Genomic DNA, 280,663 nt, shown 5'->3' on the forward strand with positions numbered 1-280,663 from the left:
ACGCTGTCATTCACTCACTCCTTTTCTCGTTCGGTTTCTTGATTTTCGAGTTAGTTCAAAGACACAGTCATAAATCTCAGACATCAGGAGACATGATGACATCACTACAGCATTGTGTGCATGTGTGGGTGTAATCTAGGTCTTCCCAGGGTTTCAGTTTTGACCCTCTGGTTATGATCATTGTCCACAGGGTGAAATAAAATCCTCAAATATTAGGGTGTGTTCACTCACAAAGCTAACACATTCTGACTGTGTGTTAATGCACTCGGAGAGACTAGACTTGAGGTTACGATCACTCACTGATTTCCTTTCAATCGCAACCAGACTTCACTTATCTTTTGTCTCGCTTTGGTCTATTGACCTGGTTAGTTCAATAGCTCCATCCTCCAGTCTACTGGACCCTACACATCACTCAGGCTGGGTCAGTGGGCCAGTCATTCATTCCAGTAAGTGTATTTGTCTGGGTAAATCCAATACATATCAGATATGGTGTGATCCTTTAAATCAGAGCAGCTTGAGAACAATCCTTAAGTGCTTAAAGAGGGTGTCCATTAACACAATGCTCTCCCTGAATGTGTGTGTGTGTTGTACAGTAGGCCATCTGCTCTGGAGACTAATGGGTCAGTGTGTGTATAAAATGGGTAGGGGGGCTTTAAGAGAGCGACCATTGTAATACATGTGATGCGTATTGAAGCTCCACGTTGGACAGGAAGATGGGACGGAAAAGGTGTGTCGGAAAGGAAAACACACACACTCATACACCCTCAGAGAGGTGGGAATGCAGGAAGGAGAAATAAACAAACAGAGGTGGTTTGGTGATGCATAAATATGCAGATGTAAACATGCTGTTTAGGTCTGACATGAGGAAATATCACAAATGAAGCTGCCTATAGTGGTCTAACCTATTATATGTCAATTTAAGTGATAACAAAACACAACATAAAAAATAATAAAGACGAATTGAGTGTCAAGGGCAGACCATTCATAAAATGTTCAATAACAAAGTTTCCCTATAACATTATTATCTGTATCACTTAATCGCCAATTACATGCCCTAGTTTTGTACTGCTCCCCACCCACACCACCAAAATGGGAAAAAATGTCAAGATATTCAACTCCATGATATCCTACAGAAACACCACAAGGGTTAACACTATTAATTTTCAGTAAGACATCGCCTCTGTAATATTATAAAACCCCTTGTTATGTGTTAACACGGTTCTCCATAAGGGAACAGGTGCCTACGGGCTCAACCGTCAGGGTAAACCAAACCGCACCTGCTAAACTACCAAAAGTGAAGTAATCTCATTAAAAGCGTACAAGAACAGAGCAGATAACTCACCAGCGTTACTCAGACATGTCTGGCTTTTTCTCCTCAGTTATTCGGCTCTGGTGTTGGCAGTCCAACATGGTTAGCTTTGGCAAGAAAATAGGCTTTAGGTTAAGATCGGTCCAGGGCGCAGCTACGTTGATGTACTTTAAACTTAACTCGCCCGGCGGATAAAAAAAAATGTCGTTAAAAAAAAACCTCTTTGGACAAATTATACACAACAGAACAGCGAGACGGTTCAGTTTCTTATTGTTTGTGACAGGCTTGTTGTCTGCGCACCCAGCATCCCCCTGTTGTTGTCTCCTTTGTTACCAGCAGCATGTATGAGAGGAGAAGACGGGAGGCAGGAGTGTAACGACCCCCCTGAGGACAAAACCCGCCAAGGCACACACCGCCATGTTAACAGGTTCCGGTGAGGGATTTCAAAATAAAACATAAATCTGAACTCGGATTTATAGGCCTAAGATGTTTCTGATACCAGGTATTAAGGATGATTCTTCCATATTGACACTTTAAGGAGACAATAGATGTGTTTTAAAAAAAATCTTAACCATTAATGAGCTAAAGCTGTGGTTATATGTTATAGCTTGATGTACATCATGTCACGGGAGCTTGTTTGGTGAGTTTTAGGATTTGTTGTACATATTTTATCATATGTCTTATATATTTTAGAATTTCTTCTCTTCAAGCCTGGGTATTTCCCATGTTTCACCTGCCTAAGCCCAATTTCCCCATACAAACAAATACAAAATAATGTTAAAATTTAATTAAGTTTAGAGAAACTACATGATGCTTTTATTCAGACAACATGCATGGTCTGTACAAACATATATTCATGATATATAGTATAATAGACATGTATTTATTTACTTTTCAGTCTTTACTGTCCCTTTAAAAAATGGCTTACAGGCTTCAGCATTTCAAAAACAGACAAACAGACTCTTACAAAAACAAGCGAATAAACAACTTGACTTGAAAAACTGATTGCAACAGGCAAAAACAAATTAAAGCCAATATAAACTAAAAAATGAGCTCAAAAGGAAAAACAGACAGGAAATACAGGTTGTATACTGCTACAGGGTTGGTAACAACAGAGGTAAGTGCAAAGACAGTGTTTCATACCCATAGTTGCGCACACATGAAAAAAGAATTATCAATTCAATCTCCATATTTTTTCCATGAGATTCACACTTAACCGAAACTGTTGCAATTCAAGATCGAAGACATAAAACTGTATAAAAGTTGTGATTCATACATTACATGCAAAAAACCCTTAATGTAAATATTATATTAAATCTATATGTAATTTGTTTTCTACGCTCATATAATCAACCATTTTATTGTTTTGAATAACGTATTTGTTCCTTTATTTGCACCCAGAAATCTTGTTTTTGTGATTTAACTTTTTGTTTCATTTCAGCACTCTTATTTTGAAGGCCAACATATCACAATTCCGGCATTTCCTGGCTGTCTGTTGTAAACTTGGTCTTCCCATTTACTAAAACCACAGAAACAGTAACACATCTCTGAAAATGAGCATTTTATGTCTGGTGTGACACTAGTATTACGTTATATTTTATTTGTTTGTTACTTATAAGGCCTAATGCTCGTGCTCCCGAATTCCCCCTCTTGTTATCATTAAAAGATTATCTTATCTTATAATGTGTATTTGTAGCCCTAACCATGTTAATGAACAGTGACGTGACATCATATAATGCTTTTTATGACCATTGCCTGTAAATGGATATGACACATAATACAGAAGACATATACAACCAACTCTTTATGGTAAATGACAGGTGCACAGCAGGAGGCGCTTGGCCACTGCACACGTCCCGCCCCTCACCTCTGTGTTTTACTTCTGTATCCTTCTTCCACCTAGCGCCTCAGTTTGGAACAGGTCTGTCTATTGGAGCAACCGGATTCTTCAGAGATTACAGTTTATATTAAATGTTTTATTGTTTTCACTGCCATACAGGAAGTCAAAAAATATTTTTGGGCTGTAACTGGTTGCATGAGGTTTAAATAGTTCTGCAAAAAAACAATTAATTAATAAACTAACCTGATTAAAACCTGAAAATACTCAGTTCACTATCTCATTGTTTTTGACTTACTGTCATATTCACTCACTGTATCATCATTCTGACTTTGGAAGTCAACATTTTGCCTTTTCTTTCACTGTGATCTTTACTTAATTGCTCAAAATGTTGACTATCTCATTATTTCTGATGTCACAACTCAAAATGTTGACTTACTATCTCAATAAATTGTATCAGAAAGTCCAAATTTGAATTGCAACATTTTCAAAATGTAACTTTCGATCATACTACTTTGACTTATCTTACCTATAATATTTTTTTTACTAACTATCTCATTATTTTGACTTTGTGGTCAAAGTTCTGACTGAGTTGCCTGAATCCAAATTTTTACTTAGTATCTAATAATTTTGACTTTGCAACCCAAATTATGACTCACAATTGCACAATTTTCCCAAAAAATTCATATACAGATTTAACCTTTTTAATTACAGTGTCATCATTTTGATTGAGTAATCCAAAATTTTATTTAACTTTTTTCACTTTTTCATCATATGTTTGACCTACTAATTCATGATTTTAACTTCCTATTCCATTACTTTATTACAAAGTTACCTAAAAAGTCAAAATATCTACCTACTATCTCATACTATTATTAGTAGTGGAGTGGTATTATATTTTTTTCCCCTATAATGTATATCTTATCATATCTTGTCCCCTTTCCTGATGAAAATGGGCCTCCACAACATCACAACATTATAGCACCTGCCTGTAACTCCATCAGTAGTATGATGCGCTGACTCCTGTGCAACATAAAGGCCATTATGAATGAGAAGTAGACCCGGTCAGTTTGATAGACGTAAGACGTTGCTGGGGCGAATAACTTCAGACATTTTGAAAATGATCGATTGGAATTCAGCACATCACATTTGCCATTTATCTGCTTCCCCTGCTGAATTTAACAGCAGAGTGAGAGTAAAATCACGCGGACCTATTTAACTAGGATGCTCCTGTTGCGCAAAGATACTGCGGCAATTCCTTTATACTCTGTAAGTCGCAGTGCATGCTGGTATCGCTTCGCCGGCAGAGGAAATGCTCCTAGACCAATCACATCTGTGTTTACACCATCACCTGTCAAACATACACCCTCTGCTATATTTTCTCTCTGAAAGGTAGGGATTCCTCGTTTATTTCATTTTCGCTTTCTGTCTAATTGTGGGCACCGTGGATGAAATGAGAGAGTAGGCACGGAAGCGAGAAAGCCGGTTCAAGTTTAACGAGAAGCAGGCAGGGTTAGCAAGGTTAGCGCCCCCGGAGCTAGCGAGCTGGAGCTGGTTATCTGTCCGCCTGGCTTGTTTTTTAGCCGATTATCAGAAAGTCCTTGCGCCTAATCATCCCCGGCTGAGGTCGGAGCGCAGGGATGCGTGTTAGCTTAGCCTGCCGGGCTAACAATTGTTTAAAACTCCTAGCATTTGTTCCGTAGCAGGGGTTAACATAGCCTTTAAGCTAGCAGGACTAGCCATGCAGTGCATCCTCAAGCTAGCGTAGTTCAGCTAGAGAGAGAGATGCGATTAGCAGAACCGTTAGCTAGCACGGTGCACCGATGGATTAATGTCACCGTCTGTATTTCTTATCTCTGTAGAGAGCACAGATATTAAACACTGCAGCTGACAAGTTAAACCGTTTTAGCAAGCCATTCACTGTATTCCTTTCCTTTCTTTCTAAATGTGTCGCTTTCTTGCATTTCAATGTAATTGTTGGCAAACTAACATTGTGGTTGCTCACAATGGGAGGCTTGCGGCGATAGTTTGTTATTTTACCCCTTTGCAAATGGTGGAGGAAGTATTGCGTGAAGTTATTAAAGCAGAAGTAGCATCACCACAGTGTACAAATAATATAAATAAAGATCTGCATTTACAGTTCTACTTAAGTGAAGTCCTTAAGCTTTAACAGCAAAATATATCTTAAAGTTTCCAAAATAAAAGCATTCAATATGTGCGGGGAATGATCCCAATCTGTTATAATTACAGTGTACTTGTATTAATTATTACTGCTGCATTCATTTCTAGGTAGGTTTTTACTGTAGCACTGTCAGGATGCATCGTATTTTATAATATTTAGTTTTTGTGTGTTCCAAAGTAAATATTGTTGTCCAGTCAATGTGGATAGGGATGTAAATGGAGTAAAAAGGTGGAGTATTTGCCTCTGAAATGTAGTGAAGTAGAAGTTATCTTCCTTGTTTCCTCTAAAGTAGGTTGTTAAAATCATCTTTCATATTCCCTCTCAGCTTGATCCAGTTCTTCGCTGAAGCTGTGTGATGTTTTCACTAAGAGCAGTAATTAAGCCCAAGACATCTCCATCGATTTCCTTTTTTGACTGTACCGTTCCATCCGATAGAAATATTCCACATTTGTTGTATCATTTTATACACATCTGAGACTTTAGCCTAACATATTTGGTGTCTTTGAAGTTATTTGGATCTCCACTGGAATCTAAAAGAAAGTTGGCTCCGCAGCACGAGTTTGTAATATTTGAAACTACCTGCTGTTAGTTATTTTCTTTCTCCTGTAATCCCAGTATGAGACTTCCAAACAAGTGAGAGAAAAAAAGAGACATTCACTCTTGAATTTCTTGTGAGGACGAATTTGTGAAACTATAAAGGAGGGACGATGGGGCAGAGAGATGTGGAGAGGGGAGGGGAAGAGAAAGGAGGAGAGTGAATCAGATCCAGACAGTATAAGGTGCAGTGCAGTGTGGGTGTCTACAGTATTAACCCAGCCTCCGTGCTGTAGAGCTTTTTGATTTACAGTGTTCACTTTTCTCTTCTCCTGTGCACCCAGGAGCTGAAACACACACTCACACTGAAGCGCCTACGGTAGCAGCTAACTGGACGGACTCTCTGGCAATTGACCTTTTGCAGGTAAGCCTGGGCTCACTTTGCATAATACAGTTCGACTGCCTGATCAGAGCTTTCGCAGCTTTAACTTAGTGGTGCTGTATCCTGCAGTATTTCCCACAAGATCTGTAAAACTTGTACTTTTGTTTTAGACATTTCTTTTTTCTTTTTAAAGGGCAGGAGCGTTTCTCACTTGGCAGCTATGATATGAATACACAGTGGGAGCACATAGTAATATATCAGGATAAGTGATCCGAGGGGAAACATTTTACAGATCTTGCATAATAATACAAAGTCGCTGTTGTTGCTCAGCCAGAAGCATCACACAGCGAGAGAATGGATTCACATGCCTGTTTATGACTGAGAACAACATCAAAGATATAAAGCAAAAACTGTTGGGTCAAAACAAGCAGTGCTTTTAACAGCTCGGCCATCATTTTTAACATGGCTTTTATCTGAAATCTAAAAAAACAGGAAAAAAGGAAGAGATCTAAGACCTGTTTCCTCCATTGACTGTTAATTAGAGAACAATTTAACGATGTTCTCGTAAATGTCTGCTTTTTAGCATTCTAATGATTTTTATTTTATTGCTGCACCAGCAGTTGGTCGCCATAAAAAGGCAATTTTCTCTCTAGATCACTGTCTCTTGTGTGCTTATGAAACATGCACAGTCAGACTTTGATGTCTTTGTATTTTATTTTATTTGAAAAACTGCTCAGGGAAGTCCCGCTGTTGAATAGATCCTGTGATTTTGTATCACAAGGAATGTCAGCAGCAGTTGTTTTTAGTCTCCTCTTAGTGTGTGACTTGTGATAACCCTGTCCCTGAGGCTTTGTGGCACTGTGTGTTTGTCTGTGGCGTGTGAAGTGTTAATTGGAGCATCTCAGGTGTAACGTGCAGCACTGGTGCAGTGTAGCAATGCCACAGAGGCAGCCTCAGTCTTCTGGGAATCTAGGCAAGCGATCCTAGAGAATACACACTGTGTAATCGAGGGAGGAGAAAAGAACAAATATAAGAGATACAGGCTTTTTGATGTTTGATCACCCAGTTCGTTTTTATTAATATAAATGTCATGCAGATACAGCCACTAATTTCCTCTTCAGAGATGATTTTTTTTTCCTTTTTTTCGCCGCTTTTTTTTCTTCATCTTTCCCCACCTCTCTGTCTTCAGTGGAATAGCGGAATAATTCTTGAACTATGAGCTCAGTGGCAGTGTTGACCCCGGAGAGCTTTGCGGAGCATCGCAGTGGCCTCAAGGACCAGGAGATTTCAGGTAACATCCACCAGTCAACTACATACCTGTTATTACTCCTCGTGAGAAGGGGTTTCACCTCACTAGCCACTTATTAGCCCAAGAGATCAGGCCAATGTATTTGGATTTTCTCTTACTTGCCATTGTAGTGATTTCTTGTACTGTGCATGATACTTTTTCATCTCAGTACTATCCCCATCTTCCTTCCTCCATCTTTACTTTCATCCTTGCCTTATTTATCTTTGTCTCTTTGGGGCCAGGCTGTGTCCCGGAGGATGAGGCCTACATCCCCACCTACCTGGAGGCCTTCCCTCCGCTGCCGGAGAAGGGGGCGCCAGGGGAGAAGGCCGGGGAGCCGGCTTCAGCATGGGGGAGCAAGATCAGGCCCATCAAAGCCTCGGTCATCACCCAGGTCAGCAGCCACATACTTAAACACACAGAAAGACATTGTTAACAGTCAGTTTCTACTTTGCAAAACAATTCATTGCTCAGCTCTTTTTGCTCAGACATTTTTCTAACAGTATTAACATCAGCCGCAGTAGAGCTGGTAAAAAGGGGAACACCTGGTATGGTAAAAATAACCAAAAGAAGACACCTCCTCCTCCTCCTCCTCCTCCTCTAACCTGTAAGAGTGTGTGTGTGTAGGTGTTCCACGTGCCCCTTGAGGAGCGTCGCTACAAGGACAACAGCCAGTTCGGGGAGGGCGAGGAGGCCAAAGTGTGCTTGGACATCATGCAGCGGACGGGGGCCCACATCGAGCTGTCCCTGGCCAAAGACCAGGGCCTGTCCATCATGGTCACCGGCAAACTGGACTCAGTCATGAAGGCTCGCAAGGAAATCGTAGCTCGTCTGCAGACGCAGGTAAATTTACCAAAGTCGTTTGTGTTTATAGTTTGTTAACAGGTTGGCTGGCGTGATGCAGAGTGCATGGCAAATAAAAAATGACAATAACAATAAAAACATGAACATGACACGTAAGAGTAAAAATAATTAATGTGTTAGTCAAGACCATTGTTGCAAATCAAAGTTCTATTGGAAATAACGCAGCAAGTTGGTTTTCCAAATATGCAAAATAAAATAGATACAATTTGTTGCTTTTGCATGAAGTTATGATTTAACTTGTAAATTGGAGTCATGAGATTATCACCAAATTTGATAGGTCTGAAAAGAGAGATCTTAATCTCAATGGACTTACTGTGTAAATAAATGTTAAAAGTGGAAACAGACAACTTTTCCAAGTGGTATTATTGTTGGTGCTGCTGTCACAAACTGGATCTCTTCTGTCCTTAAACAACAAGTGCAAAAACACGAGTTTATGAATTCATTTCGTTTTTAATGAAGAACATGAAAGCACATAGGCGTGGTGCCTGGTGAGAATTATGTGATAATATATTTGTGCAGGCACATTGTGTGCTGGTGTAGAAACAATTTGTATTTTTAGGGATTACACATTCCTTTATTTTGGAGTTTGACCAACTCTATTTTGAAGTGACTGAAGTGCAAAAAGCGAGTTTCACAAGCAGTTTTTGTCCTGAAGGTGAATCCATTGAAAAATACCACTGGGTAGCAGATGTTTTTTTGAGGAAGAACAAATACTCACATCACCACTTAAAGTGATGAGCGAGACCAGAGAAGTGTTAACGTGACTATCTGTTACTTTTACTGGTATTTGCTATTTATTTTAGAGGATCCAAAGATACACAGGAAGAGTTTTAGCTGCAACTTTAAAAACTCTTTCTGTGCAGGCCGGCCGGTTTAGGACACAAAGTAGAGCTGAAAAATGACCGTCAGCTCCCTGGGGGGGGACCTTTGTGAGCTTCAGCAGCAAACATGCTGATTTCCACTTGAATTGGTACACTGAGGTCCACCTGTTTAGCTGAGCTGCAGTTATTGATACAATAGTGCAGGAAAACACTCTGTCGTCCTTGCAAGGTCGAATGCTTTTGTTGTTTTGTTTACTTACTGAAAACTATTTCAATGTTACTCTTAAGCTGCATCCAATTACAGTCCTACTGTATTTCTATGGATATGTCTAAACCTTAACTCCTAAGAGGGATCTATATAATGCAAATTTAATCACTTCAGGGGAGATAATGTGCTCTGCTCCAATAAATTACTGCCATTTTCCACTGTTTAACAATCGAAAATATATCTTACTTTCTCCTTCAAACTTTCTCCCGCTCCACCAGGCCTCAGCAACGGTCGCCATCCCCAAGGAGCACCATCGTTTTGTCATCGGTAAGAACGGCGAGAAGCTGCAGGAGCTGGAGCTGAAGACCGCCACCAAGATCGCTATTCCACGTCCCGACGACCCCAGCGCCAACATCCGCATCACCGGCACCAAGGAGGGCATCGAGAAGGCTCGCCACGAGATACTTCTGATCTCTGCTGAACAGGTTGGCCATGGACTTAATTTGTGTTGCACTTTATTGCCTCACTAATCAGTCAAGTCATCTTCAACATCTTGTAAAACCACTGTTCACATATTCTATTGTTTGCCGACTCCCCCTCCTCACCCACCCACCAGGACAAGCGAGCCGTGGAGCGTCTCTCCCTGGAGAAGGCCTTCCACCCCTTTATCGCCGGCGCCCACAACCGCCTGGTGCAGGAGCTGAGCCAGGAGACAGGCGCTCGCATCAGCATCCCACCGCCGAGCCTGCCCAAGGACGAGATCGTCATCACCGGGGAGAAGGAGGCCGTCGCTTTGGCGCTGAACCGCATCCGAGCCATCTACGACGACAAGGTGCGTTTGTTGAGGATCTCATATAAACTCATTAACTTAACTAACCTACCTGTGTTCCTGATTGAGTTTAGAATTGATTTGTAATGTTTAATTGAGTCATTTTTGAAAGCGATTAATGGTTTAGCAACAGCTAAAGTAGCCGTATCATATTTAATCTAACTGCAGTCTAATGGAGTGTCCTGGAGGACTAATGGTAAAGGCACATATCGTATAACTGCAGCGTTCACTGTTCGATTCCTGTCGGGGACTTTTGTTTCACCTCTCTCTCACCTTTTGTTTGCTGTCTCTATTCTCTACTGTCAAAAAAATCCCAAACAAAAATTAACAAGTTGATTTATCAATTGCAGTGTACTACCCGTACAACTTACTAAATGACCTTTAACTGTTGCAGTCATTTTTGCTATCCTTCTTTCTGTTCCTTTTCTACATATTTGTGTCAATAAGTGTGGTCTCTCAATAGCTATTTCATTTGAATCAGTTTTTGTCTTTTTAATCAACATTTTAAAGCGATTTTAGATCTTAAAGGCGTTCACAATCTACTTTTTAGGTGATTTGCAGAGATATTTAGTGTCCTCTTAAACCCTATTCACACAGGACTAGTATCACCTGGGGAGTTGAAATAATTGTGAAGGACAATTTTAATCAAATTTGCCTCGTCTGTAATTTGTTAAGTAAAAATTCCACCGGATATTACCTACCATGTTTCGCCAAACACAGAGGTCATGTGCTCATGTTAGTCATGTGGGAATCAGCATGTTGGCTACTTGGGGTTCTATTTTATCTTACATCTGTTTTCTGTTGTCAGACAGTTGAAAATAAATAAATTTGATCTCGGCTCTTAATAGATTGAACAGCAGTCAACAGCTGTGTATATATAAGATTGGATCTATTGACCCAAACTTCACTTAACCTCATTGACAGGCAGATCTGAGCTATCTGAACAAACCAATAGATGGATGTAGCCAACACGATGGCAACGCTGATTGGACTAATTACTTCATGTGGCACTTCCTTGGGTGAAGTGTTGTAAACAATGCAAAGAGAATTATAGCAAGCAGCATGGCAAAGGAAGAGCTTGTGCCAAAGAACTGTCTTTACTGTAATATTATGTTTTTAATTGTACAAATGGAGAAATAGGCTATTTTAGGTCTGGCTATAGTCTACAGGGCAAGTAAATTCATGCCAGTTTTTTAGTCCCTGCTACCCAGAATGACTTGCTGTGAGCGAGCTGACCTCATCTGTAATAAAAGTGTTTGGCAGAGTTAGACAAACTGCGTGGTTTTGGAACAAGTAGGCTTCATTATTGTTTCCAACAGTGGTGTTTTATTTGCTGCCTTCTCTTCAGAAGTTTACAAGACTCTATATAAAAGATGAATGGATGAAACCTGGAGAGGATGTGTGTGTTTGGGAGTGTGTACCAGATGAGCGCCGGTGATAGGCAGGCCGGAGATAATGTGGAGAGAAAATTGGATTTCACTGGTGGACAACAGGATGAGAATGCTAATGTAATTTAGTGCGTATGTATGAGAGGTGAAAACAAATACATTTTCTCCTTTTGTCTTCCCGCCGCTCAGTCCTCCTTTTCTTTACTCATGCCATCTTTTTCCCTACCTGCTTCCCATCTTCATTCCTCTTTCTGTCATCTGGTGTGTTTCGATCCATCCCTCACCGTGCTCCTCAATTTCCCCCATTTCCTCCTGCCGCCCTTCCTCTAACTGCTGTCGTCTTTCCCACGCCGCTTGTTTATCATGTCTTATCTTCTCCCCGCAGAAGAGGAAGACCACCACCATCTCCGTGGAGGTGAAGAAGTCTCAGCATAAGTACATCATTGGTCCGAAGGGCAACACCCTGCAGGAGATCCTGGAGGCCACGGGGGTCTCGGTGGAGATGCCCCCTCTGGACTCCAGCTCAGAGACCATCATCCTCAGGGGGGAGCCCGACAAGCTGGGACCGGCGCTCACGCAGGTGTACGCAAAGGTGAGGAGGAGGAGGAGGAGGAGGGGGGAGGAATGATGGTGAGAGTCACAGTCGAGACACATTTTCTCTTTTTATTGGTGTACCGGTCTGAGAGACGGAGATTTCAGAGGGGTTGTGAATTTAAATTAGATTTGAACTTGTGAGCCTTTTGTCCCCGCGCAGGCGAAGAGTGTGATGGTGGTGGAGGTGACAGCTCCAGCCTGGCTGCATCGCTTCATCATCGGCAAGAAAGGACAGAACATTGGGCGGATCACACAGCAGCTACCACGGGTAAGAGGAGAGATGATCAGAGGTAGAAACCAAAGATAAAACACAAATTCTTCCTCTTCTTCTTCTTCTTCTTCTTGCAATATGACAGAATACTTTGAGTAGGATAAAGGTTGTACTGCAGTGGCAGCGTGTGGGACCAATAAAACAGAGTACTAAACCTGTAGGAGGTGATGAAGGAGGGAAAACTGACAAGTGACAGCAGCGTGGCCGAGGATACCTGTAATACTTAGATGGGTTTGTCTTTATGTGTGTGAAGGTTCATATAGAGTTTACAGACGGTGAGGAGCGCATCAGCCTGGAGGGGCCAACAGAGGAGGTGGAGCAGGCTCAGGCCCAGATACAAGAGATCATCAAAGACCTGGTGAGTACTTATACACACACACACACACACACAGCTAATCCGAAAAACATCTGAGTAATACATAAAAAGAATCTTATCTCCAGGAGAAATTTCAAGATATGTTTCAAGCCAAAATGCCAGACACACCAGATGGCTGCAGCTGTTCAAACATGAGGATTTACTGCTTTTCTGTGTTTTATGTCATTGTATACTTAATATCTTAACAAAAAAGTCCTTTTGAAGATGTCATCTTGGGCCTTTTTTAACGATTTTCTGACATTTTATAGACTAAATGAAGCAAATGATAAAGAAAATAATTTACAGATAAATCGATAGGCATTAGCTGCAGGCCTACATAGGATATTTATTTCAATTACAGGGTTGATGTTAAGTACTTGCGTTGAAAATGCTCATGCCACAGTCAAATGCTCCATTAAAGTAAAGACTCTTGTAAAGCTGAGGGACTTTGACTTTCTTCAGTACAAATTCAGTCACAAACCTTAAATCTGCCCCTCTGTTTGCAGCTTGTGAGGATGGACTACACTGAAGTCATCATAGACCAGCGTTTCCACCGACACCTTATCGGGAAGAACGGAGCCAACAGTGAGTATACTTCAACAGAAAGAGCTGGGACATCAACACTTTTAAAGTTAGTGATATGACAGAGCGCTTTCGAGAAAATTATCCACTGATTTTTGTTAGTACTTTCTTAGTGGGAATTGTCACCTCTTGTGCATATTACTTGATTTGAGACCCTGCATCGAAGTCAGGCTGCTGAAAAAACCTTGTCACACTGTGACAATGTTGTGTGGCATAATTTTGTTGCATGTCTGCTGTACAGATCATATTATGACTCTGCTTTCTCTGCATGTTGAATGAAGCCTCATCACAGTCTGACAGTAGAGTCGGCTGTTTTTTAAGTGGGTCTTGACAGGCAAATTAGACATGCACTGAAACCTGAAGACGTTTAAATTAGCGGTAATAAAGTCTTAAGGGCTTGAAAGGTGGCTGTTTGTAATTTCAGCCGTCGTGCCTCAATTCATGAGTTACCATTAACTGTGGTCGCGACCAGTTTTCACAGTTTAAAGCGGAGAAATTGATTATGATCAAGGAGTGCTTCGGAAAGTTTATGTGAACTGTTTGACATTTTGTTCAACCCAAAAACCATGAAAGACGAACCTACATACTATTTACAGCCATCTATGAAGCCTACAGGGGGTTAGTGTTTTGATCCAGGTCCTTAAAAAGTCTTAAAATGTCTCATTAAAATGTCTTAAATTTGGTTTAAAATGTTTTCAAAAGGTTTAAATGTAAGTGTCTGATACCTGTAGACACACTGTCAAAGATTTAGGTGAAAAATGGTGACATGGAATTAAAACCATCAACCTTATTGTCCACCCCCTCCCTGCTTTTCTTCACCGTCACTACAGTCAATCGGATCAAGGAGCAGTACAAAGTGTCGGTGCGGATCCCCCAGGACTCTGAGCGAAGCGGCCTGGTCCGGATTGAGGGAGACCCTAAAGGAGTCCAGCTGGCACGCAGAGAGCTCATCGAGATGGTCCAGAGAATGGTGAGAAGGGGGTCAAAGTTTAGCTTGGTTCATTCACTCATTCTCGTGGTCACCAACGTGCACACACATACTCACACTTTTCCCGTTTACAGGAAAACGAGCGCACCAAAGACCTGATCGTGGAGCAGAAGTTCCATCGGACAATCATCGGCCAGAAGGGAGAAAAGATCAAAGAAGTTCGAGACAAGTTCCCTGAGGTGAACTTTCTCCTCGACCCTTACTGCACTTTATCTCGCCTGTTCATCATTGTGAATTTGTTTTGATCCATTTTTAATTTAATTCAACAGCGTGTTATCTCATCTACTTCCAGGTCATTATCAATTTCCCCGACCCGGCACAGAAGAGTGACATCGTCCAGCTGAGAGGGCCGAAGAACGAGGTGGAGAAATGCACCAAGTTCCTCCAGAAAATCATTGCTGACCTGGTACGACCCAACGTTATCTCTCTCTTTATCCCTTGATCTCTCCGTGTCTCTCTACACTTGACTTCACAGCAGCTGTCTTTCTTTTGTAGATTGAGAACAGTTTCTCGCTCTCCGTACCCATCTTCAAGCAGTTTCACAAAAACATAATTGGTAAAGGCGGCGCCAACATCAAAAAGGTGAGAAACACATAAAGATTTCAGCTGTATTGTTCTTAGATACTGCGGCCAGAGCAAAAGTTACAGTATTTTAAAGGCATTTTAAAGTATTTTAAATGTATTTTAAAGATGTTATCAATGCCACCAGATCCGCGAGGAGACCAACACTAAGATCGACCTGCCGACAGAGAATAGTAACTCCGAGATGATAGTCATCACAGGCAAGAAGAGCAACTGTGAGGCAGCCAGAGATCGAATCCTCGCCATCCAGAGAGAACTGGTGAGTGACGTAAGACTGTTTTTGCAAAAGCTTACAGGATTTCTGAGCAGAAATGGATGCTTTTCCTTTGTATTTATCTACCTTACCTAAAAATATTGAGACATTTAGCAGCAAAATACTAAAAGAAATCTGTTTTATATTCATACTTTTTGCATCTGATTTACTAGATGGTGGTATCCATTTGATATTAGATGGATGTATGATTTTGACAAGAAAAATGTTGGCAAACTACTTGAGTTCTGAAACTTCTGTCATGTGATGGCAACTAAGCAAACTAACTGCTGAGAAGTGACCATGAAATGTGTTGTAAAATTCGAGAAAGGGGAGCCAAACATTAACAGCAATCCAATTTAACCACCAAATTTAAATTCCTAGATTAATTTAAGTGGAATTGAAGTTTAAGGTCTGAATATTTGTTGTAATATTCCTTTATATATCAAGAAGAGACGAGGCAGAGGACAAAATGCCACAAAAATGGCTGTCTCTCATTATCTCCCTTTTTCTCTCGTCGTCCCTCCAGGCCAACATTAAGGAGGCAGAGGTCACCATCCCTGCCAAGCTGCACAACTCTCTGATCGGCTCTAAGGGCTGCCTCGTGCGCTCCATCATGGAGGATTGCGGTGGCGTCCACATCCATTTCCCCTCAGAGGGCTCCGGCTCAGACAAGGTCACCATCAGAGGGCCCGCTGGCGAGGTGGAGAAGGCCAAGAAACAGCTGCTGCAGCTGGCTGAGGAGAAGGTGGGTGGGGGCGGAGAAAGAAAAGTTTGCAGAGAATGAATGAACAGAAGAGGTGACAGAGAAGTGAGTGGCTGACATCCATTTCCTGTCCTTTGCAGCAAGTCAACAACTTCACAGCTGAGCTCCAGGCCAAACCAGAGTATCATAAGTTCCTGATCGGCCGTGGTGGAGCCAATATTCGCCGTGTGCGGGACAGGACGGGGGCCCGCATCATCTTCCCGTCGCCGGATGACACAGAGCAGGAACTGATCACCATTGTAGGAAAGGAGGAAGCTGTTCGTCAGGCTCAGAAGGAGCTGGAAAGTCTTGTAAAAAACCTGGTAATTACTGCATCTTTTCCTAATTAATTGTTTTTTAAGTGTGTAGTTCAATCTTAAAGCTTCTCTAAATCTTAAAAAAAATCCCCTTTCTCTACTTAAATACCCTCCACTTAACACATTCCTGTTGTCCTCACTCTCCAGGACGACGTGGTGGAGGACAGCATGGTCGTAGACGTTCGCCACCACCGCCACTTTGTGTGTCGGAGAGGCCAGGTGCTGCGGGAGCTGGCAGAGGAGTACGGCGGCGTAGCTGTTAGCTTCCCTCGCACAGGAGCCAACAGTCAGCGGGTCACTCTGAAGGGCGCCAAGGACTGCGTGGAGGCCGCCAAGAAACGCATCCAGGAGATCATCGAGGACCTGGTGAGAGACATTTGAGAAGTTAAACGTTACAGACTGAAATTTGTGTCATTACATGTTTGTTTATGTTCTGTATATTGTGATTTTGATCAATATTGGACCAAATTGTTTTTTCCTTTTTTAAGAGGAAAGACCTCTGGCAAGTACAATGGCATATTAGGGTCATTGTGGGTAAAAAAAAAAAATAATTACAGAACTGTGGGCAGGGTGTAATATTGGGAATAGGAAAATTAAACTAGGAGATTAAAGTGGTAATTTAGTTTAGATATAAAATTGTAAATTTAAGAGAAAAAAAGTTTCTGAGATTAAATAAATACATTTACAAGGAAGAAACTCAGACTTTTCTGAATTAAATTTGTAAAGTTACGAGAAAAATCATTGGGTATTCTCAGAGATTAAAGCTGTAAATTTCAGGAAAAAACTCAGATTTTTTAAAAGATTTAAGTTGTAAATTTACAAGAAAAAACTGACTTACAGTAAAACATTCACAAGGAAAAAATCTTGGATATTCTCATTGATAAAAGTGGGAAATTCTCACCATAATATAAGCATCCAGACTTGAAAGAGGCGTGGCTGTGAACTGGGCTCGGTAATCTTTATTTAATTTCTTAAAATATTTATAATGGCCCGGATATGACAAGAGACAACTGTATGGATCAACATCAGTCTTCAGGTCAAAGATAAATCAAAGGAATTGAATCTAATTGCTACTAGTAGCTGCTTTTTAAACATCAGGCAGGATCAAACATGTCATGCTCCGTGATTTTACATCCAGAAATGATGGAAGTAATCCTCCTGAACTCGTCGTGATGTGTTTTCCCCGTCAGTGCCGTTGTTACCCAGCTGTCTCCTCTCTTGCAGGAGTCCCAGGTGAGCGTGGAGGTGGCCATCCCTCAGCGCTACCACCGCGCCATCATGGGGCCCAAAGGCTGCCGCATCCAGCACATCACCAGGGAAAACGAGGTCCAAATCAAGTTCCCCGAGAGAGAAGACAGCGCTGCAGGTCAGAAACAAAACAAACAGGAGAAGTACACCTGCAGCTGTGATAACATCATAACACTGTCACTTCATGGACATATTTAAAATTGTTACTATAAATCTCATAATAATCTTATAATAATTGACTCCAATGTGGCAGTTAGTGTTTACATCTGTGTTAAAATTAACAGGCCAGGAGGCTCCACCACAGGAAAACGGTGAGGTCAGCCCAGACGCGGAGTTTGTCCCCCGCAAGTGTGACATCATCACCATCTCTGGGCGTGCAGAGAAGTGTGAACTGGCTAAAGCCGCCCTGCTGGTAGGCGCCAGTTTACTTCTGTTTTTTTACTCTCTATCATCCGTTTCCTCAATAATAACCTTACTTCCTCCTTCAGGCGTTGGTGCCCATAACTGAGGACGTCGAAGTGTCTTATGAGCTTCATCGCTACATCATTGGCCAGAAGGGCAGCGGGATCAGGAAGATGATGGAGGAGTATGAGGTTAGTTTACACTCTCTGCTGCCATCTACTGGCTGAGAGACCTTTCCTACTGCATTTAATTTGTTAAATGATTAAAAAAAGTGGTTTATTGATTGTTTGATTGTGTGGTTTCACAGGTAAACATCTGGGTGCCACAGCCAGAGAAGCAGCTGGATGTGATCAAGGTGACGGGCCTGGTAGCCAACGTGGAGCGAGCCAAGCTGGGTCTTCTAGAGAGGGTGAAAGAACTGCAGGCCGAGCAGGAGGACAGGGTAAACACAAATATATCTACTCCTAAACTGACTTAGTTGAACCTTGAGAGATATTTAAGTCTCTGGTGCCCGGTCTCCTTTTCAGGCCCTGCGCAGTTTCAAGGTAACCATGTCTGTGGATCCAAAGTTTCATCCCAAGATCATCGGCCGCAAGGGAGCTGTCATCTCTCAGATCAGGAAAGACCACGACGTCAGCATCCAGTTCCCCGACAAAGGAGACGAACAGCAGGTGTTTGTTTTTTCTGTATTTTGGGATTATGTTTCCATAAAACCTTTTTACTTGAGATATCTATTTTGATTGTATTCTCTCCTCTATAACTAACTTTACATGTTTTCCTCAGGACCTGATCGTGATCTCGGGGTACGAGCGTAACGTGGAGGAGGCGCGTCAGGCCATCCAGCAGCTGGTGGCCGAGTTGCAGGAGATGGTGAGCCAAGATGTTCATCTGGACCCGAGGACCCACGCTCGCATCATCGGAGCCCGCGGCAAAGCCATACGCAAGCTGATGGAGGAGTTCAAGGTCGGGAGTGTAATTCCCTGTGTTTGCCTAACTGTAGGACCTGTAATTTTGCGCTATTTCAACCTCTTGTTCTTATGTTCAGGTGGATATTAGGTTCCCTCAGCCAGGCTCCGACGAGCCAGATAAAGTGACGGTGACGGGCCTTCCAGAGACTGTCGACAACGCCATCGACCACCTGCTGAACCTGGAGGAGGAATATGTGAGTTCACAAATATCGCAGTAGTCACACACAATTTCAATGATCGATAGAAATTCAGTGATGTCTCCTGGTACTAAAGCTGATAAGTTTGAGTATCTCACAGGGTGAAAGTTCGAGACTAAAAGAATAAGAACGATTGTAAAAGCTAAATGAATTATGAACATATTAACTACAAATACACAAAAACACCTAAACAGCAGGGCAGAGCTAAAGGAGGTGACAGGTGCAGAAAGAGCTAATTGGATTGTTTGAAGAACAGTTTCTTTCTCCTCTCTCCACCTCTCTCTATCTCTCTCAGATGCTCAGCGTTACAGAGACGGAGACCTTGGCGGCGTACATGAAGCCTCCATCTCGCTACGGAGGGGGAGGCGGAGCAGGAGGATTGGACGATGGCAACGGGGGTCCGGCTAAGGGCTTTGTGGTGCGGGACGCCCCCTGGAACGCAGCAGGGAACAAGGTTGGACATGCTGATATTTTACCTTTGATTTATTCATGAATGTTCCAGGCACAGTGGTCCAAGGTCAATATATTGATAGATTTATCTTACTAAATCTGAATCAGTTTGAGAACAGGCAATGCAGGTGGCTAAGAGAAGAAGTTTTAAATGTTTCAGAGAGATGCACTTCATATTTTGTAGCTTGAGTGTCTTGACTTGAATCCACGTTGCCATATTTGCTCATTTTTCAAGCAAAAGTGTCAAACATTTGCTGGTTCCAGCTTCTTAAATGTGAGAATTTGCTGCCTAGTTTTCTGTTCTGCTCCCGTTTGCCCTGTTAAACCTTAGTTATTGCATTATACTATTCACACAAACCCAACACTTTCAAATTAAACATACAGACTTTCATTGGACAGAATCTTTTCATTTCTTGACGATGCGTTTATTTTGAAATATTTGCAGGAGCGTGATGTGAAAACAATCAGTGAGTTGCACAGTTGAATCACTGTACTTTAATTGTATCTACTGCCATCTTGTGGCACTTTACGTTCCTACTAAATACATTTTGGGGGAGAGGTTAACACATACAGCCTCGATATTTTCCCCCAGCCTTTATTTGGGACCGTCCTTAATTTGTTTGTATCAACCATGCCCTCTACCAGCTTTTGTTTGAGGAAATTCAGTATTATTTCAGTGTATCATTTTGTATCTGTGTGTTCCAGGCTCCTGACATGAGCAGTGCAGAGGATTTCCCCACATTCGGGACCGGCGTGGCCCTGAAGCAAACATCCGTCTGGGGTCCCAAGAAATTCTGAAGCTGCTCATCTGGAGGAAAGAAAAAAAAAAACTTCTGTAAAGTAGATGATGAGAGACAAAATCTCGAATCAAATTGCTGCTCGCCTTCCTCCCTCCTCCTTTCTCGTTAGTGACTTCCCCTTCGTCTCCCTTTCTCTGTAAACTCCCTCGTACCGTCCTCCCACAACCAGCCACAATGAATTCTGGGAGAACGATCCCTTTCTTTTTTCCCCTCATCTGTCTTTCTTCTTAGTACTTCCACCTCCTCCTTCTCCTTCCCACTGAGGGAGGGAAAAAACGTTGAGCGCTCTCTTCATGCTGTCCCGCTCTGCCTCTCAGTTGCACCCCTGCCGGTCTTGCTGAAACATTTCAAAAACTGTCCCCCATTTTTCCGCCTCTGACTGCCAGTACACCGTACTGCAGTGCATCAGAAACATTTAAACTCTTCAAAGTCAGCTGAATGAGGTCAAAGAGCAGGGGGGAAAGCAAGACGTGTATCCAAGTAAGCTAAATCTTGGATTTTTAAGCTCAAAAAATGAAGGGAGTTCGTAAACACTTGACATCTTTTAAGGTTATTTTCTTGTGGTTTTTACAAGGAGGTTTTGTGTTGGCTCACCTTTTCCAGTCACTAATGTGGTGCAGCAGGTGAGGCAATGAGCTCTGTGTGTGTGTGTGTGTGTGTGTGTGTGTGTGTGTGTGTGTGTGTGTGGGTGTGGGTGTGGGTGTGGGTGTGGGAGAGGTTTTTTCACCCACAACTGTTTGTACATCCCCGTTTTATTTATGTCGGAGCTGGGAGCAAAAACAGCTGCTGTAGTCGACTTTTCTTTTCCTGTTTGAATTTCAAAGATGTGAAAGCTCTGCGCCGATTGTTTGTCATGAAGGTCGTTTTGTCACTGTTTTATTTATTCAAAAAAAAAGGAGCCATTTTATTTGAAACTACTGTGATCATGCGTTTTTTATAAAAGCACCCACTGTAGCTTGATGCTTACAACCTTCTGTTTAGGAGTGAATGCTGCTGTACGTCAGGGTTTGGGCACATGTTAACAGTTGTTATTATGTGTAAGTGTACAAAGAACTTTTCGCTATTTTTTTAAACTGTGTGGGATTTTTTTTGTTGTTGGTTTCTGGCATATTTGGAAGACTGTATGTATGTATGTATGCGTGCGCGTGTGGAAGTTAAGATGTATATTTGAATGAAGCTGAACCAAACTTTTACATCATCTTTGTCCGTGTGTCTCTCTTCTCAGAGCTAATTTATTGCAAGGTTTTTACCTTCTCAGCTCGTCATTAAAACTTGATTTTTACTGTCTACATGCACAAAATGCTGCTTACAATCTGACCCCCCCCCCCCCCGCGCAAAACAAGCTCAGTGTCATCAGCCGCACTTTTTATTTTATACAAGTGCTTCATGTGTATTTTGTGATATTTTGTAGCAAAAACCTTTGTTGCCCTGCGTTCCTTTGTCCAGTTCTGAGACTTAAAGCAACATGTGTTACTGAACCAATTGACCCAGATTTCAGTCAGTTTAATCAAAAGCTTCCTCGTGCCGGAAGTGTTAAAAGAAAAGTCAAACAGTTTGAAAAATACACTTATTTGCTTTCTTTATGAAAGTTAAAAGAAGATTGTTATCACTTTAAAATCTGCGTGATTGGTAGAGAGCCAGGAGCTGATTAGCTTAGCTTAGCAAAAAACTGGAAAATACGCCTATGCCTCTGAGAATAACTTAAAAACAAGTCATGTCACCTGTGGTATTAGGAGAAGTGGAGGAGGTGCTGGAACTATTTCTTGGTAGGCAGCTGGGCACAAGACTTAACACCCTCCTAAAAACGCAAGTGGTCATCTTTGCCAGGGATCGACTGATTATCAGCCTGGCCTAGATGTGATATAAAGCATTCTTCTGATTATGGAGTCCTGTTTTTGTTTTTTTTTGGTCCAATTTCCCAAAAATAGATTAATTTAAAAATACACTACTTTGTCTCTGATGTCTGAATATAGTGGAATAAAAAAAATCTCCAAAATCTAGTGGAGTGGAAGTATAAAGTAGCATGAAATGGAAATAATCAAGAACTAATACCTCAAAACTAAGATTTAAATTTTTACTCCAAATGTATATCGGCTCCAAATATTGTTTTTTCAGTCTCCTTGATGACTCGTAAAGATGTGATAGGATATTCTTATTTGTGAGCTTTAGGAACGGGTAGTATTTTTTGAACTTTAAGCTGTTTCCCAGCCTCGTACTTGACCTCAGCGCTGTGCACACAACTCTGCGATTCAGTCTCGCAGTGCTGGAAATTCAGAAAGTCAGTTGTTAAACGGTGTTCAAGTGGTGGGTTGTATTTTTAAAATGTATATTTTGGATCTCACAGCTGCCTAGTGTCTGCCTAGAGTGATATAATGTTTGCCAGGAGCAAAACCACCCTTTGAAGCCCACATTTCCAGTCTGCCCGGCTCTGCTTTCTCAATTCTTTGCTGGACATACTGTATGTGAAGTCTCCTGCGCAGCCTGGGGCAGCTGAAAGATTTCTTCTTTCAGCTGCACCAAGATTGGATCTTAAATGTTTCGCCTCCGGCATACACTGTGTCAGTCTGTGCAGACAACAGATATCTGTGAGATAATGAAGAGTTACAACCGGCTGCTGGAAAACAGGCACAAATTATATTTTGGCTTTTCTTCTACATTATAGGTCGGGTGTGTCAGATGTAGGGGGGATTATTAGCACAAATGGAATATAATAATCAAAATTATGATGAATAATTACTACAGTTATGTTTTTATTAGTGTATTATCACCGAGTAACATAAAGACTGCTGAGGGGCTAATGGGGATATCTGTTTCCTGTCGTTTCGTCAAGATGCTAAGCTAAGCTAGCCATGTAACTACACAACCGTGATTGCACAGACATGAGATTGATACTGACAAAGAAAGTGAATACGCGTATTTCTCAAAATCTATTTTGACAGAACCAGGAAGAGCCCGGGACCAGACTGACAGCTCTAAATAAGCAGACGTTAAAATAAAAATCAAACTCAGGGTCCAATTTAAAAGTCAAACTGGTGCAGAATTGAGTCTTTAAAGCTGACGATAGATTAGGAAACAAACCCGACTATGCAACCCAACAGAAGCATACAGCAGATCACTGTCCGTCAGTGGTACTTAGATAGTTATAGCATCATTACATGTTTTTGGGACAGTCAACTACCCATTTTTTAGTTCAACTCTTTGCTGAGTCTCTGCATTTTTTAACTTCTTCATGTGTGTCTGTTCTTTAATGGCTGGACAGAGCTGCCCCTGAAGCAGCTGCTATTTCTGTAAAAAGTTATGAAAAAACCCACTATTGGCCTTAATGAGTAATTAAGTCTACAGCATTTTGGAAAAGGTGTGATTGAGTAAGAATGCGACACTGCAATAACATGTCAGTGACCAGACTTTTTTTTTCCTACTCTAAATAAAATTTGAACAAAAAAGGAACCAGAAGCGACAGGAGATTTGTCTTTTCTTCATCTTTTTGTTGCCAAAAAACTCCACATGAATCATCCTTCTGTGCATACTGTCTGTCAGTTTATTTTTATTTTTTATAAATCAGGAAGATATGATTTGTTATGTAACAGCCTGTACAACGCAACATACAGAAAACAAAAAAAGAAAACAATACAAATTAAATTGTACAAAGCAGCACAGGGCCATAAATAACCCATATAATAATAATATTTTTCACATTTTTGAAGTTTTTCCTTTGCCAAACCCCGGAGATCCTCCATCAGTCAGATCACAGCTGCTCTAAGAAGGTGACTGAGCTTCTTTAATTATAGATTTTTGAGTTTGACTCATTAAACTGTGCCTTTGAAAAATGTCGGGGTCTCATGTTCTGTAGCAGGTTTATCAAATTGGCAACAGGATTGAGAAAAACAAAAGATACGCTTTGGAAAGCTGTTCACATACAATCAACCATTAGGCTTAGGATGTTTTGGATCAAATAAAACCTTCGTATAAACATTTGACAAATGTAGATCAATGATGTTAGTCGAAGTAAAATAAAAAGAGCCCTAATTAATGACATTCACATGTAAACACCAGCGCAGGTCGTGGGATACAGGTGACTCGTCCTCCTGCTGACCTTGAAGCTCCTCGTTGGCTCTGCAGGTCCTGGCCAGGTAAACAGTCAGACATGACGGAGGGATAGATCAGAGTGGAGGTGTGAGTGGATCTAAAGTAAACAATGCGGGGAAGCGATGCTGGAAACCACTTCAACCCTTTGGCTTCAGTCAATTTAACCACGTTTAAAGGGGCAATTCACACCAAAATCAAAACTACATATTTTTCCTTTTACCTGAAGAGCTTCTGATACATCTGGATCGTTTTTGCTGTGAGTTGCTGAGTTTTGGAGTTTTTTTGCCTTCTCTAGATTTAAATGGAACTAGATGGCACTCGGCTTGTGGTGCTCAAAGTGCCAAAAAACAACAAGAAAATGACTCAAAACAATCAAAAGAGCTTATTGCAGTTTCACGTAGGTGGACTAGCTGGAATAACCCGGTCATGATTTCTGGAAACAGACATTATTGATGAGATGTATTTTTTTGGTACTTTGAGCAACAAGCCGAGTGTCATCATATTTGAGAGGAAGCAAACATCTCCAAAACCCAGCCACTCACACCAAAACAAACAGATGGATATATAGCATTACAGGTGAGAGGAAAAATCTTTTTTTTTTTTTTTTTTTTGCAGTGAACTGTCCCTTTAAAAAAACAAAACAAAACAACTTTTGCAATAGACTTTCTTGCAGAGATTTTGCTCATACGAGAAAATAGTCTTCGATAGTTGAATTAATCTTTTCATCTAACTCTTGACAGGAAAGAGAATATTTCCCAAAAAGTCAAACTTTTCCTTTTCCTCCTTTTCCTGTATGAAAACCTACCGAGTCTAGAAGTAAATATCTATATTTTTAAATATCTTATGATGGATCCTCTCGGTCATAACACACAAGCTGCACAGCTGGAGGATAATTTGCCGTTCATTACCTCGATACACAATTTCTTAGTCTCCCAAAAGGTGCAGCTGGTTTGTTTTCAGGTCCATATTTCTGTCACACCTTCCAGTTTCCTTCATGATATGAAGCCTGGATGTGTTTCTCCATGTGACATGACCAGTCAGAAGTGATGCTGGGCCAGAACAGAAATGCAAAAGACGGCTAATGTGGAGACACGAAGAGGACAGCAACATACAGTACATGTGTAAACATTTTTTCTTCCTCCAGTTTTAAAATCCCCCTCCCCCCCTCTAAAGAAGTCACAATCACAAGACACTCTTGGGTTCATTCTCAGATTCAAGTGTCTCTTTTTTTCATATTTTTTTTGAAAACATTGTCACTCTTTTTCTTTTTTTTTGACCCACATTTCAGTCTCTTTAGGTGACAGTCCGTTAACGTGCAGGTTGGCAGGGGACAGCTCCTCCCGAAATAAAACGCTGACCGGAGCAGAGATGACTGAGTGTTGAAATAAGTGCCAATAAGTCAAGCGAAAAATAAAAAGCTGTTTGTGTTTGTGGAAGAATGAGAACAAAAATGTGGCAAAAAACAACTAACTGCAGCGAATGAACTAACGTGTCGATGAGAAGTTAGTTTAAAAATCGCCTACGAGTGTCCGAAACATAAAGTGCAGGCAGTGTCTGTTCTTCTTTGAAACCGCCGTAGCCCCCGGCCGTTAAAAGAGTCCAAGAGCAAACAACCAAAAAGAAACAAAACTAATCAATAATGCTGAATTGTCAACAATCCACAGTAGCTGGATTCCAGAGGAGTCTCTCGCTCAAGGCAGGGGTTGGATTTGGTTGTCAGTTTATTAAAAGTACGAGGAGCGCCGCGCGGTCCCTCCCCCCACTTCCACCCGAATGCCTCCACCCGTCGCTCCCTTCACTCGACCCGGATGAGCAGTCCGTAGAGGAGCGTGCCGCCCTGCTCCTTGGTGATCCACTCGATCTCTGAGTTGCTGAAGCGAGGGTCGAGGGGCTCGCTGTGGCCGAGCGTCTGGGGTCCCACTTTGTAGGAGCCGGGACGCACGCACACCTGGAATCCCACTTGAGCTTGGTGGCAGCGGTGAGAACGGGGGTCCTGAAATCTGCAGGAGGAGAAGAACTATCAGTAGGTGCCCTTTCTCCTCATCTCCTGTTCACTCTCCACTAAAGACTTTCCAATAAATGTGTGAATGATTTTCTGAATCAGGGGGACTTACTGCACTTTAGGGGCAAAGATCTCCATGCCGGAGTAGCGCATAGTGGGGGAGAGCCGCACTCTGGGAACCTCCCTGCCCGGGGCGCTGTTCTCCTCTGGCTCGCTGTAGCCATTAGGGCCCTCTGCCTTCACCGGGGACACTGAGAAGATGGACGACGTCCCTGCAACAACAAAATGACATTTGCAGTTCAGGCATTTGACTGATGCTCTTACTTCTAGAAGCTACCTATCTCTGGTTTTGTCTGAAAATCAGGTGAAATGTGCCAAGGTATCAGCCATCTTGGTGTTTCTGACATATAATGTGTAAGAAAAAAGATATAGTTCACCGAGTTGGTTCATAAAACACTATCTGATATTTTACTATGTTTATGATCAAAATATGATTTGTCTCGTCACTGACAGGTCTCATCGTGGACACCAGAGGTGGAGGGACTTTCTCTATGAATGTTTCTGAGAGGAAAATAAAACGTTCTTACTGAAGAACCTTCTCTGACCTCAGTGGCGCAGCGTGTGTGTCTTTGTGAAAAGTGATGTTCCTACCAGGCAGCAGCTGGCTGTGATCCAGCGTGCGTCGCAGGGCTCCTACACTGGTGCCGTGGTACGCGATGTGCCACTTCTTCAGTGCATTAGAAACCTCACAGTGGGACTTGATCCTGCAAAAAGATGATACAATCACTTATAGACACATATTTTTGGACCTTACGTTTGTAAGAATAAATAAATAGCTTCACATATAAGCAAGTAAACACTAAAAGAACTTCTACAACCATGATTTACTTTATGTTTTGAGGACATAAACACACAGCTGACTATATTTTTCTAACCTTATATCATCTATGATTTTCTGGTCATTACTTCCTGAGGACCATGGTGAAATCAAAGGACTATACAGTCATAGACGGAGCGCTCGTCCTCTTACCTGAGAGCGAAGCGACACCACCCAAAGGGCAGGGCATAGTCCCGGGGCGGTTCTCCTCTCTTGTAATACGCTTCGTCACCCCGGAGCTTGTGGCAGGACTCACAGTAGCACAGGTTGTACTTGGCGTCTTCGTTAAAATAGCCATCTTACGGACGGAGGAGAAGACAAACATTAGGACTTTTAAATGATTTTAGATCCGAGTCAGAGATCGCGGCGGGAAGGCGGGAATAAACCTCACCTGGTAACGTGAGCAGGTCCTTGAAGCGTGAACACAGTGCCTGGTACTCACAGGTCTTGTTAGGGTTGACCTCTGGAGGGGGCGTCCAGCACACACTCTCTTTGATTCCTGTAAAAAAAAAAGTCAGGACGTTAAACATCGATATAAATCTAACTGAGTAGATAAACAAACAGTAACCATCTGCTTCTTACCGTCAACCATGTCTGCCTTCTCCATGTCGCCCTGACACCGGGTCTCACCGCTCTCTCCTCCCACAGCTGGCACGTTGTTTGTTACTATAGTAACCTGCCATAACAACACAACATTTATTAGCATGAATGAGACACTGGTCGTAGTGATTCGAAGCTGAAATAATTAATATTTGACTGATAAATTGGCAGAAAATTGATTGTCAACTCTTTTTTGATAATTGATGATGGTTTAACTCCTTTATCAAGCAAAAAATTCAAACATTTGTTGGTTTCAGGGTCTCAAACGTGAGATTTATGGCTTTTCTCTGCATTATTTTATTTTTAAATTAAACATTTCTGAGCTTTGGACTATAGGTCAAATAGAACAAGTAATATGAAGATGTTATCGAGGGTTCTACAGACGTACGGTGACCCTAAAAATCTAAAGAAAAACAAACAAACACGATGAAGCTGATCTAAAACAGCTTACCAAGACCCTGACCTTTGACCTCTTTGTGGATAGTTGGAGTGATAGCTGACTCTCCAATATTGTGAAACAGGTTCTTGTTATAGCAAAAGACTCATGACACCCGAGTACAGTAGAATGGAAAAGTACCCTCCCTGACTGTGGTGGAGAATGTATGTGTCTGTACCTGTTCACATTGGCCGTAGAGGTCGATGAAGGGGTAGCAAGGCGAAGGAATGTCCTGCGCCGCCACGCCCTGGTCCATGCCATTGACGTAGAGGTGGAGACAACTGTTGGCGTCCACCAGCAGACCCAACACCGTCCCCTCTGGACACGTGTCCAGATTAGGACCATAGTTCTCACATATCTGAGAAAAACAGAGAAAGACGTTTAGACAATGGTGAAAGATGTGAAAATGGAAGAAAGGGGAGCAGGAAGAGAGTGAAACAAAAAGGAGAAGAGATCAATCAAACAGCCGATGGGAACACGCTCAGTTTGTCATGTGAGACAGAAATCAGTTCCAACTCAAACATGAACGACTTTGATTTTGTGTGTTTACCTTTAGGGAGTTGTGGAAGACGGAGTCTCTCTGCAGCAGCCAGGCAGAGCGTTTCAGGCAACACGCTGTGGAGGGGAAGTTGAGCCGGTCGGGGGAGTGGCCTATCACCCCTAACGACAGCGACGACGTCCATGATGGGTTCAGACGGTCGATCTGAAACTGGTGAAAGAGAGGTTGTTAAGAGACTGTAACGGTCACAACCTAAAATTGTTGTATCTGATCTATATTTCTATTCTTAATTATCTGTGCATTGTTCCTTTGTTATTTTTTATTACGCTGGTGAATTTAGTTCCTGAATTCAAAAACCAAAAGATTTTTTTCTTTGCCTAATATCATCATTCTTTTACAACTATTAGCCACATGGAGCACATAAAGAAATGTCACTGTACAGTAAAGTTACCTGGAACAACTGTTGGCGAGCCAGTGGATGGGCGGTGACCAGCAGGCCCTGGTTGTAGCTGGACACTCTGGCTGCCGTCAAGTTCTGATTAGACAGCTGGATATTTTTGCCATGATTCTCCAAGAACGCCATGATGGTGGGAACCAGTGTGCACGGCTCGCTCTCTGCGCTCTGGAGGCGACAAGAGATAACACAATGAGTTTCTGGCTCTTTAAAGTGTTGGCGCTCTCCTCTCTTTAAGCTCCTCCTCCTACCTCTCTGACAGGGCTGCTGTCCTCCTCTCCTTCGCTGCAGCTGTCTGAGGAGAGCGAGGGTGCCTTGACGCTCTCCATGTCCTCCATCAACGATGAGCTGACAATGGACACCGCTGTTATCCGCCCGTACAGGTCCAGAACTGCATACACATTCTGTGAGGAGACAGAGAGGGGTGATGAATGGCAGCATGGGGCCAAACAGCTGTGTACTGTACGTGTGAGTGTGTGTCCGTACCATTTTTTCCATTTATTTCATGCTTTTGCTGTTTCATGTAGGCTTGCTTTCTGATCCTATTTTTACTTGTGCTTATTTTTGTATATTATAGGACTTTTGTATTTGCTATAATACGTTTTGAGGTGAGATTTCTGTTATAAGCTTCTAGGGGTTTTCTGAATCTCACTCTCATCCGTTTCTGTTTTTGGTGCATTTCTGCTGCTTTGTTTTATGTGGAAATAAACAAATAAGAATAAACAAATAAATACATCTTTTAAAAAAAAATACCTTTGCTACTGCATTCGCTGCAGGTCCCATGTCTTCACCGTCGATGAAGATGTGCATGGTGTCGTCACTGCACCTCTTCACACCAACACGGTTCCCAACCTGAGAAACAATCCGATTCAAGATCGATCAATTAAAAACAATAATGGGACTATCCTTTCCCCTGGTAGCAGAGATTATTTTTTCTTCATTGAGAGTCAAATACCTACTGATAAAATTCATAAAATCGACCCACAGATTATCATAAATTTCCTTTGAGATCATTAACTAGCTTTCCTGTGATAAAGTCTTCTGAGACAGAAGAAAAGATTCTGTAGGGTGTAAAAGTCTTTGTTGTGACCTATAACCAGATGAAACTTCAATCTTTAACATTTTAAAGTGATTGTAAATCTAACAGGTAGCCATAAGGAGCTGCCAGAATCAGACTGAGGTGATTTTCCTCACAGAGGGTGGAGGGGAGGTGCAGCTTACCGTCAGCCGGTCCAGTGAGCAGCAGTAGTTCTGGCGCTGCAGTACGCCGTTGCGACGGACCTCGGAGCCGCAGAGCAGCCAGGTGACCTTGGTGCGGAGCTGCGGGAGGGAGGGGGAGAGACCAGACAGCGGGCAGGACGGCAGCTCGGGGGGTGCCAGCGTGGTCAGACCGATGTGCAGCGAACCGCACCACTGCTCATCCACTTCATCAATCCTCACCTGCAGAGGGCAGAGGCAGAGGGATCAGGAAGGAGAGAAAACAAGTAGCGGCTGGAGCATGCCATCTTTATTGAAGAAGAACATTTAAGAGGTTAATGTGCATATTATTTAAAAACTGCAGAGGTAGCATTTCCTCAAGCCCACGTTTACCTCAAACAACTCATCTGCTTTGAGTTCCTTCGCACTGAACACGATGCCGTGCGCATAGCCTCCAACTCTGACAGCCTGGCAGCCCTCACCGAGCAGCACCACGTTCTTACCGTGTTTACTGTGGAGCCGATGAGCAACGCCTGCTACTACACACACACAAACACACACAAAGACACACAAAAGAAGAAGAAAGATGGAGATGAGGTTTTGGGGACAATTGTTTTGAGATACTCTTCGTCTTTTCTCTGCTCTCTAACCCTAACCCTATTTACTTTTGAGCAAATTAATCCAAAAAAACACATTTATACCGAAGCATTTTTAATCATCCTTTAAAAATTCCATACAACTGCTTTTAAACAGGATTTTAGACATTTAAACTAAATCTTATGTTGGTTAAAACTATAGAGAAACACTTGAGTAGGGACTCTGATGTGTACCTGGTGAGTGGATGGGGAAGCTCTTCTCAGTGATGTTGCTGGTACAGAGGCTGTTGTCCAGCGGGCCTGACGAGCTGGTGATGGATACCTGAACACACTGACCGTACAGATCGATCACAGCATACACTTCTGAGAGAGAAAGAGAGATGGATGAGGCATGGGGTCATCAATTGAAACAGACACCTTACTGAAGCCAGTGGTGTTTCTGAGTCCTGATTCCACATTTCTGACATCTTTACCTGGTGGTAGACCGGAGCAGGCGACGCCTTGGTCCACGCCGTTGATGTAATAGTGGAGGTCACCAATGGCCGAGCGCATCATGCCAATCCGTGAGCCCGTGGTCAGGGAGTCCAGGTCACAACCGTAGTTGTTGCGCATCGTGTTGCCATCCTGCATGATGGCCGTTCCACTGCGGGAAAAGAAGGAAGGGAAAAAAAAATAGGTTTTTGAGTATTACGAAACAATTTTGAAACCAAATGTAAATCAAAGGTTAATAAGAGAGTTGCCCCATTCCCAAAACTTAAAATAAAATGCACTAAAATTGATATACAGGTCTTACAATGCAAAGAAAAACACTAAACAAAACAACTAATCCTAACTTTCACCAACTTATATGTTTTTAGGTTATGTATTACATTTTTTTTTGATGTAGCTTGACATCTCTTACAACTATTGAATAAAAAAAATTACTTAAAAAGAGGAACATTTATGATTCTAACAGGGGTTTTGAGTGTCCTCATTTTAGAGGTGAAAGGTGAAAAAATAAACCAATTACAAGCACGAACAGAGTACAGCTACATGCATGTTTGCATGCATGTTTTAAGAACTAAATATATCCAAATATGTTGAGATACATCTTCATATTGGCACAGCTCCATTCTACCTGAGCATCCAGGTGTCATAGTCGATATCTGTCATCGTGTTGGGAAACTCGAGCTCGTCCGGCCTGATGGCCGTCACTCCTGGACACACAGGAAATACATTTAAATATAATGTGTAAAATGCTGTAATGGAGATAAATATAGCGTAGCACAGAAAACACAAGCAGCTACAGTCCAAGTGGAAAGCTCACCTGCTTCTATTGAACCCGACCAGCGGTCCACCATCTTCTGAATAATGATTTCAAACAGCTCTCCATCTCGAAGGCACCTACGAAGAGGTGACAAACAGCTCCATGACAACACAGTCTCAGAATACTGATTCACTAAATGTTATATATGGTATATTATTGATTCATAACATTGTCAACACCACAAGCTACAATCCCTTTTCTTCTGCTAGTGTATTCACCTTTAAACATGTCAAACTACTCATTATGTGTTTGGATCTTTATCTACTTACTAATAATAATGACTGCTGCTGAAACTTGTGGTTGGCTGTAACAGAAACATGCCTTGAATGTACTCTAATTACTCAGTTTAGTGCTTTAATATAGATTTAATGAACAGGAAACTGAAACAGTATTTTTACCTTCTGTAGTAGTATTTGGAGTTCAGACTAAGGCCCAGATGGTAGAACTGATTTCTGGTTGTTTATCACAGAAGGCCATTGTAAAACCTAAGATTTGCACCTTCTGTTCTGCTTTAGTGTATACAAAACATAAATATGGTGTGACATGTTGCTTACAATGTGCTAACTGTTTGGAACAAGTTTTTTTAACAATAGAAAATATAAAAGTTCTTTGACGTTTCATTACCTGTTGGAAATGACAATAGCGTCGTTGAACTCGCTGCGGCAGTTCTGACGCAGGGCGGTGCGCCCTCCGTTGGTGATGACAGCGTTCGTGCCGTGTAGGTGATGGAAACGCAGGTCGTTGGTCGTGCTGGCCCCACCTACTGAGCAGGGGCTCCCAGGAGACATGGCTGTGGGGCCCTCTGAGCTGTCCTCTGGGAGAGGGGGGAGGTCCACTGATGAAAGGACAGGCAGAAGAGGATACATAGTTAGAAGTTATTTTAGTATCCTTACAAAAAGCAATGTAGCCCTGTCTTCCTCCCTCTCTTACCCATGTCGTCCATGATGGTGGCCTGAGCAGCCTGTCCATAGAGGTCGACCACAGCGTAGACACTAGGAGGGACGTTCCAGGCTGCCGGACCCTGAGCCACACCGTTTACAAAGAAGTGGAGGCTACCGTCTTCTTTCCGAACTACACCTACTGTGTCACCTGCCTACAAGACAAGATAAACGTTTTTTTTATCAGAAAAACTGCCAAGGAAACGGTCAGAAACATTATGGGACAATGAATAAGCAGAAAGGCTGACTGTGAGCTGAGGAATCAAGAAAATGTCACTCACCTTGAGCCGGTCGAGATTGTGTCCGTACTCGTCCAGGATTGTTGTTCCGTTGTGCATTACGCCATTCCCCGTCATCATCCACGTCCCTGTAAAATACAATATAAATATATATATATCTAGCACTAATAACACCTCTACATCATTCAAAGTTCATTAGGTATCTCAGGTATTTTGTATTTTACCTGAGCGCAGGTTGGTCATGGTGGAGGGCAGCTGCAGATACGCAGGATTGTGCGTTGTGACGCCGATTTCGATGGAGCCTGCCCATTTGTCCACCATTTTGTCAATGCGAACCTGAAACACCTCATTGGAGCGCAACGGCCGGCTGCTCAGGACCACGCCGTGGTTAAAGTCATCAGTCGCACTGTGAAAACAGTGTTTTTAACTTCAATCACTTTTTATTGTTAAATGTGCATTAAGACGATTTCTACACATCCTTCATTGCAAACTTTGCTATTTTTTCACACTTATGGAAAACACTAAAACGTCAGAACTAGACCATATGACTTTAAAGCTGATAATGTTTCTTTTCACAGTAACAAGCATTTAAGTATTTCACAAACCTTCTGAGCACAGTTAAGATCAATTAAGACCTTCCACACATAGAATTGTTTAACTTAATCAGACAATGTTTAAGCTTTTTAAGGCTGGAATTGAACCATAAGGATTTGTCAAGCAAGTAAAACAAGTCAAACTCAAACATGCCAAGAGTAATCAACTCAGGGGCAACATGGGAGTTGGACTCACTGTGGCCGCAGCGCCGTCCTGCCGTCACTGATGATGGCGGCCTTCTGGCCACAGTTGGTGTGGAAGAGCAGCCGGTCAGGCCCCTCTGCGTCTGGAGTGAGGGAGAGAGATGGCCTGGGCCGGCCGACATCCGGCGATAGAGCCCTCATGATTGCGTTGTTGCGTCTGAGGCGGTCACTGTGGTTGTGGTTGTGGACTATGGTGACTTTTACGGCCATGCCGTAGAGGTCAACCACTCCATAGACCACACCGGGGGTCTGGGCTGCCGCAACACCTTGGGAAAGACACCATGTGGTTGGAAGTGAAAACCAAGGTACTTTCGGTAATATTCCCAGTTACAGTATTTCTTGTGTTTGGAAGTAGACAGCAGCTTCAGCAAGGACATTAAAATGTGACTAAAGATGTACTAACAGTCTGGTTAATAATTAATTTTTGCTACTTTCCAATAGCTTATTATTTAAAGTATCATGGGATCAAAGGATAACAAAAGAAAAAAAAGTCAAAAGTCTCTGATTCCAGCTTCTTAAATGTAAATATTTTCTAGTTTCTTTACTCCTCTATGACAGTAAACTAAATACCTTTGGGTTGTGGACAAAACAAGACATTTAAAGACGTCATCTTGGTGTTTGGGAAACACTGATTGAAATTTTACAGGCATTACCATTACCATCATATTACTGAGCTTCCTTTCCCCTCATGACGTGTCTCACCTTGGTCGATTCCATTGATGTAGAAATGGAGCGCCCCGCTGGCTTTGCGCATCAACCCTATGTGATCTCCCTCCTAACCGTGGATGAGAAGAGTTGATTGAGTTCATAAAAACAGACACGTGCACAGAAGGTGGCAGAGTGAAATGTGTGTGTGTGTGTGTCATCACAAACCTGAAGTTCATCAAGGCTGAATTCACAGTATTCCCTACGGGTTCCTTTCCCGTTGGTCAGTATCCCACAGCCACTCATCATGATTGTACCTGATAGAAACATCCAGAATGATGTCATTAACACTGAACAACTCTTGTTTTGTCCAGTACAGTTTCTAATCTTTGGGTGAGTGTGTGTGTTTGTGTTACCTGAGCGCAGATTGGTCATAGTTGCAGGATAGTCCAGGTTGTTTGGATTGTGTGTGGTGACGCCGATCTCTATTGAGCCTGACCACTTGTCCACTAGCTTATCAATACGGATCTGAAAGTATAAAACAGAAATATATTTAAACTTTACTGATACAATACTAACAATATTTCTTGAATTATTGCTCAACTAAAATGAAGAGATCTTTCTCTATTCTGCCTCAAGTGATGAAAACCACCAGACCTCCAGGCATGAAGAGCACTAATTTTGGATTCTTTGTCTTTGCCTGCTCGACCCTTATTATTGACATCTTACTAGTAACACCCCTCAAATATTTATTCTTTGCAGTTATCTTCTAGAAGTTCGTAAATGGCTGTTAAACTTTTAGTCAATGGACTGACATTTTTTATAGTGAGTTAAACATTTAAGTTATCAAGCAAAAGTGCAGAATACTTTCTGGTTCAACCTTTTTTTATGTGTTTAAATCTTTAGAAATTGAACATCTTTGGTGTTGATGTTTAAGTTGAAGATGTCCCCTTAGGCTCTTGGAACTCTAGATGGGTATTTCCTCGAGTACAGTCAATAAAAATTAATTAATAATAATTGAATACATTTTTTAGAAGCACATTATTTGCTGCTCTACTTCTGAGTGATCTCAACTATATTATTCATGAGATACACTGGGATTTCTTTTGTTTCAGTACCACCCAGCTTGTTCTTGTGTTGTTCTGATCCCGATACCAGTGTCAAAAATGCTTCTGATACTGGCAAAAATGCTGGACTGTGAATCGTTGATTAGAGTGCGACCGATACATCGTTTTTATCGACCGACTATGGCCTAAGACAGATTTATTGAATCGGTCTATATTTTGCCCCAATATGAAAACTTTTGGGGGGGTATCATGATGCAGAAAAAGATGCTTAGGATAAATCATAATTATAAAATGCCCAGTGATGTTTACTGTTTCAGTGCACTGATATCATGTTGATTGGACAAAAGAAGCAATCTGGCATCACTTTGGGCTCTAAGAAATCGTGATTAACATTTTTTCAATTTTTTTTTGTCATTTTCTACACTTAACAATTAATCGTGAAAATAATCATCAAATGATTCGATAATAAAAATAGTTGTTGGTAGCAGTCCTAGTCCAAAGTGTTTGATAACCACATCTGAGGGATCACTGCAAAAACTGTGGTTATATTGGCTGATTTATTGATGTTGAAATGTTTTTAGCTTCCTAATATCGATATCGGAAAGGAAAAAATGGTATCCCTACGTCTCTAGCTAGTTAGCTGTTGTTCCATTATTCAACAAACATCCCAGCACTGACTTTTGTGATTGTACCTCAAACATCTCGTTATGTCGGAGCGGCCGGTTGGTCATCACCACACCATTGTTGAACTCATCCAGCGGTCTCCTTCGCTCCGCTGTCTTGTTGTTGTTGCTCAGTTTGATCAGTGTGCCGCATTTTTCGTGGAAGAGCAGCGCGTCGTTGGTGGTCATCCCCCCTGTCACAACCCCCTGTCCGATTCCTCCGTTCCCAGCGGGAGTGTTAATATTTCCACCTTCTCCAGCACTACCAGTTCCTCCTCCTCCACCTCCTGTTGTCCCTGTTCCACTGTCACTGCTGACAGTACTTCCTCCAGTGCTGCTGCTCCCCCTGTCATTTCTGGAAGAAGAGTCAGTTCCTGTATTTCCTCCCCCGCCACTGCCACCACTGCCGCCGCCTCCTCCTGCTCCTCCTCCACCTCCACCATCTTCCCCTCCGCCCTCATCCTCAGAGCGATAAAAAGATACTATTGCGTTGTTGAACACATCAAAGAGCTGGTGCTCTGTGAGAACTGAAGAGAGAGAGAAAGATGTCAATACTCGTCATGTTGCACGATGTCCATCAACTGATCTGAGGGGGATTTTCTTACCTGTGTCAGGCTCCAGGTTGTTGGGGAACTTGTCTGGTCTGCTGTGACTGCAGCTAAGCTCAGGCACTGATAGGGGGAAGAGTGACAGATACAACGGGTGAGGACAACAAATCCCAGAATACAGCTTGGCATAAACAGGGTTCCCACACCTTGCTAAACTTTACATTCAAGGACTTAAATGCCCGATTCCCCTCAAATTCAAGGACCCCGCATGGCATAGATTGAGATAGTGATCAAGGCTAATTACATTGATTCCTCACCTTCATCTCCATTCATCATTCCATTCATTGCTGCCACATTCATCAGTGCCGTGATCCCCGCATCCTCCCGATCCCTGCACACCACCACCACCTCTTCCTCCTCCTCCTCCTCCTCCTCCTCCTCCTCCTCCTCCTCCTCTTCCTCCTGCTCTATTGTCTCTTTTTCCGTGGAGGGCGGCGGCGGCTCACAACTCACCACAGTCACTTGAGTGCACTTGCCGTACAGGTCCACAACCGCCCAGAGCTTAGGCGGCAAGCCGCTTGCGGCCGCACCGCAGTCCTGCCCGTTGACCCAGAGGTGGAGCTCCCCGCGGGAGCTGCGCTGAATCCCCACCCGGTCACCCTCCGCCAGCTGGTCGAGGTCGCGGCCGTATTCCTCAAGAACAGAGCGGCCGTCACGTAGCACCGAGCAGCCCGACACGATCCAGGAGCCGCCCTTGAGGCCTGTGGCGCTGCTGGGGAAGTCAAGCCCAGCGGGGTCCAGTGCCGTCACGCCAATCTCAATGGAACCGCTCCACGAATTCACCTGAGAGTAGACAGGAAAGATTTAATGAATCTTTACATTACCAACTGTTGAAACACAAACAATGACACATCATGGCCTTCACAAGTCACCAGAGCTGATATTATTTCCTGCATTTCCAAAACAGTCAAAATGAATCTTTATAAAGACGATATGAAATTTAGAGACACTGGCAGCTACAATAACAGATTCAGAGAGAAAAAGTAGTGACAACACAGTTAACAGTCAGCAGCTGTTACTTTGAGACAAAGTGAGGAAGCATCCAAGCGGTGATGTTGAAAGAGCGAAGCACTGTGCTAAAAACTGCAGGCAGAGATCTATGGAAAACAAAGTGTGCCTTGTTGTATGATCCGTCTTGTTATTTTTAGTCGTACTGTCAGTGAAGAACGTAGCTCAGGGAGGGCTCCTTTGAAAATAAAACGGGACAGTGTGAACACACAGTGACACGAAGGAAACAAAATGAAGTTACGTGATAGTGACAATATTTGCATGTCAGTATTAACTTGAAATACAGTGTAAGGACACATTTATTGACACTATTACATACACTACTATCGCACCAGGATTCAACTTCCAAGATGAGATGTTAAAAACATATTGATGCACAAAGGTAGTTGAGTGCACATCCCGTGCTATATTTAGACCAGCTGCAGGAGAGCAGATTAGAGAAAAAAATTAGAGAGTACTACGTCTCGCTGACATCATGGTCAACTAATTCCACAAAAAATACACCTGGGGCCATGTTCCAAGGGTTGAAACGCTTCCCCATTTTTGGTCCAATAAAGTTTTGGAAGCTTTTATCCATCTCCATTTTAACATTTCCTCCTTTTTTAATCTGATACCTAAAAAAATCTAAAGAGATCTTTGTGTTACTGGACTAAAAGCAAATTATAAATCCTCAGCTGCTTGATGCTCGCACCTCCTTTATAATGCTTTCTTCTTTCCAGAAACAACAAACAAGCACTCTCATGGAAACACAGATGTCTATGTGGTCCAGCTAGGACAATTAAACCTGCACACACACACACATCAAACAATATTTAAGCAGCCAAGCCTCACCTTCATGATCACGCCCTCCACAAAAGATTCAAAACATGACACACAAATGTTTCACTGCAAAACTGCCTTTGTCTTTGCATGACATTGGACTCATATCGCGTAACACGCAGCCCAAGATATCCATTTCTTCCCAGACACACGGAACTCAACATAAGCTCACAATAATGTGATACTTTATTGATCTCCGGGGGTGAATTCTATTTTTCCACGGGTTGTGCCTCCATGATGTGGATGACAGAGTGCAGCGTCAGCTACAGAGCGGAGTCGGTGCAGCTGGTGGAGATTCAGAGCCCTGCTTAGACACACTTCAGCCCAGCAGATGCTTGCAGACACACAGGGGCACGAACCTGCATCATCCCGCGGAGGAGTGATCTCCTGGCTTGCTGCACTCCACCTGCTGCCCCCCGGAGAACGACATACAAGAAAAAGCTGTGCAGTTTGTTCCTCGAGAAAAGAGAATCGAGTCAAAAGTACCCCGTCACTTTAAAATCAAGCTCTCTCTTCTTTCCCCTTTCTCTCCCATGGTACTCCACAGGACTCTGGTTTAAATTGGCAGAAATCCACCCTGATGAAGTGACCTTGAGCATAACATTGAAGTCCTCCCAGCTCCCGGGATGTTTCTCTGCAGCTCACCTCCGTGCCAAAGAGAAAACAAAAGATAAAATCCTCCAAGATCAATACCATTTAAAAAATCCTGTCCCGTTTGCCTCCTCTCCTTCGTCTGCTCCCGTGGTGTCCTCCTCAGCTGTGTGGCAGGTGCTACCATATGTAAGGCAGTGTGCTACGAAAGCCCGGGTATCTGGGTTAACAGATTTAGAAGTAACTCAGCCTGACCGGGTCGCTGTGTGGAGGAGACAGACATCTCCTTCCCTTACTCATTCACTTATGTAACAGCCAGCCTGTGGGTGTATGCCTTCCAGTCTCTCCCTCTCTCTCTCTCTCTCTCTCTCTGTTCAAAAGAGCAATAACTACAGGATACAACCATACATGCCAAAGAGGAGCACTAGACAGCTTTTGAAAAGAATAAAAAATTAATTGCAGCAAAGGCAAGGACTGGGGAGCACTGCTAAGACTGTACAGAGAGGGGAAAGGTGACCTATATCATAAAAACCAACATTTTAGCAAGGTTTTACTACCATTTAAAACACTGACAACATGACTTTGACAAAGATTTGTCCAGAACAATAACATATTGATGACATTATACGCCTAATATTGGCTTAAGTGCTGCAACTGAATGTCAATTGGTTCCCTATAAATCAACTTATAGTTTGGTCTATAAAATAGTAAAAAACAACATCCTCAAACAGCTTGTTTTGTCCAAATTCAAGTCCCAAACACACAGACAGAGCTGCGGGATCTAGTGAAAAGATCATATTGTGATTATTTTGGCACATATTGTAATTGTGATATGATTCATGAGTAGTAGGGATGATCATTTAAGCATTGTAATTTTCATTTTCACTGAACATCATCTCTGCAGCACTACAGTACTTCAATACAATGCTGTTTTGTCACGTTCTAATTTTCTTTAAAAAATGGCAGCTTCTTTAACTTGGATATTGCGCTTGGCCATATTGCAATTTCAACAATCAACCAGACAAACAAAGATATTCAATTTACAATCACATAAGAAAGAAAGGCAGCAAATCCTCATAATTGAAAAGCTGGAGTGACAGAACGTTTGACATTTATGCTTAAAGAATGACTAAATATGATTAATGTGCTTTCAAAAATGTTTCCGATAATATTTCTTTTGATTGACCAATCGATTTAATCCTGTTTCAGCTCTAATTGGCTTTCACTAACAGCATGCTGACACAGTAAAAGGCATCTCCAACCTAAAATCAACATCTTCAACTAACACACACTCAACCACAGCTTTAACTACAAACCCCAAACCACTGACACAACCCACTCTGGTAACTGTCCGTCCAATAAATCACTTCATTTGCTCGTTCTCTTGCACACATTTCCCAACATCCACTGTAGCTTAGTGGACGACAACAGATGAGGATGGGCAGACATGCCAATCTGTGATGGAAAAGTATTGATTTTCAGACAGGCAATGCATGTCATGACAGAGCATGAGGCTGTTTATGAGAGCTCTTATCAGGCTGAGAGCGCCATAAGGGACGGGTAATCATTTACATACAGTAGGTGCTATTAAACTGCATGTTTAGCCCTTCTGGCTCACATGCAGCTGTGTCTCATCATGGTAGGTCTTCTGTATAGAAAGCACCTTGGCCGGACACACTGTCATTTAGAGCGTGCGTGTGTTTGGCCCAGTTGGCACTGGCAGAGTCTCCAGAGCTGCCATGTTGTGACAAACCCGGTAGGGTTGTAGATTGCAGAGGCAGAGGCCATTACAACAGACAAGCACTCCTACGCTGATAACAGCCAAAATGTAAACACTCTGCACCGGCATTGATATGATATGAGGTAGGCTTGACTCCCGAGAGCACGCAGTACATAGATAAGCACATTTTAAAGCTGCAAATTCAAGGAAATGGAGGAAATATACATGGAACAGCAGAGTTGAGCCGAAAATATATAGGGGAATATGTTTAGCACAGAATATTAGGTTATGAGATCCTATGGGACATCCATTGATTGATACTGTATCTTGGTTGATAACAGAACAAGAAGTGTTACGAGTGAACAACCTACATCTTGGTCAGATTTTACTGGTTGACAGCTGAAAATTAATAAATACAATTAGGTGTAGAAAGAAACTTCTAAAATGATATATGTACGTGGTAAAGTGTACAGTTGTGTTGGAAAATTTGACATTTTTACTAAGAAATAAGATCTTAATTAATAAGATCCCTAAACAACAAGGATGGTATCAAAAATGGATCTGGATAAATCAAACAATAATGGACATAAAGACAGCAGAGGAAGAAATGTGTCCACTTGGTTCCCTGTACTTTGTTTATTTCTATTTTGTAAAAGATCTTAAAAGAAGTAACAAAAATAATAATTAAACCGAAAGTCTCAGCAATGACACTGGAAGAGTGAATGTTTACAGATACCAGTGATTAATGAGTTATAGCTGTTAGTGGTCAGACTCTTCATGCATCACACTAGCAGTGATAGTCAGGTCTGAGTGCTCTGTGTTTGCATCTAGTGTGTGCAAAGTGGAGGGGACTCTAGAAGAGCTCCTTTAACCCTGAACATTATAGTAACATAAAGCTTTACTCATATCTGCGCATAGTATCTCTTTAGGATGACACATAGCCTCTAATAGCCCAGCCTGGTGTGAGCACTGCAGTATTCTTAGCCATGGGGACAGAGCAGCAGAGGCTGACAGGCACCTATGACTGTCACCGACTCCTTCACAACAAATCTAAACAGAGCGACGTTAACCAGCTTAGTGGAGCTCCTGTAGCGCGAAAAACAACAAGAAGTCCTTGTCAGCCCCCGAATAGCACCTTCCAGAAAAGCTAGCCCCGGCTAGCCTGAGCTCACACCACTTGCTAACTGCTAACGGCTCATTAGCATGGCTAACTGATGGTACCATGGCAGCACAAGCAGGTTATCGTTAGCTTAGTAACGAGTTATCTACACAGAGGAATGTGTTTCATAAGTCCACCTGTCGCTGATAAATCTCTGACAGTGTTTGTAATCCGCCCCTGAAGGATTGCATAAACCGAGGTCGCTGTCACGCAGTGTGAACCGCCCTGGGTAGCAGAAGCCCCTCACTGCGGACAGAGACAGACCACCGGCCCGTCCCAGCAGCGCTGCTCCCGCATTCCTGCTGCTCTCACCCCCGCTGGAGAAGCAGCAGCGGCGGGCCTGTTGTTGTTTACCTTCTTGTCAATACGGACGGTGAAGACATCCCGGTCCCTCAGCGGCTCCTTACTGAGCACCAGTCCATGGTTAAACTCCTGGACTGGCTGGTTACGCCGGGCGGTTCGGTTCGAGTTGGACAGGCCGATCAGCTTTCCGCTCCGCGGATGCAGCTCCGCCGCCATCTTCAGTGGGCGGCCAGTATTCACGACACTCGGGCTTTGCGACAGTAACGTTATGACAGACGGCAGGTTTCTGCAATGATTGAACCGCACCGCACCCATTTCTGTAATACATGATATGATATAATATTTATATAATTGAAACCCTGACACTTGTTTTTGATTCATATAATTGTTTGAATATTATTTACGCACTACATTTAACTACAATATTTAAGCTACATAGAATTCAAAGCCTTCATATTTTATTTTAGGCCTATTTCTGGCTTAAATCGTGTGTTCTGGTTTAAATCTGTGTTTTTAATGGCTTAAAAAAATAATGTTTCTCCCAATGAATGTGATCTCTGTTTAGTGAATAGTTTTAATTTAATTTAATTTTTATTTTTATTTACATTTTATCCATTCCCCAAATGACAGTGGAAGAATGAGCTGATTCTACTTGCAAAATCTCCCCAGTTTAGGAACGACAATAAGCCCTTCATATTGTTTTTTGTTTTTTATTAACTACATTTTTATTAATTGAGAAATACTGTCACCACAGTGTAATGTTCACTGATTTTCTTTAGTCTTTTCATGGTTTGTTTATTTAACATGAATTTGTAGTAAAAATGTATCAATTTAAACAATGTCTTCTGCTTACCTTTTTGACAATAAAGAGCGGAAAAATCATAAAATGTATTAATGAGTAATCTTAATGTGATATGAAGAATATTCAACTTCATGATCATTTGATAAATAATAAATAAAAAAGAACCTTAGATTCCTGGCAATAGTACATATATTTTTGCTTCTTAAAGTTATACACTATTATTCTTAGATAATAAGCAACATTTTTGATTTTACATGAATCTACTGTTTTACTGGTGGATGTTTTGACTCTTACATTGTCCTAAACAAGCCACTAGAGGGAGCAAAATCCATGTGTTAAATATCTTTCTCACTCAAACCCCACTCAGCATCTATCATCAGTCTTTAATCGCGTGTTTAAATCACCTTAAAGCACTGCTGGCTTTTGTTTTGCTTCAAAAGTCACATTCATGGATAACCATATTACGGAAGAATCATATTTTATTCAAAAACATACTGTTGCACACACCAAGGTCGCAACACCCCTCACATTACATATTAATCAGCATTTTCTCTTCGAATGGGGCTAATGGGCGCGATATTCTTTGGAAAACATCTTCATATTTTTTATTTTTATATTTTTTTAAGTCTCCACATTTTAGAGGTTAATAGGTAGAAATACCACATTTGACTGTAAGTTGCCCAATAAGAGAGTATCAGTAGAGGGTGCTGTGTCTCTATAGTATATTGAGTAGACAATCTTGCACAGTACATATTTTTTTAAATGTCATTTTGATCCAAAGGAATCCACTGCAAACATCTAGTCCACATGTTGTACATGCATGCTTTCATGGTCTACGCAGGGCAGCTGTGAGAGGACACTGACATGTGTTTGACAGCTAAATCCAGGTCTAAATCTTTCTCTTGGACTTGAATCTTCTCCAGACAGCCTGTTAAGAACTGGGAGCCGATGTTGTCCTCACCCTCACCTGAAAATGAAAAGGAGGAAGAAGAAACATGAGTGACCTTGTATTGCACTCCATCAAGCTCCTGATCTGGCCAAATCAATGAGTTTCATTGATATATATTTCATTGCAACTGGTTATTTTCTTATGCTTACTCTGTTTATTTTTGTTTTTGTTTTTTTATTGTGTGTTTTTTCTGTAAATCAAATATCTGAAAATATCTACAATCTTAAGACATTACATCGCTGTTTAATCTCACCTAATAGACCTCCAACAGCAAGTCGACCCTCTCTCCACATGTTCAAGTAACCAGGGTGGCTCTCTGAACTGATAGAAAACGTAGTGGTCTTTGATTCATCTTCATCTTGAAGCACTCGCAGTAAATCTGTCTGAAAGGTTATCTCCAGTTTCTTGAGTGTGTCTTTCATACTGATCTTTTGTTCCCCAAAAGTGAGTGTGACCTCCTGCAAATTCACCGAGAGACAGAGGAGAAAAACTTCACATAGTGTGTGTCTGTAAATGTGAATGAAGAAAATGTAAATGTTCACACAGCTGTGAAGTCACACTGACTTTTACTATGCTAGGAATTATTGGCAAATTCAGTATGAGTCATTTACGTGCATACCTTTGTGTTATTATTGGACACTAAAGCGAACATTAGCTCTTGCCCAGGAGCCTTGATGCTTAAAATGGTTCCATCCATCTTACTGAAATCTCCCCACAATTCAGCCTTGACCACATGATCTGCCTCGATGGGGAAAACTGCAGAGGCCAGAGGAATGACTCACAAAATTAATAGAGTTAATTTATTGTTTATTACCATGTTACATCTGATTAGAGCCGACTATGAATAAAAAGATGCAACTTATTCGACAGGAGTGTATGCTCCAGGCCTGTTGGAAAGCTTCTGATTCTTTAAAGGAGTGTACTTGCACATATCTTGTACAATCCAGCACAATGTTCCCACCTGAGGTGTTGAAAATCGCAAATCCGGTACCAGGGAAGAAGCTGCCGGGTCGTACGTTTTGATAGCAGGGCCAGAGCTCCTCCGCCTCTGTCTCCCAGGGGACGCTGAGGTTCAGCCAGTGGCCTTCACGCACACAGCCATCCAAGTGTGGCTCGAACTACAGCAAAGAAAGCAGTAATGAGTTTACTGGAATTAACTGCAGTGGACATTGTCAAAGTCCCTACAGGGTGATTAGGCAAAAAAACAGCCACCATACCCTTGCTGGGTCAAAACAAAATAATCTGTAATTTATAAGCCCATTTTGTGGTAGTATGTCTGTTTTATTACCAAGGATGGTTCACCAAATGTTGACACTAAGTCATGTAAGAGATGTATTTCCAGCACACGGCTGCAGCCGGAGTACAGTGTGATAAATTTTCAATTTTAGAGCACCAACAGAAAAGTAATTTTTCTGGTGTTAGTCCTTCAGAGAGATCAACAAAAGGGTTTTTTTAGAATCAGAATTTTGTGGTGGGGTCCAAAATAGAAGTAACAGAGATGCCGACTAAAGGCTCAAAAACCCAGAAGTCAATGCAGTCACCATAGAGCTTGCTTTTAAATGTTATAGGGTTGAATCCCAAGTCAAGGTCCATGAACTAGCTTGTTTGTGAGCTTTAAATTATTTAACACAGTGTTCATCAGTGGATATCCTCAGTAACTGTTATGATTTCATCCTTACTACCTTTAAAGGGACAGTTCACCCCCAAATCAAAACAAAATATATTCTCCTGTACCTGTAGTGCTATTTATCTGAGCTTGGTCTCCTAAGAATAACAACCATAAAGGTAGAAAAAATCAAGCAGGTCATTACGGCCCATTTTTACATTTGTTGTTAGGAGGCTGCCTCTAGAGGGCGTAGTAATTATTATAGCTTTAGAGGAGGAAGTGAAGAGAAGCAGTGTAAAGAGCCTCAACTCCATATAGGGAGGGGAACAGGGTTAAACAAGGACTGGACTTTCATTCAGGAGCCCACTGTTTGTGAAACCAGAAGTCAGCGGTGAGTTATTTCAAGTCACTAATGTAGTCAATTACATAACGTAGCCCAGCCCTTAGACAGCTTAGTTAGCTGCAACCGATGTTGACAGGTTGAATTAGGTAGAAAGAACATAGTTTCTACTTGAAACTGCTCACAGAAAGGTCTGTGGATTATCTTGAATAGCCGGGTCATGATTTCTGGAAAGAGACATCGCTGTTGAGTTTTTCAAACATGTTTTTTTGGCACTTAAGAGAGAAGATATTAGAGAGAAGGCCGACATCTAGCAAACATCTCCACAACTTGGCAACTCACACCAATGCAATGTAGATGGAGTATCACAACAGGTAAGAGGAAAGAATGCAGTTTTGAGTTGGGGGTGAACTGTCCCTTTAATCATCACAAAATAACCTGTTCATCTATTGAACGAGACAGATAAAAGTAGATTTTATACCAACACAATACCTGAACAATCATCGCTTCCTTGTCGATCAGGATCCCGCCGAGAGCCAGTTGGAGTTTACCTGAGAGGACCTCCTCTGTCTGTTTGGACTGCATTCCCACCACCAGCCCGTTTGAGCCATCCACCTCTAGAACCACAAACTTCCCTTGGTTGCTCACCGCCATCTTGGTGGCACCAGGAGCACAAGAAGAATTCAGACTAAGAGTTCCTGCGTTGCAACAAATGGTCACCAATTTGGAAAACTACACAATATGTCCAGTATACTGTAAGATTATTGTTATGTACAAAAAAAGAAAGAAAAAAAGCCATTTCTTCTCGAGTGTTGAGCCTTAAAGAAGCATTATGTAGTTTTGGAGAAGAAATTAAACTCAGAATTTTAATATTTATAATATTAATGAGGTAATAATACAAACTCAGAAATATTTATCTTTTCCATAAGTGAATAAACAAGCTGTTCTCAGAGGAAAACAAGGTCCCCAGAACACTGTTTGAAGCTAGAATGGTGGCAGGGTCCGCCACATATAAACAAAGTAGAACAGTATGAAATTGTGTTGTCCTTTAAGGTCAGCTTGTTTATTTAGTCACAAAAACAAAGAGAGTTGTTTATTTAGTTTGTTTAGGCATACAAAAATCAATCAATGAAGATCTTTTTCTTCTGATCAAAATTTCTTCCCCAAAACTACATAATGCACCTTTAAATCTTCAACAAAATTGAGAAGATTTCACTTGTTTCCAGTGCAAAACAACTTGTTTCTGAGATCTCTGTTGCTTCAAGACATTCTCACTTGATTTGCTTAAAAAATGTTCAAACTACACTGGAAACTCACTGTGTGCCATTTTCCATCATTGAGTTTGGGGCCACCGGACACGCTGATGTGGATGTCTCCTTTGCTGATCTGCATCAGAGGAATCCCGTCTTTTAGGGACAGAACAAACCAGTCCACCCCGTTTTTGGTGTCTCCGTAGAAAATTGCACCTTCTGGGTCAAATGTTCTTAACTGAAAGGTTGACTTGATACTAGAGAGACAGGAAAACAGAAAAGAATAGTGTCAAATCCAAAAGAATGAATGGAAAGGAGTGATTTTTCTTTTCTTTAAATATGTAAGATATTGAAAATAAAGGGGCAGGATCAAAAATCTCTGTCCCCTTTCATAAGTATTCCCTGTACTTGCTTCCACACATTATCCCCAGAGTTCATTCTCAAATTTGCAAGAGCCTTCTTTGCAGATTATCAGGGAGTATTTGATGTGAAGCCTTCATTGTGCAGTGGCTTGCCCCTGCAGACATACCTGCTGATTTCACTGAGGTTGACTGTTGTGTGGATCAGTGGCGTCCAGGAGTCTCTCTCCTGACCGAGGTAGATGGTAGCCCCACCTGATACTTGTTTCTGGAAGACACAAGGCGCTCATTTAACACCAATCATTCACTTCAGCTCTTCAAACTCTGTTTTTGTATTTCCTTCCACATACTGTGATGAATTTTATTATTCAATTATTGATTAAATGTTTTAATTTAATTTTAATGTAGGGAGTTTAATTGCTGTTTAATGAGGGTAGTGTGGTCACTCAAATTCTTAAGTGGTAATGAAGTGCAAAATCAATGTGGAGTCATTTACAAGGGAGCCATATGCAAGGTATCAGTATACAGTGGCTAGGCTAAACCTAGTTGCATAAAATCATTCAATGAGGTAAAAAAAATAAAAAAAACAGTTGGCTGTGTATTTGTCCACCCACAACTGAGCAAAGTTCTCAGTCTGAACAAACTAGGAAATTCCTCTTCTGCTGGCATCTAAAATGAATACAGTATGAGTTGAATGATTTTTTTTTTTTTTTTACTATTTCATATTAAGCTATCAAAAACCCACAAAACATAGAATTAACAGAGTTTTTTGTGTCATTACATTACTTTTTCAAATGTCCTTAGTGGCTCATCAACAGATATTTCCTACTACTGAAGGACCGTGTGACCTTTGCCCTGATTAAAGCAGTTATGAAAAAGTACTCAAAAGTCATACTAAAAAAGCAAACGATGTAAAAGTAAAAAAAGTGTTCAAGTATTACTTTGGCAAAAGTGAAAGTCACCCGTACAAATAATACTTGAGTAAAAATGAATAGGCTGATTATTGGCCGCCCATCTGACATTTAATCTGAATCAATGTTATTTTTAATTTTTTTTTTCATCGGACTGCTGATCAATTAAATTAATTAAATAACAAAATCGCTACTTTGGCTCTGATGCAGTATGCAATCTCCAAAGTAACTAAAATGATCAAATAAATGTTGCGGAGTAAAAAATACAATATTTACCTCTAAAATTAAGCGCAGTGGAGGTGTAAAGCAGCAAAAAATGGAAATACTCAAGTTAAGTACAACTAACTCTAAATTGTACCTAAGTGTAGTTTTTGAGTAAATATACTTAGTTACATTCCATCACTGGTTACAGTAATCAGGATTTCCATTCTCTTTAAAACTGTTTTTGAAGATTGCTAACAGATACACGTGCTCTTGAGGCTATCAGATGGTGCCCAGTGAACTATTCATTCCAGGCGTTATAATTGTGGCATTGCATGTGAACATACCTTATCCCGTCCATTCCCCTGCCCCTCAGCTCCCCACACCAGCAGAGCGAGGCTCAAAGTGAGCAGCAGTCCACCTGCCATTTCTTTCCATAACATGGCCATCCTTCAGTGCATTCACACACCCTGCAGGCCTCCCAGTGTGCACTCTCCCGAAGCCCTTGGGTGGTCTGCAGACTCCAAGCTTCCCCGAGGTGCTGGCAGTGGAACCAGGAGCAGAAAGACTCCGCAGCTGTGTGTGAAGTGGTGGTGTGTGCTGGGAACACTGTCCTGAGGTCCAGAGGGCAATCATGCCATGACCAGTGCAGGTTATTGATCTCCAGGAGGGGAACTTCATGGTTGTGTGGTTGGGGTACAAAAGTACAAAAGCACCAAAAAGATGTCAGTTAGGGACAGTTAAAATATTAGGCCTATTAATTACAAATTCAGTAAACTGAATTCGTAATAAAATGTGCGTTTCCATCAGTCCGTCGATCTCCTGCCGATGTGATGATTCATGTAGAGTGGACACGACTGCAGGCTGGGTGAGTGACCTTAGTCAGACCATTGATGTGTGTTTACCCGTTACACACACAAACCTTGACTCACCACCCCTGGCTATGACTCGGTGTGTGTGTGTGCAGGGGCGTAGTACAAAATTCTGGACCCTGTTCACCAACATCGTCTATGGGTCCCTCAGCATATCCATGGCTTTTCATTGAAGCATCTGTCTGGGTCCTGCTCAGTTGTGCACTGAGTAGTTCTGGGTACTGTTCACATTTGAACCGATACTGATACCTGAAATTTGGTAAATTAAGAAATAACTCAATACCCTAAAATGCTAAAAAAAACAAACAACTCACAATATTAAAAAAAGAGAAAAAATCCTGGATCTGTCCCTTTTTCCGGATCTGCACCGAAAGTTAATGGGGTCTATTCTGGGCCGAGACCCATCCTACATACAAGTTTCGTGGGAATCCTTTCAGTAGTTTCTGTGTAATCGTGCTGACAAACCAGCGAACGGACCTGGGTGAAAATAGAACTTCCTTGACAGATTTAAAAATAAGTCACCAAATATGACCTGCATTACTTCAAAGGAAGAAGCTGTTCAAAGACCTGGAAACAGCTGGAGAAACTGTCTTTACTCTTTGCACTTTACTCAAAATTGGTAACTGGACTAAAATGTGGAAACAGCCAGACCTCTCTATCATTCTGGTATACAGGGAAAGAAACACTCTTGTTTGTGCAAAACAGTGTCAGGGTCAACTTGTGTGGTTACACCCCGCCTTTTCGAAACCCCACTGTTCCGAAAATAGACTTCCATTCTTTGTAATGGCGTGGTTTCCCATTTTTTCTAAAGACCCCGCTATTCCGAAAAGGCTATTGGGGAACCCCTGACCCTAACCTTAACCCTATTGGGAAGTAATTGGAACTTGAAAGTCAGATTCGGAACAGCGGTGTTTCGGAATGGAGGTGTTTCGGAACGTCTAGCTGTTCCCAACTTGTGTTGCATGTGGTTGGGCGAGCCCTGGTATTAAAACAGCTAAAGCCCTGCAAAAGAAAAGGGTAAGAGCTGCTGGTTAATTTATATTCATACTGTTAGCGACAGTAAGTTGCCATTTTTAGTGTGTTGTTGCTAGCTTGGAGATTATTGTTGTTTCCTGCAGCGACAGGGTTTTTGAAAATAGTAACACACAGAAAGCAAGAAAACTAACTAAAATAGTTGCTCAATGGCAGGCTTAAACCAACAGGCTACATCCACTGAGTCAGAATACTGATATTCCAAAAAATATCACATATTGTTTCTAGTATACTAAAGAGCATGTTTGTAAGGAAGTTAGGAAGTTAGTTAGTTAGACGCAGGCAGTTGCTGAGCTTTGGCTAACGCTGGTAAAAATGCTAAGATAGGTTCAACCAAGAAAGTAAAAAAACCCAGTTATCTCTAACAACTTCTCCAACTAGCTAATTAATTACAAAAAGATGTCAATGAAGATACTGATGCCTTGTCGTTAATGTTTGAGGGTTTACCTCTCCAAGAACTACTGCAGCGCTGGCTGCTGGCATGCTAACGTCAACTGCGGCTGTTGCAGTTGACCTGCAAACATGGTAGCACTGGCTTTTAGATGTATTTAATGTTTGACCTGGTGCTTCCTCAGGTTAGACGTGTTGACCTGGTCAGTTTTGCAATTTGCATCGCGAATATTGCAGCAAGTGTTGCCCTAACTCACTATGACTTGTTTCAGGGATGTAGGGTGAACAGAGCCCAAAAACCAAATGAGGGGAAATAGTATAGTGTGGGACAATGTAGGCCACGTTACCAATGCCGAGAGGTAGTTTAAAATTCTGATATATTGAACAGTTAATCTAAAAAATAAACATCTATTCTGCCCCATAGCTCATAACATATTCTTCGCCCTTTGGTTGACGACCACGTGCATGCAAAAAACACTTTTACCCACATTTGTGCAGTTTGATTGACATAAAACAAAATACATCCCAATGATGACGGCTCTCCCTTTTTTTCTCTTCACATTCATTGGATAAAACCAATAGTAGTACTCGTTAGTACCAACGTAATTCGGTCTGTACCCTTAAAAGTGCTGGGTTTGGTACCCAGTCCTAACACTTGTGCCCCTTTTCCCTTCGTCCTACGACCCTGTGTGTGTATGTGTGTGTGTGTCGTAGAGAGAGATACGAGAGGGGACCTGTGCTCCTTTCCAGGAAGGCTGTTACAGCCCTGAAATACTAGGAAAAGTGCAACACACAGAGATGAATAATCAGTAAACAACCTGTTGTGCAGTTCTCGAGCATTTGAAGTTAATCTTAAATGTCAAATCGCAACAAAACATAACATTTATCTTGGTCATGTGTGCACTCAAACTCTGACATATGTCAATTTACTGTGATTGAGTACATTTTCACAGCAGACATATTGACGGCATAGCAGGAAAAGCACAGGTGTAAACAATAACATTAACGACACCTGCGTTTCATTCATGTGCATGCTGGCTCATGGCATACTGGGACATGTGAATAGAGCAGAGCCATCCTTGATGTTATTAGTAACATCTCTGCTTTGCCTAATGTATCAACTCAAACTGTGAAAAAGGCCTACTGAGGTAAATTCAGTGTTTTGACATGCTGAAAAACTACAGACTGACTTTAAATCATGAATGCAGTTTTTCACTCTTGGCCTTTTAATGATGAATGTTTTGAGAAATGTGTTCAATTTCTGAAATTCTTTCATTCACATTCAATATAGTCAGAATAAATTAATCTCCTAGATCATATTTTGGGAGTGCAATGGAGCAGACTGTTTCTGTTTTAAACCACTGAGTGTCACTAAAGGGAAAGTGCTCATTCAAGGGATCAGCTCCCGACTGCCAAGGGGAAGCTGTAATCAGGTGTAGAGAAAACATGAGTGTACTCTGTGTGGTTGATGTTAAATAAAATATAAAATAACCAGAGATACTAAACAGCATTCACCAGTCAAATCAGTAGTAAATCAACACTAGGTGATAGAGGTAAACAACAGTGGACCATGTGCTCAAAAGAAGTGCAAAGGATGTCCGAAATGATCTGCTCTGAAGAGGTCGCTAAATTTTCATGTTCACAAGAGACTTCACTGAGAGAGTCGAACAATGTGAAACCAGGCATCTGCCAACTTCAAGCACATGGTTCACATTAAGAACTCTATATCAACTTGTAAAGACTAAAAAAGACATGATTTAAAAAAACACGAGTCCAGACTAGAGCTGATTTCATTGGGTCATCAGGTTAATACTTTATTTTGTTTGATTGCAGCAAAGAGAAAGAGAAAAGGGAGACGGAAACGAGGGGAGAGAGAGAGAACAAGAGGGAGGTCGGGGGGAAAAGGAGACTACAGACTTTGGGAGAGCTGTGGCTACAAGCCTTTGTATCAAATCTAAAGACAAAGTCATCAGGCAACATTAAAACATCTTTTAAAAATAACATTAACATATTCTGTGGGCTCTATATGGCACAGTATTACCCTAGACATGTACACGATACCAAAACAGTTTAGCCACACCCCTACGTCTATGAACAGCTTCATAGCAAACAAAGCCATGAACTCTATCTCCAAATTATACTGTCGTTTCTCAAGAAAATGCTCGTTTACTATTCAAATTTCTTATGCCATAACAAGGCACCTTAACAGTTGAAATCTGGCAGATCACATCTTACTATAGATAATTATTTAAATATCAAAGCAGAGGCACATTCATTTAAACTAAAACATACAGTAAATAGTTGTATATTACCACCAGATTCCAGTCCAGTCACTACAATACGTCGATTTGCATGCTTTTGGTCTGTATGATAACCGTGATGGCAAACTATGGCATAAGAAATGGTCCAAAAACACAAACATGTCCATCTACAGGAATGGCTTGAGATTATTGGAGACAGCAAGGCTTTTTTACACTGAAACTAACCCACAGAAAAGAACAAAAAAGATAACAGGTGGCCCATACACTGCCAAGGGGTATGCTGTTTAGGCAGATTTACAGTATTTTGGTTTTCATATCACGCAGTCACTCACTTCTCGTACACGAAACACGTACGCCCACGCGCAAAAGGCTTGTAACCACACCCAAGGGGATGCTTGTGCGCCCCTGCAGTTGGTCACGCTGTGTTTTAACACTCCTGCCTGAACCTAAAGGCGCCCCAGTACCATCACACACACATGCACACACACTGAAACATATGCACTTCATTCAGAGGAGGTGCAGTGCACGAGTGTTTGCTTGAGGGCAGAGGAATAATTCAACAGCTCCGATATAGTGACTGAGACGTGGCAGATACTTCTGTGGAATATTTCCAATCTGCGGTCTATAATGAATTAAAAAAAAAAAATATCAACAGAGATATGGAAGGTGAAGAGGGCAGAAAATATAAGAGGAAACAAAAGCTGTGCGCACAATGCCAGATTTGCTGAGGATATAAACGGTTAGGAAGCAAGTGTTGCTCATGCTTTGTGGATACAGAACCCAAGTTTACTGACATGTTCCTAGGACTACTGTATATATGCATACCAGACGTTATACGGTTCTTTTAACAGGTTATTTGTGTCAAAACAGAAACAAAAAGGAACTGAAACCAACTCTACCATTAATGCAGCTGTACTTCATTAACCTCATGACTAAATTTACATTCATATTTTTAAGTTTACTCCCCCTTTTCACTGAAGCCATTTTCATCTGGTAAGAGGGCTAAACAACATAAACAACAACATAGTTTAACAAAACAAACATATAGAGATAACATTACACATAACAAAAAGGCCCCCAGGAGGGCACCTGGGGAGTTTCGGCCACCACTTTGGCTGCTAAGCTCAGCCTTTTTCCTACCTCTTAGTATATGACACATGGGGCAGGAGGGGAAATAGTTCAGGCTATTTCCAATCTCCCCTCAGCTGGGGAGCTGGACAATGTTTTTGTCCCCAAAGTCATTTCTGTGGGGCTTTCTGACTCAAGAGTCCAACAGTTTTGTGCCCATATATTTATTTTCCTATCCAGAAATAACTCAATACCCTGAATCCATTTTTATTTTTCCTTCCTTGCTATCGCTTTCTTCTTCCTGGCGTAGGAAATGGAGCCTTTTACTCTTTCAATCAAAGAGGAAAGGGCTACGCAAGATGAAGGCTGACTGGTTTTTATTCTTTTCCTTTTTTATGTGAAGGAAATGAGATGAAAAACGGAAGTGCAATGGTCTACCAACCTTTAATTCTCTCCCAGTGGCCAGCTACATATCCAAAGCAGCTACAAGTGTCCCCTTTAAGTGACCACTACTTCTCTATTTTGTGCACATAAGGTATAAACTATGGTGAATGCTATACAGATCCTACAGTGTCATCTGGCCACAAAGTCGCCAGGTTAGTTGATACAATAGAAGCTCAGATGATCTGTCATTGTCATAGACTCGTGTCCAGCCATAGCAGTGACTTCTTAATGATTTGGATATGAGGAATCACTTCTAAATGCACTTCTACACCTACAGTAGCTATTCCGACTAGAGTAGGAATGCTATGTGCGTCTCACACGGAATGATCTAGCCATTCACGCACACACCTCATCACTCACCAACGCACACGCGCACACACACACACACACACACACACGCACACACACACACTCTCCCACATACGCAGTAATACCTGCTTCAGCCAACCTCTGCATGCACAAATCCTTCTATACATGTGCATGTACATGCTCATATATAACTTTCATGGACAGTTTAACAACAGGATACACCTGCATTTGCTCATACAAACACACGCAAGGTTTGAGTTGCTTGATGCGCCACCTCCAACTGTGTTGAGTAAGGACCCTTCTGTCTCATCCCTTATCCTTGCCCACACAAGCCTTCCCTGAAGAGCGTTTATCCTTGTTATGCGGTGACTATAAAGGGAAGCAGACTGAACTAATTTTTCACATAACACACACCCTGTTAGCAGTTCTTATTCTTATAGATAATATAATGAGTCAGGGAGGAAGATTAATCAAGCTCTAGAACTACGACACACTACAGCAAGACAGGAGACACACAGAGAAAGGTGAGCAAGAGTAAAGATAGGGGAGCGATGATACGTCACTATAATATCAGCCTCTCTCCCCGTTTCTTTGCTCCTTCTCCCTTCATCCTACTCCTGTTTCAATGCCTAGCTCTGATCTCTACTGAATAAAAAAGAGGCAGGGGTGCTGTGCGAGTGTACTCAGTGACCCAGTGAGCACGCACCCCTCCCACTCCCACTCCCATCCTCAACAGGCCAGGCAGTCCCCATTGAATTATATTCCTTAGAGTGCTTCTGTGTCCTACGGTTTGCTGCCGCTGCTGTCTCGTTGCTTCTTGCTGCTGCCACTGCTGCTGCTGTAGAGGCTGGGATTGGCCACAAGCGGGTGAGGGGCTGCACCCATGTAGGGTCCAGCAGCGGCTGCGTAGTTGAAGATGGCAGGGAGGAAAGGCAGAGGCTCCACCTTGTCCCCTCCAGGTGCCATCATATTCAGAGCCACAGGAAGAGCTGCCAGGTTATAAGGGTAGGCCAGCAGCTGGGGCCCATAGAGCAGCTGGTAAGGGTCCGGATAAAATGGCAGCTTAGCCAGGTCCCCGCCATTAGGGACCATCATTTTTCCCAATGGGCCAAAGGGAAGCGCTCCAGCGGGGTAGGAGGACATGAGCAGATTGTCCTCCTGCTTCTTACCAGAGCGGTAGCTGTCTGGCACAATAAGGGGTAGGGGATAATTCTGGGCAGGGTAGCCCACTGGGGTGGTGTCCCCCTGCTGGGAATCTCTGGAAGAAACAGTGTCCTGGTGCTCAGGCTCAGGTGGTTGGGGGGCTCGGGGGAGAAGCAGAGCATGGGCAGAGGGGCGGTCACCGGCACCAGCTGCTCCTGTGGGCAGTGTGAGCCTGTCAAGTCCTTGTGAAGTGGAGTGAACCTGTCGGTTGGCTTGAGCTAACAGTCCGATAGTTGAGGGGGATCGACAGGGGGACTTGGGAGTGTGCCTGTGTGAGGAGGGTCCATTCATAGTGGTTTGAGTGGGGATATGCTGGGGGGACGGCACAGGGCTCAAGGGCTCCTCTTTAGGCACCAGCAGAGAAATCTGGTCATCTGGGGCATGTGCAACTCTACTCATTTGCGGGCCCCTATCTATCTCTGTTTCTCTCTCTGTCACCATTTCTTTGTCCCTTTCCCTTCCTCTCTGTCTCTCGAGCTCCCTCTCTTTCTCTCTCTGCCTCTCTATCTCCCTCTCTCTAGCTAGAATAGAGGACATGGTCAGGTCTTGTGCTTCATTGGGAGAGGGACTCCTGGACAGGGACTGAACTCTGAGATCTTGGACCAGAGGTGGTTCCTCATAAGTTCCATGTAGAAATATACTGTTCCCACCCTGCCTCTCTCTGTCCATAATGACCCCATCCCGTTTCATGAATCCCCCCTCAGAGATGAGAGCTGTTGTCATGGAAACAGGAGGAGCAGCAGTGGTTATTCTGGTCTGTGATGTCATGGGCACATTTGGAGAGGTGTTGGTGGATGCCACGATGTGCACAGGGCTGGGTATTCTGTGGATCTGGCTGTCGAGGTTCTTTTTGCTGGGGGTGCGGTAGTCCAGACATTCAGGTCCATTCATGACAAGCACACTTTGGAGAGTTGAGGGTGTGGCAGGTGTGAAATCATGTTTAGTTGGCGTAAGGTTTACTGGGCTTTCTAATGGGGGTTCTGCAATTTGTGGGCTGGGCTCTCTCTCCGGAGCTGGATGTGTGAGCTCTGTCAATTCAGGTTTGTCGCTGAATTCTGACATGTGATGCTCATCTGTCAGTTCACTGAGATGGTCTTTATGCTGCTGTGATGCCAAACAGTCACCACTGCTGGGTGGGTCTGGTGTTGAATAACTGATAACTGAAACAGAGAGAGCACTGGGAACCTGTCCTTTATCAGTCTCTAGGTCTCTGCTAACAGTGTTAACAACACTCTCTGTTGTTTTTGGCTCTGAGTCTTTATCTTCCTTTTCTCTCTCTGGGGAACTGCTTAACTCATGGCGTCGGATATGGCGAGTCAGTGCTGAAGAGGTCTTGCACACCTTATGACACTGTGGACAGGTGTGTCGTGATAATGCTCTTCTGCTTAGGCGACTTGGGCTAGAATTACTCCCTACCAAGCCTACTTGCCCTCCTTTTTCTTCATCATACTTTGCCATCTCTGGCAAAGATTTAACCCCAAGCCCTTCAAGTTGTTCGCCAAGTGCCACTTTAGGGGGTACAGAGGGTGCCTCAGTAGGCTTGGGATGCTGGGCTCTCTGGTGGTCTTCCAACTTATCCCTTGAGGGGAAAGTGGCTCGGCAGAAGAGGCATACAAACTCCAGCAGATGGCTCAGCTCGTGTTTGTCTCGCTTCCTGGGGCTTGAGAACCAGCGGCCACATGTACCACACTCTGCTGCATTCCCATTAGTCCAAGGCCGCCTCTTTATTCCCATAGGAGCCACTGAGGTAGAGACAGGAGGCTTTGGAGAGGGCAGAGGAGGAGCGGCGAGGTCGTGACGGGCCTCCTTAACTTGTTCTTCTGCATCTTTGTTTTTCTCCTTCAAAGGGGCGGAGAGATAATCTTTCTTTTTCCTCTCTCCCTTGTCTCTGTTAGCTTTTGATGCTTTTTTAGCATCCTCAATCTTCCCATCCTCCTCTTCCTCATCCTGTGATTTATCTGTTTCTTTATTCACATGGTTCTTGAGCCTCTCTGCTCTCCTCTTCAGCCGAATGGAACGCTTGAACTTCAGTTTCCTTTGCCAGCTCTTGACCCTCTGTAGGTGTGCTTGGGCCTTTCTCTTAGGCTTGTAGGAGTAGTAAGGCCGCCATAAATTATCCTGCGTGTCATGGTCGCTCTCCTGCTCGCGAACCTCCCGACGGAAGTAATACTCCCTCACTTCATCAGGGGATTTGGAGCTCTTTTTCCTGACCTCCTCCTCCTCCTCTTCCTCACATTCCCCTTCTTCCTTTTCACCTTCTTCTTCTTCCAAACTGGCTCTGCGGTGGAGGCGGTGCTTATGGTGATGGTGGTGGGAGTGAGAATGGCGTGGTTCCTTGGCTTCCCGCATAGATGATGTCTCACACCGTTTGGTTTTCGGGGGAGAAAGGCTCTTGTCTCTTCTAAGGTCTGTTTCAGAGATGCTGCGCTTCACTATTGCTTCCTCACCAATACGTACAGTGATCTGGCACAGTGGCCCTGCCTCTTTGACCTGTGACCCTACAGATGCTGACAGCTGCTTAGAGTTAGAGATCTCACTTTTGCTGTGGGACTTGCGTGATTTGTGAAATAATCTGCCTGTCTCTGCATCCTGTCTACCTCCTGAGCGCTCCTCTGTGGTATCTGAACTGTCTCTTGACCTCTTTCTATGACTATCTGCACTATCTCTTTGTGTTTTCGGCCTGGGACTGCCCTTGTGTGAAGTCTGACTGCTGCTGTTGTCAGGGGAGGGGCTATTCAACGGGCTTTTTTCACTTCCAGAGGTGACCTGGTTGCTGTGCACAATGACAGAGGATGACACCGCTGTTCCATGAACTATGACAGAGGGTTTTGTATGGCCATATGTTATCACAGAAGGCATGCTTGTTTCTGTGCCTCTGCCACTCTTGGGAGTTTTGGTTTTGCTGCTACTAGACATTTTGAAGCTGCCACTGCCTCTACCCTGCTCCAACTCTAGGGCCTCACTGTCATGTTTTCTAACTTGGGGCATGTCCGTTTGGGGGAGGGGTGTTAGTGTGGAGAGGTCCCTGTGCTCAGCCACAGAAACAGGGAAGCCATCGGGGAAGGCATCTGGGTCAGGCTTTACACTCTGAGGGTGGGCCCCACTGATGAGGCTTTGTAGGTCCCCAGGGCCCAGAGCACAGCCCAGGCCAGGCAGGGAGAGGGAAGGTGTTTCAGTTGGTGGCAGGAGCAGGCCATTATGCAAACTGTCACTGTAGGTCTTGTAGGGTCTCTTCTGGGAGCGCATGGGGAGAAGGCGGTAGAGCTTGAGGGCATTCGCTTTCTGCTTGTAACCCCCATTAGCAGTCTTTTCACTGGAGATGAGACTGGGATTAATCCCATGAATGGCCTTCTGGTGTGTTTTGAGATTGTAATAGGTGGCAAAGGCATCCCAACAGAAGATGCACTGGTAGCGTCGCTCTCCTGTGTGCCACACCTCATGCTTTGTGCGGTACTCAGCCAGGGCAAAGACCTTGTCGCAGTAATGGCAGGGATATCTGCGGCGCCATGAGTGCACATTAGAGTGACGCTTCAGGCTGGATAAAGTCATGTAGGAACGCTCACACACAGAGCAGAAGTAAATGACATTGCCATCTACCACCTTCACAAAATGGTGTTCATCACCCTCGAGTATCTCTGTGGCTGCTGCATCATCACCTTGGATACGTGCCAGGAGGCTCCGTGCTTTCTTCCCTGGCCGCGCCTTACTGATGTCTGTTTCTCCCACAATCACTCCCCCCTCCACTCTCACCTCACCGTCCTCCAGCGGCTCCTCCTTTGGCTGCACAGTGAGCGGAGGAGGGCCCAGGCTGTTGGAGGGTAGGCTTGGCACCCTGCAGGCGGCCTCATGGGATTGCAGTCTCTTGCTGTGGATGAAGACTTTGCCACAGTAACGGCAACTGAGGGCGCGGCTGCCACGATGCAGCCGCATGTGGACCGTCAGGGAGGAGGCTGAGCTGAAAAGCCGGTGGCAGACGCCGCAGATCAGCTCGGGCTTCAGGCTGTCGGTAGGGGAGTAGGAGGATGAGTGTGGGGGTGCAGTAAGACCCTCTGATGGGGGAGGAGGGGGTGGTGGTAAGGGGGGAGGGAGGTGGAGGGTGGGTGGGTGAAGACTTGGTCCATGAGGGCTTCCCACTTTCCCAGCTGGTCTTCCAGTTATTTTCTCTCTCCTCTCTGCGTCCCCTCCTCTCTGATAGGCTGATGTGCCCAGACTAAAGAGGATCTGGGCAGTTTGAGAGGGTGAGGCCGTACCATTGGCCAACCTGTGCCTCTCATCCCATCCATCACTGCTATAACCACCCCCTAAAGACCCACTGGAGGATCTCGGGGGTGACCTGTGAAACTGAGTCTCTGTATTGAGTCTGGAGCACTTCAGAGGAGGCGGGGATTTTATATCCTTTCTGATAAGTGCATGAACAGTCATGGGAGATGAGGAGGAGGACGGTGAAGAGGACGGAGAGCTGTCGTGCCTCGGGGGCTTAAAAGGTCTGTGCTTTACGTCCATGGTAGCATCCAGTTTCCACAGCGATGCCTCATCTGAACTCTTGGAGGATGGCCGCCGTCGGTGGGGGGAAGGGGAGGATGAGGAGGAGCTGCGACAATGGTTTGGAGATGTCAGAGAGGCTGGAAGAGGGGCGGCACTGAGTGGGAAGCTTAGGGTGATTTTTGCATTTTTAGGTCCATCAGCCATGTCCTCCAGCCTGTCCTCCATCATGGCCTCTCCCCGGCCTCCATGCCTTTTACCCTTCATCTCCAACTGCTCAGCTTCCCCTTCCTCCTCCTCCTCTTCTTCAGGCTGAGAGGCCACTCCAAGACAGCAGACTGGTTTGTGTAGTCCTTCGATCTCTCTGTGTAAAAGTGAGGAGGCCCGAACTGGGTGAAGGGTCTCTACAGCCACTAACAAGGAAGACAAAGGTGATGACTGCTGACTCTGGTGGCACGTGGTGTCCTTAGTTGCACAATGTGTGAAGTTGCAGAGGGGACTTAGCCCAGCATCCAGGTGTTGCTCACTCAGACTCGTCTGAATAAGGCCCGCATGGAGGGGGTCCCACACCTTCTCACCGGACACCATGACCAGCCCCCGAAATCTGAAAGAGAAAAAAGAAATAATGTATTAGCATTATAAACATCTTTAGATAAATGTACAGCATGTACTTTAACATCGACACAAAGCAAGGAATTATCATTTCACCCAAAGATTTTGCAGTAGCAGTCATGACGCTTGTGGAACACTTTGAGAAACGGAAAAGAAAACTAAATGCCCCAGCAATGCTGAACTCCGACAGCTCAGCCAGGAATGGTGAGTGCAAGGAGGGAGAGGGCAGGGGGAAGGAATGAATCTGCGGCAGTGCTGGTTTAGATTTCAGCGTGCCACAACCAAGCCTTCAGAAAGGCATTCCAGAGATCCATCTCCCTCTCGGCTGTGACACAACATTCCCTATGCCTAATTGGAAGGCATTCAGATTTAATCAAGATTCAGAATAGTGTTGACTTAGATTCATGGCACGTAACGCACATAAAAATAGTCCCACACTCTAGCCATTTGTGCAAGAGCCTTGTTAGCCATTCCTGGCAGTGGCTAGTATTTGCCAGGCACGACTCTAACCATTTATTTGTGAAGGCAAAGACGGGAGGGAAGGAAAGAGGGGAAGAGGAGAAGGGAGGGAGATTGTATGCATGTGCACAGAGAAGGGGTGTTTTTCCGCCCTCTGCATCCGGTACAATCTCAGCTAAGCTGTAGGAGATGAGCGACAGGCTATTCTCATTTCCATTCTAATTCGACTGCCATGGTGGCGGATCATGCAGTCCTCCTGCAATTTCTCCATATGTAAGATAGCTGCAGGTTCCCGCGTAAGAGGCAATATGCTGTTATTACTTATTTAAAATGGGTGCATCTGTTTAGGTCTGCAGGAGGGGGAGAAAGACGGAGACAGTATAAGGCCATAATGATGCGACGAGAAGAAAAATCCTCAGTCATGCTTTTCTGCCTGCGTTTTCAAGCAGCAAAGCAGCCAGGAAGGCAGGCCGCTGTAAAATTCCACAGGCAGCCCAGAACAGGCAGAAACTAGGTCAGCACTGTTATTGCAGAGGGAAGAGGAGGGAGAGAGAGAGAGAGGGTGAGGATGAGGGAGAGTGAAAGGGTGATAGAAAAAGGGAGAGAGAAAGAGAGTGAGGGTTAGTGAGAGAGCAGGAGACAGAGAGAAGGAGAAAGGGGGAGGAGGAGGAGGGTGGGCTGAAACAGGAACAGTCAGACACACAGCACAGTCAGACAGACAGGAGCCCAGGCAAACACTAACACACACAAAAACAACCAGCACATAGACAAACATATAATCACACATGTACAGTCACACAAGCAAACATGCATGTGTACACAGCACTGTAGGTACACTCATACTCAGATAGGCATAAACAAAGTAGTTCAACATGGACAGGCCCACTTGTAAATGACATTCAAAACCAAAAGGTGAGTGTGAGTGCAACACTGAGACTGAGGACACAGGTGGAATGAAGTACAGGCAACAAAAGGAAAACACAACAGTGTATTAATGACGTACTTAGCGCAAGCAGTGACACATGCTTTTTGTTGTTAAGGGACAACAAACCAGCTCATGCCTTTTCAAGATATCTGAAAACATGATGCATAATACTGTCTCGCCAGGCTTGCCATATTTTGCTGCTCTGTATTGAAATAGGCCGTCATTGTCACTCACATTTGCTGAGCGATAGATGTTGTGCAGGAAATCCCTTATGGCAAGCTGCTACAAGTGGGCGGACACACTGAGAGACAGCGCTAAGGCTAAAAATTTCACCATCTCATCTGATGCTTGCGCGGCGGACAGGAAAATGCGTATGACGCCCCCTCGCTCTTTTCTTTATCTCCCTGTGACGCACGCAGCCGCTGCACAAGCACAGCCTGCACGACGCGCTGTCTGACTGTGACAGGCAGCTTTTAACACGCTTTAAATGTGCCGGAGTTACTCATACACACTGAAATGTGTGCACAAATTGTACAGGACATGCAGAAAAACACTTTTTCTTATTTGTGCAGATGAGTGGAGGCACACATCAACACACAGACATCCTTTTGTACGACTTACGGGCACACAAACAAACGTGATCATGAATGTGAAAAAGGACCCTAAAGCAGAATCAAAACAAACAGCAACAGTGTTCCCACACCTCTCTGCAACAGGATGTTCTGAGCAAACAAACATGTTGGTCAGCCTATGAAGTGTTCGTCTATTTACGCTTGTTGCACTACAAAACTGCATAGCACGAACAGGTTCTCAGCTGACGCAAGACAAATGACTGACTAGACTCACGTAAAACATAAAACAACTAATACCAAACGCACTGGCCCTCATAAAGCGACAGACATAGTCACTTCACTGACAGGCAGAGAGAACAGAGGCATACTTTTAGTCACACACAGATTTAATTTGTGTTCCATATCAAATGACCAATGTGAGGCAAAAATAAACACTGTTGGTTTTTAATTCTGGGAATTTGTTTATTTAATGTCAAATCATTAGAAATAGCACAAACTTGCCAACCTCAGCTTTGTCTAACTTTTAAAACCAATTAATTTATAACAAATTGTAAATAATTTATAACTCTTGCAAATTATAACAATGTTTGGCTCATTAATCCTAACATATTGTCTGCTTGAATTTTGCATCTAATTCATAACAGCAGAAGTTTTATTATTTGACACTGAGACACGAGCATCTGAGAAACACGGATGACTTTATGACCTTGGAAACCATTAGTAATCCACTGAATTTAAACAGTCACTAGGAACATTACTGCTAAAGTGGACTTGCATAACATAAGGCAGGACGGCAGAGGAGTTTGGCTGGTACGCCAGCTCAAGGCCTTGAACCAGCCGTTGAGCAATCTGTTTATTCCACACTGAAACTTGTGCTGACAGACAAATAAGCATTAGGATTCGATGCTTGTTTGTTTTGTTTTCCGTTTTGCCATCTTCCCTCTGAAAAGGAAATTCTACAAAAATCTAACCACAAGTATTGTGATATTTATGCACTTCAAAGAGAAAGTGCATGCAAACTGAAACGTATATGACTCTCAAATAGGCTGTTTTAAGGTATTTGGTCGAATACACTGTAACTATAATTGAGGATTTAAAGTCTGATCATGGCAAATTACATTTTTAATACTGTTTTAATGCCGCTTAATATACTTTCACATTTTATAAGAATGTAAACAGCTAACATTTGTACTGAAGCCTCATTAAAATGTATTTAATAGAGCACAGCTAAAATCAAGCCATCTCTTTTGCAGTAAACTCTACTTAAAGGATAATTCTGGTTGATTACAACTTATTTTCATAGAGACTTAAAGTTAAAGAGTTCGGGGCTTAAAGAGACAGGAGCTAAAACAGTGTTTCAGACAGGGGGAAATACCTTATTTAAACGCTTTCTAGTAGTAACCCAAACTAAAATTATGAACCTAAAAATGAGCGTTTTTACAGGTCTTGGAGAGTACTACTATATATGTGAAAAAAGTAGAATAAAGCCTTTTGTGGCTCCAGATGAAGTTGCATGTAATATGATAAATTGCCTCAAGTGATGTCGCTCAGTGTCTAAGTTGCATCGTGGGTAATCAGCGTCAGGTTTTGTAAAGAAAGAAAAATATGTGGAATAAAAAGGATGATATCTTTAATTCTGCTGTATTGATTTTGATCTTTTGTTTTTAAACTATCCATAACGAGTCCAACAGGGATATGGGAGTGCAATGTTTGACCAAAACTTGGTGCCTACATTACCAATTAGGCAATTTATCAGCTAACATGCAGCTTCCTCTGGAGCCACAAAACATTTTTAACTGCTTTTTTCACATATGCAGCATTACTCTTCAAGACCTGTAAACACACTTTAATGTGTGAAATTGGAGTTAACCTTTAAGTACTGCAGGTCAAAGCGGAACCAGGAAGTCGATCTGTATTTAGCATATTTCTTCTTCTCACTTCTATTTTAGCAGGTTGGTGAGTGCAGTGTTATTGTGACTAACAGGAATGGGAGCCAAAATGCTGAAAAACAAGAAATAAGTTGTAAGAAACCAGAATCATCCTTTAACGGTATCTGTAGCAGTCATGTGCTGACGTCTTGGATGTGTGTGCATGTGTGTGCGTGTGTGTGTGTGTGTGAGGGGTTAAGGGGAGTGCCTGCAAGGCAGAATGTGGGGGGCCTCGGTGTTCCAGCCGGCGAGCCAGCGGCGAGGAGCATGTGGGAAGAGGAAGGTGTTGGTTGGGCTTTCTCCCCAGTGAGGGGCAGCCAGAGGGGCCCGGCTATCGGAGCAGCAGTTGGTCTGTAAAGAGAAGGGTGTATGTGTGCGAATATGAGGGTGTGTGTGTGTGTGTGTGGGTGAGTGGGAGGGGGGCATCGTTAGCAAGAGCAGCTACTGAACTCTCTACAACCCCCCGGCCAAGAGAGCGTGGTGGAGCCAGCCAGATGGGATAGACGGAGAGAAGGAGGGAGGAGGTGAGGGAAGCTGGTATGGGTCGGGGAGTGGTTGAGTGGAGGTGGTTGTGGTAGTGTGAGCGGGGGAGCTGGGGGTAACTTCAAACATGTCTCTCCTATGTTCACATTTCATGGTTTCCTTGTCTTTTAGATCCCCCTCAGCATGACTGACTGCATGCCCCCTCAACTCCCCCTCCCTACGTGTAAACTGTCGTACCGTGGTGTTTTCGCATGCCGCTCCACGCACCAGCGAACCTGCCCATGTCCTGAACGCCACACTCTCCATGCTCTGTTAGCTCTCAGCCCAGCACGTAATTCCCATAATTCTGCTCCCTGCGACAGAATCATGGGAGGCATTAGGAAACAGCAAGGCCGAAAAAAGTACCCCTGGAGAGCAGTAACACTACACCGGTGACCTTTTTGAGGTAATTTCCCCAAAATCATTTTCAATTTCACACGTAGTCCCTGTTGAAGGGGGCGTGAAAGCCCCTGTTGGAGTTCTCAGTCTCAAACAACCAAGCAACATCTTACTATTAGCGAGGCTGAGGCATTTTACGACAGTCACCATATACTGCATGTTGGGTTAGAGAAGATGCTGCACCAGTTTCCTGAATATGTCCACATCCTTTATGTTTGTGGCATTGTGAAAAAACAGAGCCAACCAGATTGGTTTTGCACTCTGCAAAACTTGCATGGTAGCACCTTTATGCCTGTGCAGAAAAAAACGGCCCAAATACAAATACAGCAGATGTGTTTTATCTTAGGAAACATAAATAACCAAAATAAAAAGGCTGCCAACACTGTGACAACATCAACTATGTGACACCACAGAGCAGCGAGAAGCTACACTTCCTATTGCCTGACCTATGACCCCTACCCCTGATGCAGTGTGGATCATATATTCCATACATTGAATGCAGGGGGGCTTGGCTTGGCATCCGTGAAAAGCAGGAATGTGGAGTAGTTGGCAGCAGATGCTCTGTTGTTTTGGAAAAGAAAAGTAAGGCTCCGGGCAGCCACAACGGGGCTGGTGACATCAATATGCCCTCTGCTGCTCTACGAGAGACAACCTCCAGCACAACAACAGGCTGGTAAAATGGAGGACAAAACTGGGCGGCCCAAAACCGAAATAAGAGACAGAACCAGTCGCTGGAGCGAGAGATGTTTACTGTCGCCTGCATACAAGTTTTTCCCTCAAAACACTTCTTCTTAGTAGTAAGTTGATGGGCAAGGGGTGGCAGACCGGCCCACCATGTTAGGACCCCAACAACAAAAGCTCACATCTGCTCTGACGTGTGCTGGACGCCCCCCATCTGTGGTGAATCACAGAGACGCGAGAGGCTTCGATAAATTAAAAGTTTCATCACAATCTCAAAACGAGTCATCGCTCTTGAAAAAGAACTGCGTGGTGCGCCAGCAACAGAGGGGAGGATGAGGGAGACAGGGCCTGTTACTGGCACACGCACACACACAGGCAGACCCAGCACAGACACACACACATAAATACGCGCCCACAAACACACACACACTGCATAAATGCGCACACCCACCAACACTCACGCCCCAACACACGCACAGTAAAATAAAAACCTTTTCCTCCTCTTCACGCGCGGAGCGGCTGCCGCCGCAGCAGCAGAGTGAAGCAGAAAAACAAGCAGGAAAACAACAGAATTCAGCCTCTCTTCCTCTTATTCTCTCTGGCTGTCTCTCAGGAAGGCAAGCATACAAGAGAACGTACCTCGGAAAACCTCCTGCTGCATCTCTGCTGCGATGTGTTCTCTCCCCTCACACTCCCTCTCTCCCTCTCCCTCTCTCTCTCTCTCTCTCTCTCTCTCTCCCCCTCGGTCTGTGTATGCGCACGTCTGAGTGTGTGTGAGAGAGAGAGAGAGAGAGGGAAAGAGAGAGGGTGAGCGCAGGGAGAGGCGGTGCACACACACACACACACACACACACATACACACACATACAGGCAGCAGTGTGTGAAGACAGAGGGCAGGAGCGATTCTCACACTCGAACTTGCTTGCTCTCTCTCACTCACTCCCCCTTTTCTTGCTCTCTCTCCTCTCTCACTCCAGTTTCTGACACACGATTCTTAGTGTTTTTGCTCTTTTTTTCCAGCAAGTGAATCCCCCCCTCTGCATGTACCCCCCACTCCAAACCGACCCCCCCCCCCCCACTGAATCCAATCTTCTTTTTATTTGGAAGTGTTGTTCCCTCACTCCCTCTCTCTACACACACACACACACACACACACACACACACACACACACACACACGCACACACACGCACACACATGCACACACACACACACTACTTTATATACACAAAGCCCAGCGATAGGGAGAGGGAGGGAGAGGCAGAGGGAGACAGAGTGGGAGAGCAAGCAAGCAAGAGGACGCCATTTAAGCAGTTTGTTACGAGCACTGCAAGTCCCCAAAATGGCTGAAAACAAACAGGAACCACGCCAACTCTAAAAACCTGGGCACAAGGACGGACGGACAGAGACACACAGACAGGGAGTGAGAGGGGAGTGAGTGAGGGAGATGGCGAGAGAGTGAGACAGAGAGACGACAAACTGGTGGTAGTCAAATGGCGGATGGGAGCACTCTGTGAAACAAGTGAAGTTGAGGGAAAAATGGAGGCATTAAAGGGGCACTCCAGTGATTTAGCACAGCGCTCTGATAAAATTCAGGGACTTATGAGAGACAGATTAAAAAAAGAATGGTCAAAATCGATGCAGCAGAGGCCGAGATATCCTGACTTAAAGTTCGTAGTGTGGGTAGAGCATCATAAATGCTGGATTTGATATTTCCCAAGATGCAACTTGATAGCATCTTTCAATTGGACTCTCTCACACAGTCGTCTGTCATACTCCACTTCCTCAGTTTTTTGGTCTCGAAGGGCATTCAGATCGAAAGTAGCAAACAACACAACATGCTACATTGGTAGGGGCGTCTCCCTTCAAGTACTTGTGAAAAAAACTCCAAAAAGGACCGCAGATAGCAGGTGGTCAATGTTGAATGCTAACCGTAGTTACAAAAGTCTCACGAGATTTGTATGGCTTCACTTAGTTGGGGTTGGGGGAAGGTCATGGTTTGGATCACTCTTGCAAGATCTTTTGCAGGTCTGGGGTTACCATTGAGAGTGATGAGTCCATGTGTTTGAAAGCCAAACACTGCACAGTGGTTAATAGTAGTATCAAAAAGGATTTTTACAGCTTATCAAACACGGCATGCTGTTGATGATTCCTTTGGTTACAGGAAAGCCAGGGGCCTATTTCACAAAAGCGACTTGCAAATGGTGGTGGCATCAGATTACGCAAATGGGTGTTGCTTTCAAATTGAGTCCTCACATGCTAATGCACGTAGTTTATGGCACTTGAAATGCGTCAAAAGTAAAAAGGGACAAAATGATCTATTGTTGGAAATCACAGCGTGCCTGAGGATCAAGATTTTTGTCTGCGTCTTCTACCACTGTGCCAACATCACGGCCCCAAAATACCGGCCAGAGTAGGATCTAATTTTCTCTGACTTTAGAAAGCTCCCTCCAGACATTATGTTTTCACAGGCTGAGTAGTACTCCTCATGACGGGTAAACTGATCTTCATGTGAAATACCAGTGGGGTGCCCCTTTAAAAGAGAAAAGGGGAGTAAAGGTGGACACACAGGGACAGAAACTGGGGCATGGGCACTCTTCGATTGTCTGCGCCCTCAGCTAAAAGGGTTCAAGTGCTATCAGCGACGATGCCAGTCATGCCAATTAACTGCTTTTAGGTCAGCGTGTATATCTGTGTCTGACACATGTGGCTTAACTGAAACTACTGGTGACGAGCTCCAGAACAACTAAACTGCCTGCGCCACAGTCAAGGCCTGCAGCTGGAAATCACTTCTGATTCATCCGTATCCATGCAAAATGCCTCACAGCAACAACTCTCTTCACTCTGCTTGCTCTCAGCCACGCACGTCATGGTCAGTGGAAATTCCACATATCTCTGTTCGCCCTCCGCCGGTCATGAGCCACTCGGTTGCCTTAGATCAGGATTCTATCAGCTGGAACAGGAGGGCAGAAAAATGAGAGGAGGGGTGGAAGAATGTTCCAGGACACCATCATACTTCCCACTGTCCTTTTGAGTAGAACTGCTACCCCCCTGACTCCCCCCCCGGTACCCACCAACTGAACCTTGACGCCAACAACCCGCCCTCCTCCCACTCTACCCCTGCCCTTTCCCTCTCTCCCCTCTCTTTCATCACTCTCTCTCACCCTCATTGTACGCTGCCACACTTGTCTCCATGGGAACCGCTCTGGGATTGGGTGTTGTTCCTGTGACCTCTCCGGCTCTTCAAGTTGGACGAACTTTTTTTTTCTCTCCCCCCCGTGCGTCCTCTCGACTCATGCACGTTTTCAAAGCATGCAGGGTGTGTGCAGACGGGACACATGACAGCAGTCGTGAGTGGCTTCAGGACAGGACAATTAAAACTAGAAGTAACATGTCTGTGTGAGAAGACAGAGCAAAAGAAAGAGAGGGTTATGTGTGAAGCAGACTGCCCGTTGGCAAAGACAATAGTGTGTGTGTGTGTGTGTGTGTGTGTGTGTGTGTGTGTGTGTGTTTCAGGAGTGTGGCCGCTCGGTACACACATGTGTGCTGGCATTGTCCCGTGGCTGCAGCCAGCCACAAACTCTGTATTCAGAGGCACCCCCGTCGTCCAGCCGTCCCTTTTCATGGATGTTTGGCCAAACGTGATCATGGCTTTTCATGCTGCGCTGCCAAGCGACACACACATCTGAATACACAAAGATGGAGGAACTAAGGAAGCCATCTTGGTGGAAAATTTAAACCATTAGCTCACCAAGACTTCCAATATTTAACCAAAGAGTTTTCCAAAGAGAGAAAAAAAAAGCCCTGTAAGTAAGTCTCAAGATCAGTGTTGAATCCAGTCTAAGGCCTTCTCTGACTGAAATGTATTTATTTATATAATTATAGGCTGTGGTCCAAAAAAACATTTTTTTTTTAACAGCACTACTGATTGTTTAAAAAAGAAAACTATAAAAACTTCCTCTACACCCTGCAGAGTGTTTGCTCACTGCCAGTGCTGTAGGATGTTTTCATAAGTGGGTCCTTACATTGAGTGTGTGTGAGGATACATATGCACACACGATGGGGGTAAAGTAAAACACATTTCTGCCGACTGTGAAGGGCGGTTGACAACGTTAATGTGCTGTAGCGAAGCGCCCAATAAAAGAGGAGGAGAAGAGCCGATGTGAACAGCACAGACGTCAACAATCTTTTGCACATGTTTTATGAGGTAGTAGATTCATTCAACATGTCTGTTCGGCCTTAAAACAGCTATAATTGATTTTTTTGGCAATGCTGGGGCAGCAGAAACAAGCTGAGAAAGACTTATAGCCGCTTTAAAGGTGTCCTATTGTAGTTTGGGGGAAGAAATTTTAATCAGAAGAGAAAGACCTTCTTTGATTGATTTTCATGCCTAAACAAACTCTCTTCGTTTTCATGACTGAATAAACAAACTGACCTTTAAGGACAACACAATTTCATACTGTTTTACTTTGTTTATATGTGGCGGACCCTGCCACCTTTCTAGCTTCAAACAGTGTTCTGGGACCTTATTTTCCTCTGAGAACAGCTTGTTTATTCAGTTATGAAAAAGATAAATATTTCTGAGTTTGTATTATTACCTCATTAATATTGTGAATATTAAAAATTGAATTTCTTCCCCAAAACTTCCTCAACAGTGACCTACTAAATGTGGTTCCTGTAAAAAAGATGAGTGAGTCAGTCGTCTTGTGTCTGATAATGAAGGGAAAGTTCACTGCCTGTTAGTTCCCCAAAATGCAGAGTCATGTCTGCAGTTTGTTTTGGTTTTAGTACAGTTCAATTCAATACAAGCTTTTTGTTTACAGTGCATATCAAGTATCAAATCCTCAGCTTGGCTTTCATTTGGTAGATTGTTATTTTAGAAAAATACAGCATAAGACAAAAGTCAAATGATCAGGAACCGTGCATGAGTCAACTGTATTTGCTCCTTCTTAAATTCAGTCTGAATTCCTCCTGATACATGTGTGTGAATATATCCTGAGGCGTGCTCAAGGGTTAGTAAACATCCTCAGTGATCTCAAAGAAGGGATGACTAACCTGCTCTCCAGCTGACTTGGGCTGAGATCAAAGTGGGAAGTCGAGCGACGTTCGAGGGGTTCAAATGTCAGTGGTTTCTTAAAGAGGAAGCAGCGGCTTTACAGGGAGGACGCAGCAAATCCTGCTTCTGTGGCCTGTATGCAGACATGTGAGGGCGGAGAGGTAGAATGAAACCACAGCACATAAATCTTCTGCAAGTACATGTAGAGATAGGCATGTCAAATGTTTACATTTGTAATCACACGTGCACACAGATGAGAAGGCGATTAGGCCCTCAGCATTGTCTTACAGACACAGGAGCAGTGTAGTGAGTAACTTGATGAATCCTTCCTTCACATGGGGAAAGATGAGCATGCTGGTGCATGTCCTTAGCTAACACTTCTCTGCTGTTTACCAAAACAAATGTCAAGGCAGCGATCCAACAATACGGAACAGAAAATCCACACAAAGCTCCCATATGAAGAACTTTCAAGTGACATTTCAAGCAAACCGCTCCTCCTCACACTGCTGAGAGCTATGGCAAAATGCCGCTTTAAATACTAATAAACCATATAACATTATGCATAAAATGAGGTGGAGCAAATTTATATAAAACAAGAAGGAGGATGTATACACAATTGAATGCCCACTCACAAAAAAGGTTGAACGTCAAATCTCTACTGAAAACCTTTAGCACCTTTAAAGTTCACATTTCCCAATTCACAGTTCACATTTTGGAGCACAGAGTTCTTCTACTTTCACATATGTTAGAGTAGAGATTTTGTTTTCACAAGACCAGCAAAAAGAAAACCGATATCCCCTAATATATATCTGTTGAGCAATGTAAAATTAATCTTATATAACCACTTGTCTATCTTGTCTGAGTATGCAGCCTTAAAGGTCAGATGACATGCTTTTCTATGTTCCCCTCCGGGGTCCCTGTGCTGCTGTGCTATCCCACTGTGTATTGTCATCTGCCAGATATATGTCAAACATGCATTTTTGTATATTTTTCCAAGAAAATCCAAACTTTTACTTTTCCAGTAAAGTGTCAAAATCTTTTCCCGACACTCCATGGGGTGTGGAAAACACATCTAATGAAATGTTATGAGAGATTTTGAGGCAACCAGGCTTCAACTTGGTCCAGATGAAGCGGATTTCAACCGGGCCAGTAAAAATGTAATAAACATTTATTATTTATATTTATTATATAATATTTATTTATTATATTTATGAGTTCTGCCTCGACATCGTTTCTCATGTGGAAACATGGCAAATCACAAGGTCAGAACTGCAGCAGAGTTAACGCCTTCGAGCCAGAGGTCAGTACAACAATGCCATTCTTCTTTTTTTGGTTTTTATAGCTGGAGGGATTTTTCTTTCTCAAATATGACATCAAAGCAACATTATGTAACTTTTAAACCTCAAAATTACAGCTTCTAAATCATTTTGATGGCACAGTGTCTTGTAATAGGGTGAATGGTGTCTCTGTCTCAGCCACTCCACCCCCGTCACTGGTTTCTGCACTACGTAACTTCAGTGAGAGGGTAGGATCACAGTGTTACATACATGTTTAATTCAAGATTCAAGTTTTCAACACATAACATTGTTATGATGTAATGAGTTTTGTTTGTAGTTAGCACCTACATTACATCTGACATATTGTTACAGACCTGGGAATTGTATTTACCACAGCGGTGTTGCACTGTGGGGGGCACCAAATCACACACAATGCCCATTTCTACATAATGTTGCTTTAAGGTATGAAAACTGGATAGGAGCGCAGTAAAAATCAAAATACAGTTAAATTTAGTAATGTTTATTTACAATATTAATCTAAATCTTGTGAATTACTGCATAACTTTGCCTTGACAGTACTAAATTATTAAACAAGGAAGAAATTCACCCTCTGGTTGAACTAGTCAAGACCTGTAGGCTAATACAACCAGAGACGAGGGGTCGCAAATATACTGCTTCAGTTTTAAGATACAATATGTAACATTTCTCCATTAAAATGTCTAAAAACATCCATTATTATTTATTTTGTATATCTAGTTATTTGTGGTCTCTTGTTGCTATTACTTCCGGGAGAGAGTCAAAGTGAGGAAGGAAGTCGGTGAATGTCACTAAACATAACGTGATTAAACTTTAAAACATTACCTCGCCGATCAACACGGAGGAACACCAATGGTGGTTGTTTAACAGTGACAACATCAACTCCCATGGTCCCACGCTACTTGCATCTTTTGTTTTCATTGAGCGACCCAGTGCAGCGGAAATTACATACTGAGTGTTTCAGGGGTCCCAAGTGTACGTAAAATGTTGGGAACCACTGTCACAAACAAAAACTGCTGTGCATTATCAAGAGATCAAAACATAATTTTCCTGTGATCCGCTGAAAATGGAAGACTGGAATCTCTCGCTATGTCCTGGATGACCTTTTGTATGAAGCGCTGCAGCGTCACAAGAACTACATTTCCCCATGAGCTGAGAGTTGCAGCTGACAAATTGTTGAGGCATTTTTAGCTTTTTAAGTTACAGCAGAGCAGAAACTTAAAAAGCCTAGACTGCCTGCAACTTTTTTCAGTTTCGGTAGAGGGGTTAGCGAGTTCAACACTGCACCACCCCTTGCCTGCAAGACAACGCCGAAGGACTAAAACACAGACGTCACATAAAAGACTATCCTGAGCAGATGTCCACAACCTGCATGCTGCAAAGTTCAGAATGTGTCTACATACAGGATGAAAGCACAGGAAGGACTCATAGTTATGTTGACAAGTGATGTTGGACAGTTATATAGTTATAACTTGTCTAATATAACCCAATGGGCGGATCCATCAGAGTATCAAATGACAGAAATGGAGTTTCATCACCCAAAGTCTGACGGGCCTGCTTTAGATCCATGAAACAGACACACAGATTTATATCAAGCAGGTTTGTGTGAGCAGTGAAACACTGCTGAGTCACACAAACTGTCCATGGGCACACGTAAGAGATAAAAAGCTAAAAAAGGAAATTAGATGGGTGTAGGCCACACAGGAGAGTTACAGTTGGCATGAAATTCAAAAATCAGACTGATAAACCGCTGGCGAAATATGGTTGTGTAACAGTAGAGAAAAAGCAAAGGAGAAGAGGAAGAGAGGGTTCGGAGTGTGGACGTTGCCAAAGGAGACTGGGAAGGATAGGTGGAAAATCATCTGGGAGGGGTGCCTGATACGGTGTGGAGGAGGGAGGTGGCGGGGCGGACGGCTGGTTTTTCCACTGCCAGAGCGAGGGGACGGCTAAATCAAATTAATTAGCTCCTTCATCTCCAGGCAGCTACTCAGGCATGCTGTACTGGCGAAGAGAGACAGTCAGAGGGAAGGAGGGGTGGCTGTAGGCACAAGAGAATGGGAGAAAGCGAGATAGGACATGGTGGTGGGGTGAAAAGCCTGCTGCGTATGTGCGCCATTCAGGAGAATGGGCAGTGGAGGGGAGGGGTGCATAATTCTCTGATAAGCGTGAGGGTTGTTTTGCTGGAGCCTCTGTTCAGCCATGAGGAGGAGGAGGAGGAGGAAGTGGCTGCATGTTGGCTGACGCTGTGTGCTGCTGCGCTTCGGGGCGATGGTACTTCCTGTCTCTAGACAGCCTGTATTTTGAGGGCACTGTAAACAACCCTGCTTTTTTGCACGCCTCTTTAAATAGCACGCAGACACTTCAATCACAACCTCCCGGAAAGACGCTGAGCTCAAAAAGTCTTGCAAAGAGACAGAAAAAGAAAGGTACAAAGGATTTTTGAGCAATGACAACATAAGGTAAACCTATCCTGTGATCAAAAGTGAAATAATACATCAGGAATAGTTGCACTGACATCAGAAGGAAACGAAAAGGAGAGCTGAAAAAGGAAAAAGAGAAGAAAGAAAGTGAGGCAGATGGTCAAGGGCAATGGCATCAGGCCAGGGGAAACAAAACAGCAGCACAGCAGAGAAACTAAACACAAAAAAGTAAGAGAAAGAGGCAGGGAGAGTGGTAAGGCCAGGAGAGAGCCACTGCAAGCAGCATGTGGCCATCACTGAGGCTTGAAATGCAGCAAAGGAGGGAAAATGAGAGCAGGCTCAAAATGTAAAGAAGGTTTGAGTGTAAGTAGGAGGTTCGGTTCTGTGAGGGAGGAAAAGCAATCAACGGTGGACTGTACAAAGAAATGAGGTAGGGCAAGATGATTCAAAATAAAAAAAATAAGCTTCCCCACAAACTTAACAATGAGTGAGAGGAGAACAGTAGTGAAAAAATAGGGCGTAAAGCAAAGGGGAGCCTGGGAGTCTGTGCCAGAGGTCAAAACCTTGGGAGAAGAGAGCAGTGGACAGCTCGGTGCAGCAGCGTCGCCTGGGCGAGACTTGGCTGCACTGCGAGAACCCCAGATTAGCACTAAGCCGATTGCAACGCGAGGTGGGATCAAGAGCAATTAATTTAGCACCCAGATAGTTCCAGGAAGACGCTGAAAGAACCTTAACAAAACGCAGATCTCCTGCAAAACTCTGGTGTATCCTCTGTGTCAAACACAAGCTGACTTAACATTCCTACTCCCGTCTGTTCTCTACAAATGCGCCGACGACAAAGGATCCTGTATAAAAGAGAGTAGAATTTGGAAGGTCTGAAAGGGTGTGTGGATGATAAAAGGAAGGATAAAAGAAAGATGAAGACGCTTGGCAGGGGCTGACATGAGCCAAAACAAACACCCAGAGAACAGGACATTCTCTCGCAGACAGAAATGGGCCGGCCTGTTCCACAGGGCTCTCAGTGAGAGCATGCCTCCGACCCTGCGTCACCCATTTTTATTACAAAACAACATCCTGGTGCATAACTTAAGGGGAAATACAGCCTCAAACTGATTATATCTTGTTCGTATAATAACAGGCAATACAAATAGGACAGTCACGACAAGCTTTTTTTGTCTATTGTTTGATGGTGCACATTAAGTGGATCATCACAGCATCAAGTGCCCGGAATCTGTTTCACAAACTTTATTAAGTCCCACAAAACCTCAATTTCTACAGTCTGCAGCAATGTTTTTTTCCCAAAGAACAGCATCACACCTTCAGGACATGTTGCCCTGATTTTCAGATTTTGGATAAATTTATCCACGCTCATAAACAGTGGCTGAATTGTTTTTCGAAAACAAGTGTTTTCTTTTGGTGAATTAAACTTCAAGTGTAATGGCTCCCTAGCTGAAATACATCTCATGAGGATGCTGTTTTTTTAAGAGTCACTATGAGGCATTTATAGTTTAGGCTTTTTGATTGTAAATCAGATTAAAAATAAATAAATAAATAGTCTGCTCCTCCCACCCTGCTCTGCATCTGCTCTGTCTGTCTCTCCCTCCCTCCACGTTCGCCTACATTATTGTGCTACAAAGCTTCCTCCTTTAACTCCCCACCAACCCCTGAAAACACACCATCAGGCTCTGACAACGCCAGACAAGAGCTCCCCCTAGATACATGAATCATCACCCCTTCCAGGAATTAATGCCTCTAGAAGGCAAATGCATGCTGCTACATGTAACCTATACATTTTAATATATAAGCAGTCTCGGTAGGAACGAGATGTTATAGAAACTGTACCTATAGCCTGTACTTTTTAAACAAACAACACATCAGTGTTATGCATGCTTTAAAACTGCACTCCATGCGAATGACCTATATCCATCTACCAATACAGATCATGCGGTAAATGTCAAAACCACTGACTGTTTTTCAGTAGGCCCCAATGTTATCATTGCATCTGCAAGGTTTAAATGAAGCACTTTTAAAGACCAGTTAGACAGGCGCTTGAAAATATGACAAATCCTATCACTACATCAGTACAACAGACATATTTTTAAGACTAATTTTTTTATTTGATTATTTCATGCATCTGTAGTCCTTTCCAACTTTTGTAAACATCAAGCTTTAAGGAAACTGTGTTAACATTTTTTGAGCATTACCAGCAAAATATGGTCTACTTTAAATAGGCACCATGTACAAACTCAGAAATATTTATCTTTTCCACAACTGAATAAACAAGCTGTTCTCAGAGGAAAATAAGGTATGAAGCTAGAAAGGTGGCAGGGTCCACCACATATAAACAAAATAAAACAGTATGAAATTCTGTTGTCCTTTAAGGTCAGTTTGTTTATTTAGTCATGAAAATAAAGAGAATTTATTTAGTTTGTTTAGGCATAGAACAAAATAAATCAGTCAGTGAAGATCTTTCTTTTTCTTAGAATATTAGTATTTTCTTAGTATTAAAAGAAGTACTCGTTCTAGCAGATTGTACCTTTGACTGTTTTATTACTACATACTATGGGGTGATTATCACTGATTAACTAACATGGTTGAGCAAAGTTTATCTATTTTATATCGTGTCATCTATAAGAAAATCATATTCCGAGAATGTTTTTCTTTTCTAGGTCTAAACCTGCAAAGTAGTTAATAACCATAAATAATATACATAAATGAGTAGAAATGATAAATATGTATATAAGCATAAAATGTAAACATAACTCAAATACTTGGGTAAATGTACTAAGAGTACACTGATATGCACGTACTATGTACTTTTTAAACTAAATGACTATCAAGGCGTTTCTTCAAGATTTTTCCAGCTATATCAATATAAATTTCACAAGTTATGTCAAATGGTCAGAAAAGATGAGGTAACTGCTTCTGATGTTGACAGTACTCTCATCACATCATACAAATATTCAAAACATGTAAGGAATTCATACCAAACTACAGCTGACACTATCAGGCCTCTATGCACTAACCTCCTTGGAGCAGTAGAGGGAGCACTTTTGACAGGTTTGTGGGACTCACTTCCGCATTGAAAATGTGGTTGTGCAATGTCTTTGCAACGCCGATCATTCTCCATATGAGCCAGAGGAGGGAGCCAGCTGGTCAATAATGAATCCTTTGTATAGTCAATGGTATAGCATGGCACATGGTGAACAAAGTGATTTACTGTCACATTCCACCATGCATTTTAAACCTAGCATGCACACATTTTTCTTTCGGTTTGTTGAAATAAAACAGACCATGTTCAGAACAGAGCATGGTTTTACAACATAAGGATACTGCAGATGTGGCATATATCTGCTTCTGGGCTTGAATGATGCTTTCCTCTGCTGGGCCTGCCAAAGAGATAATGGCAAAGGGGGCATGTTCATGCTGGTAGCAGCAGATTAATACAAAGCAGTCCCACTTAACGTGAATGCTTTACTTTAAAATGTTACAATAAACTTGGTTTGATTACCAAAGAATAAACAATCCCACAGTCCATCATTTTAGTTCAGTGTCTTTATTAAAACACAAAAAGGCAGTACAAGTTGGAACACAGCATGACAAGGTGTCTTGGCACAGGTACATAGTCATTACATCAAACAAACACTACCTCAAATAACACACTCAGATACTTCACTCAGATATTGAGAAGTAGTTCAACCATGGTCTAGCTTCTACTTACACTCCTTTTAATGTATGGATAAAAAACATGCACTGAGGGTCAACACAAACATTTCAGCAAATATACAAATACCACAACACTGCTTGAATGAGGCGATGGAGACATAAGGCTCCCAATGGACCATACATTAACACAGAGTGCCGTTCTGCATTTGGACAACTAGATTAACATCCAAACGTGACTTTGTTCCCTTCCCTTGGGTACAACTAACGAGAGCTAACCGGATAAATCTATTGTGTAACAAGCTAATGGCATTTCCTAGTCCCTGAAGACAAGATTGATACGTAGACTTTTAACACCTTTACTTTAAGTAATCAAACGATCGAGTAAAATGGTGGAATCTCTCTATTGTCATAATAATGTAAAATGAGCCTGAAAACAGCCTACTGATTCAACAGTAAGCTTATCCTTCCAATAATGGACTAATATGCACGTAGTTAGCTAGCAAAATGGCTTCAACTTCGACACTGACGAAGAGTCAAGAAATACTGGCTAGAAAACTTCAAGGCAGTTTCGACACACAAAAACCTCTCAGGTTAAAATTCACATAGCTGTTCCTTATTTTGACACGAAGCTCGACATTTTTATGAAATTGCGCAGCTATGTAGCCATTTAAGTTAGCAAACAAGAATATTCCAGACTCCATCTTTCTCGTTCACAACAAGAAGCATATCGTCAAACACCGCCATGTTGGCCGCTAACGTTAAAGGCGTCCAGTTAGGCTAGCTGTAATAGCCTTACATTTCAATCATCCCGGTGACGTTACAGTACAATATATATCCCGATGCCACAGTAAACACCACCCATGTGCTACATCATTAGTATAAACACAAATACTTCCCAGAAAAAACAGATTTAATTAGCTAACGATGAAATAGTTACCAAAGGCTAAACTTTTTTTCCTGTTGCAAGGCTAAGCCGGCGGGCTACTTCACCGTCAATAAAGACCTCTTCGGAGCTTAACGCTAGCTTGTTCAACACGATCCATTTTATCATCAAAGCTACTTTAGCTTTAGCAATAAACATATAATATCTAAAACAACAGAAAAATCCCAGCAGGGAACATACCGTCGATGTCATGAAATAGTCCTACCTTAAGCTAACCATATCACCGGTTGTAATGCTAAGAAAGCACGATTTGGACTTTATTGTCCAAAAATGTAATCGAGTGGCTAGTAAATGACCTGTCTAAAACCCACTTTATAATTATTCAAGATAGTAACCAACTAAATAAATAGCGAACTGGTATAATTGAACCGCCAAAACCACGGCATTTCAGACTACGTTCAAAACGTGGCCTACGACAATGTTTCATATTTTAACAAAAATATTAAACACGTGAGAGCAAGTGAACAACATTACTGGACTTAAATCACAACAATAGCACGTATATGTAAAATTTGTCAACACCAGTTAAAAAACCGGCGTTAAATTAGCACTTAAGGCTCCCCCGAGACTTTCCTACAGGGCGTACGGAAAATCCAGTCCATTGGCCGGCCATCCCTCGCAGGCGAGTCCGAGGCTTGCAAAAAAGTCCCAGCGATCCAAAAAAGCAGAGGACGAAAACCCGAAAAGTCGACGTCTTTCTAAAGTAACTCGAAAATAATCCATTATACAGTGTTTCTGCATGAAAACATCATGTATTTCGACCATTTTCCCTTGTTTAATCAAAGGTCTTAACAGGCCTCAGCCCTGAGCCTCTTTTCTTAGAGCCCAGGCTGATCTAGAGCGAGACGAACGGGAGAACAGAGATTTTTTTTATTTTTGCTCTGAGGGAAGAAATTCACATCGGCCACACTCGGCAAATATCGGAAGCAGGGCGGGTTTTGTTGAAATTATTCTAAGAAGGTTCATTTCTTCACAGCCATTGGATCTCCGTGTTCTACTGCTTAATATTAATAAGACAAAGGACGAATCAAAAGGATTTTGATTGAATATTCATAAATTGCATGCAAAATATACGCCGCGCCGCCTACTCCGTTTTGATAAAGCCAATCGGAGTGAGTTTAGATTAAATTTACGCCCGCCTTTAGTTTTGATTCGTCAAAAAAATGAACGTGCTTTCTAATTGGCTGTACGTGTGGTAAAATGTATTATTCATTTAACTGTCTTGAATAGCCAATGAGCGTTTTACTACAGAGATCCATGTCCCACCTTCCGAACAGTCAGTCCCTGCCTTTTTGAGTGAGCAACCCCGTAGTCTGCACTCAGTCTATATAAACAAGCGTTGAGCCGCTTCATGCTCAGAAGCGCTTAGAGCGCTCCGGTGTGTAGATCAGGAAAAGGGAAGGGAACAGTCGGTAGCCATCTTACTTAGGACCAAAACATAAATAATTAGGTAATAAAGGCAAACGACAACCGAGGTCCCTGGGATATCGCCTTCGGAGACTTTCCGGTCACCGTTGGCGGCCTGACCAGAGTCGTGGTGATTATTTAAAGGCTGTTCCTGCTCACAAAGCGGCGTGCCGAGGAAGGACGCGTCTCTTTGAATAGACAGGATGCACGGACCGCCCTCCGGCGACAGCGCATGCCCATTGCGCACGATCAAGAGAGTTCAGTTCGGCATCATCAGCCCAGATGAGCTTGTAGGTTTTCTTTTTGGGGGAGTGGGGGGTATTTTATTGATTATCAGACAGATCACACATCACTCTTACAGTTTTCTTGACGTACCTTTGTAATTTAACATAATGTGGCAAAGACATGGTTCTATTTACAACGGAAATGCTTGCTGTTAGCCTAGCCTAGCTAGCTGTGTCAGGCTGGTGGCGCTTGTGCTAACTAGCATGTAGCAGGAAGTTTGAAAAACTTTAAGCACAACATTCTCAGATAGGATTCATGCTATCACATCAATTAAACCCCCATTATATTCATGCAATGTACCTTGTAGGCCCATCAGTAAGTAGACATTTTGATTACTTTGTAGCTCTTTGTTGTGGACACCGCTTATTTGGTTTTACCACTGGTCGTATTGTACGCATTGTTCTGTTTTCTCATACAATAAATGTAATAAAAGGGTACTGAAACAGTCAGATACGCATGTTTTTTTTAATCAAGATTGGTTGTTTTCATTGGTATGTGGATTATATATGTTTATACAACTGAGCACAACGTTTTATTTCATAGTGAAAGTTATTGTTTAAAGAACCTTATTTTTGGCAAAGTGCATGGTTAGACAGACTTTCTTTTAATTATTTCAGCACTGATCACTGGATGTTGGATAATAGAAATTTAGATTCTATCACTGATGTGGATGAATTGTTGTGATTGATACATTTTTCTAACTGGCATATATGCAGCGTTATTGGTATTTATAGTCTTGCACTGACAGAAGATGATCAACTGCTGATTATTGCAGCATCAACTTATACACATGGTTTATTTCTTCCCAGAAACGGATGTCCGTCACTGAAGGGGGAATCAAATACCCCGAAACAACAGAAGGAGGACGTCCTAAACTTGGTGGCCTTATGGACCCAAGACAAGGGGTCATCGAAAGAACTGGAAGATGTCAGACGTGTGCAGGTACAGTTTAATGTTAGCATTTCATTAAATATAACATTGATCAGTTGACTGCGCTTCCTATCTGAGGTCACAATTTAATATTTTATGGATTTTGTCTCTCCAGGCAACATGACAGAATGTCCAGGACACTTCGGCCACATAGAGCTGGCAAAGCCAGTTTTCCATGTTGGCTTCGTCACAAAGATCATGAAGGTCCTTCGATGTGTGTGCTTCTTTTGCTCTAAGCTATTAGTGGATTCAGTAAGTATACTTGGCATACTACAGTACATAATTATAAAAATCCCATTTTTAATCATAAAAGAATCATTCCAGTCTTGTTCATAGATTGAGCTGTACTGATGTTTAACTTGCTCCCATTTCTGTCACCTCCAGAACAATCCAAAGATCAAAGACATCCTATGTAAATCTAAAGGGCAGCCCAGGAAGCGTCTGACACACGTTTATGAGCTGTGCAAAGGGAAAAATATCTGTGAAGGAGGGGAGGAGATGGACAACAAATTCGGAATGGAACAGCAGGAGACCGAGGAGGACATCACCAAGGAGAAGGTATTCTGGTGGAGTCTTTTTGTCAAAGCTTATGTCTGTTTAAGCTTCAAAATTCATGGGACTGCTCATCTTAATTTCTCACATTCTTCCCTTAACCTCTGCAGGGCCACGGTGGGTGTGGGCGCTACCAGCCACGTATCAGACGCTCAGGTCTGGAGCTGTATGCTGAGTGGAAGCACGTAAACGAGGACTCGCAGGAGAAGAAAATCCTGCTGAGCCCCGAGCGGGTGCACGAGATCTTCAAGCGCATCTCGGATGAAGAGGACGTCATCTTGGGCATGGACCCCAAGTTTGCCAGACCAGAGTGGATGATTGTAACAGTGTTGCCTGTGCCTCCGCTGGCTGTCAGGCCTGCTGTTGTCATGCAGGGCTCTGCTCGCAACCAGGTAAAGAAAAGTAAAGTACTAAAGTTTTCAAGCTGTTTAAAAGAAAATCTAACTTCTGACCACAACGATTACAACAAATAATTTCTTTTGTAAAGGACGACTTGACCCACAAGCTGGCTGACATTGTCAAAATCAACAACCAGCTGAGAAGAAATGAGCAGAGTGGTGCGGCGGCTCACGTCATAGCTGAGGATGTCAAACTGCTTCAGTTTCATGTCGCCACCATGGTGGACAATGAATTGCCAGGCCTGCCAAGGGTATTTATACACTTAACTGATGCCTTTAATTATACAGTTGTGTATTTGATGTAACGTAGTGTTAAAGTACACTAATTAAGCCTATCTTAAGTTGTTTTCGCAGTTTTCTGTATTACATTCTTGCACAGCATTTTATGGTGCTTGAATTAAAATAAATGTTTCTGTTTACAGGCAATGCAAAAGTCCGGCCGTCCTCTCAAATCCATAAAGCAGCGTCTAAAGGGAAAAGAGGGGCGAGTCCGAGGTAACCTCATGGGCAAGCGTGTGGACTTCTCCGCCCGAACTGTCATCACCCCAGACCCCAACCTGCAGATCGACCAAGTCGGTGTCCCACGATCCATCGCAGCCAATATGACCTTCCCAGAAATCGTCACACCCTTTAATATTGACAGGTACTGTGGAGTAGTTAGCTGATTAAACTGCATATAAATGTGTAAAAACCCTGTATTTTAAAACCATATTTATGAAATGTGACCATCTTAGATTACAAGAGCTGGTGCGCAGAGGCAACAGCCAGTACCCAGGAGCCAAATACATCATCCGTGACAATGGAGACAGAATTGACCTGCGATTCCACCCCAAACCAAGTGACCTTCATCTGCAGATTGGCTACAAGGCAAGATTCAAATAACTATACGCAGCTCCAGAGTTATGCTGACTTCATTGATGAACTTTTATTAGATAATTATATTTTTATCCTGACTAACACTGATGATTTTCTCTGTTTAGGTGGAAAGACACATGTGTGACGGTGACATCGTCATCTTCAACCGACAGCCAACACTACATAAAATGTCTATGATGGGGCACAGGGTCCGCATCCTGCCATGGTCCACATTTCGACTTAACCTCAGGTACCAAATGAAGACTAGACCTCTTTGGCTTTTATAAATGTGTTTTTTTGAAACAGGCGGTCCCTTTTATAGAATTTAATAATTGAGCATATTCTAAAGGGTTTGTCTTAATATCCAGGCAATAATAAAGAAATCCTCTTGTCTCCCTCCAGTGTGACCACCCCGTACAACGCTGACTTTGACGGGGATGAGATGAATCTCCACCTGCCTCAGTCCCTCGAGACAAGGGCAGAGATCCAGGAGCTGGCCATGGTGCCACGTATGATCGTCACACCCCAGTCCAACAGGCCCGTCATGGGTATCGTGCAGGACACCCTCACAGCTGTCCGCAAGTTCACCAAGAGAGACGTCTTCTTAGAGAGAGTAAGGAGAATGTTATGACATTACCAGCAGGTGCTTTTTCTTGTCTTGAGGGGTTTTAAGACTGTGTTTGTCCGCCACAGGGTGAAGTGATGAACCTCCTCATGTTCCTCTCCACTTGGGACGGGAAAGTGCCTCAGCCGGCCATCCTCAAGCCCCGTCCTCTGTGGACGGGCAAGCAGATCTTCAGCTTAATCATTCCTGGACACATTAACGTGATCCGCACACACAGCACCCATCCGGACGAGGAAGACAGCGGCCCTTACAAGCACATCTCACCCGGGGACACCAAGGTCATAGTGGAGAACGGGGAGTTGATCATGGGCATCCTGTGTAAGAAATCTCTGGGAACCTCCGCCGGCTCCCTCGTCCACATCTCCTACCTGGAGATGGGCCATGACATCACCCGGCTCTTCTACTCTAACATTCAGACTGTGGTCAACAACTGGCTGCTCATCGAGGGTAAGAAACTGTAAAGCGCACATACCTTTATTGCTGTATTTTATTGGTATTGAGGAATAATTTTTGCAATCAAGACTTTATATTCTTTGCGATTGTTTGTTTTAATACTAACGAGTTTAATCATTTTCTTCAGGTCATTCCATTGGTATTGGTGACTCCATTGCTGACGCCAAGACCTACCTTGACATTCAGAATACCATCAAGAAAGCCAAACAGGATGTGATAGAAGTAAGCACAAAATATTGCATAGTCACTAACATCTCTTAAACTAGCAGAATAACTCAAATTTGGTTATTTCAACATAGTCTTACCAGTTTTTCAGCAGAAATTATAAAAAAAAGTAACATTTTTTTCTTTGCCAGGTCATCGAGAAAGCCCACAACAACGAGCTGGAGCCGACCCCCGGTAACACACTGAGGCAGACCTTTGAGAACCAGGTGAATCGTATCCTCAACGACGCTCGTGATAAAACGGGATCGTCAGCCCAGAAGTCTCTGTCTGAGTACAACAACTTCAAGTCCATGGTGGTGGCTGGTTCTAAGGGATCAAAGATTAACATCTCACAGGTAAAAGAATCAATCCAACGAACACTATCGTACTGTATACGAGTGGTGGGTTTGATTCACATCATCTTCCCTCCTTGTTCAGGTTATTGCCGTGGTGGGGCAGCAGAACGTTGAGGGTAAACGAATCCCCTTCGGCTTCAAACACCGCACGCTGCCTCACTTCATTAAGGATGACTACGGTCCTGAGAGCAGAGGCTTCGTGGAGAACTCCTACCTGGCCGGCCTGACACCGACAGAGTTCTTCTTCCACGCCATGGGAGGCAGAGAGGGTCTGATTGACACAGCTGTCAAGACTGCTGAGACCGGTGAGAAAATTGGATGTGAAAGGCATTTCAGTGGGCTGTCCGAGAACAAAAAAGTGGTTTCTAACGTGAATTTGTTCTATCAGGTTACATCCAGCGTCGTCTGATCAAGTCTATGGAGTCGGTGATGGTGAAGTACGACGGCACGGTGCGTAACTCCATCAACCAGGTGGTCCAGCTGCGTTACGGTGAGGACGGCCTGGCGGGAGAGAACGTCGAGTTCCAAAACGTGGCAACGCTCAAACCCTCAAACAAGGCCTTTGAAAAGAAGTAAGTTACACACTCTCTATACTCAGACAGTTAGAGTATTGTGGGTTCTAGTCCCAAACATGCTGTAACTTTTCTAAACTGCATGCATAATATTGCTAAAATTGGTCAATAGTGGCTTTAATTTTTATCTTATGTGTCTAGGTTTAAATTTGATTGCACCAACGAGCGAGCGCTGAGGCGGACGCTGCAGGAAGACGTCGTAAAAGACGTGATGACCAACGCCCACGTGCAGAGTGCCTTGGAGAGGGAGTATGACAAGATGAAGGAGGACAGGGAGATCCTCCGAGCCATTTTCCCTACAGGAGACAGCAAGGTGTGTGGCTCCAGCTCTGCTCTTTAACAGTCTCCAGGACTGCCACGTGAAATGAAAAATGCTCACACACTGCAATGTTTCTCCTCGCCTGCAGGTGGTGCTGCCATGCAACCTGGCCAGAATGATCTGGAACGCTCAGAAGATCTTCCGCATCAACACTCGGACCCCAACAGACCTCAATCCTCTGAGGGTTGTCGACGGTAAGCTCAAACATCAAATCAAGTTGTCACACAGGTTCTTAATAATATTAATAAAAAGTTGAAAGATGAAAAGCATAAAATAGGTATATAACAGAAATGAAACTAGCGATGTAAGCGATTAAATTATTAAAGGCAAGATCAAAAAGGAGGTCTTGAGCTGTTTCTTAAAAATCAACAGAAGTTGCTTGTCATATTTTTTCACCATGTATTTAGTTACAGGATTTTGTGACTCGTGGGAGAGCACTGGTCGTAGAATTAGATTTAGGAGTTCCTGGCTTGGACTCAATGTGCCTCTTTAAGCCACGTAAAGCTACCTGGAGAATCCGTGTTACAGATCGAACAGTACAAGTCCTAGTCCCTCTTTAATACAGAGACTTATAGCCTCATGGTATCAAAGATTCCAATTGTATGAAACAATGACATTAAGATATAAAATTGTCTGGGAGAAAAAGATGTTTACAATCAATACAAAACTACCAGAAAACCTCATAAATGTCAAAACTGAGACACAAATATAGCATAAATGTCAATCTCATGGTGTGTTTTGGGTCCTCAGGTGTTCACGATCTGAGTAAGAAGCTGGTTATTGTAAATGGTGATGACCCGCTGAGCAGACAGGCCCAGCAGAACGCCACTCTGCTCTTCAACATCCACCTGCGCTCCACGCTCTGCTCCAAACGCATGACGGAGGAGTTCCGCCTTTCCACAGAGGCTTTCGACTGGCTGCTGGGAGAGATTGAGACCAAATTCAACCAGTCCATCGTAAGTTTTGCATATTATTGTAGTAATTTAATAGTTGTTTAAGAGAGAGATTCAATTTTTATTTTATTAATAACTTGTTTTTCCTTCTTTCCCAGGCCCACCCAGGTGAAATGGTCGGCGCCCTGGCTGCTCAGTCGCTGGGAGAGCCGGCCACACAGATGACACTCAACACTTTCCACTACGCCGGTGTGTCTGCCAAGAACGTAACACTGGGTGTGCCTCGTCTGAAGGAGTTGATCAACATCTCCAAGAGGCCCAAAACTCCCTCGCTGACCGTTTTCCTGCTGGGCCAGGCGGCGCGTGATGCTGAGAGGGCTAAGGACATCCTCTGTCGGTTGGAGCACACCACACTGCGAAAGGTAAGAGGAACAAAATTATTGAACAGTTCTTTTTTTTTCTTTAAAATCCAATTTTATCCCCCCATCCTTTTAAAAGCGGTGACTAAAATTGGCTCTTTTTTTTTACGCAGGTGACGGCCAACACCGCCATCTACTACGACCCCAACCCCCAGAACACTGTGGTAGCCGAGGACCAGGAGTGGGTGAACGTCTACTATGAGATGCCCGACTTTGACGTGACGCGCATCTCACCGTGGCTGCTGCGTATCGAGCTCGACCGCAAGCACATGACTGATCGCAAGCTGACTATGGAGCAGATTGCAGAGAAGATCAACGCAGGTGGGTTGATTGCACATTTCCTTATTCCATACTTAATTGAAGGGAAGTGGTTATCCTCTAATGACACTTTTTTGTTTTCCTGCAAGGTTTTGGAGATGATCTGAACTGTATTTTCAATGACGACAATGCTGAGAAGCTCGTGCTGCGAATCAGAATCATGAACAGCGATGAGAACAAGTTCCAAGAGGTGAGCATTGGCATTACATTCAACAACAATAAACGCACTGTAGTCAGTTTCCCTCTTAATCATAAATTCCTGTAATTTCTTTGTCTAGGATGAGGAGGTGGTGGACAAAATGGACGACGATGTGTTCCTGAGGTGCATCGAGTCCAACATGCTGACAGACATGACGCTTCAAGGCATCGAGCAGATCAGCAAGGTAACAGATTGATAGACAAACTTCTAATCTATAACAAAAGCATATTACCTGCCTGTGAAGAGAAGTCAAAGGTGAACCTCTTCTTCTCCAGGTGTACATGCACTTGCCCCAGACTGACAATAAGAAGAAGATCATCATCACCGAGGACGGTGAGTTCAAGGCCCTGCAGGAGTGGATCCTTGAGACAGACGGAGTGAGCCTCATGAGGGTCCTCAGCGAGAAGGACGTCGATCCCGTCAGGACCACCTCCAATGACATTGTGGAGATTTTCACGGTACAAAAGCAAAAAAAACCTTTTTAGTAGGATTACAGCAGCTTTGTAAAGATATTAATTTTCCTGTTCTGTCTCTCGTGCGTAGGTGTTGGGAATTGAGGCTGTGCGGAAGGCTCTGGAGAGGGAGTTGTACCACGTCATCTCCTTTGACGGTTCCTATGTCAACTACCGTCACTTGGCTCTGCTTTGTGACACCATGACGTGCCGCGGTCACCTGATGGCCATCACACGTCACGGCATCAACCGTCAAGACACAGGGCCGCTCATGAAGTGTTCCTTTGAGGAGACGGTGAGAGGATAATCTATTAAGTCATCGGAAGAAACTACTGTATCCCAGTTGTGATTTAATAACCACTTCACTCTTTCTTCCATTTCTCCCTCCAGGTGGATGTGCTGATGGAGGCGTCATCCCACGGTGAATCCGACCCCATGAAGGGTGTGTCGGAGAACATCATGCTCGGCCAGCTCGCCCCGGCTGGTACAGGATGCTTTGACCTGCTGTTGGATGCTGAGAAGTGTAAATACGGCATGGAGATCCCTACCAACATACCTGGCATCAGCGTGGCTGGACGTAAGTGGAGCGATGTTTGTCAGATATGATACAGACGGTAGATTTAGTTTAAGAGTTATAATACTTGTGTTCTCTTTCTGTCCTACTTTCAGCCACTGGCATGTTCTTTGGCACGGTGCCGAGTCCCATGAGCGGTATGTCACCTGCCATGACCCCGTGGAACACAGGAGCAACACCAGCCTACGGTGCCTGGTCCCCCAGTGTTGGTGAGTGTATCCCCAGGTGCTCTGGCTCTTTTCTTTTTTATTTTTTTGGTTTCATTCACTAATTTTTGCTTTTTCATGCTTTTTTTTTCTCCAGGAAGCGGCATGACCCCTGGTGCAGCAGGTTTCTCTCCCAGTGCAGCATCAGATGCAAGTGGCTTCTCTCCGGGCTACTCACCGGCCTGGTCTCCCACTCCTGGGTCTCCAGGATCTCCAGGACCTGCCAGCCCGTACATCCCATCTCCAGGTTAGACGCTGCAGAAGTCTTTGTTTTATGTTACAGACTAGTTAAAAATTGTAATAATAATGTGGACACAGATTTTGACTTTTTGAATCTAACGTCTTTGTACAAATTGAAATCAAACAAACATAAAAAATACAAAAGAAACAAACAGGGAAAAGGTCAAACTTATTTAGTACCTTTTACTGAAATAATTATAAATGATTCATAAAAAATTATAAATAAAATAAAAAAGAGCAGCCCAAGAATGGATCCCTGAGGCACCACTCTAAAAGTGTTCCCTGTTTCCCTCTTTAGGTGGAGCGATGTCACCCAACTACTCACCCACCTCCCCGGCCTATGAGCCCCGCTCCCCTGGAGGCTACACCCCACAGAGCCCAGGCTACTCCCCCACCTCACCCTCCTACTCTCCCACTTCTCCCTCTTACTCCCCCACCAGCCCAAACTACAGCCCCACATCTCCTTCTTACTCACCCACCTCGCCCAGCTACTCCCCAACCTCCCCCTCCTATTCGCCCACTTCTCCGTCTTATTCCCCAACATCTCCCTCCTACTCCCCTACCTCCCCGTCCTACTCACCCACGTCTCCCTCCTATTCTCCCACCTCACCAAGCTACAGCCCGACGTCACCAAGCTACAGCCCCACGTCTCCAAGCTACTCGCCCACCTCACCCTCATACTCACCTACTTCTCCCTCTTATTCTCCCACCTCTCCATCTTACTCCCCCACCTCTCCATCTTACTCCCCCACCTCTCCTTCCTATTCTCCCACCAGCCCGAGCTACAGCCCCACATCGCCGAACTACACTCCCACCTCGCCCAGTTACTCCCCCACCTCTCCTTCCTACTCCCCTACATCGCCCTCTTACTCTCCAACATCCCCCAACTACACCCCAACCAGCCCGAACTACTCCCCCACCTCTCCCTCTTACTCCCCCACCTCTCCGTCCTACTCACCCTCAAGTCCACGTTACACCCCGCAGTCACCCACTTACACACCAAGCTCCCCCTCCTACAGCCCCAGCTCCCCCTCCTACTCCCCCACCTCCCCCAAATACACCCCGACTTCACCCTCATACAGCCCCAGCTCCCCGGAGTACACTCCCACCTCTCCCAAATACTCGCCCACCTCTCCAAAGTACTCCCCAACGTCGCCGAAGTACTCACCAACTTCTCCCACCTACTCCCCGACGACTCCAAAATACAGCCCCACCTCTCCTACCTACTCCCCCACCTCCCCCACTTACACCCCCACCAGCCCCAAGTACTCCCCTACTTCCCCAACTTATTCTCCAACTTCACCCAAGTACTCACCCACATCTCCTACATACTCACCAACTAGTCCTAAAGGCTCCACATACAGCCCCACCTCCCCTGGATACAGCCCCACCTCACCCACCTACAGCCCGGCAATCAGCCCCGACGACAGCGACGAGGAGAACAACTGATGCGCCGCGGATGAGAAGGGGAGGCAGCTGAAGAAGTCCCGTCACCTCATGGTGGACACCTGAAGGACAGCATCTTTAACCAGCTGGAGGTGGCGGTGCTTCTCGCCACAGGGGTCCCGATTGTGATTGTTTTCGTTGGAGAAATCTCTCCTGTGGGGACCTCTGTTTTCGATCATCTGAGGGCCCCCTTTACCACAAGAAATTGTTAAAACTATAACGTGAAAGACTTGAACTGCTTCGCCTGAAGGAAAAAAAAGGCTGCCTTTTGAAATAGTTTTTTAATTTTCACATGGGGTGTTGGAGCAAAACTGCAAATCTGAGAGGAAGATGTGGTGAACACATAACAGGGGAGAAAATGTCCCTTTTTAACTTTCTAGTGTACTGCATCCAGTCTCTCTCTCATTCTCTAAATGTCGGGTGTGTAGTCGTGGAAAGCGTACATATTGCCAAAAGCCTTTTGAGAAGTGGATTGTATTCATCACTAAAGCATAAGCTGTAAAAGAAAATCAAGGAGGTAAGGTTTAGACTTTGTTTACTGCATATTTCACCAAGGTGTATCTTGTTAGACCTTTCCGCTGCTTTTGTAAAACTACAGTCTCTGCCAGTTTTTGGGGTATTTTTGTGGATCAAAGATGGAGCTTTAGGAGTAAAGTCAGATTGTCTAAAGGAGAAATAAACACATGATAGGAGAGAGAAACTGGCTTGCAGGGAAAATAAATTTCACTCTGAACATCATTGACTACATAGCTCTATGTACCCATCGCCCTCCCCTCTTGCTCCTTCACACCCCAGAGACAAAACCTGAAAGATGTCATGAAAACACCCACCAGCATCCTCTTGTCCTCTAACATTTTGGAGACTTGTGCATCAGAAGAAACAAAAAAAAAAAACACTTTTCCAAATAATAATCTTCCCGTGACACTGGGAATTTAAAGATTTATATGAAAAAATAAAGTCAGAATGATTATTCTGACTTTAATTTTGATTCTAGAAGGAAATGGGGCCCAAACACGTGGGAGAGGAATACTAGTTTTGCTGCTTTTGTCATTGTTTGCATGAGTAGCACATGTTAATACATTTTAATCAAGCTTTAGGTTGAAGGTTCTTTTTTCAAATCCCTCCCACTTCTCGCTAATCGTCGTCCCATTTCTGATAGCTGACGTGTACACAGGATTATTTGGACTGTTCAATTTATTTAAGAAAGAAAGTTAACTACTATTCTGTGTGAATATATAATGGAGGAAAATTAAGAATTTTAATTTGTTTTTGGCTTTCCTCTAGTTTGCTTTTGGTGACTTTGTAAACCTGTTTGCAGGAGGCTCGTGTTCTGTGGATGAAGGGGCAGAGGACGGAGGGGAGTGCTTTTATTTTCGCCCGCTTTCTCCCCGACAGTCTGAGTTTTTTGCCACGACAGCAACTGCTACAGTTGTAGGAAATGGTGCATGCTGTCAGCAGGTCGTGACATTGCTTCAGTTAAACATAGAAGGGCAAAAAAGTTCAGTGCTCAGTTCAGTGTTCTCACTTCTCTGGCAACATTTGTCCTCCTGTTGGCATGGAACAGTTTATTTCTTTTAAGCAGAGATCGTCCAAAGAAACAGCACTTCTGGGCCTCTCTGTTAAAAAAAAAAACCTTACCCACTACATTAGTGTGATCTTCTTTTCGAATATGGGTGCTTTCTCACACAACTCGACCTAGTTTGACTGCGTTAGGAAACCGGCTGTACGCCTGATGACAATGGAAACATTTTTTCCCTTCCCTCCTCGTTCCATTTGATCACTCGACGCGGTTTCTGAATTTATTGGACTCGCTGGGTCTCCTCCCTCTTCCCTCTTCATCCACAAGTGATCCTCATTTCTGAAATCAGTGTTTCTTTTTTCTACCAGTGTATGTACCTGTGATGAGGGGAATCATGGGGAGGGGGCGACGTATTTGGGGTCTCACTCGGAGTCCTGTGGGTTATGTTTATGTTAAAATGATTTTGTGAAACATTGCTTCCAAGATGGTCTCGAATTGAAAGGACTGCATCTTCTGGCCTTTGAGATAAAGCAGGTTTGGTAATTGCACTTAGTAAATATTGTGGTGGACCTAAGCCCCAGACATTGTGATATTTTGTCCACTATGCTTGCATCTAATCCTGTTGTCTTAACTGTGTGCTGTCCAGTCAATTCAGAGCATCGGGACTCCCGGGTTGTATGAATGTGTGTATGCGTGTGTGTCCGAGGGTGAGACAGGGTTTCAAACTGAGGAAAGACTTCACATGTCTGGGCAAAGGAAGGTTTAACTTGAAATTGCCACTGTATAGAAATCGATTCATTATCTCATTCTCCGTATCTTTGTTCTGTTTGTTTTTTGACTTGGAAAAAAATGAATAAAAGTTTTACTACATGTTTGTCTCCGTCTCTTTTATGTCACTCATCTACAGCCGATGTCAGTTTTGTGCTACAACACATGCTACATTTTATAGCGTAAAGAGAAACTACATTTAGTAATTATAGAGACAAATACCAGAGTACTCCAACTTTTTTGATAATCAATCCATCAGTACATTTATTAGAGTAGTACTTGAAGATGATTTTGAGATGCTTGTACTCAAATATTCCCATTTTATACCACTCCAACAAATTTCACAGGGAAATCTGATCCACTTTCGTTTGATAAACGGCAACCTCAGTTAGTAGAGCATGCGGCCCATACGCAGAGGCTGTGTCCTTGCTACAGCTGCCCAGGGCTCGAATCTGACCCGTGGCCCCTTGCTGCATGTCATCCCACCTCTCTCATCCGATTTCCTGTCAACCTTTAGCTGTGAAAAGGCCAAAACATTAATAAAAAAATTTAAAAAACTGTGTAAAATAGGTCAAATTGGCTCCACATGACCAGCTACAACAATAAATGTATTATATGATATAATATATGGGCCTACTATAGTCTATAAGGGTAATTCTTCCAAAAGACTACTTTTCCTTTTGAAGCTCTAAATTAAATATTGCTTTATTGAGACATCAGACAATAACTTGATGAGGCATGATGCTGAACACATCAAAGCCCTGTTGTTTAGTGTAAATGAAAGCTAACACACTCCTTCCTCAAGGGGGCGCTGTGACCAACGGCTCACAGACAGGAAGTTAATCTACTTAGGTTTGAGTGACAGAACGTCAAAGAAAATTGTTAATTCTTGACCTTGGGAGGCTAGTTTGTCTTTTGACTCTCCTGTTTTGAGAGCTAACTTCAGTCGACTATCATTTGGAAGTTTTCTTACTCTGAAAATTGAATTTAAAGGAAGAAATATGGAGAGTTTAGGCTATGTTTTACCCATAGCTCAACTCCGCTAAACCAACCACAGCTAGCTCGAGTGTTTAAATTTAGCAAAACTGTGTTTACAGATGTACATGTATCTTCGTGAAGGTTATAATGAACCCTAAAAAGCCATGGTCATGTAAGTAAATAACTAGCATGCTAGCATAAGTAGCACACTTGGCCTGGAATGGGTCGCACAACTAAGAAGGACAAACGCAGGAGTGTTTTGTAAAGCTGAAAGGGTGAGAAAATCATACCAACCACACTCAACTGGACCTACAGTATATATAAAATATAAAAGGCCTTAACAATTAAATCAGCTTATGAGCAAGCTGTAGAGATGTTAGGCTAGTTTACCACTGTCTTGGAGCCATTTCACTTCCATAAACAGCACAAGCTTGTGGGTCTTGATACTAATATGGAGGCGTTTGATTGTTGGAGCTGGCCTCCCCCCTCACCAACAGGTATTCAACCATCTCTGTGTTGCCATCTCTGGCCACCAGATGGAGAAATGACTCTGAGGAGAGGACACAAAAGTTTGGATGCATCTGCATCCCCAGAAGACGCCACTCAGAGCTTAACAAAAAAGGTAAGGCTGCCTCACTAACAAATGTCTCATACAGTTTCGCTGTCTTTGCCCTTATCTCATTTTATATCACATTGTGTAACAGAATCATATTGTGCTTGCTGACGCTATGTGATATATCTACTGAGTGAAGTACTGAAACCCATCTCCAGAAGCTGCATCATCCATTATTGTGGATGTTTTGTGTTTATTTTCATGCCCATTTTCACAAAACTCCTCCTGACATATGTGCTCTCTTTGGTTTTGGGTGCGAACAGTGTTTATCTGCACAACATGATGTGGCAATGACCGACCCACCAATGGGGTTAAGGGTTCGATGAAGCTTGCATAAGAGAAAAGTGACAGTACTGTTTTGATAGGAAGTACACGGCCTGTCGAACCAGATAAGTTCAAAATACTGATAACGTTTTTGGCGACAGAAAACCTACAAGTTCACCTCATCATTTTTTTTTTAGCTTAAATATTAAATTGATTCATTTGTTTTTAGCCATCTGGCTTAAATCTTTTACTTACTTACAATGAAATCCAGATAATTTAGTAGTTCTTGATACATTTAAACTATTAACTGTGTATATTTAAAGTGTTCAAAACTCAAAAACTAACCAAAGCTTCAAGACAGTTACACCTTGTCAGCTCAAAACTAACAAGATTAAGCCAAATTTAATATATATACAACTTAACTTGTGTACTCAAACATGACTTTACAACAATTAAAGACCAGAATAATTGTTTGAAGTCTTTGCTCCTTGGATAAGTCAGACGATTTAGTGTCAATCATGTCAAACCTCTTGCTTGCTCACTGGGGAGATTACAGGGATATTCTATTTGCTGTAAGTGGATGCTTCAACCTAGTAGTCTTGATGAGTCACAGGTTTCATTCCGACTTACCACAGTGTAGGGCAGCACGTCATATAATGATTTGAGGCCGCACCGTGCTTCCTACACATAAGGGCGTGTTTGACTGGGAGAATCCAGGTATGACTACGTGCTGTGTGGGGCTGTTGCTGTGGTGATGTTTACTGACTGTGGAGACCTTGACACTGAGTCATTAATGATAGGTAAGTGATTAAGCGGGGAGTTTGTATTTTTAAGTAGCGATAAAGCTAGTGCTACATATGTGCTACACTACTTTTCATTGACATCATTGACTAGCTATTTTGATTTAGTTCGTCTCAATGCCTGTCACTTGGTCAGATTACGTCATTTGAGTTGGACAAGTCATAGAATAAAACACATTTTTAATGGCAGAGTGCTGAGGATGAATTGATGAGTCTCACATGGTACAGTTACGGTACTAAAACAATGTTTACTTTCTTTAAGCGTCGTCATATTAAAGTTATTAATCTGACGTTGCCACAAACAGATCCATCACATCAACAGCTGCGATTAAAAGAAGAGGGTTAGAATGTGTTGTGCCTTTCTTTCACTTGCTTTCAAAAGAAATGCGTGAACTAGCCAGTTCAAGATCTTTACCACAGGATGCAGGGGGTGCTCATGCCGCTTTTGTCCACAGGGGCCGCCAGATCAACAAAAAAGAAAGTGTCTTGTAGCTGCTTTAAGTAAAAAGGCCAAATGCAACAATTTAGAAATACTCTATTACTCTTCTATTACAAATAAAAGTCCTGCATCCAGAAGTACAGAAATATTAGATGTAACGTATTCTTAAAGTTTCAAAAGTAAAAGTCCCCTGTGACTGTTATATGATTATATATGAGAATTTTAGATTGTGATGCATCAGTGTGTAAGCAGAAGCATTTAAGAACCACTTAAATCTAGTTCAATCTCAGGGATCGTGTGATGTTTAATGGGAGGGAAAAGAAGAATAAAATACTTTTAATAATACACTTTGGACTTTACTCTTGTCTTTGCTTTTTTGTGAAATACTGGATCGTTTGAACATTTATTTAAATGAAACCATATTAGGAGTTTAGAGGGGAAAATATCTATTTGGTGGAGCCGCTAACAACTCATGAACATCTGAAACACATTAAGAAGAACGAGACACAGATTTTTGTAAGAGATCACATGCAAAAAAAACCTTAATATGAAAAGTAACCAGTAACTTCAGCTGTCTGATACATGTAGTAGAGTAGGAAATGCAGTATTTCCAACTGAAATGAAGAGGAGTACAAATAAAGTATTATAAAATGGAGATACAACTGTATTTAAGTAATGTACTTGAGTAAATGTACTCTTTGTAATTGTGTGTTATTGTATCACTTAATGTTTGTATTGCTAAAGGGATATTCAGTAAAAAATAATAATCTGTTGCATCAGTTTGATCAGATGGATGTTGTTTTTGTCACAAAGGCCACTTGAATTAGTTTGCATTTGAATTTTGCCTCCACTTCGAGCCCCGATTCAATCAAGTTTCCGCACTTTTTCATCTTTTGTGTTTGAGTCAGAGGGGCCGGGCTAAGACTGCCAGACAGAGGCAGGAAATATCTTGTGTGTGTGTGTAAGAGAGGGAAAGAATTTGTGTGTTTAGGGACGTGTTTCTCTCTGCATGACTGCTTCTCTCTTCACTCTCTGCTCAGACGTGTTGTGTCATCCTGCTGCCAACTCACTCTCTAAGGTAAGCCTTGACTTTTTTTGTTTGCAGTTACCTTCGAGATCTGCACAGTTCTGCCTCTTCTGACTTTGTGTTTTTTTTAAAACTTATTTTACTCTCTCTCTCTCTTTTACCCTGAAACTTTTCTCTGTTTTTCTTCCCCACACTGTTCTCTCCCTGTTTGCTCATCACATTCCTTCTCCTGAAATCAGCTGAAGAATCTCTCGATGGGACCTTGAATCTTTACTTTGACTCTCTGACATCCGTCTCTCCACTCAAACTCTGCGCTTGTTCTCGGCTACACTTTACTGCTGTTAGCGGGGGAAAACCCCACCTTAAATTTCTATTCCCAGTCTGTCTGTGTCTCACTTCCTACACATCATCCTGGTGTTATTAGCAGCTGTTTCACGACTTCCTGAAAGTTAGGGTGGGGTTTTAAAAAGGCAACAGCCTCAGATCTTATTTGATAAACTGATTCAAAAAGTTAAAACTCACTTCCCTACGACTGTAAATGTGTGATTTAACATTCATATTTAAATCATTTAATTTCTCCTTCCTCTTTGTTCTCTGCTCCTCTCAGTTTCTACCCCTCAGCATCACTCTGTCTTGATCTCAGTCTTTAATCTCATAAACATACAGTGCACCCATCCACCCATACAAACACAAACACTCACGGTTGCTCTCAGACCTCTCCACGCCCGCTGCTCCGACCGCCTGCATATTGTCTGCTCTCATATTTCTGTCTGGTTATCAGCGCATGAATGACTGATTGAGTCAGTGACCCCTGTAGCCTATCTGTGACCCTCTGTCTTCATCTAAACCCTCCAACCTTTCTCCCTCTCTCTTTCCATGTCCCCTCCATCTAACCAGACACCACTGACCACTCCAGTGGCCGCGGTTAAAAGGTCAAGTTTCTATCTGTTAACGTCTTCTCTGTGGCAACATTATGAAGACTCATTATTAAATGTATTCCTCATTTTTTTTCACGGTTGTTTCCCCCACTGTGAATCCCTAAATTGGATTAAAGAGACTCATTAGATTAATTGTATCTGGAAATCAGTGCTTTTTAAAGATTAAATCCTCAATGCCTTCAGCTCATAGAGTAAATATATACAGCAGCTCAACACAGCAGATCTCACATTTCAGAAGCTGTACTTAGGACTTTCAATTGACTGGCTAATGGGCAAATTCAAGGTGTGCTTATAAAATGCCAAAGAAAAAATGCATTTGTTAAGGTCAACTTTTCATTTAGACAACATTGATGATATTTGACATTTGATTCCTCATGCAGTCATTTGAGCACGCTAACCTAACGATACGCTAAATTTTCAAATTAAATTCTGGCCATATCTTACAAATGACCCCTTTAAACTCTTTGATTGATTGTTTTTTGTTTACTGGAATGCACCATGGGAATTGTAGTTAACTTATCAGCTTACATTTTTATGCACACAGGCCTGTACGTTTGACTTTTTATTGAATAACCAGATAATAATCAGTTTTTAACCTTTAATACTGACGACTCAACAAGGAGAATTTCATGCAGAATCAAGCCGTAGAACTGCTTCGAGTTTGTCTCCGTGGAAAATGAACAGGACTTCTTGAATCAGGGTACCTGAAATCGCTCTTCTCACTTCCCAACTTCCTTGAGAAACGCCTTGTGACTTGTATTTGCTTCGAATTTACAAATGAATGAGGAAATTGGCGGCATGGGGCTGATGGAAAACGGGAAGGTGTGTCACTTCCTGAGCATGTTGGGGGGCCTATAATTCATGTTGGGGGGCCCCTGGTGGAAGAAAAATAGTGAGTAATACTTCTGCTCATGTCTGTCGCTGCGGAAAGTATGTAGGGACAAAGTAAAGGGGGAGGGAGGGAAGAGTGGAAAGATGAAGGAGCCAGCAGTTTGCTCTCCCAGTAATTATCCGCTTGGTGTTTAGCTTTAGCCAGGAACCAGGAACCCGACTCTGCTCCCCCCCCACACGGCGTCCTATCCGCAGGCCACAGGTTGGCTTTCATCACAGTGGCTCCGGTTACCTCCCACATATAAGCTAACCAGGCCAGGTGAGCGCAAACACTCCTCCTCGCCAGACCTCTCGATCCCTTACAACCTCACACACACACACACACACTCCAGTGGACACACAGAATGGAGTCGGAGTCAGACAGCATGCCGGAGGTACCAGAGGAGATCATACAGTTAAGTGGACCGGGTCTTTCTCTCTGCCTCCTTTATTTACTCTTAGAGCGGCTGTCCAAGCACTGTAACTTTAACCCGGGGCCCCTGCATGAGCTGCTGCCTCGGGCCCTTTCTCTTTTTCCTCGATCCCGTACCTCCGCTGCATTCTCTACCATCATCTGCTGCAGTGGCACCCTCTCTGTTCGGCTTGTTTTGCAACAGTTTGTTGCTCACAGTTTACTTAAAGGATGGAGAGTTGATATCAGATAACAGAAGAGGAGAGAGATTGAGTCATTAAACTATCCTTCACACTAAAAAAAACCAAAAACGGGAAAGGGGCGGAGCTGCTGCTGACATCCTGTTTGACTGACCACAATGTTGACGATTAGTGCTAATGGTTACAACATTTTCTGCTGCCTATAGGCTGATTTTTACCAGATAATATAGGAGAGTTGTCAGCATGATACATTGGTGTCCTCAGTTGACTCTAATCACTATAATCATGCCAACTGTTTCCTGGTCATCCTTATCAGCTATGGTAGCTCCCTGGCGCCTGTCTAGCAGCGAAATCGAAGCATAAATTAATGACTTTTATAATGATGGTTTTCTAAGGAAGAGTAGCAAATGCTCCACCCGTATATTGATGTTTGTTCTAACACCGTTAGATTTATGTGGATGTGTAAAAACGCTGCCAGAGTTTAATCTGAAAATGACACAGCCTCCATAAAGCTGCAGGCACCTTCTTATCAATACAGAGGAAACATCAACATCCACATGGGTTTGGTAAGGTTTTAAATGTTTGTGTGATATCAATCCAGGATGAGTCTTTTGATTATCTTTACAGGCACGAAAGTGCAAATATAAAACACATTATACTGCCCCGGATATTGTAGAATACAATACTGGATTTGACAAAAGTCTTTTTCTTCATTCGTCTTGTGCTGAATCAATCAGTCAAAAAGCTCTTTTAACATAACTCAAGGATGACTTTGTTTTTCTGGAGCTATCAACTGCATCTCATAGCTTTCGTCAGTAGATACAGATCAGTTCATTGAGCAAGCTAAGTGGCCTAACAGCTGGGCACACTCGAAAAGCTGTTGAAAGCTGAACACTCAGGAAAAAGCTAGGAAGTGGACCTTGAATTCAGATTTTGTTTATAAAAATAAGAATTAGAACACTGTTTTATCATTTATTTTATGTCAAGCAAACGTGCATTTGCCAACTTCACTGTCGGTGGTCAGACAATGAAGATGTCACCTTGAGTCTCTGCCAGCGAGGAGTGCCGTTGCCATGAGGTGGTGAACTCTGTCCGCAACGGTGTTTGGATGGGTTGTGTGTGTCAAGTGACATCTGGCAGAACATTGCATTGTAACATTATGATCAATGATATTCACTTCACCTGTCAGTGGTTTTGCTGTTGTGGCTCAACGGCGTGCATCGTATTCCCACTGGCGTCAATTTTTATCAAAACATGCAGGCGCTCGAAACAGATCCCCTGACAATTTTAATTAACAAGAATCACAACTTCATGACTCCTCGTCGTGTAAACTTCTGTGAACTTGATTTACACAGATTGAATTCATACAGTTCCGAGTGAGCCATAGTTGTATCCTTCATTTAAACATTTTAACCTTCTTTCAATTCCCCATTTATATTGTTTGTGTAAAAGTGTAAACATGACATGAAAATCATAACGCTAGATTTTTCATACAAGAGCCAAACATTGAACAGTGAAGGTATCGTCACCTTTTGCCACATTACAATATTCTGTGACGAGGTGAGAGAAAAGCGGTAAAGTATTGTAGGGCTGACTCGTCTCTCTACAAACCACACGTTGTCTCAGTCATGCGAAATTATAGCACAGCAAGGCGAGAGAAGACAGGAAGAGACAAGTGTGGTTGAGTAACACACTTAGTATATTAAAACTGTAAGACAGGCACATGAGAGTGACTCAACCAGATCCATACCTGGCTCGTTCTGACCTGTGACATGATCCATCTTGCACATAGTCATGCCTGGTTTTGTGCAATGACACTAATGTTGAGTTCGTGCGACCTGTTTGGTGTTGTGTTGCATAAAATAGACGTAATGTAGCCTGTGCTTGTTGATCAGTAACACAAGCCTTCATTTTGTGTCAGGTCTAAGTGTAATAGCGCTCATCACATCGACCACATCCTCCTCTCTGTCAGTGGTAAAGCAATTGTGGTTTGGAGGCGTCTCTGTTGAGCTCTGGTCTTTCAAACATTTACAACTTACATTGTAAGTCAGTCAGTGTGGAAGTCAGTAAGATTTCGTAAATATTTAAGGAAAGTCTAAAAATGGACCCTTGTCTTCTGACCATGACAAGTCGAGTGTTTCTTCATGTGTCAGTACCTTGTAGGCTTGACGTCTGATTTTACTTCTCCTTATTCCAACCAAAAACAGGCCTCCCTTCCCACATGGAAACAGTGAAACAACTCCACATTTTTACACTTCCTGTTTCTGCCAACCTCTTCCCCATCTGTGGCGGAGGATTTGTGTAATTTGCCTCCTGAGTATGACTCAGAGTGACTGTTATCCACAGTAAAAATCTGCAGTTTGTCCTAATGTCTTTCCTTTTGACTTACTCTTTCTCCTCTTGTCTTCTTGCAGTATGCTCCACTTCAAGGCAGTACCAGGTCAGTTTGGTCCAGAGGTCCGGCAGCCGGGCCTCCGAGTGTGGAGGGTGGAGAAGATGAAGGCAGTGCAGCTGGATCCCTCCGAGGTGGGAGCCTTTTATAACGGGGACTCCTACCTGGTGCTGGAGAACCGCTATCAAGAGGGAGCCGACCTCCACATGTGGATAGGTGAGAGACCGGAGAAACATCTGTCTTATATAATGAGCTGTCTGATGTGAACCAAAGGGATCATTGATTATACTGAGTCTGAATTAGAGTGCAGACAGATTAAATGTGTTGCAGCGTACACATCACCTTAGCATGGGACCACATAATAGAGTTATGTAGCTTGCAGTGAGTGAAAGCTAGCTGTTCTCTAGATGTAAGGAAACATGATTGTTTGGCACAGACTCTAATAAATGTGACATCATTATGATTTTAATAGTTTTTTTGTTTTGTTTTTTTTATCGTGAAAATGAAAATGTTGCCAAAATGATCATTTCCGCTAATCGATCTAATCAGGATATCCTCCCCAGCTTCACCCTCTTGTCACTTGTGGTTCCAAAAAAAACAAGATGGTGATGGCTGTAATGCCAAACTCGACACTAGTACACAAACAGGGTGACGTCATGATGGGTTTAGACTTTGAGCTCAACCTACTTCGGTCGGTTTCCTTATTTAGAGAAGCAACCGAGCAAACCAGAGCTCTGTGGGCGGGATCGAGAATGAGGTTGTCCACATCCTGCGCCAAAACTGAAATATCACAACAGAAGAATTGCGAAACCTTCAGATAAGATCAACGCCGCAGTGCAGGTTCCTTTAAAAAAAAAAAAAACCTAACCCCTAAAAAAATCTGAGTTTAACAAAATTGCAATTCAGTGTGTACACAATAGGCAATACAACACGATGCCACACTATATTCTGGAAATGTTCTCGTCAGGACCTTTACACCTGAAGTCCTGCCTTAAAGAGAAGGGACACTACTCCTATTTCTATTTTACTCCAGCCAAAGCGCTAACCATTGTCCAGAGCTTACTACACACCTACTCCTGGCCCTGTGCTGCGCTTGAAAAAAAGCTAATAACCCTCCAACTAATGGTGATGACACATGAGACCCAGCGCTGACCTGCTGCATCATTGTGTGAGGAGAGCTGGAGAGGGATGGAGGGATGATGAGAGGGAAAAGAAGTCCCCGAGGGAAACTGGGATGGTTTTTGAGCGGGGCTCCATTAAAAATGCAGGAGGACTGTTACAGTACTCAAATGTGGCTGTTGTTTCCAGCATGTATCCGGTGCTTAGGTAACACTAAGCTGATTGTCACAGCTCGGAGAGGGCTCTCTGTGCTCAAGCATGCGTCTCTCTGAAGCCTGCCTCCGTCCCTCCTCTTGTTTACAATTGATGACCCCTGTGTCGTCTTTGGCCGACACGCTGTTTGCTTTTCATCTCTTTGTCTGCGTGACCCGTCACCTCTGTCAGCAGCTCTTTTGTGACACCTTAACCTTTCTGGCCTCATTTCCTTATTCTTCCACGTCTTTATTCTCCTCTCACTTGTGCTGCGCTTCTATTTATTTTTCTCATTTCCCTTCCCCTGCTCATTTTTAATCTCTTTCAACTCAAGGCCCACCTCACTAGCTTTTTTGGACATTATCTTGTTGACATGCAAGCTAAGTTATGATTTCTTTAAAGCACTTAGGAGAAGCTGTTGCGTTTTAACCGTATCACACCTTCTCCATCATTTTGTTGTATTTTTTTAGATGGCAAAAGGCCGACTTTATACCATGACTCATCAGATGGTTTGTTTCTTTCACCTCCAAGAATCTGTTCAGAAAAGGGCAGACAATTTAAAAAAATACTCGGCAGGAGATTAGACAAAGCATCTGTCTATCACGGACCAACTTTAATCAATCAGATCTACAGTTGAAGAGCGCTACCACCAGCGGAGCCTGTTGGTGAATCAGACTCTTGCCAAACTCAGTTGAAAGAATGAATGAAATGGAATAAAATAATAAAATAAAATGAAATAAACTCTCCAGCTCTGATACAATTGACACTAGCAGCATCTATGTTAATCTTTTTAGAAGCTACACAAGAACAGTCAACAAAAATTGCTTCCCTCAAACTCAAACCAAAAGATTTAGAGAAAGGAAGAGAAAAAGAAAAGAATAAATCAGAAAAGGTGGACAAAAAGTCATCAAAGGTTATCAACTAAGCTTTGTCAGAGTGTGTGTGAACACTTTGAGAACTTGAGATTTAATCTTTTCTCTGTTGCAGGTGAGAAGTCATCTCGGGATGAGCAGGTGGCGTGTGCCATGCTGGCCACCCAGCTGGACAACTTCCTGGGAGGTGACCCCATCCAGCACCGGCAGGTTCAGGGCTACGAGTCCCCGGAGTTCATGAATCTGTTCCCCAGAGGAGTCAGCTACAAGGTGAGGGAGGATTAGACTCTACACATGGAAGAGGGTTTCAAAAAGAGTGTTTTCATTCACTTGCCATGTCGATTTGGTTTTCAATCACAAATGTGAAACTGAATGCAAACAGTTCTCATTTTATCTAGCCCTGTTTTTTTTTATTGCTTATTCCCTTTCATCGTTTTACAGTTCTCTGGTAATTATGGCCTCGGTGCCAAAGTACGTTGATTGTTAAAACTGAACCCTCGCTGACATTTCCCAGCATTGCAACAAACATAAAAAGATTGACACCACATGTCTTTAAATGAGTATCCTGTTTCGCTCACAGGAGGGTGGTGTGGAGTCGGGCTTCAGGAGGCCTCAGGGCGGCGGGACGGTGCACAGGTTGTACCAGATCAAAGGGAAACGCAACATCCGTGCCAAGGAGGTTGAGCTGTCCTGGAGCAGCTTCAACAAGGGAGACTGCTTCATCCTCGACCTCGGAGAAGTGAGGACTCCAACTGTAGAAATCCAGTGTCAAAAATCTGTCATCTTTCATAATACTGCTGCAACACAAAGTAAAGCTGGTTGTGATATCTGGCAAATTGCATTAACATGATTCTGGCGACTCTGTTTTTTCCCCTCCAGACCATTGTGTCGTGGATCGGGTCGCAGTCCAACATCTTCGAGAAGCAGAAAGTGCGCGAGATCGCCTCGTTGATCCGTGACACCGACCGACACGGTAAAGCCAAAATCGTGGACACCAGCGAGGGGGAGGAGCCAGAGGAGATGCTCAAGGTAAACACACACTTTTATGACGCAATGATGATTCAGGCCGCTTTGTTTCACCTCCTAAGTGAAACTGTTTCAATCAGAAGGCATTAGTAAGATTAAGGGCGGACCAAGCAAACAAACCAAACACAATGATTTTTTCCCAGATTTACTTCTGCACGAGTACATTCCCTAAAATATACTCAACCTGACTTGTTGTCAGGGTTAATGCTAATAAATAAATAACTTCTCCAACAGATCTAGGTCACTTTACATGGACAGCAACTAACCGTTACAACGTATTAGCATGTTACATATCACCATCAACCAAACGTTTACTTGCGTCTGCCATTTTTCAGTTGTGTACCAAATTTTTTGTGACTTTTCCCAATTTTTGTTCCAACTTCCGTGAATTTTACCGTAATATTCCTACAAAAATGCGCTAATAAATCACATTAGCGGGATAGATACACATTTTATTTGCCTTCTTGCTAAGAGTTGAATAAGAAAATTGGAATCACCCTCATGTTTGTGATCTAAACATAAAGCCGATTACACAAACAAGATGTAATTTGTTAATATTAGTGAGCCTTAGTGGTTCTGGGTCCTTTGGACAGAAACAGGCTAGCTGTTTCTCTGTTTCCAGTTTTTATGCTAAGCTAAGCTAACGGTTTTCTGCCTGTAGTTCAATAATTAGCGAACGGACACGAGGGTGATGAACTTGCAGGAAAGCAAATAAGCGTACACCCCAATATTTCCAGATCAGATTTTTTTTGGGGTCGTATTTCTGTGTTCTGAGCTTCCTGTTTTGTCGCCGAGCAGGTCCTGGGAAAGATGCCAGAGCTGGCAGAGAGCACGCCAGAAGAGGACAGTAAAGCAGACGTTTCCAACTCTGCCTGCCTCTACAAGGTAACCTCATCTGCAGAATTTTAAGAAGAGTGCTAATGTATCAAACTACCATTTATTAAGTAAAGTATAAACCGTGTTCATTTACCCAACAGGTGTCTGATGCGACGGGTTCCATGACGACGACCAAAGTGTCGGAGAAGAGCCCGTTTGGCAAGGAGCTGCTGGTTCGTGATGACTGCTTCATCCTGGACAACGGCGCCAACGGAAAGATATTCGTCTGGAAAGGTGAGGAAATACTACTTGACCCTGAACCAGCAATCTCGTGCCAGCTGAAAAGCAAAACCGAGGAAAGTGATAGTTGTTACATGCCGGTGATATTCGGTATCTAATTGGATGAAATTTTAATGAGCGTTGTGAAAAATAATGGTTGACAGTTTTCAGAGGGAGGTGAACTTGGATATGTGGAGAACAAGCATTTCTTACTGAAGCCGAGCTTTATTTAGTAACTGTACAACCCGAACTGTCCACATCTGATTTCACTATTCATTGTGCAGTGCATGCACATGAAACAGTACATGAAACATCGAAAGAAAGGAAAGAAAATATTCAAATTCAAGCATATTCCTAACCTTTAAAACATAACCTAATTTTCTAAACATTGTAGAAAACCTGTCTAGAACATTATTCTCACTCTTGTTTATACTCAGATATTTACTTGAGATTTTGAAGCCAGAATAAAGGGCAATTTATTTATTTATATACGACGTCTCGGCTAAAGCATCCAGTGGTTTTACGCTCCCGATATGAAAGTCAGCACATACACATACAGTCTACAGTACATGTGATGTGAACTTGATACGACACACATTTTAGCAATGTTACTTTGCATAAATATAAAGTGCCGACGTTTGATTCTGGTGACTGGGCTGTTATTTTGTCTTGTGGAAGGAGAGGCTGCTGTGCTTGTGATGGCTAATGAGGAACTACAAACAAATGAGCAATGCTTTTTGGGAAATTAGCATTATGTTGTATCTCTTAAAGTGCCGGTACTAATGTGCTTCATTGATTGACTGTCAGGCAACGGAGCAAATGCCGATGAGAAGGACATGGCCCTACATATGGCGGATACCTTCATCGACCAAATGAAGTACCCCAGGATGAAAACGCAGGTACTTATGAGAAGCTGCTCTCACACTTCCCGTAAATGATCCAATCCCTGCTCTCTGTGTCTCACCCTCTCTGACAGCAGCCTGTTATGATTTTAAACGATCATTTACAGACGTGGATTATCACCTCCACTGTAGCTTCTTTATGTATTCAGCAAGCAGTAAACGTTTATGATGCCCTGTGCTGCAGGTGGAGATTCTGCCACAGGGGAAGGAGACCATCATCTTCAAGCAGTTCTTCAAGAACTGGAACTAAACATTTCCTGGGAACGTTTGACGAATCCTGCACTGGAGAAGAAGCTGCATCTTCAGCGTCTGATACAAGATACATTTCATTTTTTATAAGCATTCACTTGTATGTACATATTTGTAAGGTACCGTGCTGACGGAGCACACTTTAGCTCGTTTTGGACTTAGAATCAGAGATGTGATGCCACTTTTATATATACAAGTTTCTTCTAGTGAGATTATAAAGATATGAAGAGATATAAAAAGACCTTTAGGTAATGAGTTTGGATTTTTTTTTACATTTGTCCTACTGTCAGACTTACCTGCATTTGAGAAATAAACCTGAAACTGTTACTTGTAGGAAGTTGTTTTTATTTTTTTTCCCTGTCAGAACACGTCAGCAGGAGGTTTGAAGTTCACTCTGATATGTCATGAAGGTGGTCTTTACATAACGTTGTTTAAACTATGCCCTTTATGGCTACGTGAGTATAACAAGTCTACAGTAATCATAACAATAAATTGTTGCAGTCATCGTCAAAGTGTTATCAGTGGGGGAATTTAACTATGTACATTATATAAAATGATGCACTTGCGTAAGAGTTTGAGCTACTTTCATTTTATGCAACATAGTACTCAACAATGTACTCTATTACAATTCAAAGAGAACTTTTGTCCTTTTTAATCCACGCAAAGTCATTTACAATCAAAACATGTAATCATATATGAAATATGATTTTGATATATTTTGACAGATTAAATTACCAAACAGTATAAAAAGTCGTTAAAAAAAGCTCCACCTCGACCAACTTCACCAGTAAAATGATGCTTACACATGATTGCGTCAGTGATAATGTTCCAATAATATAATATATATTACATATTTAACTCGGGACATTTTTCTGCATGTGAACTTCACTTATGAAAAGATATGGACCTCATAATAACCATGATGAATGAATGATAAATTTATAGTGAATTAAATTTGAGTCAACAGTTATTTAACTGAAAACAAACAATGAAATGCTGTATGTATAATGTATAATGCTGCATTTATTATAAATTGTAGGTAGGTAGGTATCACTGAAATGAGTATTAACTGACATTCAATTAGCTATAATTTTATCACTTACTAATGATCGTTATTATAAAGTGTTATCGTTAAAGATCTGATTATTTCTAGACTAATTTCAGTCTGGATAAAAATTTTTAAAAAAAATTCATCTGCATTTACATTAAAGGTGCAATATGTAAGAATTAAAGTTAAAACATTCAAAAATGAACACAAATTATCAACAGAATATAAAGAACTAACAGTTTTGACCTAATTGTGTTGCAGAGATGTCAAGAAGCTTTGTGGAAAACTGTCATATGCTGGGATAACATGAGTTAGCATGTTTTGTATAAACGTGTGGAGTCCGTGCCTGCTTGAGAGCATGCTTTCATTGAAGCAAAAGGGTATTCTGAAGGCTATTCTAAAAAATTATGGACATTTTCAGAGATTCAACTTTTCTTTCAAACTGTTTAGGTAATATTATCATTTGTAAGGAAAAAAATAGTATAACATTCAAAACAAATGCAAAATAGAAGTATTTTTATAAATGCTCTCAGACTTTTTGACCTTACTACATCTAAAAACACGTTGATTATAGTTTATTTTAGTCAAGACTATTTTGTTTTTATATATGTGAGCTTTTGGCCTTGTGTTTCTTTTATATCTCTCCTTAAAGGTGCAATATGGAAAAAGTGGCTACCTGTAAAATTCATACTCAAGCCAATAGGGGGCTGCGTATTACAAGATTAGTCTCTACTATCTCATAATCTCTTTCTAGGCCAAACTGTTAATCACAACCAGGAGAAACAGAAATAAATGACTTTCAGTTACATAAGATTCTGGTTTACCCCCATTATGAGTGTGAAAGTCCTCCTCTGTAATTCCCAGAATGGACAAACTCTTTTATGACAGTTTATGTTGGAGAGACTGATTATTTAAAAAACTATAAACAACAATTTTTATGAGTGTCATTGCAAATATATTCAGTTGTTACTTGCATTAAATTGTACATAAATGTACTTGTACATCTGGTAAATATTGCAATTTTGTTTTTTGGATCATGTAATATTTTTAAATCAAATCTCAGCTCCCACTATATAAACATATTAACTGTAACAGCCTAGTAATGAAAATGTTAAAACAGTTAGAGTTAACACCCAGAAAATCAGAGGATGTGCGTCACACTGCCTGATATCCAGAGACTTATCACTGTCATAAAAATCATGCCTTTTTACCCACATTGTAAATGCCAGCTGCTGCCAGGAAGCTTCATGTCAGGGAGCTGTGCACAAAGTCGCCATCTCAGAGGCCATAAAGAAAGTCCAAAGATCAGAGAAACGCAGAAAGGAACAAATAGGTTGATCGCAGAGCAGAGGCTGTCCAGTCTGCTCCACCAGCAGAGAGCTGCATCACCTCCGCCTCAGAACACAGGTACGACACAGTGATATCAGCAGAGGTTATATATTATCAAATGTATGTGTGTATGTGTGATATGAATTCATTTATAACAAAATATTTTTACATTTTCTTCTTAATTTATGATATTTTTCAAACCATTTAAGAATAATCATTTTTGCCTTGTTGGTATAATTTTAAGTATTTTATCACTGCAGAATCAATTAAAACACTTTTTACATGGCTTTTCCTTAACTGATGGATTGTTGTCAAATTTAAACAATTTAAGCTTGTTTTATATCATGTTTAGGATTTTATTTACTTTTATTACTGTTTTTTTCAACGTAAAGTCAGCGTTGTTTTATAAATACATTTATCATTTATATCATTATAATTAATTATTGTTTAAGCTCAAGAGAGTTTGCCTCATTTTTTAAACTGATATTGACGCATCACTGATCTACCAATCATCGTAATTTGAGGTTTGGTTTGGTCATATGACACCATAATTAAACTTTTAAATTGCTTTGGAGGTGCCGGTTTTCATTTAGAGTAATAAAAAAAAAGAATTATTGTAAATGTATAGCTTTCTGTACGTCTTTACAAGTGAATCACATCTAAATGACACTTTAGTATCTGACAAAGTGCCTTTAATTAAAACAAATATTTTTATTATTATATTTTTAATTAAAAATTATCAAGAAAAGTTAATAAATAATTTTAAGTTGTTTAAACTTGTGGCTCGTACAACTTAAATTTACGTGTCCTTTATTTATCAATTTTCCTGACTTTTTCATTAAAGTAAAGTCAACTCTTAAAGTTTACAGTTTACTGTAGCTGTTTCATATTTCCACTGAAATATTTTTCACTTATTTCAAACAAACTTATATCCTGAAATATTTTGTTTTATGTGATGTTATAAATATGTTATTACTGTACAGTAAATAAAATACTTTGAATGACACTCACAGGGGCCATTTCTCTAAATTATGACTAGTTTTGATACTTAAAATACATTAAGTTAATATAATTAACCTTTTAAATGTGGTATTTTTATGGGTCCATACTCCATACTGCAACATTTAATTTTGTTCATGTGTTCTCCACACCACATAGGGTGAGGACACCATCATGGAGAAGAAGGGTATCCTGAAAACCGGTAAAAGTAGGTTTTTTTGATGATTCTATTCAATCCTTGTCAATGAAAGCACTTAACTGCTACTGTGCTTCCATGTTTGATAACTTTAAACCTCTGCTCAGTGTGGGGTGATAATGTAGCGTTCATGTAGCTGACATTCAATCAGATGCTCAGAAAGCCACTCTGAAAAGCTAATAATCACATTTGTCACATTTCTTACACATTAACTGAGATTCTCCTGAATTTGTCCCCGCTGCAGGGGTGAGCATACTGCTGAACGAGGATGGCAGCAGCACCCAGAGCAGCTCCATTGGGGCTGTACGCTGGACCCTGCCTGAGGAGGACCGCCAGTCTAGCAGCTCGGTCCCCACCAGATCCAGCAAAATCAGCAAAGTCACCAAACAGGTAGAAAAACATCCATGATCTCGTTAATGATTCATTTTGCTTAGCTTGAGATTTGGGTTAATGTTTAAACCCATAGTCGGAATATAAAGATCTAAATTTGTTGTGTTTCCTGCAGCAACACACTCATAAGGGCAGCCTGAAGGATCTGCGCAACTTGCAGGAGTGTGTGCAGTTCATCAATCACTGGAAGGAGCAGGTGGACCAAGTGTGCAAGGTAGGGCATGAGGGAGGCAAGGACAAAAGACGGACAGGTTGATTTTATGACTCATTAATCAGAACAAATAGTGCAATAAAACAAGACAAGAAAGTGCTGTTGTTAAAGGTTTATTCACCCCATTTTAAACCCTTGATTTCCTTGAGATGAGAGCCTTTTGATGCTAACAAAATACAAGGTGACACAGCATTCATGAGTACACAGACTGAATAAGCATAGCTGCAGGAGACAGTTACTTTGCTCGCTCACGAGGAGTGTCGATGACCTTAATTGGTCAGCTGGATGCTGATCGGTCACGTGTTCATTGACCCTTTTCTTTTTACAAGGGGCTCTTATGTCTTTAATCTGGCCCTTTTGACATCTGAAAAGGGAAAACATGCCACGTGTGACCTATTTGATATAATTAATATTTAATAAGACCTGTAAATTAGCTGTAGCAGATGATGGTGTCCCAGTTTTCCTGAGCTTTCACCTTGAAACTAATTTGTCTTACTGTCGTCTAATTGTCACAGTAGCACACCTTTGTGTTGTGTACGACATTGTCTGACAATTTGTGGTATTGTGTTTTAGCAGGGCAGAGGAAATCCAGGGAAGGGATCCAGCAAACAAGCCCACAGTTCAGACCCGCGTACCGAGCGCAGTCTTGAGGAGAGCAGGAAACTGATCCTGGAGTGGGCCGACGAACTCCACCATGTCGACAAAGTCAGTTTATACACGACATTATACTGTAATTTTCAATTACAGATCAAAGATAGCCTACTTGGATACAGCAAATTGCTCAAAAAATGATCTTTAATTACTGATTTTGTGTCCTTAGCACCTGAAGGAGACCCCCTGGGCATCTGAGAGGGAAGAGCTTGAAAATAAAGAAGATAAAGATGCCAATGAGGAGGCCGAATTGAGGATCATGGAGTGGGCGAAGGAGTTGCACAAGGCGACTGAGGTGAGAAATCGTAAACCTGAGACTGAAAGTTAAAGAAAACTGGAAAGTTTTTACTGTCAACAGAAAGTAACACCCACAACTCTAACAGTGTTTTTTTTTTAAGAAAAGAAGAAACAGCACAAAATCTTGCATGAGCTGAAATGAGTATTTGTGTTTTGCAGAATTGTGGCGTGCAGAGCGAGGAGCTCGGCAAAGTGCTGCGTCTGCTGGGCCTGAAGAAGAAACGGCTGGTCAATGTGCTGCCGCTGCTGGAGTTCATCACCTGGTCTCTGCTCAAAGAAGATAATCTGGTGAGAGGCCTGGTTGAAGCCATTTCTTGTAAAAAAAAAAATTCAGTCGAACAAGGAAGTGTTTTTACCGTGAACTTGGGTTCCTCAGAAGACCTAAATGAAATCGAAGGTCAGTTAAAAATAAAGATAAACATTTTAACTTGTCTGATAGCACACAAGTAATCCATCGTTAAAGCCATAAAACATAATTGGCTTCAACCGAAAACCAAGCAGAGGTTGACCTGCGATGCCATGCAGAGCAGACATGACCAGGTTATGAAACAATGTTATGCAACGTCTGATTTATTGACCCCTGCTCTATGAATGCGTGCTGATTAGCAACACATGAACCCACTGAGCCTCTGGCCTGATAAAATGAATCCATAAATGTCCCTGATAACCGGTCAGCACTTTTGCAGACGATGGTGTGCTGTACACCTGATATAGATAAGATTCTTATATATATTTGAAGGAAGATTTGAAGGTTATTATCTGACTGGGTTTACCTTATTTCAGTTTGGGTTAAGGCTTTGACACTCACATAACTTTTGACAACTGCAGCAACAACAGGCTGCTTTTTTCTGTTTGTGTGCTAATGGTGAAGGTTCAAACTGCATTTACAAGATTTACTGGTCATGATTTTATTTGCAAACTGCGGTCATAAAGGAAGGTAGAATCACTGTTCCTATGAAACATTTAATTTATTTGTTTTCCTTTTCAGATGATGATTCCAAAGTTATGGCTGCTGGCAAAGCAAAAAACATGGAAGGCAGGAATTCCCAGATACATCCCCAACTCAGGTGTGCATTTATTTAAATCTGTTTTTGTTCACATTAAGGGATAAGATGCAGCTGATGTCTTATCTTACCCAAAGGAGTACATTTACAGCTCCCTATAGGGTAACTATTTGTTATTCAGACAAGTAGTTCCAAGTCTTTTTTGATTATGATTTGTAGAGACTTTAAGCAGTGGTGGACTGTTTGAGGGGCAGGGGGAAAAAAAAAAGGCGGGGTGCACAGCTGTATGCGGTGGGGCACCATTGCGCAAGAAAGTCATATTTGATTTATAGTGAATTGGAAGGGTGCCCTAGAGGGAACTTTGTCATGTTTTATCTACCAAGGAGCATCCAAGAGGGCAGTTCTGCAGTGTTTTTTCAAACATAGGGGCACCGAGCCCCTCCTGCTAGTCTACCAGTGGCTTTTAGAGTATTTCAAACGAAAATAACTTGGATTAGTAAAATGTAGTTGTTTTTTTATTTCCTTTCCTGCTAATCATCTTACAATTTAGATTTATCTTGCAACCCCTGTAAATCATTGTACAATAAATATTTCCTGTATTATTCACCGCCACTTTAACATAATGTCTGTGTCTCTATTTTCAGTTTGGAGTTGGATTTGCAGCGCAGCAGGTAAGCTCAACCTTCCACATTTATCTTCATCTCAAATAGAACAGAGACAAATCAAACATCATGCTCAGAATACAAGAAACTCATTTGTGCCTCTTTTTCCTATCAGCTGATGTGATCCTCGACCCAATGACCAACCACCCCTGGCTGCAGCTGTCAGACGACCAGCGTATAGTCCAGGAGGGTCACTCAGAGTCTGACCTGGCTTACAGCACCCAGAGATTCGACACCTGGACCGGCGTGCTGGGCTGGGAGGGCTACAGCTGTGGCCGCCACTACTGGGAGGTAGACATAGCCAACAATGGCTACTGGCGCATTGGAATGACGACCGCTGAGTCCAAGCGTAGAGGGTGCTTCCCCATGACCCCAGAGCGGGGCTACTGGGTCCTGTGGCGCAGCACAAATCATTTCTACGCCTGCACCAAACCGGAGTCACCTCTGCCTGTCGGCCTCGTGCCCAGACGTATGGGGATCTACTTAGACTACAAAGAGGGACAGATCTCCTTCTACAATGCAGAAACAAAATCGCACATCTACACCTTCACTGGAACCTTCAGAGGGAAGCTGTACCCTCTGTTCGCCCCGCTGGATGGCCGCACACTCATGAAGATCACACCACCACACGATGTCTTGGTGAACTGAGACCTCAACGACTCTTACTGGATAAGAATTCACTTTGAGAAACAAATTCATACAAAGATTTCTTACTAAATGTTGGGGCATCAGTTAGATTGAAACTTAATTGAAAAGCGTCAACTCTGACTCGCAAAACCACCAAATTATTTAGGATTTCTCTTGAATTTGCCTTCTCTCTTAATGTTACTTGAAATATATCTGTCAGTCGCTGCCTTCAAATGGAACTCATGAGCTCATGATTACAACATGAGTAGTCGTGATATGATTGGTGTTCAAGCATGGATATAACAAGGAAAAGTCTAATACAGTTTTGGAAAGCTGCTCAGTGGTGCATTAAGCCAAAAAAGTTAGACTCTTCTGTTTAAATTTCCCTGAGTCTTCTGCAGACCAAGCGGCTAACTTCCTGTTTGGGCCCCTGCTAATATGAATGGGATTAAAATGATTGAATTGTGCGTCTCTTCTAGACTTTCAAAATGTTACTGGACTGAATGGCTCAAATTATGACAGTCAAACAAGTAATTTCACAGGGGTTGTGATGCTCAAAACAGCTTATCCACCATTTTACGGCTGCTAAAGCCAGGCGCTGCTCCTGGGGGCTTGCATTGTAGGGATTAAGTTGTGAGAAGACTTCTAAGTCTAGAAGCCACCCAGGCTAACAATTTAGCAAGCAAGCCAGTGGCTAACGAAAAGCAAAGGTGCAAAAAAAATAATGCTTTTGGGAATATCAACATTTTCAGACATATTATAAAATGACAAAGAAAGACTCTACACGACTACGAACTCCCATGGCCTCCAACATTTCTGAGAATGTCAGCTGACACGTGACAACTTGTAAACACCACAAGAAGGGCACGACGCCATTTGAAGGCAGCAAGTTTTCTCTCCTTTTAACTGACTTTAAAAATCTCTTAAACCAAAGTTAAAAACTGACTAGTAGAGACGAGGACGTAGACTGAACTACGTCAAAGTGCTGATGATAGAACAAGTTAATCGATGTATCTGATCACAGCACTCTAAAAAATGTCTTCAATGACACAAGTGTAGATTTTTTATCAGACCCTGAGAAACACAAACTATGAAAACTCAACTTTGAGTAAATATAAAAATATTTATTTAAGAAAATGAAACTATATGGAATAAGGTGGTTGAGTCTGTCTGAAAATGAAGCTGCGATGTGTTGAAAAGATTTTTACAACATGACAGTGTGAACACATTCTGCATCTAAATACGTACATGCATGCACTTTACTATGCACTTTCATTTAATTATTTCATACATATATGTTGATTTTGATATCTGGGTTGACGTGACATTATTCCACCACATATCAACGACATGTATCTCTCTTCAATAAACGCCTTTGAAACCCACTTTTGCCTTTTGTAAAGCTGACTTCATCCTTCAAGAACATACATAACTTTTCATGATAAATGTGTAACTGGAGCAATGTTGAATTCTTTAGTGTAAAAAAGTTTTTTTAAAATGTGTCCACATTGTACATAAAGAAATAAAACCTTGTGTAGATGGTTGTGCTGCCTGTCAGGAGTCTCTCTGACAAGCCCAGGGTCCATAAGCCTCACAGTTGGCAGCGAAGAGACTCCCTCCTCCCCTCAGGTCTGCACAGTCCCTGTGATCAGCATCCCACTCCACTGTCAGCCTTCAACACACACATTCACAGGTGATAAGGGATGACATCAGCATTTTAATCTGAATAAGATTAATTTGTGTTAACATATTTAAATAAGTGATGATTGACGTATGAATAGATGTAAATGGATACAATAGTTTACATCATTTTTTTTTATCAAAGTTGTATGAATGTGTATGTCAGTGTATATATGTATATGTATGTATAAATGTACAATATCGTTGTAATAAACACCCACAAAATAAAGCGTTTTATAACATATTTTTATGCTTTTTTTGTTGTATTTTGTTCATTAAAATCATCTTCTTTTTTAAAATATTGCTCTTTTTATATTGTGTCGTCCTTCCTAACAAAAGGGAATGTCATGCCGATTTTGCTGTGTTATTGTTTTGCACAGCAGTACAATGACAATAACGTATCTCACATCTTGAAAGTAAATAACCATCAACAAATACAACTATTGTTTCACAAATATTTAATATTCACAAACGAATGTCTCCTGAGCTATAATGGGGTACATAAATATGTATGTAAATATAATAACTATCTTCATAAGACAATAGATTCGTAAATACATGTACTAAACAAATGTAGAACAAATTGGGATGTTAGTTCACCTGTCTTTCTTTGAGGACAGTGTCAAAGATCCACAAATAAATAAAGAGCATTACCAGGCAATGATAAATCATATTAGTCTTCAACATTGCTCTTATTGAGTCCTGCATTTGAAACTTGTTTGTCCTGTAAACTGCGTGTGTCTGCTGATCTGGACTTACGGCATGTAGTGCTGGATGTCCGTCCCGTCCCACCACAGCCACTGACCCTCCTGCTCGGTGTCCGTCAGTCCCACCCACAGGAAGGGAAACTGAGGGAACTTCCTCATCACACCTTGGATAAATTCCTGAGGAGGAAGCAACAGGTGGAGGCCTTCATTCGGTGTTTAGTTTTTGTCATATGAATATCATGTGAATTGTTTTAGTTGTGACAAACATGTACTTTTCTTATTCCCTGTCTAATCCTGACTCATTTCACTGGTGTAAAGTAGAGCTTGTTACCATCTCTGCAGTGTCTCTGATCACAGCCAGGCTGCTGTTGTGTTTCAGGCAGAAGTCGGCACTCTCATTCCACCGACGATTTTCCTGCAGCCCCACCGAAAAGAAGTAGCAGTGACCCCTCCACCACAGCCAGCCGTCTGGACACAGTCTGCACCTGGAGTCTGCACACGGCAGGAGAGGAACATTTAGAGATGTCACATTTGCAGGATGTCAGATGTCAGTTTCACAGTAGAAAACGTAGCTGTACCCTGAGTGACAGCTTGAAGCATCAGGTTCAGGTCGTGATGCTCTTTTTGGCACTGCTGCAGACGCTCCGTCAGCTTCTTTTCTGAAGTTTTGGAGGTCTGATCCACTCCTGGTGCTGCTGTCCATGTGACAGATGACACGTTATTATTTACAAGACGACAGACAGGAGGGAGGGAGTTTTTCCACGAACAAAATATATGATCAACTCATTAAATATGATGCTTTGTTATAGATTATAAGCCCCACGTGCACTCAGGTGTTTTCAGTTATGTTGCTGATTAGACCTGCTCAGGTTGAAGTTGCGAAAAGCTATTAACATTATAAGAAGGATAACGTTGTAAACTTCCCAGCAACGTGCCAAAATGTAACATAACATTAATGTGAGTGACAACTGAACGGTGCTCTGTGGAGTTTTTGAGCAATGTTACACATACATGCAGGCAGACAGCAGGATATACATTTCTGCCAATAAATACACTCTATTCCACTGATCTACAGGTAGTGGTAGAGCGTCAAGGAAACACATTAATGCTCAAGCAAAGGCAGGGAAGAAGAAGACAGCCAAGAAGTAAACACTGATGTCAACAATGCAAGTTTCAAAAAAACGGTTTGTTTTGCGATGGTTTAATGAGGAAGGAAATGCATTTTCACGTTCGTTAGACCTCAAAGATTCAAACAATGTGTTTAAGGAGAAATTGCCGAATGTAAACTGAAACTTTGTTTACAAGAAAACTCCACAGGGGACCTTTAAATGCTGACACCAAACCGAAACAATGTCCTTAAAATGAAGTTTTTGGGGGTTTTTTTTTACAATTTGTTTTTGTTCAGGATGCAGTAAAGGTTTAAGTAAACTTATAAAATGCATTATTCTATATTAAAACTCACCATGTAATACCAAACACAAAGAAAGTCCAAGGACCAGGATTGCTGTCACCATAACGACAGCCACACCAGCTGTGAGCCGACAGGTTTGACAGGATCCTGCACCAGTTGTGGGAAAAGAAAAGTCTGGGAATCATTTTCAGCTTTATTGTTACCTCTTATCCATCTTTATCTTGGATGACCCGCTTACATCTAACCTTTTGACCTCACAGTCATCAAGATAAAACTGTGACGCTAAAAAAATGGAAACATAAACTTGGACCTTGCTTTGCTTGTTGTTGTTCAGCCTGTAAATGAAACATCAGTCAGTCTATTTGGGGTGAAACACAAAAATACAGATAAGTTTAAAAGTTTAAGAATGTTATGCTGTGATGCACGTATACAGATAAGACTTAACATGAACATGGTTGTTGTTTTTAAGTAAAAATATTGAGAAAATATCATCTTTTTCAAGCTCTATAAATAAAAGCACACTTTATTTAGACCAGTTTACAACTAACCTGCAGGTGTTTCCCTCTCAGCATCATCCTCCTGGTTTCTCATTTCCATGCAGCTGTTTGATGCTCTTCGTCCTGACACTTCACATGCTCCTTCGCTCATATTAAACCCCTTAAATGAAATGTGACCGCTCAGCCCCTTCCTTATATCATAGCCATCCTCTTCGACGAGGGAGCCCAAAAATAAAGTTTAATAGAGGAAGTTGGCAGGGCGTTCAGAGTACTAACAGCTTACATATACAGGATGTGAATGCAGTAAGTGTTTATTTAAAGCTGCTACAGTAACCAGCAATTAGCGGTTAATGTTACTCTGCTGATACGCTCCTCCCTAATTGTTTTGAGCATGAACACACAAAGGGGAGCAATCTTTACATATTGCACCTTTAAACAAACATTGTTATTTGTGTAGAAGTATTATATATATAGTATATATTCTATTCAACTGTAAAGAAGGTCGCTGTGGTGTATCGTCACAAGGAAAACTCGATCATTTTCACATTTTGTTTTGTTTTTATTTAGTTTCATCATCAGACACATATCTGGAAGGCAATTGACAAAATAAATAAAAAGTTAAACATGAAAAACCAAAATGCATACGGTATCCTTTTACTTTCTTTCTTGTATTTTCGATTTAGCGAGCCAAATTTTCATTTACAATCTCATAACTTTCTCTTAGTTTCTCATAATTTTATTTCTTTTTTTCTTGCCATACGTGGCAAACAAAATCAAGGAAAAACATTATACAAAATTCATTAAAGCAAAGAGTAAGCAGCACAGATTTAAAATATATTCTAGTGTTATTATATTGTAGGTTTACATGAGTCACTTTACATTATAAGAATTCATCACTCAATTTAAAATCACAAAACACTAAAGTAAAATCTCCCGTGACTAAATATAACAAACAGTGAGTCGACATTTGATTTCATACAGAAAATAACCTTCACTAATACCAGTTAAATATTCAAAATAAAAGCACATGATGTTTCTGGTGTTGCTTAGTTTTCAGTTTACAGCTTCTCAAGTGACCAGAAAACATCCCCACTCCCCACACTCCCCAACTTGTTCTCGAAATGTGCTCGCAACTGCAACAAAACACATGAAAATAAAGAAAGATGTTAGTAGACATAAAGTTTTAAAAACATGAAACACAAACCACTCAAAATAATAAATGCACATGTCCCTTTAATTGTTGTCTATTTTAGCAGATGAGAGACTATTTCATACAATTAAAACAACACATTTTGCTGAAGTTTACCCTCCAAACCCTGTTTGTTTTTGTGCATTACCTGACGAAACACACTTTCCCTCGTGGTGTTCTTATCACAGAGGAGAACTTCTGCTGAAGAGCACAACATAGACAGGCTGATTTCCCTTTTCTCCGCCACTGAGGAAAAAAACAGAAACTGTGTTAAGAGGAAGCCAGAACGAGGAAGCGTGCACTCATTCATGCTGTAAAAATTTACATGTGGAGGAACATACTGTCCGCTGTTGTCTGTTTTGTTAACTCAGTTACCAGTGATACGCACACAGTATCTGCACTTCCTTTTATTTATTTGAACACTGCGAATCTAATATTGTACACATCAATGCTGACCATTTTCTCATAGAGTCAAACTCTATTTTAATCCCATGTACAATGTGATGAACAGCTTGTTCACAGTCATAACAGTCAAAGAATGATGTAGAAATAATACGGACGTACAGTTATTTACTAACTACATTAATTTATTAACTTGTCATGACTCCTGCTGCACGATTCATGGTTGTTACTTGTAGTTTATAGCTGCAGAATGTCTCCCGAAGCAATGCAAGAAAAGTATCCAAGACCTTTGCAAACAAAACTTAACATCTTTAATATTCAGCAGAACGTCTGAACATCTGCTTACACGGATTGTTTTTTGATATATGCATCATTTATTATGTATTTATACAAGATCACTTATGCAGTTTTTGTGGAATATTTTGCTGCAAGACTCCACCTGTTTTTCTCCTGTTTCTTCCTGTTTCTCATTATTAATTACAAAGACTTTTGACTTAGAATGGTCATAATCATTCATTTCTTTCTGAGGCCTTTGTGAACACTGGAGGAAGCGAACAAAGACAGAGATATTTGGTGTGTATATGTCAGCTAATAAGTAACAAGTACTGAAATGTCAATCACATGTTTGAGGTCGCATTGAAACTGTTTTCTTATTTTCGGATTAAATGTTTCACTCAGTACAAATATCTTGGTCACATTCTTACATGACAAAGTCTCAAGGATCTCAGAGAAGTTTGCATTGTGTGTTTCTGCTCAACAAGAAACATAAGATGAATATCAACGTCCGCCGTGCTACTGTCATTATATTGTTTAGGAGCAGGTGCTCTTTTAAAAAAGAGCTGTAATGCTTTATTAAAGTAGGCTCCAAACTGCTAGATTTAAGAATTTCCTGCCTCATTGCAACTTTTTCAGTGAAAAGTCACCAAATTCTTGTTTGTTTATTGTTTGTCTTCTGGGTTTGATTTTCTCCAAGAACACAGCTTGTAAATGCTTTTGAACAGCAGCCTCTCAAACCCGACATGTCCACCCTATTGGTGCATTCCTATTGGTGAATGCACCAACAGGACTTTTCCCAAGAGTGTTTTAAGTCTTAGTCTATTTTCAGCAAACTGAAACTGACGGCTTGCTGACAGTAAAAAAAATAAAAAATTACTGGTCAGAAAGTCTCACCTGTACAATGATTCAGCTTTTCTGGGGAACTTGACAACTGACCCACCACTGTCCGCACCTCAAACTCGTACCTGGTCCCTGACCTTAAGCCATGAAACGTGTGTTGGGTTTTAGTCACATTGGCAGAAAAGGAGTGGCTCCAGAAGCTGGAGCTGAGTCTGACAGCGTACATGACTTTTGATGCGTTGATGGGGGCGACCCATTCGAAGGTGATTTGTGTTTTATTAGTGGAGATGACTTTGGCATCTGTAGGCGGCCCCGGCACTGAGAAAAAAGGGAAGAGAGAGAAAATGAGGCAGTGATTTATGAGATAAACTTGCAGTCGAGTGAATTTCATAAATGTTTAGTTTTGATCGGGGACTATGGAAGAGTATTTTTCAGCAACAGCCATTCAGTGTATTTACATTCTGTGCAACAAGGGACCAAAGTGACTCACAGGTGAAAGTTGACTTTTCCACTGGTGGGCCTTCGAGCTTATCTTTAGCGATGCGGACGATCACTGTGTAATTGGCTGCATTCTTCAGTCCAGTAAAGAGCACCACAGCTCTATTTGTCTCGAGTGTTTTTACATTTTCACCATCCAGCTGGAGCGTTAGTTTGAAAGATGAAAAGGCACCCTCCGGGAACTTCCAGGTGGCATTGAGGGTGTCTTTCGTTGGGACCAAAATCAGGTTTGAAACTGGTCCAGGAGCTATGTGGGAAACACAAAGTCAGATTAATAACAATTAACACAGCAGGACAGGAGTTTTTGGTCTGTTTCTGTAAATCATAAAAAACATTAGTCCGGAGTTACTAGTGTAGCCGACGGTAGTAACGCTGTCTCCCTCCAGACCGTCATTGGCCCGTGCTGTCACAATGAGGGTTATGCTGGAGCCCACCGGCAGGTCTGTGACCTTCACTTCTGTTTGAATCTCCGTCTCATTAAAAACTAAGCTGTTAGGTTTAAAGAGAAAGAAAGAAAGTTATTTGACTTATAGTGCTGCAGCCAGAGACAACTAGACAGTGGTGTTTCACTCAAAGACTGTGGGTGGCGCCAAATTGCGCAAAATGACGATTTCTACATAATGTTGCTTTATATAATTAAATAAATTCTGGACTTTCTATCTGCAAATACATACTTGTTACTGCTGTTCATTGCCACCACCCTGAAATCTTTGTAGAGTCCTTTGGATGGTCGGTTCCACTTAAGCTTCAGTGAGGTGTTGCTATTGTCAGACACCGTCAGGTTGGAAACAATTCCGGGTTCTGAAAGAGAAAATAGACAGGAAATATGAAACAGACACGACATCACTCAGTTTACTGACAATGACCCCCATTAAAATGTCACAGCTGTCAGACGTGGCTCGAATTTGCCTCCATTGAATTTCACATTATGTGTGAAAGAAATTACCAGCTATGAACCAAAGCTTTTGATGTGCTCTCACTGGAGTCAAGTGTACTTCCTGTTAAATTTCGCTACCAAATCTAAAGGCGCAATATGTAAGGACTGGCCGCTTGTCGAACTCATACTCCGAATCAACAGGGGGCAGCATATCACTAGAATAACCGCTAACTGCTGCCAACTGTGGCTGCAATTAGCTAGTTGGCTCAGTTAGCCGTGCAGCTAGCGGTTCAATTAGCATTCAGTAGATATCTTTGCAATACATAGACATTAAAGCTCTTATTTCTTCACATTATGTTGATCATTTTGGTTTTCAGTTTGGATGTTTTCAACTAAAAGTCTTACGTATTGCACCTTTAAGCTAAAAATTGTATGAAATTGAAGAAGTCTGTAGAGAAGAGAGCACAAGGCGCCACACACAGTTCGCATTAGTCCCAACAGGCATTTTGATCCTTTGATTTGTGTAAAGTTCAGTGTGATATAAACTCACTGGTGTATGCTGTGATGTTGGATTCTTCACTCCACGTGGAAATATCGTTGACTCCTGACAGGACGGTGAACGTGTAACGGCTTCCAGGTGTCAGTTCGCTGACCTTGCTGACCACACTGCCTTTTGTGACATTTACAGGCTTCCGATCTTTAACCTTAATGAGATAGAAATCCACACTTCCAGCTGGTTTGCTCCAGCTCAGGGTAACAGAGCTTACTGTCTGGTTGGTGGCTTTGAGGTTTTCGACTTTGTTTGGTACTAAAATAAAGGACAGACAAGAAATTTAGGCAGAAAAAAACACCACAGTACCAAAGAAAGGAGTAGATGTAAAGAAAACAGCAGTTCCATTAATTGAAGCTAACAAGTGTCAATGAATCTTATTAACAGTATTATCTCAATGCAGTCAGATGTTACAGAACAAGGCCAACTCACTGGTGTAGAAGACAACCTTCTGCGGGTTGAGGTCTCTCTGACATTTAACAGGAAACACCTGGACTGAGTAGCTGGTGCCGGCTGTCAGGCTGTCAAGATTCGAGGTCAAGCCAGTCTGATTTTGCTTCAGATCTCTGTCGCCTTTGACCTCTAAGCGGTAATGGCTGATGTTACCGGGTCCGGGTTGCCATGTGAGGATGGAGCTCTGGTTAGTCACATTGCTCACGGTGACTTGGCTGATGAAACGATCTGGAAATGAGATGAAGATTTTTCAGAAACTTTGTGCAAGTGTTGGCTCAATGTATTTTGGCCCTTTTTTGTTGTGTCAAACTCTCGAGAGCTGCCATGTGTTTTATTCTGATGTTTTGGAGGGTTTTTTCGGCAGGTATCGGACTTGGAATGGAAGTTTAGTTTAATTCGCCATAATCTGTGTGGAGTTTGTATCTCGATGTGTCGAAGATAAAATATGCCCTATAAATGAATGAACAAATTAAAGGGGGAAAAAAACTCACTGTGTATAGTTGTATTGGTTGTTTTGTTTTTTTGGTATTTACTGTTCATGGAAACATACATTAAACTTGGGGACATTATGATGGATAGAGTGTATTGTTTGTGTGCAGTGCTGAGAGGAAACAACAAAGAGTTTTACCTTCATAACAAATAAAAGGCAGATTCTCCAAGCAGTTCCTTTCTACCCAGGCCCCAAAGCTGAGCATGGCCACACAAGAGTCTTTAACATTGTGCTCATCAGCGTCGTTTGAGACGTTTGTGGACCGCATTGGTGATCGCACACACTCTGCTGCTACCGGTGGCAGGCCTCCCGTCGTGGAGGTAGATCCCTGTCCACCAGAACTTGACATGCTAAAACCCGTGGCGTCATTTGTGCTTCCTGTCAGTCCACTTAAAGTCGTCACATCTGCGAGGGAGGTTGTTTTTTCTGGGCAGGTACAGGAGCAGCTGCAGCAGACTTCTTTTTGGGAGGGGGCTTTCAACACGGGCCAACCAGGGTACCAGTTCTGGAAGGCGAGGGGATCCCCGTTGGCCCAGCGGGACCAGAACATAGTGGAGTTGCTGGTGGGGTAGAGGTTCTTGCGGAGGCCTACCCAGTAGTCAGAGGTGAGATTCAGAGCGATGATTTGGGTGTTTTCAGAAGTCAGTGTCACCAGGTCTTTGAAACAGACCTGACAGGGTGTGAAAGGCCACACAGTCAAACTTCAACAGTCGTGAATCAACTCAGTGGTCATTATGGGGTTTGTGGAGCAAACATATCGGTACACCTGTCAGTCTTTAATGACCATCAACCGTTCTATTTCAGCAAAATTGTTAATAAATAAACAGCCTTTTTGGTACATATAACTGAGTTTCATGTTGTACCTGGCAGTGATTCCTGGCCTCCTCCCAGGTGAGACTTCTCGCCTGAGGGAAGTAGTCTCGCTCTGCAGCACTGAACATCAACATCAGGGCTGAGTAGAGACAGGTTGACAGGAGAGGAGAGCTCAGTACTGTACTTAACATCTGTGTTCTCACCAGCAGCAAGTTCAGTGAACAAAAATAGTTTTTCTGTCATAGTTAAGATACAGATGCAAGTAATATATATATATATATATTTAATCAAGTATCGAGGGATAACTTTGAGCAAAGCAAAGTTTGACTATACCTCCTCGTTGTTGTTTTTCCTTTTTTTTGTTTTGTAATTGACTCAATTGTAATCATTAGGCTGTAAAAAAAGGTTGAATATCAGCTGCAACGGGGCCCCAGATCCTCAGGTTGTACCCTTAGGGCCATTTGTCTACACCGAAGAGGCCAAATGCAGTCAAAATAAAAGTAATACAAGCAATTCATGCTATTCTGACTTTACATTTAGAGTTGAGTTAAACTTAAGTTATTTGTGTTAATGACATCCAAATAGTGTTTATAAATGACCTACACAGTATTTATTAACCATTTTCAAAGTATAATAAACATCAGATGCAACTTTACAATAATCAATGGCATAATAAATGGTTTATAACACATTTTGTTGTTTGTTAAGTCAAATAACTGTCTAACTAACTAAAGTTTAAATAAAGATAAATGTATCTCTTATTAATTATGGATAGTGTAAGGTGTTAATCTTTGAATAAGGATGCTTTAACTTTGAAAGTTATGGCGCTGAAACAGTTGCTGGTAGTCGTTTAACAGAACATGAATTTTGGTAATTGATTAATCAAGTCATTTCGAGCAAAACGACAAAGTGCCGGCTTCTTTTGAAAGAAAATGCTGCTTTTGTTTTTGTCACTGTAAACTGAACATTTTTACATTTTCATCATTGCATGATACATCAATAACATTCATCAGCTGCAGCTTCAGCTCTTTTCATTTCATGCTCCATAAACAGTACAGCTGAATACCATTGACAAAACAACTCACCCAAGGAAATTACAATACAGACTTTATCCTTGAGAGACAACTCTCCCATGTTGAGAATCTTGTGGATCCTAGATTCACAGCAGCTTCACGAAATTTCACCAGGTCAGCTAATGTAAAATAAAAATGTAAAAAGTTGGAACCAGACAAGACTGAAGTTAAATACTGTGTCCAACTGATCTCCGAGGTTACAGATGCATCCTCCAACGTCACCTCTCAGCACTAAAACACCTGTTCCACTCTCATGGATCAATAGGTAATAACATTCACATTTGCCTGCAACACAAGGCTTTATTCAACACCCATAATACCGTCACATGACCCTGGTTTCGCATACAATCATGCAAAGTACTTAAGTAAAAAGGGGAAGTTATGTAACATAACTGCAGAGATGCAAAGTGAGGATATATATGCTCGCTGCCAACAGAACACAAGGACACAGTTGTACGTTAGGCATTTATTTTGGCTGAAGCTTTGAGTATAAAATGCAAATTAGTACAAAAAAAAAAAGGCATGAAAAAACGACGACAATGAAAAATATAGAAAGATAAAACTCTTATACAAAACTAAGCTCCCAAAATAATCTATAAAGATACAGAAATAAAACAAAGAAATGCCTTTATACGTATACTTCTCTTGGCAGTGTAAAAACAAAAGTGGTCGCAGGTGAATGACAGTGGTTGGTCACAACAAAGTGAAGTGCTCATGGAGGCCAAAAACGGAAACAAACAAAACGATTACTGCTGGGACATCCTAACATATAACAGTTTATCAATTCTTGTATTTCAATGTCAATATTCCTCTTTTCTTATTCTTCCCAACATCGGTTTCTGCTCTCTGCCGTGTATAAAAGTTAAATACTAAAAGGTGATTGGCTTTTGGGGTGCCAGCCCCGCATCTACCAAATCTAGTGTTGACTTTTTGTGACAATCCATGTTCCCTTCGAGCAGAAACGTCACTGTTAAGTAGGAGGGGACCTAGATGACAAATTACAGATAAACAGGGTTAAAACTTATTTACAGCTTTTTGTGATGTCATAATAATTTGGAGTTTTAAAAAGAAGGAAATTATGTGTATTCTTAAATCTGGCCTTATATAAAAAGATAGAAAACATTTAAAATCTTTAGTTTTCTATATTCAGACAACAAATGCATTATTTATGACTGATCAATTTTAAAATCAGAATCATTAAAACTCAAAAAGGAAAATCCCTGCCAAGATTAACACTGATTAAATTGAGTCCCTCCCAATTTTAAAGTCCAAACCCGTTATATCCTGTTTCAAGCACAGTGAAAAATGTCAAAGCCATTTCACGGGACCTTTAAATGCAAGAGTACTGAAGAGTAGGCAGAACTGCTTACAGTATGAACCGCTCTCCTCTGCAAAATCTTTTCAACCTTTATTTATCTTGCATAAGTCAAAAAACAGAGTACTTACAGTACAGTAAAATATTCAGGCAGTACAGTTATAAGATCAAGTTCTGGTAAATTACTAAAAACCTGAAATAAACCCTGATGGCTTGGAGGGAGAAAGGCATGCCTTTTGTTCTCATCATCAATCATCATCATGATGAGCTTCTCAGTCGCTGTCACTCCTCTCTCCTCTTTGCACCAGTCTCTTTCCGCTGGAAGGCAGAGGTACCTCATGCTTCACAGACGCCCTGGTCTTAGTTTTGCTGTGGAGAGAAGGCAGGAAAACAATTCGGTGACTGTTGGAAATTAGGGCAGTTGTGGTGGATTTGGTTTATTTGAAATAACACAAAAGGACTCTGAGAATACTACTTATAAGACTGTTTAAGCTTTGATCAAACATTTTGGGCAGCATCTATTCACTGTTCAAATTATTTTTTTCTTAAAATATTTGTTCTTCTTTACCCTACATTCATGATATAACTCTACTTTTACACAGTAGATAGTGATTACAATTGATTAAATGGCATCTGGATTCAAATGGCCACAAAAACATAATCTTACAAGTCATTTTTGAGGCAAAAACATTGCCGCTTCTTAAATGTCAGGATTTGCTGCTTCTCTTTGTTGTTTAGGATAGTGAACGTAGAGTATTTGGGTTTTGGAAGGTTGGTTGGACAAAAGAAGCAATTTCAAGATGTTACTTTGGGCTCTGAGAAATTCTGATGAACATTTTTTGACAGTTTATAGACTAAATGATTTAATTGATAATGAAAATGATGTTTAGTTGCCGCCCCAGTGTCAAGCAAGATAACATAATTATTATATACAGTGACCTCTGGTGGCAGGTGATCTCCACTGGACACAACAGAGTTCAGGCTAAAAAGTTTCTATAAAACATGTTCACGACAATCTGGCTTTAAAACTTTAAACTGCTGCCGAACTTATCACAGAGTAAATGCCCAAATTTGTCGACCATGTTGAGATATTCTTGAAGATTTAAGTCACAAGTTTAGTCAACTTACAGTGATTCAGGCTGATGTCTGCAAAGTAACACACGTTACACTTCTTACCTTTGCCTGTCCAGCGCCTCCTGACCATCTCTGATTTTCTTTAACATTTCATACAGCTCTCGACCACGAACCTGCAGGGTAATCAAACGGAAATTAATCGAAGACCACGGAAATTTTCCACAACCAGTTTTATGACTGCATGAATGTTTACTTACATGCAGCACAAACATTTCCTTGTCCTCCTCTTCTGCACTGGAGGCTGACTTGGACTTCTTCACAGAAGTGGTGTCAGGAACAGGGACGCTCTCTAAAGACGCAAAACTGAGGTTAGCAAGGAAACAGGAAGTATAGATGGAAACTAAAATCAGAAAATTAATGTAATGCAACATAAACATACTTCGTTTTTTAATTGGTTTGGCACCATTCTGCGTCTTGGCGCTGTTTTCCTCCTCTGTTTTGCGGTCTCTGCCTGGACATGCGCAGATGCGTACCTCAAAGCACCTCCGGCCCAAAACGACTCCCCTATGAAGAAGATGAGGAGTAGAAAGGCTCAAAATGCTTTCCAAGGATGAATAAATTCCCAGAATAGTAATGCAAGACTTAACTGGGGCATCCATATCAGTCAATGTCTGCCTTTTCTCAATACACAGAAGGTACATTAAGACTCCCAGCACCCCCTTCTTAACATCTGCTAAAAGAGAAGAAACACTTACTCTGGAGTCTCGAGGGTCAGGATGGTGAGGATGGGTCTACGATTCATGCCTCCCATGCAGGAACTGTTGCACATAAAGCTCAGCAGGATGGTTGTGATCTCTGATCCCAACTGAAGCAGGAGAAGAACAACAACAGTGTTTATTCACTGCTGGTTGAGGTGTATACAAAAAGGGTGAAAATGCTATGGCCAATTTTCAAATGTAAATGCTAAATTAGGATCTCAAAGTGACAGGCACTGTTTGTTTATATACTCACACAAAATATTTGAAGGTAGGAAATGTGAATGGGTAAAAATGACAGCAGTAGAAAGAGTAGACATGTTCTCTCGGACAGATCAAGTGGGGCAGCTGTACCTGCGGGGGCTCATAAGGGACAGTCACGCTCTGCCTCTTTGTGTGCTGATCTTCAAAATACTGCGCTCTCTGGCTGCCCTCCACTCTGATGAGATGGCTGCGATGCTCTGCAGCTAAATGTAAAAACACATTAGGAAAAAAATTAAAACTTAACATCCATTTACAATTCGTCTTCTAGCAAAGACAAGCATTCATCCACTGCAAATACAAGGCAATATTCAGTGACTCATTTTCCTAACCATCCTCATTCTGGTGATGGGGACATCTGCGGACCACTTCGGCCACGTGCTCGGTCTTCTTATAAACCGCTGTGGCCCTGAGGACGGCGCCCGCAGGAGGCTCCTTGGTGACGAGAACTTCCACAGGGCTGGTCTTTGCCAGCTGGCAATAAAGCTTGTTCAGCAGCTCTGAATACTGAGAGAAAGCAAAGTGAAAAAGCCACATTATTATCAGTGGAGCTGAAATGCCAAGCACTGGTCTGAGATAAAAAAAATTCCATAAAAGTTCCATAAAATAAGTTTGATTACTCTTTCTTCTCTGAAGAATCAAAAACAAACTACATTTTAGGTTCTCTAAATAAGTAAGGCCAGATTGATCAAGCTAAAAGAAGATTTTTTACCTTGCTTTCGTCCGTTTTAACCCTTTCTGTGCTAGAGGAAGAGGTGCAGGAACATGTCCCGTCATGTCAGAGCTGTGCTTTACAACCAGACTGCACCTCTCCCACAGACAGAGCACACAAGTCGGCGGAGGCGGGAGTTTCAGGGCAGACCACCCTAACTTCAACTAAACTGGCCAACTGCAGCGCGCTGCTGGGTGAGTCACAGTGGAAACATTAATGCTATTGGCTCTTCAAACCCAGTGACTGACTGTAGTCCTTAAAATTTAGCGAATCGTCACAATGAATAAGATTCCACTTGAATGCCACCAGAGATACGAAAGAATGGATTTTTAACGTGAAGCCAAGGTAAGATATACATCTTCTACTCTTAATTTAGATCGTTTTCAATGTTTTACACACTTTAAATACTTTTGTGGGTGATAAAAACCCAAGATACCAGTGGAGGAGTTTACGACAGTAAAACTTTTCCATTTCCAATCTCAGAATTTTAAATCTGTGAAGTAAGGTTGAATTTAATTTTGTGAGTTAGACCAATACACAACAGGAGCAGAGCTTCTACATATAAAAATAACACTTTGGATGGAAGAAACTGAGTTGAAAAGTGAAAGGCGCCTGATAACTGAGCAGCTGTGGAAGTCTCTTTTGTTCTTTGGCGAGGGGCTCAAACAGCAAGCTTTCTGCTCCTTGCCATGTTTGGTTGCAGGACAATCTGCCGCAAGTCCCGCTGAACGTCTAACATTTTAAGTCTACCATTTAAATTCTGTGTAATGTTTTCAAAATTAGACACAGCGAGAAGTATATACAACTTTTTCCTCACATTGATAGGAACAGATATAAGAACAGTTATCCATAATAAATTGAAAATTCTTCGAAACTGTTTAAAAATACAGGAAATCAACAAATAAGTTGAATTTCTATATTTTTAGATGAGACTCACTGTAGATGTGACCGACTTAGCGGTTCCAGACTTCTGAAAACGCAGCTGGAAATCGTATTCCCCCGGGTAGTCAGTTGTAACCGGGACGGTGGAGGACGGGGGAGTAACACCATCTTTAGTAGACATCTCCGGAGGCAGCTCAAAAAGTTGTTCATCAAACCCCTCAGCCAGAATTTGGTCGTTCATGAGCTGGAAAAGGAGAGAAACACCAGAGAGTCAAATATCTAACAGAGAGCTTTATCATGCAGCCATTCAGTTCAGTGTTTTTAAATGAAGGTATGAGTAAGTATGCTTACGAGCATATTCATTGGTCCTTGCACGCCCCATGTTTCAGAAGGCTCGGTCGGTATGGTCGAGATTAGGGGAGCCGCGCTGCAAAAGTAAACAGACACACACACACACTGGTTTACTTGTTTTTCTCGAGCACAATGACATCTTTCAAAGTGGTATTTACTATTAAAACACAACTTACACACTCTCCCACAGCTCTCTGAAAGAGTTCTGGCTCAGAGGCAGACTCTCGAGACCGGGCTCTTGATCCATCATCATTTTCCCAGAGGAGAAAAGTGAGGAAGAGCGCTGGATGGGGATCAACAGGAAGTAAGAGCTTGTGTTAGTAATAAGTATGCAACACCTTGATCTCTATCAAACTCTACATTTGACATGTGATTTAACATATTTGGCAACAAGTTTTATTATTTGTCTCTTTTTTCAACCATACATTAACAGTTTAGTCTATAAAATGATAAAAAATGAACAAATCTTTTTTTTAAAAATGACAATAAAACACCCAAAGAAATTTAATTTACAGTAATATACAAACTACACACATTTGAGAGGCTGTAACTCAACAACGTTGTACTTTAAATCGATAAATTGCCTCAATAATTAGTCGATAATCAAACCTCTGGTTGCTGCCACACAGGAAATGCAGTTTGAAAAAAAAGTAGGCCTTTTGCTCTGATTTGCTGACTAACGTTGAGGTTTCCTTAGTTTTAAAACTTCTGACTTATAAAAACACATAAAGCGCTAGACATAGCCATATTTTTCAAATATCAGTTTTGATGCGAATCTTAAATTTACTGACTTCACAAGCAGCCACCCAAACAAACAACACGAAAAACCATTCAGCCTGCTAACGTTAGCTAGCTGCCGTCCATTTTCTTTCGTGTCGGAGGCCTTCAAGCTAGCTCCAGTCGGTCACTTTCACAAAAAAACTCAATGAAAATAACTTCACTCTGCGCTAATATGTGAACGGGAGCTACTAACTATCGACGGTGTAACACGGGTTTAGCTCGCCACGATAGCGGACAAGTCTTTCTTTGTTTTGGCTAACGAGCTTGGCGTTAGCATAACTAGCTAGCTAATTACGTTAGCTTTACGTTTCGGAATCCGCTAACTAGCTAAACTGCCGTAAAACTTTCTCTATCGGACAGATGAGTTGCTCTTGGCGCCCTTGCTTTAACGAATGAGGCATGAGTGTCCACAACGCTACCTTGGGTTGTCCGCTACTGCTGTATGGGCGGTGAGTCACCTGCGTTCAGAAGAGTGGAAACAGCCGATAAAGTCAAAATATTTTGGGGGTTTATCCGAGCACGTTGTCGACGGGGAATACCACCGAATGGAGGGGGAGGGGCTGTTTTTAAGCCTGCCCAGCCGACCAATCAGCGTTCTGCTCTTCTGACGCGTTTAAATGCAACATCGCGAAATGTTGCGTTCCATACCGTGGGAAATATTGCAACTCAAGAACGACCGTACTAAACAAAATCCCAGTTGCATAGGAAATGACTATTTGTACAATTATCCCCATAATATATTAACATTTGTTTGTTCAGTGCTGCTCAGTCTATAGTTGAATGTCTTTTTGTTTGTTTTATTACTTGTTTGAAGAATAAACAACACTGACATGCACTAAGGAAAAACTACAGGCTTCTGTGGAGCTCCTGAAGGCAACATGACGACATTATCAGGAATTGCTAGATTTTTAGGTCAGACAACTAACCTTAAATGACTGCTACAGTGATGTACCAACATACACAATAATTCAAAGAGACACTTATGTACCAAGATAAAAAACACTATTAGGTATCCCAGGTGACAAAATGTATCTTGACACAGTATTTAAGGGTATACTAGTCCAGCATCAAGCAATCTTTTTGCTTGAGAAGAGGCAAACACATGCATTCACATAAAATGTACACTCAGAATCAAAACACACATATGTATTTTGTAAATACACATCTATATGTATCTTAAAATGTAAAAAGAAAAGTGGCTTGTACATTTTATTGTGGTTCAGTAGTCGGCTGTAACATCTGACAGTTGTAGTTCTTGTAACACTGACATCAGTTTTCATTTGACAACAGTGATTTGTGTTTAAGTTTCTCTTCAAGGAGTCAACCCACACTCTGACCCTGCTTCTTTCTCTCTCCAGGGAGGTCAGAGGTCATCTTTGAATCAGCGTCTCTGGAGCAGGCAGGGTCACTGTCTTACTCACGGCCTGTCAGGCATGGTTTCTTCCTGCGTGGTTATTCTACCTACCTACAGTTTAGATCAGTCAGCTTCCCTGATTTCATAATCTCCTCTGGATGACGACGCCTCTCATCACCCTTCAAATGCCCCTTTAACTGATTAAATAAACTTCTATGCCACAGGGGACCAGAGCTGCAGAGAAACTCTGAGCAGGACCTCACCCAGGTACCTGCAGCTGCTTATGTCCGGTCACTTGTGCCCAATGAACTGGCAAGAGTCTCAGCCAAAGAGTACGCACTGAATGTGGGTTCTCGTCTGTCTGGGTCCACCGCAGTTAATGGTGCCACTTTTGGGCTGTGTGACCTTTGAGTGAATGTGCTGATGGTGCCAGCGAGTCCACTTTGAACTCAATCCCTGTGGCCCTATATATAGATACAATAGTGAGGTCTAACAGAACGGGACCAGGGCAGAGAGGGAAAAGATAATTTGCACGATCAATGTTGATGTTGCAGCAGGAAATGTTGAACTATTCTCATTTTATATGTAATTTGATATTTTCTCATAGTGTCAATGAACTTTTTGGATTTGGTTGGAAGGCCATTTTTGAAACAGATGAGCCCTGTCATCCTTGTTTGAACCTGGACATGTTACGCAATGGCCATGCTATATGAAGCTGAATTAAACTTGTATGTTGTAGAAGTTTAACTAATGCCAACCAGGGCCAAAATATAGCTTGAGCTGCATGCAGGTTCTAGTACAATCTGCCATAGTGCTTTTACAGGATTAACTAACTAATTAATTAATATTTTATCTGTTTACGAGGTCAGCCTTAGTTATTCTTTAGATATTTGATTTAAAGCCTAACGTTCTTTATTAGTTGGTTTTGTAAGTCAAAGGAAAACCTACGTGTTAGGCTACAATTGATGAACCAACTCGCAAAATGTGTCTTCTTATAAAGGGGGCAAATATTTCATTTATAGTTTTTGTAGCTTTGATGTCGTAACTTAAAATAATAGTCTGTCCTTTTGGAAAATAGACATATTTGCTTTTTTGCCGATAGGTAGACGAGAAGATTGATACCACGCACAAACACCTGTACGGTAAATATGGAGCTACCGTCAGCAACCGATTAGCTTAGCTTAGCATAAAAGACTGGAAATAAGGTCAAACAGCTTGCGTGGCTATGTCAAAAGCTAAAAAGACTGAGAAATAGGACTACGCACAAGATCTTTGCACAGATTAAGTGTATGACATGTATGTATGATATGGTATTAGCAAGCTTTATAGGTACTGGTAGGTGGTTTTGTTAACTTTGGACAGAGCTAGGCTAGTTGTCTCCCTGTATTTTCAGTGTTTATAATAAGCTAAGCTAATTATGTCCTAGCTGTAGCTTCATACATAGACAGACGTGTGAGTTGTATCGATCTAATTATCAAACTCTTGACAAGCAAGCTACTGAGCGAGTTTCCCAAAATACATTTTAATAATAATCATAATAGTCAAAAAAAAATGTAGTTGTCTTCTCCCAGGGTCCATTGAAGAAAATTATTTTTTAATCTTATTGTGGCAAAGAAATACATGTTACAGTTTATTGCTTTGCAAATATTTTCATTGCTGATTATAATTTGGCCATTCTAATAAAACTCATGATCTTATGGTTGGTAATTTGTAATTGAGTCTTATTTTGTACTTTATCCTACCTTTTCAGTGCATTGTGTCACATAACGTTACATTATTTTTGGACCTGCTTGATTTGTCCATAGGTTTTTAAGGTTTTTACACACATACATTTTTCACATTGAGTTTGGTGTGAATGTTGTTGCCGGTCACTCACTGTCACTAACCAAACAGTTCAACACCTGCCATCCTTCAGGCAACTCGGTTTACTGTAACATGATTTTGAACCGGCTGACCCCAACAGCTAGGCGTGCACACACAGACACACACACACACACACACACACACACACACACACAACGTCATGACGAGGAGGAAGAGTATTTACACGGGCTTTCTCTACATCACTTGGGTGATTAATAGAGGGCAGTCACATGGTGCGTTTGCGTGGTGGTGTGACTTTTTGTCGGCATCTCTAGTTTGGGAACAAACATATGTGACATTTGGCGGAACAGCTGAACAGGTGTTTTTGGTTTAAGATATTGACTGTGCACTTACACGTATTTAATCCATTACCACAGGTCTGTACTTGAACTTCTATCATTGTTCTTGGCTCCCTCTGTATGAATTCATGTGATACTTTATGGAAATGTCATACTATCATCTCTGTCTGTCCCAGGTTGTGCACAGGAACCCTTTCAACTATGTTGGTAACGGCTCTACGCCACTCTTCTAATGGTGTAAAGTTTCTCTACATTTAGTCCGAGTCACACACACACACACACACACACACACACACACACACACACACACACACACTAAACTGTGCTTGGGGCCCCTGGCTTTGGATGACGGGGTGTCAGGTTCTTCCTCTCTTTCTCAATGTGCGTATGAGAGCAGGACATGGAAAAGGAGGTGAGCTCCAAGAGGAGAGTGGTGTGAGGTGGGGGTGTGTCTCCAAGGGGTGGGCTTGAATCATTCAATTGAGAGATCTAGAGCAGACTTTTTCTGCTGAGCCCTTTGGCAGAACTTTTTTTCCCGCCCAGTGCAACCCTCCCACAACACACCCCCTAATCCCCGCCTCAGACACACCGTCCATCGCCAAATTTCCCCTCTAACCACACCTACACTGCCAACTCAGGTGGCACAGGCCAAATTTAGAGCCCACCTGTTGCCTGCTGGAGGAGGATTAAGCTTTGTTGTATGCAACAGAGGGGGGAGAGTTAGTGGAACGGGATGAGCTATGGTGTGTGACCCCTTTGGCATGTGATCTGAAATAGAAAGGGATTTATAGCTGTTGGGAAGACAGACAATGGCAGCCAGGGCGTCAAAGACGAGCCCCTCTTTGACCGCCCACGAGAAATGTTGAGTCATTGCTGGTTGAACTCTAGTTCGTCTAAGGTCCAACACCTGTGCAACCATGTAACCTGCATTATTTCACTTTCTCTCGATGACGCGCCACAGATTTCAATGTTGCACTTCACAAGCAAAGAGTCAGATGTACCACATTATTGCATAAAAATAGCCTTTATTTCTACCATTAGTTCTAAGGTGTTTTGCGGTTCAGCAGTTCTGAGCATGGTTTGTCCAAGTGGTGTTGCCATACCCGAACAGAAGCTGTTTTTCATTACTTTTAAACGTATTAAAAAAACAAGTGTTTTGTAGGCTATACAGTATCTGTCGATTGTGATCATTTTGTTGAATGTGATAACTTTATGAATGGTTATCTTTTCGCAATGTTATGCTAATTTCCTGTTAGCTAGCTAGTATACATTCGAAGCATTAGCTAGCAAACAGCCCATACAATCTGAGCATATTCTACTCACTAGCTTTCCATAAAGTAAATTAATAATTTTAGTTAATGATTTTAAATTGTTTGTCGGGTCCAACATGATTGTTTTTTGTTGTTGTTGTTGTTGTTTTTTTATCTCTGTGCAAGTAAACATTTGTAAAAATCCAAAAAGTTCTACAGTATGTGCTCAGTATACTGTATTGCCCCAACATTAGCTAGCTAGCGTTAGAGACATTAATGTTAGCTAGCATTAGCAATGCTAGCTACAACAACACCATTACACTATTAGATATTATTGCAAAGTTCATCCCATGTCTTTGTAAATGTCTAAATGTTTTAAAATTCCCCATGCTGACTCCATTGCTACGGCCCTGGCCTACATTATGTAAGATGACTCACAGAGTTGCTTTTAAGACCAAATTTGGCCCTCAACAAAGTCATGAGCTCCAGAGATGGATAAATTATTGTTAAAATGTAATCACCTCTTGAGCTCCATAACACAAACCAGACCTCCTTGTCTGCTTTCTGTTGCACAGCAGTCATCTTTCCCTACACTTGTTCGCACCCCTCTCTCCCTCAGCCAATAGTCGTTAAGGTCAAGGGAGCTTCCTGCTTGCGTCTCGACCTCTGCAGCCGGACCTCAAGATCAGCCAGAGGCCCAGTGGGCTGATTTTCAGGACTGGAGTAGCCTCACCCCCTCCCTCATCTACCCTCTCGATACGGAGAGAGGCGTGCACGTGGGTGTGCGTGTGTCACTCTATCCCAGCTGGACGGACACAACACAGAGTTCAAAGAAGAGAGGACAACCTGCAGCACAGGACGCACCAGATTGACCACTTTGGGTTTCTCTTTTGGATATTACCTTTCAGTGCGCTTTTTCGGTGCTTAATTGCAGCAGGTCGCAGTCAGGACTTGTTGTCCTTTTGGGGGAGTTTCACGTGTCTCCATTTGGCACCAGACGCATCTGTCATCTACTGCCGCCGGGTGCCTGGAGCTGCCAGAAACATGCCGGCCGGGTTTCAGCAACTCGGGGGGGAGGTAATTTTCTTTTTCTTGAGAGCTTTTTACAGCTTAAACATGTGGTTGGGTTTGTTTGTTTTTACTCGCAAAAGTGATGCGATGAACTGTAGGTTGCAGGGAAAGACGTTATTTGGGTCCTTATTCATGCGCATTTTACTGTTCGGTGCGTAATTTTGTTTGGAGAGATTTTACGCACGGTTTTATCTCCGTCGTACAAAAAGACTATAGGAGAAAATACATGCTTTGCTATGCCGAATTTGAGTTTGCTTTGTATAACACAACAAATAGTGACAAAATCGTTGACTGGTCGGCCAAAAAAAAAAATCTGAATATTTAAATGACTTAAAATAGGATCGTTTTATTTCTACCTGCTTTAAACTATATTGTGTAATATACTTGTTGAGAATTATGTCCAGCAATGGTTTATATTGTCAGAGTTTAAAATATTGAATAATTGAGAATGAGAATAAAAAAACAATAATGGCCTATGCAACAGCCACTAACTACAATAAATGTGCCAGTTTCGGCAAGGAGGAAAACTAAAATCAGCCCTGATCTGAATGAGCTTTGGCCCTTATTTAGTCCTGAGCAGTGACCTTGAAGAGCTAAATAACCGAGTTTACAGGTCAGAGCTGAGTACTGTGGCCACCTAGTTTGACTGGTTCCTCCTCACCACCCTCATAAACACTGCCTGTGTTGTGAGCTTCCTCCAGCTCTTTGTGAGAAATCATTTGTAGGTCAGATGGACATGTGTATCAAACTTTTTTAGTGTGAATCTTCTGATTTTGGACAGTTTCATCTCTCCATAATGTTAAAACAAGAGAGCGTGGACTGTTGTGACGTAATGAGGTGAAGAAATCCTAAAGCTGCCTCATCGTCGCAGGCAGCAGACTGTCTGTAACCGGGCAGGAAGGAAGGCAGAAGTTTTGGCCTCAGTGTAAAATAAATCCCTTAAGCATGGAAACTCAAACAAAGCAAAAAAGCAAACACACTCTATGAATCAGGGGCCCTCTTTTTAATATCTTATAGTTAGTAAAAGCAGTAAATTAGCAGCAAAAGTTAATTAATGACTGAGCGTTGTGAGGGTTAATTTGTAATGAAATTCAGTCACCATGAAGTGTAATAGAGCATAACTGGCTGCCTCTGATGTTTTACCTTTTCTGTAACAAGGACACGAGCAGACACACACACACACAGACACACACCCTTTTGTTTTGGTCCATGCATACTAAACAGCACTTATCTCAAGACTCAACACAGCAAGGTCAAGAAACAGTGCTACAGATCCACACTGACTACATACAGTACAAACCACATGAGGCCTCAGACTTTACTAAATGATAATTAGAATACAGTCAAACAGAATAAGACACAATAAGATCAGTTTTGCCAAAGTATGAAACAGTAAATGCACACAGAACACAAAATCATTGATGTAAGGTCACTAAGTTACATTCTACATTTGCTAAAGTGCTGTACTTTATTTTTGAGGTACCTGTACATTACCACATTTCCACTTCGACTCCACTCAACTGTTGTTACGAAGTCACTTTAAAGATGCTGCATCAGAGCCAAAGTAGCACATTTTTAAAATAATTTATTTTTACATACATGAGAATATACGTAGAATTTACTTCTACTTTTACTTTTGATACTTAAGTTTGGATACTTTCTTTTACAAAACTGATCAAAACTGAGGATGAAACTTGACTTTAAAGTTTTAGTTTAAAGTCACATCATATTGTTGTTGTCAGGTGGCCCACATCAGCAAAATGTCAACTTTTCAGGAAGTCATGATGGGTGTGTTTTTCTCTGTTTATCCCATACTTGTGAGCCGATATTGGCTTCCCACAGATATATTGGTACTGATTGGTATCTCTGTATTGTTGTCTGATATGAAAACGTACATTTTTTGTTACAGACTATAATAAAGAAAAAGATACTCAGGGTATTTTATACTTATTCAGTTCCCAAGGAAGTTTATTGTTTCAGTGCACGGTTGTCATTTTAGATCGTACATTTGGTTTGTTTAACTCAGTGCTCTAAAGTGTTCCCAAAATATATTGTGTTAAAATATTAATTTGATGAAAGTGAAAGTCACCCGTGCAAATATTACTTGAGTAAAAGTCTTATTAGTATCTGATATCAAATGTACCTCAGTACCAAAAGTGGGAGTTCAAGTACATTTCTACATTTATTTACACATATGTGTATACTGTGGGACGACTGATTACCTGACTTTTCTCTGAGTATTTTTCTAATCATTGGAAGCAGTGGGGTTTTTTTTGTGTGTGATTGCCGATAAAATACATTTAATACACTACTTTGGCTTGGATGCAGCATGCAATCTGCAAAGTGACTAGTAACTAAGGTTATCAAATAAATGCAGTGGAGTAAAAAGTACAATATTTGCCCCCAAAATGTAGTGGAGCGGGAGCATAGAGTAGCAGAAAAGTCCTCCAAAAGCTGTTCTGTCAAAGAGTTATGTCTTTAGCATCAAGCTGCAAAGTAACCAGTCTGCCAGTCACAGTATGAAAAGGCTCTCTGAGACTTAAACACACTTTGCTGGAGGGGAAGACCTCATCTCTCCAAGGTCGACTCGTCTGTCACTGGTGAGACAGGTGCCCGTGGCCTGATGGGAAACTGGAGGGAAGTTAAAGTGCTGAGGAGATTGTCTCTCAGTTATATATAGGGGATGTTAGTGGAGTAGAGCTATGAGTGCCTCAGTATTACTCATGCTCTGAGAATATAGTTTTAATATGTGGTTTACCTCTCTCTATGTGTGTGTTTCTGCTGCAGACAGTGACGGGAACCTTCGCTCTCTCAGTCTTCACTGCTGTCCTGGGATCTCTGCAGTTTGGATACAACATCGGCGTTATCAATGCCCCTCAGAAGGTAAAAACATAAAGCACAGATCCATGAAAAGAAAGGTAGTGTGTTAACAAAGGTGCTGATGTAAGATGGTGACATTCAAGCTCATATTTTCTCCTGATTTTACGAGGTGTGTTTTGGCGCCACAACACCCTGTCGTGCAACATCAAACAGAGGCGATTGTGTTCAGAAAATAAACCTGAAAAAGGGAAGCTATCCCAGGCATGTGATGTGATGCTGTTACATCATTTAATGCAAAGGAGATGAATGTCAGGGAATCGGCTCATTTTATATGCCGAATGTCTATTAAATGAGGAATTAGGGTCATGTGATGAGTATTCTGTCACTGTCACTGTGCTGCTCACACTTTTGGAGCCTTCAAACACTGTATGTACAGTATTTATAGACAGAGGCACATGATTTTTCAAAACCTGACCAGCCATAAAACATGTTGCTGCTCATATTGCAGCCACCAGATGTGTTCCAGCATGAGGACACGCTTGAGTACTCAATGTGAGAAATGTCTGGAGTACTGCGTGACTTACTGTATATTGTGTATGCATCATGTTCTTTCTAAAGTCTAAAATGAAATGAACTGCAAATACGTTCATTCCATATATGAATACGTCACATAAGACTCAACAGTAGAGTGTTGTTGATGAATGGACACACGGAGCTCAAGTCGGGTGAGATGTTTCCGACTCGCCTGCTGGTATTCAGGCATCTGTTAACGAACCTTGACCTTCGACTACAAACGTGACACGGATGACGTCGTTTCACTGAGACACTAAAACCAGAATAGAAGCTGAGCTGCTGTGTTTGTATGTGTGCGTGTGACACTTTAAGATCCCTTTATGAGGCCTTAACAATGGAGCTGTTTCAGAAAGAAGGGCTCCTCTGTACAGGATATACTGTATACTCTCATTAATGTTGTAAACCCTCAATTTAAAGGAGACATATTCTGCTCATTTTCAGGCTCATAATTTTATTTTGGGTTTCTACTAGAATATGTTTACATGCTTTTGTGCTCAAAAAACACATCGGTTTTCTCATACTGTCCAGAGCTACAGCTCTGTGTTCCCCCTCTGTCTGAAACACTCTGTTTTAGCTCCTGTCTCTTTAAGGCAAGCCCTTTTGGAAAACCCAGTCTCCTCCGATTGGTCAGCTCACACATGCCTGAGCCGGCACCGCTAACAACAACAGAGCAGCTGTGCTAAATCAATTCTTACGTGCCAAACTAGCCGCTAGGCATAAATTATGCAAATGTGTGACATGGTGACGTAGTGTGATGTCACAAAGTCACGGAATTAAGAGAGAGACTACTGATGAGGCCTTCTAGGAACAGTGTTTTCTGCGGGAGACAGGAGATTCTATTTGGGAAACATTAATGTTTCCATCCCACGCCGTCATCTCGTCAATGAGTAGATGCACACTTCCTTCTGCGTGGTGTAACAAATGGCAGGTGTAGTTCAGGAGAAGGAAAATGGTTCCTGTATAAAACTGCTCTCGACAAGATCAGTTGATTATTAGACAATTAGAAATGATTTTTTGGCGCTTTGAGCACCACAAGCAGAGAGCCGTGTAGCTCCATTATACTTGAGATAACGCAGACAATCTCTAAGACCGATTTCTCCAGAACTCACACCAAAACAAACTAGAAGGACAAATACAATTTTATTTTGGGATGAGCTGTCCCTTTATCTAGGACAAATAAAATCTACCTCCTGGTCCGGTCTGTCTCACGCTTTGTTCTTGTGCCCTGTCACCTCTGTGTCCTGTGCAGATGATTGAGGCGGACTATAACGCCACATGGAAGCTCCGGCATGGAGAGCCAATCCCCCTGGGGACCCTCACCTCCCTCTGGTCGCTGTCCGTGGCCATCTTCTCCATCGGTGGCATGCTGTCATCCTTCTGTGTGGGCTTCGTCTCCGAGTGGCTGGGCAGGTAGGGAAACACACATACACACACACACGCACACACACACACACACACACACACACACACACACACACACACACACCATTGCCATTAAGCAGGGATCACTAATTAAAAAAAAGTGTAAATACCTGAATACCAGCTTTCTTAGGCTTTGACAATCAACTCAATGAGTCATGATACTGTAAATCACCGCCCCTCTTCCACCTCTGCATGGATCCAAAGTGGATCCCAATGTTCCCTCTCTAATCATTCAGGGATAAAACTCTGCCCAGGATGTTCCGCCTCGACCCAGTTTCCCTCTGTAACCCAAGCCGGGATGCAAACTGCAGCCCACAGCTTCCACTGACTGAAAGTGGATCTTAACAGAGCTGGCGGCAACACTGCCCTCTGTAGGCAAACATATCACTGGTTTTCACATGTGTAGAGCGCATCCAAGCTCACACAAGTTAATTTCCTCTTAACAGTGTTTGAGTTCATGTTAATCTTCAGGCTGAAAAAATCAGATTTTAGGCTATCTTCGTTGAAATATGTCAGATTTAGATGATATTATATCCAAAATGAGAGTATGTCACATTTGAGAGCTGAGTTATTACAAAGGTGCCTATGTGTATTTATTTTCCAGGAGGAAAGCCATGCTCATAAACAACATGTTTGCCTTCATTGGCGGGAGTCTGATGGGGTTGTCAAAGCTCTGCCGCTCCTTTGAAATGATGATCCTCGGACGCTTCGTCATCGGTGCCTACTGCGGTGAGCGCTCTGCTGTTCTGTTATTTTCAATTCACAGGAAGGTACTTGAAAGTTTGCTTCTGCGTCTTTTTGCAGCTACTTTTTTGGCAGTCGGTCATCTCCTTCACACTGGTGACGTTTCTGTCTCTTATCCAACTTTTCCTCTGTGCAGGATTAGCATCAGGCTTGACACCGATGTACGTGGGTGAGATAGCTCCTACAAGTCTGCGAGGGGCACTGGGCACACTGCACCAACTGGCTATTGTCACTGGCATTCTCATAGCACAGGTATATGATAGCACAGATTATAAAACCCTTTTTTGAGGCAATGTCTTAAAAATTTGTGTCAGTTATTTGTGAGGAAATGTCTTCAGAGTAAACCATCATGTTCAGATAGTTATATTTTGTGACAGCCTTATCTTTAAATTTGATCCCTCTCCTTGTGCAGATCCTGGGTCTGGAGGTGTTACTGGGCAGCGAAGACTTGTGGCCAGTCCTGTTGGGTGTAACTGTTGTGCCGACTGTACTTCAGATGGCACTTCTTCCTTTCTGCCCCGAGAGCCCCCGCTTCCTCTACATCGTCCGCTGCCAGGAGCACCAGGCCAAGAGAGGTGAGACTCAGGACTGGTCAAAGATCATCATTAATGTCTTGGATTAACCTTGATTTTTACTTAATCTGGAACAACGTTTGATTTTGTGGTGTATTTTTGTGAGCTACATGTGATTGGAAGTTATAATCACTATGAATAGATAGCTTAAATGGTCCAACGTGCAGAAAATTAGCAACAGCCTTTTTTTCCTGGTGCTATAATGGTACCAGCTCATGCAGGATTTTGCAGCTCCACAAGTACAACATACTGTATGTTGCTATTGAACTATGAGAAGGCTGAGATGCTAAAGTGAATTTGGACCAATTTACTGGTCTTACTAAAACCTGAGAGGACATTTGTGGTGAACTACTCCTTTAAGCCTTCAAATTGTGCAAAGAAAAATTATCTAGGTTTACTACACTGTCTAATCACTTTCTGTACATTACCCCGCTATCTACATACTCTCACCTTATGCAACATTTATGGGGCTGAATGTACAAGAACACATATACACATGTATGGTGCATATAAGATCTTTGACCCAACTGAACCTCTGTTGCTTCAAACATGTCTCCTCAAAGAAATAATGGCTAAAACATTAATATAATATACACACATTTCCCTTGTACAGGCCTGAGGAGGTTGACTGGTAGGCAGGAGGTGGGCGACTTGCTGGCAGAAATGAAGGAGGAGAAGAGGAAGATGGACATGGAGAGGAAGGTGTCCATCCTGGAGCTCTTCCGCTCTCCGCTCTACCGCCAGCCCATCATCATTTCCATCCTGCTGCAGCTCTCCCAGCAGCTGTCTGGGGTCAACGCAGTGAGTCACAGTCCGACGACATCAATACTCCGAGCAGCGCAGTGTGATTCTGAACTCATCTTAATCTGTTTGCCCCTCTGCCCAGATTTTTTACTACTCCACCAGTATCTTCATGAAGGCAGGAGTCCAGAGTCCAGTCTATGCCACCATAGGAGCAGGCGTGGTAAACTGCGCTTTCACAGTGGTCTCGGTTAGTAAACCAAACCAAACGAACCTTCATCTTGACTTTTTGCTGTGCTCCTTCTGTCTTAACAAAAGAATTTAACACTAAATGTTAATTCTTTTTTAATTTAGTATGCTAAAGATTACAGTCCTTCTTTGTACCAAAGTGTGTTTCTATTACTGTTTAACATTGTTATCAAAGAGCAAATAAGATAACAGGTTGGTTGTGCCTTTTTCTTGTGCCCGCCTCTGAAACAGTTTGGTTTGGCAGGGCAAGATGTTTCAATGTCATTAAATGGGTCGAGTCTTAGGCATGCTAGCTACATTAACTCTTGGGTTTTAATTCATGATTAGGTCCAGAATAAAATAATTCAACAACTTTCGGATGGATTCCTGTGACATTTTGTGTCAGGAATCATGGCCCTCAGAGGACGAATCCCACTGATTTTGTTGATCCCAACTTTCCTCTAGTGCCTACATAAGGTTGAAATTTGTGGTTTTGAGCAAAATGTCCCAAAAACTATTGAACTGACTGCAATGAAATTTGGTAGAAACATTCATTTCGTCCTCTAGATGAATTATAACCACTTTGGTGTTCACCTGATGTTTGAATTGGCAAAATGCCTGGAAAACTATCAAGTCTTACCAACCCAAGCTTGTTGGTGTTAAGCGCCAGTTAGCAAATGTTAGCATGCTAAACTAAGATAATAAATATGGTAAACACGCCTGCAAAACACAAGCGTGTTTGCATTGTCATTGTTAGCTTGCTGATGTTAGCATTTGGTATAAGCAGCACTGTGCTCAACCTCAGAGATGATAGCATAGCTGAAAGCTATTAGCTTAGTTTTGACAATGAATCATAGTTTTGACTTGGAGTCGTATTTCAATACAAACTGGGTGAATAGCTAACATTAGCAACTTAAGCAGAGTATGTATGTTTTAGCTACATTTTCCAATTGAGGATTACAATCTCTGTTTCCACATTTCCTTTGACAGCTCTTCTTGATAGAGAGGATGGGTCGACGGACGCTCCACATGCTCGGACTTGGTGGGATGTGCATCTGTGCCGTCATCATGACCATGGCTCTTGCTTTACTGGTCAGTCCCCAAAAGATTCAAGCATCCTGCACTGTTATGGATAATTTCTCTACAAACCTCTCAACTACTTTCTCTCCCACCTGACAGGAAACTGTTCCGTGGATGAGCTACATCTGCATGCTGGCCATCTTTGGCTTCGTGGCCTTCTTTGAGATCGGTCCAGGTCCCATCCCCTGGTTCTTTGTAGCTGAGTTGTTCTCTCAGGGTCCAAGGCCAGCAGCGATGGCCGTGGCTGGCTTTTCCAACTGGACTGCCAACTTCATCATTGGCATGTGCTTCCAATATGTTGCTGTGAGTACTTTTTGATCTTTAATAGATAGTTGTGGCTGTCCTACGCAATGATGAGTACCCTACCCTACTCCTTGTGTTGTTTGATCTGATCCCATCCTTCCTCAGGACCTTTGTGGGCCATACGTCTTCCTGATCTTCGCAGCACTCCTCCTCTTCTTCCTCATCTTCACATTCTTCCGGGTGCCAGAGACGCGGGGCAAGACTTTCGACCAGATTGCATCAAATTTCCACCAGCGCTCAGCAGGGGGAATGATGGATATGGACATGGACATGGACCTGGACAAGCCCACGGAGCTGGACTACTTGGGGGAGGAAAGCATGAACTGAAGACTCCTGGCCTGAAGAGATATGGACCTGAGTACAGTTTTGGATGAACTTTGAATGTGGGCCTGACTCCAAACTTGATTTTCTGACATGTATTTTGAGGTCAATCGTTGTGTTCATATATATTGTGGTTGAAGGTGTGTTTTGGAATTGTCCTTTGCTGGTACCACTGCAATATGGAGGTTAACGGTTACGAATTGAGCCTTGACAAAAGGCTGAACCCTGTGGATTAAGAGGTGACTACTGTAGCTTCAAGGAATAAGATGCACATAAGAACAAAGTGTTTGGACTGTTGAGGCATTGACTACCAGCGTGGTAGGATTTTATTCCACGGTGATGCAGTTATTGCATGCAATATTGACAGACGGAGGTGGAGAGACTTTGGAATTCCTGCACTTTATCTACAAAGACATCCAAAGTTTTGAGTTTGGAGGTAAAAGGAGGTTATGTATGCTTGCCTAGTATGTAGTAAAGCTGGGAACACTCTAGATGTGTAAATCTAGTGAAACAATTTAAGAGAATAGTATTCAGAGTTCAAAAACAGGATCATGGTGTGAAAGTTGTAAAAAAAAATCCAGCATCTTATACAGTTGAAACTATATTTTATTTAGGCAATGCAACATTAACATATTGGACTTTTTTCAATATAAGAAGCATTTTACTGAAATGACATGTTTTATTCAAATTTAAGTATCAGAAAAGTTTGATTTTAGTATCAGTGCCAATATTCAGGTATTGGATCAGTGTAGAAAATGTCTGACTATACATGCTGTCCTAGATTCTATTCAGTATCTCAGAGAGAAGCGAGGCATTAAAGTCTTAGTGGTCAAACTGAACTTCAATCATGAAGTGTGTTCCCAGCTTAAGTGCTATTACAAAGTATTTTTCTGATCAGGATTAACTCATTGCACAACCTGCAGAAATGCTACCTTTAAAGAAACTAAATCTATTTTAGTACTTCATGTGTACATACGGTGTGTTATTGGTTGTTTATGTTAAGGGTATGAGGGTCTAAGCGTTTCAATTCTTTATGCACTCCATAAGTGTTTGGTTTTGTAAACAGAAGCCCGATAACACTAGACTTGAGCAAGATGTGCAATCAAAAGGGCTGCTTGTAGATCTTGATGTTTTGTTTTTTTTTTAATTCACACAAGCGCCATGTTTGTGTATTTATCCTGGCATCTGTCATGTGTGCTGTTTGCTGTCTATTCTTTATTGGTGTGTATCACTACCTTCTGAGGATTTGTAATGAGGTTGTTCAGAGAGGACCCGTTATTTGTATAGAATGAATCTTGATGCTGTGGTCATATTGTGACTAAAAGGATTAAAGTACTGTAAATAATGTTAACCAGTACTAGAAATTGTTTCATTTAACATTAAGTAAACCAATGTCGAAGACAAAAGCAGCATCTTCTAATTCTGCAACCCAGTCGTCAAACATGAAATAAGGACTGAAACTGGAGATTTGCAAACATGGTTTATTAATTAGCATGTTTTAAGTACTGACATTGCACATAATCCCCTCCAAAGAAAAGCACACACAAATAAGTAAAACAAAAAAATAAAGTTTCCCTTTCATCAATCTATCCTCCACTGAGGATACGAAGGGAGTCGTATGTTTTCAGGACTGATTGAGGTGGTAACAGAACTAAACTGACTCCCATAATGCACCACCAACCTCACACCTGCTTGGTTTTCCCTCTTCAACCAAATTAAAAAGTCAAATAAAAATCAAGGCTGGTTCCTCTATAAACTACTTGATGTGTCCCATCTAGGCAATTAAAGAAAAATAGATTTTAAAGGGAGGCTGGAATAACTGGGCTACCAAGCAGATTGTCCATTCTTTCCCATTTTTCTTCATAAAGATGTATTTTCAATTTCTAAATACACACCCACCACCCACCTGCATCCCCTTCTCTCCCAACTCATCCCTCTACTAAACAGGACAACACAAGACAAGATGAGAGGGGAGGGGGCGTGAGGCATGACAGTGAGACGGGGTGGGGGTTAGAGAATGGGGGAGTGCAGGGAGGGGAGAGCAGTGCATGTGTTCTGAATAGGTCCAGTCCTCCAACCCTAGGACCTATGAAAACAAAGAAAAGGAAAATAAAAATACGCAAGACAGACACAGGGATTGAGAGACGAAGACAGTAAAGTGTGTGTTTAAATCTAATGTTTAGATTTTCTGTGTCAAGGCTCCATGATCCTACAGTTTGAGCTTTCACTCAAAAATAACTCCCTGAATTAAACAGAAAACTTGGTCCAAACATAAGTGGACAAGTCCTTAAAGACTCCTAGCCATCTATTTAATGCCATCATTCCATCTGAAATCCACTTAGAGGAAAACCTCGCTAAACAACCTGTTAGTGTCCATCATGTTGCCCTCTGTGAAAAATAGGCAATGTGGCACCTGTAGCACGAGAAGAGCAACCCTACACCCTCAAGTCTCCCACCCCGCCTGACCCAGACCTGACCACTTCAGTGTGGGATCCCCACCTCATGCCAAGGGTCGTGTGACTGTCCTCTCACTAACGTCACTCTGTTGGTGCTGGGACTGTTGTGGCAGCTGCCTCCTGCAGGGAGGGGACAGTTCAGACATTTGTGTCAACACAACAAACACCAGTGATCATGCAAAATCAGATAGAAAATGGCTGTTTTAGCACCTACCTCAGATGATTCGGGTGTTTTAGGAGGGGTTTTGGGGGAGGCCTTTGGTGATTTTGATGTGGATTTAAGGTCGGATGGTTTTGAGGTCTGAGGGGGTGTTCCAGGCTCTGATGCAGACTTCTCTGTATCGTTCTGTAACATGTGTAAGAAAAAACATTTGTTGATATTCTGCTCTTACTCATCTTAAGTTGTATTCAGGAAAAGCTCCAGGTTGAGCCCATGATGCAGTTTATCAACCACAAAAGATACCCGCACTCACTTTTGAGGTAGAGGACTCCGAGTTCCTTTGCCTGCGGCGTCTAGACTGGCGCCGTTGTTTCTGACCCTCGGCTGTTTCTCCGTTGGTCTGAGGGCCCTCAGAGCCCTCTGCCTGCGTCCCCTCGCCTTGCTCCTGGCTCCTTTCTGGAGCAGCCTGCTGGTCGTTTTCAGCCTGATCAGGAGGTGGGCGAGGGCGGAACGGTCTGTCAAAGGAAAGAGGCATTACTAAATCAGCTCTGCATTTGTGTAATTCAGAGGCAGAAAAATTTCATGTCACCTTCGGTATGGGCGCCAGAATCTGCGCTGTGTCGGTCGCTGCGTTTGGTCATTCTCGTCTACTTCATTCTTTACCTCTACATCCTCACCCTGACAGAAACCAATCAGACAACATCTCAGACTAGTCTATCGCAGAACAGTTCTAAATGAAGATAAACTTCATCCCATCATGTTTGAGACCTTCTTACAACATTAAAACACCATCCTTTTTTCCGCTTACATCTTGTCCCTCCTGTCGAGGTCTGCGTGGCCTACGGCGGCGCTGCTGAGGTCTTATTCCACCGTTCTCCCCTGATCCCTCGCCCTCGACAGAGGGGCCTTGGCCATCAGCTGGTTTAGCCTGGTCACCAGGCTGAGGGCTGCGGGGGAAGAACCGTCGACGGAAGCGGCGTTTGTTGGGTGCGTAGCGGCTGCCCTTGACTGGAACACCTCCTGGACCGGTTACATTGGCTGCTTCTGAGCCCTGTGGTACACCAAAGAAAGGTGGGAATAGGAAATGCGAATTCAGCAGACTTAAAATGCCATTTTGAAATGACTCCCTGAAACTTACCTTGGCTGCTTCAATTACATCAAACTCTACGACCTCTCCGTCTCCCACACTGCGGAGGAATTTCCTAGGGTTGTTCTTCTTGATGGCAGTCTAAGGGGACAGGATTAACGTGAAATAAAACTTCAATCAGCTCATAAAAGCATTAGATTAGACAAATGCTCTTTGCCTTACCTGATGAACAAACACGTCTTCTTTGGTATCATTCCTGTGAGAAATAAAACCTGATTAGCAAACTTGGCCCATGGGGCTTTGAATCTAATTACCTAATTAGACTTTCAAGGATAAATTCACAAAATACATCTCCTCATATCTCAGATTGAAAGTCACGTGATGTTTTGTAATCCACAAAACATTTCTGGAGCGTCACAGCAAAACAAGTGTTGCAGCACAGATTTATAACAAGTTCCCATCTACTTCAGTTGTTTAGTTGAATGCTGCAATGTTTTTTGTGCTGTGAGGCTCCAGCAATGTTTTGTGGACTATGAGACTTCACCTGACTGTCCATCAGCATGAGTGTGAGAAGTTAATGACTGAATTTTTATTTTGGGGGTAAACCCTTTAAAAGAGTTCATATTATGCTTTTTGCCTATCCTTTATTTCGTTATGTAGCATTTGAGCAAGCGAAGAAAGCCAAAAAGGTTCACGCCAAAGGGAGTTACTCTCTCCTACAGAAAACACTGCTCCTGACTCCTGTCGAGCCTTTACTTCTGTAACTTGTGTGTCACCATATAAAAGGCGTTATATAAATTCATATTTATAATAAAATATATACACTCCAGTCAGTCAGCAGACACACTACTGCTGTAGCTGGGTTATTTTAAATCACACTACCTTACTCGGCATTAACCACCCTACTCTGCCTCTGGGTAGCTACATCCTGCCGTTAAGTAATGCGCATTTGCAACTCTCACCAAAGATTGAACAGAGGGGAGATATCTCACTCCATAGCCAAAACGGAGCGTTCAAGACACCGTGTGAAAAGGGGTGCTGCAGCAACCCACCACATGACAAAAGTAATGTGTTTTTTGAAAATTAAAGTATGTAAACCTATTCTACCAGGACCCCCAAATAAAAGTATTAAACTGAAAATTGGCATAATATGACCTCTTTAAGCACAAAAAAGGCGCTAAAATTGAATTGATACAAGTAAAGAAAACATTACCTGTTTATGAAGCCATATCCATTTCGCACATTGAACCACTTCACTGTGCCTTGGACCAGGGTGGCTACGATGACAGGTAGCACACGATTAAATGTGGATCACATTATACACAGCCTGTCAATGAACATACTGAGCTATACCGTTATCGCGCTTGTAGCAATGGCGGCCTCGTTTACAAGAAAATGGGAGCTGCGTGTCAATCATTAACAGTAAGACTTTGAAACCAGGTCAGCGCTATAAGTCACGAGGAAGGGCTCCTAAACAAGGCTTCTTATAAAAAACATACAGAAAACCACTACGTGTAGCTCATTAGCTTAAGAGCTGCTCGGTTTCCTGCGAAAACCACCTGAGCAGATTTTAATTGGCGCGTGAGCTTCTCTCAACACAACGAGCTGCACCTGTGGAGGGCGCGCGCGCGCACGTCCCGGTGGGAGCGCGCGGTAGCTGATAAAGGGGGAATTTAGGTCATGTGTTCCCACTGTTAACACACTACACACTATTAATGTGGCTTCATCTGTTTTAGCACAGGCGAACAAAAAAGGAAGCCCTTAAACTGGAGAAATGTGGGGAAATATAACAACTAGTCATGTTCCGGTGACTTTATTTTTGCTTTGAATTAAACTATTTAATTATTCTGCCTATGAAGCACCTTTTTATTTCACAGTACAAGTTTGACTTCGCTCGTGTAAATAATTGCCTCCCGCAAAGCTAATGTGTAAAACTCAGGACACGTGTTGCTCCCAAAAAAAACAAAAAAAAACACACAGCAGTGATTGACTGACAGTTATCTGCTGATTTAGCTCAAGTTGTAACTTCCATAGTTGCCACAGAAGATGACGGAAAACACAATTTAACACATTGATAAGAGTTGATTTTCATATCTGTGTGATAACATCCTAAACTTTATGCGTCAACAACAGTGTTTATTCCGCTCATATCCATAACACGCACGTTTAATTTAAACTAGATATCATTTAGTATACATATAGATCATGCTAAAGCTTCCCGAGGAGCTGTAAACAAAAGTTTGAAGCATTATCTCCTTGGAAAACCCACCTATGACTTTCCTCTCAGGCTGTGGCTTTTCCTCCACAGGTGCCGATGGTGGAGCGCTCTGCGCGTCGGCGTCGGTCATGCTCGCAGTCGGATTACTACAGTTCCTCTCCGGAGTCCCCTCCCTCCTCATCTACCCCAAACTTTTGTTCTTCGTCGACTTCTTCTTCTTTGAGGTTTTGTAGCAGTTGGCGCCCTTGGCGTTGCATTACTGCCTCCCTCTGGTGACAGTCCTCCTCCATGTCCACGAAGTCCTGCAGGCTGATCAGGACAATGGACAACCTTAACCTTAAAGGTTAAGGCATCTGTTTGCCACAGCCTTTCATTGAAGCAATTTCAAGGCTTTGAGCTGCGCTGTGACTTTTATTTTCTAGTCTTGTCTCTTTTAAACCTATTCTGTTTTAGCTTACTTTCCTTTTTCTTAACTTGTTAAATGTTTTGTTTCTTGATGTCTTCCTACTTGTTTTTAATGTATTTCAAATGCAATTTTTAATGTCTTTTAATGTAATTTTTATGCTCCCGTGAAGCACTTTGAGTCGCCTTGTGTCTGAATTGTCCTATACAAATAAACTTGCCTTGCCAGTACGACATAAAAGTCCTGCATTCAGAAGTGTACTTATGTAAAAGTATTTACTATTTTTTAGAAAAAATGCTCTTAAAGTATCAAAAGTAAAAGTACTTGCTCGCCGGTTACTGATCCAATTATCATATGTTAGATTATTAGCTTATTAAAGGGGCACTATGGAGTTTTGGAGAAGAAATTCAAACTCAGAATTTCAATATTTACAATATTAATGAGGTAATTACACAAACGATTGATTTTAAAGATTGGAACCTACAAGTGAGTCAAATCCCTGTGTCCTCTGAAGGCACATATTACTCTCAATGAACCTGTGGAAGATAGCAAAAAAAAAAAAAAGCATGTTGGATCAGGTTTTACATGAATAATATTGCATGTAGCTACAGTAATCCTACCTTAAGAAATGTAGTACATACACATACTAAGATATTCAGTCTTGACAACAAACTATTTATTTAGTTTGTTTAGGCATACAATAATCAGTCATTGAAGATCTTTCTCTTATGATTAAAATTTCTTCCCCAGAACAACATAGTGCACCTTTAATATTTTTGTATGCATACGTAGCCTGCTGTTGTGTGGTGATACTGATGATGGAAACTTTAAACTGGGTAGAAATCAATCAGATGATGGGGATAATCAAGATTTTTGTAACCTATATAAAGGGCTAACCTATCCTCTGTGAGAAAAAGTGTTGAAATTGTACAAAGTAATCTGTTTATTGTGTTACATTGCTGAGTAATTACAGGCATATTAACATGTATCTAATTCCCTTGCCTCAGTCCTGCTGCTCTGCACTGAAAGAATAGTTCATCCTAAAATGAAACTTCCATATTGGGTTTAATTGCTGGATGAGCTGTCTGGATTATTATGCACCCTTTTAACTTTTGAGGACTGTTATTATGCTCCGAGGGTACCTTGCTGTGGGTTTTGTTGGTTCTATATGAATTTCAGCGAAGTCTCGTTTGACACAGGAAGGAGAAAGAAATAAGCAAATGTTCATTTCTGGGTTATCTTAACTACGCCTTTAACTACAGCCCTCAGCACATAGGTCATAGGACTCCAGTTTCACAGCACTAAATTTAACCAAGCAGCTCTAAGAAGTGCCAACTTCAACGAAAGCATTCGCTGTGCTCAGAAGCCATGGGTCTCTGAACTGCGAAAAGGCTCTAATTAGAAGTGTAATTATTAGTAGCAGAGGGAATTACAGCCAACAGAGGAGCACACTGGCAGGATGGCAGCACTGGCACCGTGGATTAATAAAGATACAGGGTAAATTCTGGAAGAGATACTTGGACTGAATAAACAAAAGTTTATTAAACTTTTGTTTTGTGAATGGAAAGTCCTGTGTACACCCTGATCTATACCTTATACTGTTATTCCATAGCTTGTGGATGAGAAATATTTCATCTTTAATATGCAAGTAAAGGAGTCTGTATGTAGAAGACATCTGGAATATGGAAGCAAAACTCAGCTGGTCATTCCTGTTGAGAAACAAACTAATATAAATGAATGAGAATATTGAAGTGTTGAAAAGATATATCATAAAATATATTTAATGAAGTATACAATAGTGGTTATATGTGCAATTTAAAGCTTTTTCGTCAGTTGTTTTGGATTATTGAATATATTCATGACATTAAAGAAATCTGTGTAAAACAAACAAACAAACAACTAAACAAACAAACAAATAAAAAAGTTACCTGTTATTATGTAGCCTGCAGGAAGAAAGTAAGTCCAAACGAGCCGAGTTGTCCATGCTGCACTAGAATGAAATGCTACGCATGCGCAGAACCTACCAAATTGCCGAGGTTTGTTTCATGGGCATTGGGATGAAAGCAGCATCAAGTCACATGAAGTTATAGTCACGAGAAGACCGGAAAAGTTGCATCATCACTTTCAAAGTAAAAGTGTGTTGGATAATTATGTCACTGATGGTAAAGACACAATAGTCTGAGCTTTTTCTTTTATTACATTTTTACATTTTTACATTTTATACAGTTTGTGAAAAAGAAGTTAATGTATACAACATAAACATAATAATGCATTATTATATCAAAACAACATGAGTAAAAGCTTTCTGGCAATATAATGCAATTTTGATGTGCACCTGATAGTGGCAGCTCCCTGTTATCCTCTTCAAAACCTACATCATGTCACATCACACACTTCATTAGAGCGTGACTAATATAATGGCATAGTCGATACTATTATCCAATTCATGCTCATTACAGTTCTCTTATATGTTGGCCATTAATGAACAAGAAACCTTTGCACAGATGTGACAAACATATGTAAAGATATGTAGTTTTAGAAGTGTCCCCATCACATGATTTGAATACAGCGACATCACACTGCAGTTACATTGTACTTACATATTATGAATACAATGCAACATTTATGTTCAAGAATACACTGTAAGCATTGTATTGTCGACATCTACACTTTACAGCACAATCTAACAGCCTGCTGACTTTTTACAAGCTTACATCAGGTGATGACACCTGCCTTCTCCATGACAACTGCGCAAATCTCATCCTCTGGTGAAAACCATGAGATGCAGTTGAAAGCTCTGGAAGCTAATAAAGTGCACCTTGAGCTCTTATAATTATAATAATACTTGTATGACTGTGCAATCACAAGTGTCTTCTACAAGTGAGGGGGTTTTATTGTGATAGTTCCGCGGGGAAGTGGTGCGTTTAGGTGTTCGAATGTTCTGTCGGTGTCGAGGCGCTGGATGAGGGAGCGACAGAGAAGGTGGAGTGCAGCCTACAGACGGCACAGACATAGCGGGGTTCAGGGCTCTGGTTCTTCTCGGCCCGGCGGCTGACTCTGACGGTCGTGTACCTCTGTGCGAGGTAACCTGCAACCTGCATCACGCACCAGAAGGAGAAGAGAGGCGAGAGGAAACGACGGGAATGAGAGAGGAGTAGAAAGACACAGCTGGTAGCTACAGAGAGAAAAAAAGGGAGCGACGTCGCAAACGAGCCACCGAGGAGGAGGAGACAGACCCGGGCCAGACGACCCGTTAGCGCGGATAAAGGGGGGAGGAAATAACGGGAGAGAGGCTGAAATATAGCAGAATCGAGGAGAGACGTTATCACTAGGGTAAGTTCCTTATCAAAACATCCAATAGACGGGGCGTGTTTGCGCCTGAGCAGACGAGTTATCCTATGCACATGTCTGTCTGGAGCTGTATTATGATATATCCCTTTAAACGCCACCATGAAGTCATAACAGCGGTGTGTTTTAGCAGAGGCGCCACCAGCAGCCCCGGCTAGCTGTCACTGCTTCATTCTCACTTGTTAGCTAAAAATGGAAGAAAAGAAATACCCCACGACTCCTTTTCGTTGCTTTAAGTTCACAAATCCTGCCGTGCGTGTCTGAATTTGACATCAAGCCCGACTTTTTTTTTATTGCGTTCACACGTCCGCCACCGGCTGCAAGCAAACTCCGCACACAACACGAATAAACTCCCTCCTGTAAACTTCTCACTGCTGCTGCTGCTGCTGCTGCTGCACGCCGTAGCCATCACGAGTATTAGCTTAGTCATTACTGTACACAAGCGGGCCAGAATTCAATCAATGTCCACGTCTTTGGGCGTGTTTGGCGGCCAGCACAGGGGCGAGTTGACGACATGACACACATCAGTGTCGCGACAGGCTCGACCGCAGTGACGGCTGTCGTGCCGCCGTGTGGAGTTCAATGTCTTTATCGGAAGGGGCCTCGGCCCGAGCGCAGCCAGCGCGTTACCGACGGCGGGCCGTGGTGGGTACGCTGTGTACGCACTAGGCCGCAGTCAGCCTCTTTCTGTTCAACACTGCGGACAGACTGCACGGTGCCACACTCTGCCCCCGGGGCGCGACTCACCCCGGCGTGTCACCCTCAGTGGTTAAGGTTAATGGTGGGTTCACAACATTGAGGGGGGTGTTTGGTGAAGCGAGTCACGCCTACTTGAAATTTGATTTATGGGTCATTAGTGCGGATTAGCAGTCCGAGTCTCACGTTTACCCGGTTAACAGCCGCCCTGAATGAGAGGTAAAGCCGCTGACTTCGGTCTTTCACTTGCTTTTCATTCATTTTCGTGTATTTTTGTATACTGTAAGTTTGTTGCTAAAGTTTGTGTCGTTAGCTGTCGGGTTATAGATGTACTCGTGGCAGGCTGCACCGCCGGGACATGACGGTTACTATTAAAAAAAAACAAGTTTGGTGAGCTAATGACTCCACCTATAACTTTATGTTGTGGTAATGTTAATTACACTTCTGTACAGTTGGACTGGTTTGGCTAACAGGTGCCATGTTTCTGTTACTTTATTTAGCCCTGACTGATCTGCTGCTGCTGATTTCCTCCTCAGCCTCAGCTTTTTAATTGGTCTCACCAGCCAGCTCTCACATTAGCAGCTTGTTCTGAAGAGATACTGAAGATAGGCTCTCCATCTTTCTTCGTGGACTTATCTACGACCAGAGTTGTGAAAACGAGCTAAAAGTCACACTTCCTTAACCTCTTTAACCCAAACAAGCACATCTCAAAGTCACAGACATGTATTTTGAATTATTGTCCAAATCCCAAGGAGACCAAACAACCATACATTATGCTAAACGGTAGGTACATTTGTATAAATGAGGCAAAAGAATCTCAGACGTTTTATTTCATGTAATAGTGAAGTTATCATCACTATCATTTCATTTCCTTTCATTAATGCAAAGTAACTAGTAACTAAATGTAGTGGAGTAAAAAGTACAGTATTTGCCTCCAAATTGTTGTGGAGTAGAAGTATAAAGTGCAAGTACCCCAAAGTATAGTATATATATCCAGTGTGTGTACCACAATAAAGTTGGGTCGCACCTGAAAGTAAGTACTTATAACAGCCCAGGTAAACACCAGTGAATAGTTCAAGAAGATAATGTTTAAAGCAAATATTAAAATACGTTTTACAATGTTTGTTTTGTGGCCGTTCAATCAATATTTTAATCTAAATTGGTGGTTTGTGATAAGGTGTCAATGAAAGAAGTCATAAAGTGGGAATATGAAATCCAAGCAAGTAAAGGCTGTGTCTGGGTACTGAATCCTAAATTCGTTTTTGATGCAGGAAGCCTGGTCAGATCTGTAGCGTTGTTTACTTATCCTTAAGATTTAGTCTTTTAAATCACAGTTTTATACATTTTATACTGTATTAAGTTTAGGCAAAAGTCTTGTGTAGGCAAAAGTCTCAGTTTCTGAGTGCTACACCACTGTCGTAAATACAAATCCAAGGTCTGTAACAGTTTGTCAGATGTAATGTAGGTGCTAAATCCAAACAAAACTCATTACACCATAACAATGTTATGTGTTGAAAGCTTGTATGTTGAAGTAAACATGTATGTGACGCTGTGATCCTACCCTCTCACTGAAGTTACATAGTGCAGAAACAAGTGATGGCTGTGACAGAGACACCATTCACCCTGTTACAAGACACTGTACCATCAGAATGTTAGTTTGAGTTACATATTGTTGCATTAAATCAATACATTTTCTAGCTCAAATGCTAACTGTGCTTTTCCTGAATCAATTATGAATGCGTATGAATGTCTGCATCCTCTGTGTTTTCACTTCCACAGCAGGTATGGCAGATGCAGAGCTGGACTTCCAGACAGGTGATGCCGGGGCGTCCGCCACCTACCCCATGCAGTGCTCTGCCCTGCGCAAAAACGGCTTCGTGGTGCTGAAAGGCCGACCCTGCAAGATCGTTGAGATGTCCACCTCCAAGACTGGCAAGCACGGCCACGCTAAGGTCAGCGATTCCTGAAACGGCACAGGTTTTTTCAAGCTACTGACGCGAAATGACATCTTTGCAGGGGTTTACTGCGTGACTCAGACAAATAAATGTGAAATATTTTTGTTTTTTCAAATATGGACTCACGTCACCTGTTATTTTTGGAATAAACACAAGGTCACAGTCGCTCATATTGATGCACATTATTGGACGCTTTCTGTCTGTACAAGAACAATGTGTCCCTGTTGGGTTACAGCGTCCACCTCTTAAATCTTATGATACACTTGGTGTATTTATTGATAGCTAATTATAGTAGGTAACTCAAAGCTGATTGTTCATCCTGTGTGTATGTGTGTGTGTTGCGCTTGTGCAGGTCCACCTGGTTGGTATCGACATCTTCTCTGGTAAGAAGTATGAAGATATCTGTCCTTCCACCCACAACATGGACGTCCCCAACATCAAGAGAATGGATTACCAGGTGAGACTGCCGGAGGACTGACAAGGTCTTGGCTGCTGCAACAGCAGCTTGTTACCAACTGTTAATAAAAATGTTTTACTTGCTGTTGAAATGTAGCAGAAAACCAGGGCTGTCTCCTCTGAGTAATTTTTAGTTGATGAGTTAATTTCCGGGGAGTGAATAGTCACGTCTCAGCTATCACAGAAATACTCACAAATATGCTTTGGTCTTAATTAGTCACAAGATATTAAAGACATAATCTCCATGGCTGCTGGGGGACAATTAGCGGTTGTATGATAATTTGAAAAAGCACTGTGATTATTAGTAAATTAAGAGTTTCTTTGTGAGACAAAAGAAAGAAAGAGAAGTAGATAATATTCTAGATCAAGAGCAATATCAATATTCAAGAGCTGCAAGAGCATTGATGAATTGAGAATCTGTCATGAGCTAATGTATGTCATGACAGCTAGACAGTAGGGCTGCGACTGACGATTATATTCACGCGTAATCGTTTAGTTGATGAAATGTCTAAAAAAGTGCTCAAAAGTGACATCTTCAAATTGCTGATTTTTCCAACAGTCGAAAAGCCAAAACTCTTCACTAACTATAAGTAAACGACAAAGAAAAGCACCAAATCCTCAAATTAAAGAAGCTGGAACCAGCAAATGTTTGACATTTTTGCTTAAAAAATGACAGAGACGATTAATCGTTTACCAAAATAGTTGATTAATTTCTTTTGATAGACTAATCGATTAAAGACTGTTAGTTGAAGCTCTACTGTACAGCTGCTATAATTAACATTTTCATGTAAACACTGGCTTAAATGACTGATATTGGTGTCGTTTCCAGACGTTGGTGCCTGTTTTTAGTAATAATGCTCCAATAAATGCTCTCCATTTCAGAGTTGCCAGCTTTTCCACAAAACTTTGCAACTTTTTAGCCTCTCTTACAACTTTCTTTCTAAAATAACAGCGACTAGTTCGACTTGTTCAGATAATCAGGGAAACGGCGATAAAATTAAAGAGTAAAAAAATAGCTAATAATCAGTTAATACAGGTTTAACTACCTTTGAACATAATCACATCTCAAACTCCTGTAATTTATAGCAAATGATACCTGTGAATGCTATAGTTTAAAATTGTCTAAGTAGGCCTGCTTCCACTAGATAACACTGAAGAGACTGAAAACCTGATATGCTACTAAGAACGGATTGCTAACATCACTGATAAAAACCGGTTTGATTTACAGTAGAGCGCGGCCCATTGTAAAACAAATAGTGTAGAATTTCCTGTTGAGGTGAAACCACACAGTCTCATAAACTTGCGTCATTCAGATTAAAGGCTGAAAGCAACAGAAAGAGGAAAAAGGATTTTAAAAAAACACTGTGTCTACTCACTCTTTGCTGTCCTGTCCCCTCTCCCAGCTGATCGGGATCACAGATGGCTACCTGTCCCTGCTCCAGGACAGCGGGGAGGTGAGAGAGGACCTGAAGATTCCTGAGGGAGACTTGGGCAAAGAGATAGAGAGCAAGCACGACGCCGGAGAGGAGATCCTGGTCAGTAATGCCACCTCATCGTACTCTCAGCTCTTCTGTACAAACAAGGCGGGATGGACGTTTAACAGTGTATTTACTGCTTTGCATGTTTAGTGTAGAAAGTTATGGAGAAAGGTAGCTTTAGTCTAACAGATGAGACGGGAAGAAGTCACAATAAAACACCACTTCTCTTACAAAGATCACACTCCAGGTCAACTTTTCTTTTACTGCAGTAAACCAGAATACAGGTCCTCCTCTCTGAAGTGTTTTATGGTGACAGGTTGTACAGTACGGTGCAGCGTAAAGGGTACATTTATGTAAAATAAAGGGCCATTTTTTATTATTAAGACAAAGGAAATCTCAAAGTAGGTAATAATTGATATTGACTAATGCAAAAAAAAAATTTCAGATGATTCTGCTGATTACACTCCAGATAAATCTATTTTATTGTCTATAAAATGTCAGAAAATAGTGTAAAATATCCTCCCCAGGACAAGTAGATGTCTTTAAATGTCATGTTTTCTCAGGCCAAAACCCAGTTTAATATATTTATAGAGAATTTTCTACCATTTTTGCATGAAACACCACTTAAACAATTAATGGATTATCAAAATAGTTCCAGATTATTTGTCTGTCAATCAACAAATTGATCAGTCGACATATTGTTGCGGCTCTACTCGTGTGTAAGATCTGTCTGTTACAAATTGTTGCTGTGTTGTGACAAAAGAGGAAGCTTGCACAAACGTAACCTTGAAGGGCTTTTATGTGGTTTAAACTGAAAACTTTTCATTAATGTGGAAATCAGTAACATCAGTAGTATCAGGACATAAACACAGAAGTTGCTGTTGGACAGGAAACCAAGACTTCAGCTTTAATTCAGTTCTGAGCAGCATCCCTGAAGCGATCACCTGAAAGAAAGAAGAACCGGTCTTGTACTGATCTTCTCTGTTCGCCTCTCTTTCAGATCACCGTTCTAAATGCAATGGATGAGGAAGCTGCAATTGGCATCAAAGCCCTGGGTAAATAAGCCACTGCAGGTAAATACAGAGCTCCAGCTGTGTCGACATGCAGCTGTCCTTTCACGCCTGACCCAAGCCTGCCTGAAGAGGAGTGTGTGTGAGTGTGTGTGTGCGCGCGCGCGCGCGCGAGTGTGTGTGTTTGGTTGTTACACCACAAGTCGCCAGCATGTGCCATGCCAGTGCAAGTGTGTGTGATTTCATGTACATGTACAGTTTATTGTTCATCAGTGGACCAAGGGGAAGGCAACTCCAGCGAAGAAGATCCAGTGTCTGGGTTTGATGTTTAGAATCAGTGTCCGAAATTAACTTTTTGACTCACCGGCCAAGTTGATTGGTAGATGGAAAAATCCACCGGGCAAAATGTTTATATATATATTGGGTATGATGAGTATTTAATTATTACAAAATGCTGCAGTAAAACAACTTCAAAGTTATCACAGCAAAAGAGTACGGTTGAGTCTCTGGTTTGATTTCTATAGAATTTTAAAAATCGAAAGGGGTGACACATGTCATTAAAGGAAAAAAAGGAGTGTTTTAAACAACCTTCAAGGCCATTGGAGTAGTGATTTCTGTTTTAACGGGGTTCACCTGAATGCACCACGAAGTCCCTGTTTCTGTCATGATACCTAAACGCTGTAGAGTCACGGCATAGTTTTTTTTTTACCTGCCAAGGAGGCGGCTAGCCTTACAAGATCTACTCACCAACAGAAAATCTACCTGCATTTGGCGCTTGCTGGATGTTAATTTCGGACCCTGTTTAGATTTTACTTTAGGTGTTATTGAAACAAAAGATGGCATTTAAAATGTTGTTACAATTATGCATAAACACTTTACTGGAAAGTTTCATGTTTTTCCTTATTTTACCATTTTTTTGTGTATATATTTGTTCAAACTGGACTGAAATTTAAAGACTCCTAATTGACGAACTGTAACTAATTTGACGTAGCCTGTATGGAGTGTGCCACTGCGGATTTGCCTACCCCTTAATGTACTTTTTTTTGTTTCATGTTAACACTATTATGAGCATGTGTACCATTTTTAAGTAGCACTATCAGATACAAATGAAAGCTTACGGTTCATAATGTATTTTTGCTTCCTGTATCGACTTCTCTAAGAAGCAGCCTGTAGCATTGTTGTATTTGTTGGGTCAAACTGTTATATGCACTTTTTCCTTAGCAGAATGTGGGCTGTAAAAGCGTCCGCACAAAAATATGTTTAAAAACTGTTGTTCGTGCAATGTTTCCTCTGCAGAAGATAGTTAAAACACTGTCTCATTAAAATATATTTCTCTTGCGTTCATTTTTTTCCTTCAGCATCTTCCCTCTCTGACTTTTCTTTCCTCTTTCTTCTCATTCCTCCCTCCTTGTAATTGTGTTTCAGGGGCAAACGAGATGCACTGGACCTGGGGAGAAGGAGGGGATATTGCCTCGTCAATGCTATTCTCCCTGTTTTCTTTCTTTTAGTCTTCGTTTTTCATACTCTCTCTCCCTCACTCTGTTTTCTGACCCTCCTTTGGGTTCAATTAGAAAAGAACTTTAATAATTGGAAATGTCAAACAGTAAACAAACATTCTCTATGTACATGCACACAATAAAGCCACATCTGAGCACCGGACGAACGGGTGTAAGACATAAAAAAGGTCATAGAAGAAGGTCTCTCACTGAGGACTGAGAAGGTGTACAGATACTCAGTAGCTACCTACCATCAGGGGAAAGAAAGGTGGTGAAAATGTCACAACTGTTTTGTTTTTTATATATGTTCCCGTTTTCTGAAGGGCTTCAACTCTAAATCTGCATTGTTCTGTTTACGTTTATCACCTGAAACTTGTCTATTAAACAAAGGTTACCAACATGGCACACCGAGGTTCAGTTTCTTGTTGTCTCGAGGGTTTAAAAGTGTCTAAAGGAAACAAAACCCTGCTTTAAGAACACATAATTTCTCATCTGTTCAAAAGTCCTTCAGCTAAACCTCGATTTTATTTAAAAACCCTTTGCAGAGGCCCTCAGAGCGGGCCTTCACGTGCAGGTTGTGGCAGTTTGGTATCCTTACTTTGTGTTCATACAGAAAGTACAAACTGTGCAGAATGTCTCCAAAAAGAAACAATAAAGATGACAAACTGTTTGATGTTTGCTTATGGTTTTATTTAGTAACATAAAAGCTTTAAAAATAGCAGACACTTAAATTTCAGTTAACACTGAAAATCCTTAATTTTGTTGCAGTGATTAACCGATGTGTTTCATCACAGTGTGTGTGTGTGTTAACTCAGCGGAATCCAGTTGTTTTGATCCAAATCGTGCTGAAGCTTTGACACTTTTAGCAAGCAGAGAGAGAGAGACACTAAACTCTCCACAGATGTCTGAATATGAATGTTAGTAAACAAAGAATAAGCTCTGGTCCGTGGGGTCTTGATTTATACAAGATATTAACATTGTGCTGCACATAAGCAACTCCAGAATGAAATTACTGTGAAGGTAAAATAATCTATTTTACAAATTAACATTTAAAAAATGTAAAAAAAAATCAGAAGCACATAAGCATCAACAAAGCTCAAACCAAGATACTATACAGGAAATAAAACAAATCACGTGACTGTTATTTTTGAAGAAGTCGATCCATTCTTCGGCCAAGCGGTAAAATCTCAGTGATGATGAAGCTGAAGGTGTCGGTGGGTTACTTGCCGTGGTGGTAGAACCTCTGGCCACTCTGGCTGTGGGGGAGGAAGCCGTGGCGAGGAGCACCCTGGGGAGAGCTCTGGAACGGGGACTAATGATGGAAACATGGGACAATGTTATGAAATGACAACTATAGGTGTTCGGTAATAAAATGATTCTCTCTGACAAAAGATCTAGAAAGCAATTTTACATTTTTTCTTTTAAACAGGAAAAGGAAGTTCATCATGAAAAGAAACATGGTGATAGTTCAGAAAGTTTAATATCAAGACAGAGTACATGAAGATCTCATAATATGATTGGATGCACTTCGAAGGATCAGCTGTAAACACAGATTAAGTTTAAATCATTTTACATTTGGAGGAGGCGCTGTTCAAACGTTCAGCATCGTTGCCCTCCAGATAGGAAAACTGTGACTCAGGCTGATGATCATGTGTACACAACCTCAAAGTGGCATGGCAACCCTGGCAGCTGCCCTGTGAGGCTGTAATGCTCATTACACGCCAGAAAACCAAAATTTTAGATGGAGGAAAAATAAGAGAGCCACTTCAGTGTGGCCTCCAGGTGGCGTCATAGGACAGGCTAGGCTGCCTTACTGCTCACTTGTCTTAACATATGCACGACCTGCGTCACAGGCTCAGTAAAGGAACAAAACACTTCCCGCCACTTTTGTGCCAGTGCAACAATGAAAATAATAAAAACGAATGATGTGTGGGGACTCACCTTTGCAGTGGGAATCTGAACAGCCATAGATGGGGTTGGCAGCAGTCCTGGAGCAGAGGGATGCATGGCTGGTGGATGCATCGGCCTTAAAGCACCCTTCAAAAACGTCAAGATGAAAAAAAATCAGGGGGGAAGTAGTGATACTTCAGCACTTAACACTGTTTAAGCGTCTTATAAAGCTTATAGATTAAGCGCATATATATCAGTAATCTGTTAAAGTGAATTTACATGTCAAATATTACTTACTGCATCAGTGAAGCCTGACTGTTGGTTGGCGTGTTCCAGCTGCTTCTGGAGAGGTATTCCAGCTCCAGGAATGTATCCTGCATGAGATAAAGAGATATTTTCAACAAAACAATAATTTACAACAAATACAGAGCCGATATTCTGAATGTTAATAGCCATTAGAATTGTCCAGCAGTGAAACCGCAGTGGGAACATGGGGACAATGACAACAGAGGAACTGACCGGGCTGGGAGGTGAAGTGACTGTGTACAGGGTAACCTGGCTGCTGGTGGGGGAGGTACTGCATGGCCTGAAATGCAGACGCACCTGTAGGAAAAGAAAGGCAACTTATTGTTTTTACAACCACTACATCCCACATTCATGATGTCCACATTAATGAGCTTCACTAATTGTCAAAATACAGCCTTAAACAGACACATGTGCTTTACCTCTGATTTGAGAGCTGCTTGCGAAACTGACAGGTACAGATGGTCCAGGGGCGTAGGTGGAGGGATGCTGGGACTGAGCCACCCCATAGGGCTCATGGACCCCCTGGCCCCCGCTGAACTGTCCGTGCTCTGCTGAGCCCGAGCTGAACCCCGGCGTCTGATAGTGACGTGCCTAAAAGAGGACAGGGAGGGAGTGTGAACACAGCAATACACAATTTTATATTTTACGATAAGAGTTCTTTGAGTGAAACGGCCCTTTACTCACTGGAATCACAGCCGCAGGGAACAGTTGTTTGCTTCGTTCTCCGAGCAGCGCACCGGGTCGACTGTGGCTGACTGGGTTGCCTGAGAGAGACAAGGAGAAGGATGGGTTCATCAATAGTAATCAGGTCAAGAGGAGAATGACACATTTCCAGACAGCCCAGATGAGGTTAAGGCGATAAAGAACACTTGAACAGTGACATACCTTGAATACTGAGGAGGTGCTGCCCTGCGTGCATGGGCAGGCTGGATTGGTAGCTGGCTGAAGTCAGTGTTGTGATATCACTAGAGAGGACGGGAGGCACAGAAATGCCACTGAATACCTAGAATACTTCAACGAATACTCTGTCATACCTTGACTTAGAAAACAAAACCATCCAGTTTACCTCTGTTCCTTTCTGCGTCTCTTCTCCTCTTCATGAAGTACTTTCTTGAGCTGTAAGAAGAGCTGGTGTTTCTCTTGTTGGAGTCCCTGTAGTTTTTCCCCCATCTTCATAACCTGAAGTTTAGATTGGGAATCATGGTGTAAGAATATTTTATTTTATTTTAACATTGTGCCATGCAGTAGACACGTTCGCATTCTTTATCACTTTTCACACCTGTTCTTTGGTTTCCTCCAGAGACATCCTCTCCTCGATTTCTTTAGTTCTCTTTCTCTCTTCTTCCTCCTTCATCTTCTGCTCCATCATTTTGTCCACCTCTTCCTCCTCTGAAAAGATGTTGTTGTTCATGTTGTTTAGTGGTAGAGAACATTCAAATCCTTCACATAAAAATAAAGATTGAACAACAAAATGTAGAAGTATTATTAGAAATAAAATCTGTTTGGATATAAAAGTGAATATACACATTCTGCAGGGCCTTCTCATTCAGAGAGTAAACTTTTTGTATAAATGTTAGAAGAGTATAGTCCACTTAATGTAAAGTAATACAAGTACAATATAAGCATTATCCTTGAAGGATTTTTGAAGACATCCATCTTCATGCAGAAACACATTTAAATATAATACTGCACTAAACTCAAAGGTTTTCTAATGGTTTGTCTACATGTCAAATGGGAGCTCGTGTCACATCTTTAGCTCTTCGGTAGTGACAGTCAGTCAGACACATACAGTGACAGCTCACCTTGTCTCTTGCGCTCCCGCTCCCTCATGATGTGTTTGTGGAGGGCTCTGGCCATCGCGTTGGACAGCTTGGGTCTCTCCAGCAGGGCGGGCATGGTGACAGGCAGTGGAGGGGCCAGCTGGTGTGGATGTACATGTTTTTAATAGTTACCGAAAATACATTCGACGCCTTTAATTGTGTATATCCCACTGTAAAAATGGATGTAACCAGCAGATATATTACAGATATAACTGGCAAAGGCCTACGCTAGCTAATAAGCTACTATTCGGCTATGTTAGCATTGTTAGCCTTTGCTGCTGTTAACTGACAATATAATTTATTAAAATACGTCGACGAGTGCGGTATACTTAAATGTAAAGATGTATGCAGCCTAATCATGCAATGCAGCAGCGACAGTTTTATTTTCAAACGTGCACGACAGCAAACATTAACCACAGCTAGCTAGCTGTTTAGCTAGCACTACGCATTTTTATGCATCTTTTTTTTTAGTTAACGTTAAATTACTGTAAGGGGGGATACAAAAATGCTTACTTTTGTTGCTTTGTGGGTCGTTTAATAAGAACCTAACCGTCTTGCGGTTTTTAATTTGACTCGACTTGACTGTTTCTGGAGAAGTTAACCAGAATAAAATCAAAACTTCTCTCCAAAGCATAAACAGACGGAGAGGTTCTCGGCCCGGGTGATAATGTTGAACTTCCGGTGCCAAAGACGACGTCCGTTTCCCCTCCGAGCTGCATTGTGGGAATTGTAGTTGATTCTGTATTTTTAAGCAAATATGTCAGATTCACCTGTCAACAGAAGCAAAACTTAATCTTACGAATTCACCTTTTTACGAAGACACTGTGTGGACATGTTTTCAGAACTTTTTCAGACTCAACACACGGAAATAGATCTTATTTTTAAAATGTCCTCCCATCATACTGCATCGGAACGATCTTTTTCAATGTAATGGGAAAATATAATCACAAGTCCAATTGGTCCATCTGATATTTCTTTTTACTTTCAAACCTTAAAATTATATAGATACTGTATATGTATTATTAATGATTTATTTAAAAAATGAACCATATATTGATATTATAAAATCTTTTGATAGCCTCTTGTACATTTATATCAAATGTTTAATTTGCTCTTGGAAAAACCAACTTACTCTGCCTTGCTCCTGCTTTCTTCACCCTAATTGTTGCTCCCTTTGCCCAGTCTGTAAATTGTTTTTGTAGTCCCTGAAGTGGACAGAAAAACATTGATCTAATATGTCAAATCAGCTTCTTGCAAAAGAAAAATAAATAATACTAGTGGCTTTCCACAGCTTGTAAAGACACTCATTATTTGATCAGCCACAGTAGCTGATATGATAAGGCAGCCTGAGCAAATAGAACTAAGGCTGAACTTTATCACCAGTTCAGGGTGTTGTTCGTTGTACAGATTGTTACGTCCTCTAAAACAAATGTGGAGAGAAATAAAATGGAAGTGACTCAAATTCTGCAGTGACTAGGGAGTTTTATCTATCTGGTCAGTTTGCAGTCCATACCACAAAGTTGCACCAAGGGTGAGCCCCTCACCAGATAAATTAGAAGATAGTGCCTTTGTTTATTTGTGATCCTGTGACAAATATGAACTAAGACGGTCAATAAAGACAAGAAACACAGATAGCTTTTCATCACATTTTATCATGTATGGTCATGAGTGGAGAAGAAAGAGCCAGTAATGCAGCTGTATACAGAGTTCAAATCTTTTTTTTTTCTTTTTTAAAAAAAAGGAGACAAACTTAAAAAAGAGAAAATTGCACTCAGCTTTACAATACCTTTAGAAATTAAGCCATCTAAAATTAACAATAATAACAACAATAATCATAGTAGCAGTCAACATAATAGTCTTACCACTGAAAGCAGAGGATGATTGTTAAGTCTGAATTCTATTATACTCCTTGCTAAAGTCAGATGCAGGGCAGCACACTAAATTCCCATTCACATACTTCAGTACCTGGTGAATTTGACAATTTAACCAAGCCACTTTAGTTTTTAGAGGAAGAGAACTGCTGCAAAACAGTTATCCGTTGCCAGAGACAGAAAATAACCTGCCTTCAACTGGTAGATGCCTTTTTTTTTCTCGCCCTAAACTCAAAACGCACTTAAGCCTCCAGCAAGCCAACAAAAGCAGACAACTAATAGCTACTTCAATAAGAACTGATTTGAACTCACATACTATGCCTTTCTTCCCTTAACCCTGGGGTAACTATAATTACGGCCTAGCTCTAACATTATTTCGTTATTCTTTCTCAGTGTTTTCAGTAAAGTATGATCAATTATGACACTAGAAAAATAACTGGCCCGGGACCACTTAACCCAAGTCACTTACTGAAAAGAAAAGAGGAGGCAAATACAATTCAGACTGCAGAATAATAAAGACATAAATGGATGGGAGATGGGTAATGTATGAGGGAGGGTGAAAGTGCATTTGACATATTTACTCTGGGAACTCTAGGCTGCTGAGCTGGATTTAATATTTAAATGAATGAATGGTGGAGGTCTCAGAAAGGTGGGTAGTGGTTGGAGGGGGGATGGTAGCGGGATCAGATTTCCCTTTGGCTGCTCCCATACACACTCTCATCACTGTAGGCAATGTAGAGGAAAAAGTCCTCTTCATGATGCTCCTGAGAAGGAGGATAAGAAAAAAAGATGTTAGCATGGCATTAAAAATTTAGAGGGAGGCTCGCTTAAGTATAAGTTGGGAAAAAACAACAGAACACGCTGATAAAGACAGTCTTGAGAGCGGGTCAGTGAGGTAGAAAATGAGTACCTGGTACAACAGTCCCATGGTAGCTGAAGTGGGTGGAATGACGTTGTTTACAAAGAAGAAGAGAGCATCCTCAGCTCGCAAGTGGATTCTTTTCCGGATGAGGAAGTAAAACTGGCCCACTGATAAAAGAGAGTGTACAAAATTGACATAATTTTAGATGTTGCTGTAACAGATGAGTATATTTTTAATACAGTTCAGGGATTTAGCACATAATAGAATGTTTACCTGTCAGGTCGGAGGGGACAAGGTATTTCTTCTTGTCCAGATCTCCTATTCTGGCTTTGGGGGCTTTCTCCACAATTACCTGAAAAAGAGAAAAACAAGAATGCTCACAGATTAATCGGAGTACATGTTCCACTAAACAAAAGCTGTGGTTTCATCTGTCTCAGAAAGGGGATCTGAGAGCGCACCAAATTGTCAGTCAAGCGAGGACTGAAATATATTTAGCCCTGATGTATTTGAATTTTAAAACACTACCCAAGAATTGTTTGGTTGGTCGCTTAGAAAGAAACAGGTTCCCCCACATGTTTAGGATCCAGACCTGTGAAGGACTGACAGGAGCCCAAAAATTTAACTATTTATTTTGTTTCTTCCTTTCAGTCTAAAAATACGAGTAAAATACAACCTGCCCACACACCAAGCAGAGGCACTCACTCACGGTAGAGCTTCAACGCATTAACAGGCCACAAATTTTAACTATTAATTGTACTTATTTATTTATTTATTTCTAATCAAAATATAGTTTGTATCCAGTGCATCTTATGGTTTCCTTAGTCTTCTATGACAGTTAAATTAATCTCCATCAGTGGACTATTGATCAGACACAAAAGATATTTAAACATGTCATTGTGGGCTCTGTGAGGCTTTGAGGCCTATTGTTTACCATTTCCTGACAATATAAAGACCAAATGAGTCTTAATAAATGAGAAATAAATAGCAGATTACTTTGTGATGGAAATAAATAGTTAGTCGCAGTGGTACATTCAGTTTGTCAGAATCTATCACTAAGAAAATGAGAGTAAGTGAAACTAAAATGGTATCCTGAGCACAAATAATGCTTATCATACATGACAGAAAGCCCGGAGAACATTATCAGCTTTGGCCCTGTCAGCGTTTGAGTGTCAAAAGGCTAAAGGCTGTCGACTACACAATCTGTCTAATAGCCAGAAGACGTAAACAAGTGCCCTGTTTGTTGACCCAACCAAACTATTTTAGGTGCGCTGCTATTAGCGTTTCAACATACAGCCTCAGCTACACCCAGCTTCAGACCGCACTCAGTCTGTGCACACACCAGATTGTCTTTCTCTAATATAACCACCACAGTCATAATCACAAGAGGGGCATTATTTCGTTTCAGAAAAAAAGATTTGTCTTAATTATTTAGCAATATTTTCTTAAATAAATACACACCCGGAAGGATTACACGGAGCTACCACTAGCTGGCCTGTACGGTGCGGCCGAAATCCTTTCTGGTTAACCTCTAACGTTAGCTTTGTTAGCTAACTGGTGAGCTGTTTACTAACGTGGCAGCAGACTAAGGAGAAAAAATAAGGATAATTAAGTAAAGCTACAAATGAACCACATCATTATAGTTGGACACTATGTCCGCACATTAAGTGTCACAAACAATTAGCTAAACAGCGCAAGCTTTCCAACTGGTTGAGCTTGGAGCCACCCGTCAAAATGCTAACAACACCGTATCGAGCTACCGAGCTAACGTTAGCTACTTACAGGAACCCTGTCCGGATACTTCTTTCTTATTTTCTCGCCCTCGGACCGCCTTTTCTCAAAAGGGTGTTCTTCTTTGTACTGAAACTTCATCGTTAAGAGAGATGACAGACAACAAGTCGGTCACTCCGGGGTTGTACGATAGCGGGTTTCTCAGGGAACGGCTCGAATCGCTGACACACACGACAAAAACAAACGATGCTAACTAGCTTCTAGCTCGCCACAGCTGTTTTCCTAGTGCGACTGCGGCGGAGGGATACAATAACAATATGACGTAGCGGAGAGGCTAGTTCGATGGGTGGACTTTGCGCTGACCATAAGCACGTTAACGTTAATGATAAAACGTCTATCGGTGTGTATTCAAGACAAATTTCTTCATTTGAAATCAACCATTTTTGGAATGGTTGAAATCCAAAAGTCATTTTTCCGTGGAACTATTTTATTTTGAACAACCGCTGCGCGTAGAGACGCAGGGCAGGGCCGTGAAGAGGCAGCTGTCCTTGTCATATGACCGAGGCCCAGCAGTTTGCAGCTAGAAGGGAAGAAACTCAAAAACATGCGGTGTTACTCTCTAAATGTGGCTCATTTAGGCTCTAAATCTGGACCCAAAGACATCCAGCTGGTTCGCAACAACATTTTGAATAGTGTTTGTTATTGTGTATTCACCCATTGACCAAGAGCAGTGCTTAATAATGACTAAATTGCACTGAAGTGTCTTAATTTCCAGTGTTGACACACCAGCAGGTAAATAATGGAGTATGATCATATGAGCTAGAATCCCTTCCAGCTTCAGCAGCAGTGTTTTGCACCTGAAGCTGCCATCTCATCGCATATAATTCTCTACCTTTTGAGAAAATTAGCTAATGGACCCCCATTAACGCGTCCTGGAGCATTGATGGGCCCCTTAAGCTCTGGGGTATTTCAATTTTTGGCCTTTCTTGACAATATTATGTACATCCAGGAAAAATCTTCCCACGTAACTTAAAATATCTCATCAAGAGGTTCACTTTCCACTAACACACTGAATTTTTTATTGTTGTTTTACCATAATGAATACTGATAAAGGTTAAAGTATCATCTGAAATATGGTGTATTAATGTCAAGAGTCCCAGTTTGCTGTTCATGTGATTCCTGAGGCACCGATAGGAAAAGTTACCAACCTGTCTATTGCATAAGACATCCACGTCTCAGTGACTCACTCTACTTGCTCATGTGACATGTAAAATCCCCGCTGTGCTTCATAGTCTTTTGGTATTGTGTTCTATCAGACTGCCTATCTAAAAAGTCCCTCACAGCATTTATTGTTTGGTCAGTGAAACACAGAATGTTAACTGGTCATCACAGGTGATAGTTTTTTTTGTTTTTTTCCCCCAATAGACTGGCTTCATCCAAACATTCTGATAAATGTGTACCATTTTATCACAGTAAAGTTTTCAACATACGTACAAGGCTCATCTAATCTCTCATGTCAGGGACTTTGACAGGGTGGTGGGTTTGACTCTGCTCTCGTGCAGGACGTAATGTGCTGAGTCACTTGTGGACGGGATTGTTTTTCAGGTCCTAGTCCAAGCTTTAAAATAAAACTAGACTCGGACTTTACTATGAGGTTTGTTGTCCTCCTCAGACTAAACATTTCTCCCACAAAAGCTCTTCATCATCAGTGACAAAACCAAAGTGATAGCTGGCCCTTCCACCACCATGTCTCCCACAAGGCCTACTCAGCAGCCACAGCTCAGGCCTGCCTCATCATCTCATACCATTACTTCACACATCTTGATGAATGTTGGAGCAGTACACACTACTCTGAATCTATTTTTGTTGCCACACTTACAAATATTTCTCTGTATGAAATCTTTTCTTTGACAAAACATGCAACACGCTTCCAGAGTAACAGACATGAGCCGCAAGGGAGGTGTTGCAAGAGAAAGACAACAGAGAAAGCAGTCTTCCCTGGAAGTCCTCTTTCCAAGGAACTGTCGACAACTGCTGGCAGCCGAGGAGGTGAGATTTAACATGGTGGCTGGTTCAAACTCTGCCAGGAGTAGAGTCACCCCAAACAATAGCAGATGCATGTTTGCTGTTTCAAGATTTTACTTTTCAAACCATCATTAGGAAGAGGTAGAGGTTTTGGGAGACAACAGTTTACTATGTTCCCACCATAGTGGGTCAACATTGAAGAAAGAAAATGGTTGTACACATGACCATGACTGTTCTGTAGATGTGCGATCACTGATGCCAAGTTCAGGAACTTACCTGGATTTTATGATTGAGATGGCTGAAAAGTCCACGACAAAAATTCAGCTGTAATTAAGTTATGAACACTTGATAAACACTGATAAAAAATAACACCGCTTTAAAGCTAGAAATACAGTTTCTTGGAAAAATAGCCTCTACATTTGCACAGGTATCCCTAAAATGGGACATTTGCCCTCATTGACTAGAACAGGTTCATACACTCAGTAGCCAGTTTATTAGATACACCTAGCTGTAACTATCAGTCTAATACAACAGTCCTGCAATAAATCCCATCAAGTCTGTTCCCATGCTAATATGTGTTTCCAGCAGAACCAGCCTTCTTACTATAGATCAGTAAGTAATAAAAACCTGCTTACTTATTAATACAACTCAGTGTTTAACTCTGCCTATTCATAGCACTGAGGTCAGGGTTTCTCAGTCAAATTGGGATTCTTACGGTTTATTTTTTGCTTCGGACAGTAGCCAGGCTGCTAATGCTGTCATTGTGGCAACAGGGCCGACATTAACACAGGGAAAAGTTGTCTCTTTCCACTTTAAGTTTTTGTATAAACCTTTTAAGAGAGATGAGGGATGTTTCCATGATTTACATATAAACAGGGTGGACAAAATATAAACACCAGTCAGTATAAAACAATATAATTCAATACCACCACAAGCTTCCTCCAAAATGATTATACAGTTGAATCAACCCTTATCTCATAACATTCAACCATGTAGGTAGGATGTATGGCTTGACAGTTGTATTAAGAATGCATTAGTTTTAGCAAGGTGTACCAGCTGAGTGTATTTCACCTACAGAAAACAATTACAAGCTCTTAAGTGTGCTTTTATGACATAAGACAACTTTTAAACCAGCACAAAGGTCATCAGGTGCCTTCATTTTCGGGCAAAGATGGTGTCCATGTAGATATCTTCAGTGAGGGCGATTTCTAGTTTGACGCTGAAGAGTTTGTTTGGTAAAGCCTGCACCAAATGTATGTTTTGCAGGAATACTAAGTGGACCAATGCAGTTTTCTGTCTCACCACATGATGGCAGCAGATTATTAGCAAAAAAAAAAAAAAAGGCCTTAAGCAGAAACTGTGAATCCATTTGAGCTCTTTCTCACCCCAGCAAGGAAAGTCAGTTGACAAGCTTCCAAACGTTAAAACTGCAGACTGAATTGCATGTTAAAAAAAAACCAAGCTGGATAGTAACTGGTCGATACTGACAAGTGTTTTATTAGTAACACAGACCTGGAGACAGAGCCAATAAGAAGCCGCTGTGAGCCTTGACAAGACTGACATTGTTCAGAAGGCATTTTAAAGACGGAGGGTTTAATAGTTGAACCCATACAGAAGCGGAGCGGGTAAAAACTGAAAGGGGAAAGGCTGCAAATTTGAATCAAATACAAAACCAACTGCAACAAAAACAGAAGGGGAGAAAAAAAATTAAGTGCAATTCCTATTAGATGAAATCAGGATGGCATCAAATGGCAAAGGGGGGAGAGCGAAATGTCATGGTATGCAGAAGTCATTTTATCATATATTATAATAGAGAAACAATCAGATATGGAAAGGCGGCACGGCAGTCCACGTATCGTTACAAGCCATTCTTTTTTTTCTCACAACGTTTCAGTCGTCTTTATCACTGAGTCCCATGAGGAGCTTTGGGGAGAGAGTGATGGTTATGGCTGGAAAAAAAAAAGAAATATCAGGCTGCTCGGCTATTTGTCCAGAAAAATGCCTGTGGGTGGTATGTTGCAAGCAAAAGTCCATCGATTACACCATTTAAATTGATCCATTCTTGTTCGGGGGGAAGAAAAAAAATGTATCTGCAGAAATGAATGAATCACTGTCGGGGTATGAGGTCGATCTAAAAAGGGGTGGTTCTCTATTTTCCCCTACTCAGTTGCTCCGAGAGGTTAAGACAGTAAATTGATGAGTTGTCTGCTTAAGTGCAATGTCTGGTGGTGATGGAGAAGAAGAATAAGAAATAATAATGCAGAATTGTCTTTGTTGCTTTGCTGATCCTCCTCTTTCCCCCCTCCCAATTGTCAAAAAAGTTTAAAAAGGGACTAACGAACTCAGCAAGCATACTCCGACTCATGTACACAAGCTCATCTTCATACGCACACAGTCAGTATCAGGAGCGATAAGGCAGAGAGGCTCCGTTTTGTTTTGGAAAAAAAATACAAATAAAGAATCAAGAAGAAAAAAAAAAAGAAGAAAAAAACAAGGTGGCTCCCCCGTCCCTCCTCAGTAGTTTTGGGCTCTGGTGGTCCCGTACTGTTCATCCCGTATTAGACGGTCACCCCAACCCTCATCTCCTCAGCACACGTCTGAGAGGCTCAGAGAGGGCTGGTGGGTCGTCTGTGTGGGAACGGAGGGGCAGGATGGAAGCCGGCAAGAGAGGAAGAGGCTGGTCAACAAGCCCCGCCCCCTCTCGATTCAGCCAATCACCAGAGCCGGTGCTGGTGGAGGTTTCGACTGAGGACGGAGCGGACATCAGCAGTGAACCTAGGACAAAGAGAGGCAGTTAGATTATTTGACATTGAATGTTTTCACCATCTTAGCCATTAAAGGAATAGTTCAACATGAAATGAGGGCATTTGCTTTCTTTCCGAGAATGAGATGACAAGATTGATTTCAGCCTTAGGAAGAAAGCAAATGAGCCAATTTCCCCAAAATAATTAACTATTTGCAAAAACATCTAGAAGCAGCTTTTAATCAAAATGTGCCCCAAAATAACCTTAAAGATGCACTGTGGTTGAAGCATGCAAGACAGGCAACGTTTCAGGTAATGTAGATGGGACATCGTGATTTTAGCATTAGCGACAATTTACTCAACAGTTGTATTTAAATATTCAGAATAATGTCAATAAGGAGTTTCCTGCAGTCAATGCTAACTGTAGCCAAATTGGACTCTGAACTAAAATCATTAAGAGCAGTTGCAGCCATTTGCTTGCGTCTCTTAAATGACCACACTCCGATTTGAATACAGACTGTATGCACAAGAGTTAAAGCGTTTGCATTGTCCATTTGCTTTCAGTCCAACTTTATTATCCCTTTTACCTTAGTGCATCCAGCATAGGCAGCAAGTTAAGAAGTGCTGTGTCACTAGGGTCGCTGAACCAGGACTTGATGGGTATTGCATTGTCTGGAGGGCAAGAAAAAAAAAAAAACAGCCAGTCAGTTGCATCAGAGAAATGGACATGGTTGTGATTTTATGCTGCTGTGTTAAAGAGGCCACTGAGCGTTAGAGGAGCTGCAGATTTAATGTAGTGTTCCAGCATTTACAATACAGGCCTTGTAGTGAGAACAACAGCTCGGTTATTTGTCTTCTCCCTGCCTCGTCACAAGATCGATGTGCATCATTTGATCTTATATGTTAAAGAGAAATGTACACAGGAAATGAGCAGCTGAATATACAACTCAACCTGAATACATTGAAGCTATAACTCGAAGCTCGATGCTGACCTTGTGACGTCACAAAAATGTACAAAGAAAAAACAACAAAGCACCTAAAAATAGGGGACCCATTATATTTTTAGGTTGTTCCTGTTGCTTATATGCAGTATGGGCAATACTGTTAAAGAGATGAAGAAGCCAGAAGCTGACTGTATGATTTTACATTACTTCAAATTGAGAGGTAAAATAAACATGAGTCAATGGTTCCCAAACGTTTTGATTCATACTGCCCTTGGGAAAAAAAGAAAACAAACATGTTTTCAGAATTTCTGAATGAATCAGAATCAAAAGAGGGCTGCAAAAACAGTTATGTTCATTGTCTATTCATCTGTTGATTATTTTTTGTGATTAATCAATTAGTTGTTTGGTCTATAAAGCGTTAGAAAATGTTGAAAATCAGTGCTTCCAAAAGCCCAAGGTGAACTTCTTCAATGTCTTGTTTTGAACACAACCCAAAGATATTAAGTTAACATTCATAGGAGCTAAGAAACCAGAAAATGTTCACTTTTTATAAGCTAGAATCAGAGAATTTAGACTTTTTTCCCCCTCACAACTCAAACCAATTATTGATTGTGAAAACAGTCGGAGATTAATTTAACAGTTGACAACTTGGCGATTGATCTTTGCAGCTCTAAATCAAAGCAGACACATTGAAGTGGCACTGCAGAACAAGCACAGGTGGAACTAATAATGCTAATGAAGATTTGCCGGAACTATTACTGCGACCAGCAGCTAATTAGCCGATTCATTACACCTGTGTTCGACACTGACAAAGCTTGTGCTCTGAAGAAAAAGCAACGACTCAAGTTTGGGAAACGCTGACATTTGTAATGTTATGCTGACAGATACAAAACATTTTGCACTTGGCCATATTGTGTGTTTTTCACATTTCGATTAATGGTGTAATACATGAACTCCTACAAATACTGAATCTCAGATATATAAAATATTTCAAATGTATCTTGCCAGTATTTTCTTTGGTCATGAGTGTGAAATGTTTGAGTCTTACCTGGATGGCTACGATAAGCACCAGGCGAGTTGTCCAGGATCACAATACTGGACAGGTCATCATGTACTACAGACAGGTCTTTAATATAACTACCTAGATCCAATGTACAATGCTGGAAAAAGAAACAAAAACACAAATGTCACCAAGTCAATCAAAAAGGGGAGAGAATAATCAACATCATCTTGAAAACACAGTGTTTAAATACAGTTAGAATGGTACCTGTCTGTAGTATCTGCGTTTCAGGATGTTCCTGTTGTTGTCCAGCTTGTCTGCCACTGCTGAGCCGTAGATCTCCATACTGGCTGTGAAAACCACAAGCTCATACCACTGGCTCACCTGTGTACACACACAGAGTATAGAGCACACAATATATAAGTACACAATTCAGAGTGAGTCTCGAAGGATCATTATCCAAAACAAATACAGATTTATGACATCAAGCTGTGTCAGAGTGCAGTACAATGGAAAGCGATGACAAATATGACAAACAGGATACAAGCTGATCTGAGCAATGTACTTTACTGTTCCCCTCCATGTTAATCCAGGATTCAAAACACACAACCCTGATCACAGACTGACACTCACCACTTCTAAAAAGAAGTCAACATGTGGCCTTTTATGTACGAAGAATCTGACTGGATGCTTGTCAATGACGACCTGCAAAGAGAAACAAACATCAGAACTCCATTCATGCAGATAGGCAGTGTTTAGGCTTGAACGAATGTGTGCTCAAACACGTTTATGTGTCTGAATGCTCGTACTTTGAGGATGAAGTCTGGCGGCGTGCCAGGTCTCACTGTGGGTCTGAGGACCCCGTCATGGTGAGAGTGGATCAGCGTCTCGTCCAGGTCCAGAACCAGAATCTTCCTCTTTACTGCATCTGGAGTTTATCATAAAATATGGACATGTGTGACACACTGTACATGTACATGCACACAAGAAACCACTGGCAGAAATGAGGCTGCACAGGCAAGTGCACAACCTTTACATGCACTGTGTAACATGGTTATTTATTACAAGAGGAGACATAGCTCATAGCTTATCACTGGTGTGGTTCTTTCACGGTCTTCAGTCTTTGTCACGCACAAGTGCACATGTAAAATGCTCATTGATGCGTACATATATAAACACAAACTGACTTTCAACAGGAGATATCTAGCTGGCGAAGTGGGGCACCTCTAACTTTTACCTGATTTCTCGCTTATATGACTTCAACAAATCCAGCCACTAAGATACATGTAGACACATTTACTGAGAGCAATTGGAAAACCCTGTGACAGCTTGGAATCACCAAAGTGCCCATATTGCTAGTATATTGTACTTCTCATGAAACTAAAGGCTAACTAAGCTAAGGAGCTGATTACTTTTTGTTGATTCTGGCAGCCCCTGAGGACAAAAGCGGTTATGTTTCCCTCACCTTGTGTCAAAGATCTTGATTTGATTTTTTTATTCTGTACTCAACTCTCACTTGAAAGAGATCTTGATCTGAATGCGACGTCCTGATCCAATAAAACTATTTAAAATACAGAAGTATCCGCTGCCATACAACCAGAGTACAGAGCAGCTACTTTCCTCAGGCTGTGAGACTCTGTAATTCATTCTCAGCACTCTGCCATAAAAAATAGGTTATATTTTCGGAGTACGACCCAGTGGCAGGCATTAAGCATAACTATATAGCAATAGCCAATCTTCTCGCTGATGGCCTCGTTTGCATATGTAGGTCATTTAGAGGCATCAGTGTTAAACTGAGAATGTTTCATAACCAGTTAAAATGTCCTTGTAGTACATTTGAGTGGGCTTTCTTAAAAGATTCTTCTATTACTACATTAATAATTGTTGGATTATGATTGGGAGAAAGCTTGACTAAGTGGATATCATAGGCTTACGTAATGCTGGCACATCCAGCATTATAATACGCAGCATTCAAGAGAATTCTTTGAGCCACAAGGACTTCCAGGAAATGTGAATACCACGTCCTTAGATCATTTTCTGCTGAGGTTATTCTTTTACATACGTGAGAGCAATGTGATGCACACATTGAACGACCACAGTTTAAAAGTCACTATAAGCAGCCATGAATGTAAAGGAATCATTCATTCTCCGAGACTGGACCTGGGCCTACAGCTGAGGTCAGTGTAGAGACGAGTCAAGTGGAACTGAAATGCAATCCTTCCTCTAAGTCAAGAGTGTTCTTTTGAATGAGCTCTGTGCAGGCAGAAGGGAAGCTTATTCAGAGCGCACACACCAGTCCATGCTCCTGTAGGTGCTGCCTGCAACATCTAGCATTTCCTCTCTGCCTCCACACCAGCAACACATCTCATCACTGTAGAGTCGGGGCAGGAAGCCCATGCCACTGTGTTCTGATATTTAACTGCTACCATAATTCACTGGTTTACTCAAACGCTTCATAGCGACAATAGCTGTTTAACTAGCACAGTGGCTAACCAAATTAGGCAGTCTTTTAATTTTAGCATTCTGGTTACAGGTCATGAGAAACACAGTATGTATGCTTCCTCCTTATTAGTAAATTCTTTGTGTGCAGTGTAACTTTATATGTCAAATATTATTTACATTGAAGTATCGTTACTACCATTCTCTGTATTTTACACTGTTTTAGTTTCACCCGTCATATTTATAGCTGCGCAACAGACTTAATTTCCTTTGAAGTACTGATGTTGTCCAGGGTGAATTCATGTATACAGTCTGCAAAACCACTTCCTACTCTTATTCTATGATTGGCTTTAAATTGTAACATACTATATTCTCACATCGGTCATTTCCTCTGAGATCACACTCACTCACACACACTGAGAAGCTTAAATGTTGTACTGCTGTGGTCCAGGTACGTGAAAATCCAGAAGGAAACCGGGCCATATTACAAGGTAAAATTACACATTTGATACCTGTTAGCTTCTGTTAGACAACAGCTAACGTTAACAGTCAACCACTTCCTTGATAGTGCTACACGACAGGATAGGAAAGGTTTAAACTAATCCTAAAACGTGTATTTAAACCTGGGCTGGAACTGCAACGCACAGGACATAATCAAACGATAATGTTAATCAGGAAGTGGTTGAATATTAATGTTAGCTAGTGGGTTATCAAATGTGTTTACCTTAAAATATGGCCTGATGTTGCTCTACATTTTCACTATCCATCTTTTCAGTTGCTGATCAACTAGGAAGCGGTGACAACAATTTGTCAGATTCCCTGTATTTATACAACTTTATACAACGCATGACATCATTACAGCATTTTGGCTTCCCATCATTAGCATGACGTCAGAGGAAAATAGCTGCCATATGAATAGAGTCTATGATCTAAGAATGTAAGAAAACTTCAGCTGAATGCCTGACATGCAAAACCATTCTTTGTTGGTAAGCTATTTAAAAACAGTTTCCTACCAATGTAGCCAAACAAGTTTACTGACACAATTCAGACAGAAATGAAAGGCTAACTGTAGTTAGCTATGACACACAAGTTTAAAGTTAAATAGGAGGTTTTCTGTGGGGTTCGTCTGAAAATAAATACTTGTGTCCTGAGAAAGGGGTCAAGTTGTGTGTCTGTGCACGAGTGTGTGTTGTTATGTTGCTGATAACTTTCAGTTCTTTTCTGCATAATCCCTTCTTACTTGATAGACTGGTTTGACCTCGACTTAAATTTCCACATTGCAAATATGTTGCGACTGCGATAGTGTCTCTACTCTAGCTAGTGTCACATAAAAGTAAATGCAACGAGGTAGAGTGTAGTTTTTACAATACTTTTTCCAACTTTGTTAAACAGTTCTTGACACAAGGACCCCAAAAATGTAGCCGAGTAGTCGTATCATGAAAACAATCATGTACTCACTGAGTCTGTTTCTGGAGATAGGCGACAGAGGCAAAGTGTCGTATCGCACCGTCTGATACTGGATTATCTGCAAATGAACACAGCAAATAAAACAGTCAGTCAATCCTTAACAAATCATACAAACCATATACAATATACTGAGCCATAATGAGATAACTACACCGTGGATAGGTTTCAAATGTGTGTTTTAGTTCAGTCTTTTCATTTCCTACTGCACTCTAAAAGAGTTGTCTTCATTTCCAAGGACATAACATCTGTGTGATTTTACACAGGCCATTTATAGTGTTTTGGGAAACCTTCAGGGCATTAAGAAAAGTGGCTTTACGTCATCTCAGTTACTGCAATCCATAATCCAATTTGAAAAAAAGCATCACAGTGGAAACTTAAATGAGCTAAGGATGATTTAGATCAGATGTAATGCGAATATCTCCATGAAAGTCATAAAATCCTAAAACGTATATTTGAGCCTTTAGATGACACAATACTTGGGGAATCACCTCCCTTATTTTGCTTTACATTAGAGATTGAGCAGTAGAATAGCGGAGGAGGACACCAATGCTCTTAACCGTGCCCCCCCACGTCTCCTCCTCTCTAACTTCCTTGCTCTCCTCTGGTCAGAGTGACTACAGAGAGGATCCTTTCCAGTGCCTCTCTTGCCCAGGGGCTCTGCACTTTTCTTCACAGGGCTATTTTTATCCCCCCAGCTGTCGGTGGGTGTCAGCCGAGCATGGGGCACACATAGAAAGGGAGACCTGCAGGGTGACTTTGACTGAGCCTGGGCTGCTTGGTACCTAAACCTCGGACAGGGCCTCCCTCTGTGTGCCCTCCCACTGCTGCCTGGCAGAGGAAGCTCGGGGGAAGCCTATTGGTGCCAGCAGCTGCTGGGCACCACGGGGGGACCTCAACCCTCGACTTAGCTCTCTGCACCTCCAAGAGCGTCCATCTGGACCCTGGGCCAGCAGACTCAGACATAGTCCTTTGCCACCATGCCAGGGCTGCATTTAACTTTTCAATTAATGATGCTCTCTCAGCCGGACAATAACTCAAAATCTTTCATCTTTAATAAGTGAGTTAGAAAAGCAGCTAGCTGAAATCAGGATACTGGCAAATGTACTTTGTGAATGACTTCAACTAAACTATAATCTGCAACCAACTAATTATTTCAGTTTCATTAACATATTGCAGGGTTCTCCTTACTACTGTAAAGTTAAGGCACAGCACCCAAGTCATTTTGGGCATGGCCAAAGCCAGATGAATGTAAAATCAATGTAAAGAGCATTCAAAATTTACTAAATGACTTTTCCCAGATATGATGGTTGTAGTTGGCCCCAAATGGACTTCTTCAGCAAGTTTTGTCTTTCAGCTTTTTGGGTGTTACTTATTTATCATCTTGTCTAGCTTTTCCAACTTTTTGTGCATAGATATTATATCTACAATGGTCCAAAATGATGTGAAACTTAGTAATTTTCTTGAGGGATGACCCTCAATCCTCTCGCCAAATAAGATCACCTAAGTCTTCCACAAACCTAGAGAAAATGCTGGATTGAAACGGCCTCTTTTTGGCCAACCAATAGCACAATACCCAAAGATATTAAGTTTACGGTCATAGAGGATTAAGACAACCAGCAGATTTTCATTATTGAGAAGCTGAAACCAGACAATCTTTACGTTCATGATTAATTGCTAATTACAATCCTTGCAGTCTTAAGAATACCACTAATGTTCTAATGTTCTGATGTTCTTGTTCCTGTAAGCTCATGCACCATCCAGTACTACTTGGACTGGCATCACAGAAGGCTACTGCCCATAGTGTTCCCTTGGCATATATCATAAAAGAGAAACTCATGTGAGAGATAATAAGTAGAACCGTTATGCAACATTGTTGTCACCGGTAAGATTAATAAACAATCATCTCGTCATCTGTTGACACAGAGTAGCAGCGTGAATAGGATTATGTCCTGGTCCTACTATAATGGTCATAATCCAATTGAGCTTTTATTGGTCCAATGCTTTCAGTCGGGTCACTTTATGCAATGTGGTCTTCTCGAACATAAACACCTTGAGCCCAAAATGTGTATTAATTATAGTTTTAACTCTACTATTGTGTGGGTTAAGTCTCCACATCCTTGAATGGTTCTCATCAACTCACCTATCACGGTCTACCTGGTTTCCATCTACAGGATCACCTGTGTTACATTGCTTGCTGCATTTGGGGTCTGTGGTTCATGACACTGTCTTAGTGCATCGCATAAAGTAAACAGCAGCGCTAAACTGAGTGAAAATGAGAGAAACAGAGGGAGGGAGCGAGAACAGTGCGCTCTCTGTGCTGACATAATCCCTCTCACTTCAGCCATAACATGGACTGGACTACTCACTCTCAGGGCCTGTTGACAACCCGCAAGTGTTGCTGCCACACAATAAACTGCAGACAAACCTCGAACAGCGAGATGATTACACCACACGGGGCAGTCCTCCAAGCTTTGTCGGCTTGATACCGAGCTCGTGTCGAAGTCCACTCATATTACACCACATGTGCGCGTCTATTAACGACCCGACAACACCTGTGTGTGTGTGTGTGAGTTACAAGCAGGTGGCCTCTGTCACGTTAAATGCCATGTTTATTGTGGAGGCATTTCAAAGCAATTGAAGGTGACCTGAAGGCTTGTGTTGGCTGCTCTGCAAATTTTGTGCTGGGATGTGGAAGGTTTTCCTCTTTGCACTGGAGCTGAATGAGCCATTCATTCACACTATCTCATCGCACAAGAACAGACACCCAGATACACTATTAAAGAGCCGAAAACAGTCTAATCCATTACGTGACCAACCGAAACGTACAATTTAGATGGCCGATTCATTGTTGAAGTCAATATATCAAACGTTCTGTGGTTTAAGCTTCACAAATGTGAGGATGTACTGGTTTTCTCTGTTTTTATATTATTTTAATATCAACTTGATCATTCTTTGGTTTCAAACTGTTAACTAATTTAAGACCTTACCTTGGATGCTGTGAGAAAAGTGTATATTACTTTCTCATCCACATCAGTCCTGTGTCCACTTTCTACACTTCTTGATTTATAAATGTTTACGCCATTTAATATATTCTTTTAAGCAGAGTTTTGTGCTGAATGATAAAGCAATAAATCTGACACTGGTATTATTGAGTCTAAATGAGAGGTTGGGGCTCACAGACAGTGGGATTTGACCACATATTCACAGATTATTTGGGGTAAATGGATGCACAGGTGAGAAATACAGGTAATCCAGCTCTGTGGGAGCCAGCTGAGCATCCATACAGGTCGACGTGATCTGAAAAAATAATGTTAAAGCACTTGGAAAAGACAGCAAGGTAATCATTTTGCTCACGTGTCACAGAAACACAACAGCATCAACTGCCACATATTTCACAAACCCATTCTCACCGTTCGTAGGTGCTTCCTGAGGATGTACATGATGAAGCCCCATATTCTCGACGTTACGCCGAGAAAAGTGCGGATGCCAAGTAAACATTGCCGGGTCTTCAGCATGTTGATGAGCACGCAAAGACCCCACAGCAAGTCAACTTCAATTCTCAGTTGCAAACACGCTTCTGCCCGAAGTTGTTGGGACAATTACTGAAGGAACTTGCTTGCTAGTGATAGTCAAAATCCGTCTTTAGCCACAGCCGCCAAACTAGCAATTCAAATTAACAAGAGGCCAAGCAAACGTGTGAGTACCTCGCTCTGCACACTTGTGGCACAATTAACGTTAAATAGAGTACATTTTCATTGTAACTGTGAGAGACAAACGTGGACGTGGTCAAAAGAAAAGCTGCTGCACGACGACTGCTGCTGTATGGACCTTAGCACGCAGCTCGTTGACAAGCTAGCTCAGGAGCTAGCTGTGTACCAACTAACGTTAGCTAGTAGCCACCAAGCTACCGCTAGCTCGACAGGGTGACCACCTTGAACCTAGGACAAAAATACCCCAAAAAACCTTTGGGGCCGCTCGTTGTCAAGCACCGCTTCAACGTGACTTCACTCTGTGCGGCGTCCGAAGAGAGACAGATTTACAAAAGTTCCCAAAAGTCTAACCGGCTCCGTTAGATTCGGTTTGTAGTCCAGTGGAAATCCGGAATGAAACTGCGAGCCGCCATCGCCGCCTTGCCGTCACTTCCGCGAGGAATCCTGTGGTTGCGCGCAGCACGTCCACGTGGAAAGAAAATAAACAGACGTGGACGAGCGAGACTGTTAGCCTGAGGAAAGTCTGATCAAATTAACTAGTTTAATAATCAGTCTCAGCTTTCTCAGAAATGTCTCCGCTGCTCTCTTGTTCTGCTGTGTAACACCACGTTACTTCTGGTAAGACGTGTGTGTTTATATAGTGTTGCTGTCTTTCTGATGGTAGCTTGGCTGGTGTGGATAAACCTCATAATGCCACAGTGATTCATAGTTGTAAAACAATACCATATGAAAATTTCAATGGGTGTGGGTGAATACTTTTTATAATATTTGGCAGGGGCAAGGGCGCATGGGTTAGCCAACTGTCAGTTAATGCAAAGTTTACTACACCTATTTAATTACTTCAGTATCTTAGGAGACTAATAGTCTCCTTTGACAGTCATGCAAATAGCACTTATGATTAAGAAATGTTAATAATAATGGGAAATAGAAACCCACTAAGAAATCCAAATGTATCAACAATCTACAGTAAAATTAGTTTATGTACAATCATCTCATGCCTTCAAATCATGGTTCAGAGGGTCTCTATTTACTTTAGAGTGGTTATAATCCTATTTTTCCCTCTCAGATTCTTTCATGTTCTGTAGGATTGTTAGAGGCTCTGTAAAAATGTAAAAGCACCCAGTATTTTACAAGAAAGGAGCAACACCCGAACAACTGCAATAAATCATCATGTAAAGCGTCAGACTGTTGAAAAATGACTCACTTGAGTGCAGTGGCAAGGACATGAGTTTGTACATTACGTGTACAATATGAAATTTTATGAAAATGCAGTGTAGTATAACACAACAGTCAGATAAAGGCATCATTTTATTCAATAAGAAAAAAAAACATTTAAAAAGATGAAGGCGATCAAAATACAAGGAGAAAACTATGGATAAAACCATTTAATAAACATTATACAGATTTTTACAGAAATATGGTGCATTTTATCTGTATAGCTCTAATAGATGTTGATAAAGCTTTGAAAACTACTATATTCAGTGGGTTGTATATCCTAACACTACACATCGAGATCATCATCAGGGTCTTCCTGGTCATAGTCGTCGTTGGCATCAGGCTCATACAGAATTCGTCCTGAACCTGGGCCTGAGTGGAGCAGAGCTGTCTTCCTGTAGGAGAAAAGGTTTTGAGAGAATATTGAATGTAATCACTGAAAAAAAGTTGAAACTTAAGAATATAATTTCTTACTTCTCTTTGCTGAAGACAAAGGGAAGTGCCAGTTTTTCTTTGGCCTCACGCTCTGTATTAGACAGTCGAAGATTGAAGGTCAAGTTGGCTGTTGGGTCCGTCTATAGAAACACAAAAATGACACTTTCAGCCCTGCTCTATCTGAGCCCCATCTTTTTATGGTGTGAATGTATTAAGCGTTTGTTAGTCGTATTGCACCTCCTGTTCCTCTGCGTCATTCTGTCTGGCTCCAACATGACTGGGCCTGCTTTGCACTATGACTGTAAGATCCTCTTTCATGCTGAAAATCTCCTCCTAAGGACAAAAAAACAAAGTTATCAACAATTTGTGTCAGTGTAGGAACATAACCATCATCCCAAAGGATACACTACTTACATCTTGCATAACTTTCCCTGATTTTGAGCGCTTTGTTATCTTGGCCACTGCTTCTTCTCCCTTCATCCCAGGTGCTACCGTGATGACAGAAGTAGCCAAGTGGCATACACTTCCCACAGTACCCCTCTGATGCATATCTGCATGGAGCAGACCTATAATAGCTCTCACAGCTCCCCCTAATGAAAACACAGAAAAATACCCTCAAATAGTGGAATTACTGCATAGCCTTAACGTTAAACTTTAAAATATCTCAGCCAAGATAGTTTGTATGACAAAAAATAGTGCAGCTTTTCAGAAATACTTGTACTACTCAACACCACCAAAAAAAACTTGTGACACTGCACCAACACACAAGACATAAGATAATTTCTCACCTTTTCTAAGTTGTTGCAGAGTCTTGCAGACCGCAGGAGGTCTCTGGTGTCTCAGAATCCATGACAGGGAGTCGATCACTAAGGTCACTGGCTTGGAGTGTGATATTTGCTTGATTCGATGTGTAAGTTCCTCCAAATTAAACTGGTGAACTGTGAAGGCTGGGTTATCAGTCCAGCCGATCGGGTCTGTATAGGCATTGTGAAAGTGTAGCCTGAAGTGGAAAAAAGATGAATATTGGATATTTTGGTTATAGGTTTAATAAACTGCCTAATAAAAATGGCTTTAGCAACTTATTATTTTGGCTATACAGTTATCTGGTGATTGTTTTTTTGCTTATGTGATTAATGATAAAATGTCAGGAAAAATAGCAGTCACATCTTTTGAGAATTAAAGATCAAATATTCTGATGTCTTAATTAAGCCACAGAATTCAAATTAGTAAGAACAAAACAAGGAAAAGCAACACATTCTCACACTGGAACACTTGAAACCTGTTGATTTCGCTTGATAAATGACTTGAATTATTAACCAATATCAAAGTGGGCGGTTTATAACTTTCTCTTGATGGACTAAATGCTTAAACAATAACGTTACTTTACCTCTGAATGGGTGATCCTTTAAATCCATCTTTCAGCTCTTCTTCACTCACCTCAAAGCCAAGGACATGGACAACCTCCTCCCTAACATGGACACATTTTGTTTTTTTACTTACTAAGAGACATTACTAAATGAGAGTACATATAACAAAACAGTCACCAGACATATCTCTTTTAATACCTGTTCAGGGCAGCATTGATGAAGCTCTTCAGGAGGTGTCGACCACAGTAACTAGCAGAATCTACCAATGCAAGAATACATTACACGACTTTACTGTATGCCATTACTTCGCTTCACATAGACAGCTGTGTCATTGTTCGCAATTTATACTTAAATAATAAAACATTTAAAGCATTTACCTTGTATTAAAAGAAACCCTCCAGCATCAGTGCCTTGCAATAATTCAGTCAACATGGTACACTGTGAGTAAACTGTAGCTAAAGCTAGCTAACATGCTACTGATTTACGTCCTTTTTAAACGTGAATACCGGAATAAAAATGCGGGAAACTCGGTAATTTAACGGCAGAAGAACGACATCTCTCAAAGTTCAAAATGACGAGCACCTACAGTCGCAGAGACATACATTTCACAGAAAATTAAACTTCCCCTGCCGTATTCAAGTGCAGCATGCATCGCTAGGTAGCATGTTTAGGCTGTACATATTCAAAAACATCATTTCCCAGAATTCCCGTCACTTCGATATTTAAGTATATGTGGGAAATGTAGTTCAGAACGTGCTGCGACTGGGTGAATGGCCTCACGGTAAACTACGTTACCCAGCACACCCCACAGGAAACATTGCGCTGGCAGCCTCAAGAGGTTTCTGCCGCGCACGGACGGAGAAGACCGTGCGGAATAAAGTCAAAACTCCAGGCGTTTTGTGTTCACACAGCGAAGAAACGAAAAAAACTTCATCGGAGAAGTTCCCATAATGGAGCGACATTTACTAGCACTCGCGTTGATCTAAGGAGTTTTTGCAGTTCTGTCGCATTTCGAGACCGATTGTTATATAAATGCAGTGACGAAGAAAAAGGAGCTATAAGTGGTGGACGTTAATCGACAGAGGAATTAGTATTTTGTCCTGCTAATATCGTTAGTGTGGCGACGCTTCAGAGGCGGGTTGCTGCTGGTACGTCAACGTTAGCTGTGGTAACGGATCCCCCGCGAGGAAATAATTCAACCTCGACCCGCAGCGGAGCGTTTTCACGGAGAGACTGTTTGGGTCTCCCGCGCCCTTGGGCTGCTTACCCGGCGGTAAGGTGCAGCCACGCCGGGGAAAGGCACAGCGCGACGGCCGCTACTCCGGCTAGCTCGCCTGCTGCTTCTGTTTCTTGGATCGAGGCCTTGTCGGTGAGGCGACAATGCTTGACATAATGTCTGAGCACCAAGGTATGTTTCACCAGCATCAGCTGCGAGCTATTAGACAAACTGTCCCCGTGTGATGGTAATCTGTTCGCCGTTGCAATCTGCCGTGTTTGGCGGACATTAAGATGCCTAACCCGTAGCGCTAATGTTACGTTTGGTTGCGTATGCTGTATTAACAACACGACTTGTGATGGGCAAACTTGATATTTTGCAGTCAAAATGCCATGAAAGTTGTGTTAAAGTAAATATATGTTATGCATTGTTGCGATTTATTTAGCTAACGTAATGTTAACGTAGTTAACAGTTACTTGTTACTTAACGCGCCGATCTAGCTTAACGCTAATGTTAATAGCTAATAGCTGCAACGCTAACGCTACCCTCCCACCAGACTGAAAACACACTAACGTAAGTTAAATTAGCTCACTTGTCAGCCGCTGAAAACAATATTTTTAACCTGAGCTCAAACTTTAATGCAGATAACACGGCCGATTTGATGTTACACCTTGCTAACGCCAAGCTAACTTGGCTAATGAGCCCCCTACTTCCATTTCAAGAAAGCTAGCGTGATTAGCTAGCTGACCAAGTGACTGATAGCACAAGTTAACTCTTAAAGGAATGGATCGGCGCCGTCAGCAGTGTCAAGTTTTAAATGCAAGTCGTCAAATATCAGGCATTATTGAACACATACTAGTTGAAACCCTCGCCGTTATCGCTTCAGACGGCGTATCGTGTTATGTTAGCCTCTCTAAATGTCAGCTAACGTTAGCAGGTAGCTCCAAGACAATACAAAACGATAAGTTTGAAGCTTGGCACACAGCAGACCGAGCTGTATTGGCTACGCGTTTAGAGCAGCAATACACTGTTTACACGTCGATTCAATCGATAAACTATTATTAATGGCTGATAACGAAATAACCTGACTTTCTAAAGTTCAGATGGTGACCAAGTGACACCGGTTGCGGTTGTATGCAGCCAACTCGCGTTAACATCCGATGACCGACTCGCTTGTAGTCCACTTAAACGGTTATCAGTGAACTGTATCGGTTATTGTGATGTACCGCCAACAAACACGGCTCTTGATAAGCTCAGTGTGCTCATCACTAATATCCCCGATTAAGTTATAGAGCCGTGTTAGCAAGCTAATGCTAGCCTTAGTCCACATGTGTCACATCACACCAAGGCAACAGTGTGCTTGCACATTCTGTCTATAAGCTGTTTGCTTGAACATGACAAACGAATCAAGACTTCTTCACTGGTTATTCACACAATTGTTTCTCTTTTCTTCCACCAGATTCACTGTTGACGTGTAAAACGGAACCTCTGGTGAGTACTTTGTAATGTTACTTTGAATACTAGTCCATTCAGCAGCTTTCTGTTGTTAGATCATGTTTGGATTAGCTTCACTTTCTAACACAAAGGCTGTGTTTTCTTTTCTGCAGCCCCCAGAGAGGAAAAAGAGGACTGTAGAGGACTTCAACAAGTTCTGCAGCTTTGTCCTGGCATATGCTGGCTACATCCCCAGTCCAAAAGAGGTAAGCTGCCATTAATGTCACTGTGGATATGAAGAATGCCTTGCTCAAGTTGTGAAGAAACGCCAACATTTATTTCTGTTTGTCTTGTAGGAAAGTTCATGGTCCCCAACATCATCCAGCTCTGCACACAGTTCAGGGTTGTCGGCAGATGGAGGTGGTGGCGGCAGCAGCTCCACGGGCAATACTTGGGCAGACGGGAGCTCAGACATCCACACCATCCACACATTTGTCCGCAAAGCTCGCGCAAACAAGGGCAAAAATATCCGCCGCATGCACTCTGATAGCACGCTGCTGGACAAGATGCGCCTTAAAGACTCCTTGTACGAGAGCCAGGCCAGCAGTAAGGCGGAGCGCAAGAAGGACAAAAAACTGAAAAAGTTGTCGCTGGGTTCTGCCATGACGGCGGCGGACAGTGGCAGCAGCGAAGGCGAGAAAAGAGCCCGCATTAAGCGCAGCAAAAACTCAAAACAGCCAAAAGTTAAGAAGCTCAAAAGTTCAGCGGCTCAAAGCGAGACAGACTCTGAGGCACGGCACACGCATACAGAGGTACGACCCATGAGAGAGGAGATGGCAGCGCACGGGGGTTCCCCCCCAAGCATGCAGGGCCTGGGGAAGATGCAGGCAGACGAGTCCATGAGGGAAGCAGAGATGAGCTCCAGTGAGGGTGAGACCTGGATCGCAGATGAAGACATAATGGTGGAGTCAGGTATGACATTATAACTTCTTATACCAAAACTCTAATTTCTACCAACTTGTCTAATCCATACTCTTAATATGCATCAATTGACAACTTATCAGCTATGTATCCTAAAACTATGTTCTCTTTGTCAACACAGGAGACGATTCGTGGGACTTGATCACCTGTTACTGTGGGAAGCCATTCGCAGGACGGCCGATGATCGAGTGCAATCAGTGCGGCATATGGGTGCACTTGTCGTGCGCAAAGATCAAGAAATCCAACGTTCCCGACATCTTTTACTGCCACAAGTGCAGGGACTTGCGGCGGTCGGGACACAAAAAGGACCCTTAGACATGAAGAGGACGGGTGGGACCACCAGGAGCACCCACCCTGTTTTTGCTGTCCTCTTGACACTTGTTTTCTTTGATGCCTACAGCCAAAACAGCCTAAATTATCACCTGGATGGCAACTGTATTGTCACTTTGTAGGATTTCTTTTTGACAATCACAACCATTCTTATTTATCCCTCACTTTTTTTTTTTTTTGTTTGTTTGTTTCTTACGGTTTTATTTTCTTTGGCTACTGTGAAGAAGTGGACAGAAGGCTACAGTGACAGTGGAGAATCATTTATTTGTTACTAATTATTTCCTTTATTAATTGGCTTTAATGTTGTATTCTGTGCTGGTGATGTGCACATAAATTGTCACACATAGTCTCATTAACTGAAGGTGCATTTTTTGACTTGTAAATTATTTTGAGGATATCGACAAATCAATGAAAAATTTCCTTTTAGTGTCTCAAGGAGTCCCATTTTCAGTTCAATAGCCATTTCCTCTCAACTTTAAGTCAATGCAAGTTTTACACATTAACATTAAAATCTATAGCTTAAGAGATGAAAAATGTAACAACTGTTATTTGTTTAGAAGCGTGTGATGAAGTGGGCAGCTCGTTCTCTTTTATTTTCGATCGTATTTTTGCGATTTTATTTTCCGTTGTCAGTGGTGATCACAACGTTGAAATGTAGAGATCTCACTCCTCTTAGAATAAGTGATCTTTGAATTCATACAATCTGTTAACATTTACTGTTTTGCATACTGAAATTGCATCGAAAAATTGCTACATTTCAAATTGCACACTTTCGGCAGTGCACTTTTTTAAATAGAAACCCAAATACCGTTTCTGCCACGTATATCGGCGGTATTTGGAACATGATGAGCTACGGCTGATTAAAACTGTACTTAGCATGTAGCTGTGTACTTTCATGACTGAGCGCTTAATGTTTCTCCCTGTCTGGCTTGGTAATCATTGATAGCCATTTACCATGAACAACATTTACATTGAAAGCTGTTAATTTTTAATGTTTTTGTTTCATGTGTGTTTTTTTTTTTTCCTTTTTCTTTTTAAAAATAGTTTTTCATGTTAAAAACTGATACGAGGGGGTAACGTTGCTGTAAGACGAATGGTTCAGCAGTGCTTTACAATATCAAAGTGGCTCTGAGGCTCGTTTATGAATGGTTGTAAAATATTTGTTCTTCTGTTTCATTGTAATTGTTTTATTTCTTAGCTTTCTGAGAAGCGGGATTTAGAGATGCGCCCGCATCAGAGAATGGACATAAGATTGTCTCACATGGAGAACAAAGTTGTAGTGTACAGAAAAATAAGTTGATGCCGCGTAGGTTTGTGGCATTTGTTTTATGTTGTTTGGTTTTACCACGTGCTTTTTCTTTTGTTGGTGGGAGTGTGTTGGTAAGTCTCCAGTAGCAGTTGCACTCTCTCTACAACTTCAATTCTGTGTACATATCCTGTTCTTTGACAACTGTACATATGTGAAAGTGAAGAGAGAAAATACCCAAGCAAAATCTATATTTTCTGCAGTCTGATATTGTTTTCTTTAATTGTAGCTTGAAAAATAAAAGTCTTTGGGAACATAAAGGAAAGATGGTGTTTTTAAAACCATTTTTATTGACGGTACACATAAAAAAGACATTTAAAACATTTATGTAATATTTAATCAAATGTTGGCACACAGCAGTGTTTGTCACATTTCTGTCTTCGACCACTAGAGGGAGTGGGTCGACAGGCACCTCACTTGTTAGTATGGCAGTGAGTTAAATAATGAATAAATATGGAATACACATCAGCACAGAAAAAAAGATAAAGGGCTCAGTTGTTGGAGCTGATCTTCACTCCCTGAATTCTTCCAGCTGGACGTCTGGTTCATCCTGTAACACAAACATAAAGATGCTCAGTTTTTAAACCCACAAAAGTCTTCAGGAATTATTAACACTAAACCATCGCTATCAGTGACTCTACAATGGCAAACTAAAGTCATGGAAAAGACCTGGACGTTCAAGTCTGCTATTGAAATTATGACATTTAAACATTATTACACTATTTTGACAGATTAATAGATAATGAAAATAACAGTTGCAGCACTCGTACACTATGTTAGTGTATAGAGCAGGTGATAAATGTCATTGTAATTCAGGCTGCATTGATTTGGAAATAAGTGGCAAAAGAAATGCAGAGTAAAAATGAATACAATAGACAGTATTTTTCTCTTGTTACTCACTTTTCGGTTTCGGGAACTGGACATTTGAAAGCGGCCAATGGAGTCCAGAGGAGCAACCTTCCTCCTGTAGACGCATCAGTAGAAGAAAGACAGGCTCAGTCCAAAACAATTCATCTTTGCAGTGTTGTAAACAGTGCCTTAAAGTCATACTTGAGTTAAAACAAAGAAATCGTGTTTAATATGACTTTGGTAAAAGGGGAAGTCACCCATACTAGTTGTACTTCTTGTCAAGTCTTGAAGTATCTGATACTAAATGCACTTAAAGGATCAAAGGTACAAGTAAAAGTAATTCATAGATATATTTACATGTATGTATACTGCATACTTTTGGTCTGCAGGTAGATTATCGGAACTAATATTCAGCATTTTTCTGTTTATCTTGACCAGTGCTGGACCAATTATTGATAAAATAAATTCATTTAAAAATGCACTACTACAAACATCTAAAATATTCAGTACAAGTACCTCAAAATTGTACTCAATTAAATGTATTTAGTTACATTCCATCACTGGATTTCTGTGATGTACGGTGACTGAAAATGTGAAATATGTACTTTTCTCTCATGTACTTCATTCACTCTGTACCCCATCTTCAAAAGAAAACTGATGATTTTCATTACCTCTTTTCATTGGCTTTACGGTTGTACTGGAACTGGTTCTGGTTGTTTTGGACAGTAAGGTGCTCTGTTGGGACAACGAAGGTCTCTGAGTGAGCGGGGCGCCCGTCCACATCCCTGTCCATCTCCCCAGCATCACCCACAGACAGGTCCCTCTGGTCTGAGGGATCATGCAGGTGGGGGAAGAACTCCTGCTCCAGCCAGCTGACTTCCTGAGGACGATAATCGATTGAGAAACGATTATAAAATAGACTGAACAGGATTTAATGCCTGCAGGTATTTGATCTGTCTAAAACGGTCCACAAAGACCTACCCTTTTGTTTCTGGATGCACTTGGCAATACAGCAGCAGGTATCTCCTCCAACGACATGTAAAGAGCCAGGAGAGGCAGCACACACCTGGAGCACAGCATCTGAACAGAGTGAGACAGTCTGAGTTAGTGACAGTTACAGTCAAGACACACAAGCAAGTGAATTTTAGAAGGAACCGCACACCTACCTTAAATCTTCAGTTTTCTTTATGGAGTTCTGACCTCAAAGCTGATGATGGTTGCAACTCTGCGTCTTCTGAGCTGTCGACCAGCGCGGAGGGTATTTGTAGACCTGCATCTAGGGTGGGTTTATATCATGGGACTGGCATCGAGGGCTGTTTAGGCTAAGTCACTGTGTGTGTGTATGTGTGTGTGTGTGTGTGTCTGTGACCTCAGACATGCCAATTACATCTGCCGCCTGCCATTGTCATCATTAGAGTCAAACCTCTACAGCGACTCTTGAGAGATTCAAGTGCTGACAACATGCCTCGACACACGTACAGACATATACACATACACATTGTCCCACCCTCAGGCCCTCTTTCACTCTCCCTGCCGCCGATATGAGGGAAGATGGGAGCGAGATAAGGTCATTGTTGAGCAGCCTCATGTTTGCAGGCTGGTTTCAACTGGATTGCTCTCGTCGGCATTCGCTACTAAATTTGTATTTATGGCAGATGTGTTGCAGTTGTGTTGCACCCTACACAAACTGTTGGGGCGCCAAATCGCAAAATAACATTCAGTACATATTGTTGCTTTAAAGTCATTTATCCAATGAAATGAATAATATCTGCCAGTGCATTTTTAATCATTCTAGTGCAACAAGTTGCCTTATTCAGTTTTCCTTTAAGACAAAGACGCTCACATCTCTTTAAATAAGTAGAATTTGACAGATCTTAATACTAATCGTACTGTACTGGCAGATTTTATGTTGTTTTATCAGTACAGAACTGTTAAGGCATGAATAAGAACCAAAAATGACTTGACATATTACAATTCCATTAAAAATGTATATGCAGTTATATTTTGTCATTTCCAACCCTTGTCTGTCTGTAGATTTTGCATTAATTTATTTTTTTTAATGACTAATTACTGTATAAAATGCTATCTAAAGCCCTTCAGTGCTTAACAATAAACATAAAAATCCTTAGAGAAGCACAGAGATGGAACAATCAGAAACAGTATCGGGATCCCAGTGTGTGTGTGGTAATCTGGAAAACTTGATCACTTTGCTTCGCCCGACTTCACCGGCGGATGGCCACCCAATCCAGACCACACACAACAGTCTCCACCCCTCCTCCGCCCGCCCGCCTGCCTGCCTGCTGCCTCTGTCTACAGAAAACAAAACAGAGAGGAGACAGTGTAGCAGGGATGGATGGAGAGATTGGAAGAGGACGGGCGGCGGCGAAGGGGTCCGCTTGGAGCCTATGCACATTCAGACACGTTTTCACTTTTCCTCTTTTCCCGCCCTGTCCTAATTATTTCTATTTTGGGACGCTGAGGCCCACCAAACATAGAGCTGGTGCTGATAGATCAGGCGTGTATAAATAAACCAAGGCAAGGCTGGCAGCATGTCAGCAGGGGCAGAGGCCAGATAGGCTGCACTGATTACCTCCATTATCAGGGACAGGCCTCATTAGGAGCCTCTGGTTGGGTGTGTGTGTGTGTGTGTGTGTTCTTTTATTGCAATACAGGACCAAATGTACTCTCAAAGATGTAAACTTAATGGAGAATCCTTCAAAATAGGGACAATCTGTATTTTGTTTTGGGGTTTGGGCTTCAGTTCATGTTTTTGTACGTAATATACTCAAAATGTTGTTGCCTACAATCAAAAGGAAACATACTTAGCTGCTGCCAAGAGTTATATGAGATGAACAATACCACTCTTTTGTCTGTATAAAAACAAAGCTACATCCGGCAGATGGTTAGCTTAGCATAGCACATGGACCGAAAACAAGGGGGCTTTCAGGGGGGGGGTTTGAGTCGTACTGTTTCTTGCCCTCGAGCAATGACGTCCTTTTTTGCTAAGCTAAGCTTACTGGCTGCTAGCTCTTGTTTCAAATTTAGTGAACAAGCCTGAGAGTGGTATTGATTTTCTTATCTAACTCTTCGTGAGAAAAGGATTAAGAAATGTTTTTAAAGAACATATTTAAATCATTTTGTTTGTACTTAATATACGCATACTTAAAATAAAGCTGCTGCACCCTCATATGACTATTTCATGTATGATATTTACAGGTTTGAGATATATTAAAGCAGCTCCAAGAAACTTTCATTTTTGTTGATTCTGGCGGCCCCTGTGGACAAAAGTGGTGAAGATAATTTGTTTTGGAAGCGAGGGATAGAAAGGGGCAACATTTTTTGTCTTTTTAATGTATCTATATATGGTCATGTAAGTTAACACCTGTAATATGACGATGATGAAACAAAGTTGTTTCAAACCCAGTGACTGTCATTAAGAACAATTATAATAACTATATAGAAAATGCCTTTTTTTCTGATGTTCTTGTGTGCTTACACAGGTCAGATATATATACTGAAACTTGTTCATAACTATATATAACGTATACAGTTATTACATGAAGTGCAACATTTGCACTTTAAACGAGGACACCTTAATTAGGCCACAATAATCATGAGAAAGCATAAAAGTATGTTAATATTCTACAGTAAAGTACAGTATCATAATAACTAATATTGTCAGTTGTGGTTAAAGAATATGAAATGAATGTCGTCACTGAAGCAACTCAAGAGTTTAGTAATATGAAGTTGTGTGTCTGTGAGATAAATCTATCTCTGTCTGTGTGCATGTTGTCTGCTTGTGCGTGTCTGTTTGTGTGTGTGTGTGTGTGTGTGTGTGTGTGTGTGTGTGTGTGTGTGTGCTAAATAACTTCTGTCACACCCCGCCCCGCTCCAGTGCCCTATAAGTACCAGGCATTGCAGCAGGTGCCAAATATAGACTCAGCAGAGACTTCTCTGTGAGCAACTTTAGACCAGATTAACATGAAAAAAATGTAAAAATATAAAATGATAATGCTTCATCGATGTTGGAAATACTTTCATTCAAAGTACAAAACTGCACTACAAGACACAAACTCATAAGATAGTCAATTTTAAGCCTATATAAAGTTATATACAATGAGAGGTAAGGGCTGTAGCTAGTAATAATCTCCTCTTATCAAATGTATAATATCCAACCAGGCAGTGTGTTTGATCAGTTAATCAGTCGCAGTGCCGTCTTAGATTAATCTACCCATATCATCCATCATTGTGTGTGTTTGATGGCCGAGTCAATACGTCCTCATTAAAAGGGAACTATGTAGTTTTGGAGAAGAAATACAAAGTCAGAATTGTAATGTCTACAATATTAATAAGGTAATAAATCAAACTCAGAAATATTTATTTTTTTCATTACTGAATTAACAAGCTGTTCTCAGAACACTGTGTAAAGCTAGAAAGATGGCAGGGTCCGCCAAATATAAACAAAGTAAAACAGTATGAAATTGTGTTTAAGGTCAGTTTGTTTATTCAGTTTATACGGTCATGAAAACAAAGAGTTTGTTTATTTAGTTTGTTGAAAAATCAATGAAGATCTTTCTCTTCTGATTAAAATTTCTTCCTCAAAACTACAAAGTGCATCTTTAAATATAAAGGTCTAACAGCCAGAAAACAGCATGCAGTGAATTTGTTAAAAATAATTATCATGATTTTGATTTATTTCATCCCATAAACTTTTAATTATTAAAGCTCGTTTTGACCACTGGGGGATAGAAGAACTCTAGAAAGACATAAAGGCTAACTATTTACACATAAAGCAGACAATATAAGCAACATTAACATTCGTTTGGAGCCCTGTGTCCTGCCACACTACAAATGTAAGTCTAATATTCACTGATCCTTTTAGCTCTGTTTCTCAGACAAGCTTCTGAGAGAAAAAGTCAAGGTTTTAAGCTAGTTAGCTGCTAAATCAACCAGATGTTTGACTTCCTTCATGCCAGCTAATGTTAGTTGCTAACTTTGTACTGGGCAGTTTGTCTACATTAGGTTTATCTTTTCTGTTGTTGTTTGTTTACTTTGACTGTTTTGGATAAGGCTACTTGCCCCCATTGTAAGTTAAATGTGCTAGAGTGCTATATTAAAACAATGAAATAAAGATGTTAACAAGGTCGAGAAACAGACGACAATTTTCCACTGGTTAATCACCACTTTAGGCTACGTTAGTAGCAACATTTGACTCACTGGTAATACAAAAATATTGATGAATGCAACTTTAATTTAATTACAAATGTAATTTACTTTTATTTGATTAAGTCCAAGCACTTTAGTTTAGCCTCAGCATAGCTAATTTTAATCAGATTTAATGCCGTTTTGTTTGCAATGTAGGCTACATAGCAAAGATATTTAGCTAATGTAGCCTTTTGGCTAGCAGTCAAATTCTGCTGATTCACTTTCAGCTAATTTGTTTCTTATTTTAGCTAGTTTAACTTGGTTTTAATTATATTTTAGCACATTTAAGTCGCTTCAACTATTGCTACTACTACTACTACTAGTTGACCCCACGTCGGACGTTATAACGGCCCCGTCATTACTGAGGGATTGGCGCCCTCTGGTGCTGGTCGCCGCCGCCATGTTGGACAGAGCCGCCCCTCCCTCCTGCAGCTGCACACACTAACAACATGTTTCCATTTTAACGGTGCGGGCCGACGACTGCGACGCAGAACAAGTTGAAACGACGTAAAAAAAACATAGCAACCGGGTGGTAAACCTTAACTTTAGCTCTGCGTGGCATCGTGGCTGCACATTGAAGCCTTAATAACGAAGGTCGTGTGAGTCTGGAAGGGGAGGAGAGTATCAGTGATATGTTGGGAGGAGAGGAGGAGTGACGGCAGCAGCTCAGCAACGAGGAACAGGTTAGAAAGACGACGGTGAAAAAAAACAACCCTTAAAAAAACAACAACTCGGGGCCGTGGATATATCTGTCTCCTAGTTTCACTTCTTTTACCTTCAGTCACTTCTCTATCTGGAGCCCAGCTGCCACAGAGGTGAGATTTTACGCGTCAATTACATGTTTTACTAAAGATGTGAGGGGTTTATCAGCCCTTTACCAGACAATGTGTGTGTGTGTGTGTGTGTGTGTGTGTGTGTGTGAGGCAGAGATTGCCTTTGCTGTGAAAGTTACTGAAAGTTTAATGACCTTATGAGGGATTTGTTTGCTTCAGCTTTGTCTAAACCGGAAATCCCCCATTAATATAGTGATTTCTAATGGTGATGAAGAACAGCAGTGGAAAACTTAATGACCCGCCTTCCCATCTCTGTTAACACATGGCACACCCACATCCACTGGTTCGTGCTCCTCAGCTCTCAAACATGCTTCATCTGGAACAAAAGACATGTCTGCCGCCCTTTAGCTCCCACTGTGTCACATGCTTTTTATTGAGAAAGGACAACCTTATGACCTGTGGATTTAATATGATGGTAAACGCATATACTTACTTGTCCTTTTGTAAAGGCAAACCAGGCACATCATGTAAAGGCTATAAGACAGTAAAACATGATTGTGTGACTGATAAGCTGAATAAAGTGTGATGCTGGACTGTTTTTGTTGTGGTCACTCTCTGTTTCAGTAAAATCCCCCTCCCTCCCTTCTGGTTTATGTGACGCTCCTCTTCCCCTCTTCACTCCTCCAGTTTCCCACAGAGACCCTGGGAGTGGACCGGGAAGTGTGACCTCCTTTTACTGCCTGCTCAGGAAAGTTTCAGCCAGCTCCTCGCCATGTCCGCTCCTGGTAAGTAGCTCAACGCAACAAGTTGAGAAGTGGAACTTCTTCTTTCTTTTTTTTTTAACATATTTAGTTGGACTTCTAGACAGAAGATTAGAGATAAGATGTAAGAGTGGTGATGTGAGTTGTGCTCTGTCATACAACACTTTACATTCCTTCCTCATTGACTTCATTTCATTGTGAAATGATTGCATCTCAAAGTTTCCATTAGACTTTCCTCTCCTCTGATCATCATTGTGTGGTGAATCAAAACCCTGTCCTGCCCCAGATTCCTCCAGTGACCTTCAGTAATTTTATCCTCCCCAAAGATGTTGAAACTGAGAATGAATACCCAGAATGCTTGCATAAAAACAGAAGTGAAAACAAGACTGATTTTGGCCCAGCGCACTCCTCCCTCCTGCTGGAAAGGAGCAGTTCAGGAGGTGAAAGGCACCGTTGTGTGGGCATGTCCGTCTATGTACGTGAGGGCAGCTTTCCTGCAAGCGCGCTAGTTAGATTTTTTGAGTTTTTGTTTCCTGCAAGTGGAGAAAGGAATGTGAAGAGAGGTGGAGCAACAGCAAGCTCAAAAACTCAAGTCCTCCTTTTTGACCTCATACTCTTAGGAAGGCAGTGGAGTCAGTTGCTTTCTGGCTTTAATCCAAATTTGAGCTGAGATTCAGAACTGTTTGCTTGCATGGACATTAATCAAGAAGGAGTGTCAGTAGAAGATAATCCTATGACCTTTAAAAAATGTGTATCTGATTTGCTTAAAGGTCCTGCTGCAGTGCCCTGCCATGTAAACAAAAACCAGTTTGGCCAGCTATGGAAACAATGTGAGACCAGTACACGGCACGCAGATATTTGTTAACTCAACACCAGTGGCATGGTGTTTGATAATGAGGCCATGTTTCTGTTAAAGGCAACGCAAAGAAAATGTATTTGTTTATCAAATTTCATGTGAAGTAAACACACACAGAGGAGTTTGGTACATGAAATAAAAGCGACACATCTACAGAAAACAAGCACGTACTTGCCACAGACCCGCATATAGAAGAGATGTATAGGAGTTTTCAGTTTGCTTTACAAAGTCCAAACAGCTGTGACTGATCTCAGGTAATAATCATCGATTAATTTTCTGTCTCAACAAACCAATGGATTGTTTCAGTGTAATGCTAATTACAGGTGAGAAGACAAATCATGAGAGGTGCGCTAATACAAGATCAACAACTCGTGGATGTGTGCAATCGGTCTTCTGTTGTGCAACCACATTTCAGAAAATGTGAAGTTAGTGAGTGAACATGTGACAGTCAGCGTTCCACTTGGTGAAATACCGACAACCTCATGCACTTTCCTGTCACACCCACTTTCAGATTGCGAGCTCTTCTCCTCCCTGTTATTTGTGGCTCTTTTTTAAACTACATTCAAATGTCTGTGTATTGAGTCAGTGATCCAGTATTACCCACTCGCTTTGGACTCCGATATTGGTGCAGTTCAAACAGAAAAATGAGCAGAAACCACAATATCAATTCAAATATTTAAAAAATGTCTTCTTATGATATGATATGATATGATATGAAGCTTCAGGCTGATGTCGAGCAACCGCCTGTTGAAAAGCGTACTGATTAGTGCAGCTTGCTCTGGTCAGATAAGCCTCAGCTGTTGAATTCCTGCCAAAATAAGGACCCCTATCAAGTAATTTTACAGTTTAATGAGAGCATTTATCATGAAATACAAGTTAAAACCACACAGTCTATTAGTGTGAAACACAGTGCAGTATTGGCTGTTTATTGCTTGCTAATGAGTGCTTTCAGTTGGCGCTGTGGCTCAGCTAATAAGTAGCTTATTGGCCCTGCAGGGAAAAGTAGGATGATCCACAGTAAACACACACCCTCTCTCACACACTTTCGAGCAAAGAGCAGCCGCTATCAGCCAGTCACAGACAGATCGCGGCTTCCTCTGTACGAGTCACTGTGGTGTGAAAATGACCTGAATGCTTGTTTCTGGAGTATTTTATTGTCTTACTGAAAGGTGAGACGTTAAAAGAGGAGGCAGCTTTATGGGCTTTTTAATACTTGTTATGTGTTTTTAATTATCGTTTATTCTTAATGTATGTTATGTTTGGTTTTTGTTTGAAATGTGGGGTTTTATAAATGTTTCTCTGTTACTTTGCTTTTTGTTTGATCCTTTTTCTAAGATGTCATGCTTAAAATTAACTTCTATAGAATTCAGATTGAATATTGTCTGTTTTGAGACAAACAAGTAAAAGAATAAATCTGCAGGAGATGATGTTTGACCTCATACTTTTCCAGGTTATCCAAACCAGGCTCCCTACCCCATGGCTCAGCCCGGCGGCTCCATAGCCCCTTACCCATCCGCTCCTGGCGGGTATGCAGACCCCAGTCAAGCCCCTCCGCCTGGCTTCAACATGGCCTACAATCAAGGCCCACCTCCTGTCATGTATCAGCCTGGTCCGATGGGCCCAGGACCAGTCCCAGGACCGGAGTACGGTGGCCATCAGGGAGCGATCGCCCCGGCTCCGGCTGTAGCTCCGGCTGCGGTTGCTGTTGGGGTGCCCCCAGGACTCGAGTACCTCACACAGGTAGGACAGAGAAAACTGGCTTTGTTTCTCAACATTCCTTAAAATAAAAAGTAGCCTTGATTGGGCAGGAGATTTTAACTGCAGTTCCACCTGTTTTAAGTCGTTATCTTGAGGTCGGATGAATGATTCATGCACCACTCCTTCAGCCTGCTGACAGTGACTTACGTGTTTAAAGTGATTAACGATAAGAAACTACATTGAAAAGCTAGTGTGGGTTGGGAACACTGAATTGCATTAGTTGCTTTTTCACTCCTTTAAGGTTCTCAATGTGAATCGATCACACAAAAAAAAAAATTGGACACCTTAAACTGCTTTTACAGTTTAAGGTGTCCAATTTTTTTCCATTCAAATCAACAGTTTGAGTCCGTTATCACAACCATTAACCTTTAAAGATCACATCCAACATCGCTCTCTTTATATGTGTAACTGAATTTGTTTAAACGTGTACACACACTTGCTTTAATGGCTAGGCCTGTCACGATAATCAATAAATCAATTAATCATACGATAAATTAAAATGAGCTCGATAATTTTGCCGGCCTCGATAATTTCCATTTGCATGCTTGTTTGTTTTCCTCGTGTCTCTCACTAGAACCCTCTTGTCAGTCACTAGCCCCATTCACGCAGCCGTTTGCATGCGGGGATACTGCGCCAATTCTCCGCATCCGCCTTTGTGTGAACGTTTCAGATGCGGTGAGGGGTGAAATTTCGCTGCGCCTCCGGAGGTATCAGAGGCGAACCGAGCCGGCGGCGCGGAGCGAGGGCGTGTCGATCTGATGGTGTTGGTGTCTGATAACTGTACAGATCCTTCACTCAACAAAATAAAAATAAATGTCCCACAAAGCAACGTTACAGGACCAAACAACAGGAACGTAGTAACTGGTCGTGTCTTTGGCAACTTATGTGAGGAAAAAAATACCGCAGTTATTCGTGGAGAAGTGTCTGTCAGCCTGTCGGTCTGACCGACTCTTCGTCACATTTCTGCCCGAAAAACAGCGTCTGTCCCCGGCAAAAAACTTTAACTCACCAAGTGTTTGTCGCGCGACGGTCAGTTACTGTTGTCATGGTGACGGTCAGCCCTCCCGACAAGACTCAGTGAACTTAGTGAACCCCGAGAGTGAAATAGTCAGACAGCGTCCAGTTTACTGATGGCGAATATGTAATTATGTAAATGATAGAAAAACGTAACTTTGTCACTTTCCAGGATGTTTGGTGTGTCAGGATCTCAATTACAACACATTATAACAGCATCATATGATTATAAACAGACAGCTGGTACATGTTTAGATTAACAGGAGGACACCAGGGAAACACCTTGAAAAAAAACACATACGTCATCATCATCACGTGTACCGTCACGCCTCCGCATCACTACAGACAATGGTGCTAACATTGTTGCTGCAGTAAGGAACCGTGGCTGGCCATGGCTCAATTGCTTTGGCCACAGCCTCCATCTTTATTTATTTTGGATATTTAAAATGTCTTTTTCACATTCCAATGTTAAATATTCTTTAGAAATAAAGGTTTATTGATCTTTGAAAGGGTGTAGTTGCATTATTATGCCATTATCATTATATTAGTTGAAAAATGGTCTCAAAGCGACAATATTATCGTTTATCGCAATAATTTCTAGGACAATTTATCGTCCAGCAAAATTTGTTATCGTGACAGGCCTATTAATGGCTCTCCAGCAAATATGGTCACGTGGTCAGATACTGTAAACACAGCAAACAGTATCAAGATTGTCAGTGGACGAAGCAGCTTTGCATTGCAAACAAGTAAAAAAAATTTCCCTTCGTGTTCGGTCTCACAATGGTTCCTCTCTTGATTTTAGATTGACCAGATCCTGATCCACCAAAAAGTTGAACTCCTAGAAGGTAGGCAGGTTCACATTCACACTTGTCTCTTTGTAAGCTGCAGCAGTTGAGACTCAGCCTTGAGCTTTAAACCTCTCAATGTAAATCAAGTAGATAAAATGACATCTGTCCTTGGACTTCTTTACTTATCTACATTTTTGTTATATGATCATTTGCACTCGTTTCCCTTTCTCCCGTCCCCTTTAACCCATCCAGCATTCATCGGCTTCGAGACCAACAACCAGTACGAGATAAAGAACAGTCTGGGCCAAAAGATCTACAAGGCCAAAGAGAAGAACGACTGCTGCACCAGGAACTGCTGCGGCTCGCTGCGCAGCTTCGACATGAAGATCAAGGACAACATGGACAGGGAGGTGATCCGTCTCATACGGCCTTTCCGCTGCGTCTCCTGCTGGTGTCCCTGCTGCCTTCAAGAGGTCTGTATGTGTGTCACTGAGTCACCATACTACATTGATTTACCAGACAAAGACCAATACTGCACCAGTTTCATAGTTAATATGTGACAAATCGCTCACTTCAGTTAGTGATACAAACACTCTGATGTGTTATAAACTTTGTTACCAAGATAACCATTATTACTGGTGTTAATATTTAACTATTTTTTCTGATTGAAAAGAGCTGACTGTTACTTCGTAAAGCAACTGATTCATAGTTTAGCTTTACTGGCTAACGCATAACAACATTAATCATCATTTTTAGGGGTGCTTTTGGAAAAAATAGTCATTAGAGTGCTTCCCAGAACAAAACAAAACGAAAAGGAAACATATAAGCAAAACAATGGAAGTGCTATATTAAAGTCTTATGAAAAGCAATAAAAAAGAGTGACAGCAAACACTGAATAATATCAAGTTAACATTTCCTAAATACAACAACGCCATGCTGATGCAGGAAATTACTAAGCCTCTTTTTAAAGTAAACCCCCCCTTTCAGTCAAAAATGAGTTTTTCTCCTCGCTCCTACTGAGTTTCACTGTGTTTTCTACACAGATGATGTGCAGAGACTGAAAGTGTAAGTTTTCTCTGTGCTCATTAAAAATGTAATCTAAAGGGCGGTGACACAAGTGACACCGCCAGTAGTTAGGAAACCAATCCTGGTCCAATATTCAACATGTGTGCAAGTGTGATATGGAAACTTGAAGCTTCCAGTGCACATGCAGTGTTTCCCACACATAGACTTTACCTGGGTGGGCCGCCTATTTTTACCATCCGAGAGAACAACACCATATGGCATGTCTCAATACTACCAGCTTGGATTTTGAAATGGCAACGTGTGTGCAGGTTTTCACTCCAGCTGAGGATTAAAGCTGCTAATTTCACAGATCCAGCCACTTTCATTTAGAGTTGAGCAACTATTAGCATAAAAATCTGCAGCCTCACAGCTCTCAGAGGCTTCTGTCGTCTCTAAGTTCGTCTTGTGTTACTGTTGAGTTGCTGACTGAGAGGCCCTTCGATGTCTTTGTGCTCCGCTTCTCTCTGCTCAGGCAGGGATTTGTTAGGACCATGAATGGCCCTTTGTTCACACCAGCTATCTCCTAGACTCCCCCCATCCTCTGCCATCCACCTTTTCTCTCTCCCTCTCTGTTTAATCACATCATTGGTAATCTGGCTACAGTACGTTCCCATTGGCCTGAACCCAAGCTGTTGCACTCACATACTGCAGTTCTGTTTATTGGCCAGACAGCAGCCATGTGAGACGTATTACCTTTGTTATGTTGAGCCACAATGGAGCAGTCAGAGGCTCACTTATCATTCCTGCTGTTCCGTGTGACATGTGTGACATGCAAACCCCGTGAAGTTTTATTTATAGCTATCGGTGTCATGGGATGAGGACAGATTTTAAGCTCTCTGGGATAACTTCCTAATTTTGTGTGATGTTAGAATGTGTTTGTAATTAAATATTTGACCCACAGATGGAAGTCCAGGCACCGCCCGGCACCACAGTGGGCTACGTCAAACAGGACTGGCACCCTTTCGTGCCACGGTTTTCCATCCAGGGAGCAAACAAGGAGACTGTGATGAAACTGGAGGGGCCCTGCTTCGCCTGCAACTGCTGTGGGGACGTCAACTTCGAGGTGAGGCCAGAGGACTGCTGTCATTGTGTGTGAAACTCAACTCCTTTTGATAAATGTCATGTGGTTCAGCCAGCAAATAACTTCAGACATTTTGGGTAAAACACTTATTTTGTTAGAGTTAGGTGATAAGATTATAGAAGATACCACTTTCATTATTAAATGAAATAAACCAGATATAAAATGTTAATTGGTGAGCTCAAGAGATGCTGGTAGACAAATTTAGTTATCTAGACAGAGCCAGGCTAGCTGTTTCCCCCTACTTCAGTCTTTATGCTAAGCTTAGCTAACTGGTTGTATCTTAATTTTTATCCTACAGACATGAAAGTGGTTTCAATTTTTCATCTGACTTCCAGCAAGAAAGCAATTGAGCTTATTTTCCAAAATGTCACCTTTCAACAGTTTCCAGCTCTCCTCGCCATAACATCACAGTGTAAAAAACTTTGTATAAATGTTGTTGTGCTCAATGCTGTTCAGCTCAAGGCCAAAGACAGTGACAAGTCCATTGGCCGCATCAGCAAGCAGTGGAGCGGCCTGTTGAAGGAAGTCTTCACTGATACCGACAACTTTGGCATCCAGTTCCCGCTGGACATGGACGTGAAGATGAAAGCTGTGCTCATGGGAGCCTGCTTCCTCATTGTAAGACCACATTCGTAGTTTATTCCCTTATTTTTCACACTTTAGAATTGCACACATTTTATTTGTTGTTTACTTGCCTAATCAGGAGGATTCATTAATATCCTTCTTTGCTGTTTCTTTGCAGGATTTCATGTTCTTTGAGAAAGTTGGGGAGGCCAACCAGCGCAGCACCGTGTTCTCATAACAGAGAAAAAAAGAGAGGAAAAACAACAGCATGAGAGCCAGCACTTTCTCCAGTTATGCATTCTCTGTTCATGTAATCTGTTTTTCTATTTGTTTTTTCTAATCCACCCTTCATCAGATTCCAGCCAACATGGTGCCATCCTTTTTTTACACATAGACCAAAATGAACTCATGAACTCTTTCACCACGGATTGTTTTTTCAAATCTCTCCAAACCCCGTGAGTGACACCGGCTGCCATGTTCCTTACACTCCATACAGTCTGTAGACGTTTATCTACTTTTTAGTGAGTGAACATACCTCCAGCCAATCCCTGCCAAAGAAAGTCAACCCTGCCCTTAATGTCTTTTTCAACCCCAATACACAGAAATATGAATGGATATCAACACACGTTTGAATGTGCTTTATACTACTCTGGAATTAACATTTCATATTAATGTTTATCTATTATCATTACACGCATAAGTCATGTTTTATGAAGAAATAGATCTAGCTATAGTGCAATACTGCGTTGGATGTTAAGGCTGTATTCATTGCTTTGTTAGTTTGTTAAGCTATGCTAGCAGCTAGTCCTCTTGGTCCACCACTTCCCTGAATGGTAAAGATAGTGACAAGCCCATTGGTCGTGATCCTTTAAGTTCTTTAACATTTAGTCATCCTGATTCCTGATTCAACATTTCTTAAAGGTGCAATATGTAAGATAATTGTTGAAAAAATTAAAAAACAAATACTAAAATTATCAACAGAATGTGAAGAAATAACAGTTTTGACATTGTATTGCATTGCAAAGATATCTACTTAAGTGCTAACCAGCTAGCCACAGCTGTCCCAGTTCAAAGCTCCCGTGCTAGTGTTGTGAACATTAATACTTTCCCAGTGCTCCAAGCTCCCAGTCCAGACCGCTAGCTGCACAGCTAATTAGGCTAACTAGCCAATGGTAGCTACAGTTAGCAGCATTTACTCTGGTGATTTGCTGCTCCGTATTTGTTTTGGGGATGAATTTGACAGGGAGCAAAGTCTTACAAATTGCACCTTTAGTAGTTGGTAAGCAAATTTTAGCATGCTAATACAGGAGGATGTTCAGTGTCCTTCAGCCGAAGTCGTGAACACAGGAGTTGACGCATGCTGACAGTATTTACCAAAGTGCTCTTTCTCTACCTCTCAGCTGCCTTTCTCTTCCTCGAAAGCCCTCTCTGTCTTAAGGCTGAGTGTACATAATCTAACAAAGCTGTAGCACAGGCTGCAGTGTAAATGCTCTCATGCTCCCCCTGTGGCTTACTGGTTGCCATGGAGGCCGACGCCGCAGCCAAACCTCACCCCCCCCCGATTCCTCCAGATACCACTGAACATGTGCCAGTGTGATAATATGGGAGAGAGAGAATGTAGGGGGAGAAGTCTGAATAGAAAAAAAGTAGAAGAAGAAAAGCAGAAGTTTAGGTTAATGAACCTCAGTCTGACCTCCTGAGTGATTGAAGAAGTCCATCAGTGTCAGGTTTAAGGAAACAGATGAACTATCTGTAAGATGGACTTAAATGTGATCTGTTGTCAGCTCTGTGCTTAAGAATGATAAAAATGTCAGGTTAATGTTTGCAAATGTTACCTATTGAATGCAAATCTGTTCTGTATTTAATAATCATTCTCGTTTATATCGTTCTCATGACATAACACATGGGTGTTGCCACTAGTTTACTCTGTTCCAGACTGCAGCTCTCTGTTACAGTCATTAACTAAATGTGTCTTGTTGCCTATGCATATACAGTATATACTACTACCAGCCTCTTTAAAGGAAAGAAAGTAATCCAAAAGATGTACAGTACAGTTTAACGCAAATATTTGTTCGGTGTGTTTTATGTTAATTTGCAGGATTTTCTGTGTTCCTATCAAAAATACTATGTTCAGTATGTTATATAACTCTTGTATCTTGTGATTGTGAATGACTTTTTTTACCGAATCCAAATAAATACCCTGTAGTTGTTCAGAAATAAAACCTCTGTCATACAAAGGCATTTGTTAAAGTGTTGTTGTCTTCTGCTTCAGTGTCCAGGAAAGTTTTGGGGAAGGCCCTCGGAAACCCAAAGGCTAAATGTGGAACATCTGGTTTCACTCGGAAAAAATGACCTTTGCCTCACAGGGAAATCCAGGCTCTCAGAAAATTAGCCTATATCCACTTTCATCAAAACTCTTTTGTGCTGACTGTTTTAACTTTTTAAATACAATACGCACTTAATTGACTTCACTGTTGTCAATATGAGTCCATTATTTATCTGCATTCAGTTAACAAAAACATAATATCCATGCCGTACTACAGATGCAACAAAAGGAGGCTAAACCTCTCTTTCCTGATCCCATAGTGATCAAACTCCTCCACCTCCTGGGAACATGTGGGAAATACATCCATGGTATTTTGGGAACATGTCTACACATGTCCATGAACGCCTCAATGCTCCTCAGAAATAAATCAAACTAGACCTATAATCTGTAATTCTGTGGTTCTTATTATACACAAATCAACATTTCAGTGACTCAGCAACTGGTTATACAAGTTAACCTGAGACGCTGCATGCTGCTGCTGTGTAAATATATACAGTAGTATGTCAATGTACACAGATTTAAGTCATATCCCTTTATGAAGCATACAACAGAAAATGTTAAGTAAATATGGAAAATGACTAACCAAACACAATACTGTATCTCCAAGGTGTGACTGGGTTGATGACTCAGCAGCACAAGAGTTCATGACCTCCCTGTTAAAATAGAAATTAAATTAAAAGGCCCACAGAGCTCTGATCCTGCGTTCAGCGCAATGTTAGCCTTTGAATTTAAATGTCATACATTTTAAAGACACAAAATATTTGCGAAATGGATTTTTTCTTTTCAAAACCTGACGCATACATTACCCACAATGCAACTCAATCACCGACAGTTTGCCAGAGTCTTTACCTCCAAAATCAATAAAGCAGCAGCACAACCGGAGATAGTGCCTTTTGTTTTTCTATACCATGTATACCTTCTTTTTCCTTTTCAAAACCTGGCACCTACATTACCCACAATGCAACTCAACACCAGATCATCAATTTTATTCAGTAAAACAGCATTTTCTAATACAATATATATACACAATTTCATTAAGATACAAAAACTATTTGCAAAACACATCATGTGTTGGACAGTGTCTCGTTCAAAATGTAAAAACAGTGGTCAGACATTTAGCCTTTTTGCTAAATTCACGTTTCTACACAATTTTTCCTTTTTTACATTCAACCATTTTCATTTTTCTACTTTCATTTGCACTGGACCTTCCATCTCTACCTACAGCGAGGTGTATTGGGCAGCTTCCAGCGTCAGAGTGTGTCAATGTTAGAACAGATGCATGCTGTAAAAGTCAACCATCCATGCATTCAAAATCACTTCAGACTCGTGCTGTGCCAAACGTAGGTCGCTCCCTCTCGCCGGAGCCTTCCCGCGACCATCGGATCAGGTAGCGGCTTGCCTGCTGCAGGTTCCACTGGTACCTGGAGAGGATCCTCACACAGTCCTCTCTGGAGCAGAGGCTCAGCCTGTACAGCTGCTCCAACTGAGGAGACACAAAATAAGAAGGCAGGGATCAGAAGCAGCAACCCAGTTACATAAAGCCATGAACACAAGTAAGTAAGACAAACAGAACTTGAGTTAAGAAAACTGTGTGTTATTTGCTTTCAGGCCACCAGCTCAAAACAGGTGTTTTTCATCAGCATTCAAATGCAAAACACCTGCTGTGAAATCATTGTTGAGCGTCCTGCAGTGCAACATGCTTTGGTGTTTATTGCATTTTATTACAGAATCGCATACAGCAATATTCTGAAATGTTACTCACTGTTGAATGACCTTTTAAGAAATGTTTTTACAAATGATGTAAAACCATTGTTAATTGATTAAATGCAATCTTATGCATTTTCTCCCACTAGTGGTCTCTCAATCAAGACAATTAAAAACAAGTGACATAGTTTGACATTGTTGTGAAGTATCATGGGAGTTGTTGTCTCCATTGTTAAACAACAAGCATTGTGAATGAACGTTGTTGGAAACATTTGGGATCATGTAAGCACACAACTCAAAATATATTAAAACAGGTCTGGTGGTTTTTAGACATTTTAATGCAGAATGTTAATATTACATCTTTAAAGTGGCACTAGGGCTAATTTCACACAGAATCATACACATTAGAAGGTTCAGGGTTATTTATTTGGCATTATACAAAACAGGGAGGCATAACAAAATGAAAGTTTATAAACTCACACAAAAATAGAACATATATACAGTTATTTATATAAATATATATATATATAGCAACAAGACGTTGATGATAATGTGGTCGGCATCTTAATATTGAAAGTCCGACATCTGGTAAACACTCAGCGTTTGTGCATCAAGCATCAATGACCTAAACACAGAGTCCACCTCTCCTCGTCCTGTGTTCTGTCGGCTCTGAACACGGTCCATCCCTCGAGTGCAACAGCTTGATCCTGGATATTGTGTTGGAGACAGGTCTCTGTAAAGATGTGGGCATAACAGTCTCTGATTCCCACTTTTTCCATGTCATTTCCCTGCGACCAGATGTTATCCAGGAGCAGCCTTGAATCCAAACTTGACTAGCACGTCTCCCATCCTTGATCTCCGCCGTCTCCTTCCTGGGATGGTCTGGAAGAACAGGTTGGATGGTCGAAAGATGCCGCGGGCAGGGATCATCTCAAGGTCAAAGCTGCTCTTATTCCAAAACCCGAGCTTTCTTCTCCCATGCTGATGATCATAAGTGATACTTAATCATAAGTAACTAGTAACAGTTAAAAATCAAAAATGCGGCGAAATTTGAAGGAGCTACTGGCCGCAGAATTTGCATGTGCTGCTGTTGCCATGGCAAGATAATGATGAGCATCTAACTCCAACTTCTTGACGCTTTATAGATTTGCTCGAATGATCTAAATGAAGAGGTTCAAATTAACTTGATTGCTGCTATAAAAAGACTTCAAGTATCTGTGGCAGCATCATGCTAAACTACCTGGTCCACAGGAAAAATGCCTATAAAGCGTGACCGGATTAACCTGTTAGTGCACAAATTTTGCAACACCCCCTCGACTCACCGCCCCCGCCTACCACACGAAGGCTTCTGAGTTTGCATTAAGTAGAGTGAACACAACAGGCTCCATTATGCACCTAGCACTCAACTCTAAGCTACATTAACTCTACCTGGCCTCAGGTTTTCGATATGTCAATTTAGTTTGTGGTAATTTGATTGAACATCAGTTGGTTATATGCAAAATGTGAGCACAATATCATTTAAAGTCCTTCCTTTGTTGATATTGTACAATGTTGGGGTCAAAACTTAATTCCATCAAGTTAAACCTGTGATTATTTCTTAATATCTTTCATTGCACCGTGATTTATATTTATGTTTTTATCTTATTCCATTTGTTGTTTATTATTCATTATTTTTAAAAAGGTGCAATATGTAAGAATTTTAGTTAAAAACACTGAAAACTTGACTAAAATTATCAACAGAATGTGAAGACATTAGAGTTTAAACATGTACTGTGTTGCAGAGATATCTACTGAAGTTAGCATGCTAAGCAGCTGGCCCAGGGACTGTCCTCTCTTGTAACACCAGAGCTCACAGTCTGGACCCCTCATTGCATGGCTAACTGAGCTGACAAGCTAACGGCAGTTACAGTTAGCAGCAGTTAGTGGTTACTCTGGTGATATGCTGCCCCCTATTTCTTGCCCCAGTTCTTACATATTGCACCTTTAAATGTGATTTATGTTGTTTTGGGTTTCTTTTAAATCCAGTCTTGATGCCTTTAATGTCATATGAAAATATGAAAACCTTTATGAACTAATATATCTTTGCAACATAAGCAGGAGGTAGGCCTAGATGAGTTTTTCTTTTTAAGTTAAGAGTCATTTCTTTGTCTGACCTTGAGTTGTTGTTCAGCTCGCACTGGGTTCCAGTCACTGCGTTGAAGTGCCATATGAACCTCTTCAATGGTCACTCCATGCACTGCTTCCATAACCTGAGAAGAGCAGAGTGATGAAGGTTATATTTCAATCCATCGCACAAGTTTTCCAACTGAAAAAGACAAATAAATCGGTCCCTTACCTGTGAGACGAGACTTTCCTTTGTGTTCTGCACATGAGGCGACTTATCTCGCTCTCTGTTCCGATCCCTCTCTCTGCTGTCTGTGTGATCATCCAGCTGCGGGGTCGAGCGTGCCATGTGGACCATTTTACCCAGGTTGGAGCCTCCAATGGCCTGCTGGGGTTGGTGTTGTGGTTGTGGTTGTGGTTGTGGTTGAGGTTGAGGTTGAGGCTGCCCCACAGGGGGCTGGACTGCCTGCGGAGGCCACGAGGTGCCTGGGGCCGGGACGATTTGCGGCCTCCTCTGGGATTTCGTGTTCAAACATTTCAGGTTGGGTGGCGGTGGTCGCGGAGGTGGAATGATGCTGGCTTCACTGAAGCGGCGCGGGTCCTGCTGCATCACCACACTATGAGCTGCCATCACGGGGGGCATGAGTCTGCCATGTTGATCCATTCTAAGCACCCCTACTGTGTGAGAGCGAGGCCGATGTCCGCTCATGACTGACTCCAGGCTCCGGGATATACCTGAAGACACAGGAAGAAGACTTTTTTATGTACAGTGCACAATATATATTTGTAATGAATAGAAGTGGGATCCTCGTTCAGAGTGTATGTAGGCACGGCTACGGTAGCCTTTAAAGCCACAAGAGGGCAGACTGGTCAACCGTAAGCAAATGAGCAAATAAGTGAGAGAATGAATGAACATGTAGCTTCAGTTACTTCTTGTATGGATGAGGTGCTTCATGTCTAATAATAGCAACAAATTGGTGGAAAGTGGAATTTGTGAAAAAGAAATGGACGGCAATTCTGAAAGCAGTATCTTATAAGAAAAAGTACATTACTATTCAAAATCCCAGATGACATAAAGTCCACCTTGTAGCTTTACCCGCTACACTCCGCAGTGGTTTTGTTGAAAGTTCCTACCTGCCATTTTCTGCAGATTGGAGCCGTCCTTCTCCCTGGCAGGGCTCGGCCTCCAGCTGCCATTGCTGCACAGGTCAGAATAGTAAACACGTGAGCTACACAAACACATCTGACAGCCTCGGCTCACGAGACTATATTGACTGACAGCAGGTGAAGGTTCAGGGCTGCACTGCTGTTAGCATTCTGCAATTAAACTCAGTGAGATGAAAGATTATATGGTTTTGTGCATGATACAGGCTGAATAAGAGACATGGGGACCTGCTCATTCAGGAATCGTAGCTATCAACTCTTTTTCTTTGTTTTGTAGTATTCTGGAAAGTCAGCAAATTAAAAGAAAAGCAGCAAAGGATGCCAAGGCTATAAAGCAATAAAAGAGACACCGACTGTAAAACATTTTAACATTGTTCATAACAGCCACTAGTGATGAACTTTGTATCTCTGGGCCTGTTTGTTTAGACAGTTAGTTATAATCCTTAATATCCCAGTCATTACTTGGAATTTAGCTCAGTCAGTAAACTATAATTCCTGAGTTATTTTACATGAAATCAAATATACCAAAGACCCTAAACAAGAGGAATGAAAGAGAAGTATCACTGACTCGTCCTTGCCCTCAGGTGTCCCCCAGGAGCGATCAGGTTTGAGGTCTCCGTGCCCCGTGTGCTGCAGGCTGCCCTTCATCGGGGTCGAGATGTAAGCTGAGGTAGGAGCAGGGTTGGGCCCGGAGCTCCCGGCGAGTGCAGCGGCTGCGGCGGGAGGGAGCGTCGGCGCGGTGAGGCTCGCGGGAAACCAGCCGACCGACAGCGTCCTCTGGTTCTGGCCCTTCCACTCACACAGCTCCAGACTACACAGAGAGAGGAAGAACAGTTAGAAACCAAAGAGCTTCTGTTGAGTAAAGTGAGACTAGCTTTACTGAGCAGCAGCACAATGGTCAAAGCTAAAATAAAGCAGGAGAGTGGCACAAGTTAGGGAACTGGTCCTGTCCTGTTATTGTGCAGAAATAACTACTTTTTAAGTGAGCTAACGTTAGCCACCATAAGCTACTAGTCACACCAGACCAAGTAAAAACCTCTGAATGTATTAAACTAGTCAATGTTGTGTGATTGCTGATGAAGTTAACTTTTCATTTCTAAGAAAAAATATGTTTTTACCTGATACTGGTAACTAGCTAGTAGTGTTAACCAGGATTTCTTTTATTTTTATGGATTTGTGTGTATTTATGTTGCTTGATGCTAACCTTATGTTTTCTGTGCATGTGTCTAGATTACACAAAAAACTGCAAACAGTGACACAACAAATAGCATATGCACCAAGACTGTGTCAAAGCTGTCGGACTTGTTCAAACAAACAAAGCAAACTGCACTCGAGGACACCATGAGCTCATGGCTGGAATGCACTTTTGAGACGAGGCCGATTTAAACCCCTGTTTTATCTCCACAAAGGCCCATTGTGTTGGTCAGAGTGTCTCATTTACTCTTTCAGTCCCACCCTCCTTTCTTTCTCTCACCCACCCATGGTCTATGACGGTCACAAGGTCGTTTGCCACAAGTGCAAGTTTCCTGGGTTCGGCGAAGTCTCTTGTTGCTTGCACCTCCATTGGTTTAGCCTTCAAATACAGACAGGAGTGAGGAAAATAATACAGCGATTTGCTGGAAACTCATGCAGTCAAAGCTTCGCATTATGTTTCACACCTCTGCCACCATCGTGGTGAGCTGGGCGAAGCTGGGTCTGTCAGAAGGACTGCAGGCCCAGCACTTCCTCATGATTGTGTACAGTTCTTGCGGGCAGTCCGGCGGTCTCTCCAGACGCTCACCCTCACGTTCCACACGCCACAAAATCTGGATTGAAGAGAATGAATGTCAGGGATATGAAAACTCTGAATCACGGAGCGTAATTGCAAAACTAATCGTCACAAGGGCGGGGACGCATTCCAGACATGAAGACAAGTACGGGTACAAACGCATGAATTTACAAGCATGTACCTGTCTGCCCGACAGACCGAACCAGGGCTCCTCACAGTAGGTGAACATTTCCCACACGGTGACAGCGAACATCCACACGTCCGAGGAATGGGAGAAGGAGCCGACACGAAGACTCTCTGGAGCACACCTGGAGGAGAACAGGTAATGGGTGATTAGTGAGAATGTTAAATATCATTTTCTTCCTCCACCTTTGAATCTCAGTCCTCACCATGCAAACGGGATCCTTCTGTGTGCCGACATGACGTAGTGGTCCCTCTCCTGGCTCAGGCCTCTCATCAGGCCAAAGTCCCCGATCTTCACCATCTCCCTGGAAGCCAGCAGCACGTTCCTCGCAGCCAGGTCCCTGTGGATGAACCTCCTGGTCTCGAGGTAATCCATACCCGCCACGATCTGGTTAGCGAAGAGCCAGAGGCGGAGCAGAGGGTACTCGTACTGACGCGAGCGCAGCGTGTCGTATAGTGAACCGAATTGGGCCAGCTCTGTCACCTAGAGGAAGGAAAAATAAACATGCCTGAGTTTAAATAGATTAAAAAAATCATCCCCAATTAACTCCCGTTCTCTGCGTTCAAACCGCTTACCATCTTGAGAGGCTGCGTGAGCACCACGCCGTAAAGTCGGATGATGTTGGGGTGGTCCAGTGACTGCATGGTGGTCACCTCTTGGAGGAAGTCCGTCAGAGTGTCCGTCTGCTTTGACATGCTGCTCCTCAGTGACTTTACTGCTACAGGCAACTGAAACAATTAGAAGAGAGAGACAGACTGTAGCTGTAGCTGCTGGTTAAATAGTACAGGATATACAGCATCTGTCAGGAGAAGACAAAAAAAACTCTTACCACTCTCCCAGTGGGTGTGTGCCACTCTCCCTTCCTCACCACCCCAAAGGACCCCGAGCCCAGCTTCTCTCCCAGCAGCAGCTCACTGTCCTGGATGAGAGACGGCAGAGCCCGACTAGCGCCCTCCTGAGGCTGAGCCGGGACGCCTCCGCTCCCCTGCTCCCCGCCATCCACACCTCGACCGCTTAACACCTGAAGAAATCAATGAAAATGTATTACTGACTGTACCATGTTATGCCCACACGATTGATATGATATACAGTGTATCTACATGTTTCTGACCTTGGGTATCCATGAGCGTGATTTTACTTTGTAGCGTTTCAGAGCCTCCCATAATCTTCTTTGTGCTGGAAGAAAGAAAAATGTGAGTAACCCTTACAATGACGGATCTTCCTTATTTCAAATGACATCAAATATCTTTCACTTCGAGACTGTTGGCCAGACAAAACAAGCACTTTAAAGACGTCACCTTGAATTTTGATGGACATTTGATAGACTAACTGAATGACAATAACATTAGAGTTGCTGAGCGGGACAGGAATCTAAATCCCGAGAGTTCACTCCTGCTATAACACTTTTATCCCTTTGTTGAAAAGTCTCGTATAGGAGTGTGATTATTGTGAAGAATCCCTAAAAATAAACACCTGACTCCGTCTGCTGATGAAGGCCATGATTTGTGGCTGACAGCTTTAGACTAAACAAGTAAGTGGACTTAAGATTTACTGCCAAACATTACTTTATGGAAATTAACCATTCATCCATCAGTGTTGTAAATCCAAAGGTTGATTAGGGGATTTCAAAAGACAAACACACTACTGTGGGTAAACAGAAGACAATGCTTGTTTACACTAGAAGCGATTTTACCCCATCTTTGTCTTGTGATTAACAAAACATCAATTATTGAGCCAAAGGGTGAAATCCTCCCTGTCTGAGAGGACAGGAATGTATTGATTTCTACCCAGCGTGGATGATCAAGGGGAGACGTTCAGGCTCACCAGGTTTGCTGATTCCTATGTGCTCCAGGTCAGACTCCTTGACGTAGGTGAAGTGCTCGACGCGGGTGATGTTGAGGCCATCTCTTACGCGCAGGTAGAACTTCTCCAACTGGACCTCGGCCAGGAGTTGGTACAGCCACTGAGTGTCCTGGTCCATCAGCATGACCCGGCCGACCTGCCTTTAGGATCCAAAGGTTAAAAGAGGAGCTTTAGTGCACTTTTTTGTTCACTTTTGCTCAAATCTTTTTTGTTTTTGATCAGTAAAACTTTTGGGCGTTTTTCTTCCAATCCGGAGACCTGAAACAAAACACAAAGGCACAATAAAGAAGCAGCGCTCTTCCTCATCTCATTAAAAAGACTGTTAAACGGTAACTTCACTCCCACTCAACCTTGTTAGGTCACCATGGAGACCTTACAAAAAGCCCTCGGTGCAAGATGCCAGAGGGGGAATTGTTCAGCTTTTAGCTATGTGCCAACTTTTAACGAGCTGTTTGTCTGTGACCCATGAGACGGAATCTCATACTGTCGTCCAGAATGGCAGAAGTGTACATCTTCTACAGAACATGAAGATAACATTTGCATATGCTGGTAGTTCAAACAGGCAGCTAGCTACACAAATGAGAGTATAATCAGATGAACATACAGGAGGAGGATTAGGGCCTCTGTAAAAAACAATTAGGCTCTGACTTTTTTCGCAGAAGTCTGGCTTTAATCTCAGAAAAAGTCAGCAGAGTTAGAAAGAGGTTTGTTACAATCCTCTTCCGTAGGAACAGGTGGAGACAAAAACAGACACATAAGGTTGTGTTTCTCTCAGAAGCATGAACAAGTAGGTCCAGTAACGGCGCTGTTGACTGGGTCGTGACTCATTGTGAACCTCGGAGGAAAGCGTCCTGCCGGAAGTCCTGAAGCAGCGTGAAAAAAAAAAACCAAGAGGTGGAAAAATGATCTTGTCTGCGGTTCAGAGACACCAGTCAGACAGGATTCTGCTCACACAGTACTGATGTAACAGCTCAGGTCATGCTGTGTATTGACAGCAGCAGCAGCACTTCCTTGATATCTTTAAAAAGGTGCAATACATAAGAATGGGCCACCTTGAAGTCACACTACCAGGAAATATGGGCAGCATACCACCAGATTAACTGCTAACTGATGCTCATTATACCTTTTTATACGTAGGTGAAGTCCTCCAGGGGAATGTTGGTGTTTACACCGACGGCACAGGAGCTTTGGAGCCCCTGGAGAAAGAGGCTAGCTGGTTAGCATGCTAACATCGGTGGATATCTCAACACAATATAGAGACGTCAAAACTGTTATTTCTTCACATTCTGTAGCTAATTTTGGTTTATTTCTGACTGTTTGAAACTCTAATTCGTACATGCTGCTCCTTCAGTGTTCACTATTACACAATTACAGTGTCCTCCCTAGCCATGGCTGCAATAACCAGGATGATTGAGTTTGCATAGCTTCCTTATTGCTTAGAAACGAAAGGGTAAAACGCAGCAAATTCTTCTTTAGTTGGCTGTAACCTCTGGCTTCACCTCTTAATGATACCGGAGGGGCCGTACAGTCATATATCACACGCTTATCAGCACACCAAGCCCAGCAGCAGGTATGAGTCAGGGAACATTCTCCTGTCAGCTACCCTGGGAAAGAAAACAACAACTAGCGCGGCTTCATTGTCTCCAGCGATCAACCTGCTCTTACTTAACCCAACTGATGCCACAGCAGGGTACGAGCCCGGGCTTGAATCTTTTTTTTTTACAGGGACAACTCCCAATTAATTCGCACCCAACTTAAGTGCTTGAGTGGGTGTGAGGCAAATTCTCTGCAAGTTAGATTCAAATTCAAAAAGGAAAGCACTCACATAGATGCAGGTTGGTAAACAAAGAGAGCCCTGTGATCATTCTCTCTATGTACAGAGTGATGAATCTTTAACCTGCACAGCTACTGAAAAAAAACCCACCTCTCAGCCTGATGGCATGTGTGACCAAGTGTCAAACTATTTAATGGATAGCTTTACAGTCACTGGTTAAACTGGCTCTGACTTTTATCTCACAAGCCAATATCTTGCGACCTCAAATGGCCACCAGCGGTGTTGTTTATCCAGCGCAGCAACAACTTTTTTTTGTCGCAAAGCCTTTGTTTACACTTAGTGATGCCGGCTTCCTGTGGCTGAGCCCGAGATCACATCAAGATCAGGGCACAGTCGCACACTTTGACACGCTCACTCATTTATCTGTGACACGGCTTCATTAGTAACAGAGAGGAATGTGTAACGTCAGATCACACTCGCATGTTTCTGATGTGTTATCAAAAAAAAAGTGAAGGGTGTGCCTCTTGAAAGTTTTTTTTTTTTCTTCCAAGTAGACAGTTTGAGCAGAGGCAAGAGTACTACAATGTAAAAGTACACTGATGAAAATATACACTTTGTGCTCTTACTTTTACTTAGTTAAGTGACTTTTGTTCCTTCAGTACATTCAATATTAGTCTTTTACTCAAGTACTTTTCATATGGGCGGTCTTTACTTTTACCAAAGTAATATTTAAACACAATCTCTTTACATTTACTCATCAAGTGTGACTTCTGGGTTACTTTCTTCCAGCACTGCCTGTATGCATGCATGTATGTATAAAAACTACTCTTAAAGCTGCAATCCCTCACAGTGTTGTTGATACATGGTCATACACATGTTTTTGTAAATCAAACCTGAATCCAAACATTAAACTATAACTGTCTAATGAATGTATTTATTTAACCTTATTCAACCTCAAGTAAAGCAAAAGTACCTTAAAACTGTAATTAAGTAAAGCACTTGAGTAAGTTTGTAAAGACTTTGGACAAAGACATTGTTTGTGTCAAAACACACGGTGTAATCAACATGCTGCTGATGTTTCTAACAAACACGATTAAACTTACAAACATGGGGTGTTTACAGTCAGCAGGGTCCCTACAAACCCGGCCACAGACAGACACATGCTGAGATACTCACCGTTAATCAGAAGAACCTGCTCTCCGGTAGGTGACAGCTACTTCCTAACCACTCACGCCCCGAGAGCACTGATCCATGTCGGGACTGAAACCTGCAGCGACGTCGACGAAGGGCTCTCCCACAAATCACTACTCCTCTCTGAATCCTAAACCAGCTAAAAATGTTCAAACTCAGATTGATTCAACGAAGGTTATCAACAAAGCTTCAGTCGATATATGAGGTTACATGTGTCAGGGAGTCTGTATGAGACCGTTCGTGATCTACCTGTCCGTGTTTCCAGCTCTTTCCTCCGCCTCTTCCCAGTTCCTCGACAGACCACGCCCCTCTCCTACCTGACGTCTCACCTGAGCGTTTAATGCAGCAGAACACCCAAACAACATTAATGACCTGTACACGTGATCAATTAATAGGTCATAGACACAAAACAATAGCCTAAATGTAGGGCAGTAAGGCCATTTCTGGAAATGTGGTGACTAAATACACAGACGCACACTTGATGCATTGTTGTTTTACACACTCACTTTACACACTGACTAAACTGGATTTAAGTTAATACATTCACTTTCTACACCTAACCTATGTCTGTACTGTTAGCTTGCTGTACCCTAGCTAATACTGAGTGCTAGCGTATTGGATGCACCTTATGTACCTAGCTCAAACTAAATGTTACTTTACAGGGTACGGCAAGTGTACCTAACTAAAGCTAAATGCTAGTTTACAGAGTACACTAAGTTTACCTAGCTAAAGCTAAATGCTAGTTTAATGGGTACATTTTATGTACCAAGCTAAAGCTAAATGCTAGTTTACAGAGTACACTAAGTTTACCTAGCTAAAGCTAAATGCAAGTATGATGGTGCATCTTTTGTAGCCTACTTAGCTAAAGCTAAATGTTACTTTACAGGGTACACTAAAATGGGTTAAGTCTAAACATTACTTTACAGTGTACACCAAGTGTACCTAGCTAAAGTTAAAAACTAGTTTCATGGGTGCACCTTCTTTTAATTTGTATTTATTTACTTTAAACAAAAAAATATTGTATGATACTTTAATGGGTGCATCTAGTGTAGCCTACCAGGCTAAAGCTAAATGCTAGTTTATAACAAGTGTACCTAGCTAATTAAAACTTTTTTAAATTTATTTTTTTACACCTTTTGTAGGCCAACTTGCTAAAGCTAAATATCAGTTTATTAGGTACACCTACTCAGTAAAACTAGTGTACGGGTTACACTGGACTAAGACTGTTTTAGCTAGGAGTGGGCCAGACTGATCAAGTATTAGCTTTAGTTTTAACTAAATATAACAACACTTAAACTATTCATAAAGAATAATGTTTATGATTCTTTACACTATTCATTTTAATAAGAGTAGTCTAGAAACACCTCAGTAACAGGTAATAAATAATTACCATAAAATTCAATCAACTTCTCTGAAAAACACTTCAAACTAAAACTGGCAGCATATTTTACATGACTTCTATATACTAGATGTTGTTTTAATGATCTGGCAATTGATTATAATTAGATGTGAATACTAAAGGGTCTAAAAAGTTAATTCTCATATTTGTTATGACATGTTGTGTTATTTTCCTTAACTGATCAAGACATCAACATCTTTTACCATTGACCTAATTTCGGCCTGATTTTGTAAGTTTCCAGTTAGTCATGGCTGAAGTCTTTACCATAAGTAACATTATTAATTCCCTCCATTGACCGAGCTCAATTGTTGTCTGGACTCAAACGAAACTTGCCACGAGCTATGAGTCAAACACAAATAGTATTCTCTCTCTGTCTTTCTCTCTCCCATACCTGCTGTTGCCAAGCAAGTTGGACAGGATTTTCCTTTTCATCCTCTCACGTGGCTGATCGTTTGAATGCAAACCAGGCATGCACTTTGCACTTCCTGGTACAGTATTTCACATAGTCGCTCCTCCCTGCCCGCCTGAATTACTCTACACACACAATACATTTCAGTGGAGCTGCCATTCAAAGGAACAGTAGCTGATCTGGAGATCTCTTTACATTTCTTTGACGCAGTTCCAACTAAACTAGATTAAGAGACAGGTTGTTTGATGCTGGAAGATTATCAGTATCTTTAGCTCCTGATAAAGTAAGACCACATTTCTTTGTCACAAGTTGTTTTCGACAACACCTCAGCCAATAGCTTAAGAAACAACACAAATAAACAAAAGATGACCCGGTGACGAATTAAAATGTCAGAACAACTGACAATTTGTGTAGTCATCTCTAACCCACCCAACAGGTATTTAAATAACCGCCTGTCACTTATATGAGCATTTAATTCTGCAAAGTTAATTAGGGGTATTCTCAGACGGATGTTTACACTCTTTCTGTTGTCTTAAATCTCTGAGGCTGAAGTTTCTGAGAGTTAGTCTCCAGTGTGGGAAGCTCTCCCCCTCTAGTTTCATGTGTTTTGAGAGGCTGGCCTGGCCGTAGGTGAGGAGACGTGGCCTATGAATCACTGCTGGGAAAATGCAGTTTTGGTTGTTTGCATTGACATAGGAAATGAGATACATTAAGTGTGACAGTTGTCAGTTGTCGCAGAATTTGAGACGAGAGAGTGTGACAAGACCTGGTAACTTCAGTTTTAACAGAGACGGCTGTGGATTTAGAGGAAAGTTAATTAAACTTCACTGATCTGCCAGTGAATTTGCCATTAAAGGCACGTGATATGCAGTCAAACATTGTTCAAGCCCTCAGAACTTTATTCTAAATTCTATGGAAATCCCAAAGTTTCAAAAGACACCAAATATGACTGAAGTTTGGGGAAATTCGTATGAAATAATGCACAGACATTTAGCACATTTCAATTTGACAAGATAAAATGTTATTGAATTCCAGAAGGGAAATTCAGAAGGGATAAGTAGAAAACGCACAAATTAAAGCACAGTTAGAATCCAATATACAGCACATTACCCTTAGGCGAATGTGATGAATGTAATGTATTTTAATTGTACAGCCCTGATATTACAGATCAAAGTGAGATGGTATAAATATATTAAATACATGTTCAGATATACAGGCCGACATTTGTATTTGTGTTTGATATGTATGTAAATAATTATGCATCATGTGAAGTAATGTGAATAGTGTAAAGGATATCTGAGACAACATCTAATGTAATAATTATTGATTAACATGATAAATCTTATGACTGTAATTATTAATTTGGACTCCAAAGAGTGGCATCATGGTGGATCCTCAAGATAATATACCACAATTGTTTTACTCAGGTTGTAATGTTGGTCATTTGCTTGTTTATTGGTTAGAGAATAAAAACAGTAAGAAGGAGTGGAAACAAATCTGTCCTTGTCTCATAAAGCATCATCACATAGTGGCTCCTGATTAACTCTAGACCAAGAGCAACACCGCCCTCTAGTGTAGCAGCTGATATCTGTCGCCTGTGTTAACGTCATCATGTAGCGACAACATTTTTCTCCTCTCCCATAGGCTAATGTTGCTAATAAACCTCAACATTTGTTTTTTAAGCTAGAATACGATTTGTTAAAGTATGCGACCTAATATTACAGCCGAGTTTTAGCTTAAAGTGTCATTTTTCTTTATCTACAAAATAAAAGCACCCGGAAGTCCGCTCTCCGTCTGTAAACACATGGCTCTCGGTCGTGTCTGACACTCAACTATGCCAAAACTCTTGGATTTAAAGTTTCCAGCAGAAAGTAAGACTCTCCCCGAAGGCTTCTGGTCAGCCGTGGACGTGTGGATCAAGAAACCTCACGTTGTAAACAAGCGTCTTTGCGGAGTTAAGGAGACAGAGAGTGAAAATGTGGGCAGAGAGGCTCTGGAGCTCCTGCTGGATGATCCTGAACTCTCTCATGATGTGTTGTCCTTCCTGAGCAGCGGGGGTTCACCTGCACAGACACACGAAGAAGACAAACCCTGGTCCTCCAGTGTCAGAACAATTATCCCTAAAGTGAACTGTTATGGGACAAAGCTGCACAAAGAGGTTATACTCAAAGGTAAGACCAGACATGAATGAAAGGTGCAACCAAACCTCTGTTGTGTTTTTGCAGATTTTTTAAAAACTGTCTCTATGTGTTCAAGACTTTGCAAGACAACAAGTGAGCTTTCTTCCATTTGAAGAAGATTCAGGAGGACAGGTGTCTCTGAAGAGGGGCAACATTCATCAGATTCAGCTCATCAGTCAGGACTGTGAGGAGTGGTGAGTGGCTACACAAAAACAAAAATAAACAACAAAAAAAGTCCTAGACTGACAAGATATGTATATATTTTTGGCCTGATGAATTTATTTTTGAAATTGTTTACATAGGATCATTATTTTTATTTGTTTTGGCGTATTAACACAGCATAAAATACCACACACCAGACTTCTTCTACAATAAAGAGGTTAACTTAATTCAGGACATCTTTTCATCCTTGGCGTCCACCAACATTTATCAAGACGGACACAGACATCCAGTGTCAAATATTGAAAAGGGACAAAAAAACTAGAAAATGTTTATTTCACTTCGAACAAAATGTCTAGTGAAAAAAAGACAGAAATCCAACATGACCCCCAGCCTCGTAACACACTGTAATTATTGTATATTATTGTGGATACATAAACCTTTGTTCACTTTACAGCTGCTACGACTCATCGATTAGTTGTCAACTATTAAATGAATCACAGACTATTTTTAATAAAATAATATATTGAGACATTTTTTGAGAGAATGAACGCTAGTATTGGTACTGAAGTGCTGAATGCCTTCATGTGGACAAAATAAAGGATTACTAATAAACTTATTATATACACTAGAACATTGTGCTACTATATGAAGATAGTAAAATGAGTGGTTGGAGGTTGGTGCAGGCAGTGATGTCTCATCTCACCTCCTACTTTTGTGTCCTTGGAAATTATTTTAAAATTCAGATGTGAAATTGCGTTCTGCTGTTTTTATCTGACAGATTCAAACAGGACAGAGGGGCAGAACATAGAGGAAACATACAGGAAGTCTGTGAGCTAGATAAATTAAACTTGATTGGAGGTGAAGGGAAAACCGAGGGATAGTTTAACAATCTGTGGCTGAATCAGACCTGATTCAGCTGCTCAGGGAGGACGCTGATTAGAGGCTGGGCTTTTCAACTCCTGATTCCTCCCACTTGCTGTGTAATATGTTCAGTTTTTCTGTGCTGGAACACTACGGGGCCCATATTTTCTGTGTGGCCAGCTAACATGACGCTAACATGACAGACAACACAATTTCTGAGTTGTTTTCAAATTAGAATTATAGTACACAGAAAACAAGATATAAAGTATGACTAAAGTCTAACTAATATATATGAGTCTGCCTTTATCTGCAGGGCCTTGGAGCTGCATGCGTTGACTCCAGATGCATGGTTCTCTGATGGCGTGGCGTACCCGAAGCTTCCTTGGCTGTCCACCGATCTGCTCCCTAAACTGGTGCGCTGGGCCACAGAGTGCAAGAGCAGCGAGTTCAAGAGCACCTTGTCTCTGCTGCCAGTGGAGAAGTACAGCCTCATGTACCAGCAGCTGAAGGAGAAGTACAAGGCCATGGTCAAGGTAAAGGCAAAGGCAGCCCAGTGCTCATTTAAACTGTTCTAATGCTGTTAATATTTTTATTGCTGAGGGCTGGTATTTTATTTGTCATCCTCTCTAGGTTTGGCCTGAGGTTACAGATCCTGAGAAGTTTGTCTATGAGGATGTCGCCATTGCTACGTATCTTCTTGTGAGTTTAAACGTGGTTGTTTTATTTCCAAAATCAATGATTAATTGATTACTGACGCTTGAAATGGCTCGTGACGATCGATGTGCGGCCTGAAGAAGAGTCCTCATGCGTCACGTGCCTCTTCACACTTATTTCAAACGTGTACGACCACTGCCAAGTGTACTAACATGTCCGTATATGTTTCTGTGGGTGACACTCATTTTTATCCGTCACACGTCAGGTCATGCAACCAAAGCTGGGTCAATCAATTTGAGTGTGAAACATAACCCACTTAATCAATTCGCATGTCACAACAGAGGCAGGTGAAAGCGTGTCAGCAGCAACGGCAGGTGTCACTGCAGGTGTAAATGAGGTTTTACTGACAGGATTGAAAGCTCTGGAGAACATACAGTAGTACTGAGTGTCTGTCACTGTGCCGCAGGTGCTGTGGGCCGAGGAGCGAGAAGAGAAAGGTCTGACTGGCAGACAATCGTTTGTGGACCTGGGCTGTGGAAACGGCCTCCTGGTTCACATACTGACCAATGAAGGGGTGAGAAGTTCTTTAACCTGGAGGCTCCACTACAGAAAATAGTTGAGAATTATATATAAGGCATATAGATATATATAAAAAGAGTATTACAGCAGTTAAAGGTATAAAAGCAATAAAATGTATTAAAAGGAAATCACTGGGCTTTGTAAGGTTGATGTGTTGGTCATGAACGACAAACCCCAGACACGTGTGGCTGTGTGTTTTGGGCTAACTTTACTATCGTCTGCTACATCAACCGAGAACCACAGACCCGAACGTGGGCCTTTTTAAATAACCAGCAGCTGATTAGTAGAGAACATGTTCACATTCCCCATTACAAAGTCGCTTAAAAAAAGTCAGCAACAATATTCAACAGCAACCACAGTACAAAACTAGAACGAACATTACATATCCATTTTTTATGAATGTGCTTTTGAGAGGGGATGAGAGGTCGCTTAGCTTAAAAAAAAAACCCAACAAAACAAACAAACAAAAAAAGCATACAAATGGAATCATGAAGAATTTAAATACAAAAATATTAGAATAAGCAAAATAATGTATAATTTCAACCTTTTTCTCTCTGTTTTAGTAAGGCTTGTTCATCTGTTTTCACAGACGGAGCACTTTAATTCAAAGGTAGGCCTAATATTTGAACAGTTTCACCAAAACTGACAAAATCCCTTGACAACGTAAATAAATAAATTGCACATCATAAAAGCAGAATTAGCTACTTATTTAGCTTGAAATGGCTGGTAATAACAAGTCATTACAGTAACGCTAGCAGCTCTGTGTGGCTCGGAAAAGTGGTTCTTTGAGCTAAATGCTAACGCTAGCAACTAACATGCTCACAGTGAAAATGCAAAAATACTTATGTTTAGCAGGTATAACGTTTGCCATGTCAGTTTCAGATGTTTCACCAAGGGTCTTATGATTCATCCTGAGCTGAACATGAATGTCTTTACCAAATTTCATGGCAATCAATGCAATAGTTGTTGATAGTAAGACCGCTATGAGCGCCTCTTGTTAAGTCTTTCAATCAGCCTAATCTTCCCTGGCAGCTAAATCAATGACACGGGGCTGGTTGAGCCCAGGTGAGGGGATTCATGTCTTTGAATTCATCTCATCTGCGGCACCGTGTCGCCTGAATGGCCAATCACAAACTAAGACAGGTATAATTGAATTTACACACAGCGGTTGATAGTCTGAGTGTGGATGTGGCTGAGAGCGATTAGCCGCTGACCGTCACGCCGCCTTGTGTTGCAGCATCCTGGAAAGGGCATCGACGTTCGGAAGAGGAAGATCTGGGACATGTACGGCCCCCGGACTCTGCTGGAGGTGAGTGGGCTGAGCACAAAGAAGGCGGATTAACTGCAGCCATATTCACGTTTTTAATTAGTGTTATTATCTTTTCACGTGGAATTCATATCACATGCTGCGTCTTTTCAGCTGTCAGCCCCCTCACTGCCACTTTAATGCTTCACTGTTGAACCGGTTTAACTATTGATTGTGCAGTTTGTACGAGACGGATGCACACTTTTCAACATGAAAAACTCTTTTCTATCAAAGTGCAAAAAGTAAACTTTTTTTCCAATTATATCACATGATCTTCATCAGTGAATGGAGTTTGGCTGGTTGGCAAAAATTGATTTTCAGTCTCGACATCAGAAACAGTACAGTGCAATTCCACGATCAGTGAGCATGACTATCTGCGGATAGAGATCATGTGATAAAATGGAAAACTCCAGAACAGCTACTAACTGTTTCCAACAGCGAGATTTTACTTTAAAAGTTGTTCTTTTGAAGTTTCAAACACTGAGGATTACATGTGAGCTGCAGATAAGAAAATAAGACAGAGTAGATGCTTTTATGAATAAATAAACACATATACATTTGAAATAAGAAAGTATTTTCCTCAGCTGTTAACCTATTATTAACAGGGTTCATACAGGTGCTGAAAATCCTTGAAAATGCTTGAATTTTGGTGTGGTATTTTCAAGGTTTAAAAAGTGCAATAAACAGTGAGCTTTCCAGGCATTGTTCTACACATGAGACTCTTTGTTTATTTGTGTTTTTATTTAAAGGGTCCCCTTTAGCTGATGCTATAGCAAGCAGCTTATCTTTCTCGGGTCCACACCGGACATACAATACACAGCACATTATGCCAGGAACAGTAGTTGCATCGATAACATAAAATTACACCGATACCTATGAATATAAGTGAAAAAATGATATGAATGTACAATTCATTGTCAGTCAACACTACATACATTCAGGTAGAATACTAAAAATCAATATATAGATGATGTTTTAAAAGAACGGGAGTTAAACGACTTCATGTGATTGCTATAAGGCAGAAAAAGAAGCCTCTACTGTTGCACAGGGGACGAACATTTGCACATTTGCAGGGAGACTTGCCCCCAAAAACACGCCACTTTCCTGTCTGCCTCCCAGCCTCAGTCATTCATTTGACAACGAGCTGCTGACTGCTTCCATTTCAGGTCATCTATTATTGACTGATTTTTTTGTGGAGCGGACGTGGCAGAACAATCTCTGTGCGGCCCCAAGAGGAGCTGTACTCGGTCCTTCTTTAGGGAGCTCTTTCTGAACCACACAAGCCTCAGTGCTCGTAAACTACATCAGTTTTGATGTTGGTGACGGGCCTGCCTGCTGAAATTTGAATTTGCTAGCTATATTTTTCTGTTTATGTAGAAGCCTTCATGTGTTCCAGCCTAAAGACTAGATGAATGTTCATACATATGACATTGACAGGTGTTCTGGGATATATTAAAAGTCTGAGAAGATTAAAAAAGTTTTCCTTTTAAGTCAATATCCATAAATTGATTTAGAATCAAATCACGCCGATGTGCATCTTCCCTGCCTTAAGGAGCTCTTGTGCTTTTTGGGTCTTTGCTATTTCAGGAAAAGGCAATTACTCCCAGCGAGCGCTTCTTATTCCCGGGTACGGACTGGCTGATTGGGAACCACTCAGACGAGCTCACACCGTGGATCCCCGTTATAGCAGCCAGGCGAGTCATCAGCAGACACAATCTCACTCAGCAGCTCAAGTGCCAGCTGATCTCTCCAATTGGGAATATCATTATGGACGTGTGATTGTGGGTGTGTGAATATGTGTGTGTGTTTGGTCCTGTATGTCAGTTCACGAGTGTGTGACCACCTGATGGCGATGTTGAGCCTCAGTCTGAGAACTGTTTCCTGTCGTGAATCTTACTGGAAGTAACACAAACTCAAAACATTTTACCCCTCAGGATTTGTAATCACCATTTAGTTTGGCTCTGCGTAATAACTTGCCTTTTGCTCTCACTGCAGGTCCTCTTACTGCTGCCGGTACTTCGTCCTGCCCTGCTGTTTCTTTGACTTCTATGGAAAATACCAGAGGCGCCAGTGTAAGAAGTCTCAGTATAAGGAATACATCGACTTCATCAGTGAGGTGAGCCAAGTCAGTGGCTTCAACACAGAGGAGGACTGCCTGAGAATACCTTCCACCAAACGGGTAGGCAGTCCACAGTCATAGCTTAGGTGCTTGACTTTCTGTATTTTAAGACTTGTTATGACTGAACATTTGTCATATTGTGTATTTGACATCTTGTTTTTCTTTTAATTTCTGCTTCAAAACAAGTTATTGAACATACACAGAACTCCTTTAAATCTAGCCATCCAAGTGACCTGCAGGTAGGTGTAGTTGAACTGTCTTGGTCTCATTCTGGGCAGGGGACTGTCCCCGTGTTTCCTGTCCATTCTGCCGTCAACTATCAAATACTTTAATACCAAAAAAGAGAAGAAGAAATCAGGAAAAAAATCCTTTTTTGAGGGGCTTCTTAGCGACAGAATTAAAAAAGAACGGTGAAAATTGAACCAGCAGAGCTTGACCTTCAGTCAATTATGTGCCATGCAGCAAAACACACTTTATCCTACACTTCCCACAATGCAACCGGATAGTGTCAATAGACCTGTCTTTCAGACTCCACACCTGCTGTTTGTCACACTGCTGCTGTTTGAAGCCTCGAGCCCAAACCGATATCACCTTGATGACAAACATCAGGTAAAAGCTGGAGAGCTGCAACAACGTTGTTAAATATTAAGTGATTAAAGTCCTTTGTGACCAAAACGTCAGCCATTTTGAATAAATTTATCAGTGCTGAGGTGGAAAGTGTGTGCAGGAATTTATTCCTTTTTGCTGAAAGTATTAAATGAATAGCCAACTATTTTGATAATCGATTAATTAATGGAGTAATTTTTTGATGATGAAAAAAGTAAATATTCTCTGATTTTATCATCTTACATATAAATATTTTCTGGTTTCTTTCGTCTCCTATGGTCGTAAACCAAAACAAAACATAGACAAGTCATTTGAGGATGTCATCTTGGGCTTTGGGAAACACTGATCAACATTCTTCCACACTTATGAGCAGATAAGTAAATGATTTAATGAGAAAATACTTGCGGCCTTCATAATCTCCCTCCAGAAGACATCACACAGCAACAACTTTGTGTGTCGAATTGGTGGAATGCCCTTTTAACACTGAACAAATAATAAAACAAATGGAGTATTTAGAGATACAGATTTCAACATCATTTCAGCAAAGGATTTAATACATTATTTGGCTCGACCATATATTGTCCCTGGATTATAAAGGCCCACAATAACAGAAAAGATGGTGTTATTTATATATATACATGTAAAACACATGTTCACACTCTAACTTTTCACAGTGCTGGCAGTGTGTAAAAAGACTATATAGTAATAGAGTCTGTGGGTGGTATGAAGTCAAGGCAGCACGCTGGTTTCTTGAATAGCTAATGCACGTGTACCTCATACCAATGAAGACGTAGGTGTGATTCTAACTTTGGTTGCATCTCTGATCTCTTTCTTTTTTCACTGTGACTTTCCCACAAAGCAGAGGTGTCTTGAAGGTACTTCCAGTCTGGCATGGAAGTCATCAGATCTCTCATTTAAAAATACATTCCTGTTCTTCAAACAATTACAGCTGTGCATCCCTGCCTGTTCTCCACCCGAGCCGTGTTTATTATAGACGCATATGTCATTTCCTACTTTTGAGTGTCTGGCTTCACAGTTTTGAGCCTCGGCACCCATGGGAGTCGCCCTGACATTCAGCTCCTCTCTCTGCAGGTGTGTCTGGTGGGAAAGTCGAGAAACTACCAGCTACCTGACGAGGCCGAGGCCGAGCAGCGAAGAGCTCATTACGTCAAGAGCCGCCAGACTGCCTCTGGGATCACAGTTCAAGGGTCAGACATCAGGAATGATGGGGAGAGTTGCCATGAGAACAGAGACAATGACAGGACCCCCAGGAGCAGCTGGGGAGCCGGGTTCCAGCCCAGAGACAGGGTTGAAATGGTTCGGAACTGCGCTTCTCTCCCACGGGACTTTGTTGACGGCGTTGTCCTGCGGGTTGCTAATGTCCTGCTGGGAATGACTGAGGATGACGGCAGTGACTGGAACCGAGGAGGTAAACCGCCAACAGCCACAAAACACCAGAGATAAACAAACAAATCACACAAGTCTCCCTGGACATGAGCTGCTATTGAAGTGATGAACAGGTCCTGATTAAATCCAGAGTAGGACACATTATCTGTGAAGCCTGCTCATCCAGACTTATTATACTGCACCTTGGGAATTTTCTGAATTCAAAACTTTGTAATATCTGTTAGCTATACCTCCCAAGCAAAACATGTTAATAGTTACAACATAAACATAACCGTAAAAAAAACTCATACTACTCTCTGTTAGCGGAAACGAGGGTCTACAGGCAAAATGTGTTAATTTAGCCTTCTCGTACCATTTTAAATGTTTTCCTTTTAAAATAATCACATGATATGTGATTTAGAGGCTGCTAAAATAGCATAAATTCTACTAGTCAAAGCTGAGAAGGCACATGTAGCCTAGCTACTGAAATCTGCTGAGCTAGTTAAGTTAGCCTTAGCAGGAGTTTAGCTATTTTGTTTTTTTTTTATCCATCATGGTTGGATTTAACTGCTACATTAATTAAATTACTGTGATGAAAAACCAATGTGTGTTTAACGTAGTATAGACAGGTAGGCAAAAATAAAAAAGTCATTTAGTTGGTTGTTTTAGCTAAGCTCTCCCGCTAGCTTTCACGTGATATAGCGTTAGCTCTCGTGCTTTAGCTGTCCAGACGAGGACAGTTATTGTGGTTTGCCTTGCTTTTTAAACTCAGGTGTCTGTACAATTATTTGTTTTACGTTTATCTGGCATAATAATTCTTTAAATGAATAAAACAGATGTCAAAATGAGCTTCAGGTCTTCAAGGAGTAGTGTGGGAACATTTTGGGAAATAAGCTTATTTGGTTTTTGGCGAAGAAATGGCTGAGAAGATACCACTGGGATCACTGTATCTGTTGCTAAATATGAAGCTACAGACAACAGCAAGTTAGCTTAGCTTAGCATAAAGACTGGTAACAGGGAAACGTCTAGCCTGGCTCTGTCGCACAGTTGTTGACATTGTTTTTTTTTTTTTTTGGTGATGTGTTTGTGTGTTCATTAGTGAAGTGTAATTTGTTAACTTTTCTGTTTCTAGTCTTTGCTTTTACCTAAGCTAACCAGCTAGCTGGTTAGCTTAGGTAAAAGCAGTTATGTGAGTGGTTTTGATCCTCTCATCTATTTATTCTCCCATTCTCTTTTTATTTTGTCTTTATTCTCCAGAAAGAAAATACGCATATTCCTGAAAATATCAAACTATTTCTGCAATTCCATTTAGACTAAATGTGAGTTACTGTGTTTGCTTTTGTAGCGCAGCCATAGATGTAACCTCAAAACCTCCAAAACAACATGGATGAATCACTTCCCACATTTCTCGTCAGTACCTTGAGAATATATTTCTAGGTGCTTCGTGGCACGCTGGCAGCTTCCGCAGCATCTGAACCTCTCGTCTGATCCCCCCCTCCATCATCCTATCTAACCCTCCACCTCCGTCGTCAACACCCTATCCCCTCTCGCCATCAGTCGGCAGGGCCTTCGTGACACAGAGCGAAGCCACTTTGAACTCTGTGCCTCATCCTCTGCCAGCCACCCTCCTCCTGCACCGCACTGCACAGTACAGAGAGTGCAATACACACACAATACACACTTTTACTCACACACCGCCCACGCATCACCTTTGTCAACGCCTCTGCTGCCACACACACACACACACACACACACACACACACACACACACACACACACACACACACACAATATGAATGAGATAAGGAGATGAGGACTACTATGATTAAAACAGAAAATTCCCTGTCAGGATGTCAGTGGTGAAATTAGAGGTAGAAAATATGAGACAGAGCGAATAAAGGGAGTCTGTGACTCTGTACAGAGATGACTGGATGAATAATGCACCACCATCTATGATTTATGCATGAGTATGCATTTGTATTGAGGTATTCCTACCAGTTATCTGCTGTGTAAGAACAAAGGGTAAATTCAGGGTGAGTCAGCCTTTATTGAAAAGATCCAGGAGGGCCTCGGAGTCATCCAAACGGTTTTGAGATTCACTTTCTCTTTATTGTTAATGCATCTTTAAAGAGTGTGAGGATTATTGATATTTTAATATATAAGTTTTTGATATTGAAAGATACTTCAGCAGACTTTTAGTTATAAAGCCTCCTGGCTTTAGTGGAAGTCCGAATTTTGGCGAATATATTTATCAGTTTCTCCCGAGCTCCTCGTCTTATTTCTATAATGCTTAAATATTGTTTCAGTGTGAACCTATTGTATGTGCTGAACAGACACAGCGTGCATGGATGAGGGAGTGGGTGAGAGCGATTACAGTGTGTTATTAACGGGTGGACGCTGCCCATCACACCAATTTAGGCCCGAAATCTCTACAGAAGACGCAGGTGTGAGTCCTGCTTTGCAGAATGATCATCCTCATCCTGTAGACCTGCAGGCTTCACTGATTTAAACTGCACTCACATGCACTATAAGATTACACCTTGTTCATGATATTAGAGAAGCAACGATTAATCAAATTATCTGTGAGTCGCGCTTCTCAAACTTGAATGTTTACAGCTGGTTTTAGTCTTAAAGTGAACAGTTTTGGATTGCTGGTGTGACAAAACTAGCATATTAGCTTTAAATATGTCAACGTGGGCAATTGCAATTGGCGTTTTGACTATTTCCTGACATTTTAAGTGGCTCATTTTTCAATAATGAAAATAGCAGACATAATGTTTTGTTGGTAATTTAAAAGGACTTTTGTTCCGCTCCTGTTTTCTCATTATAGAGCCATTTATTCAGAACCAGTAGAATATTAGTACATTAGGTTATTATGAGTATTATTACTATTATAATGGAGTCTGATAGCGCACTCTGTCACAATGTTTTTGGCTTGTAACCCTTTATAGCCAAGATTGCTTTGGTGAGCTGTGAGCAGTTCAACTAAAGAGTGATGCTAATAGTTTGTAATGAGTCCAGAAGAAGTAAAACCAAGTGTAAACCCACCATGATGCCACCCACTGGTCTGTGGACCACTGTTTTGAAGCCTCATGTTTGACATCATGGTTGCATCAGCAAGAGGGTGGAGATGGCAATGATACGAATCGAAGCCGTAAGTCACTTGGTAGCCACGTCCTATAGCACACCCCGCTTTATCATCTATTTAACTTTAAGTGCGACCTTAATTTACATATTAAACATCACGCTCTGTTGAAGAAGACTTGAAACTGGGGATTGAGACTAGGCCTGTCACGATAATCAATAAATCAATTAATCATACGATAAATTAAAATGAGCTCGATAATTTTGCCGGCCTCGATAATTTCCATTTGCATGCTTGTTTGTTTTCCTCGTGTCTCTCACTAGAACCCTCTTGTCAGTCACTAGCCCCATTCACGCAGCCGTTTGCATGCGGGGATACTGCGCCAATTCTCCGCATCCGCCTTTGTGTGAACGTTTCAGATGCGGTGAGGGGTGAAATTTCGCTGCGCCTCCGGAGGTATCAGAGGCGAACCGAGCCGGCGGCGCGGAGCGAGGGCGTGTCGATCTGATGGTGTTGGTGTCTGATAACTGTACAGATCCTTCACTCAACAAAATAAAAATAAATGTCCCACAAAGCAACGTTACAGGACCAAACAACAGGAACGTAGTAACTGGTCGTGTCTTTGGCAACTTATGTGAGGAAAAAAATACCGCAGTTATTCGTGGAGAAGTGTCTGTCAGCCTGTCGGTCTGACCGACTCTTCGTCACATTTCTGCCCGAAAAACAGCGTCTGTCCCCGGCAAAAAACTTTAACTCACCAAGTGTTTGTCGCGCGACGGTCAGTTACTGTTGTCATGGTGACGGTCAGCCCTCCCGACAAGACTCAGTGAACTTAGTGAACCCCGAGAGTGAAATAGTCAGACAGCGTCCAGTTTACTGATGGCGAATATGTAATTATGTAAATGATAGAAAAACGTAACTTTGTCACTTTCCAGGATGTTTGGTGTGTCAGGATCTCAATTACAACACATTATAACAGCATCATATGATTATAAACAGACAGCTGGTACATGTTTAGATTAACAGGAGGACACCAGGGAAACACCTTGAAAAAAAACACATACGTCATCATCATCACGTGTACCGTCACGCCTCCGCATCACTACAGACAATGGTGCTAACATTGTTGCTGCAGTAAGGAACCGTGGCTGGCCATGGCTCAATTGCTTTGGCCACAGCCTCCATCTTTATTTATTTTGGATATTTAAAATGTCTTTTTCACATTCCAATGTTAAATATTCTTTAGAAATAAAGGTTTATTGATCTTTGAAAGGGTGTAGTTGCATTATTATGCCATTATCATTATATTAGTTGAAAAATGGTCTCAAAGCGACAATATTATCGTTTATCGCAATAATTTCTAGGACAATTTATCGTCCAGCAAAATTTGTTATCGTGACAGGCCTAATTGAGACCATCAACTCATTAGAAAACTGTTAACTTAAGATAATAAATCAAGAGAGAAGTAGGGTCGTTTTCTCATAAGCTTACATAAAATTGAACTGCTTTTTTGAAACCAGTGGGCTGCTGATCATTAGAAAGAATGCAGGCTAAAACAATCTCAATTTTTGCTTGTTTCATTGTTTTTTTCTCTTCTTTCCCAACTGGTTCATCATCTTGTGGCCCCCTGGTTTAGATCTGACTCGCGGGTTAGGTGTTTTCAGATTTTGATAAGCAAATAAAAAGCGAGCAGCAGCCCTGTGTCGCAGCTGTGCTCTTGGTAGCTGAAATTGATCCTTTCAAATGTTTTAGTCACCACTCAGCACATTTAGAGCTCATTCTCTCCACTCATCCTGATTCTGAATTGGCTTAAGTAGCAAAAACAATCATCCACAACAAACAATCAGTCACTGGCAATCTTAGCGTTTTGCACAGGGGACGTTCAAGCTTAAAAAAATAATCAGACTGTACACCAAGCCGGGCCATAAATGATCGTCTGTGTTGGTCTTAGTCCAAACAGAGTCTACTCTGTCAATACTGACCTTGTCCCATTAATCCCCATTAACATCCTAGGCAGCAAAGGGCAGCTCTAAATGCCGTATTGATATTATATTAAGGCCTGTAGCTCCCTGGCGTCTCTGCTGTAGGACGGCAGTCTGCCCAGTTTCACACTCTGCAGCGTAGTTTGGCCGCGCGAGTGTCTGTGAAAGTGGGAGTGTGTCGCATATTTTAGGGATTATCTCAGCGACATGACCAGCTAAATTTAGGACGTATTAAAGTGGACAATATGTTTTCTCATGAATTTCAGTGGCAGAAAAACAAGTTTTAGAAAACTGAAAACATCATGGCTCTAAATGCACTTGTAGATCTACTATGAAATTAATTAAATTGGCCGAGTGAACTTGGATCAGAGGCTCAGACGGTATATTTAAAATTCTCTCATATTGAATCATCTCTAAGCCAGCAGGGATTGCCTGAAGTGCCACCAGAGGTTTGGTGTAAAAGTACGATGAAGATCGCATTAGGCCGTCTGCAGATTGAGGTCAAATATTGTTTATGAAAAGGCACAAAGGAGCTTTAGAAATCCTGCCGTGTGTCCCTCTCCAATATGAGGAGGTAGAGAGGGAGGATTGTCATTTATACAAACCAAAGGTCAGCGCTGATTGAATTCTCTTCTGGGGGAAAAAGGGCAAAGCCAGAAATACCGAAAACCTCCTGAAACGGAGCCCAAAGGCGGGGTGCTGTGAACACAAAGGGGCGCGCCATTTATCTGCTTACCATTCGCTGAACTCATAGCATAGGACTTTGTGTGTTTCAATATCCCCCTGCCTCCTTTTTTTTTCGCTCTTTGGTATCTAAAATAACTGTCCCGGTGGGAAAGTGACGATAGTGACTCACGCTCTCAAGCGGCTGGTGGGAGATGCAGCGGTGAAATGCATGCTGGTTGCTCTGACAGCTTGTTGGAGCAGCTTTAAATGAGCACACTTCACAGCCCTGACTAACACTGAAAGGCAGTGACAGAGGTGTTTTTTTGTCCGTGTAAAATGTTCTGTATAAAGCAGTTGTGGATATATATATCACTCCACAGACTCAAGCCAATCAAGCTGTATCAGATGCTTCTTCCTCCCTCTGTCATGGCGGATGAAAATTATTTCTGTGCATGCCCGAAGCACCATGTTAATATATTGATGAACGTAACATCGATAGACCTCCTCCTGCTCCTTTGTCACACTGTTCTTTGCTCTCGTCCTTTCATCCTTTCCCTCCCTGCCTCCCTCCTCCTCAGGCAGCCTCTCTGTGAGCGAGGTCGCCGGGCTGCTGGAGCAGGAAACCCTGCAGCTCCTGAAGAAAGAGTGTGGAGGTCTTCAGACGCTGCTCAAGAACAGCCACCAAGTCTTCAGAGGTAGTTGGACTACACACATCTTCGTAGCTTAGTCCAAATGATAATAGAGGAAAAAAGGAAAAGAAAAAATAGTTTATTTATTGTTCATTGACATTATACAATCATAATTACCAATATTAACTTTTGTCTCCAAGGCCATAAAGTGACTTTTTGCAAACTTCTTCACCCTCAGGGTGGGAAGCTCAAATGTCGTCATATAAACGTAGGGAAACTGACTAATTGTTATAATTTCACCGCTTCATGATTCATCAGCGACGAAAAAGATGATGGATATCATCAGACATCGGTCCGTATTTCAAGGTAAAATGACATATTTGCCAACAGTTAGCTAATGTTAGCATTCAACCGCTTCCTAGCTAACATTACTGTTTGACAGTGTTACTGTACGCGACACGAGTAAAGCTGTAAATTCATTTTAAATGTCAACTTATATATTGGTTGCGTTTATTTAAGCCTGGAAGTGAAACACACTAAATGTAATCAAACGTTGATGTTAACTAGGAAGTGGTTGAATGCTAACGTTAGCTAACGGGTTATCAAATAGGCTGTTTTACCTTGAAATAAGGCCCCATGTCCCGCCAGATTTTTACTATCCATCAAATTTTCAGTTGCTGATCAGTTGGGAAGAGGTGAAGATGATTCCTCTGGTTTGTATGACTTGCAACCTGGAACACAGCAGCATTATTATCCCAGCATTCGAGCCTCCCACCCGGAGCATGACGTCAAAGGAAAATGGCCGCCATGTGACTATGGTCTATTGGACAAAGAGTTACAGAATGTAATGTGAGAAATTGTACTCGGCTTACCTTTTTAAGTGTTTATCTGTAGCTTCCTGTCGCTCATTCTCTTTCAGTTGAAGGAGGGAGGGTATACATCAGAGACTGGAGGGACAGGAATGCCTCCAGGGCGAATACCAAGAGGACGCCCGTTGCCCCAGGTGCCCTGAAAACCCGTCCCTGCTGGTTTTACGACCATCACCCTCAGCGCTGCCCCCTGCAGGCTGAACACTGTGCCTTCGCCCACGGACCAGGAGACCTCCGACCCTCGACAAGACCTCTCAAGAAGATAAAACACAATGCCTTTTGATCGGCTCATTCCTCCTGAACACTTTAAACGAGTGCCTCTAATCATCAGTATTCACTCACTGTCCCCATGTTCAGCCACGAAGCCACAAAGAGGAAGATGTTCAGTTCCAAGAGTTTTATTGACGTGACGTTACATCATTTCTGGGAATTGAGGTTTTGATATTTCGCAGTATCCTCTTTCATCTGTGTGACGCTTCCTGGTGCAGCTTCAGGTCTCACAGTTGGAGCTCACTGACACCTCTGGTTTACATTGTCTGCCGAAATTTAATTTCAAGGGATTATCCTTTTTATTTATTTAAGAAGTGGACTTGTACAGCTCAGAAACTTGTAAACTTACTGTCAACTTATATTAAAGTGTGTTTCGCGTAACATCTTGGTATTTATTTAAAGATTACCGAATCTATCATGGATTTTCTTTTTTATCATTTTTCATCCTGGTGAGAGGTTTGTCGAGCACTCAGCATAGTTTTCAACTTTAAACTCCGCTGCAGCAAAACTTTAAAAGCTTTTATAAACATCACTTTGACAGTTAATTCACCTCGGACTGGTACTTTGAGGTTCACAGTCAGGGCAGAGGATAAAGACCGGATGGCGTTTGAACAAAGTAAATGTTAGCAGTATGAATTATTTGTTGGCAGGAGTTGATGGGTGAGCTGCATGTCGTCCCCTCCGGACGGGTGCTCACTGCTGTGTCGCTCCAACACGGTTTGCCATCACCCTGTGGCTCAAATGTCAAAGACACTAAGGCCCACCTAGGTGAAGGGTAGCGCCTCTTCAGGGTTTGTTTGTTCATTTGAGTGACAACAATCGGGCCATTTAATGAAAGAGAGACAATTTAAATCTGTCTCTGTACAGATATTGACAAACTGGCTCCTATTTTTGACTTATCTCATAATTTGAACTGAAAAACATATTTTGACTCGCTGTCTTTTACTTTCGACTTAGCATCTCATAGTTTGACTCATTAAGTCTAAATCTTGATTCATTTCATAGTTTTTTGTTGGAGCATAGTAATGTAGTAGCAATGTCTTTGACTTAGTATTGCAACTTAAGTCCATATTTTGGCATATTATTAGTCTAAATTTGGACTTATCTTATAGTTTTTACTTAGTTTCTTATATCTTTGTCTATAAAGATATCAGTCTGACTTTAAGAGTCCCAATTTACACTTATTACCCACATTTACACATTGCTATCTCACAATTTTGACTTAATATTATATGGTCATTGTGACTTAGCATCTCCTATACTTGGTATTTCATAATTTAGATAAACTGACCCTTAAAAAAGCACCCATATTAAAACGAGCAGTGTATCCAGTCTCAGGTAGCCGCTGTGTGTCACGTGCACAGAATCCATTCCTTGGTGTTCCTGCTCAGGGCATAAATCCATACTGCAGTTGAGAGGGACATCCCGGGGTTAGTTACATATTAGCAGACTGGTAGCTCCCATATCCCCCAAGGGCTGTGTCGCCGATGACTGATGAAGACGCACATGTATTTACTCAGCCTGAACACAGGTTCACCACATGGGGAAACAAGCCAGCATCTTAATGTTTTTCTGGATAATTTTGAGTGCTGTTAGATAATTTATTGAAGATGAAAGTCTGGACATAAAGGACAGTGGAGCTGAAAGTGAGTGTGGTTATTTTTTGACGGGCAGTCTTCAGTCATAATGTGCACAGCTATGTGTGGTGTTTTAATGACCTGTTTAAATCATTTCTCCCTCTCTCACCCTCCCCCCACATCATTATGGTTCCTGGAAGAAATCAATTCATGGAAATACTCCTGCCACTGCGGGTCTGCAAAGATCACCCCATCCAATCGACCTGCTGCCCTACAATGAACTGCTGAGGAGGTGTGACACTGGGCGGGGAGCGAAGGCGTTCACCGGCCCAATCTCCACACACTATTCCTTACCTATTGACCCCAGCCCTTTCTGACCGCACTCCAATAAGCAATCATTACGACTCTGTTCATGTCCGCCTCGCACCGCTGCCCTGGAGACCAGAGGAGGAGATTCAGAGCAAGCAAAAATTATCCACACACACCTCCGCCCTCCTCCCCCCTGCCCACACTGAGTGAGTCTCCCTTCCCTCACGTAAACAAGTCATAGGAGGTCTGAGGAATGCATCGTCGTGCCAGAAACAACTGATACGAGTATACTGTTTTCTATCTACAACACATGGGTACAGCGATTTAAACAAGGGATGGGATACAGCTTACTTTTACTTACTTTACTAAGGTTTGTAAAGAACAGTTAGCCCTAAGAACAAATGTCATCTTGGGAAGGTGGAAATTACTACACTGAACAAAAACATAAACTATATATTGCTGGATTTGAAATCTCACTGGCTACGTAATGCATCAAAATGCTGGAGGCTGGCATGTAAGTGTTTCAGGAGAGACGCAAAAGAAGAGAGAGTGGGTCACTTGTCGTCACGATCGCTCATTTGTGGTTGTAGGCTCTAGGATGGGCATAGAAGCTCATATCGACTCAAATGAGCTGTCAATCAAGCCTTTTTACAGATAAAAGCATCCGTGATCACAGTTTTTCCACCCACATCACTTCCTGAATAGCAAAATGAATTTTGTCCACAGCACTTAAAGAACTTCTTAGCATCGCTCAAAAGTGAAGAGTGAAAGTTCATTCTTCGTCTTTGTTTTAAAAAAAATCCCAACTGGAAAACTAGCAATAGACAGTTTAAATAGGAGCTGCATATAACAACATGAATTCCTGTGTCCAGTGTAATTGGTTTCCAGATATCAGGATCCTGCTGTTGTTCTAGTGGAAAACTATGTGAACTATGTAAACAAACAGTTTCCTTTAAAACTGGATCCGACTTACACAGTGTCTGATACTCAAAAGGGGCTCCAGTTATTTATATATTCTGCGAGTGGTACTTCTCAAGTCAGCGATGTCTTGCAATATCTTACGAAATAAACCATCTTTGTTTGTACATGTGTTTTATAGATGCTGAAAGCAAAAGAAAGGGCAGAGGGGAACACATTAGCAGACAGACAAAATTACTCCCCGTGCCTGAAATCTAGGTCAGAGAGAAGAAGAAGTGGCTGCATTTCTTTTGCCTAAGCCAACAACTTTCCTTGTGTTCCCCTCATGCTTTATTCATTGTGGCACCATGGGGGCTCGATGTAATGTGGCGTCTCCAAGACACTATTTTGGACGTACAGAAGTCTCGCTCAGCAAAGCAAACCATGTAGGTCTGCGACGCTGACAGCTGTCACTGCAATGAAATCCTTTGTTTGATTGCCTTAGAAAAATCTTCCTTTTCTCTTCTCAGTGGTGTTTTATTTGGGAGTTTTCTGGAGAGAGGGGTTGTTTCAGTACATTACTTTGCGTCTGTATCTCCGCTTGAATCTATTGAGCTGCAAAATGAAGATATACTAAATTTACAGCCTATAATGGGAGCAGATTTACCACTTGAAGTGATTAGTCATGGATTTCATACATTGGACATAAGCAGGCTTCTCATTTCCAACTGGTGACTAGCTACAGATTTTGCCGTTACTAGCCGTTTTTATTAGCATTAGCCAGCTAAATAGGAAATAGGAAAAATAGGAAAGCTAAATTGGAGTGTAGGCTACACTCTCCTAAGATGCTGACGTTAGCCTACTCTCTGATGTAGTAACATCTCGGTCCGGCTCAACATCTCGGACCCCTAGTGTGGGACAGTGGATATGTCAGTCTGCCCCTGGCCAAGACGGTAATGCTGGACTACTTCTTGGTTGTAAACGGTTTAGCCGGACATGCTAACGTTTGCAGCTTACTTTACAGCAGACACACACTGTTTAATCCTCAGACGTGATAATAACATGAATGAAAACACTTATATGTACTTTTTCAAACTTTGGTCTTTAACTTACTTTAAAGGAAGAACTCCTGGGGGGATTTTCCAACCACGGGAACAAGTTAACAACAAGTTTTTAATCCTCTCCCACATGAGCTTCCATAAGTCGAGGATGATACACTCATCCAGCCCCTTGATCACTATCTCCAAGCTGACTAGCGGAAGGTCACAGCAGATAAGAGTCTGTTATTTTGTCATACTGTACCTGCAGGAGCACCCATTTCACCCACTTTACCTCCCCTCATCTAACAGCTACTGACTCGACCTTCCTCATCGCCTACTCAGACCTGGGTGACACTCAGAGATAAGGGTGTTAGGCTCTCCAGCGGTCATACCTGGTGCTCCCTCATTGCACGAACTGTCCCTCCACAGAGAAAGAGTGAGAAAGGGGGGAAAGATTTGTTTGGAAATGTTTCTATTTGACATTTAACATGTTCAAACTTTATAGTTGTGTGATCACCAGTGGAGAGCAGCCAAGCGTGGATGGTGGCGCATCTTCTCAACACAGAGCTGGAAATACACAATGCACGCATGGGCCGTGCTGTGGCATCTATCCAATATACATGAAGTTAAAATTAGAACAAGTTCCTGCAAGTATAAAGCCTTCGTATCTGTCATTTATCTCTGATTTATCTCATTTATTAAACCAGAACGGAGAGATATCCTTCACAACAGAATCTAGGATCGATCCACAGCATCAAAATATATTTTTTCGCTTGTCGAAGCTGCCACTCGGGAGCCAATCCACTGAATGAATATTTGATGGGATGTTAATCTAACACTGTGTTCTGCATAAAATGTGATGCCTCACAGAGTGTGAATTCCCACTCTCCCAGTCCTTTTCCCCACTGCTCATCAGATCAAAATATAGATTTTCCTTTTCCATGCACTATCAAATTACCGCCTGTTTCAATCTCAGCAGCTGCAGAGTCTGGGGAGTTTGAAAGTGCTGAGTGGTAAGGTTACATGTTTACATGACAATTTTTCATCTGTAAAACGCTTCAAACTCCCCCTTTTTCAAACTGATGACATCTGTTTTTCCTTTTAGACATATTTTTTTTAATTCAAATTGAGCTTTTATTCGGATCAAAGAGCAAACTGCCAAACTGACAGTACATGAAGGTGAAAAACATAAAACTGATTTCTGTTTCATGGCACAGATAATTATTTACAACTCTCTTCAAGACTTATTGATCCGGGCAACCAACAAACACAAACTGCCACTATATCTGCACAGCATTAGAGGCTCAGGACAGAGGCTAATGGCTTCTTTTTTGGTTTAACTTGACTGTTGCATCAACAACATCAGTGATGACGCTTCAGTGACTCGCTGCTGCTTTCACTCAGAATGTATCACACTTGTCACACTCCCACAGGTTCCAGTTTTCCAGGCTTTTGCTCAAAAAAAGGTGTTACAAATTGAAGGATTTGGAGTGTGAGTGGTGATGGTGGATGCTCGGGGCTGGTGATAAATGTAAAATGTTGATTAAAAGTCTGACCAAATATTTATTGCATTATTTTGTTAGAAAAACAGACAACTAATGTGTAATGTGTAAGGACAATTAGTTTCCAATCACACGTGACAGCACTACTACAATACATTTCCTCCAAACGAACAACTAACAAATCCTAGAGAGGTGTATAGAAGACCAAGCAAAGAGAGAAAAACCAGCAACTATACACACAAAAAGTTGTAGTGAGCACAGGTATTCAAACCACATCCTAAACGTAATTGTGTGTTACAGCGATTCCTAATTGTCAAAATGCATTTTTAGATACAATAGGTCCAGTTTAGAGGAAAGATGACATGAATGCCAACACTGTGCATGCTCCATATTGTTTTCTTCTCAGAATTCTTCCTACTAATGTGACTTCAACTAAGACAACTTATCAAAACATAAAATACACTTAGTTTCTGCATTTATGTAAAATTAGTATTTTTTGGTCTAATTTTTGTCTTTAATAGATTTTAAGTTAAAGAAAGACGGACAGAAAAGGAGGAGGAAGCGAGACATGGTGGATACTAAGGTCTTTTTACTGAAGTACTGTACAATTTTGAAGTACTTAACTTGAGATTTTCCATTTTCTGGAACCAGTAGATTTTGGAGGCAAATATTGTATTATTGACTCACTCCCCCCATTTACACTTTTACCAAAGTAATATTTCTAGACAATATCTTTACTTTTACTCAAGAATGACTTTTGGGTACTTTTTACAACACTGCTAATGTCCTTGGCCAGACTTGAACCAACGACATTGCAAGAACATGGTCTGCGTTTTTATACTGCTTGGCTACAAGGATAAACTATATCATGTAAATTGTGCTTATAATGTGATAATTGTCTGAAAAGTGAAAAAACTTTGTGAGGGGAGCCATAAATCATTAAAAGTTGAGCTAATGCTGTTGAAATTGTGATCAAAGCATCACTATAAAAGCCTATCCTGTCTAAGAATCTGAATGTGGAGGAAAAGCAGGGAAGCTCATAAAATATACTTTAAATAAACAACCCTGACAAAATTAAGTGTACTGCTGTGTGAACAAGCTGAGCCTGTTTATCAGATGGCATTTAACCACATTTCATCCAAGTAGTTCAAGATTAAAGATGATTTAGGCCTTTAGCAGCATACAGGGCTGAACCATATGATATCATTCTTGTAGGACACCAATTTTGCTCTCTGTCCAGCAAACATGATGCAATATTACATAATAATTCGCCCCGTTGCCTTCAGAGTGACATCACACCTTTAGCTGATCATCGTGTGAAGAATCCAGCATCCAGTCCCCATGAGGTAAACAACTCGTCTTCGCCAACTCGCTAAAGTGAAAAAAGAAAAGAAAAAAGAGCATCTGACTGACATAAGAGCATCTCGCTGGCTCTGATGTGAAATCAAAATGGGGGTTACCATAGAGGCAGACCTGAGAAGGGGTGTCGTTACCATGGGAGACGGGCCGAGATGACCCAGATGGCACAAAAGCAGCTTAGGTGATTGGACCACTGTGCTTTGACAGCTACGCTTAGTCAGTCTGATATCATCCAGAGGAAGCCACTGACACTGCACTACCCAGAAGTCTGCTGTCAAATCATAACCCTGATTGAACACAAACTGTACTGTTCCATGATGGATGGAACTGTAATCCTGCAGTTGAATTGTGTTTAAAAAATAAAGAAAAACATCATTGTTTACCTTTCATCAAGCACAGCCTCTCCAAATACCGAGCTGCATTATCTGTGTGTGTGTGTGTGTGTGTGTGTGTGTGTGTCGGTGTGTTTGCTTGAAGGTGGACACCGCTGGCAGCCAATAAGGAAAAGTTAAACAGTTCAACAGATACATGTGGCTACACAGCGGAGGGCAAACAGTGTCAAAACACAGACACGACTGTCGCTGTGCTGTTTGTTTAATTAAAGCTGGCCACTGGAGCATATTTGATTATGATTGTGTTCACCTAAAGGTCCTGTCTGAGATACAATGGAAAAAAATCAGATCATCTATAAAGCAATGGAAGAAGTATTCAGATATTTTATTTAAATAAAAGTATCAATACAACAATGGAGAAACACTCAGTTTGAACTAAAGAGCTCTGCATTAAAATATCCAAGACCTTTGTTATACTTTCATCAACATTGGTGGCTGTTTAAGGGTGTGTCCACCACCAGTGGGACTATTTGTGTTTATCGCGTTACTCACGCAAGTATTTATTTCCCCCAAACAGCCAGTTTACCTTACTGTACATAAGCCGCAAGCTAGCAAGCAAAACACTCGTGTGTTTGTGTATATTTGAAATTAGGTCGCTGCTGCAGTCAGATTGATTAATAGGAGTGAAGATGAATCTACTTATTCAAGCAAGATAAAGTTGTTTTAGATATGTTGTTAGTCTGTTAGTCTTATTTGTGGACAATGCTCTGCGTTTGATTTATATATCCTACTGGTGTATGTGCTCTAAGCTTTATAGTTTCATATCAGTCTCATACAACTGACGCAAACTAGTGAAGCTTTTAAAAAAAACAACTTAAAAATAATTATTTTTTTCAAATAGTTACAGGCAGATTATTGTTGCCACGAGATTTATTTCAAGCTACTGTACATTTGAATCAGACTAGTGCATAATGAAGTATGTCGGCTGTACTTTATTTTTATACTTTGCATGGCACTTTCGCTCAAGTGAAAGGTACATGTCTAAAATATTTAGCGCGACAGTCCGTGACAGTATTATGATTATGCGTAACCATCATGTTACTGCGAGAAACATGGCCATGTGATGATATTCAACATAGGTTTTAGTGCATAATGTAAGCTTGGTGGCAGTGGCAGAATCAAAAAAATCAAGAGCCAAAACAGACGGAGCAGATGGACGTCCTGTTTCTGTTTAACCGTCTGCTATAGATTAGATTGAATATCCATCTGTCTCATCGCTAATGAGATTCCCTCAGTCTTTAACACGATATCAAAGACCAAAATCCACATATAGCAGACACTTTCATTATTCAAAACAGCCTGCATGTCCACAATCAAAAGAAGAAGCCGCTTTAAAATGGCTTTCCTCAATCTAATCGCGCTTTGACAGGAATGTTTGGTAGCCTCTTCTTTGCTTTTAAAGACTCTCTCTGCCTCCCCAGAGAGGGAAAGAGTGGGCGACGTCTGCTGAAAATAGCACTCGTCGAGAAAGGATGAATCAACGCTGCACCTTATGCTTAATTAAAGATTAACGAGAAATTGCTAGCTGATGTGGAGGTTGCTCAAAGCCTCACTTTACTTCTCTGATTAGGGGTTACGTAACACTGGTTAATACTGCATGGACCGCGCTAAAAAAGTAATGACATCTTCCAGTGTGGCAGAATCAATCCTGCCATGACAGGCCGCAACATTTGAAGCTAGTGTTTTGCCAAGACATTGATTAATTGGCTGCTTGCAGCTGCTAAATCACTTCAATCATACTGATTTGTACCTGAGTTAATGACGACCCTCCATGAAAACGTCCAAGTGGTTGGACTTCAGTTTGTCGTCTCTTTGTTTGAGGCACTGACGGATGTTTTTTGTGACTGATACAGAGTAATGAACTACTGCTGCTGCTGCTCCACTGACCCCAGGAGCTCAGATTTACATGTTTAAAACAGCTGATACATCTTACAGTATATTTTTTCTTTCAGCCTCAAGCAGTTAAACACAACAACAACAACAACAACAACAACAACAACAACAAACAGCAACCACAATAAAACAACAACAAAAACAAACCAGACTACAAGAAAAAAAAAACACAACAAAGAGCAAACAATCAATCAAACAACAAACATACCAACCAAACCATAAACAGATAAGATAAGATAAGATAAGATGTTCCTTTATTGATCCCCCTTGGGAGAAATTCACAGGTAACACAGCAGTACAGAGGGAAATAAGTAGCAGCACAAGAGTAAGTCTAAATGGTTGTGGTTGAGTCCTTAATCAGTGGAGAAAGGAGGACGTACCTCACTGGATGGAGGGCCATGTTAACATGCAGTAAGGAAATACACACCTCATTGGGAACATGCAACTTCTCCTGATTTGCTTTTGGTGTTAAAAAAAAACTTTTTGTCTTAGATGTAGACAGACGGGGGTTGACATTTAAATTTTTACTGATCTGGTCTTTTCACTTAGAATGGACAGCACCTTCATCTTTTACTAAAACATGGTTTTATTTATGGGCACAGCCAGTGGGAGTAGTTGTAAACACACACACACACACACACACACACACACACACACACACTTGGGAACGGCCTAGTACAAGTACATTCTTGTACTTCTGGCAAGTGATCCGTGAAGCTTGCTCGCCGGTGCCCTGACAGTAGTTTTTGGAGCTGGGGAGCTCACTTCCTTTGTGCAATTCAAACCAGTAACTTCTGCTGCTTCATGTTTCCACTCTCCAATCCTGTTGTACACCTAACATCCTGATCCAAGCCACCACTATAGCCTTTAAATCCTTATAAATATCCAATGACTGTGTGCCTCTGCTGTGTCAGAAAGAGTAATGTGGCTGTCCTGAACCAGAGCGGGTTGTAGTGACTACTTTCCTGCTCGGCCGTCCGTGACTCATGCGACTTATTTAGCATGAGTCACTACACTGCCGTCCACACCTTCGAGAGCATCCAAGCCTGGAAAATGCCTCGAAGGTTGGTCGAAGCAGAAGTCTGTGGATGCAGTCTGTTCTGGGGGAGTCTTGTCCTTAATGTTGATGGGTCGCAGTAAAGACCAGACAAGGATGAGTAAGAGCGGAGGTACTGTAAGATGGAGGCAGTACAGACGTCTACCACGGGGGATTCCACTTCGGATCTGTGTCTGTGTAGGGAGAGAGACAAAGGCAGAGCTAGAGAGGAGTGAGTCAATGCTCAGACTGTGTGTATTTACTATGGCAAAAGGCTGAGGCACAGGGGGACAGCTGGTGAAATTATAGATCACATAATATATTCATGTAGGAGATGTGATGTAGGTGTGTCTGACACTGCTGTAACTGTTAAGTTTCACAAACTTTAAAACCCACAAAGTGAATAAATTGCCTCCGTCTCACATTCGATGAAAACTGATGATAAAGTTAGTTTCTTGATAAACAGGAAATGTGCTTTGAATTTGTATTGAGAGGTCGACAGGAAACTGGATCGAGAGAGGAGGAGTGACATGGACGCCTGCTCTACCAACTGAGCTACTGGGGCACCCCAGCATGGACCTATCTATTGTTTCACCAGGAACACTTGGGCAATTTCCCAGTTCCAGAAATTCATTGGATTTTGAGATGCACGGTTTTCATCTGACAGCAGCAATGAATAACAATGAAAATGCTTCCATTTAGCAAAATGCACACTGTGAAATCCATCTCTGTCACACTGTAATGGTATAATGGCAGGCTACGGTGTAATTGCACAGGGTCATTAAACTGTGGGGTTTTGTTAAGTATGACAGTGATGGGCTCATTAATGAATGGAGTGGTAATCACAAAGCTATGCTGTATAATGCAGCGCACCATAAGGTGGACGTGCCAAAACGATCAGCCGCGTAGTGTCTTTGAGCTGATTTCCTTGATAAAGGTCACGATGGACATAATCACTTTTATAACAGTAGTGCATTATAGAGAATCAGATGTAGGCTAATAAAGGCAATATATGTAACATGCAAAACTGGTTACATAAATAAAATGTAAGCACAAGTTGATAAGCATTATAAAACTAATAACATAGTTTAACAAAGCTTCTTTAACACCTCAAATCCATCAGTGTTACATATTAACACAACACAAGGGATGTGTCTGAATAAAGTGAAGACTAAAGTTAGCTGAATTGTTATTTAAATCAGGAAATACTGAACATTTAGAGTCTTTGGTATACTTTTAGTAGCACATTTCATCTGCTAACTTATCTGAAAGTCCCCTTACTTGCTTTCTCATCTCATGGTCTTCTTTTACAGCACGTGTCATGAAGAAATGGGCAATTGTATAGCAGTTTTAAATTTGGTTAAAATGAGAATTTGACTGTAATACTATCTTTGGCAAATACTATTAAGACAGCCTCGTTATGTGGTGTTTTCTTCTGCACGTTTTATGAGGCTCCTTTCATACTTTGCTACAGAAGCTACAATGCTCCATCACGTGTCTGCTGGCCTGCTCTGTCTGCCCACTGGAGCCCCGGCTGGCTTCAAAGCGCTCCTGTTGCCTAATGATAATGAATGCAGTGTGTCTGCTCAATGTGCTTAGTGGCTCACTGTCAATCTGTTCCACTCAGACTCAGGTTACAGTCTGCTCGTCCACGGCTCTCCCTGCATGAGCGACCGCTGCCAAGAAAGACAGTTTCCTGGTTTGTTTTCCTGCGGTCACGAACCTTCTGCAATAACAATGTGTTTGTGACCCTGTGGTTGGATCAGATGAATGCTTTTTTAAATCCAAATACTGTTGTCAGCAGTTTGATAAACAATGCTGAACTTCTGCACTATTTTTTTCCTGTATCTTTTGCAAAGGCATCCAGGAAGCTTGTGTAATGTATTTCAAAGCTTCATGAAGAGAGTCTGCGTCTGTATGAAAGGATTGATGAAGAAATCAATAAATAGACCAGGCATGGCCCGCTGGGTCATTAATAAAACACTAAAGGAGTCCTTTCAAATGTGGCTTTATGTGGTCTGTCCTCATTGGGTCAAAGCAATCTATTTATGCTTCTTCCTCACCCCTGCTATCTCTGCATCCACTCCTTTAGGTCTCCAGATAAAAGAGGGCTCATTGTGAACAAAGCAAAGCGTTTGACAGAGCTTTGGACACCTGCAGCGGACCAAACCATTCTGTTTGCTCAGGTTCGATAAAACAGAGGCCAGCTGAGGGTGGGAGGAACCATTTGGTTATCACTGCAAGCCTATGTCATGACCAGCGTTTAAGCCCTTGAATGATTTCAAAGTATTCCTGGAGTTGCATGGATACAATAAGAATAACATCATTTCCGTTTGCTTCTTTTGATGTGTGATTTTAAATAAGGAAATAGATAATGGAGGCTTGATAATCTCCTTGGATGGCAATAACAAGCCCCATGTAAATTATATTTACATCCACTCCGAGAGCATGTGCTGCCAGAGATGGTGCGATAACTTCCCAGACTGGGGAGTTGCTATGGGAACATGACTCATCACAAGTCTTCCTGCTTTACCTGTGCCAGCTGCACAGTACTCATGAAAGCTATTTCATGCTCCTTTTGTTTGCCAACCAGCAGCGCTGAGCCTCAATTTTCAATAACATATCATATCAGATGTCTGGGAAAACACAATGTAACACAAGTGCTAAAAAAGTGCTCTTTGTTGCAAATATTTTCATAATGCTTCAGGACATGATTTAGAGCCTTAACAGTGAAGCTGTGATTGAATCAAAAACTGTCAGTCAACGAGTCATGTTAGAGGAACAACTCAAAGAAAATGCATGTTACTGCTATATGTGTCGGTTTTGAGATTACATTAAAATCACAAGAGAACTCATTAACATAAAGTATTAGCTGAGTTATGCAGGTGCATTTATCAATCATGATATATAACCCACAAACTGTATAAGTGAGAGTGAATGGGCCTCCACAGACTTAAATGCATCATTTAACGCATAATAATTAATAACCTATGTCATCATAACAAGCTTATGTAGAGCTGATCCGTGTGTAATAGTAAGCAGTTTGTTTGAATGGGGTTTTTCACTGTTTACAGGCACTGTGTTATAAAAAACAATGGAAGTGAATGGACCTCCATAGACTTTAATGGTAGATGTTTGAGCTCAGTTTTGTTTGCGCTCTAATCTAACTCATAATAACTCATTAACTGTACTTGCCATTGTAACGAGATTAAGCACAGTTGATCAGTGTGTGATAGTGAGAATTTTGGAGGTTCAAAGAGGTTTGCATTGTACACACTTTGTGAGTAATAAATACAGTGGGAGTGAATGGGCCTCTATAGACTTTAATGCATAATTACCCATAAGTTCTGCATGTCATGAAAATCAGCTTATGTACATTTGATCAATGTCGATACTAAATTTGCACTGTAAACAGTTACAGAGTTGTAAAATATGATGGAGGTGAATGGAGCACTATAGACTGTAATGTATTTTACTCATAACCTATACTTATCATGAGCAACAAATGTGCACTTGATCAGTGTACAATGGTGAGTAGTTGAGCCTCTCTCTCAGAATCTTGCTGAAAGTTATACCATTAAATGTATCATTAAAAAAAAAAAAATCATAACACACATATAAAAATAAATATGCAGGATTTCATAAATGAACTTTTTTGGTAGCATTCAAATTGAGATGTGAATAAAACAAAAAAGTAAAATCATAAATTGTGCAAAAAATAATAATACAACACGAGGATTAATCTTTAATTTGATGGCATCAACAGGTTTTATATTTCTCCCTTTTGAAATGGTGCAACATCGAGCACACACACTGTAAAATGCCTGGCAGATGTCTGAGCTCAGTTTTGTTTCCGCGTGGTGCTTCAGGTATGTTGTCATACACTGAAAAGTGTGGAGGAGGCCCATCTGTCACACCACTACTAACCCTGTAAACAAAATCCTGAGCTGTCATTCACAACAGGCCCACGTCTTCTTATCCTCGCTGGCTCTTCCCAGCAGGAGGCTCTGGCGAGGGTATAATATAGCTGCTATAAAAACAAAATATAGGACAGGCAGTATGCAGGAAATGTCTGTTTTTAGGATAATGTCCTACATTGAGATGTTTATACTGGGAGCTGTGGTGCGGTTAAAAGATGGATTGGTGACTGTTTTTTTCAAAGTATCACCGACCTTGAAATCAAATATTGATCCGTACATGATGGATCATTTGAGTATGAGTCTCAGCACACTTTAAGGGTTAATGACTTTTGACCTTGTTTCCAACCCCGTTCGTATCTCCATCTTTAGTCTGACTCAGTATAAGCTGTCATATGGTCAACATGAACAGATAATTGGGTCTTGGGTTTTAGATTAAAGTAGCAACGTCATCAGAGACATCTCCAAAATGTGAACTCTGCATTAAAAACAAGTTAAGATTTAAAAGGTGATGCAGATTGCAATCTCTAAAGGTACTGATTGCAAATACCTGATCGCCTCTTGTAAATTTTGGTAAAAGTCAATAAATGCTAGAGCCGCAGTCTACAGCCTGAGTTTTAACTATAGTCAGTGTGAAAATAGAGATCTCATGTCTCACAAACTTGCAGACTGACTAAGCTATTTATATGCACACATGGAGACAACTCAGCAGAGAGACAAGGATGTTCTCAATTAGGACCATAGCCGTGGTTTTGTTTGATTCACTTCTTGTTTACAAAGCTTGTTTGGATACATTTTTAAATTTATATCTAGCTTCTAGGCAGCCAGAGATTAAAGTTTTTTTTTTTTTTTTTTTTTGCAGTGAAATTTGCATGAAGAAGTGAATATATAACATTTAGTTAGAACTTAGTTAGCTAAGTTATATTATACAAACATAATAATGCAGTTGCATGCAGAAACCTCTCTGGAAAATATCACCTATTAGTGGTGCGTTCAGGCGCTAGTGGGAGACTACAGCAATGAAGACTCAAAAGTATGAAGCTGGTGTTATTTTGTTTTGTTTTTTCTTACTGCCCACAAATCCCATAAAAAGACCAAAACCACCAATGTATTTGTATTTTTGCCAAGACTTTATGACTTTGCCGCCCCCTCTGTGGTACTGAAGATGTAACTCATAACATATCTCAGATATGGTTTAATTTTCCTTTTTCACAAAGTCCACATTTGAGCAGTGATTTTAAGTGATCTAATTTACATTTACATTTCTCAGATAAGTTCAATGTAAAGGGTCACATTTGAAGTTTTCCTATCATGTTACAGAAATGCGTCTAAGTCAAATAACGCAATGTGTGTTTATTACAGAGGAAAGGATAACCTATTTGAAATGCAGTACTTTTATAATAATAATAATAATAATAAAATCTTGAAAAACACATCATGTTTATGTCTAAGTTCCCCTTAACACACAATAGAAATAAACACACACACACAGGTTTATGTATCAACATAATTTAATTTAATATGACTAAATTATTTAATTTATTCACATTGACTCAACATGATAGAAAACTTTGGATTTAATGTGACCCTTTATGGAATTTGTACATATAATTAAAATAGTTAAGTAACTATTTTAGCCATGTTATTTTTTTGAGTGCAATAGTCCAGTCACCAGAATAAAATGTTGGTATTTTCCATTTCTGCTAACCATGAATACATTCAAATTTGTTGGTGTCATATGTGTCATATCAACATTTCTACTATATTTGTCATGTTTACGGATAATAGGGGCTTAATTTCATGTCAGGAGTTGGTATGGATGGTGGTTGCGTGACAGCTGTGCAAGCCAGAGACCACTGTTCAAGACAGTGTTTCAACATTTGTAGGTGTGAAACCACTGGATATTTTTGGGACATTTTCTAGCAATGTTTGCTACGACAGAAATAGGTCAACTAAAATATTGTCTTTTCCTATCCCTGACCAAGTGTTTTTTGTGCCTAAACCTAACCAGACCATAAACACAGCATTGTCACAACATAAAATTGAAGATTTTACCATAAAAAGTTACGAAATAAAGAAATATTTCAACATATTGGGGATTTTGGTAGAAACAAACTTTGTCGACAATTATTTCGGCGATTTGGTTGAACCTAATAAAAACATAACTTACAAATAAAAAGGAAGAAAAACCGAATAAAGGTGACTAAATACTAAAATTGAATGGATTATCTAAATAACTTTAAAACAGGATATTAATCTTAAATCGTTTGGCACATGATAAAGAGTAGTAAGGATCTGTGCATTACTTCAAAGTCTCGATTCTATGAAGCTCTCTGAAGGCATCATGTTACCCACTGCTGTATCTTGTGCTTTGACTCAGAGACATACCAACCGCCAAGTTACCTAATGCATGACCTGAGATCCACCCCTCCTCCTCCTCCTCCTCTTCCGTCCTGGCCTCAGGTGGTACTCGGTGCTCTTGGGACACTGTGAAGGAAGTGAATTTAAAAGGTGCTGCGCAGGTACAAGCTCAGAGTGACATCCCGGGTACCCGGAGGGGCCGGGGGAGTTTCATTTCGTTTCTGCTGCCGAGATCACACTTCATCTGAACGTCCAAGGCACCTCTCTCGCTGCCTGAAGGTGATGGTTTGTATGAAGGTCAGGTGCTGTTATGTAAGATCATTGGTTAGAATGGAAATTGAAAGCTCTCAGAGCGGGCTTTGTTACAAGGCTGAGGTCGCGAGGTGCCCACAAACATTCATTTGCTCACTGTGTGCTCTTTTACAGTTCTGCTAATCCAACAATCTGAGTCATCCAATATTAGCTTGTTTTTGCCACCTTCAATTAGATAAGGACTGCAACTGACAATTATTTTCATTAGCGATTCAATAGTTGATTGTTTTCACAAGTAATTAAGTGCATGTTTTGTCTGTTAATCCATTAAGAGTATAACAAGAATAAATGTCTTGTTTTTTCCAACAAACTGTCCAAACCCCAAGATATTGTGTTTACAATCATATAAGGCAGGGTGAGTAGATAATGAATGAATTTTCATTTCACACAGACTGTTTACCTGCATGCAACCAAAGCCCACTCCAACGTGATTGGTCAAGACTACTAAAGGACACAGGAAGGCTTCCACAAACAAAACCTTGTCCCCTTGAAGACCAAAATAATTGCAGATGGACTAAGACAGCGGTTCCCAGCCAGGGGATCGTACTCAAGGGATCCAAAGGCAAAAAATAAACAATACTTTGTTTGCAAAACCTACTGACATTCCCATCAGCCTCGGCTGTACAGCGTGGTTTCATGTGCTCTGCGGTTGTGAGCTCAGTTGGATGTACTGCCAAATTCAACAAGCGACATCGGAGACCGCCTTTGGTAGAGAAATGAACTTTCAATTCACAGGCAACAGCTCCGTTGGAAATTCCTGCAGTCAGCATGCCAACTGCAAGGCACACCTGTAGCAATAATCGTGCTGTTTAATCAGCATCTTGATGGGCTACACCTGCCAAGTGGAGGGATTGTCTTGGCAAAGGAAAAGTGCTCACTAACATGGAGCGAAGACAGAAGTGTTGGGTTTATATCCTAATTGCTGGGTGTAGAGACAAGAACACAGTGTTGGTCAGTCAGCAGCTATCTTCTAGCGCTTGAGTGAATTTGCTTCTACAGATCCTCGTGGCGTTCTGGAGGATACCTAACACCGCAGTGGCTGATTTACTCAACGCACATAAAAGCATCCTCTCAAAGCAATCTCATTTGCCGTTTTAAAGCTGTGTTCGGCTGCGCACCGCTCTGATGCCTCGGTTAGGTAATACACCGGCGCTCAGAGTTATATCAGAGGTGACACCCCATCAGGCCTATAAATAGCTTTGCACTTTCCCCCCAGGAGCCCAGCTGTAGCTTTCTCCCAGGCATTTGATCACTTGTTTGTAGGCGACTGACATCACCCACCGCTGCTTTGTCTCTCTGACTCTCAGACTCCTGCACATGACAAAACACACACTGGCACACACACACACACACACCCTCAGCGCTGTAGTAGCTTCATTACTCCTAGAATACGGTGTTCCTTTCATCAGCTACTGATGCTTCACTCTACAGATAGTCCGCCTCAGGGTTTTCCTAAACTACATTTAATCATGACTCACCTAATCACTTTAAACACTCAGCTATTACTGAGTAAAGCAAATTCACATGCTTCTTGATAGTGTAAATAAATAAAACAGCGCTCTTAATTGGAGGGGAAGGGGATTCAGGCACAAGCCTCAAAAGAGGGGGAGTATGAGGCAAATGAAAGCGAAAAAAAAAAAGACATACAAAACCCCTGCAGGCTGTGTCTGACCCCAGTGAGTCACCGTCTACACGAGCATCTCCAGAATTGGGCATGACTCAGTAACGAGCACAAACATTTCTGTAGTGCACTTCTGGTGCTGGTTACAGTACAAGGCTTCAATTTGGATTGGGGACCAATTTAATGAGTCGTAAGCCTCGAATTCGACTCAGTAGCGATGTTTTTTTCCAATTCCTAGAGTTTTTTTTTCTTATTCCTTTTATTCCACGGCTCCTCAAGGAGATATATGGATTTAATTGCTTGTAAAAAGAAAAAAAAGAGAGAAAAAAAGGAAACACAAGGTGCTGATTTAGGGTTCAACATGTTCTTATCTTCTATATTAAGAATATAAGAATATTGGTGATTGCTACTATTTTTTTATTACAAAGAGTTTATAAGTAGTGAGCAGCAGCTTTATTAGTGGTTAATCCATCATTCACTGGGTTGCCAGGTTGTGAACGATCCCTTTGGCTGGTGTTTTGGGACCACCCCATTTTAAAGCATTTATAAGTTGTAACTAATAGCTGCATCAATGGTTTATAAATCATTTACTGATTCTGTATGGATCCGTTAGAAGCCAGTGAGAAGAAATAACTTTGGGGTTGAAAAATAAGAGAATTATTAGACCTCTTAGCTTCTTGGAAGCAACATATGTGTTCCAACATTTGTAAGCGTGAAATCAAAGGATATTTTCAAAGAGACATTGAGACATTTTCCAGCCATTTTAGAGGCAACGAAACCAGATATTTTTGTCAGTTCTCGGCCATTTGTGCCGACAGAACCAGATAAGCCAAAACATGATCTTTTTTCTAACCCTAAGTGGTGTTTGTGCCTAAACCTAACCATTCTTTCTGGCAATTGGGTTGGACAACTGCAGACTGGATATATTATTGTAAAAAGTAAATAAAGCTGCTGTAAGTGTCATTTTAGCTAACTTTCTGTCCGTTTTGCAGTTAGCGATCCCCTCCCATCCTTTCTTTGTTTCACTGCCTCTTTCGTTTTTTCAAGTGTTTTTCTTTGCTTTGGCCTGTTTGATTGTATAAGCCGTCACTGAGAGTGCTGGAAGTGGTAGTTGCTCCATTTCTGGTAAACAGGAGGACAGAACTGCCTCTTTTTGGAGTTCTCTGTCCTGATTGGATAAATTGAGCAGGGATACCAGAAAAATTCTTCACTCTTTTACTGCATTAGCTGGAGGAGGAGAGACATGGGTTTCCTGACCAAACACTCTCCAACAGTGATTACTGTGGGAATATGGAGCTATTTAACACTTATTTTAATAAGAAAATAATACAGCAGCTTTAATATTTATAGCTACTGGCATGAAAACTCATTAGAAAGTGAGAATCTCTTAATTAATGTAAAATAGTATAACTGCTGACATGATGGCTTATTAGAAAAGGCGATGAACCCATTAGCATTTATGAGCCTAACAACATTTATAACTGCATTATTACCAACTGAAACTGAAAGGATATGGATATCTTTTTTTGCTTCATGGGGAATTTGCACATAAATGAAAAATACAGAAGTCTCTCTATGAGCAGTTTTTTAAACTTCTTTCTTTATGTGCGGCGCAGGGCTGGTGTGGGTTGTTTGTCCAGTCTATGGCTGTGTTGCTTGATCGCCCTAAAAAGTAGTTCAATTACAAAATCAAGTTGTCAGTGGGACTGGGACAAAATCATATCTGAGAAAATATTACATCCCCTTTTCTACATGGCTGTGCTTTTGTATATTTTTGCATACCAGACACAAGTTATGATAGCGCGCACAGTGAATCTACAGTAGCCACGGGGCTATAAATAATTCATTTCAGGAAAAGGATCTATTTGCCCCCGTGCCTCTCCGGCGCGCGTGTGCACCTGGTGCCATTTGGTCACGGCAGAAGCGTCTCCAATCATCCGGGAGCGCATCCCCGGATTTCTCCGCAACCTTTTGCCTGCAGATTGCACATTGATTCTGAACGAGGGGTGATCAATGCAAACTCGCGTGTGAATAACTTACGCGGGATGATTGATTTGGATTTGCGCGCAAGTTTGTGCAAAGGAACAAACAAAACAACGTAGAAATACTCCGTTATAGGAAGTAAAGCGTGACTTTGGAGGTTTTGCGACTAGGACAAGTTGTTCCCACGTCTCCTCCATGTGATATGTAAAAATGCTCATTCACCTCAGTAGGCATGCTGCTTTCCCCCCTGCCAGACCTGGATCTGACGTGCGCGCCTTTTGAATGCTGCTCAAAGACATGTCTGCTTCACTTCGCAAAGATTTTTTTTTAAACATTTTTTTTAATCTTGCATTTGATAGATGTTAAAGGGGAATAATCGGTAAGTTTGAGGAGAGAGATGGTGGCGGAGGCTGCTCGCTTCAGCACGCTGGACAGCGCTGGTGGAAGTTGGGAGAGGACGGCGACGCGCGGACGCACGGGGATTTAAAGTGAAGTGGATTGCGGTGAAGCGACCATGGTTGATTTTAAGTGCTTATTATCAGCGACAGGTAACCCGAGAGGCCACTTTCCGGAGTGAGACATGGACTTTGCTGAGATCATCTTCGCGTTGTTCATCGTCGTGGTCGCGGTCGTCTCGCTGTTGTCAAACTTGTTGGTGCTGCTATGTTTCGTCCACAGCACCGAGATCCGCCGGCAGGTGCCCGGTGTTTTCACCATGAACCTGTCCTTCTGCAACATCCTCATCACTGTGCTCAACATGCCGGCCACTCTGGTGGGGATTATCAGGAAGCAGCAGCCTTTTGGGGATTGCGCGTGCCACACGGTGAGCTTTCTGGAGACTTTCCTCACCGCGAACACCATGCTGAGCATGGCAGCCCTCAGCATTGACCGGTGGATAGCTGTGGTGTTCCCGCTCAGCTACTCCACCAAAATGCGCTACAAGGACGCGCTGATCATGGTGTGCTACTCGTGGCTCCACTCCTTCACCTTCTCCCTGACGGCGTTGCTCTTCTCCTGGGTCAACTACAGCGACGTGTACGCGTCCTGCACCCTGCAGCTGAGCGAGGAGACCGGCGACAGGATGAAGTTCACAATCTTCACTGTCGTCTTCCACGCCACCAGCTTCATGCTCTCCCTGCTCATCCTGTGTTTCACCTACCTGAAGGTGCTCAAAGTCGCCAGGTTTCACTGCAAGAGGATTGACATCATCACCATGCAGACTCTTTTCCTCCTGGTCGACATTCACCCAAGGTAGCTCACAAAACCCCCTTTGGCTTTTATTACTCAGTCTTGTCACTACTTTGAGCAGAATGTTAAAGGCATTTTGTTGTTTTCAGTGTGAAGCAAAGGTGTTTATCCGAGCAAAAGAGGAGAAAGCAGAGAGCCACAAAGAAGATCAGCATCTTCATCGGCTCATTCATCATCTGCTTCGCTCCTTATGTAATTACAAGGTAAGTCGGGCTGATAATTGCCCATAAATCACTGGATTTACAGCAAAACTCAAAAGATAAATGAGCCCACTTGAGCAATTTACTTTGTGAGTTTTGTGAATAATATTAAAACATAGCCTGAATTTAAAGGGGGCACTGTGTAGTTTTGGAGAAGGGATTCAATATCAGAATTTTAATATTTACAATATTAGTGAGGTAATAATACAAACTCAGAAATATTTATATTTTCCATTACAAGCTGTTCTCGAACACTGTTTGAAGCTAGAAAGGTGGCAGGGTCCGCCACATATAAACAAAGTAAAACAGTTTGAAATTATGTTTGTTTATTTAGTCATGAAAACAAGGAGAGGTTGTTTCAAAGTCAGTCAATAAGGATCTTTCTCTTCTGACTAAAATTTCCTTCCCCAAAAACTACATATTGCACCTTTAATGAGTAGTTAACCTCATTTCTGCATCCAGACACATCAGAGACACAGACACGCATGTTACGGTCCACAGGATGAACATCTGTCGCACCACTGCAAACAATTCAACACCTAAAGCGTCCTCAGCTAACACCACACACTGCATTTCACACCATCTTGATTATTATCAGTTATATAAACCATGAGACGGCTCGTTAGTCGCCTGATCTCACTGTAAACAGGTGGCCTGCAGTGCTGCATCCACAGAAACACACACAGTACAGTGCAGCACAATAGCTACAGTACAGTATAGACTGATAGTCGCTCCCAGAGAGAGAGAGAAAAAAAGAGGAAGCGCTTCAGGGGCCCTCAAACCTTTCGTCAGCCAGCTGTGGTGCTGACGATCCATCAGTTTGACATTTGTGGCGCACATATGGGAGAGAGGAGGGGAGACACATTAGGAAGGGAAATGTGGAGTGACCTCCTGACCAGACACTGAAAGTAGCCTGAGTGACTGTGGACGCCAAACCATCGAGTTACGATAACTCCTGCTCGTGTGTCTGTTCTGTTTTAGAATGAGCATTTCTACACATCATTTACTGACGGTGACGCCTCTCGTGGTAACTTCATGCTTCAGTGACATTTTTTGTTACATAACGTTGCCTTAATTAGCAGAACACGAGGTACTGTATATGAGAGTGAACCTTTTGAATTGTTAAAAAGGCGAAGAGCTCCCCAGTGTTAACATTCCCAACAGATCTTTGCCTTGACACAGAAAAACACTCTTTCATCTAATTTGTCACTAGACATGTGTCGTTTTAAAACACCAACACAAAGTAAATCAAACAAAGACGTACAAGGCCATCAAAAAATTGGCATTGCGATCTGATTTTAGTTTGACATGGAAAATTCATGACACAAAAATACAATTTTAGCCAATAACATGAAGCCAAATTGCTTTAAATTACTTAGCAGTTTTGCAATCCACCAATAAACATAAAGAAGAAGAAGGAGATTTTTTACATTTTCAGAGGAAAGCAACAAGATTGCAACTGGCAATACCCAAACCCAAAAGGGTTCAGAGAGGAGGGAAAAAGTCAAGAACTCAAGAAATCTTTTTAGATCTGAGGATTATTAAATCATCCATCTTTGCTCACAACATCTGGGCCCTTAATACCCTCAGGTGTGCACAAACTACAGGTTAGGAACTTCTACTTGAAATGATCAGTTATCATATTTAGAGCCTGACCGATTTTTTACATGGGCATTTCGCATCTTCCATACATTTGTCAGTGGAGCGTTATTTTTCCCCAATATCCACATAAATGAAATACAACTGGATATAAGAAATGATGGTGAACACACAATAGTGTCTCCTGTTTACTAGTTATTCCAACCAAGAGCCAGTAACTGAACAATTATTTATGTATCATCTATCACAAATGTAAGTGACTACATGAAGACAACGTTAAAAATGTACTTTGTTTAGTCATGTTTCTGCTGCCGCCCCTTCAGGTTGGCCGAGCTTCTACCCTTTGTGGACATCAACCGCCACTGGGGAATCATCAGTAAGTGCCTGACATACAGCAAGGCTGCGTCCGACCCCTTCGCCTACTCCCTCCTACGTCAGCAGTACAAGAAAGTCCTGGTTACTGTCGTCAACAGGCTGCTCCGCCGCGACCTGTACCCCTCGTCTGGCCACAACAGCTCTTTAGACACAGAGAACGACTACTGCCTCCAGAGGATTAGCTAATGGCAAATGTGCGGACATGACAGATACACACTACAAGCCAAAAATAAAGGTTGCCTCTTGGAAGGAGGTGGGCGGAGGAAAAGAATGAGGAGAGACACAGAGAGGACAGGATATTGTTGGGAAGGGAAAAGAGAGCAGATAGAGGAGACTGATTGTGGGTGGGGGGGCGAAGAGAGAGCAAACACGAGGAAGATGGTGGGTGGAGAAGAATGAAAAGACAGCAGTGAGGGGGAGGATGAACGGGCGAGAGGGGAAGACAGATAGGGAGCGACGGGGACAATGTGGAAGACGTTGGTCTCAGACGGTAACCAAGGGATTTGTGAGTCATCTGAGATGAAAACACACACAAAACCACACACAGGTCAGACAATTTCATCGAAAAAGGGTTCAGATTCATCTCAAACTGAAGGTCCAGCTGCTGGAGACATGCCCCTTCTTCTCTCTGAGAGACATGTATAAAGTGGCCTTTTGTACTGTACCAACCACTTTATAATGATTCTGACAAATCCACATGTAGTGACCTTTCCACTGCCACAAAACGGCAGGGACAGAGCAAGAAACTGACGGTCGATAGGCGTCAGAGTGAGGATGTGAAAAGACGGAAAGACTATGTTGTTTCCAGATAATGTACCTGTGGAGAAACTGCTGCACATTATTGCCATGTTCTGTAATTGACCATGTTAGACTACTCTGAGGTGTCATGTCAGTCACTGAATATTGATGCACTTTGTCTAATTTTCTCAGAGCTACTATAGTTACTGGAGCCAAAGGCAAATAATATTTACACCATGATATTAAATGCTAAGAATGGTGATATTGTTTTTTTTGTTATTGTCAACAAGTGCCATGAAACGACTAGGTCACTCACCCAGCACCAGGCCCATCATCTTTTGTTTTTGTGTATCAGTAGAAATACAGACAGTAAATGTGGGGAGATGACAGAGGTGTATCAAATGTACACTAGATGTGAATCTTTAAAGGGTAACTCCACCAATTTTACACATTAATGTGTGTTTACAGGTATTGGGGAGAACTACTGCATACTGTATGTGAAAAAAGTAGTATAAAGCCTTTTGTGGCTCCAGAGGAAGCTGCATGTAATCTGATTAATTGCCTCCAGTGATGTCACTCAGTCGCTAAATTGCATTGTGGGTAATGTAGTGCCACATTTTAAAAAGCCTTCAATTGGTCTAGTATTGCACTCCAAAACAAATGACCAAAATTGCCAGAGCAGAACCAGAGATATCCCCTTTTAATAACACGTATTCTTTCATAACTTGATGCATACATTACCCACAATGCAACTTAGCCTTGAGTGACTCTGAGGCAATTAATCAGATAACATTCATACTTCCCCTGGAGTCACAAAAGGCTAAACACTAATCTTTTTACATATGCAGAAGTACTCCCAGAGACCTGTACACTTTAATGTCTAACATTGGTGGGGGTACCCTTTAAGAAGATGGTCATATATATATATATATATATATACAGTATATATATATGCTTTTTGGAGACTATTTTCAGATGAATACACACTTGGTGCACTAGTGAGAATTAATGGCTGAGGTGCAGGGTATGTTTGTTTGACAAAAAAACTACAGTGCCCTGGTTCTTGGTAAAGAAGAGACATGTCACCCTGTGAAAAAGTGTCTCATCGATGTGCTTTTCTTTGCTCTTTTGAATCACAATCCATGTAAGTAAGCAAATTAGTTTATTTGACTGCCAGGTGTTATGTGGTTTCCACACCACTTCGTCTGCAAAGCATCTTAGTTTTGACACGAGTGTCATGTAATTAAATCCAACTCTCTTGTGAATTAAACCAGCGTACTGAGTCCAGGAGGCAGGGATGATGTGATTTGTGAGTTTATTTAAAGATTGAGCACAGCTGCAGCACAGACAACACTTGTTAGTGAGATCAATTCTTAATCAGTTTTGGTCTTTTTCATGGGATTTTTTGACATTAGGAAAAACACAGAATATTCCTGGAGTTATCTTTTTAAGTGTGAGTTTGTAACTGAATGTACTAGAGATAGCCCACTTTGAACTGAAATGCACAACTGTGCTTTGTTTTGCCAGTTGACTGGAGAAAATGTTTCTATGGATATTTACTGATGTTATTATCTATTTTGCACTGTACAGGAACATCTTTTTGTCTACGTAAAAGGGGGAGCAAAGTGATGTAGCATAGGAATGCTTTCAAAGTGCTTTAAACACACCGTTTTGTGTTTGTGCCAGATTTAAATATGTGACCTTTTTCAGCCGTTAAATAGCTGTTTTGTTATTAAAAATCAGTTTCTTTGGATGTACTTTATGCACATGTATTTTTCATCCTGTGAGCCACTTGCTGTTCTTTGGCAGTGTGATTAGCTATTAGTGGAATCTGTGCAATAAAAGCTGTCAATTATAAAGCTATTAAAGATATTTATCTTTTCACAGTAACGTCATTGAATCTAGATAATGCCCTTCGATTTAATTTGTATGTTTGCAAATTGAATTCAAGCAGTACGACTGAAGGTCTTGGACACTAAATGGCAAATAGTAGGACTTTGATTCTTTTATTCCAATGATAGATGAGGATTATAGAAAAAATTATAGGCAATATTCAATATCTGAATATAGGTAAACCTAAGAGGAAATAAAACTTGTTTGGTTGCTCTTTCACCACCAGCTACACGGTTTCTGCATCACATTGTTCTACCTTCAGCCTCCTCATGGGCCTAATTATAACCTCTATGATGAGCAGTAAAAATATGACTGTGGTGTCAGATGAGCAATCTCGGCTACAGCAGCATTATTGCCGAGTGTAATTAAAGAGACAAGTCAAAGATCACTTTTGCAGATTAGTGATTCAGATTTATTCAGACTTGGTAATGACTCAGGGCTTAATTTGATGCATGGAAACAGACCAACAGTAATTATTTGCAGCATTAAGTGAGGGAATCTCCATTTTTCTGTGGCTTAATTCATGCAATTCATGCTAAAATCAGCTCAAGGTTGCTCCAAAGCCCCAGACTTTGCTATAGTTACACATTTTCTAATTAACCCCAATAATCATAAAATGAAAACTGGTGATTAAAACTGCTCAAATGAAAAATATATGCAAAGCAAAACATGTGTCACTGCAACAACTGAGACGGATGAGTTAGTTTAACGGGTATCAACACACTTCGTAAACCACATTATCCATATGACTGTAACTACGACTCTTCTGACACTTAAGTGGAATTTCAGTATAAACTTATGAGTAAGACCAAGGAGCATTTAAAATCTGCAGGTACACCTCAACACCTTCAGACACCTCCTTTGAGAAAAGTTATGAAACAGTGATTAATCACCCGACATTTCAAATGTAATTAAAACACAAGTATGATTAAAAAATGTTTGCAAAAAGGTGATGCATCAATTCAGAATGAAGTAGTTTTGAGGCCAGATGTCTAGTAGTGCATCATCATCAACTTTTGCAGGAAGAGTAAAGAAATAAGACAAGTGTCTAAGCCATGCTAACGGCTCTATGAGAGTGAACTGCTTTGAGCTAAGTGCAGATGTTAGCGTTAATGTTGTTGAGCATGCTAACATTTGCTATCTAGCACAATGAGGCTGATGGGAAGATCAGGCCTCACAGTTACTTTTTCATAAACCAAAGTGCTGGATAAACTGACATTTTGATGCAATGATGGCACCTGTTGAAAAACTACACACAGTTTTTGGTCACTTGGGAGCAGCTGACAACAATTTGGTCTTTACCAACCCCTGTGGGGAAAAATGCTCCCCTTGGTTCACCAACTAGTCACTTATAGTGTCTGCTGTTTGGTGCCGAGCATGTACTGGATGTAGGATTTTTAGATGTCAAGCATTTTCCTTCTCCGGCAGAAAACTGTGGCATGAGAGTGATTAGAGTGACAACAGTAAGGCTGCAGGACGCACAGCTGAACAATGAGCTGAAACTCACTGTACTGTAAGTCCTCATGAAGCCTGCGGTGGATCATCATGAAACATGTTCCTCAAAAGCACAACTTTCAACCTCATGGTGGTGCTTGAAGAAAAATCAGAGGGTTTCATCCTCTGGAGAACATGGATCTCTTAAATTTCACAATTGCATGCTGCTAGTGCTGCTTAAAAGCTGCATATTTCTTGTAAACTATATATTTCGACTACGTTCAAACGTATTGCTCATGGCACCCAAAGTGTTCAGTTTCCTAACCTGCACAGACTGGAAGGTTTTCACAACATAAACTCTAGTTTGGGCTTCATTCCTCCACCTGTTTTTGGCTGTGAATACCACACACTGAACCAATTTTAAACCTACATATATTATCTTACAGCTAAATTTCTCTACACAGGTGTTTGTCCAGCACAATAAATTGTAGATTGTTATCAACAAGAGTCATTCGGCTTCTCTAACAGGCTTATAATTCCTGTGTCAGTTTAAATCACTCTCTATAAGTACTTCTCTCTGCACACATCCAATAAGGTGTCATCTCTCCCACAGGGCTTCATGTCCATTCACTTTATTTCTCTGCCGTGCAGTAATTTGCATAATTCATATTCCTGATTTAGCGGATATATACAGTAGTATTTCTACTTTTCTAATGCTCACATCACCCTCGACCTGCTGTAATCATTAAAGCCAGAGGACTCTCTATCCATTCTTGAACCCAGGGGTCCAGCGCCCGCCAGCCTGAGTGATGAACAATCATGCTTCCCATCTAATTCAGATCAGCTCGGCTTGAAGGAGAGAAGAGCCTATAATTAGTGGGATGAGTAAAATAAGCTCCCTTAGAAAACGTAGCTGTGACAAAATCTTCTGTGTGTTTTGTGTGGAAAATGAGATTAGGTGGCAATCCTGAAGCAAAATTACACATCCACTTGAGACAATCAAAGGTTTTTCTCCATCTCACTACTATTTTGATAGTATTTGTGAGAATCATTGTTCTATTATGAGGAATTTAAAGTCTAAAGGTGGCCTTGTATGTATGGAGCTCCCATATGTGAGTTTATTTGGGATAATGTTAGTAACCAACACAACAAATTCTATAACAAATTTCTAGACGTTTTAGACACTTTAATGCACAATTCTTTTCGACATCAGAATCAGAATCAGAATCAGCTTTATTGGCCAAGTATGTGAAACACAAACAAGGAATTTGACTTCGTATGAACATTCGAAGTATGTTCGACATACACTACCGTTCAAAAGTTTGGGGTCACTTGCAAATGTCCTTATTTTTGAAAGAAAAGCACTGTTTTTTTCACATTAAATGAATCAGAAATACAGTCTAGACATTGTTAATGTGGTAAATGATTATTCTAGATGGAAACGGCTGATTTTAATGGAATATCTACATAGGTGTACAGAGGCCCATTTCCAGTAACCATTACTCCTGTGTTCTAATGGTACATTGTGTTAGCTAATTGTGTTAAAAGGCTAATTGATGATTAGAAAACCCTTGTGCAATTATGTTAGCACAGTTGAAAACTGTTGTGCTGATTAGAGAAGCTATAAAACTGGCCATCGTTTGAGCTAGTTGAGTATCTGGAGCATCAGCATTTGTGGGTTCGATTATACTCTCAAAATGGCCAGGAAAAGAGAACTTTCTTCTGGAACTCGACAGTCTATTCTTGTTCTGAGAAATGAAGGCTAATCCATGCGAGAAATTGACATGAAACTGAAGATGTCCTACAACGGTGTGTACTACTCCCTTTAGAGAACACCACAAACGGGCTCTAACCAGAATAGAAAGAGAAGTGGGAGGCCCAGGTGCACAACTAGGCAAGAGGACAAGTACATTAGAGTCTCTAGTTTGAGAAATAGACACCCCACAGGTCCTCAACTGGCAGCTTCATTAAATGGAGTGGAGAGGCGACTCTGGGATGCTGGCCTTCTAGGCAGTGTGGCAAAGAAAAAGCCATATCTGAGACTGGCCAATAAAAGGAAAAGGTTAAGATGGGCAAAAGAACACAGACATTGGACAGAGGAAGATTCAGGAAGAAAAGTGTTATGGACAGACACAACTAAGTTTGAGGTGTTTGGATCACACAGAAGAACATTTGTGAGACGCAGAACAAGTGAAAAGATGCTGGAGGAGTGCCTGACACCATCTGTCAAGCAAGGTGGAGGTAATGTGATGGTCTGGGGCTGCTTTGGTGCTGGTAAAGTGGGAGATTTGTACAAGGTAAAAGGGATTTTGTATAAGGAAGGCTATCACTCCATTTTGCAATGCCATGCCATACCCTGTGGACAGCGCTTGATTGGAGCTAATTTCCTCCTACAACAGGACAAAATTATTATTTCAAATGAAAATCATTATTTCTAACCTCGTCAATGTCTTGACTATATTTTCTATTCATTTTGCAACTCATTTGATGAATAAAAGTGTGAGTTTTCATGGAAAACATGAAATTGTCTGGGTGACCCCAAACTTTTGAACGGTAGTGTATTTTTAAGCGTAACTATAATATGTATACAGAAAAAACCCAATCTTTTTGCTGATGGTCGTGTTTGCTTATGTAGGTCATACAGAGGGATCAGTTTTAAATTGAGACTGCTTTGTAACCAATAAAAGGTCCCTTGTCGTACGTTTGACTAAACTTTCTATCTGAACAACTTCTGCAGTCGCATTTATGCTGCTTTTCACGTAAGCGCTTTATAATTCATTTGGACATTTCATGATGCATTTTATGTCGAAGAACAAAACTTGTAAATACCTCCAGCCTGTGGTGACCACAGACCTTATTTTGGGCATTTTGACGAAAACCCATTCAAAAAACCTGTTGAATTTGAGACGAGGGAACCGGAAGTGCAAAGATTCTAACTGATTTCCGGGTTTCGGGACTGATTACTAACCCACTCTATAATAGGCTAGACGAATATGGACGAGGGGAAATTTGCAGTTTCATCATTTTCAGAGTCAGAACCTTCCTGGAACAAAAAAAGTCAACAACTAAACTCAAAACTGGTGTAAACACAACAAAAGCCTCAGTCCACCTTAAGTCTCCTTCAATGAGCGCCACATGCGTAAAAGTCCGCATGCACATTTTGCGCTCACACGTCCCTACTTCACCTCAGAGCCATTTCCTCTTGTAACTTGATAGTTAACCGTAATACGCCTAATAAAGCCGCTTTGAGGGGAGTTGAGAGGGAACTTCTGCAGACTTGGGGAAACTGACGCACACACCCTCTGGCTGCGTGCGTGGGGTGCCACATCGAAACGGATTACAGAGTAAAAGCTGCGGGGAAAACGAGCATCATGCTGCTGGTGCTGCTGCAGTTGTTGGTCCTTGTGTCGTGTGCTCCTCCGCGGTGCCACCCAGGATTTCGAGGTAAACTTTCTCAGCTGTATGTGAGTATGATTATTGTACGTGCACCCTGGACCTGCTGCATGAATTGGACATGGCATATTCCCATGTGCAGGCTGGACCCAGAAGCTGACTTCCATGCAGTAAAACTTATGAAAAGTGCTTGTATGTAAGTTGTAGAAACTTAAAACCACAGAATGGTTGTGAATATGATGAGATGCTGGCCTATAACTTTCCACATTGTGTTAATATTCCAGATGAAAGCATGCTTTTCAGTCTTTTCCTTCAACTCTCTCATGTCTTGATGACACTTTGGAGACAGACAGGCATTTTAGAAAAGCTGCTGAAGCAAAACCAGAGGTGGATACAAGCAGAATACTTTGTAGGCCACATTGAGGCTTTTTACAGAAACCACTCTGCCATCTAGTGTCTGCCACAGTGTCAGCTAATGACATACTGCTGTGTCTTACAGGACTGTGCAAGCCAATACTGGAGGAAAAACGTAAGTACCCCTGGCCTTGGAGTCAGACTTGGTCCTGCATGTTGTAGCAGCCTCTCTCGACTGTTAAACTCATCAGCTGTAGCCTTTCCTTGACTTTATTAGCCAGAGAAAAACCGCCCAGACATGTCAAGTGTTTTTTACCCTTACATCCCCGTGGATTTGAATGAAGTCAGTGTTTTTATTAACAAAAAGGATGAGATCATAAGTCACGCTGGGTGTAGCCTTAATGGAATCTGGCCCGAGAGCCATAAGACTATCATGTGTATTTTTAGATGATCAATGGCACTATGAAATATTCAAATTCTAATTTCCAGAGATAATAGAAATGTTTGGAGCTCCATGATTGAAGACAGCACAGTGAGGCTCATGATTAAGTGTGTGACACATGTCCCGATCCCTCAGAATGAGACTGATACAGCTGGATTACTACTGGCTGCTGGTCTGGCTGTGTTCCATACTGTTCTTGTTTTATCTTCTCTGTTGATCGATCTGATTAACAGGGCTGCAACTAACAATTATTTTTATCTGTTGATTATCTTCTCAATTAATTGTTCAATAAAGCTAGATGCATGTTCATCTCAATTTCACAGAGCTCAAAGCAACGCCTCCAAATTGCTTCTTTTGTCCAACCAACAGTCCAAAACCCAAAGACTTTTCATTTACTATCATGATGAATAAATGGCAGCAAATCTTTACATTTAAGAAGGTTGGATCACACAAATATTTGACATTTTTGCTTCAAAAGTGACTGAAATATTTCTTTGAATAAAATAGTTGGCAGATAATTTTCTTTCGATTGACTAATTGATGAATCAACTTAATGTTGCTGCTCTACTGAGTAATCATTTAAAGGAGACATATTGTGCTCATCTTCGGGTTCATCGTTTTATTTTGGGTAACCACTAGAATAGGATTACATGCTTTAGTGCTCTAAAACACGTCAGTTTTCTCAGACTGTCCAGTGCTGCAAGGCTGTATCCCCCATCTGTCTGAAACACTCTGTTTTAGCTCCTGTCTCTTTAAGAAGATGAATACTCAGTGTGCTCTGATTGGTCAGCTCACACACGCCTGAGCCAGCTAAACCGCTAAAAACAACAGAGCAACTAGCCGCTTGACATAAATGATGCAAATGTTTGACTTTGACTTTGACTTGACTGTGATGTAATGTGATGTCACAAAGTCACAGAATTGAAAGCGGGACTCCTGACGAGGCGTTTCGGGAGCAGTGTTTTCTGTGGGAGAGTAGAGCGTCTGTTGATCTTTAAGAGAATATAAACACTAAAGGAAAGGGAAAAAACATAAAGCATAATAGGTCAGTGTTCCTGACCTGTCTGAATTTCTTTTTCTACCTCAGCCAAATGCACAGATGTGTTTCTGTCCTACTGCGACGACATGTCCTACACTCAGACCATGTTCCCGAACATCCTCGGCCACAAGACCCGTGAAGAAGCCGAGGCGGGCGCCGAGTACCTCCTCCTGAGCGTGGTCGAGTCTCTGCTCGGGGGAGAATGCAACCCTGAAATCCGCATGCTGGGCTGCTCCGTGTTGGCGCCGCGCTGTGAGAGGGAGACGGTGCTGAGGCCGTGTCGCACCACCTGTGAGGCGATGCGTAAGAAGTGCAGCCACGCTTTTGACAGGATAGAAATGGCCTGGCCCTATTTCCTGGACTGCGATCGCTTCTTTGTCAGTGACCAAGAGGGATGCTACGACCCACTGGAGGGCCTCCAAGGTGAGAAAAAAGTGAAATATCTTTGGTATTTAGTGACCTGAAATGATAAAAATGATAAAATTTACACTTTCACCTTCTTGTTTTCTGCAGGAGAAACACAATCCTTTGTGTTTCAATAGAGCATTTTTCCCTTTTCAGCAGGCATCTGGTTTGCACACTCGCTCATGTGGCTCACCTCAAATAAAGTCCAACTGGAACGCCTTAGTTCACCACATAAACCTACGCTTCTATTGGATTCTATGGCTTTTTCCACGTATTTTCATTAGCAGGCTATGGTCATAAACAGCACCTTAATGCACCACACAAAGACAAACAAAGTCTGACAGTTTTCTAAGAACACTTTTGAATTCTTGAAGTCAGAAATAAAAAAAAAAGATGCAGCAGAAATCATGTGTGAACCATATGAGAGCATGAGCAGCAGAGCTTATGCAGGACAGAGTGAAATGATTTGAGCGTTATGTTACATAATTTCTCACATTTGTGTCCAGTGAAATGTTCATAAAAGTCTTATAGTTAACCCATGAAATGTAATACAATGTCTTATCCTGTTCTACTGCACTAGTTGTGTAGAGTTTGGTTCAGATGTCTGGCAGCAAGTCTGAGCTGTGTAATTATTTCCATATTCATGTTAATTTCAAGCTGATGTTCTTGTTGTGATATCATGTGACCTCAGACTGATCTCACAGTAATTGCTCCAGCTATTTCAGGCATGTTAGTGAAAAGTGGGTGCAACCTCTTGCCTCACTTTATGAAAATGTTGTCATTTTGAAAGATAACAACACAGCTTGGCTCCAGCACCAGGACTAGTAAAACACTAGTGCCACACTGTGTAGCAGCCTGTTAATAAATATCAATTTGTTAGAAACAATCAGTGCCTTATTGATTAATAATCAGCATCATTTTAAACATCTTGGGACCATGTTAAAAGTAATCTCACTTTAAAGCCACTCTACACAAAGAATTATCAACCAACTCTGCAGCTCTATGAGGCATTTTAGCCACTTTAAGCTCATTGTTTTGGTTTCATTGCCCTCAGCTTTAGTGTTTTGGTTCAGTCTCAAAGCTTTCAACCTTGTTTTCAGCAGAATATCTCTAATTTCCCAATGTTATGCTACCTGCCCATCACCAAATGACAAAGTTAACAACATCTGGTCACTAACTTTGGAGGATTTGCCAGCTGATGAGTTGGTGGAGATGTTGTTTACAACTTATTCCATTGCCAAAAAATCCATTAATGCTGCTTAAACATGCATTGGAAATCTATAAACAAACCAAAATAGGGATGAAACTGTGCCGGTTACATGAGCGCACACACTGTATAAATCCAACAGTTAAACCAGTAGTGAGAGTTTTGGCGGATGCAGTCTTCTGTGGCAGCACGAAGATGTGTGTTAATGTGTCCTTTGAGGTTTTGGAGCTATTATTGCTCTCTATAAGTGTGAATATGAAAATAAGGGCAGATGGTTTAATGTGTCAGCTGAAATAAGCACATCAGGCTGTTGGTGCTACATTGACTTTCCACCCTCTCTCTCTGGTCTCTGCTGTACATACCAGACTCTTCAAACATCCTTTTTATAGCCTGGCAGCCCGACAAGAATGAAGACAGACGTGTTGTTTGATATATCTAAAATGTAGCCAGTCCCAGTTAGATCTTAAAGCACATTGATCAAAGCTGATAAATCATGCTGTGCTTTCTTTACAGCAGAGCAAAATGCCGAGGCTGTTGACAGCATGGAGATGCCTCCTCCTGAGGAGCCTGCCACCACGCCACAGTTCAGCTATCACTCCAACGCTCAGATGAACACCATCTTGCAGAAAGTCGAGGAACGTTGCTCCGACATAGCAAGAACCTACAGCATTGGTCGCAGTATGGAGGGCAGGGAGATGCTCGTCATCGAGTTCTCAAACAACCCCGGACAACATGAGCTGCGTAAGTAAAATCTGTGTACAGATGTAAGTCTGAATTCTTTTTCATTATGGAGGAAGTTTGACCACTTAACTGTAAATGTGATCCTGTGTCAGTCGAGCCTGAGGTGAAATACATCGGCAACATGCATGGGAATGAAGTCCTGGGCCGCCAGCTGCTGATATACTTGTCTCAGTACCTGTGCTCAGAGTATCTGCTGGGGAACGAGCGCATCCAGACCCTCGTCAACACCACCCGCATCCACATCCTGCCCTCCATGAACCCTGACGGATATGAGGTGGCTGTTTCTGGATCCCAGGAC

General features: G+C 41.7%; 23 protein-coding genes across 35 annotated transcripts in view; 11 read left to right on the forward strand and 12 right to left on the reverse strand.

Annotated features, from left to right (window-relative positions):
- The first annotated feature begins 4,454 nt into the window (after positions 1-4,454).
- On the forward strand, positions 4,455-20,490 carry hdlbpb (high density lipoprotein binding protein b). Its single transcript, XM_073475390.1, has 28 exons — positions 4,455-4,538; positions 6,207-6,286; positions 7,434-7,535; positions 7,775-7,926; positions 8,160-8,375; positions 9,704-9,910; positions 10,042-10,257; positions 12,028-12,234; positions 12,397-12,504; positions 12,761-12,865; positions 13,369-13,447; positions 14,275-14,414; positions 14,507-14,611; positions 14,725-14,838; positions 14,928-15,014; positions 15,142-15,273; positions 15,794-16,012; positions 16,111-16,332; positions 16,474-16,692; positions 17,551-17,692; positions 17,859-17,986; positions 18,063-18,167; positions 18,284-18,418; positions 18,504-18,647; positions 18,760-18,939; positions 19,022-19,138; positions 19,437-19,595; positions 20,297-20,490. The coding sequence occupies exons 3-28, from the start codon at positions 7,460-7,462 to the stop codon at positions 20,387-20,389; spliced, it is 3,807 nt and encodes a 1,268-aa protein (XP_073331491.1). The 5' UTR covers positions 4,455-4,538; positions 6,207-6,286; positions 7,434-7,459; the 3' UTR covers positions 20,390-20,490.
- Positions 20,491-23,906: 3,416 nt separating this feature from the next.
- On the reverse strand, positions 23,907-43,231 carry neurl4 (neuralized E3 ubiquitin protein ligase 4). 2 transcript variants are annotated; one of them, XM_073475050.1, is made up of 29 exons: positions 43,052-43,231; positions 37,658-38,183; positions 37,398-37,463; positions 36,823-37,319; positions 35,480-35,591; positions 35,292-35,380; positions 35,121-35,193; positions 34,411-34,684; positions 33,846-34,027; positions 33,664-33,749; positions 33,375-33,537; positions 33,069-33,279; positions 32,445-32,521; positions 32,256-32,334; positions 31,612-31,781; positions 31,373-31,501; positions 30,936-31,081; positions 30,567-30,785; positions 30,099-30,197; positions 29,597-29,749; positions 29,343-29,513; positions 28,943-29,101; positions 28,571-28,750; positions 27,939-28,032; positions 27,748-27,855; positions 27,510-27,654; positions 27,131-27,243; positions 26,592-26,751; positions 23,907-26,477 (listed from the first exon to the last, which is right to left on the reverse strand). In XM_073475050.1, exons 1-29 carry the CDS (start codon positions 43,214-43,216, stop codon positions 26,273-26,275), a joined length of 4,851 nt encoding a protein of 1,616 aa, XP_073331151.1. In that variant the 5' UTR covers positions 43,217-43,231; the 3' UTR covers positions 23,907-26,272. The 2 variants fall into 2 exon arrangements, with proteins under 2 accessions (XP_073331151.1, XP_073331150.1); XM_073475049.1 differs by having other exon boundaries at positions 30,936-31,078; positions 43,052-43,216.
- A 1,032-nt stretch (positions 43,232-44,263) lies between these two features.
- shbg (sex hormone-binding globulin) lies at positions 44,264-50,023 on the reverse strand. The gene is made up of 8 exons (XM_073474570.1): positions 49,766-50,023; positions 48,477-48,574; positions 48,015-48,204; positions 47,190-47,351; positions 45,713-45,869; positions 45,371-45,507; positions 45,005-45,209; positions 44,264-44,769 (listed from the first exon to the last, which is right to left on the reverse strand). The coding sequence occupies exons 1-8, from the start codon at positions 49,865-49,867 to the stop codon at positions 44,636-44,638; spliced, it is 1,185 nt and encodes a 394-aa protein (XP_073330671.1). The 5' UTR covers positions 49,868-50,023; the 3' UTR covers positions 44,264-44,635.
- A 3,477-nt stretch (positions 50,024-53,500) lies between these two features.
- zbtb4 (zinc finger and BTB domain containing 4) lies at positions 53,501-68,237 on the reverse strand. The gene is made up of 2 exons (XM_073474935.1): positions 68,217-68,237; positions 53,501-62,083 (listed from the first exon to the last, which is right to left on the reverse strand). The coding sequence occupies exon 2, from the start codon at positions 62,065-62,067 to the stop codon at positions 56,578-56,580; it is 5,490 nt and encodes a 1,829-aa protein (XP_073331036.1). The 5' UTR covers positions 62,068-62,083; positions 68,217-68,237; the 3' UTR covers positions 53,501-56,577.
- Positions 68,238-82,360: 14,123 nt separating this feature from the next.
- polr2a (RNA polymerase II subunit A) lies at positions 82,361-95,066 on the forward strand. Its single transcript, XM_073474459.1, has 28 exons — positions 82,361-82,671; positions 83,476-83,608; positions 83,712-83,848; positions 83,981-84,154; positions 84,259-84,540; positions 84,636-84,797; positions 84,969-85,189; positions 85,281-85,413; positions 85,527-85,651; positions 85,804-86,014; positions 86,095-86,473; positions 86,607-86,701; positions 86,836-87,039; positions 87,122-87,344; positions 87,428-87,611; positions 87,753-87,924; positions 88,019-88,124; positions 88,681-88,886; positions 88,982-89,245; positions 89,356-89,563; positions 89,650-89,750; positions 89,839-89,943; positions 90,035-90,217; positions 90,303-90,506; positions 90,602-90,788; positions 90,881-90,994; positions 91,089-91,238; positions 91,530-95,066. The coding sequence occupies exons 1-28, from the start codon at positions 82,585-82,587 to the stop codon at positions 92,678-92,680; spliced, it is 5,901 nt and encodes a 1,966-aa protein (XP_073330560.1). The 5' UTR covers positions 82,361-82,584; the 3' UTR covers positions 92,681-95,066.
- An 807-nt stretch (positions 95,067-95,873) lies between these two features.
- capgb (capping protein (actin filament), gelsolin-like b) lies at positions 95,874-109,679 on the forward strand. Of its 5 annotated transcripts, none has more exons than XM_073475063.1 (11): positions 95,874-96,217; positions 96,417-96,564; positions 99,099-99,136; positions 103,920-104,113; positions 106,196-106,350; positions 106,661-106,819; positions 106,960-107,109; positions 107,905-107,991; positions 108,084-108,216; positions 109,009-109,100; positions 109,288-109,679. In XM_073475063.1, exons 2-11 carry the CDS (start codon positions 96,487-96,489, stop codon positions 109,351-109,353), a joined length of 1,152 nt encoding a protein of 383 aa, XP_073331164.1. In that variant the 5' UTR covers positions 95,874-96,217; positions 96,417-96,486; the 3' UTR covers positions 109,354-109,679. The 5 variants fall into 5 exon arrangements, with proteins under 5 accessions (XP_073331164.1, XP_073331161.1, XP_073331163.1 ...); XM_073475060.1 differs by having other exon boundaries at positions 96,440-96,564; XM_073475062.1 differs by having other exon boundaries at positions 96,479-96,564.
- A 3,223-nt stretch (positions 109,680-112,902) lies between these two features.
- Positions 112,903-116,787, forward strand: LOC141003384 (uncharacterized). The gene is made up of 9 exons (XM_073474708.1): positions 112,903-112,930; positions 113,169-113,297; positions 113,404-113,528; positions 114,102-114,230; positions 114,346-114,471; positions 114,633-114,761; positions 115,462-115,540; positions 116,122-116,148; positions 116,255-116,787. The coding sequence occupies exons 1-9, from the start codon at positions 112,903-112,905 to the stop codon at positions 116,785-116,787; spliced, it is 1,305 nt and encodes a 434-aa protein (XP_073330809.1).
- A 1,144-nt stretch (positions 116,788-117,931) lies between these two features.
- Positions 117,932-120,671, reverse strand: LOC141003959 (CD209 antigen-like protein C). The gene is made up of 5 exons (XM_073475455.1): positions 120,616-120,671; positions 119,732-119,848; positions 119,485-119,645; positions 119,206-119,330; positions 117,932-118,438 (listed from the first exon to the last, which is right to left on the reverse strand). Exons 1-5 carry the CDS (start codon positions 120,665-120,667, stop codon positions 118,321-118,323), a joined length of 573 nt encoding a protein of 190 aa, XP_073331556.1. The 5' UTR covers positions 120,668-120,671; the 3' UTR covers positions 117,932-118,320.
- A 990-nt stretch (positions 120,672-121,661) lies between these two features.
- Positions 121,662-127,583, reverse strand: LOC141003385 (receptor-type tyrosine-protein phosphatase eta). The gene is made up of 10 exons (XM_073474709.1): positions 127,500-127,583; positions 126,775-127,306; positions 126,126-126,374; positions 125,694-125,951; positions 124,941-125,067; positions 124,616-124,755; positions 124,259-124,513; positions 123,823-124,086; positions 122,399-122,496; positions 121,662-122,194 (listed from the first exon to the last, which is right to left on the reverse strand). The coding sequence occupies exons 1-10, from the start codon at positions 127,581-127,583 to the stop codon at positions 122,120-122,122; spliced, it is 2,082 nt and encodes a 693-aa protein (XP_073330810.1). The 3' UTR covers positions 121,662-122,119.
- Positions 127,584-128,973: 1,390 nt separating this feature from the next.
- On the reverse strand, positions 128,974-135,198 carry tp53 (tumor protein p53). Of its 3 annotated transcripts, XM_073474948.1 has the most exons (12): positions 135,072-135,162; positions 134,049-134,155; positions 133,873-133,948; positions 133,577-133,765; positions 132,260-132,434; positions 132,021-132,133; positions 131,667-131,776; positions 131,351-131,475; positions 131,169-131,260; positions 131,014-131,084; positions 130,071-130,206; positions 129,427-129,508 (listed from the first exon to the last, which is right to left on the reverse strand). In XM_073474948.1, exons 2-11 carry the CDS (start codon positions 134,123-134,125, stop codon positions 130,110-130,112), a joined length of 1,125 nt encoding a protein of 374 aa, XP_073331049.1. In that variant the 5' UTR covers positions 134,126-134,155; positions 135,072-135,162; the 3' UTR covers positions 129,427-129,508; positions 130,071-130,109. The 3 variants fall into 3 exon arrangements, with proteins under 3 accessions (XP_073331048.1, XP_073331050.1, XP_073331049.1); XM_073474947.1 differs by having other exon boundaries at positions 128,974-130,206; positions 135,072-135,198; XM_073474949.1 differs by having other exon boundaries at positions 128,974-130,206; positions 135,111-135,194.
- A 332-nt stretch (positions 135,199-135,530) lies between these two features.
- LOC141003386 (solute carrier family 2, facilitated glucose transporter member 1-like) lies at positions 135,531-150,569 on the forward strand. The gene is made up of 13 exons (XM_073474710.1): positions 135,531-135,564; positions 136,011-136,083; positions 136,231-136,351; positions 143,277-143,372; positions 145,132-145,292; positions 145,909-146,033; positions 146,185-146,300; positions 146,461-146,623; positions 147,234-147,421; positions 147,507-147,611; positions 148,580-148,681; positions 148,769-148,972; positions 149,078-150,569. The coding sequence occupies exons 1-13, from the start codon at positions 135,531-135,533 to the stop codon at positions 149,297-149,299; spliced, it is 1,710 nt and encodes a 569-aa protein (XP_073330811.1). The 3' UTR covers positions 149,300-150,569.
- Positions 150,570-150,754: 185 nt separating this feature from the next.
- Positions 150,755-155,375, reverse strand: LOC141003598 (Y-box-binding protein 2-A-like). Its single transcript, XM_073474979.1, has 10 exons — positions 155,266-155,375; positions 154,210-154,273; positions 153,219-153,252; positions 153,048-153,137; positions 152,718-152,960; positions 152,499-152,587; positions 152,223-152,424; positions 151,964-152,095; positions 151,793-151,869; positions 150,755-151,379 (listed from the first exon to the last, which is right to left on the reverse strand). The coding sequence occupies exons 1-9, from the start codon at positions 155,342-155,344 to the stop codon at positions 151,831-151,833; spliced, it is 972 nt and encodes a 323-aa protein (XP_073331080.1). The 5' UTR covers positions 155,345-155,375; the 3' UTR covers positions 150,755-151,379; positions 151,793-151,830.
- Positions 155,376-158,652: 3,277 nt separating this feature from the next.
- Positions 158,653-166,729, forward strand: LOC141003420 (eukaryotic translation initiation factor 5A-1). Its single transcript, XM_073474749.1, has 6 exons — positions 158,653-158,950; positions 161,441-161,613; positions 161,969-162,073; positions 163,476-163,607; positions 164,551-164,623; positions 165,986-166,729. Exons 2-5 carry the CDS (start codon positions 161,446-161,448, stop codon positions 164,611-164,613), a joined length of 468 nt encoding a protein of 155 aa, XP_073330850.1. The 5' UTR covers positions 158,653-158,950; positions 161,441-161,445; the 3' UTR covers positions 164,614-164,623; positions 165,986-166,729.
- gps2 (G protein pathway suppressor 2) lies at positions 166,725-170,725 on the reverse strand. The gene is made up of 11 exons (XM_073474748.1): positions 170,586-170,725; positions 170,055-170,172; positions 169,532-169,641; positions 169,319-169,431; positions 169,138-169,217; positions 168,937-169,016; positions 168,672-168,843; positions 168,466-168,549; positions 168,244-168,320; positions 167,998-168,093; positions 166,725-167,368 (listed from the first exon to the last, which is right to left on the reverse strand). Exons 2-11 carry the CDS (start codon positions 170,146-170,148, stop codon positions 167,276-167,278), a joined length of 999 nt encoding a protein of 332 aa, XP_073330849.1. The 5' UTR covers positions 170,149-170,172; positions 170,586-170,725; the 3' UTR covers positions 166,725-167,275.
- Positions 170,726-171,704: 979 nt separating this feature from the next.
- gabarapb (GABA(A) receptor-associated protein b) lies at positions 171,705-174,828 on the reverse strand. Its single transcript, XM_073475021.1, has 4 exons — positions 174,585-174,828; positions 173,079-173,157; positions 172,854-172,972; positions 171,705-172,707 (listed from the first exon to the last, which is right to left on the reverse strand). Exons 1-4 carry the CDS (start codon positions 174,672-174,674, stop codon positions 172,627-172,629), a joined length of 369 nt encoding a protein of 122 aa, XP_073331122.1. The 5' UTR covers positions 174,675-174,828; the 3' UTR covers positions 171,705-172,626.
- Positions 174,829-178,035: 3,207 nt separating this feature from the next.
- On the reverse strand, positions 178,036-189,297 carry LOC141003924 (CTD nuclear envelope phosphatase 1A). The gene is made up of 8 exons (XM_073475403.1): positions 188,562-189,297; positions 185,143-185,209; positions 182,055-182,173; positions 181,879-181,950; positions 181,513-181,629; positions 181,294-181,405; positions 179,889-179,973; positions 178,036-179,333 (listed from the first exon to the last, which is right to left on the reverse strand). Exons 1-8 carry the CDS (start codon positions 188,664-188,666, stop codon positions 179,273-179,275), a joined length of 738 nt encoding a protein of 245 aa, XP_073331504.1. The 5' UTR covers positions 188,667-189,297; the 3' UTR covers positions 178,036-179,272.
- Positions 189,298-190,151: 854 nt separating this feature from the next.
- Positions 190,152-192,797, reverse strand: elp5 (elongator acetyltransferase complex subunit 5). The gene is made up of 8 exons (XM_073475111.1): positions 192,256-192,797; positions 192,077-192,137; positions 191,899-191,979; positions 191,300-191,511; positions 190,926-191,101; positions 190,749-190,844; positions 190,551-190,651; positions 190,152-190,471 (listed from the first exon to the last, which is right to left on the reverse strand). The coding sequence occupies exons 1-8, from the start codon at positions 192,308-192,310 to the stop codon at positions 190,363-190,365; spliced, it is 891 nt and encodes a 296-aa protein (XP_073331212.1). The 5' UTR covers positions 192,311-192,797; the 3' UTR covers positions 190,152-190,362.
- phf23b (PHD finger protein 23b) lies at positions 192,679-197,410 on the forward strand. Its single transcript, XM_073475110.1, has 5 exons — positions 192,679-193,286; positions 194,554-194,585; positions 194,702-194,794; positions 194,885-195,500; positions 195,631-197,410. Exons 1-5 carry the CDS (start codon positions 193,259-193,261, stop codon positions 195,822-195,824), a joined length of 963 nt encoding a protein of 320 aa, XP_073331211.1. The 5' UTR covers positions 192,679-193,258; the 3' UTR covers positions 195,825-197,410.
- A 6,198-nt stretch (positions 197,411-203,608) lies between these two features.
- On the forward strand, positions 203,609-214,100 carry LOC141003569 (phospholipid scramblase 2-like). Of its 2 annotated transcripts, XM_073474945.1 has the most exons (8): positions 203,609-204,014; positions 204,660-204,757; positions 207,040-207,329; positions 209,164-209,206; positions 209,402-209,622; positions 211,116-211,277; positions 211,752-211,913; positions 212,038-214,100. In XM_073474945.1, exons 2-8 carry the CDS (start codon positions 204,745-204,747, stop codon positions 212,095-212,097), a joined length of 951 nt encoding a protein of 316 aa, XP_073331046.1. In that variant the 5' UTR covers positions 203,609-204,014; positions 204,660-204,744; the 3' UTR covers positions 212,098-214,100. The 2 variants fall into 2 exon arrangements, with proteins under 2 accessions (XP_073331046.1, XP_073331047.1); XM_073474946.1 differs by lacking the exons at positions 203,609-204,014; positions 204,660-204,757 and adding an exon at positions 206,662-206,758.
- Positions 214,101-215,150: 1,050 nt separating this feature from the next.
- Positions 215,151-226,173, reverse strand: tnk1 (tyrosine kinase, non-receptor, 1). Of its 2 annotated transcripts, none has more exons than XM_073475157.1 (14): positions 225,922-226,173; positions 222,933-223,111; positions 222,220-222,284; positions 221,938-222,129; positions 221,684-221,836; positions 221,314-221,591; positions 221,106-221,232; positions 220,815-220,961; positions 220,635-220,729; positions 219,725-219,967; positions 219,127-219,191; positions 218,225-218,727; positions 218,043-218,138; positions 215,151-215,668 (listed from the first exon to the last, which is right to left on the reverse strand). In XM_073475157.1, exons 2-14 carry the CDS (start codon positions 223,093-223,095, stop codon positions 215,504-215,506), a joined length of 2,292 nt encoding a protein of 763 aa, XP_073331258.1. In that variant the 5' UTR covers positions 223,096-223,111; positions 225,922-226,173; the 3' UTR covers positions 215,151-215,503. The 2 variants fall into 2 exon arrangements, with proteins under 2 accessions (XP_073331258.1, XP_073331256.1); XM_073475155.1 differs by lacking the exon at positions 215,151-215,668 and adding an exon at positions 216,210-216,870.
- Positions 226,174-229,366: 3,193 nt separating this feature from the next.
- On the forward strand, positions 229,367-245,479 carry trmt44 (tRNA methyltransferase 44 homolog). 3 transcript variants are annotated; one of them, XM_073475641.1, is made up of 11 exons: positions 229,367-229,915; positions 230,001-230,118; positions 231,261-231,480; positions 231,578-231,646; positions 232,068-232,175; positions 233,418-233,489; positions 235,074-235,180; positions 235,482-235,665; positions 237,304-237,640; positions 243,909-244,025; positions 244,879-245,479. In XM_073475641.1, exons 1-11 carry the CDS (start codon positions 229,579-229,581, stop codon positions 245,109-245,111), a joined length of 1,902 nt encoding a protein of 633 aa, XP_073331742.1. In that variant the 5' UTR covers positions 229,367-229,578; the 3' UTR covers positions 245,112-245,479. The 3 variants fall into 3 exon arrangements, with proteins under 3 accessions (XP_073331742.1, XP_073331743.1, XP_073331744.1); XM_073475642.1 differs by having other exon boundaries at positions 235,482-235,602; XM_073475643.1 differs by lacking the exon at positions 233,418-233,489.
- Positions 245,480-265,877: 20,398 nt separating this feature from the next.
- LOC141004120 (G-protein coupled receptor 26-like) lies at positions 265,878-268,905 on the forward strand. The gene is made up of 3 exons (XM_073475617.1): positions 265,878-266,548; positions 266,635-266,748; positions 268,668-268,905. The coding sequence occupies exons 1-3, from the start codon at positions 265,878-265,880 to the stop codon at positions 268,903-268,905; spliced, it is 1,023 nt and encodes a 340-aa protein (XP_073331718.1).
- A 6,968-nt stretch (positions 268,906-275,873) lies between these two features.
- LOC141003548 (carboxypeptidase Z-like) overlaps positions 275,874-280,663 on the forward strand; it is an 8,265-nt gene continuing 3,475 nt past the window's right edge. Inside the window, exons 1-5 of one of the 2 annotated variants that reach the window (XM_073474915.1) lie at positions 275,874-276,228; positions 276,677-276,706; positions 278,061-278,435; positions 280,138-280,365; positions 280,458-280,663. The exon at positions 280,458-280,663 is cut by the window's right edge and continues 21 nt beyond it. In XM_073474915.1, coding sequence (XP_073331016.1) covers positions 276,156-276,228; positions 276,677-276,706; positions 278,061-278,435; positions 280,138-280,365; positions 280,458-280,663 — 912 coding nt within the window. In that variant the 5' untranslated portion in view covers positions 275,874-276,155. The remainder of the gene's footprint in view (positions 276,229-276,676; positions 276,707-278,060; positions 278,436-280,137; positions 280,366-280,457) is intronic. The other variant, XM_073474916.1, reaches the window with a different exon arrangement.

This window comes from Pagrus major, chromosome 10 (genome assembly GCF_040436345.1).
Source record: "Pagrus major chromosome 10, Pma_NU_1.0".
In the NCBI taxonomy this organism is placed as follows: Eukaryota; Metazoa; Chordata; class Actinopteri; order Spariformes; family Sparidae; genus Pagrus; species Pagrus major.

What these genes read in the sequence shown, in the direction of transcription:
- gabarapb (XM_073475021.1), bottom strand. Translation starts at nt 174,674, where the DNA reads ATGAAGTTTCAGTACAAAGAAGAACACCCTTTTGAGAAAAGGCGGTCC. An exon ending in AGTATCCGGACAGGGTTCCT is followed by an intron (nt 173,158 to 174,584) that starts GTAAGTAGCTAA and finishes TCTCTTTTTCAG; the next exon opens with GTAATTGTGGAGAAAGCCCC. An exon ending in CCATGGGACTGTTGTACCAG is followed by an intron (nt 172,708 to 172,853) that starts GTACTCATTTTC and finishes CCTCCTTCTCAG; the next exon opens with GAGCATCATGAAGAGGACTT.
- LOC141003386 (XM_073474710.1), top strand. Translation starts at nt 135,531, where the DNA reads ATGACGACATTATCAGGAATTGCTAGATTTTTAG. An exon ending in GTCTCCGAGTGGCTGGGCAG is followed by an intron (nt 145,293 to 145,908) that starts GTAGGGAAACAC and finishes TTTATTTTCCAG; the next exon opens with GAGGAAAGCCATGCTCATAA. An exon ending in CGTCATCGGTGCCTACTGCG is followed by an intron (nt 146,034 to 146,184) that starts GTGAGCGCTCTG and finishes TCCTCTGTGCAG; the next exon opens with GATTAGCATCAGGCTTGACA.
- LOC141003385 (XM_073474709.1), bottom strand. Translation starts at nt 127,583, where the DNA reads ATGTTGATGTTCAGTGCTGCAGAGCGAGACTACTTCCCTCAGGCGAGA. An exon ending in CAACATCACAGCATACACCA is followed by an intron (nt 125,068 to 125,693) that starts GTGAGTTTATAT and finishes TTTCTCTTTCAG; the next exon opens with AACCCGGAATTGTTTCCAAC. An exon ending in GCAATGAACAGCAGTAACAA is followed by an intron (nt 124,756 to 124,940) that starts GTATGTATTTGC and finishes TAAACCTAACAG; the next exon opens with CTTAGTTTTTAATGAGACGG.
- capgb (XM_073475059.1), top strand. Translation starts at nt 96,090, where the DNA reads ATGAACCCTAAAAAGCCATGGTCAT. An exon ending in CTGCCAACTCACTCTCTAAG is followed by an intron (nt 99,137 to 103,919) that starts GTAAGCCTTGAC and finishes GTCTTCTTGCAG; the next exon opens with TATGCTCCACTTCAAGGCAG. An exon ending in CCAGAGGAGTCAGCTACAAG is followed by an intron (nt 106,351 to 106,660) that starts GTGAGGGAGGAT and finishes TTTCGCTCACAG; the next exon opens with GAGGGTGGTGTGGAGTCGGG.
- gps2 (XM_073474748.1), bottom strand. Translation starts at nt 170,148, where the DNA reads ATGCCCGCCCTGCTGGAGAGACCCAAGCTGTCCAACGCGATGGCCAGA. An exon ending in AGACGCAGAAAGGAACAGAG is followed by an intron (nt 169,218 to 169,318) that starts GTAAACTGGATG and finishes CGTCCTCTCTAG; the next exon opens with TGATATCACAACACTGACTT. An exon ending in AGTCAGGCTTCACTGATGCA is followed by an intron (nt 168,094 to 168,243) that starts GTAAGTAATATT and finishes ACGTTTTTGAAG; the next exon opens with GGTGCTTTAAGGCCGATGCA.
- LOC141003598 (XM_073474979.1), bottom strand. Translation starts at nt 155,344, where the DNA reads ATGACCGACGCCGACGCGCAGAGCGCTCCACCATCGGCACCTGTGGAG. An exon ending in GCCTGAGAGGAAAGTCATAG is followed by an intron (nt 154,274 to 155,265) that starts GTGGGTTTTCCA and finishes CTGTCATCGTAG; the next exon opens with CCACCCTGGTCCAAGGCACA. An exon ending in GGATATGGCTTCATAAACAG is followed by an intron (nt 153,253 to 154,209) that starts GTAATGTTTTCT and finishes TATTTCTCACAG; the next exon opens with GAATGATACCAAAGAAGACG.
- LOC141003384 (XM_073474708.1), top strand. Translation starts at nt 112,903, where the DNA reads ATGGAGAAGAAGGGTATCCTGAAAACCG. An exon ending in GAAGGGTATCCTGAAAACCG is followed by an intron (nt 112,931 to 113,168) that starts GTAAAAGTAGGT and finishes TCCCCGCTGCAG; the next exon opens with GGGTGAGCATACTGCTGAAC. An exon ending in AGTTGCACAAGGCGACTGAG is followed by an intron (nt 114,472 to 114,632) that starts GTGAGAAATCGT and finishes TGTGTTTTGCAG; the next exon opens with AATTGTGGCGTGCAGAGCGA.
- trmt44 (XM_073475641.1), top strand. Translation starts at nt 229,579, where the DNA reads ATGCCAAAACTCTTGGATTTAAAGTTTCCAGCAGAAAGTAAGACTCTC. An exon ending in CCATTGCTACGTATCTTCTT is followed by an intron (nt 231,647 to 232,067) that starts GTGAGTTTAAAC and finishes ACTGTGCCGCAG; the next exon opens with GTGCTGTGGGCCGAGGAGCG. An exon ending in GCCCCCGGACTCTGCTGGAG is followed by an intron (nt 233,490 to 235,073) that starts GTGAGTGGGCTG and finishes TTGCTATTTCAG; the next exon opens with GAAAAGGCAATTACTCCCAG.
- phf23b (XM_073475110.1), top strand. Translation starts at nt 193,259, where the DNA reads ATGCTTGACATAATGTCTGAGCACCAAG. An exon ending in CATAATGTCTGAGCACCAAG is followed by an intron (nt 193,287 to 194,553) that starts GTATGTTTCACC and finishes TTCTTCCACCAG; the next exon opens with ATTCACTGTTGACGTGTAAA. An exon ending in CGTGTAAAACGGAACCTCTG is followed by an intron (nt 194,586 to 194,701) that starts GTGAGTACTTTG and finishes TCTTTTCTGCAG; the next exon opens with CCCCCAGAGAGGAAAAAGAG.
- neurl4 (XM_073475050.1), bottom strand. Translation starts at nt 43,216, where the DNA reads ATGGCGGCGGAGCTGCATCCGCGGAGCGGAAAGCTGATCGGCCTGTCC. An exon ending in AATGATGAATGGAGATGAAG is followed by an intron (nt 37,464 to 37,657) that starts GTGAGGAATCAA and finishes TCCCCCTATCAG; the next exon opens with TGCCTGAGCTTAGCTGCAGT. An exon ending in GACATAACGAGATGTTTGAG is followed by an intron (nt 35,592 to 36,822) that starts GTACAATCACAA and finishes TTATACTTTCAG; the next exon opens with ATCCGTATTGATAAGCTAGT.
- tp53 (XM_073474947.1), bottom strand. Translation starts at nt 134,125, where the DNA reads ATGATGATGGATCAAGAGCCCGGTCTCGAGAGTCTGCCTCTGAGCCAG. An exon ending in CCATCACCAGAATGAGGATG is followed by an intron (nt 132,134 to 132,259) that starts GTTAGGAAAATG and finishes TTTTACATTTAG; the next exon opens with CTGCAGAGCATCGCAGCCAT. An exon ending in GAGGCGCTGGACAGGCAAAG is followed by an intron (nt 130,207 to 131,013) that starts GTAAGAAGTGTA and finishes TTCTCTCCACAG; the next exon opens with CAAAACTAAGACCAGGGCGT.
- elp5 (XM_073475111.1), bottom strand. Translation starts at nt 192,310, where the DNA reads ATGTTGACTGAATTATTGCAAGGCACTGATGCTGGAGGGTTTCTTTTA. An exon ending in AAAGGATCACCCATTCAGAG is followed by an intron (nt 191,512 to 191,898) that starts GTAAAGTAACGT and finishes TTTCCACTTCAG; the next exon opens with GCTACACTTTCACAATGCCT. An exon ending in ATGACGCAGAGGAACAGGAG is followed by an intron (nt 190,652 to 190,748) that starts GTGCAATACGAC and finishes GTGTTTCTATAG; the next exon opens with ACGGACCCAACAGCCAACTT.
- LOC141004120 (XM_073475617.1), top strand. Translation starts at nt 265,878, where the DNA reads ATGGACTTTGCTGAGATCATCTTCGCGTTGTTCATCGTCGTGGTCGCG. An exon ending in CTGGTCGACATTCACCCAAG is followed by an intron (nt 266,549 to 266,634) that starts GTAGCTCACAAA and finishes TGTTGTTTTCAG; the next exon opens with TGTGAAGCAAAGGTGTTTAT. An exon ending in GCTCCTTATGTAATTACAAG is followed by an intron (nt 266,749 to 268,667) that starts GTAAGTCGGGCT and finishes CCGCCCCTTCAG; the next exon opens with GTTGGCCGAGCTTCTACCCT.
- LOC141003420 (XM_073474749.1), top strand. Translation starts at nt 161,446, where the DNA reads ATGGCAGATGCAGAGCTGGACTTCCAGACAGGTGATGCCGGGGCGTCC. An exon ending in GCAAGCACGGCCACGCTAAG is followed by an intron (nt 161,614 to 161,968) that starts GTCAGCGATTCC and finishes GCGCTTGTGCAG; the next exon opens with GTCCACCTGGTTGGTATCGA. An exon ending in ACGCCGGAGAGGAGATCCTG is followed by an intron (nt 163,608 to 164,550) that starts GTCAGTAATGCC and finishes CCTCTCTTTCAG; the next exon opens with ATCACCGTTCTAAATGCAAT.
- LOC141003959 (XM_073475455.1), bottom strand. Translation starts at nt 120,667, where the DNA reads ATGGTGACAGCAATCCTGGTCCTTGGACTTTCTTTGTGTTTGGTATTA. An exon ending in TTTGTGTTTGGTATTACATG is followed by an intron (nt 119,849 to 120,615) that starts GTGAGTTTTAAT and finishes TCACATGGACAG; the next exon opens with CAGCACCAGGAGTGGATCAG. An exon ending in GCTTCAAGCTGTCACTCAGG is followed by an intron (nt 119,646 to 119,731) that starts GTACAGCTACGT and finishes TGCCGTGTGCAG; the next exon opens with ACTCCAGGTGCAGACTGTGT.
- LOC141003569 (XM_073474945.1), top strand. An exon ending in GACTCGAGTACCTCACACAG is followed by an intron (nt 207,330 to 209,163) that starts GTAGGACAGAGA and finishes TCTTGATTTTAG; the next exon opens with ATTGACCAGATCCTGATCCA. An exon ending in GTGGGGACGTCAACTTCGAG is followed by an intron (nt 211,278 to 211,751) that starts GTGAGGCCAGAG and finishes AATGCTGTTCAG; the next exon opens with CTCAAGGCCAAAGACAGTGA.
- tnk1 (XM_073475155.1), bottom strand. Translation starts at nt 223,095, where the DNA reads ATGCTGATGGACCAGGACACTCAGTGGCTGTACCAACTCCTGGCCGAG. An exon ending in TCGGTCTGTCGGGCAGACAG is followed by an intron (nt 220,962 to 221,105) that starts GTACATGCTTGT and finishes TCTTCAATCCAG; the next exon opens with ATTTTGTGGCGTGTGGAACG. An exon ending in AGGAAAGTCTCGTCTCACAG is followed by an intron (nt 218,139 to 218,224) that starts GTAAGGGACCGA and finishes TGCTCTTCTCAG; the next exon opens with GTTATGGAAGCAGTGCATGG.
- shbg (XM_073474570.1), bottom strand. Translation starts at nt 49,867, where the DNA reads ATGGCCATGTTATGGAAAGAAATGGCAGGTGGACTGCTGCTCACTTTG. An exon ending in TGCGATTTTCAACACCTCAG is followed by an intron (nt 45,508 to 45,712) that starts GTGGGAACATTG and finishes TGGCCTCTGCAG; the next exon opens with TTTTCCCCATCGAGGCAGAT. An exon ending in TGCTGTTGGAGGTCTATTAG is followed by an intron (nt 44,770 to 45,004) that starts GTGAGATTAAAC and finishes TTTCATTTTCAG; the next exon opens with GTGAGGGTGAGGACAACATC.
- hdlbpb (XM_073475390.1), top strand. Translation starts at nt 7,460, where the DNA reads ATGAGCTCAGTGGCAGTGTTGACCCCGGAGAGCTTTGCGGAGCATCGC. An exon ending in TAGCTCGTCTGCAGACGCAG is followed by an intron (nt 8,376 to 9,703) that starts GTAAATTTACCA and finishes CCGCTCCACCAG; the next exon opens with GCCTCAGCAACGGTCGCCAT. An exon ending in TCACACAGCAGCTACCACGG is followed by an intron (nt 12,505 to 12,760) that starts GTAAGAGGAGAG and finishes ATGTGTGTGAAG; the next exon opens with GTTCATATAGAGTTTACAGA.
- polr2a (XM_073474459.1), top strand. Translation starts at nt 82,585, where the DNA reads ATGCACGGACCGCCCTCCGGCGACAGCGCATGCCCATTGCGCACGATC. An exon ending in AAGATGTCAGACGTGTGCAG is followed by an intron (nt 83,609 to 83,711) that starts GTACAGTTTAAT and finishes TTGTCTCTCCAG; the next exon opens with GCAACATGACAGAATGTCCA. An exon ending in AACAAGGCCTTTGAAAAGAA is followed by an intron (nt 87,612 to 87,752) that starts GTAAGTTACACA and finishes TTATGTGTCTAG; the next exon opens with GTTTAAATTTGATTGCACCA.
- zbtb4 (XM_073474935.1), bottom strand. Translation starts at nt 62,067, where the DNA reads ATGGTGTCCGGTGAGAAGGTGTGGGACCCCCTCCATGCGGGCCTTATT.
- LOC141003924 (XM_073475403.1), bottom strand. Translation starts at nt 188,666, where the DNA reads ATGCTGAAGACCCGGCAATGTTTACTTGGCATCCGCACTTTTCTCGGC. An exon ending in TATCTCCAGAAACAGACTCA is followed by an intron (nt 182,174 to 185,142) that starts GTGAGTACATGA and finishes GATAAACTCCAG; the next exon opens with ATGCAGTAAAGAGGAAGATT. An exon ending in CGCCAGACTTCATCCTCAAA is followed by an intron (nt 181,951 to 182,054) that starts GTACGAGCATTC and finishes TTCTCTTTGCAG; the next exon opens with GTCGTCATTGACAAGCATCC.